This window comes from Engystomops pustulosus, chromosome 4 (genome assembly GCF_040894005.1).
Source record: "Engystomops pustulosus chromosome 4, aEngPut4.maternal, whole genome shotgun sequence".
Lineage (NCBI taxonomy): Eukaryota > Metazoa > Chordata > Amphibia > Anura > Leptodactylidae > Engystomops > Engystomops pustulosus.
Window position 1 is genome coordinate 193,344,942 of NC_092414.1, and position 288,358 is coordinate 193,633,299.

The 288,358-nt window shown below is 44.2% G+C and overlaps 7 protein-coding genes and 1 long non-coding RNA gene across 17 annotated transcripts; 5 read left to right on the forward strand and 3 right to left on the reverse strand.

Moving 5' to 3' along the window:
• Nucleotides 1–2,520: 2,520 nt before the first annotated feature.
• On the reverse strand, nucleotides 2,521–36,423 carry LOC140127931 (adhesion G protein-coupled receptor E3-like). 2 transcript variants are annotated; one of them, XM_072149151.1, is made up of 20 exons: nucleotides 36,345–36,423; nucleotides 33,322–33,357; nucleotides 31,782–31,979; nucleotides 30,838–30,930; nucleotides 28,600–28,734; nucleotides 28,278–28,367; nucleotides 27,518–27,601; nucleotides 21,616–21,686; nucleotides 19,501–19,581; nucleotides 18,012–18,180; nucleotides 16,910–17,023; nucleotides 16,639–16,826; nucleotides 15,459–15,626; nucleotides 12,783–12,977; nucleotides 11,378–11,613; nucleotides 11,061–11,121; nucleotides 10,870–10,961; nucleotides 10,228–10,396; nucleotides 10,026–10,124; nucleotides 2,521–3,413 (listed from the first exon to the last, which is right to left on the reverse strand). In XM_072149151.1, exons 1-20 carry the CDS (start codon nucleotides 36,376–36,378, stop codon nucleotides 3,351–3,353), a joined length of 2,376 nt encoding a protein of 791 aa, XP_072005252.1. In that variant the 5' UTR covers nucleotides 36,379–36,423; the 3' UTR covers nucleotides 2,521–3,350. The 2 variants fall into 2 exon arrangements, with proteins under 2 accessions (XP_072005252.1, XP_072005253.1); XM_072149152.1 differs by lacking the exon at nucleotides 27,518–27,601.
• Nucleotides 36,424–48,852: 12,429 nt separating this feature from the next.
• Nucleotides 48,853–66,697, reverse strand: COLGALT1 (collagen beta(1-O)galactosyltransferase 1). The gene is made up of 12 exons (XM_072149153.1): nucleotides 66,346–66,697; nucleotides 63,120–63,230; nucleotides 60,421–60,538; nucleotides 59,393–59,527; nucleotides 59,095–59,299; nucleotides 58,624–58,743; nucleotides 58,433–58,509; nucleotides 56,777–56,883; nucleotides 53,312–53,444; nucleotides 53,091–53,218; nucleotides 52,406–52,612; nucleotides 48,853–51,440 (listed from the first exon to the last, which is right to left on the reverse strand). Exons 1-12 carry the CDS (start codon nucleotides 66,561–66,563, stop codon nucleotides 51,173–51,175), a joined length of 1,827 nt encoding a protein of 608 aa, XP_072005254.1. The 5' UTR covers nucleotides 66,564–66,697; the 3' UTR covers nucleotides 48,853–51,172.
• A 2,346-nt stretch (nucleotides 66,698–69,043) lies between these two features.
• On the reverse strand, nucleotides 69,044–82,693 carry PGLS (6-phosphogluconolactonase). Of its 5 annotated transcripts, none has more exons than XM_072149157.1 (6): nucleotides 82,592–82,693; nucleotides 76,629–76,890; nucleotides 73,214–73,321; nucleotides 72,887–72,988; nucleotides 70,221–70,361; nucleotides 69,044–69,740 (listed from the first exon to the last, which is right to left on the reverse strand). In XM_072149157.1, the coding sequence occupies exons 2-6, from the start codon at nucleotides 76,881–76,883 to the stop codon at nucleotides 69,606–69,608; spliced, it is 741 nt and encodes a 246-aa protein (XP_072005258.1). In that variant the 5' UTR covers nucleotides 76,884–76,890; nucleotides 82,592–82,693; the 3' UTR covers nucleotides 69,044–69,605. The 5 variants fall into 5 exon arrangements, with proteins under 5 accessions (XP_072005258.1, XP_072005257.1, XP_072005259.1 ...); XM_072149156.1 differs by having other exon boundaries at nucleotides 82,506–82,662; XM_072149158.1 differs by lacking the exon at nucleotides 82,592–82,693 and adding an exon at nucleotides 82,517–82,539.
• A 1,662-nt stretch (nucleotides 82,694–84,355) lies between these two features.
• Nucleotides 84,356–107,334, forward strand: NXNL1 (nucleoredoxin like 1). The gene is made up of 3 exons (XM_072149165.1): nucleotides 84,356–84,473; nucleotides 89,430–89,781; nucleotides 105,152–107,334. The coding sequence occupies exons 2-3, from the start codon at nucleotides 89,453–89,455 to the stop codon at nucleotides 105,468–105,470; spliced, it is 648 nt and encodes a 215-aa protein (XP_072005266.1). The 5' UTR covers nucleotides 84,356–84,473; nucleotides 89,430–89,452; the 3' UTR covers nucleotides 105,471–107,334.
• GMIP (GEM interacting protein) lies at nucleotides 107,331–150,963 on the forward strand. 5 transcript variants are annotated; one of them, XM_072149160.1, is made up of 23 exons: nucleotides 107,331–107,662; nucleotides 113,059–113,256; nucleotides 114,168–114,305; nucleotides 122,128–122,221; nucleotides 125,137–125,209; nucleotides 128,484–128,544; nucleotides 129,538–129,660; nucleotides 130,915–130,979; nucleotides 135,281–135,391; nucleotides 135,890–135,970; nucleotides 136,264–136,446; nucleotides 137,149–137,286; nucleotides 139,117–139,307; nucleotides 139,583–139,692; nucleotides 139,872–139,973; nucleotides 140,631–140,726; nucleotides 140,826–140,986; nucleotides 141,114–141,302; nucleotides 142,665–142,802; nucleotides 144,325–144,509; nucleotides 147,292–147,553; nucleotides 147,757–147,796; nucleotides 149,200–150,963. In XM_072149160.1, the coding sequence occupies exons 2-23, from the start codon at nucleotides 113,061–113,063 to the stop codon at nucleotides 149,367–149,369; spliced, it is 2,907 nt and encodes a 968-aa protein (XP_072005261.1). In that variant the 5' UTR covers nucleotides 107,331–107,662; nucleotides 113,059–113,060; the 3' UTR covers nucleotides 149,370–150,963. The 5 variants fall into 5 exon arrangements, with proteins under 5 accessions (XP_072005261.1, XP_072005262.1, XP_072005265.1 ...); XM_072149159.1 differs by lacking the exon at nucleotides 107,331–107,662 and adding an exon at nucleotides 112,488–112,821; XM_072149161.1 differs by lacking the exon at nucleotides 113,059–113,256.
• A 29,211-nt stretch (nucleotides 150,964–180,174) lies between these two features.
• Nucleotides 180,175–190,752, forward strand: LOC140127937 (uncharacterized). The gene is made up of 3 exons (XR_011855088.1): nucleotides 180,175–180,273; nucleotides 190,247–190,329; nucleotides 190,676–190,752. It is a non-coding gene; the product is annotated as an uncharacterized lncRNA (long non-coding RNA).
• A 199-nt stretch (nucleotides 190,753–190,951) lies between these two features.
• Nucleotides 190,952–200,691, forward strand: LOC140128512 (zinc metalloproteinase-disintegrin-like VLAIP-A). Its single transcript, XM_072150210.1, has 12 exons — nucleotides 190,952–190,956; nucleotides 191,057–191,135; nucleotides 191,271–191,347; nucleotides 191,765–191,945; nucleotides 192,862–192,924; nucleotides 193,044–193,115; nucleotides 195,267–195,436; nucleotides 197,021–197,105; nucleotides 197,616–197,743; nucleotides 198,447–198,624; nucleotides 199,880–199,969; nucleotides 200,364–200,691. The coding sequence occupies exons 1-12, from the start codon at nucleotides 190,952–190,954 to the stop codon at nucleotides 200,535–200,537; spliced, it is 1,302 nt and encodes a 433-aa protein (XP_072006311.1). The 3' UTR covers nucleotides 200,538–200,691.
• A 29,750-nt stretch (nucleotides 200,692–230,441) lies between these two features.
• On the forward strand, nucleotides 230,442–274,584 carry LOC140128513 (zinc metalloproteinase-disintegrin-like halysase). The gene is made up of 21 exons (XM_072150211.1): nucleotides 230,442–230,536; nucleotides 233,291–233,373; nucleotides 234,407–234,483; nucleotides 235,364–235,442; nucleotides 235,841–235,917; nucleotides 237,150–237,372; nucleotides 238,052–238,114; nucleotides 238,852–238,923; nucleotides 240,850–241,019; nucleotides 243,411–243,495; nucleotides 249,467–249,594; nucleotides 261,278–261,449; nucleotides 262,737–262,826; nucleotides 264,292–264,487; nucleotides 267,866–267,926; nucleotides 268,019–268,163; nucleotides 269,704–269,772; nucleotides 269,947–270,022; nucleotides 271,460–271,559; nucleotides 272,069–272,162; nucleotides 273,825–274,584. The coding sequence occupies exons 1-21, from the start codon at nucleotides 230,485–230,487 to the stop codon at nucleotides 273,849–273,851; spliced, it is 2,139 nt and encodes a 712-aa protein (XP_072006312.1). The 5' UTR covers nucleotides 230,442–230,484; the 3' UTR covers nucleotides 273,852–274,584.
• Nucleotides 274,585–288,358: the final 13,774 nt, after the last annotated feature.

Here is a 288,358-nt window from a genome sequence, read left to right on the forward strand (position 1 = left end):
GGAACCGCAGCAACGTGCCTTAACAAATGGTAGAATGCTGGAGATGCAGTTGGAGGGAGCCACAGGATGTAGATCATCAGCCTGGATGCAATGGCAGGCTGGAAGATAGCTGTGTCCTAGTAGGATGCTTCAGCTTGTCCTGGATTGCTTCAGAGATCACCCTTGAAGGTAGGATGATACCCCTTTCCTCTCTCACTGACTAACTCACTACACTTAGGCAGGGAGCTGGGCTCACCTGCTTTCTGGTCTGGTGTGCTGGCTGCACTGACTCTTCTGAGTCTCTAATCTGCTCTGTTCAGACTCCTAGGTCTGACTGACTTCTTCTTCAGTTTCCCTGGTCTGACTGAACTCTATAAGTTTCCTGACCAGGGGTTTTGTTACTCCCACTGGTCAGGTGGTGGCTACTCCTCCAATTACATCTCAGCTCACAGACATACAGTATAACACATGTGATTGGTTGCTGGAATTACATCACAGAAAACAATTAACTCCTGCCTTACCAGGCAGGCTCTACCGCTGCAGTGTTCATTGTTGTTATGTAGTGACCTGCTGTGGGGTTGATCAGACCCTTCACAGGCTGCAAGCTACATGATGGGACGTATTTGCAACCACCACTCTGCCTTGCATCGGCGAGGGTGTTGCACAATGAACCATAGCATGAAATGATAACACTGAAACACTTTAAAATACACTTCAGCAGCCCATTTATGATCTTTGTACAAAGGAATGTATCCTGATAGGGAACCTGTCATCAGCAAAGTTATTTTTACATGATGACAGGTTCCAGTTGCAGGATGTATTGCACTTCTGTTTTGTGCATTGAATGCAGATTAGGGGCACAAGCATAGGCAAAAAATGCTTTTTTAAAGGGAACCCGTCATCAGGAAGGTCATTTTAGATGATGTCAAATTTCCAGCATGTTGATGTCCAAAATGCCTTTGCCATGCATCTGAATATTTTCACTGCATTTTAATTGTTTCTTTAACATGACCTGGTTCCCTGCCAGCATTCAGTGGTGAGTTCCAGTGGGGCAGTTCAAATGAGAATTACTTTTGGTATTGAGCTGTGGTAAACAGGGGAGATGCTAAGGGAGGGGAAGGCATAAAGTGTGGGGGAGGGCGAAGGCATTGTGAGGAAGATGACTTGTGCCTTTTAAACTGGCTCCAGGACTGTGTGGACTTACCACACAGTCCTGGCAGGGAGCAGGTAATGTTAAAGAAACAATTAAAAAGCACTGGATTTATTCAGATGTACAACAGAGGCATTTTTTAAATCAACATGCCAGTGGCTGTTGGAACTTACTGTATTATGTAAAAATGACCTTCCTGATGACAGGTTGCCTTTAAAAAAAGCAATTTTTGCCCATGCTCATGCCTCTAATATGAATTTAATGCAGTAAAGGAAGTACAATACATCCAGATCAGAAAACAACTGGTTAGACTTCACTATCTCTGTACTGTATGTGCTATCAATGCTCAGCACAGCATCACCCATGTGATAATATGATTATCCTTCACTTTATGAGAAAGGATAAGTATACAGTTAGGGAGGCAGCACTAGCATCGGCATTGTTATATTGTCATAAACAGTAACTGCAATAGTACCGTAGTTTGTGCCTGTTTCCTCCAGACTAAACCATGTGTTTCTTTAAAAGTTATTCATTTAGATGCTTGCAGATTCCCCGATCCACCCCATGTTAACATCAGGTTGCAGGTTATCAGGATTTAATGGGAGTAGTAGTTTGGCAATATCTAGAGAGGCACATGTTATGGACCTCTGAGATAGTCTATTCTACTGTGTGCAGATAAGGGAATATGGATTATGATCAGAATTTTGCACAATTGTATATATAAGAAAATACCCCTGGACCTTCTAAATGCTGTGATCATTGTGCTGATCTGCACTGTACAGATTGGTAGAGATGACAACCAGACTCCCCACAGAGAAATCAGAGATGATTTATTATATTCTCTACCTTCCGGAACATGTTTATTCCTCTCTACAACATTAGCATTCGTTTTCTAATATTTACTGTACTTATACTGTATCCTATGGCATATAGCGCCCTGAAGTGGACATCCATGGATCTGCATGAAGGAAAGCAAATGGCGTGGGACAAAATTTTCTATTTTCTGATTCTTGAAAATGTTCAAATAGCTATATGATAAATAATAACCAGCAGTTCACAAAAGATATCACTTGTGTTTTTCCCATCAAAAACATGAAGTTCACATGAGGCAACTGGTTCTTCCTTCTGCCCTTTTACACAATAACCCACCCCCCCCCCATCCATCGAAGGGATAATAATAATATGTGTAAAAAGAGCAAATTGTGTACAATAAGATGGCTAGCTCCACCCCAAGCTAATTTGCATATGAATACTCATGTTGTTTTATGTAAAGGGTCAATATAAATATTCAGGCCATACAAATAAATAATTACCGTAACTACACAAATGTATAATTAAACTTTATTAGAAATGTTTACATCGAAATAAACACAAAATTAATTTGTACCGACTATATATACTCTATATACATACATACATATATATACATATATATGTAAGGATGACCAATGCATTGGAAAATATCAGTCTTTGGGTGTCCTCCATCTTTATAGGTGTCTGTAGTAAAAATATCTCTATTGGTAGCAAAAATATATGAAAGTTGACTGGATAAACGCCCATCAACGTACCAGATGATCCCCACGTGCAGGGTTGGCGCCAGTAATTGGCATACCCGGTCAAGTGCCGGGGCCCATGGATCCTGGGGGGCCCACATAAGGCTGAACATAAGGAATATTTTATGGAACAGGGGACTGTTTTAGTTTCTGAATTTCAATGCCACCACGTGAGTTCACTGCAATGGGGCCCATTGAGAAGCTGTTGCCCAGGGGCCTACTGAAACCATGAGCCGGCCCTGCCCATGTGGGCACGATAACGAGCACCAGGTTTCAGCAAAAGATTACCCAATTAGAGGACAACTTGGGTATGTATCTTACAGGATTATTCACATATTAGATCTTATTATGAACTGTAAAGTCTGTACAAGGATTACAATCGTCGGTTTAACCCAGCGTAGTATCAGAACATCCTCCGGTGGGACTAGGCTGTAACCTAATCCTGGACCCCAGAGATGGAGCAGAAGGCAACCTACCCAAGAGGGTCTGATTCATGGGGGATGATGAAGTTTGCCCAAGCCTGCCACTGTTTCATGTCATCCAGGATTCGTACAAAGGTTCTTGTAGGTAAGAGGTAGGAGATCATTTCTTCCATGGAAATTATAGTCTTCTTATTGTTCATATTGGGTCTATGAACTGGATAATAGGAAAAGATGGTCCATTCATTCTCAGGATGTCTTGTTCTGTTTGCTGCACAAAGTATCTTCTTTTGTTGCCTCCGACAATCGGCTCTGTGAATATGTCACAATGCATTTCTGTAAAATACTTTTATTATTTATAGTGGAAATGTATAAAGTAGATTGAAAACATTCCCCCTTGTAATTAAAGGGGTAGGCCACTTTACCTCATGTTTTTCTAATGTGTGTGTTAGTGTCGGGGGCAGGATATTAGGTAATTTAACAATATACACCTAGTAATAGTTCTGCTCCGCTTTCTTGATATGTAAAGTGAAGCCTCCTGTCTTTTACCTCAATATTTTACCTCATATAATGTGTATGTAAGTGTGAGGGGCAGAATATGAGGTAATTTACCAATATACATCTATTACTAGTTCTACTACGCTTTCTTCATATGTAGTGAAGTGAAGCCTCCTATCAGCCAGACATTGCTTTCCATAAAATGGCGTCAGAGCGAGGGTCATGTGATCTCTAACTGATGATTGCTCATGGACAGATAGAGAACACATGACCCTCCATCTGCGGACATCTCATGGTCAGAAATCTCTGGCTGATGATGCAACATACAGGCGGCTTCACTTTACATATGAAGAAAGCAAAGTAGAACTTTTAATGGATGTATATTGGTAAATTACCTAATATTCTGCCCCTACACATTACAAAAAACATGAGGTAAAGTGGCCAACCCCTTTAAGTTAAGTCTGACATTTCCAATTCTGAATGGACCATGCTGAGACACCCTTATACCCACAAATATTCTACAGGCCTGATTAAGCCAAATGGGATAGAGGAGTAAGCTCATGGCAGACTCCATGTTCGTGGGAGAAAAAAATCCTTATATGTCGTAATATAATAGTGTAATAGTTGTGAGAAAGTGAGAGGTGTTGTGTGGGAAAACCGCTATCTGTCTTACAGGCAGATGAAATGCTGGTGGTAAAAGCCCTGGGTTTGTCTGCAGTAACCCAAGGGTTAATGCAGACATGATAAGCAGGAATAGTCTGTTTTGTCTGTGTTGGCCTAGCTAACACAGACACATTTGTAATGTCCGTACTGGGCCTGCTTATTATGGAGTAGGGGTAGGCTGGTAGTGGGACTCCTACTCCACCCGGGCTTCGGTCCTGGGCTTTTGTATAGCCCACAGGTGCAGGTCACAGGCCTCGTTAGGGTCTGATTTAGTCTGCAGGCCAGAAGCAGTAGGAGAGGCCCTACCTGGAGAGCTGAAAGCGAGATTGCATTCTGACAGCAAAGGTAACTGAGGGTCTCCTGTCTTGCTGCTGGCCAAGAGCGTGTGCCAGGCAGCCTGGTACCCGGATAGCTAGGGTCCGACAATTGTATTAGACAGCGCCTAGCCGGGCAGGAATTACTTTTATAATGTTTTTGCATGTGCCTAAGCCAAGGCTGAATTTGTGTTCTGTTTTGCAAGTGTGAATAAACACTTAAGTTGGACTTTTAAACCTGCGTGTGTCACTGCTTCCTGCACTGCTACCTGTCAACTACCAGAGCAATTCCCCACATATGGTGGATTGGAGCGGGCAAAGTGCAGTGAAGTATACACTAGTGCATGTCCTGGACAGCACTGAAGCTGCAAGCCACAGCCATGGAGGAGTTAATCAAGCAGCTTGTCCAGTCCAACGTGCAGCAGCAAGAGACAAACAGATTGCTGCTCCAGCAGATAACAGCCCTGACCGCTGCTCAGCAAAGGACTGTCCCAGCAATGACGGTGAAGGACGCCAGGAAAGAGGTCCGCAAAGCTATGATCAAGATGACCGCCGAGGATGATGTGGAGGCCTATCTGACAGGCTTTGAGAGGGTGGCCACCCGAGAGAGGTTGCCACAGCAACACTGGGCAGAGGTGTTGGCCCCCTTCCTCGTCGCTGATCCCCAGCAGGCATACTACGACCTGAGCGAGGAGTATGCCCGGGACTACTCCAAGGTAAAGGCAGAGATCTTGGCCCGACTAGGAGTGGATCAGCATCTACGCGCTCAAAGAGTGAATAGCTGGAGATACCAGGAGGCGCTACCACCGAGGGGGCAAATGCACCAACTTGTTCACTTGGTCCGCAAGTGGCTTCAGCCGGAGACATCAACCCCAGCCCAGATGGTCGAGAAGGTTGTTTTGGACCGTTTCCTGAGGGCCTTGCCGGGTGAGATCCAACAATGGGTGGGACACGGGGACCCGTCTGATGCCGATGCGCTGGTGGGGTTGGTGGAGAGGTTTTGTGCCACTCAGGCCCTAACAAAGAAAGCCCCTTATACCAAGACAGGCCTTAAGGCACGGAAGGTCTTGTCACCCACAAATTCCCGGGGCAGGACAACGCCCAATGTCCGGGAAGTACCCCAGGGGAGGAGGAAGGGGGAGGCTCCCACCTGTTGGACCTGCCATGAGCCAGGTCATATTGCAGCCCATTGCCCCAATTCCTCAGAGCCCATGGACTGCAGTTCCGCCAGAAGGGTTTCTCTCTATGCTGCCCCTGTCTACACAGCTACTAGCCCCGACTCTGCTGATGAGCGCCACCTGTGCCGGGTGACTGTGGCAGGGCATCCAGCGTTGGCCCTGCTGGACTCAGGCAGTCGGGTGACCTTGATTAATGGGTCCCTCACAGACCCCAAGGCAGTCACAGGGCGCACAATTGGAGTCCTGTGCATCCATGGGGACGTAAAGGACTACCCCACCACAGTTATTAACTTCCAGACCTCTTGTGGAGAGACACTACATGAGGCAGCGGTTGTCAAGAACTTGCCCCATGACCTTATCTTGGGACGGGACTTCCCCATGTTCTGGACTCTATGGCGGGGAAACCAAGAGTTGGGGGGTTGTTCTCCTGTGTTGTCTGGTCAGATCTCTGAAGCCGAGCCTGATGACCCAGACTCTGGAGTTCCTGCCGTAGGGGTGACCGCCACAGAAGATGGAAGTGTAATGTTTCCCCTAGATGTTATGGCAGGCGAAACTGAGGAGGTAGTGACAGGACCGCAGTTGTCTGATTTGGAGGTATCCCGTGACAACTTTGGTACTGCCCAACTCCAGGACCCCACTCTGGTCCGCGCCAGAGAAAATGTGGTAGAAATTAATGGCGTACCTCAGCACCCAGGTGCGGATAAGTTGTTCCCTCGTGTGGTGGTAAATCAGGAGTTGTTGTACCGCATTGATAAGGTCCACGGTGAAACCCGGGAGCAGTTAATGGTGCCTCAGCCATATCGTCAGATGGTGTTAGACCTTGCACATAAGCATGTGATGGGAGGGCACCTAGGTACCACAAAAACTCTGGAACGCTCTTGCAGCGTTTTTACTGGCCAGGAGTATATGATAGGGTAAAAAGGTATTGTGAAACTTGCCCTGATTGTCAATTGCATGCTCCCATGGTACACTTTCGAAGTCCGTTGCTACCTCTGCCCATTATTGAGGTACCCTTTGAAAGGGTCGCCATGGATTTGGTCGGTCCTTTAGTTAAATCTGCTCGGGGGCATCAGCATATCCTGGTAGTCATGGACTATGCTACCCGATATCCTGAGGCCATCCCACTGCGGCACACCTCTGCAAAACTAATTGCTAAAGAGTTGTTTGCCATGTTCTGTCGGGTGGGACTTCCCAAGGAGATCCTCACAGATCAGGGGACTCCTTTTATGTCAAAAGTCACCAAGGAGCTATGTCGGCTCTTTAATATTAAACAGTTACGCACCTCTGTGTATCATCCTCAGACGGATGGATTGGTAGAACGGTTCAACAAAACTTTAAAGAGTATGCTAAAAAAAGTGGTAAACAAGGATGGGAAGGACTGGGATGTACTATTGCCATATTTAATGTTCGCCATCCGAGAGGTCCCACAAGCCTCTACTGGGTTCTCACCGTTTGAGTTAGTGTGTGGCAGACATCCCAGGGGTCTCCTGGACATAGCCAAGGAGACATGGGAACAAGAGCCCACCCCCCACAAAAGTGTAATAGACCATATCGCAGATATGCAGGACAGGGTGGCAGCCGTCATGCCCATTGTCAAAGAGCATATGGAGGAGGCACAAAGAACTCAAAGCCGGGTTTATAACAGGTCAGCAAAAGTAAGGAGCTTTAGTCCCGGTGATCGTGTGTTGGTGCTAGTCCCCACTGTAGAAAGTAAGTTTCTCGCTAAATGGCAAGGACCGTATGAGGTGATAGAGAAAATAGGAGAGGTGAACTACAGGATACGTCAGCCCGGACGGAGAAAACCCGAGCAGACTTATCATGTAAATCTGTTGAAGGCCTGGAAAGACAGAGAGAGTCTGCATACAGAGATGGTCCTGGCCAGTCCACCTCCTGCGCTACCCTCACAGGCTGCAGATAAGCCTGTGCCGGAGGTAGAAGTGCGAATAGCCGATACCCTTACCAAAGAGCAACAGCGAGAGGCTCGAGAGTTTGTAGCAAGAAATACAGATGTGTTCTCAGAGTTGCCTGGCTACACATCTGTAATTAAACATGATATTGTCACTGAGCCAGGGGTAAAGGTAAGATTAAGGCCGTACCGAGTCCCTGAAGCTCGTAGACAAGCCATATCAGAAGAAGTTCAGAAGATGCTGAAGCTAGGGGTTATTGAGGAGTCCAAAAGTGAGTGGGCCAGTCCAATTGTTCTAATTCCCAAACCGGATGGGACGTTGCGATTTTGCAACGATTTTAGAAAATTGAATGAGGTGTCTAAGTTTGATGCCTATCCCATGCCCCGGGTGGACGAGCTTATTGAGAGACTAGGGGGTGCTCGGTACTTCACCACCCTGGATCTAACTAAAGGATATTGGCAGGTACCCCTGACAGATAGGGCTAAAGAAAAGACAGCCTTTATCACCCCTGAGGGCCTTTTTCACTATGTTGTATTACCGTTTGGGCTTCATGGGGCCCCCGCTACCTTTCAACGGTTAATGGACATAGTGTTAAAGCCACATAGGAGATACGCCTCCGCCTATCTAGATGACATTATCATCTACAGCCAAGACTGGGCGAGTCACTTGGCCAAGGTACAGGCCGTAGTGAACTCTCTAAGGGCAGCGGGCCTGACTGCAAACCCCAAGAAGTGTGCGCTGGGAATGGAGGAGACACACTATTTGGGGTATGTGATCGGTCGAGGTATAATTAAACCTCAGGTCAACAAGATTGACGCTATACAGGGTTGGCCTCAACCAGTGAGCACAAAGCAAGTCAGGGCATTCCTGGGCATTGTAGGGTACTACAGACGGTTTATACCAAACTTTGCCACCATGTCCGCTCCCCTGACAGACCTGCTGAAGGGTAAAAGGCCTGTCATGGTGCGATGGAATGAACAAGCAGAAGGTGCTTTTCAGGCCTTGAAGTCTGCGTTGTGTGGATCTCCCATCCTCATTGCGCCAAACTTCAAGAAAGAGTTTATTGTGCAGACGGATGCGTCAGATGTAGGGCTGGGAGCTGTCCTGTCTCAGGAGGTGAATGGCGAGGAACACCCCATTACTTACCTGAGCAGGAAGCTCACGCCAGCAGAGAAAAATTACAGTATCGTAGAGAAGGAATGTCTGGCGATAAAGTGGGCATTAGAGTCCCTACGGTACTACTTGCTGGGACGACAGTTCCGTCTCATAACTGACCACTCTCCTCTCACGTGGATGAGTAGAACTAAGGAGAAGAATGCCAGGGTCACTAGGTGGTTCTTGTCCCTCCAAAATTTCAGTTTCATGGTGGAGCACAGAGCCGGGAAGCTACAGGGCAATGCGGATGCCTTGTCCCGAACGCATTGCTTAATGTCAGGAGTTCGCCCCGGTGGGTCTGAACTGAGGGGGAGGGTATGTGAGAAAGTGAGAGGTATTGTGTGGGAAAACCGCTATCTGTCTTACAGGCAGATGAAATGCTGGTGGTAAAAGCCCTGGGTTTGTCTGCAGTAACCCAAGGGTTAATGCAGACATGATAAGCAGGAATAGTCTGTTTTGTCTGTGTTGGCCTAGCTAACACAGACACATTTGTAATGTCCGTACTGGGCCTGCTTATTATGGAGTAGGGGTAGGCTGGTAGTGGGACTCCTACTCCACCCGGGCTTCGGTCCTGGGCTTTTGTATAGCCCACAGGTGCAGGTCACAGGCCTCGTTAGGGTCTGATTTAGTCTGCAGGCCAGAAGCAGTAGGAGAGGCCCTACCTGGAGAGCTGAAAGCGAGATTGCATTCTGACAGCAAAGGTAACTGAGGGTCTCCTGTCTTGCTGCTGGCCAAGAGCGTGTGCCAGGCAGCCTGGTACCCGGATAGCTAGGGTCCGACAATTGTATTAGACAGCGCCTAGCCCGGCAGGAATTACTTTTATAATGTTTTTGCATGTGCCTAAGCCAAGGCTGAATTTGTGTTCTGTTTTGCAAGTGTGAATAAACACTTAAGTTGGACTTTTAAACCTGCGTGTGTCACTGCTTCCTGCACTGCTACCTGTCAACTACCAGAGCAATTCCCCACATAGTGTATATATAAAAAATTCTCATATTAAGGCTACATTCACACGTCCTTATGGGGGACGTATAAATAGCCGAAGTATATACGCCGTTTATACGTCCCCCATAGATGCCAGTGGTACGCCGTACCGTTCCGTAGCGAGGAGAAAGATAGGACACGCGCCATACATCGTTTTGGGGAGCGTCGCTCACCCCCTCCTCCTCTCCTGGGTGCCGACGTGTGCCCGCCGTGCTATTTAAGACTTACATGTTTTAGAGTCATGGGCACAGTACTTCCTGTCTCTGTATCTGAAATGGACTTCATTGAAATGATCCTGCGGAATACTCTTCTGTACACTTCCTGAACCTAGAAGTAAAGAAGAGCAGAGTTATTTTAAAAAACCTTTACTGCCAACTGTGAACATATTAGGAAGATTGTGGAAATAATGGCCAACAAAAGCCACCCCCACCTGGCGGTTGAGTAGACAGTGTACAATGAAGATGTACAATCCCTGGAGACTGTTGCAAATGGTGAAGATGTATGACGCAACAGAGGAGCCGGGTCCAAACTGAAATAAACCAATGATCCAAGTACAGCCTAGTATTAGGAGCTGGGATAAGGCCTTGAATGTCAGTAGGCTGCAAAGAAAGTAAGCACACATTTTAGAATGTATCTTTGAGTCAACAGCAAATATCAAACCATGACAGGGGCCAAGCTCCATCAGTCCCCACAGGTAGCCTCTAAATATGGTTGACTTCTCCTTATCCTTTTGTTGGGTTTAGAGGCCCATTTTTGGTTTTGAACCTCTGCCCACTGGAGGATATACAGACAGATGGGCTTGTGTGACACTGTACCCCATCCCAATATAGGCCGGGCAATACCAACTTTGAATTTGACTTATGCCCTTTCCAAATATAATAGGAATTAGTGGGTAACACATCACTCAAATTTACACCATATATCAATATATAGCACATGATATTCAAACTACTAAAGTAGAATACAACAAAAAGGTCAAATAGATGTTTTATAATGGTGCTGTAGCTTCATTTAGGGTTCACTGTAGACTGTTGACCCCTGTTTGATATATGCAAAAATTTGTTAGACTCACCGGTTATGTTTTAGAGTGGAGACATTAGTGTTGAGAGATGCCAACTTCTTCTTGAGAAGCCAAAAAGTAAGGACCAAGAGAGTGAAATTAACCTGTAGATGGAGTATTAGATTAGGTTGGGTTAGTTATAGATCGGTTATTGTGCTATGACAAAACATGAGAAGGTGTTAGGGTACAAACTATATACCCACCAAGATAAACAAACAGACCGGACCAAGGAAACTCCAGACATGACTACTTTTGAGCCAACAGCTAAAGACATAAAAACAAAGAACAATCAAAGGTTATAATAGATTAATTTCCAAAATTGCAATTTTAAGGAAGGGAAATATGGTGGCACAGTAAAAAGTAAGGACTTCACCATAGCACTTGCTGGCAATGAAACTAATGTACACTTAGTCTACTGAGTGTCTATAGTGTCAGTTTTGATGGTGAATAGATCTTAGTGATCGTCTGACCATTATCTGATCAGTTCCTGATTGTCTACGACATTCTACATCAAACTTACTGTTTTTTCTCCCCATAGATATGTGGATATGCCGATGCCGAGACAATCATTATGATGGAAGGGACGCCAAAGCCAATGAGACAGACATATGGGAAATAAGAGCGTTGAGCGTTCATATAATTGACAGCTTGCAGGTTTCGGACCGTTAGGAAGAGAAGTATACTTTCAAGAGACATCCAGCAGAAGGCACAGAGGAAGAGGAACTGTAAACTGCCGGCAATCGCCGAACAGAGGATCTGAAATTAAAAAAGGAAATGTTAGAAAGGAAATATAGAATCAATATAACGTTCACTTTTAGAGATGGTTTCTGCCAACGAGTTAAGATCTTGAGAGACTTTTCGTGGTCATGGGATGAAACATAAGTAGAGTCTACTAGCAGTTTTGACCATCAGAATCAGTAGATATTGTTAGGCATTGGCCCGGGAAAGCTGCTTAATCATACCTTTAGTAGCAGTGAAAAATGATATGCATTCTAGGGTTGTAGCTAAGTGTACTGGTGGCTTGTCTTCACACTGTTTTGTTCTTAAGTCTCTGCATTAAAATGCTCTACAGTCCCTTCCTTCGACACTGACTGCTGACAGTATTCAAGCAATAGCAAGAGTTTCTACATTTTGGAATCAGTCTTGTGTGCGCCTTAAAGACACACACAGCACTGATTGCTATTGATGGCCTTGGCGACACTGGGGGGAGGTTGTAGGTACTGTGACTCCTCTGGGTCCTCCTTTGATTTCAAAATGGGGGACTGGCCAATGAACACAGTCCTACTGTGCCCCCCCCCCTTGATGGCGGCTGTGTCTCCAACAAAAAGCTAAAAGCTAAATCTCAAAATCTAGACCTACTCGGCATTAAGGCATTACTAAAGCATAAAGAAGGAGAAAGCTATGCTGATTGATCATAGAAGCCTTAGCAGTGATGGCAAACCTTTTAAAGAATGAGTGTCCAAACTACAAACAAAACCCACTTATTTATTGTAAAGTGCCAACACAGTTTTTTAAGCAGCACATTATTGCTACCTGCTGTGTCACAAATTTCGATTGTATCGGCCTCTTGAGGACGCCAATACAGTTGAAAGAAGGGCAAATTTGGACCAGATTGTATCTTTTCTCCAGGGTCCCTCTGTATAGGAAGAAACATGGGGCCAGCAGGACAACCTCCAAAGATAATCCTTTTACACACCTTCTATCTCTTTCTGCTGTCCCAAGCAACCAAGGATGTGTTGCCTTAAAATAGCTCTGAGAGCAGCATGTCTTGAGTTGCCTGGGACTGCAGGAAGATTTTTTGAGTCCTGTCAGGCAAACTTTGCACTGGGGAGATGACCTGAGCGCCCACAGAGAGGGCACCCGTGCCATAGGTTTGCCACCACTAACCTAGAGTATAATTCTAGACTAGTAAATATCTTAATTACCTTATTCCAGGTTTGTCGAAGACCCACCAACACAAGAAGTTGGCCCAAGAAGAGACATCCACATAGAACTGCTAGGATAGAGGTGTGAGCGCTTCTCAGAGACCGACAGAGGATGAAGGTGAGAAGAGACAGAAACAAGCAGACAAGAGATATACTCAGGCCAATTAGAGATATAAGTGTCAAGACAGAGTCCTCCTATAGATGAGAAAACAGCAATGGCTTAAAAATTGACAGATATTGTACTATATATCTAAAACACAGATTGCGCTTGAAAAACCTTCCACATAATATTCTCCTGGAGGACATTGTGTAGGCACTTTATTATGGACTAAAACTAGAGATGAGCGAGCACTAAAATGCTCGAGTGCTCGTTATTCGAGACAAACTTTTCCAGATGCTCGAGTGCTCGTCTCGAATAACGAGCCCCATTGAAGTCAATGGGAGACTCGAGCATTTTTCAAAGGGACCATGGTTCGGGAATAAAATGTGTTAATTAATTGAAAAAGAATGTCTTCTGATAAGTTAGCAGATGTATGCAAACATCTGCAATCTATTCTTCACTGTTCTGCGCGTATATTATCTCCCGACAAGTTAGCAGATGTGAAGAACAGTGAAGAATAGAATAAAAACAGTGACCACAGGATCATTTAAGTGAAAAACACAGTGAAGAATAGATTGCAGATGTTCGGCACATCTGCTTACTTGTTGGGAGATACGCTGTCCCGGGATCCGCTGCTCTTCTTCCACTGAAGTCTCCCCGATGTCTCCGTGCTGCTCCCCGATGTCTCCGTGCTGCTCCCCGATGTCTCCGTGCTGCTCCCCGATGTCTCCGTGCTGCTCCCCGATGTCTCCGTGCTGCTCCCCGATGTCTCCGTGCTGCTGCCTGATGTCTCCGTGCCGCTGCCCGATGTCTCCGTGCCCCGATGTCTCCGTGCCGCTCCCCGATGTCTCCGTGCCGCTCCCCGATGTCTCCGTCCCGCTCCCCGATGTCTCCGTGCCCCTCCCCGATGTCTCCGTGCCGCTCCCCGATGTCTACGTGCCCCGATGTCTCCGTGCCGCTCCCCGATGTCTCCGTGCCGCTCCCCGATGTCTCCGTGCCGCTCCCCGATGTCTCCGTGCCCCGATGTCTCCGTGCCGCTGCACGATGTCTCCGTGCCGCTCCCCGATGTCTCCGTGCCCCGATGTCTCCGTGCCGCTCCCTGATGTCTCCGTGCCGCTCCCCGATGTCTCCATGCCCTGATGTCTCCGTGCCACTCCCCGATGTCTCCGTGCCCCGATGTCTCCGTGCCCCGATGTCTCCGTGCCCCGATGTCTCCGTGCCGCTCCGTGCCGCTGCCTGATGTCTCCGTGCCGCTCCCCGATGTCTCCGTGCCCCGATGTCTCCGTGCCGCTCCCCGATGTCTCCGTGCCGCTCCCCGATGTCTCCGTGCCGCTGCCCGATGTCTCCGTGCCGCTCCCCGGAGTCTCTGTGCTGCTCCCCGGTGTCTCTGTGCTGCTCCCCGTTGTCTCTGTCCTGCTCACCGTGTTCTTCAATGTGTTCTTCACACATATATATTGTTCTTCACATACTATTTTGTTCGCACCGTTCCGCGCATATCTTCCGACAAGTAAGCAGATGTGCCGAACATCTGTAATCTATTTTTCACTGTGTTTTTCACTGTGTTTTTCACTTAAATGATCCTGTGTTCACTGTGTTCACTGTTTTTATTCTATTCTTCATTGTTCTTCACTGTGTTTTTTTAATTAAATGCTCGATCTCGAGCAGGGGAAATACTCGTCCGAGCAACGAGCCGTTTCGAGTACCTTAATACTCGAACGAGCATCAAGCTCGGACGAGTATACTCGCTCATCTCTAACTAAAACCAATATGTTCCATATGTAACATAAACCAAAAGGAAATTATACAAATCAAAGATGTGTGAGAGAAAATATTTGTAGATATGCATACATCACATGTGGACCATCTTCTTAGATTGTTATCTCTATTTACGGATTGACAAATATAATGTTTTTATCAACTAAAACCATGGATCTGACAATAGACATTCAATAGTTTCCTCAAAAAAATATGATTAAAGCAACGAATAAGATGACAACATGTCTGTGGTTTGGCTGAGGAGGTACTTTAGAAAGGAAGACATGTTTGGAGACCATTAGTGGCAAATGGGACTAAAGATTCACTAAAGATTCTGGGCCCTCCACCATGTGCCATTTGAAAAACCTATGTCTTTTAAAGTTGAAAAACTTTTTGGGTCTCTTCATGGCCTCGGCAGGACTTCTGCATCCCCTATAACAGTGATGGCAAACCTTTTAGAGACCGAGTCCCAAACTACAACAAAGACCCACTTATTTATCCCAAAGCCAACACAGAAATTTAATTTGTGATTTATACTTCCTTCTCTGTCACAGCTTTCATTGATACCAGCACCGAGGACACCAATAAATCAGAAAATAGTCCCAGGTACAGCTGTCACTTTAAAATAGCTCTGTGCATAGCAAGTCCTGGGCTGTCTGGGACTGCAGGAAGATACCTGGAGTCATCTCTGGTGATGGCCTGAGTGCCCACAGAAAGAGCTCTGAGTGCCACCTCTGGCACCAGTGCCATAGGTTAGCCATCACTGCCCTATAACTACACCCTTGTGCCTGGCACCCAACTATTATGTAGATTTATATCACCTGAATTTCAGTAGGTGCCATGATGATGGCAAAGGTGGACAGATGCGTGCAGACACAATCTGTACTGTTCTTTTGTTCCGACCTCTGAGTTTCACATCCCCGGGTTGACCAAACTGCCTCTTGTGTGTCCCAAAATACGCATTGTGGATCATAGAATTCTTTTACAGCCTATTTCCAGTATAAAAACAAATTAAGTCAGATATAAAAGAGTTTTGTTTTTAATGTCATTACAATGCAAAAAGCTACAATGGAAGTCATGTCTACCTCCTTACTATATATTTTATAAACTTTTGTTCCCTTAACAAAACAATAACCTTCAAAATCTCCATGAAAATAATTTCTCCATTGTAATGTTGCATGGATATATATTCCATGTTTTGAAGATGCCAACACCAATCATTCATGATCAAATACATCTTCATAATAGACCATCTAATCTCCCTGCCGGTCCCCTACTTAAGGACACCCGACTTACATACGACCCCTAGTTATAGACCGTCCCCTCTGCCCACTGTGACCTCTGGTGAAGCTCTCTGGATGCTTTACTTTAGTCCCAGACTGCAATGATGTAGGATCAAAATCATACCACTATCAATACATATAGTGGTGCTATGATTTTGATCCTATATACTGTTTTTTTGGTATTCATCCTTTGGTTGGTATAGGGATTATATTTGATTGTAGTGGGTGTCTTTATTGGTATTCATTGTAATGGAGATGTATTGATAATCATTGGCCCCGTTATAGCAAAAATTGTCACTGGGGCAAAAAAAGATTTTGTACAGTTTCGACTCAACATACAAATTCAACTTAAGAACAAACCTATGGAACCTATCTTATATGTAAACCGGGGACATACAACTTATGTCTTGTTCGGATTATGATATCTGAAGAAGAATAACTCTGGTACATTGTGCCACATGACTCATGATGTCTACCTCCAACTTAAAAGTATAGGTTGTCCAAACCAGGCCAATAGATGAATACCACTAACAATGACACAGATAACATATACTTATGCCTCAATATTAGGATTTTCCTTTTATCTGACAATTTTAAGACCCACCACTGGTGCACCTTGCAAACAAGACAACCCTGAGCCCTTTTATGTCAAAAATCCACAATATGTATTTAATGGTTGGGAACGTGCATTCAATTTCTAGTGAGATTCCATACTGACCGTCAGATGTTTTAGAGTGAAGGTGACCGGAGGGTCCAGCTTCTCTGTATCAGGTCTTGTGATGGCTCCACCAATCAGCTGTGACATGACTTCTTCTGTACTTCCATTATTGGATTTCCCAAAAGCTGCAAGAATATTCCCATTTAACCTGTCTGTAATTCCTTTGTATGAGATCAACATGGCTCCACCTGATAAACATATAGATATTACAGAATAAGCGTATAATCTCATAATACAAATGTTCAGTCTATACTGTTGACTCCACACTTACCACCCATGAAGTTCACAAGAGAGCACGGTACTTCCATTTTGTTATTATTGACTGTTAGACTTAAGGACTCTCTATCTTTACCACAATGGTTATGAGAAACCATCATCTCAGCATCTATAGAAGAAAGAAAGGAACACCACAACCAAGTTGTTCAACCAGGTTTTTTGGAAGATGGTTGAGAAATATTGGTGGTCAGTAACTGGAGGAGCTTCATCCAAGGCCCACACTATCATGCACAATTCCATATGTCCATGTTTATTGCCTGACTTCCAAGGGATGTCACAAAGGGACATCTCTTTAGGTCTCGTCAAAATCACAACAGATGACAGACACACCAATGGAAGTCTACACTTCTATATATTCAATGGATCTTTTGGAGTCAGATGGTGCACAACTGGTGCTCCAGAATTATTCTTGGAAGAATCTAGAACATATGTGAACATCATGTAGAGTTTTAGGATGAAGACAATAACATACAGGCAGTCCCCGGGTTACATACAAGATAGGGTCTGTAGGTTTGTTCTTAAGTTGAGTTTGTATGTAAGTCGGAACTGTATATTTTATCATTGTAATCCCAGACAGAACTTTTTTGGTTTCTGTGACAATTGGATTTTAAAAATGTTGGGTTGTCATAAGAATCAGGATTAACACGATATTAAGCTTCATTACAGACACCTGTGATAACTGTTACAGCTGATCATTGTAGCCTAGGACTAAAGCACAATAAATTACCAATATCCAGAGGTCTGTTTGTAACTATGGGTCGTATGTAAGTCGAGTGTTCTTAAGTAGGGGATCGCCTGTATATGTATAGAACATGTCTTGCTAGATACAGATCTGAACATTGCCAGGACAGGCCCTATTCTTCAAGTTCAGTCAAAAAGAAGGTTGGCTGGGCTTATATAACCCTTCCCCAAATGGGCAGTCAACCCAGTTTAAGTGATGGTCTAAACTGTTAGTAGATATGTCCATCAACGGTCCATGGGCAGAACTATAGCATCCCTATTGTACCAAAGGTGAAGTTGGTAAGTATGATTGAACACAAAAGAGATCCAAGCCTACCTCCAGTATAATACATAATACTCCCAGTCCATCTACTCACCTATTTCAGGAGTGTTTATTTGTTGGTCATGGGGGTCTGAAGAAAATGAAGCCAGTAAGGAGGTTTCCACATTTTCTATAACCGCCAAAACAACTGTTTGGAGATGAGGCAAAGGGAACTTTTTCAAGGATGTTTCGTTGAGAAGTTTCGTGATCTTATTTGCTACAATCTATGGAGATGAGGACATGTAGGACATTTAATTACAAACCCAATGAGACCGAATAAAAAGGAAAAGTTTATTTTAGGTGCAATTATGAAAAAGAGATGTGATAAGCAATCAGCAATAAGAATAACGCATATTTTGTATATGTAAACCCCTAAGGACACAGCCAGTTAAAGCACAGACTTGTTTTTTTCCAATCTTACATATTTCGCTTTATATGGTTATAACTTTTAAATCCTTTAATTTACCAAAGTGATTTGAGATTTTTTGGAGTTTTTTTTCTTGATACATTATACTAATGGTAGTTTTTGATAGGAAGTATAAACTTACTTAAAACTTCATAAATCCGTTTTATTTTAGAAACAAAAATCCAGACATTAAAGTTACTTGCTCCCAAAGAGATTAAAGTATCTCAGCGGAAAACATCCTGATAATCTGGTGCAGTATATGACTATCTAGTTGTATAAAATTCCTAACATGACTAAAATAAATTACACTACTCATCCAAGAAAATCCAAAAAAAGAGCAAAACTTCAGCTTTGGTTCTCTAGAGGTTTCCTCCGTAGTCTTTCCTATCCTGAGTGCTGGAGGATGGCTTTTCATGAGTTGGAGGTTAGCCATGTTTATTCCTTTATTCAACTAGCAAGATGTCTAAGGATGAAAACTTGAATCTATTTTTTTTTTAACATGGTAGGTTCACCTTTTATAGGGTGAAGTCCAAAAAAGGTCCTGAGGATAGGAACATACCAATGACTAGTATCCATTTTCGAAACAAAAAATTAGAAGTTGTAATATAGAACATCTGGGCTGTAAGGTTAGAGAGTTGCAAGGAGAAAAGCGGGAGTACAGAGGTTGGGGTAGGAGTAATAGTAGATAGGAGTAGATAGATACTACCCAGAAAAGATACGGGACTGTTGGCCTTTAAGGGTAATCAAGGCTTATGGTGTCCATAAAACATGGATATCCACTTAAAGGAATCTTATCATCATGGACGTCCCAGTAGCCTCTGCAGATCCCGCCTACCAGCACATTCTTCCTTTCGTTTTGCTCACTGTTCCCAAAGCCAGAGATCTGCACTTGTGCAGTAGTTTCGGTTTTGGGGACCAAAGGGATCGCTGCTATGCATGTGATGACAACGCCCGATCATCTCCCCTAGACCTATAACAATGACCTACTCTTATTACTTTTTGTAAAGTTGCTCTTTTTGTGCACTACAACAACTACACATTTTGCATTTGCATCACCCACAGGTGTGTAGTTATAGAGAATACTGGTACCAGTGACTCAGGAGATAGATGGATGGATTGAGCAAGAACACTCTCTTACCTGGGTGGAGGTATTGGTGTTTCTGTCACAAGAAAGTTCTGTGATATTCACAATGGATTTCAGAAATGTACACACCAAATCCTATAGAAAGAATAAACCAAGTGTTATAATACATTGCAATAAAATTGCCCACTTTTCATCTGCATTACCAAAACTGATGTGTGTAAGTAGAGATGAGCGAGTATACTCGTCCGAGCTTGATGCTCGTTCGAGTATTAAGGTACTCGAAACGGCTCGTTGCTCGGACGAGTATTTCCCCTGCTCGAGATCGAGCATTTAATTAAAAAAACACAGTGAAGAACAATGAAGAATAGAATAAAAACAGTGAACACAGTGAACACAGGATCATTTAAGTGAAAAACACAGTGAAAAACACAGTGAAGAATAGATTACAGATGTTCGGCACATCTGCTTACTTGTCGGGAGATATGTGCGGAACAGTGCGAACAAAATAGTATGTGAAGAACAATATATATGTGTGAAGAACACATTGAAGAATACGGTGAGCAGGACAGAGACACCGGGGAGCAGCACAGAGACACCGGGGAAGCGGCAGCACGGAGACATCGGGCAGCAGGGAGACATTGGGCAGCATGGGGACATCGGGCAGCACGGAGACATGGGGCAGCGGCAGCACAGAAAGATCGGGCAGCACGGAGAGATCGGGCAGCAGGGAGACATTGGGCAGCAGGGAGACATCGGGCAGCAGGGAGACATCGGGCAGCACGGAGACATGGGGCAGCACGGAGACATGGGGCAGCACGGAGACATGGGGCAGCAGGGAGACATCGGGCAGCACGGAGAGATCGGGCAGCAGGGAGACATCGGGCAGCAGGGAGACATCGGGCAGCACGGAGACATCGGGCAGCACGGAGACATCGGGCAGCACGGAGACATCGGGCAGCACGGAGAGATCGGGCAGCACGGAGACATTGGGCAGCAGGGAGACATCGGACAGCACGGAGACATCGGGCAGCACGGAGACATCGGGCAGCACGGAGACATCGGGCAGCGGCAGCACGGAAAGATCGGGCAGCAGGGAGACATCGGGCAGCACGGAGAGATCGGGCAGCAGGGAGACATCGGGCAGCAGGGAGACATCGGGCAGCACGGAGACATCGGGCAGCAGGGATACATGGGGGAGCACGGAGACATGGGGCAGCACGGAGACATCGGGCAGCAGGGAGACATCGGGCAGCAGGGAGACATCGGGCAGCAGGGAGACATTGTGCAGCAGGGAGACATGGGGCAGCACGGAGAGATCGGGGAGACTTCAGTGGAAGAAGAGCAGCGGATCCCGGGACAGCGTATCTCCCGACAAGTAAGCAGATGTGCCGAACATCTGCAATCTATTCTTCACTGTGTTTTTCACTGCGTTTTTCACTTAAATGATCCTGTGGTCACTGTTTTTATTCTATTCTTCACTGTTCTTCACATCTGCTAACTTGTCGGGAGATAATATACACGCGCTGAACAGTGAAGAATAGATTGCAGATGTTAGTACACATCTGCTAACTTATCAGAAGACATTCTTTTTCAATTAATTAACACATTTTATTCCCGAACCATGGTCCCTTTGAAAAATGCTCGAGTCTCCCATTGACTTCAATGGGGCTCGTTATTCGAGACGAGCACTCGAGCATCTGGAAAAGTTTGTCTCGAATAACGAGCACTCGAGCATTTTAGTGCTCGCTCATCTCTATGTGTAAGGACTAGAATGGCATAGGAAGTGACCTTTGGCCCCAAATAGCAGTACAAAGACACCAATACCCTGTGTATTGTGTAGGATGTTTTTAGGTTTGCAGGCCTTTATGCAGTAATTGATCACAGTTTGAGCTGCATAGGACATCACCACAGTTTTGCCCTTTTGAGATAATAAGGAAAAGAACCTCCAACACTGTAATCCTCCCACTTGTTTGTAGTCTGTTACCAGGGTAACACACTTGAATTTTATACACAGAGCAGTTGGATTCTCATTCTAAAGATATTATTCCTATTTTTGATAAACTGGATACATACAGCAAAATGAGTACAAAGCTATTCATACTCATAAAAGCAGTTTTGGTTTCTGTGATGTGCTTTCTGCTTACACATGTATTTAGTAGTATCACATACCGTGTTATCATGTCTCTCACATTCCTCGCTCTCGTGCATGGATTTGGAATTAGCTTCACATCTGTCTTGCACTGGGAAGAGAGTGGAGACAGTAAAGGTTTACACTTGTAAAAGTTTATTCTAAAAGTGCTAATTTATAGTTATAGGCAATTGACTATTTACTGGATCATATAATTTAATACATAGGTGGGACATGATCTGATGGCGGTCACGATGCAATGTACACCCGGAACTCATACTCCTTTTTGTTAAAGGAAATCTATCATGATAATCCGGTGACACTTACTCATAGATCCAGGCACCGAGACTGTGGCAATCTTCTTATATTTGTTCGCCATGGCCTCTTTCCTTCTAAAATCAGCTTTTAAAAACCTAAAGAGGTGTTACCAGAGCCCCTTCATGCTATAGTTTCAATGGAAGGGCTCTGGTAAGATAATATTAAAAGCTCATTTTAGAAAGACGGAAACCATAGACAGGAAATATAAGAAGATTACCACAGTCACGGTGCCTGGATCTATGAGTGAGAGTTCCTGGTTTATCATGTTTGATTTTGAAGGTAGATTTCCTTTAAGTATGACAGACCTTAAAAAGACAATTATTTATTTAATTGTGATTTGTTGAACCAATACAATGTTGCTGTGGTTATGCAATTATTGCATGAGATGTATCTCCCTGCTTCTCCTTCTCCCCTCTCACAGCATACACTCACAAAAAGATGTGGCTTCAACCAAATTCAACTTTAAATGTCGGAGTTAGGTCAAATGGGCTTTACTGTATTTAGTAGAATGTATTTATTTAGCAAGTTTATGGAAGGGAACACTCAACTTTGTTGTTTAGGGACAGGTGTATATGGAATATTGCATTGATGTGCAATCGATCGGTAACAGGTGGAGGTACTGCATTGTGTCTGAGATGGATTGGTGGAGTGAAATGGCGGTAATGGGCACTCAGTTTCTTTTGAACTTGACATTTTCTGGGCAACATCTAGTGGAGCTGAATTTTTTCAGTGTTGCTACATTACAAATGTTAATAAACAAACCTATTTTTTTTTTTTATCCCCAAACAAACCCCTTCACTCTACTGCTCAAGATCAAGATATTAACATATTTTTTCACCATGTTAAAATTTTTGGTGATTTTTGATCACTACTGACAATAGATGATTTCACAGCTTATCTCCTCCCCCTCCCTGTACAATGACCTCTATATAGATAACACTGACCCATCATTACATCACTACTGACAATAGATGATGTCACAGCTTATCCCTTCCCCTCCCTGTACAATGACCTCTATATAGATAACATTGACCCATCATTACATCACTACTGACAATAGATGATGTCACAGCTTATCTCCTCCCCATCCCTGGACAATGACCTCTAAATAGATAACACTGACCCATCATTTCATCACTACTGACAATATATGATGTCACAGCTTATCTCCTGCCCCTCCCTGTACAATGACCTCTATATAGATAACACTGACCCGTCATTACATCACTACTGACAATAGATGATGTCACAGCTTATCTCCTCCCCCTCCCTGTACAATGACCTCTATATAGATAACACTGACCCATCATTACATCACTACTGACAATAGATGTCACAGCTTATCTCCTCCCCCTCCCTGTACAATGTCCTCGATATAGATAACACTGACCAATCATTACATCACTACTGACAATAGATGATATCACAGCTTATCTCCTCCCCCTCCCTGTACAATGACCTCTATATAGATAACACTGACCCATCATTACATCACTACTGATAATAGATGATGTCACAGCTTATCTCCTCCCCATCCCTGGACAATGACCTCTAAATAGATAACACTGACCCATCATTTCATCACTACTGACAATATATGATGTCACAGCTTATCTCCTGCCCCTCCCTGTACAATGACCTCTATATAGATAACACTGACCCGTCATTACATCACTACTGACAATAGATGATGTCACAGCTTATCTCCTCCCCCTCCCTGTACAATGACCTCTATATAGATAACACTGACCCATCATTACATCACTACTGACAATAGATGTCACAGCTTATCTCCTCCCCCTCCCTGTACAATGTCCTCGATATAGATAACACTGACCAATCATTACATCACTACTGACAATAGATGATATCACAGCTTATCTCCTCCCCCTCCCTGTACAATGACCTCTATATAGATAACACTGACCCATCATTACATCACTACTGATAATAGATGATGTCACAGCTTATCTCCTCCCCATCCCTGGACAATGACCTCTAAATAGATAACACTGACCCATCATTTCATCACTACTGACAATATATGATGTCACAGCTTATCTCCTGCCCCTCCCTGTACAATGACCTCTATATAGATAACACTGACCCGTCATTACATCACTACTGACAATAGATGATGTCACAGCTTATCTCCTCCCCCTCCCTGTACAATGACCTCTATATAGATAACACTGATCCATCATTACATCACTACTGACAATAGATGTCACAGCTTATCTCCTCCCCCTCCCTGTACAATGTCCTCGATATAGATAACACTGACCAATCATTACATCACTACTGTCAATAGATGATATCACAGCTTATCTCCTCCCCCTCCCTGTACAATGACCTCTATATAGATAACACTGACCCATCATTACATCACTACTGATAATAGATGATGTCACAGCTTATCTCCTCCCCATCCCTGGACAATGACCTCTAAATAGATAACACTGACCCATCATTTCATCACTACTGACAATATATGATGTCACAGCTTATCTCCTGCCCCTCCCTGTACAATGACCTCTATATAGATAACACTGACCCATCATTACATCACTACTGACAATAGATGATGTCACAGCTTATCTCCTCCCCCTCCCTGTACAATGACCTCTATATAGATAACACTGACCAATCATTACATCACTACTGACAATAGATGTCACAGCTTATCTCCTCCCCCTCCCTGTACAATGTCCTCGATATAGATAACACTGACCAATCATTACATCACTACTGTCAATAGATGATATCACAGCTTATCTCCTCCCCCTCCCTGTACAATGACCTCTATATAGATAACACTGACCCATCATTACATCACTACTGATAATAGATGATGTCACAGCTAATCTCCTCCTCCTCCCTGTACAATGACCTCTATATAGATAACACTGACCCATCATTACATCACTACTGACAATAGATGATGTCACAGCTTATCTCCTCCTCCCCCTCCCTGTACAATGACCTCTATATAGATAACACTGACCCATCATTACATCACTACTGACAATAGATGATGTCACAGCTTATCTCCTCCCCCTCCCTGTACAATGACCTCTATATAGATAACACTGACCCATCATTACATCACTACTGACAATAGATGATGTCACAGCTTATCTCCTCCCCCTCCCTGTAGAATGACCTCATTATAAATAACACTACTTACTCTGATAAAGTTATTCTGTAGTCCTCTGGAGTCCACCAGCAGTAAGACTCAGGACTTCCTATGACGTCTTATGGCCTGCTGACATCTGGTGGATCAAGAGGGCCGTGCAGCCATTACTGTATTTTTACCCCTTCTATGTGGTGGGTCACGTGACTTGCACCCCCAATGAACTACAGAATAATTTTACTAGGATAAGTACATTATGGGTGTTCCTATTATGGTCTTCTACTTACCTTTTTTCCTATTTGTGGGCAACCTGTTTATTGATGACACTTAGTTTCCTGAAAACCATTCTTAAAAGTTTTACATATGTAAGCATTTCATCCTACAACTCAGTTCTCCTTTTTCCTTTTTTTACATGAGGTTGTAAATTTTACGTCTCCATGTAGTCTAGTCAAAATGTGCAAACATTTGTCACGTATAAGTTCACTTAAATTGGGAGGAGCTTCAATTCCACCTATAGTCAATACAGTGTTGTAGCAAGAAAAATCGGGAAAAAGGAAAACTCAGGTATACAAATTTGGATGTGAAGGGAAATGTTACCTAGGGAAGTTTTGTTGTGGGAACTAGGTAGTGGGGCCATCTTACTCCTACCAACAATTGTCTGTTTGTGTACAATGTTGCATACTTTCAAGTGTTTTTATCATGGGTTTGGGTTGTTTGTGATTTATATATTTTGGATAATTAATAAAGATAAGTTGTTTACATTGAGCTGACTTTTTACATGTCTTTCTTCTCCTTTTGTATGCCACAGATCTCTATGGGGGCCATGATACTTCCTCAAATTGTGCAGCTGTATCACTGGCACCCATATGGTTGTGTGCATGGGGACCTTACATAATATACCTATAAAAAATATAGCTAAATAAACCCCCAGAAAAGGACATATTTAGTTCTGCAATTGACCAGGAGTAGACCTATATCTGAAAAAAAAAGTTTTACCTAATAAAGAGTTGCAAAACACACAAATATTTGATTCACTGTGCAGAAAAAAGAGGAAACAAGTGTGGGAATGGGGAAAAAATTTACGCAAACATCTAGAAATAAGTGTGTGGTCTGGACGTTCATTTGTTTTGTTGGGAACATCATAAGTTAGGACAGATATAGATACTTAATGACATGCATCTTACCATCCCAAACTAAGAAGGGACTGTATGCGTACCGGATACCAACAACGGATTCATCTCTGTTCCTTCTAACCCCGTTTGGATTTACTCATACGCATGTAGTACTCAACAGCTCTAAATTTGCCTGGATAGTCACTAATTTTCCGAGAGAATTTGGGCATGTCCAAGCTCATATAGAGACTGGTAGCTGTGAAACCCTGGATGACTCAGAATCCAAGAATGTTTCAAATGTGTCAAAACTTCGACAAAATATCATTGAAAAGTTCCTAAATGCTAAGCCACTGATCAATTCTTGTACTTGGCCATGTAGACCAGCAGCTGATCTCAACCCATTCCTCATTTGGAAGAACTAATTGTATAAGTTTTCTATGGAAATAAAATGTGTCCTTCCTCCACAGAATCAGAAGTATCAGTGGTGGAATTCAGGACTGAAGAAGACAAACTATTATTAAGATTTAAAAATGATCAGTTCTTTTCCAGTATAAAATGCTGGCATCCACTTTCCAATGAAAATTTCTTCAGAATGAATTATCCTCCTCCAAAATGTTCTCTAAGGAAAAATATAAAAACTATAAATAAATTTCTTGCATTCCCTTGAAAAATTGCAAGATGTTACTAGACCCAAGGAGGCACTGGCCTTCTACATTTCTTCAGGTGCTACCAGACCGCTGTTTATAGGAAGAATGATTGGTTCATTTCTGAGCCCTGCTGACAACATTAGGTGGCAAAAAGCTCAATGATACAAATAAGGTGGAAAAGCCCACTTATTCATCAGTTTAGGGACATCCTTTTTCAGGTCTAAAATCAGATGTGTGACCGAGATTTGAATCCTGAGCCAGAGATATGGGCCCTATAATCTATTACACCAGGCTCCTTCTCACTAATTACAAAAGGACTCCTGATTTTCTTCCTCACTGATGCAAAGACCATTATTCCCAGACATTGGAGATCTCATGGTACTCCAAGTGTGGTGTCTCCAATCGGTGGTTCACTTTATCCAGGGTTGAGGCATATTATGCAGGGTGGCTACTTTTTGTCAGATAGTGAATACATTCTTGGTGGGTTTTCAAATTGCAGGAATTTCTCCATCTACCTTTAGCAAGTGCAGTATCACAATCCTTGCCAGGGATCTTATTTTATTGCCAATAGCCAAACTCAGTGCACAACAAATATGTCATTAATACTGAGTAAAACCCAATAAATCCTGAAGTTATGTGGTATGGAACTACACTCATCCTACCATTGTAATAAATGGAATTAATGAAGAACTTGTAACTCACATTGAGTTGACTACTCTTATTAGATGCTCACCTGGTTGTGATGTTGGAGATGCTGATTGTGTGATTTCTGTCGTGTATCTTAAGCTCACAGTTGTAGACAGACTAGTGGTTGTACCTGGGATGAATAAAATTGAAGTTTAAATAACTTTAAAGAATGTCCCATCAATGTATGGACAGCTCCATCGTTCAGCAGAACACAGTGCTTTTAGATCTTTAGTTAACAATAATGCAGTTTTGTTCTGCTGATCAGTTGGGGTCTTAGGTCTCAGACCTCCATCAATCATTTCATATCCAGAGCTGGAGCATGGGACTGATGAGGATAAAATTTTAATAAGATCATAAATGAAGCGTTCCAACTCCATGTAATACTGAAGATCCAGGTGTTGGGTCTGCTGTTGTGTACCTTATGTTCACATCTGTTGACAGTGGTGGTCTTGTGGTGCTACCCGGGAATGATGGGAAAATGTTTCATTTACTCTGAAGAAAGTTCCCTAGGATGTTTGATCAGTCCCAATCCCATCACCATTTAGCACAAGAAAGTGGACCTTTCTCTAATGATCACTTGGGTCTTGGGTCTCAGATCTCAATCAATCATTTCGTATCCAGAGCTGGAACATGGGACTGGTGAGGAAGAAGTCTTAATAAGATCTTAAATAACTGATTTAATGAGCTATTCGCAGTTTCACCGTAAAGAATCTATGTGGTATCAAACTAATGCCTGTAATGTAAGTCAAGGAACTATGGAAGAGCTTGACTATCATAATAAGATTACTACTCTTATAACTACTCACCTGGTTGTGGTGTTGAAGATCCTGGTGTTGGGTCTACTGTTGTGTACCTTGTGTTCACATTTGTTGTTAGTGGAGGTCTAGTGGTGCTACCTGGGAACAATGAGAAAACGTTTCATATACTCGGCAGAAGTTCCCTGGGATAGTCCATCAATGTTTGAACAGTCCCAATACATGGAAGCCACAATTCAGCACAAGTAGGAGACCTTCCATTGATGGTGTCTTGGGTTTGAGGCCCCCATCAATCATTTTATGATGGACTATCCAGGGGAAATCCCAGAAAATCACTTTAGTTACTTTGAATATTTTCATACAGGTTATTTACCTTCACATGCTCCATCTAAATTCACCAAAGGTATGCAAACTGTAATTCGCGGTGCACTGCAGCCATCAGTACAATAGCAGTCTCCCCTTCTACAAGAGGCTCCAGATGCACAATCAGAGTCATTTGTACATTTATCTGCAGGAGATAACGTCATCAATATAAATTGCCATTTACTGGTCTGGCCCATCAAAGTACCAGAACCAGAATATATATATTATTTATATTATATTATGCAATGAACATAATTATTATAATAATGTTCTCAAGTATCTTTCTATTAAATAATAAAATATTCAAAAGTTGCAAGAAATACGCTTTGCCTCCTCTCACTCCCTATAAATTCTATTCCTATAAGAAAGTGATGGCTAACCTATGGCACTGGTGCCAGAGGTGGCACTCAGAGCCCTTTCTGTGGGCACTCAGGCCATCACCAGAGATGACCCCAGGTATCTTCCTGCAGTCCCAGACAGCCCAGGACTTGCTGTGCACAGAGCCATTTTAAAGTGACAGCGCTACCTGGGACTATTTTCTGCTTTATTGGTGTCCTCAGGTGCTGGTATCAATGAAAACTGTGACAGAGAAGGGAGTATAAATCACAAATTACATTTCTGTGTTGGCACTTTACAATAAATAAGTGGGTCTTTGTTGTAGTTTGGGCACTCGGTCTCTAAAAGGTTTGCCATTACTGCTATAAGACTACACATGGCAGCTCAGATAAAGATCTATGTATAGCAGATACATCCACAATATAGTTTAGATACTAGTTGAGTACAATTAAAATGTATTACATTCTGGTTACATTTGTAGATATCGTCTCAGACTCTATTGATAGGGATTGATTAAATTAATTACAGACTTTCCTTCATACGGACAGGGCCGGCATAACTGGGCAAGTGTCGGGGCCCAAAGCTGCTGGGGGGCCCCACATAAGGCTGTACATAAGGAATACATTTGGTTGAAGGGGGCTGTATCTAATGAATCCATAGGGGGGTGAGGGGGACTTTATATAAAAAGACATGAGCTGTTTGGGGTGATAAACTAGGGAATATTTTAGGGAACAAGAGACTGTTTTAGTTTTTGAATTTTTAATGCTGCCACTTGAGTTCATTGCAAAGAGGCCCACAGAGGTTCTGTCACCCAGGGGCCTACTGAAACCTGGATCTGACCATGCATACATGGGTTCAGAGTAACCTTTGCTGCAGAATTATTTCCCCATAGTCTCCTGTATTTCACTATTTACTAAGCTCCGTGCACCAGTTTTCTGTTTGCTTTTTTTTTTCTTTCTGTTTACGTTCTTTTAGGTGCCAACTGCTTGCACGGGTATTTGAGCAGTATTCACACCACATATGTGTCGCACATGACCGTTTTGTGTCGCCACTGCACTAGTCATCATGTGACACAAATTTCTGCACTGAAGAAAGCGTTCCGGTGCTCAGTCGGACCATGCACCAGATTTATCATGCAGTTTCTCACCGAATTGTGACACACGCCCCATGTTAAAGGTGCACCTGTTACCTCCAATGGGGGTCTCTAACTTTCTATATAGTTTGGGTGAAAAGCAAAACTTTATATTGACTGAGTATTTAGTAACATTTACAGCGACCATATAAAGATAGATCTTAGGAAACTCCAAGGGATTCTTAATGGAAATCTACAATTTTCTTTAAAGCATTGTGTACCAAACATACCTTGAGAGCGCTGTAGCTATACTGATGCAGGCACATATCTTGTTTAATCCCATAGCTGAGTGGTTTTACTCAAAAACAATTATAAAATTATGATAATGAGGCTCTGTCGCTCCTGTGGCTGCCCCGGCACTTCTCCTCTTACCCTAATTTATGCACTGCTCCAGCCCTTTCCCGTCCAGCATGAACCGAGAATATGTCATCACTGTGTTGTCCCTGACAGGCAGAAGTAATCAATCGCTGCACCATTCCCCCAGAGTTATCGAGCTCAGGTTTATTAGTCCTGTCTGGACAGTTCAGGCAGCTCCTGTGTATATGGAAGTAAAGTAGCCAGCCTGCACCCAGCTTTCTCAAGATCCTGAATTTTAAAATAGTTTTTTTTAGCAAAACCATTCAGTTCAGGGATTAAACAAGATATGTTTCTGCATCAGTGTCGCTACAGCATTCTCAATGTATATTTAGTTCACAGTGTATAAAAACAAATGGTAATTTCCTTTAAGCTGTTAAAATGATTGAACCCGAACATAATATCACCAAGTGACCGGATTCTTACTTATACAGGAATAGAGTCCATTTTCATTTAACTTAGTGATAAAAGATGGTCGACAGGCACATGGGACGGGGTTTCCTTGGCTTTGACATTTTTCTGGAAGACAAAAGATACAGATCCATTATAAATATAAAAAAATGGGACAGAATTAAATACAAAGAGAAATGTCTTCATTGTTCTGATGCTCCAAGTGTTCTGGAAATTGGTATATAACCCCCTTTAGTCCTATAAAACACAGATTTTTTTTTTTTTATGAAATGTTTCTGTTAGGCTACATTCAGACGCCCAGGCGGCGCGCAGGGAGAGGAGGAGGAGGAGGAGGTGAGTGTTGCTCACCCCCGCCCCTCTCCATAGGGATATATGGCACCTGCGTTGTATGCCGTGAATAGATAGGACATGTCCTATTTTTTCACGGGTTACGGAGCGGTACGGAGCCGCACGTGTGCTGCACCGTACTGCTCCCGTAGGGCACCATGTGCCCATTGCCGTCTATGGGGGACATATATCAGCCGTATATATGTCGGCCGTATATACGTCCCCCATAGGTTTGTCTGAATGTAACCTTAGGGTTAGCATTAGGGATGGGAAAATGCCGTTTTGAGTAGATTTTAGTGGCTCCCAGTACGTTTCCCACTAAATGGGAGCTCTGCCGTATTCACAAGCGTCATGGACTCACAGGGAAGATGGATCTGCAGGCTACTCCACCTCCTGAGTAGTTTGTGAAGCAAACCTCCCAACCAGCTGGTCAGTCCCGGATTTTGGAATCTGTCCTTCTGTCCTGCCCAGCAGGAGGTATGTGACAGGACATCAACTCTATCGGCTTCCTTTACAGAGCTCCCCACTAGCGGGCAACGTACTAGGGAAAATCCACTGGATTTTAGGTAGTAAAGAGATGAATGTAGAACCTGAAATAAAACAAAGGAATGAGGTAAGAGGGGACACAGTACCAAGACACTCTCCATCCAGGTCAGTGAAGGTCAGCTTCTCCTTGGGGTTTAAAAAGTCATCTTCACATCTACAGTAGTTGCCAGTCGCTGCTTGGTCAGAACTCCGTGCAAACTTGCAGGAGGAATGAGCAGGACACTGGTTCTGAGCTTGGTCACACTTTGTGAAATGTTTTGCTTTGTTAGGCAGAAGATAATCTCCTAGGAATGAGCATAGTGTTATCTATACAGGTGATGTAGCATTTCCCATCATATTCATTCACTGATTCCCCCACCCTAAACAGTATACATGTTCTACCTCTTTATAATCCATCCCTACACTGTGTAGATGTTCTACCTCTATATAATCCCTCCCTACACTGTGTAGATGTTCTACCTCTATATACCCCCTCATGCACACTGTACATATCTAGTACCTCTATATACCCCTTCATGCACACTGTACATATCTATTACCTCTATATAACCCATCATACACACTGTATTCATCTGCAACATCCCCCACCAGGGCCTGGCCTTTTCTCCGAGAATAACAGATTGGCTGGCGGTTGTGGCCTAGGCACACTGATGTCACAGTGCTTGGTATGGGGACCGGAGAGCTGTCCTACAGCCTGGCAGGTCTCTGGCAGGTTGTGTGTGCAAGAAATGATGTAGAGGGAGAGGCTGATGTACTGGTTCTCCCTGGGGCAACCCCTAAGTGTCTGAAGGATGAGTGCATGGGTAATTGATGGGTAAGCCCGTGTGATAGACAGCCGTATCCAGGTATCAGACGGAGGCAAGGTTGTGCAAATCAACTCACGGTTCTTTATTGAACAACAGGTAGCAGGCAACGGGCCAAACGATCAAACCGCAGATTCGGATTCTGGTTATTGGAGTGATCATGGAGAGTGGTCCGCAGAAATAGTGCACCAGCCTGGTAGTAGATGCAAGCTAGGATAATGGAGATGGAGCTGTGTCCAAACTGTGGAAGCTGCAGCTCTAGGTTTAGAGTCTCCTGACTCAGTTCCTGGGATTGGTATCTGTGGCAGCACTGAGGGTATGCTGCACACTGTCTCTTTCTTCACTCTGACTCTAAGAACAGACTCCTGAGACAGACCAGGTGATAAGACCATGTGCTTCCACTGCACAGGGGTTTTATACTCCTCCTGGTCATGTGGTAGCACCTCTCCAATCACACTTCAGCTAGGAGACAGCAGGAACAGATGTATGAGGATTTCATAGATGAAGGTTAATGATCTCCTAAGGTGACGGGGACATATATGGCAGCTTGCATTATAAATCTCAGTGTACAGAGAAAGGTTCAAGGATTGCTTAAATTGCTAGAAGTCAAAGGAAGTCAAAGTGTACCTAATATATATATAATACCCCTATATTACCCATTATCCACACAGTATACTACATTTTTAAGGCCTCTAATCCACACTGTAGGCATCTACTGCCATTATATATAACAGTTTACCTAAAATTTGTAACATTCAGCCCCCATATAACTCCTCCCACCCCCCCAAGGCTGTCTGAATCCCTCAATTTATTTGTCACTTACCTCTCACTGCATAGAAGTCCAAAAAAAAGCAGAGACCTGAGGAATAAATATTCTGTTACTTATAGGCTTAGTAGACAACATTAAAGCATTTTGCGAATGTGTTTCCTAACTTTTTTTAAAATAATCAATCGAAAACATAAAGCGCTCCCATAGAAATGAACGGACAGTTGTGCTGCATGCAGAGCTGCTTTCCATTGAAGTTTAAGTGAAATCTACCCTCAAAATCCATCATGATAAACCAGGGACATTACTCATAGATCCAGACACCATGACTGTGGTATCTTCTTATACTTGTTATACATTGCCTCCTTCCTTAAAATGAAAATTGAATTTTAAAATTATGCTAATGAGCCAGAAGGGCATTGGAAGTGTTGCCAAAGCCCCACCCCATGGTGCAGATTCATAGTCTGTTACTCTGTCTCCCCTATTGGGGAGGGTTGGATTAACCTGAGAATGGAGTTAGTACAAGATCAGTATAGGTGGTCGCTAAAGGTGGCAGTGGTAACAAGCATACGTATTGCTGAGCTATGTGTAATCCATCTATGTCCCTAAGGGGACAAAGTCAGAGCCCTCTCAAGGGTAGGCGACCCCTGTGCAGTTATCCATGGGTTCCAAATACCTTCAAATACAGGAGGTGTGTCTGTCCTGGTCGCCTCTATCCTCTCGAACAACATCAATAGGTTTACTCTGTCCTTCACCACGGTAAAGGACAGAATCTGTGTTTTCCATTTTGCCACTATATGGATTCTAGTTGCAAACGCTACAAACTGTGCTTTATTTTTTACCCTTTCTGGTTTATCCCTTAGGAGAAGTACAGCAGGGCTTACCGGGGTTGCATTACCGAATACAGAGCAGATAAGGGTCTTAACGCTGGGGCCACCAGGGGGCAGTTCCACCATATGTGAGCCATATCACCTAGAGCAGAGATGGCGAACCTTCTAGAGACCAAGTGCCCAAACTACAACTAAGACCCACTTATTTATCGCAAAGTGCCAACACAGAAATTCAGTTTGTGATTTATACTCTTATACCTTCTGTCACAGCTTTCGTTCATATCAACCCCCTGAAGAAACCAATAAAGCAGAAAATAGAAGAAATTTGGATGATCATTGTAGCTTCCCTCCAGGGTCCCATAAACAGGAAGAATTGTCATGGCCGGAGCAGGAGCTACAATGATAATCCAGATCTGTCCACACCTTCCCACTCCTCCAGTAGTCCCAGGTAGCACTGACACTTTAAAATAGCTCTGTGCACAGCAAGTCCTGGGCTGTCTGGGACTGCAGGAAGATACCTGGAGTCCTCTCTGGTGATGGTCTGAGTGCCCACAGAAAGGGCTCCGAGTGCCACCTCTGACACCCGTGCCATAGGTTCGCCACCACTGACCCAGAGCATCACAGCCCCTGAAGCAGGTATTGGGTAGGTGGGGGTACATATTGGACAGACGGGTGGGAACATAATAAACTCTATGTAGTAATGTCAGGGAGGTCTCAGTCAACAATACAGTCAACTGCCTTTCTAGAGTGGAGCAACAATGTCCCCATCTCGCCAAGGACAGTTCACAGCCAAAATCCCACTGATCCATAAATCGTGACTTGATGTCTGGGGGAGGGTGTTAGGGACTACTGTATTTTTACCTATTTTTTTTTTCACATTGCTCAATACAGGAGTGTGGGAAAGCAACTCTCTCAGATCACATAACATCTGGTATGCAAAGAAGAATAAATCCCAGACAGTCCCCAGTCAATGCAAAACATGTTCTAAAACAAAATTCTCAGACACAGACCAATATATAGATGATATACTGATATCCTAAATAAAGTAGTAATGCATTGCAATGAGGAAATACATTCGGCTATATGGAGTCCACGTACACAAATAAACATAACATGTATACGCCAAAAGTGGATTTTAGACAGAAAAAGGCCATGGATAACAAATATAAGAAGATATCACAGTCCCGGTGCCTGGATCTATGAGTAACTGTCCCTGGGTTATCATGATACATTTTGATGGTAGATTTCCTTTAAGCCTTTTTTCCATGGGGCAATGTTAACCACATATTAAAAAAAACTTTACGGTGCCCAAAAAATGTGTAAAAATATATTTTTTTAAAAGTTTAATATATAAAAATATTCCCTTCCCTAGAGCATTAATAAAAGTGAATAAACATAATCATATACATAAACATATTCTGTATCCGGACTTCCCAAAATAAAACTATTATTATCTCATGCGGTCAAATGCTGCTTTTTTGCCCTCTTATAAAAGGCACTTATAAAAAAATATATAAAAAGTGATTATAAAGTTACAAATTTCCCAAACTGGTTTAATTGAAAACTGCAAAAAAGACACCTTATCCAAGTCCATATACCAAAATATGTTAAAATATGAACATACATTTTTTTTTAATAGTTTTAATTTTTTTTTAAGTTATAAAAACATAATAAAATGAAGTCTTAGAGTGAATAGACTCCCTTTAATGCATGAACGAGCACCCAGGTGCAAAAATGAAGAACGTGATGTAAATCACACAATGCAAACCCTGCTGCAATGGACCCTACAAGGGGAAATTGCTGCTCCTGAATGAACCCAAAACAACTCATCTGTGCCCAGATATCTATGTAGATTGTTATTCCAATATCTCTAACAGATCAAAGTCTAGGTTGACCTCCAGCCCATCAGGAGGGACACCTACTCCTGCATACATCCAATTCACAGCCCAAAAACTAAGAATCAGATTAGTTGAGTCATCAAAGTTCAGGCCTTTTTAGTCTTCATCATTGAAAGATGAGGAAACCAAAGTAGGACTTTGGGTCAATCGGACAGTCTAAGTGCTATGATATGACCATAGAGGGGTTGTGCTCACCCAAATTCCATAACCTTAGTTGTAGGTTGATCAAGACCTTATTTATCCACCCCATAACACAGAATGCATGACCAAATGTAAGGGCATGTAAGGGGAACCCGTAGTCTCAAATCTCCTACACCTGTTCTTGCCCAAGGTTTTTTTCATGGTTACTCACCATACATCAGGAGTGTTCCTGAGGTCTGCATCATGACCAGACATTTGTATAAATGAGAGCGATGAATAGAGAAGTGATCTCTACGCCTTTATCTTCTGTAGATGACATAACACTTCCTTCCACAAAAAAAAAACCCATGACTTATAATAACATTTTTATTTTGCAAAAATGATTTGATTGATAGAGAGAACAGTGGGAGAAGGGTTAAATGAGGAGGCAGTTGCCTAGGGGGGAACATCTAGATGTTTTCTTTCTAATTTGGTAATCGGCACGAAAAACATGGATCGCCTCATGATCATGCAGAGGGATGAGGCGGACTAAACAAAAACTTATTTAATTGGGCACAAAGAGGTTCTATAAAGTGATAGCCTTGGGTTTCGGTGCCTGCCGAAACACTACCTTATCAGTGGTGGAAAGCAATGAAGCTGGTATTGTAGTATGGGCCCCACGCATTGCTATAACATAATGATGGCCAAGACAAAAGGGCATCCTCCATGTCTTGAAGAGAAGTCGGTTTCACCAAAACCAAAGACAGGGGGGCATTCGCTATGCCTAGAGGAGAGGCGGTTCTACCATCACCGTAGACAAAGGACACCCCCTACACCTAATGCAGAGGTGGTTCTATCATTGTCATAGACAGGGGGCATCCTCTACACCTAGAGGAGAGGAGGTTCTACGATTGTCATAGACAGGGGGCATCCTCTTCACCTAGAGGAGAGGCGGTTCTACCATCACCATAGACAGGGGGCATCCTCAACACCTAAAGAGAGGTGGTTCTACTATGGCCATAGACAGGGGCCATCCTCTAAACCTGGATGAGAGCCGGTTCTACCATCACCACAGACAGGGGACATCCTCTACAACTAGAGGAGAGGCTGTTCTACTATCAGCATAGACAGGGGGCATCCTCTACACCTAGAGGAGAGGTGGTTCTACCATCACCATAGACAAGGGCATCTTCTACACCTAGAGGAGAGGTGCTTCTACCATCACCATAGACAGGGGACATCCTCTACACCTAGAGGAGAGGTGCTTCTACCATCACCATACACAGGGCACAGCCTCTACACCTAGAGGAGTGGTGCTTCTACCATCAATATAGACAGGGGGCATCCTCTACACCTAGAGGAGAGGTGCTTCTACCATCACCATAGACAGGGGGCATCCTCTACACCTAGAGGAGAGGTGGTTCTACCATCACCATACACAGGGCACAGCCTCTACACCTAGAGGAGTGGTGGTTCTACCATCAATATAGACAGGGGGCATCCTCTACACCTAGAGGAGTGGTGGTTCTACCATCACCATAGACAGGGGACATCCTCTACACCTAGAGGAGAGGGAGGTTCCACCATCACCATAGACAGGGGAATCCTCTACACCTAGAGGAGAGGTGGTTCTACCTTCACCATAGACAGGGGCATCCTCTACACCTAGAGGAGAGGTGGTTTTACCTTCACCATAGACAGGGGGCATCCTCTACACCTAGAGGAGAGCCGATTCTACCGTCACCGTAGACAGGGTGGGTTCCTCCGACCCTCCAAAACATACTGGGGACAGAGACCGATTTGGCAAACTTTATGCAGTGCTGTAGAATCTGTGTGCGCTGTATAAATAAAGGAATTATTATTATTATGAAAATGGTGCAAATTACTTTTTATGTTGCCTAGTGATAGAGGATAACACCTCATCTTGGTCTTAGTTCTCATTCCTTGTACCATATTATTCATAGATGTAATCCTATATATGTCTGAAAAATAACATCCAGGGGAGAACCTAAGCTCTTTGCTGCCTGAGGCCAGCTATAGAATGGCGCCCCCTCTGCCCAGTGTCGGAATGGGTTGCCTTAGGCCCACCAGAGAAAATTAATCTGGGATATCATTATCTGCCAGGAAATAGATTCTTGCAGCTTCCAAATTGGGTTGAATTCTGTTGGTTCTCAGGGGTTCAGTATCCAGTAGGTTTGAACCAGGGCACACCGGATGATCCTCTGGTACCCCGGTGGGCCAGTCCAACACTGCCTCTGCCCCATCTAGTAGTATTTCTCACACCCACACTGACATCAGATGTGACAGTATTATTTTGTGTAAGGTCCTGCTTTTGTAGCAGGTGACTGTGTCACTGCTGCTGCCCTCATCTTGCTGCAGTTGGGGCTGCCTGAGGCAAGTGGCTCAACTCTCCTCATGGCTGGTAACATCAGCGTCCCAAATTAGTTGACACTGTTAATTAGACAGAATAGGGTGCACTATACGGTGCAGGCAATTCAGGTCGTATGAAAAAGAAGTCATATGCAAATTCTAAATCCAGTGGTCACCCCCTGACTACAGGAAGTGCTGAGCGTCGGTGTCCTACTTCTATTCTCTCTCCATTCCTTGGTGCAGTCATAGGAATTGTCCTTTTGTAGCAGGAGGAGCGTTCACAGAAATAGAAGGAGGAAGTAAAACATTACTTTAGGAAAATGATGTGGTAGAGAATATAATAAATGACACGATCTAATGAAGCCGGAAATGAGGGGAATTACATTCTATCTAAAGCAATAACATCAAGAAGTATCATGTTGGGTCTGAGTGTACAACTCATTTGTATTATGGTCACGTCTAGTCATCGGGTTAATTTTTTTTATGTTTGCAGATCTTATTTTGCATAAAACATGTTATTACAAAGGACTTGTAGAATATTTCTCCATAAATTCCCTTCTTGACAAAAATATAACGCACTAAGAAGTTGGCACATGAAGTGGATAAAAGATGAGATACAGTGGGACATGGAAACATACAGGTTCTTTATGATATCCTGTGGCTCGGGAATTTGTTTCGTTCTGAGAAAAGAGGTGAGACACTCCATTAAATGAAAAAATTATAACCGCCTATTGCCACCAATAGGGGGAGCCCATTCCTACAGATTAATACAGAGTCTATTGAATACAAAAAATCAATTTGCAAGATCCTACATTTCTCATGGTTGTGACTGTAGGAAATATGAATGTTGTAACAAAGAAATCTAGTGTCCTCCATGAACCAAGGGGATCTATGTACAATGGGGGTAATGGGGGCAATTACCACAGTTCTATGTCTGTCTTTGGATTTCCGCTACCGTCAGATTCATTAAAGTGGCCTTGGTCGCATAAAAAGTAGCAAAAAAACCATCAAAACTCGCAGAACATACATCAGGGTGGGGACAGGTGCCAATTTGCACCAAAACTTGTGCCTGAATTGAAACTTGCAAATCATGAATTCAGTCCTAATGTGAGAACTAGTGTAAGCAACTAATGAATTTGATGACGGCAGCTATGCACTGTCCTATGTTCATTGCATCTAAAGTTGCAAAACAGCACTTGTACCACAACTGCATCAAAACAACAGCAAACATAGACCAAAATAACAATGATACATTACCCCCAACGTCTTCTCTTTGGTCAGTGGATATTAAAAGAAATCATTCCATATAATTAGTTGGAAGACCGTTTCATGGGTAACACTCATACAAGGGCTCTTTCATAAGGGCGTTTTTCACAACCGTAGTTCAGTGATTTTCACGGATGCCTTAATGAGCCATTGTTTTCAATGGGTGTTTTCACATTGGCAGGTCCGTTTTTATCACCGATGAGGCTGGGGAACCAGGTGGGGTTTTTTTGGACACAGAGACAAAGTAGAAGCACAACAGAGACAACACGCAACGGACACTCAACATACATAGTATGAATCCACGATAAAACATAGCAATGTAATTGGAGGCGGCAACAGCCAATCAACAGCCACTGTATGGACACGCCTCTTTATAGGCCGTATTGGGCAGTTCCGATAATAAACAGGTCTTACTAAAATTCTTATAATAATCTCACGTCTTGTAAAATCTTGTCACAAGATGAGAATGTCACGAGACATCATAGCACAACATATGATTTTCTCATAGCCAAAAACTTCTAAAAAAAAAATAAAAAGACTAATTTAACAAAATCCATCACTGGACACAAAGGCAACTTACTGTTAAGGTGGTTATATGAGCCCCTGTAAAACTTGTCCGTTTTTCACCTTTAAAAGTTTTTCTTACATTTTTCTCATTGTATTCTAGTAACCATTACCTGATGTTTCCAGGTAAAGGCTTGAGATTTTTTTTAATCTATAATCCGGAGCAAAATGTAAATTTACCAACAGTAAAGGCTTCACATGGGCCAGGAGGGGTTAGGGGACTCACTTTTGGACAGCTGGTTTCAAAATAAGAGGTGTCCGTTTTCTTTTGTCCCGCCCACTTAATTATTCATAGATTATACGGTATAGTTCAAGCCTGATTACTGTTAACCCCCCTTCCTGATCTAAAACACCAAGGATATTACCAGTAAACCTATTCATTACCAAAGACCACCATGCATAACCATAAACCCCTGACCTGACTATTCTAGATCACAAAAGATGTTACAGTTAACTCCTTAAAGAGAACCTGTCACTAGATTTTACCCCATTAAACCACTAGCCCCCTCACATAGGGGATGAAATGTTCTTTCTAGAATTCCCTCTTTTTAAGTGAAATTTCATTCATTTACCTATAAAGAAAAATCTCAGTTATGTGAACGTGAGCAGAGAAGAGGCATATTTGCCTTAGATGAGTCTAGTTTAGAGGCTGCAGGGGGAGGGTCACTTTAGACCCTTTCTTCAGTTCTATAGCATCTAAGAACATCCTTTGTGTCACATTAAAGATTACAATCTCAACTTTCAGATTACATCAGGATTAGGGTTCTGTGAGCTACATTACAGGAGATTCAGGCAGTTAAATTCATAGTTTGAAATACTAGCTGCAGCTAAAAATCCAATTCCCACCTTTTTCTGTATCTGTAGCTGACAGAACCACAGGCCTGTATGGTGTAGCAACCTACTTAATATAGTTGATCATTTAAAGTGAATATCTCTTACCATATGCCACTCTGCCATAAAGCCCACGAATGGTGGAGGCTGCAGTAATAGTTGATTTTTCTCCCATCTCCCTTCTGCATCTTTGGAGCTCAGCCACAGTGATCTCGGGGTTCTTCTTTAATTCTGGCTGGACGGCCAGGTCGAGGAAGATTTATGGTTGTCCCAAACTTCTTCCATTTAAGGATTATGGAGGCCACTGTGCTCTTAGGAACCTTGAGTACTGCAGAAATTCTTTTGTAACCTTGACCTGATCTGTGTCATGCCTTTTTTCTCTGAGCTCCTTGGACAGTTCCTAAGGCCTCATGATTCTCATGGACTGTGAGCTGTGAGGTCCTATTGAAGTCCAATCAGTTTAAATAAACACAGCTGGACTCCAATGAAGGAGTAGAACAATCTCAAGGAGGATCAGAAGGAAATGGAAAGTTTTTCTTGTTTAATACATTAAATGTTTATTAATAACTACATTTCTGTTTTTTATGTCAAGATTAGATGCAGAATGTTTATTAATGAGCAAATTTTTTTTTTATATTTCCAATTGGCAGCAATGAAACAGAAAGTGAAAAATATAAAAGGGGGTCTGAATACTTTCCATACCTTTTGTATATAGCAAAAAGAATTATGCGTCTAAAATAATTGTAAAAAAAAGAAGCTGTGCTTCTCCATAAAAATTATTTTTACCAGTAAGATGTAAGAGCTATTAAACATATTTACTGCACGCTCTGGTTTCTATTCAAAACGTTATTTATTTAGTTACGTCTGGATTATACAAAATGGGGCCAGATTTTTTTCAGAACCTGGACTGAAATTGCTGGGCTTTTTTTTAATTACCTTCCCTAAATTTTAACAACAAAAGTATGACTTGTGCAAAGATATGACTCATCCTGCAAAAAAACAAGCCCTCATACAAATACATGAATGGAAACTATAACCATAAATATAAATTATGGTTTTTTAAATGCTAAGAAAAGAAAGTGTCTCGGAGGCTCCAAACTAATTGGATTTTAAAAGGTTAAATGTTTCTAGGAAACGGTTGCAAAATCTCTTTCTCCTTTAAGCCGGTGTGGTACATTGCAAAGTGAGGAGGACAAGAGAAGCTTATATTAGAAGAGTGATAAGAAAAAGCAGAAGTAGCAGAAGGGAAGGAAGAATGAAAAAAAAGAGAAGAAAATGGGGGATGGGGAAAGCATTTGTAAGCATTTGAGCCAGCGACCCAAGATATGGGTTCTGGAACCACCAGGGACAAGCTCACTGAGGTCTAAGGAGAGAGAAAGGGGAGAAGTGAGTTACAGAAGCTAGGTCTCCACCCAATAGTGCAGAAAGACTACAAACTAGGGGCACATACCAATGAGAACCAGTGTCACCTTTCATCTACACACTGCTTAGAAAGTTTTGGTATGCTTAAACAACAGCAGATGGGTGTCTGCTATTTTATACCACCGCTGACACCTGTGATCGGTTCTGATGCCAATCACACATGTTAATGTTTTAAGTGCAAGAACGCCACCATCTTGGTCTAGTGATGTCCTCAGGGAGGTGCCGATTGGTTGCAATGACTGCCAGTAGTATGCAAGGGCCTCTCATGACAGTTAGGGCCTAGAAGCCACAGGCAAGTCTTATCCAGCTAAGGGTGCATTCACAGCCGTAGCCCAGGTGAGCACACATCAGTGCGCTGGAGAGGAGCACTGCTCACCCCTCTCCATTGGAAATTGTGGCACACAGATGTGTCTAGGGCAGAAGATCTTTTTTGTGCCCACTGCACATGTTGTGCTCACCTTGGCGCAATAGGCATCTATGGGAACGTATATCTATATGTCCCCACAATGGCCATCTGAATGAGGCCTAACTCGCATTGTGTGTGTGCCGGAAAATTCTGGCACCAACGCTCAGAGTTGCCAGAATTTAGCATTTAGCAGAATTTAGCATTCTGGCAAGCATCTAATGCATCAGACTCGCTTGTGGGTTTTAAGCCTTAAAAAAAAAAGTTTTAAAAAGAATGCCCCACTAACCAGGTTTTTTGGAAGGAACTCATACGTGTGCCACTGATTCTGATCTTAAAGGGCATCTACCACCAGGATGAAGGATTGTATGCAAATGAGCCTGATGGGCTCCAGGCTCCAAGGTGTTAATAGAGCCTGGAGCCCCTCATGCTCATTTGCATAAAGTCTTTAATCCTGGTGGTCCCATGGTTCATCTAACTTACTTTCTATCAATTCTATAGTCTTGTTATAGGTGGTGGGTTTTGGACCCACTTTATTACTTTATGGGTTTAACTTTGGGCTACTCCCCAGGGAATCCATTGTTTTTCACCATTTGCCCCTGACTAGGTTGCAAGTTTACTAACCCTAAGGGTATGCCCGCTGTAGGTGGCATCTGAGCCACGGGACTCAGGAGATGCCCCAGATAATCAGGCGAAGGTTAGAAGTACCCGAATTATTTAAAAAGGTTTGTATCAAATCAGCTGTTTGTGAATATATCCTTTTAGTATAACAATGGTGTTATCCAAGTGTTTCCATCAGTTTTCACCCTTTAAGCCATATACAGGGATCTGGACTTCTCTGTCAATGACACAAGGCTAATTCACCTCATAGTAGTCCCAGTCTAGTTGAAAACAAGACTATTGTCTATTCTAGACTATTCTGCTTCAAAGCCGTAGGCATAGAATAATTAAACAGTCCAATTTCAGGGCAAGCAGCAGTCCAGCAGAAATCAGGAAACAAGCCTGAGGTCAGGGAGGGCGGCAATCCAGCAGAAACCAGGAAACAAATCCGAGGTCAGAACAGGTGGCAGTCCAGCAAAGACCAGGAAACAACTCAGAGGTCAGGACCGTCGGCAGTCCATCAGAAACCAGGAAACAAATCCTAGGTCACGGCAGGAGAGAATCAAGCAGAAACCAGGAAACAAATCCGAGGTCAGGGCAGGCGGGAATCCAGCAGAAACAAAGAAACAAACCCGAGGTCAGGGGAGATGGAGTCCAGCAAAAACCAGGAAACAAATCCGAGGTCAGTGCAGGTCGCAGTCCAGCAGAAACCAGGAAACAAGCCCGAGGTCAGGGCCAGCAAGAACTAACCAGAAACTAGGAAACAAATCCGAGGTCAGGGCAGACAGCAATCCAGCAGAAACAAGGAAACATGCCCAAGGTCAGGGCAGGCGGCAATCCAGCAGAAACAAGGAAACAAATCCGAGGTCAGGGCAGGTGGCAGTCCGGCAAAAACCAGTAACAAGCCCGAGGTCAGGGCAGGAAACAAATAGAATCCAGGGCACAGAATGGAGGTTGGATACGAATCAGAGTCTGGTCAAACAGTGATTGTCATCAGAGTTACTTATCAAAGCCAGGGATTGGAACCAGGGTCAGATACAGAAAACTAGAACACAGCAGATAAAGCACATCTTTGCTTTGAGCACTGGTACTACGGTACCTCTCTTTGATGGTCCCATGACCCAGCAGCTGCAGCCCATGCCAACAAAAGAAGGTAACGCAAATGTGACCAACGACCACCATTATAGATGACAGTAAAAAAAAAAAAAATGAAACTATAAACAGTACAATTCCTTGTGCATAACAGGATTTCTATGGAAGTATTATTACAGCGCCAGAGTGGAGGAAGTTAATTGTCCACACAGGACTTTACATAACTAATGGTTTTTTTTCAAATTATACTGTGTTTACCAAGAAAAAGAAAGAGGAAGTTGAATTCGTCCTCCAAGCTCTGGGTGACGTTGGAAGCCTCTTTGAACTTGTCACCTCTGGTGGCATCTCTCTGGCTTTCCACGGCAGACCGCGACACATCCTCTCCCTGCACGCCCCTATATAAGACACTTCTGGGTAGTTGGGACCGAATGAGGAAACAACATAACTTGACCTCCATCCCGGGTCCCATGTCTCCAATATTTCTAGATGCTAGGTGCCCCCTACAAGATCTGGACCCTGATTTATTTGGTCTACCGTCAAATGTGGTAGTACAGGTGCGACACACACTGAAAGGCCGCAACATACATTCTTTGGAAGGATGGCTTCCCGCAGACATGAGAGGTAGCAGATGGTTTATGGCTAATCAATTGAGCAGCTGAACAAAACATTTGCTGAAGAGGAATGGGATAAGGCGACTGTCTTGACCCATAAACTCTCTGTCTCGTCACAAATACAGGAGACAAACTTTAAAATCGATGGTATTGAACCCCAGAAAAGCTACATAAGATGTTCCCAGAGGTGTCTGATATGTGCTGGAGATGTGGCAGAGAACATGGTTCCATGTTACATATCTGGTGGTCTTGCCCTGGGGTGAGAGGTCTGTGGGAAGCGGTTTTTGCACTCTACAATAAACTATGGTTGGACACGGTTGTACCGCTTCCAGAGATTGGGCTATTATCTATGATTCCTGGCTCCATCTCTGTGATAAAAAAAGGCTTTCTGAGACACTGCATTGCCGCTACTCGTCAGATTATCCCCAGATTTGGAAGTCCTTCAAGGGCCCAGTGGGCAGAGGCCTTGAACCATATCATGAGAATGGAGGAGATGAGAGCCATGGAGGGACTGGCGGACTCCCAGATGGATAGGTACACCAAGGTCTGGTCCCCGTGGATTGACTTCCACAGTTCAACAGAATTTACCACTTGGATAGAAACAAGTGGTGGATGACTTGGTCTAAGTTAGAAGTTTCTTCTATTCTTCTTACCCTTCCCTCTCACCCGGTGTGCTTCTCCCCTCCCTCTCTACCTCCCCTATCCCTCTGTATACCCGTATGTGCTTTCCTTCGGATCCCCATGTTGTACATGTTTAATGTGTTTTGTGTTGTTAATATTTGTTTAGTAGCAATATAGACTTTTTCTCCAGTTTTTCATTCGTTGCACTAAAGGAGTCAGCCTTCATCTAGGCATTGATATCGCTTTGAGCGATGTGGACTGTCTTTTACAACCCAGCTGTAATACTGGATATGCTAAACTTGTGTTTATATGCTTTAAAGCTTGTATATTGAAATTCTATTGTGACTCATTGACAATTCTATGTATATTGATACTTATTACTTTTAATAAAGTTTATTGAACAGAAAAGAAAGAGGAAGAAAACATAAATACTCATTTGTGCAACTGAATATGGTACAAAGATTGGATTCACAATAGTCAATGACACAATTTCTGCTTAGTAGAAGTTTATACTGTTTTATTTGGAAACCATTATAATATACATGCAAAGGATTACTAAGGGAAATCACCAATCTCACGTCCATAGTGATAGATTATCATTTACGCTGGAACATTGGAAAAGGTGAAGGAATTATGGAAATCTCAGGATTGATAGACATGTTAATGATATGTAAATGATACAAATAGAAAAATATTCAGTATTATGTGTTCCTTACACAGAGTTACATAAATTTGCACACCTTGGAAGGGTATCAGAGAGGATATCAATGGTCCTCTGACAGCTTCTTCTGCAATTTTTGACCAATGATATCTTAGATGATGAAAGATACCGTATATACTCGAGTATAAGCCGACCCGAGTATAAGCCGAGGCCCCTAATTTTACCACAAAATACTGAGAAAACCTATTGACTCAAGTATAAGCCGAGGGTGGGAAATGCATTGGTCACAGCCTCCCCAGTATATAGCCTGCCAGACCCTGCCCCAGTGTATATAGCCTGCCAGACCCTGCCCCAGTGTATATAGCCTGCCGCCGCTGACGGACAGATCGCACAGAAGATATACAGGGGTCGCCGGAAAGGTGAGTTTAGATATATTTATTTTTTTGACTCGAGTATAAGCCGAGTTTGGGGTTTTCTGCAAATTTTTTTTTGCTGAAAAACTAGGCTTATACTCGAGTATATAAGGTAAGTCCTGATATGCTGCAGACCATAGTAGGAGATTAGTAGCTCCTTTGAATTAATGGCCGTACCACTGCTTCCACAAATTCCATGTGTACTGAGCATGAAGGCTGCCATTGTCCAGCTCCCTTACATTGTGTTAACCCATTCCATTATGTGTCAAGAATAATTACTATTGCTATTGTGTTCAAGACAAAAATGGGATAGACCTCCATTACCATGGTGCTCTACACTATTCGACTATCGACTTGGAGAGTGTTGGCATGAGGTCAATGGTCAACCTGTAGCTTCTAACTTCTGGGAATGATAGTATACCCCTTGTTATTACACACTTATCAGAGGACCTTAACAGTTATGGTATCAGGTATTCCAATGACTCTTTTTACATTGGTTAAAATGTTAGAGCCCCTTCTATTTAAAGGCCATCTACCATCACAATAGCTGATGCTAGTTGCTTATACTCACCTCCCCCGTCACGTGCGGGGATGGGGAGGTGCGGATAAGCAATTACCATCAGCTATTCCTTTAATCCATTCACACACTGATCAACACTTATGCAACACCCCTGCCAATGCAGAGTATTGTGAAATACTACTCTCAATAGATGTAATGAGGAATCTCCGAGACTGATCACCTCGGTGAGCCCTCAAGTGTCTATACATGGTATTGCAGCCACTTAATATCCCAAGAAGAAGTGTTAATTATTGTGACCAATAAAAGGTTTTGTTTAAAGGACTCTCCGAGAGTATAAAAACAACCTATTGGCGGCTGGTTAAAAAAATTAAACATTTACTTACCTTCGCTGTATCTCCCGATGTCCCACGCTGCCATCACTCCGGTCCATGCCCCATGTAAACAAACAGGGACACGGAAGCCGCGTCTCGTCCTGCTTCTGGCCGGCTAAGGGGGCCTGCCACACCCGTCCCGCATGATACAGTGCTGGGAAAAGGGACCAGCTGGAAGCTGAATGCAGTGCGGCTTCTATGCCCGTTTGTTTACATGGGACATGGACCAGAGTGATTGCAAAGCAGGGCGCTGGGAGGGACTGCAAAGCCAAGTAAAATGTTTATTTTTTAACCAGCCCCCTCCCGGCCACCAATAGGTTTTTTATGCCATCAGACAACCCCTTTACTCTTACATTGTTCTAAGGTGCTGGTTGGATAGCCCAGGCTGGGCTGACTACTCCCAAAAGATTATATAAACCCTTGGGCTGGAAAGTTCTGGTCTGTTCTCCTGAGGTCTCTCCAGGGACAGTCCAGAGGCACATGAGCCTAATCCAGAGGCTGCCTTGGAGCACTTCATAGCAGCTCCTCATCTCCAGCCTGAAGCCACCTATACCAGGCTGTGAGCGATCTCTGCCCAACACCATCCAACCAGCAACCTTGAGCCAGTTGAAACGTTATCTGCTGTTGTTGCCGGAATAAACGAGCTGTGAGTTTTATGGTCGACATCCCTTGTCTCTGTGTGATTCCTGCCTAAAGCAGCATAACATCAATTGTGGCCCTTTTACCACTTAGCCAGAGATCCCTACACCTTCATCGGGAGTGGCCCAGGGAGAACCATCATCCATCCACAGCATCTCCCTCCTTTGGTCTCGTATATACAAAGCCCAGCAGTGTCAGCAATGCAGTGCAGCCGGCTGTGGCTCCTCCCATCATATTTTTGTACGGACCTTCTCTGGGTCGATGGTTCTGGAATGTGAATAAAGCAGTACTATGCATATGAAAACAAACATTTCATTTCCAATAGACTTTGACACAGATATAAACCAGAGACTAAATTATTGTAAAAATTTATTCAACATAAGCACAAAAATATAAAGAACTCTGTAAACAACAGGTGGACCCCAGTACCGGGCTTATGAGCAACCATCCACACACCCAAATACCCTTCTGCCTTCCTTAGTCACCAGTACAAGAAATCCCTCCCAATGAAAAAACCTTTGGATTACAGTCGGTAAATCTGTAGTTTTCTACTCCTAGCACATTGACAAGAGATTGTCTGTGTTTGTATAAAGCGTTAATCACAAGTTATTGTACAACGTTATACACTTTCATGTGGCCGCTAGGGGAGGGCGCTGTTAAAAATAGTTAAAAATCGCTTATAATACTGATCATAATAGAGCACATGAACCTCATGGGTGGAGCTTGGAAGCCCCACCCATGAGGCAAAGATAATCAAAGCTAATCTCAATGGTCTACATGTAAAACCAGATTTCCCTTGTAGTGGGAAAGGTGATAGCGGACTGCAACATCTCCTGGAGATCAAAGGTGATCTCCAGGGGTTGTCTATATGAGACATCCCCTTTAATGAACATGAAGATCAGTCATAATCAGTCACATGATGCTTGCAAGTTGTAGTCCTCTAGCAATGACATCATAGTGGACAAAACTGTAAATTTTTTCACCCTTCTGCTACCATTAGGACATGCTAAGCTTTATATATCCATTTCAACCCAAAATTGGAACAAAGCCCATAAAAGGGAAGCAAGGAAAAAACTGCTTCTCCTTGTCTATGATTTGTTCCAGATTTCCTACTTTATTCAGCTGAGAACCATTTCATTTTATATTTGGCTAGACATGGGAATGAGGCTTCAAAAACGCTTGGCGGAGGGGTCAGAGGAGGGAAAAATACAAAGGGTAAACAGCACCCCCATTATCTGATGGCCATTTCTGGTACTGCATCTCAGACCCATCCAAGACTGGAAAGTGAGGTAGCAGAAACAAGAAGTCTGGGTTTTACAAATATGATTAAACTGGACTCCGGAGACTTCTATAGGGATCACCAATCCCTACATTCGATGCAAGTACAAGGTGCGTAACCGAAAGCAAATTATTAAAGCAGAAGGGAAGTTCAATGACATGTTCAAAAAAGCTGCTATGGCAGAAGATGGGGTCATTTCTCATCAAGGGGAAGGAAGGATTAACTGAGTTAAACAGTTTTCTGAGAAGATAATACCATAAGAGTGACTGGAAGCCTAATTCACGAGGGGTTTCCCCTTCAACGATAGTCATGTAAATCAATGCGGACGTGTCAACCATCCTGCTGCTTCTCCCTCTAGTGTTAGTATTCCACTGCGTTTAGGCAAAAAGTACAAATAAATATCAAAAAGAGCCAAAAAAATATTTTACTTAGAAGATACTAGGACACTACAATCAACGTGGAATTAAAATTTGTGAAAAATATATATTTTTGGATAAAGAATTCACACAGGAACTCAATTCTCTACCTGATCCAACTCAAGACATTAAAGAAGGTTTCCTAGATTAATGATATTGATGACTCGTCCATAGGATCAGATTAGTGAAGGTCCAACACTTCACCTCAGATGTTCTTCAGCATCTGGGAGCTGGACCCTGATCGATATGGGTGGGGTGGAGCCGAGGAAAGGGGTGGTCCACACCTTTAAATTTGAGAACTATATTGTTCTATACCTGCTTACAGATACATATAAATGGGGCATCACACCATGTGGTCACAAGGCCTTCCGTTATCCATGACATAAGAGTACGCAACCAAGCCTACCACCATGACCAGTCATATAGCTAAGGCACAAGGAGTTTCGTCCTATACAGGCATGGGGTACACCACGAAGAACATGATCTAATGAAGATGAATGTTGATAAAACCTAAGGAGATGGTAAGGATACTCAAGGTCTATCCCTGGAGTTTATTACCAAACGTGACTAACTCAAGCAGCCCTTTAAACATCTCTCTATCTTTGTGACCACGCTTAAGGATCTCAAGTAGAAACATCTCCCTTAAAACAGCTCAGCTGTTCTTGGCGTACACCGAGTAGAAGGAGGCCATTTCATTTTTTGCACACGTAAATATATAAATAATCATAATTATTAATTAACCCAGAGCCGAGGCGATTCCATGTAGTTAAAAGCACCCGGTTCCCTCATCGATAGCAATGTTCCCAAGCTGTGAGGTTCTACTAGGAAGAGAAGGGTAGTCAATTCTAGGGTCACGTGCCTGAACAAACCAAGCGTTGGTCACCCCATAAGGTCCACTTGCCCAGTCATGATCAGTCCTCAAACATCCCTACACATAGATCTCCGGTGTTGAATGGGTGGTGTCACGGACAATCATGAAGGTCATAGTTCATCCCGGGCCGCGCTGTCAAAAGGTGATCTGAGGGAAGGGGTGTTTATAGCTTCACTGCGGAGCTTCTCCTGTTGTTGGGTCTTTCGGGATTTGGCCCGATCCCAGTCTGTTGGTTGCTTCACGTTGTCCCACAGTACAGAGGTCTCGGTATCGCTTACGTAGCCCTCGTCTCCGGTGTAATGGGTGGGGTAGATCAGTAATGGCTCCACGGAGAAGGCACGTAGGTTCCGTGGAGAGAACGCAGAGGAGTAGTCCGAGCTGTGGAGAGAGTAGAGGTTTACATTACTCTGGATGACACAACTAGGTTGTGGGTGGTGTTGAGAGTTGAAACCACAACCCACTGCCCGATCAACACCAAGAACGCCCAATGGCCACTTTTCCTCATGGACATCAGAGATGATGGCCTACCAATTCTTTCTGTTAATACTACATGCCGCACTATAGTTCTCAGCCAACATGACCGAATCAGTGATAGTTTATAGGCCTTAAAGTGGTGAAAGAGGGAATGTGTAACTCAAAACAAACCCCCCACCATGGTGACATTACACACAGGACTGTGATGGCAGGAGGTACAGCTGTCTCCCGGTGCTCACTGTGCAACTGGAAATTGGAAGACGACACATCTGTAATACATTTTTATTGTTCGTGGTTCTAAGCTTTGTCTGACAGCTGGGCACCAGACCTTCCGTAATAGACTGCAGGACCAGCATATTTCATGGTCACTATTTCCCAGCAAAAATGTAGCCTGAGGCTCCACTACTGAGACACATGGGGGAGATTTTTTTGGATCACTTCTTTTTTCCACTCGCTTTAATATCTAACCAGGTGGTTAGAGGCCAGGTGCTGCACTCATAGACGAGATCTCACACACCAGTGTACCAAGTCCAGCAACAATTCTGGAATATTAACGCTACTTATACTAACAGACAGAAAGATAGGGTAACATAGATCGTCAGGGACAATATTCAACACGGCCTGCAGCTTTTTATGGTCACAATCGATAGTAGACTCCCTTCAACTTTATAAAGTAAGATTGATATAGATGGTGTCCTAAATTTGGGAAATTTTTCATTACTACGCTGCACCTGTAGTCCAAAAATGAACTATGTTATGTACATTATGCAGCATTTTGTAGGCACCAAGCCCGCCTGGTAGTGTACAATGACCTATGAGTGTGTATAGTGTTAGGTATCCATACGCTTTATGGTATAAGCTCCACTTACATGGGGTGCTTGTCATACATGACCGGCAGGAACTCATCCACAGGAAGCATCTTTGTTAGAGGTTCGGCATCAAGCAGCTTCCTGGCCCCCTGCAGAGAGATGAGGTACGCCAGTGTCCAGTAGGAGTAGTCAGAGACCACCAGATTGCGGACCCCAGGTACCGGCTCCTCGGGCTCATCCACCTGCATCCGCTTTCTACCAAGATATCTGCACGAAAAAAAAAAAAAAAAGAGTTACACTTACAGGCAGGAGAAGTTTCTGGAGTTAGAAGCGCCCCTATGATACTGCCCCTGTCTGGCAAGTCACCCTTATAATCATCTATTATAATAGTTTTTTAACCCCCCTCCCTAATGTACAATAAGGAACTTTTTGTTTGATTTTTCAGTTCAGTAATTTTGTGCGGTTCTCTTTTAAAATAAGGGACCACATTCTTCCATTGTTCATTTTCACCCACGGGAATATTAATGACATTCAGCTTCCCTAAATCCCATGATTATAACTTTTTTCCATTGTATAATTAACCCCTTCCCAACTACTCAAATCAATAGTTGGCTAAACTCCTAGCATTCAGATCCTCTAAAAGAGACAGAAAATGCCCTCATTCATGCAGAGAGGAAGGTATCGATGCCAAGTCTATCAAATCACAGAGAAACCACCCCCCACCCCCCTATATCATTACACTTACATGAGGTCCCAATCTAATTCCGCTTCCTCCAAATCGTGCAGCAGGTTCTCCAGACGCCTCTTAAAGAAGATCTCAAACCTCAGATCGTCTTCAAATACAGCGGACACGGCCAGCGAGCGCTCGGAGATCTGAAGGAGGAAGAAGAGAGATTCATTTTTGGATTGTTTACAAAAACATGTTACATAAAACTCAATAGATCCCAATGATAGGAGAGCACTCACCTCCTTCCAGATGTTATAGTGGCTCAGGAAGCAGCCCATCTCTCCTCGCGTCAGTGGACGCCCGTGATACGGGTCCTTATACCCCGGTAACATCTTTATGCCCATAGCAGTTACTTGGGTTTCATTCAGTGCCCTGGATGGAGATATACAGAATATAGCAGGCGGCACTAGGACCATGGAGCTCAAATACAATCAGGGGAAATCCAGTAAAACAAGTTGTTTGCATGCAGGTGTTCATCCAGAGCCCCCTATTTCCCCTCTGGGGATGATACATGTGACATCAGGATGTAGTCTACACAACCCGAGGACATATAGCATAAATATACATACAGTACTGAGGAATGTGCACTGTAGACTGCACTGCATGCACATACATGACCCTTCTTCAAGGTACTGCTCATGTCATATATGTAGAGATGCACAGATCCTGAAGATGGACCACACCGTAACCATATACATCTCTACTGGTAAACATTCCCCATCCCTGAGCTCAGAGGACAGGATACTCTTATTGGACACGGGTCACGGCTTGTAACTTTTTACCCAATATATAAAAGCACTGCATGAAATATGGCAGAACAGATGCCTGGGCAATGACAACCTGCCTCCAGTCTGATCAGTGTGACGGCCATTGAGTTGGTCATCAGAAAAGAGGCATCAAAAGAAAATCAAAAACCAGAGAAGGGCCTGAAAACATTACAGTAAAAAGCAACAGCCCAGACCACAAAAAACAAGCCTGCACACAACTAGCAGAAAAAAAAGTTATACATATTAATTATGCAAATTTCCTTATGTTATGTAAAAGTCAAAAAAGTAAAAGATCAATACAATTTGTTCTCTCCAAAATCATCCACACTCAAAGAAAAGAAAAATACACGTTATTGCAACAGGAAGGCAAAAACACTTTTTCTTTTTACTTCCATTTTGACAGCCCCTGGTCTTTCTCTGCACTATGCATAGTCATCATATAGGGAAAGCTGCCAAATTGGGTCCTATAGGAATCTGATCAGCTCCTACTGCTCTACAACATGCTGACTGCATATAGGACATAATGCACAATCTGCTCAGCTCCTGCTCTATAACATGCTGTCTGCAGATAGGACTTTATATACCAATCTACTCAGCTCCTCCTGCTCTATAACATGCTGCCTGCAGGCAAGACACTATGTATAATCTGCTCAGCTCCTATAACATGCTGCCTTCAGATAGGACACTCCTTACAATCTGCTTAGCTCCTCTTGCTCTATAACATGCTTCCTGCAGATAGGACACTATGTACCAATCTACTTAGCTCCTCCTGCTCTATAACATGCTGCTTTTTTCATACTGCCTTTAATCCAGGTTAGTGATACTGTCTCGGTTCTGTGGACATATTTTCTCTTTCTATACTCAATAATTTCACTTCTGGAGAATAAGCGGGTCCACACGATGACCATCAGGTCAGGTCACAGTCCGGCTGTCCTTGTAGTACATACAATACTCTCTGTATTGTGGTGTAAACGTGGAGAAACAGACTTCTTTATCCGGGATGAGATGGGGCTGGGAGGTGCGGAGTCTCCCAGGAGTCATGGACAGCTGTGGAATGAATTGGCTTCCATAAATCCCGACATCTGCGCCTTGTTTCTGCTACGGGAAGTCGTGAAGGGCTTATGACCTCACCAATAAATAATGTGGGGACGGAGCTCATAATTTTTTATGTTTCTGAGACTGAAATGGCTTCTATAAGAGACGCGGGGAGGCACCTGCAGCGTCACTAACATATGGGAACGTTCTCAAGAACCCTACAATAGCCGAGAAATAAGGAAGCTCTCCGATACCAAAGAGCAAGGGTATCCAAAAATAGTCATGGAGCATCACATTAACCCTAAACAATCCAGGCATTACAAGAAACGCAAAGCATTCAATGTTTGGCAGGAAAACAGGTTCCAACACAATGGTGGTCTATACTAGTGTCCCCTATAAAGATTCTGCGTTTCTCATGAATTGGGGATAACTGAAATACAGATTTATAATAAGAAAGCCCTAAATCAACTGCGGCACAAAGTCTCCAGTCACCAGTGAATTATTACCTGTGGATTGGAGGAGAGTAGAAGTATCAGACTACATGACACTGCAGTATAAAGACATAAAACAACAGATATCCAGATGAGACGCCGCCTGGGCCCAGCGGGGGATTCATACACTCAACACATGGAGCCAAATTTCCAGTTTTCCGAAGAATTATTATTACATTGTTCCATCATTTCAGAGCATCCAGTCTCCAGCCGTGTAAATATTCTTAGGAGTTAAATTCTTTATTGTATTAGAGGTCATTTCCATAACATCTAAAAGGTACAGGGGTCACTATGATCACAGACTCCTATGTAGTAGGTAATGTATGACCTGGGGCTGGGGGTCCATAGAACATATATAGAGGTGACTGGCGCTGGTCCGTCTTGCTCCATTGTTCATAGCTGTGGCCCCGCAAGACATAAAACACTACTTCAAGGTCAAACATGGTCACAGATACATAGGAAAACAGATGCTTCAGCCACACGCCTCACTTGCCAAGTTCGGGTTACAGGACTTATAATACATTATTTTATAGAAATAAAAAAGACCTTTCCAGCCAGAATAAAGGAGAAGCAGGAGAGGACACCAAAGCTCTGCAGGGACAGCCAAGGATTTATGTTCCTATGTTATACACCTGACTAGTTTTTAATACAAGTCTGTGAATGTTTCCAAGACTTAACAGAATAGAGCATAGACCCAAGATGGGGCAGGATCTCTGAGAAAGAGCTTAAAGGAAACCTACCACTTGAAGTGGCAGGTTTCAGATGGAAACACCGAGCACCAGCTCAGGGTGAGCTGGTGCCGGCGCTTATTTTTGTTAGTGTTTTAAACCGCTGTATTGCGGTTTAAAACACTTTTTAAACTTTATAGCCGGCGCAGGGAGGTACGCGCTCGGCACTTACCATGTGCGCGGCTCTCCTTCACTTCCTATGTAGCCGCGCGCACGGTACCTCCCTGCACCGGCTATAAAGTTTAAAAAGTGTTTTAAACCGCAATACAGCGGTTTAAAACACTAACAAAAATAAGCTCCGGCACCAGCTCACCCTGAGCTGGTGCTCGGTATTTCCAACTGAAACCTGCCACTTCAAGTGGTAGGTTTCCTTTAAAGGGGACATGAGAAAGGGCTCTGCCAGTGCCTCCAGAATGTGTTTGCATGGGTTACCTCCGGTTTCCTTCCACACTCCAAAAACATACTGGTAGGCTGATTAGATTGTGAGCCCCATGGGGACAGGGACTGTGCAGCGCTGCGTAATCTGTGTGCGCTATATAAGTAAAGAATTAGTATTAATGTACATGCCCGACCAGAGCTCCATTCACTTCTATGGGACTGTCACCTACTACACTGTCATATAAGTGTACGGAGTCCTGGACGGACATCACAGCACGATCCCTCCGAGGACTTTCCTGACTCACCGGCCATCCACAGCATCAGAAAGCTTGAAGTCAATCTGCAGCTCATAAAGGGTCTTTCTCATCCGGTCCCTCCGGTCTTGCCGACGCTTCAAATTAATGAGGAAAATCTGTGGAAGGAATTAGAAGCCGAGGTCAGCCATGGATACAAAGAGGATGAGGCGTCTGATCTAATGAGCCCACGTGATGATGTTCACCATTCATCCTCATAGACTGTAAGCTCTTGTGTCACCTCCTCATCCTCATAGAGTGTAATCTCTTGTGTCACCCCCTCATCCTCATAGACTGTAAGCTCTTGTGTCACTCCCTCATCCTCATAGACTGTAAGCTCTTGTGTCACCCCTTCATCCTCATAGACTGTAAGCTCTTGTGTCACCACCTCATCCTCATAGACTGTAAGCTCTTGTGTCACCCCCTCATCCTCATAGACTATAAGCTCTTGTGTCACACCCTCATCCTCATAGTCTGTAAGCTCTTGTGTCACCTCCTCATCCTCATAGACTGTAAGCTCTTGTGTCACCCCCTCATCCTCATAGACTGTAAGCTCTTGTGTCCCCCCTCATCCTCATAGACTGTAAGCTCTTGTGTCACCCCTCATCCTCATAGACTGTAAGCTCTTGTGTCCCCCCTCATCCTCATAGACTGTAAGCTCTTGTGTCACCCCCTTATCCTCATAGACTGTAAGCTCTTGTGTCACACCCTCATCCTCATAGTCTGTAAGCTCTTGTGTCACCCCCTCATCCTCATAGACTATAAGCTCTTGTGTCACACCCTCATCCTCATAGTCTGTAAGCTCTTGTGTCACCCCCTCATCCTCATAGACTGTAAGCTCTTGTGTCACCCCCTCATCCTCATAGACTGTAAGCTCTTGTGAGCAGGGCCCTCACTCATATTGTTCCAGATGACTGTTTGTTCTTTGTAATGTAATATAGTTGTACATGTCCCCGATGATTTGTAAAGCGCTACGGAATTTGATGGCGCTATATAAATAAAGATTATTATTATTATTATAAGTTCAGAGGCAGAAAGGGATGGTCACTTCTGACACCCTTATCTTGAGTTCTTTAGTACGTAGAAATATGCTGGTGTAACATTAAAGATAAGAATCGGACCCATGGTGGATACACCGGGGGTATTGTCAGCAGAATTGTTGAGGGAAAGGCTGTTACAAATTAATATAGACCAATAGACGAGATAAGGTGCTGCCTTAAGTTTATAATCAACATATGTCTTACTATACATTGTTAAGTTTATTGCATTTGTGTGCCAACCTTTTATAGCCCTGCGTGGCGACTTAAGAGTGTAAGGTGTATATGCTAAATCTGTCATAAATAATCTGTAGTCCTGGCAGGGATGGGGATGGGGGAGAGGGGACTGTTTTTCTTTTTATTGTTCATATGCTCATAAAAATTGAAAAATGAATAAAGAAATATCTGATAAAAAAAAAGATAAGAATCAGGCTTGTGGTTCTGTGATCTACAGAACTGAAATTAAACTTGATTCATCTCAAAATATGACTCTTCTCTGCTCATTTGCACATGACTTTAGAAGAGATTTTTTTTTTTTTATAGTTAAAAGTTGTCCCCTACTTGATGGTAGTTTAATACAGTAAAATCTGGGGACCAGCAAAGGTGGATACACCAATAAGCATCTAGTTACCTCATCCATGGACAGCTTGTCCGAGACTTTTGGTGGAACAGACAGGAAACTTGATGGTTCGATTGGAGGACCCTTCACTGCAGACAGAATACAATATGAGGGACAATATATAAGGTAAAATAAACCAAGAAAAGAAACCTGATCCTAACAAGTAGGAGTTTTCCTAGACCACACTGTTTTCTGATACTCACCCATCACTTCTAGCTTGGTATGAAGGAAGTTATCGGCCTCATCCAGCAAGGAGCTATGTGCCCGCAGAGGGACGGGTAGATGCCCGTATACTTCTTTATTACAAAGGAACAACTGCACCTCTGGAGGGAAGAAGGAGTTTACAGGTAACGGTCTGTAAGTGGGATATTATGTGAGGCCAAACCCTACTTCTTATAATAGATAACACAAAACTATCCTCCTTCTACAGTACAATTAGGATGGTCTTCAGTTTCATCTAAAGCCTTATTCACACGGCCATGTGCATTCTTGGGAGAGCACAGGGGCGGGTGAAGATGGGAGGGGAAGTGAGCGCTCCTCACCCCTCCCCTCTCCATTGAAAGACAAGCGGCCCCATGTGCTCAGCAAACAGTGACCGGGTGCCATAGACTTCTATTGTGGCTGTGATCTGGCTGCAAATTGTGTGGCCATGTCGCAAGGGTTTCTGCACTCACCGGCCTGCCGACAGGAATAGGCAAAGACTATGATGTCATCGAATGCCCAGGTGTAGTCAGGGTGAGGCGGGTAGAAGTCGATGTACTGGCTGGACTCCTTCCGCAGGTCGATGAGAAATGTAGAGTGGACCATGGGCACGGCAAAGCAGCCGCGGCGTTCCCTGCGCCGGATTGGCATGTAGGCCGGGGTGCGTCTGTAATATCCCTGTGTATACATGTAGATCACATAAAAGATACATAGATGGAAGGAGGTGAAGAGTTATACAAGCATAATCCAAGTTCCCAGGTAGGTCCTTACCTGAGTGGTCATCCCGCACCAGAAGTTGGAGTACGCCGCCCTGGACTCCAGCATGGGGGCGACTACCGTCTTGTTCTCAGCGATCAGTAAATTCAGGGTGTTTGGATTAGTCAGCAGGTTATCTGCATCTATAAACTGAAGGAGAGGACAACATTCATAGGGGACGGTCTCCAAGATCGAGGGATTATATGAAGTAGATACCATCTTCTCCAAACCCAAGTAAATATTAATATTCCGACGTTGACTCCCAAGGCTTTTTAGTGGGTCGGACATTGACTTACAGGGTAACCACCTACAGGTGGCGCTGGAGAGGCAGCCATAGAATTTCCCATATAAGGATCCATCTGCTTAATAGGACAATATTCAAAGTGACAGCAGCAAGGAAGCAGCCGGCAGATCCACATGTCCTCTCATGCTTGGGTACATCTGGCCGCAGTCTGTGCCTCCTGTATCATATGGCTTTAATTATATACTGTAATCATATAGCGGCAGCTCAGGAGACAATGGCCGCAGTGTTACAGGGATTACAGGTGCGGGCTACGCTTCATGTGATAACTCAATGAGGACTTGTCTGCAGACAGGAAGCAAGTACCGCAAGAGGAATCCACCTGAGCCGCCATCTATACAAGATTATACATTGGGGGCCTCTAGAAGTCAACAAGGTCCTGGAGAGGGGGTTTATATAGCCAGCGAACTACTAAGGAGTCATCGTCTCTTGTCAAATTCTATTGATCTCTATCCAGGCCCTTCTGCTTTTAAAGTATAGCTTTCCTAAATGAACTCCCTTAAAATGGGCTTTGTTGGATCTCCCTGTACTTTCCTGCTGCACCGATCGCCTTTCATAAAGCATCAGAGATATCAATGTTCAGAAACCTCTGTAATTCCCTATTCTACCACTAGATGTCACTGGTGCACCCTCCTGATCCCTACACCAGCCCCGATTGAGGTCCTTCGGGTCACATGGAGGGGATCTTCTCCTTTAATAACACAGCATACCCCAGCGCCAGGGCACATACATCAGTACATACCATTATGTAGTCTGCCCACATTTCCCTGGCAGAGGTTAGGGCGGCCTGGCGTAGCTTCATGATATACTCGTAACGCTGGTGCGACCAGTGCTTCGGGCCTTCTTCATCCTGGAACCATCTGGAAAATATTAGGATGGAGAATCATGAGACAGGGGTCATACATTTAGTGGAAAATTCTGAACACATGGGCACCAGGCCCTGGCCGAGCACAGGATGGCACATACATGCAGATTATAGAAGATGCCCCAGGGATATGAGGGCACTACATAAATAAAGATTATTATGGGGATGAATCTGTCTGGGTCACTTTGCATTAGGTTGGCATAAGAAGTACCTTGGCCTGGGCTATGGAAGACACTATGGTACTTATCAAGGGCTTTTGTATCTGCAATTTAATATTCTCCGAACCACTAAAAATATCTGGAATTTCTGCTAAATCCAGGACTGGGCGGCTACAAAGCCCTTCATATTTTTCTTGCAGTCCGCAACGAAGTTGAAAGAAAAGCGATCACTTTCCTACAGCCCGGGAAATACTGCGGTGAGACTGGACAGGGATGGAGCATTAACCCTTTCACTGCTCCACATTAAATTAAATTGACACTACAAGCCAATAAGGAATCCAAAGGCCAGCCCAGTCAGGGTCCTAAATCCTGAAATCATGCCAAAGATTCTTCCATCAAGGGTGTTAACCAGGTATAGCTATTGCCCTGGACCACTAGGGATCCTCAGATCATTCCTTAGACTGACACGGGTCCTAGACCACCAGGATCCTGAAATAATGACCTACACCGCCAGGGACCCCAAAATCATTACCCATACCACCAGGGACCCCAAAATCATTACCTAGACAGCCAGGGAACCAGAAACCATGACCATTAGTGATCCTGAGAAAAACCCATTGAGGGTCCTAGACCACCAGGAGACTAATATAATGACCTAAACCGCCTGGGATCTCAAAACCATGACCATAAGGGTCCTGAAAAACACAGAATGAGAGTAACTACACCACCAGGATCATGAAATAATAATATTTTTTTTCATATTGCACCATCATATTCTGTATTTTTATATTTATTATAATGACCTAGACTGCCAGGTATCTCAAAACCATAACCATGACCATAAGGGATCCTGGGACCACTCAGTGACCTAGATGCCCAGGGATCCTTCCATCAATGGATATAGTATTGTCACTGCACTTGACCATCCTGAAATGAATGCAGAATGCCCAAGCCCACCAAGGACACCGGTGACCCAGACCAGCAGAGCTCCAGAGATCAGCCGCTGCCTTCCCTAGACCACCAGGAATTGATTAAGGAATGTGCTACACAATTGGCCGGGTGCTAGGTGGTATATCTGGGTGCTGTACAGTAAAATATCAGGGCACATAGGTTTATCCGATTGGGCGTAGTGCTGCCCACATGGAAGGGTCCACAACTTGTCACACATGGAATTTACAGACATTCTATATAGAATATAAAGCCCAGGTCTTGGTTATACGCTATAAGTGCCAGTTATAGTTATTCTCTCTGTCCCCGGCGGTGAAAGGGTTACAGACCCTACACTAGCAATCGCAGGGGATAGCCGTTGTGTACTGGGCAAACACCTCACTGTACTGTGAAGACAGGATGGCGGCCGGGGAACGAGGGGGTCATCTTCCAAATCCGAAGGGTAAATACACACCAAGAGAAATAGCTCTAAAACAGAAGCTGAATGGTTTATAATACAAAGTGATAACGGGACCATCTCTAGAGGAGCAAGGTCCTGACTCCTGAGCCCCTATCCCAAATATTACAGGGACACAGACTAGTGACATCACTGCAGATCTCATCTGTTCTTCCCATCAAGTCCCCTATGAGATTACCCCAGAAATACCAGATTTTACAGACAAGGGCCAACACTCTTAAAGGAATCCTATTACCAGATTTTACCCCATTAAATTACTAGACCCCTCAGGTAGGGAATGAAATGTCCTTTCTAGAGCTCCCTCTTTTACGCGAAATGTCACACACACGTATATATATATAATCTCTTATTCTATAGGACCGAGAAACGTGGTGTCATATTAAAGATAAAAATCTCGTTATTTACACTGCATCAGGCTTGTGTTTCTGTGATCTACAGAACTGGAGATGAAGACAAAGGTGCAAAAGTCAAATTCAATCTGGAAAGATGACATTTCTATCTTTAAAATGACACCAATAATATATTTCTAGATATTACAGAACTGAAGATAGGGGTGTCTGAAGTGACCCTCCCTCCTCTAAACTTGACTCCTCTCATGCAAAATATGACTCTTTTCTGCTCATTTTCACATGACTTTGAGGGAGATTTATTTGTACAGGTAAATGGTTGAGATTTCACATAAAAACAAGGAATTCTAGGAAGGAGATTTAGATGAATCTGTGGTAAAAGTCACTACTAGACACGGTGTAATATATCTCATTTTTCACTTGCTTTAGCTCTTATTATCCTCCCTGCTTCCTTCATTTTCGCTCTGAAATCTCTGCTGAATTCCATCTTGCTAGAAACAAGGCAGAAGCTGACTAAGGTGTCAGGTTACATAGAAGTCTATGGCGATGGGAGGGGGGGGGGCAGTGAGTCACAGCAGCTAGGTCTCCCCCCAACTGTAAGCTCACACACAGTAGAAATGAGACCTTCTGGAAAAAGAGAACTACAAGAGACCCAATGACCATTACCTGGGCTGCTCCTGCGGCCTCCACTCCACATGGTGGTACTGGTTCTGGACGTTGATGAGCCATTCCCGGAGAATATGACTGGTATTGTCCACGTTGTGATCTGTGGCCACCCTGAAAGAGAGAAGATAGAGTGTTAGTGGAGCAGCGCTCACTCCTTCTCTCCAGCGCGTTACTATATGCTCGCCTGAGAGAGCATAGGGCAGTTTGAAAGGAGCCCAATTCTGGACAAGCCCTTTAAGGGGCATCAGTCAGTAGTTTTGGTCATACAGCCCTGCAGTTCTGTTATTACACCTGTGTGTAAGTAGCAGCAGGACTGTAAATATGAGATGATATTCTAGGTGCACTGACCTCACACTGCTGTGCTCTTTGCTCTCAGCATTACAGCAGTCCCTTGCTATAACCCACAAAGCACTGTGTACATGTACACACACACCAACAATCTCAGCTCTGCTACGCCTGCAGTACAGGTGCTGACACAGCAGAGCCTTCCTGGGTGTGTGCCGACAAAGTAGCCCCAGGCCCCATATATCAGGGATCTCCTCAGCACCGGATTACCTGCCCCCAGACCTCCCACTTTCCGGGTGGGAATCTCATTGCTGGGGGGTCTTACACCCTGACCAAAAATTTCAACCTTTGCGCAGGTTAATCCCAAGAGAACTCTAGTTATACTTCAGAGCAGCATTCACACTGCCATAAGGTTCGCTTACCAGAATATTCCCCTTGTTTGCAGAACACTTGCTATGAGGATTTATACTGAGGAAAGGTTATCTTTTTACATCCAAAGAAAACAGAATAGTGAGTGCAGCTCTGGGGTATAATACAGGATGTAACTCAGGAACAGTACAGGATAAGTAATGTCATGTATGTACACAGTGACTGCACCAGCAGCAGAATAGTGAGTGCAGCTCTGGGGTATAATACAGGATGTAACTCAGGAACAGTACAGGATAAGTAATGTCATGTATGTACACAGTGACTGCACCAGCAGCAGAATAGTGAGTGCAGCTCTGGGGTATAATACAGGATGTAACTCAGGATCAGTACAGGATAAGTAATGTCATGTATGTACACAGTGACTGCACCAGCAGCAGAATAGTGAGTGCAGCTCTGGGGTATAATACAGGATGTAACTCAGGATCAGTACAGGATAAGTAATGTCATGTATGTACACAGTGACTGCACCAGCAGCAGAATAGTGAGTGCAGCTCTGAGGTAAAATACAGGATGTAACTCAGGATCAGTACAGGATAAGTAATGTCATGTATGTACACAGTGACTGCACCACCAGCAGAATAGTGAGTGTTGCTCTGGAGTATAATACAGGATGTAACTCAGGATCAGTACAGGATAAGTAATGTCATGTATGTACACAGTGACTGCACCAGCAGCAGAATAGTGAGTGCAGCTCTGGGGTATAATACAGGATGTAACTCAGGATCAGTACAGGATAAGTAATGTCATTTATGTACACAGCAGAATACTGAGTGCAGCTCTGCAGTATAATACAGGATAGGTAATAACATGTATATACACAGCAGAATAGTGAGTGCAGCTCTGCAGTATAACACAGGATAGATAATGACATGTATGTACACAGCAGTATAGTGAGTGCAGTTCTGGAGTATAATACAGGATAGGTAATGTCATGTATGTACACAGCAGTATAGTGAGTGCAGCTCTGCAGTATAATGCAGGATAGGTAATGTCATGTATGTACACAGCAGTATAGTGAGTGCAGCTCTGCAGTATAATGCAGGATAGGTAATGTCATGTATGTACACAGCAGTATAGTGAGTGCAGCTCTGCAGTATAATGCAGGATAGGTAATGTCATGTATGTACACAGCAGTATAGTGAGTGCAGCTCTGCAGTATAATACAGGATAGGTAATATCATGTATGTACACAGCAGTATAGTGAGTGCAGCTCTGCAGTATAATACAGGATAGGTAATATCATGTATGTACACAGCAGTATAGGGAGTGCAGCTCTGCAGTATAACACTGGATAGGGAATGACATGTATGTACACAGCAGTATAGGGAGTGCAGCTCTGCAGTATAATACAGGATAGGTAATATCATGTATGTACACAGCAGTATAGTGAGTGCAGCTCTGCAGTATAACACAGGATAGGTAATATCATGTATGTACACAGCAGTATAGTGAGTGCAGCTCTGCAGTATAACACAGGATAGGTAATATCATGTATGTACACAGCAGTATAGTGAGTGCAGCTCTGCAGTATAACACAGGATAGGTAATATCATGTATGTACACAGCAGTATAGTGAGTGCAGCTCTGCAGTATAACACAGGATAGGTAATGACATGTATGTACACAGCAGTATAGTGAGTGCAGCTCTGCAGTATAACACAGGATAGGTAATATCATGTAAGTACACAGCAGTATAGTGAGTGCAGCTCTGCAGTATAACACTGGATAGGGAATGACATGTATGTACACAGCAGTATAGGGAGTGCAGCTCTGCAGTATAATACAGGATAGGTAATATCATGTATGTACACAGCAGTATAGTGAGTGCAGCTCTGCAGTATAACACAGGATAGGTAATATCATGTATGTACACAGCAGTATAGTGAGTGCAGCTCTGCAGTATAACACAGAATAGGTAATATCATGTATGTACACAGCAGTATAGTGAGTGCAGCTCTGCAGTATAACACAGGATAGGTAATATCATGTATGTACACAGCAGTATAGTGAGTGCAGCTCTGCAGTATAATACAGGATAAGTAATGTCATGTATGTACACAGCAGAATAGTGAGTGCAGCTCTGCAGTATAATACCGGATAGGTAATGACATGTATGTACACAGCAGTATAGTGAGTGCAGCTCTGCAGTATAATACAGGATAGGTAATGACATGTATGTACACAGCAGTATAGTGAGTGCAGCTCTGCAGTATAATACAGGATAGGTAATATCATGTATGTACACAGCAGTATAGTGAGTGCAGCTCTGCAGTATAATGCAGGATAGGTAATGTCATGTATGTACACAGCAGTATAGTGAGTGCAGCTCTGCAGTATAATACAGGATAGGTAATGACATGTATGTACACAGCAGTATAGTGAGTGCAGCTCTGCAGTATAACACAGGATAGGTAATGACATGTATGTACACAGCAGTATAGTGAGTGCAGCTCTGCAGTATAACACAGGGTAGGATGACATGAATGGTAGATGTGGGGCTCCGGGGTCTCACCATAGGGAAATCCTGTCCTTGGGGTAGTCCAGCCGGTCTATGGCCCCCAGCACCTCGGGCAGGGACCCCTGGGTGTTCCGGGCCAGCAGGGCGAGCAGGACGGTGGGCTGCCTGAGCGGAGACTCCGGGTTGTATCGCTCCTCCGGGAAGTATCCGGCCCCGGCGCCCAGCAGAGCGGCCAGCAGCCCCGGCAGCAGCAGCGCCCACACCCGGGACATAGCGGCAGCCGCGACTACAGCTCTGCGGTAGGAGCGATAGTTTAAAGGGGAAGGCGGTGCCAACGCGTCCACAGCGCAGGGATTGGCTGCGAGACGGGAAAATGCCTTTAAGAAAGGGAATATTTCACCTCCGACGCGGCTGTCACTCCAGAGCGGAGTCTTAAAGGGGCGGGCGCACTGCCAACTCAAAGCCGTAATGTACCGCCTAGAGGCGCATGCGCGTAGGATGAATTGAGATGTGTGAATGCGTGGGATGAGACGGGCCGTATTCTACCTAGTAGCTGCACCGTACTGATGTGTCCGTCTGTGAAAGACCCCATTCAGTATTTAGGGTGGGCACAGCCCAGAAATAGTGGTAGTGAGCGGAAAGGAAACCGTACACACTGTGTTATTCTATGGTGTGAAGACTATTAAGGAATACAGCCAACCCAGGTTGACCCTGTTACACCAGGGTCCCTCAAGCTATATAGATAGATAAATAGAGATATATATATATATATATATATTTGGCCCATTGCAGTCCTGTAAATATTGTCCTAATATTGTTTTGGTTTAAGTTGTGACCCCAGCCCTTCTTGCATTGGAGAATAGACACATAATTTTGGTAAAACCTTAGATTTACCTGCAAAATTGTGACCCTAATGGTCCTCATTGGAGGCGGGCGTGTCAGCTACCCTAAAGTAACCCACTGAGTTGCTGAGATCAGGGGATCGGGCAGATGTAAGTTCTCCAGGATCAGATGTTTAAAAACCTACCACCAGCAGCCGTGTTAAAACGTATCGGCAGCCACATGACGCCAATACAATTTAAAGCTACAGCAGACAAGGGGCCCAGAAATTCACAATCCATCTTTACATGTGGCTGCAGCAGTTTAGTGAAGAAATTTCCCCTACAAACTACCAGCAGCTTCTTATCCAGGTTCCCATCCCTGGCAGCTGATTATCCGGGAAGCTGAATGTCCAAGGATAGGTGATCAAAATTTTAATACGAGAAAAAAAAACTTAAAAAAAAATAAATTAATTGACTTGTGTCCAAGGGAAGGGACTACCCTCTATTCTTGCTCTATGTTATGCCGGCCCTGAACAGCTTAACGGTCCAAGAGCAGGGGAAATGGGGACCTGAGACTAGGTCATCAACCAAGATTCATGGAAACCCCCCCCCCCCTCTTAGTGACAGTGTGGTGGGATTGCTTGGACTACTGACAGGCTGGACTATAGAAGGATTTGGACTAAACTTGTTCAGAATGAAATCCCTCTTATAGACTGCAGTGTTGAGTCTGCAGCTTCTGGTTTTACTTCCTTCAGTTCTAGAAATCCCTTCCTGTCTATGAAGCCGCTGGTGGATCACCAGACCGGACACGTCTTCTCATTCCCAGGCACATGCTACGTCTGTAATGATGATATGACTGATATTCTCATTGTACAACACAAGAATTTGCCGTCCATAGAGAAGATAAAGGGTGGCCCCAGAGACAGACACATATTGCTAGCCTTTGCGATTATTTCCCCCTTTCTGCCACATGAATGCCAGGGGGCCGTAAAGGTGGGTCAAGGGCGACTGGAGTGTGGTCCAGCACAGGGCATATCTATCCCTGCACTTATGCACTCGCTGCAGCCGTATGGCGCCAGGGAAAGGAGGAGGGGATGAGCGCCGCTCCCCCCCACCCCTCTCCATAGAGAAAAATGGGGCACAGCACCGTATTCCGGGGAAACATAGGACATGTCCTATCTTTCTCCCGGCTACGGAACGGTACGGTTACGGCCCTGTGCGCCCATTGCTGTCTATGGGGACGTATATATAAGTCCCCCATACGGCAGTATGAATGGAGCCTAAGATAAAGTTTTTAAATACAGAGGTTACTGGGGCGTGTACTGGCCTAGTCACATATTGGGAGCTAAGGCTACTCCAAGCCCCAGTAGCCTCTGCAGTTCATTTACATATTACCAAGATAAACATTTTTAACAAGTTAGGTTCCAAGATTATCGAATTCTAGATTAGGGCAGAGGCCGGCAGGAGGAATCTACCATCACATCTACTACTGATAGCAGATTCCTCATGGTAGGTTTCCTTAAAGGGCACATTGGGTAGACCAAAGATACCTAATCGATCCACATCTCAGCCTCTAAAGCTTATGACGCCTATAACACTCGTCCAGGCCAGTCCATACATAGCCTGAAACCTAACCCCTCATTCTATACAGGTCATTGTGTGATATATTTATTAATCTCCATGCTGCAGATGTTGCTCATACATTACTTCTATGACAACGCATCTTGTGCTTTCATTCACTTTAGGAGGAAAAAAAAACCTTGAAAATGTTATGTGGCAGGTCAAAGCAGTGGCCTGGGCATGGAGATTACAGCTGTAATATTTCAGTGCATTTGCTTCACTACTCAAATTTGTTTTTATATCTATTCCTTTGAATTGTTCTGCTTTGATTAAAAAAAAAATAAATAAAAAAAATAAAAACCCAGACCGGAGAGGGACGAGTTAGCATTTTATTACTGTGCACTCATGTGACGCGCTCGCAATGTGCAAACCGTTTGGAAGCTGTGGCTCGTCTGACCCAGAGGAGCAGATCCTAGCAAGAGGCAGATGTGAGAGGGGGACAGATTGCGGGCAGAGTCAAGAATATGAAGGGTACGGCGATGAGAGGCAAAGCTTCATGTTCCTGCCTATGGGTTGAGGTTTTGGTTGTGGTTCTATGGGTTCCTCTCTACTGTCATGGTCATCTATCCTGGTCCCGATTCCAGTTCTGTCCGTGGCGGAGTGTATGTATCCTTGGCTTTTGTTCCAGTTCTGTCTTTGGTCCAGGAAGTCACGGCGCCCATCTCCAGAACAATCACTATGTAGAACTTGTTTTGGTTGTGTCTCTTATCAGCCCATGGCTGAGATTTCCTTGGCTTGACTATGGTCTGTAGCTCTGCTCTGTCCAGCTCTCTGCTTCTGCCTGTGGCCCTGGCACGTCCAGGGATGAAGTGTGGGGAGCTCCGGACTCTGGTTCTGAACCAGCTCCGGATACAGCCGGTTCTTAGAGTAACATTACAGGACTGAGTGTTTCTCTACAGGGCAAGTTAAATCCCTAGCGGCAGATTCATCAAGGAACCAGAGCAGTTTACCGTTCACTGGTGAGACCCGAGCAGCCGGCAATGGATCGGACTCCTCCTGTAGGATTCGCTGCAGACACAAAAGTGGTTGTAGTTAGTGATGTTACCATGTAGTACCAGGCAAAGCCACTATAGAATAGATGGTGCTATGCTTGTAAAGAAGCTGAAGGTCTAGTTCTACCCCTTCAAACAGATAATTTGTAGGAGACTCAGATTGGAGATCTGGCCTACAGTTGGGTCATCAAAATTAAAGGGGCTAGTTATTAAGACATTTCTCCTCCAGATACTTTGGGCCGCACAAGCTCCATTCATCTCTATGGAGCTGGCAGAGATCGCCGAGCACTTAGAAATCTCCGCCGGGTCCACAGAGAATGGAGCAGAACGGTCATGTGTGGCTATCTGCTCCATTAATCTCGGGGGGCGACCAACAATCCGATGGAAATACCTGGGACCCCATCTGACCCCTTGTTCTTGTGGTTTGTGGGGGTCTCATCACTGTATATAAGGCCCAACCTGTTTTGTGGGAAAACCCCTAAAGCCATCAACTTACCTTCAGAACTGTGGTTTTGCCTTCTCCTGTGGCCACAAAGACGACTGTTTTAGCTGCATTGATGACGGGCAGTGTGAGGGTGACCCTCTCCGGAGGTGGCTTGGGGGAGTCACTTATGGGGGCCACAATTTTATCTGTCACCTGAAGAGAGAGCGGACAGGGAGGTGTTAGGAAGAACAATGGCCACGTTTACTTATATTTCTTAAAATTGTGTGCGATCATACAGAGAATCAATAAAATCTTGTATTTGTAGAATTTTGTTAAAGGGGTTTTCCATGAATACGTCAGCCAGGGCCTGGTTAAAAAAAAGGTAGAACTCACCACTTACACTGCTCCCAGGTCGTTTAAATTCCAACACAGGAAGTTAAGTTCCTTTGGAAAACATGAGTGTCCACGGAGGCCAATCACAGGATAAAATAGGTCCTGTTACCCCCCACAACTTCCCGTCAAGTGAAGGGCCTAACACGGCCTTAAAAATAATCCCTGAATGTTCATCACTTGATTAAATCATCCCTGATACTTACATTAGTGCTGTCTGTAAACTCTCTGTGGATCTTTGTTTACATGTCTGTGCACTGATGAATAGGAGGAGCTGCAGCAGGATATTATAAATCATCCTGATTTCCCCCCTCCCCTCTCCCCATGTCTGACAGTGAGAGAGAAAGAGGCACAGTGGGCGACGTTATTAGGATGGACTGAAGGAGTGAGAAACTGGAAGTTGTGTATATGTACAGAGGACAGCACGGTGAGAACAGGGAAAGGCTGAAGCTCTCAAAGAAGGAAAAAACATGCAGAGGCATGTCTAATGGAAGAGATTAATTAAAAAGTTGTTAACCCCTTAAATAAGAGATAATAAAAGGTTTGTTTTTTTTGGACTATTTAATTATTTTTGTTGCGATTGGCCAAAACTGAGTAAGGCTCAGTTCACACTACAGTTGTATTTTCAGTTTCTAGTATCCTCCTAGAAAAGTAAAAAACTGAAATGGAACTGATCAGTTTTAAAGCCCATTGAAACCAATGTAAATATTTATGTCATCCGTTGTCATCAGTGATCTGTTATTTTTCATGGAAACAAAGACGGAGCTTGCAGTACTTTTTTTCCGGTTGGGAATAAAAAAAAAAAGTAAAAAAAGATTCATAATGGATGTTGCCAAACTGACCATAACAGATGACATAAAGGGGTTGTCCACTTTTAGCAAATATCTGATATGATTTGTATAAGGGAAAGTTCTACAATTTTCCAATATACTTTCTGTATCAATTCCTCACTGTTATCCAGATCTCTGCTTGCTGTCCTGCTATAAAAGCTTCTATTTTTACTTTCAGTGCATAGAGGTCTGTCCATGTGATGTAATGGACAAGCAGGTGCTCGAGCCGTTATTATCACATAACTCCTATTACTCTCTGTGATACTAACGGCTTGTGCACCTGTGTGACATCACATGACCATGGACAAATTTTTATCCACTGGAAGTAAACATAGAAGCTTTCTATAGCAGGACAGCAAGCAGAGATCTAGAAAACTGTGAGGAATTGATACAGAAAGTATACTGGAAAACTGTAGAAATTTTCCTTATACAAACCATAGCAAATATTTGCTGAAAGTGGACAAACCCTTTAGGTTATTTTTACATTGAAGACAATGGGGACGGATAGTAAGTGTCAGTTTTTTTTAAGATTAAGAAATAGATATGGATAGACAGAAATAGTTCATATATACCATAGAAAAAGAGATGATGGATAGATTATAGATAAATGTGAGGTATAGAGAGAAAGATAGGAAGGCAAATAGAAATAAGAGACCAATAGGTAGCGAGGTGATTAGAAAGGAGAGATCAATAAGTAGGTAAAAATTAGACATCTATAGATGGCAACTATTATGAGGGATAGATGGAAGATCGATGTATTGAAAGTGAAAATAAAAAGTGTCATTAACAAAAAACTGATTCTTCAAAAGAAAAAAAAACTGACACTAACTGAAAGACAAATGTATCAATTAAATTAACAGGAAGTTACTGTCGCTTATTTATCATCTTTTTTTTTTTTTTTTTTTTTTTTTTTTTTTTAATGGAGATACAGAACGCATATGCCGACGGTAGCATGAATTTAGCCTCAGAACTAGGGGGGCACAGGCCATGAAGCGAGTTCAGCCTCTTGCCTCAGGCAGCACCACCTGTAGCAAGATGGGGGGCAGCATCAGGGACGGAGTCAACTGCTACAAAGCAGGACACGACACTCAAAAATATGTCTCTTTACATGTGATGTCAGCATGTGTGTTAGACACTGGATGGAGAACCCACTTACTGAAAAATAACCTCATCTATCACTATTGGATGGAGAAGAGGGGGAGCCATGCTATAGCTGGCCTCAGGCAGCAGAGAGATTAGGTGCACCCCTGGAAAGAACGAATACTTAGTTGTGGCCCAGTGGGACTTCCCCAGTCTCTGTTGGTATATAGAGGCCTGCGCTGATAGTCTAATACAGGCCACAGCGGGTCCATCCTGTGATATAAAGACTAGAGGACCAAGGTGACTATTACTTCACTCTTATTCTTTCATTTTTTTGGGGGGGATTTCTATTATGACCTAGTGAAATACTAATGGGGGTGAGGGGTGATCCCAGCGAGTACTCATTCATACACGGTGGGTGATGTATTATGCGTTTACCTCCAGGAGAGGGTGTCCAGGAAAGAGGGACGCTGTGTGTCCATCTGGGCCAATTCCTAATATCAGCAGGTCAAAGTTCGGAAGGTCATTTCCAGGGAAGAGCTGAGGAAAACAAACAACATTTCAGTCAACAGGAATGAGGAGCCGCAGGGAACAGAAACGTATTAATAACACAACGCGATTATTATTATTGAGATGAGAACAATCATGAATATACATATATTCTCTCATCTGTATAACACGTGGTCTCTCTCCCTATTGTACCACAGGTCAGATTGGTCCTAGTATAACAAGTAATAGAGGTGCAGTAGAGTGCTAGCTCCTCACCTCTCGCAGCTTCTTCTCATAGTCCGCTGCTGCAGCTTCCACCGGCAATGAAGGGTCAATGACGATAAACTGAGATTCGGACAGGAGGCCGAGAGGGACGAGCTGACGCTGTGACGAGAAGAGGATAGATGTGGATAAGCAATGTGCGCTATATATATAAGAACAACACAATCATCATCTATGGTCTCCATATATTTAGTAGTGGGAGATGTGGTGGCCTCATCCGGCTCCTCTGTGGTTGTAATTTGGGATGTTCAGCAGGACTGGTGTAACCATAAGACAGGGCTGGAGGCCGAGGAGCCGCCTAATGTGGTCCTGTGGTTACATTCTGGGAGAAAGCACGTCCCAGCCCCCACATGACACTTTTAGCCTTTGATGCGGCCATGTCCTGCACAAGTAAAGTCTAGATACACTGAATTGTGGAAAAGTGCGTGGAACAAACTTCTAAGGGGGCCGGCAATACCCCCAACTGACTTATCACAGATATTATATAACACACCATATCAGAGGGGTAATGCAATTCCCAAAGCTAAATTTACAAGGAAACCTCCTCCAAGGTGTCATCAGGACCCCGGATTGAATCTTTGCATTAACCCTATGGTTGCTTCCCAGTTACAGCTATTGCAGAATCTCTTTATAACAGGGAAGGAGTTTTTAATCAAACAGTGAGTAATAGAAAACACCTGTCTCACTTCATTAAGAAGTTCTGCAGCAGCATTCCATAACTTCAGTTAGTTAAAAAATTGTTCTTCAGCAGCCGGAGTGTGTATTATAAGAAGTTCTGCAGCAGCCAGAGTGTGCATTATAAGAAGCTCTGCAGCAGGCGGAGAGTGCATTATAAGAAGTTCTGCAGCAGCCGGAGTGTGCATTATAAGAAGTTCTGCAGCAGCCAGAGTGTGCATTATAAGAAGTTCTGCAGCAGCCGGAGTGTGCATTATAAGAAGTTCTGCAGCAGCCGGAGTGTGCATTATAAGAAGCTCTGCAGCAGCCAGAGTGTGCATTATAAGAAGCTCTGCAGCAGCCGGAGTGTGCATTATAAGAAGCTCTGCAGCAGCCGGAGTGTGCATTATAAGAAGCTCTGCAGCAGCCGGAGTGTGCATTATAAGAAGCTCTGCAGCAGCCGGAGTGTGCATTATAAGAAGCTCTGCAGCAGCCGGAGTGTGCATTATAAGAAGCTCTGCAGTAGCCGGAGTGTGCATTATAAGAAGCTCTGCAGCAGCCGGAGTGTGCATTATAAGAAGCTCTGCAGCAGCCGGAGTGTGCATTATAAGAAGCTCTGCAGTAGCTGGGACTGAGTTTATAGGAAGTTCTGCAGCAACTGAAGCACAACAACTGTATAATTTATTTCTCGGCTTCTGCAGAACATCATTGTATATGTTCATGCAGCCTGAAAGTACAGGGCTGGAGTCCGGTGTAGCAGCAGATGACCTATGACCCCTGGTCAGGGTATGGCAAGGTCCATGACACATTTTGGTCAGTTTTCTCCCATGGACAGCACTTCTTACAGGATAACATTGTTATGCAACGGGTCAGGGCTCGGCTTGTGATACCGTCCATGTACACGCTGCGTGTCTCTTGTGTAACTTCCAGAATTGCACCACTACTCGTCCTGGTTTGTGAGAGGTTTGACTTGTGAGACCCGGGCACAGCAGGAGGACAGCGTTACAATGACTGAGGGGAGAAGTGGCAGGTTCTTTACAGTGTTGTATTCCCATATTATAACATTTCTCCCGGAAACTGGGTGGTAACAGTGAGGAGGGCGTCCCTACAGTCTGTACCCCATAACCTCTCGATGCCTCGCCGTTTTGGGTCAAGATGTCCAAGCCCTTTATGTCATTATTTCCCACTTCAAAAAACTTTTTAAACATTTTTTTATCCATCATATCCATATGAGGGCTTGATTTTTTGCAGGTCAGCTGAATTTTTTTTAATGGCAGCACTTTGGGGTACATAGACTGTATTCATAACATTTTATTAACTTTAAATTGGGGGGAAATTATAAATATTATAATTCAAACAGTGTTCAACACGTGTTATAAATAATAGAATAACTTTTCTCAAGGTCACTACAATTCTGGAGACACCAAATTTGTGCAAATGTTTTTGGACATGTTAATAATGCATTTTACCATCTCTGGGGCTGTATTTTGGACAAAGTTGGAATTTTTAGGGTTCATGTTCTTTTTTTATATTATTTGGATGGAGATTAAAAACAAGTGGTGTGAGCACTAAATATTTTCTCTGATATGAAAGTAGCATACTTGACTCTTTTATTCAAGATATGACTCATGTTTTCTCCCAGGCTGTCAGTGAACCACGCCCCCTTATTTTGAGGGACGGCTCTGTGTCTCTTCAAATCCGTGGCATTGCTCTGCCTCCTTGTTCCCGATTGTCAGGTCTCACTGCTAGGACAAACTGCTGTATAGAATTAGTACTTAGTGACCGTCTGACAATATTCAACTACAGACATATACAGCTCTGTTTAATTATAGGAAATATTGTGTCCAATTGTTTACATGGTGCCTTGAGTTACACTTATGTCATGTGACCAGGATTATGTCATTCAAAGTCGTTTTCCTGCTAAAATTTGCCTTATTTACCCCATGCATGAATCTGATCACATGACATCACAGCAGCCTCCATGAAGGATGTGGGATGAGTTGAAGTCCATAGAGGCTGCTGTGATTTCATGAGATCAGATATATACATGGGGTAGACTTTGCAAATATTAGTAAGTTATTGACTTTAGATGACATCACTCTGGTCACATGACATGAAGTACTGAATAGTGAGGAGGCATAAGGCATGGGCATGAGTAGATAGATTACCACAGTCACGGTACCTGGATCTATGAGTAAGCGTCCCTGCACCAGCTTATTAGGATGTGCATAAGTGGCACAGTGGAGCCAAGAGGTAAATAGCAGATCAGAGGAGTGTTAAGCTACCCATACACTTGAGATATACCAAATATTTGTGTTCCCTCTGTCCCCTTACATCTGTCATCAGAGGAGAGTCTTCCCCCAAATACATTAGATGACAAACTGGTCCTGAGAAAATCAATGGGTTTGTATGTTTTTTTTAATTGAATGTGTATGACAACCTTAAAGGGAGTTTCCAGCATACTGACTTAATAATCTATTGATAGAACAGACCATCAAGATCAGTCTGGAAAGGGGTCAGACAATCAGGACCCCACTGATCAGATTAATTGAGCTCTGGAATTACCATGGAAAATGGAGTCACAAGATCAGCTCTGTCCTCTGTGTAGTGGCCGGGGTGCGCTGCTGCAGTTCTTAGGAACAACCACTACACAGACAATGGAGCCGTTTCTCCAGCTTAAATATGGCCACATCACTTATAGCTACAGAGCAAGTGTGGATTATTTATGTAGCCTCTTCCTCCTCATCATACGCACCTTGTATTCCCCATACGTGCTCTCCGAATCGGAGAAGGGGACCAGCCTCTCGTCACACAGGGCCACCTTCCACCCCTCTGTATTCAGACCAGCAGTCTTAGGTAATTCGCGGCTCAGGAGCTGCACCAGGCTCCCACCGGACAAGCCAATCCTAAAGTTATCTACCCCCCTGGACTCATGAACCAGGAGCTGCGACAGGGAGAGGGCAAGCTCTGCTGGAGAGGGGAACACACGGATCTGTCGATTGGAGGACATCACAAATCTGGAAAAAAAACAAAAAAAATAACAGGTTATAGGACATCTCTAGCCACGAATGAGTCAAAAACATCCTTCAGCCAAATGACACAGCGCCATACATAGTATTGTGGCTGTATATGGTATTGCAGCTCAGTATAATTTACTAGAATAGCTATAAATAAACCATGTGACTGAGGGACGCGATTCTGAGGGTATTGGATGTCACCCTTCACCTCTGACCTATCTTAGGAGCACTATAATAAACTGGTTATAAGAGTGTAATATTGCACCTTTCCTCTGGAGGCAGTGTAGGATAATGGAGCACAGGAGATCTCTATGGCCCTCAGTAGCGGGACGTCCTGTGATCTGTCTATTGTCAGGGGATTACACGTATTAGTAACAGATGAAGGGGTATGTTTATCCAGGACGTTATGGAGATTCCTTTCCAGACTTCTAATTCCCAAAGAAAACGATGACAAGGCACAGATGTGTTACCGCTGTTAACCCCGCAGGTCCTGACACGGTGCGTTACTGAATGATGAATATAGGCAGTGGCAGGATTATTAATGGACAGTAGGACTGGATGCAGATGGTTCTTAGAAATGTCTGAACGCTCACAGATGGGATTGCTAAGATCTGGTCACCATTTGTTATTGCTTTCCACCAGAGATATACCATACACCGGACGGATTTCCCAGCCCCCGGCTGTGCCACCAGAGTAATATACGTAGCCTGCATCTCTGACAATATACCATTTCTGCACATTTTACAGCATTTATTTTTTTTACGTTTTTGTGCAAAATCGTTTATAAGTATCCATTTCGAATATACCGTAAGCTGAGTTTTTCAGAAAAATTATTGTGCTCACAAAAGTGCCACTTGGCTTATACTGAAGTATATCACAAAAATAAAATCAGTACTTACCTCTGGCGCTCCCCGCAGCTCCTCTTCCCTCTTGGCGTCTATTTTAGCAGCACAGTTATAGGCAGGTCTATGCACTGCGCCCGTGCAGAGAGGGAAGAGGAGCTGCGGGGAGCACAAGAGGTAAGTACTAAGTTTATATTATTGTATATATTGAGGGGAGTACACTGGGTATGTCATTAGCGAGGGGGGAGGCTGCTGCTGGGCATGTCATTAGCGAGGGGGGAGGCTGCTGCTGGGCATGTCATTAGCGAGGGGGGGAAGGCTGCTGCTGGGCATGTCATTAGTGAGGGGGGAGGCTGCTGCTGGGCATGTCATTAGCGAGGGGGGAGGCTGCTGCTGGGCATGTCATTAGCGAGGGGGGAGGCTGCTGCTGGGCATGTCATTAGCGAGGGGGGAGGCTGCTGCTGTGCATGTCATTAGTTGGGGCATTTAACTCCATCCTCAGAGTTAGTTGAGGGATGAGCTGTACCTTTTACTGGTCCTATCTCGGGGTACTATAACTTTTTGATCACTGTCAGCCGGTATATTAATTCCGGTGATGACAGATCTATGGGTTTTAGGAACAGATTAGCCTTCAATTAGGGAACGAATGGCAACAGGTGCCTGGAACCACTAGATGCTGAAGTCTGCATAGAACGCAGCATCTAATGGGTTGAACAGCTGCGCACAGTAGTAGTGCACCAATGCAGCTGTTACATCAGGAACCCGGCAATCTACGAGAACCGCGCTGTAATTTATTGTGCATGATACTCTATCAATACCTGGATGTGCAGCAGAACGCCTGGTGCTTAATATTTACACTTGTCTCCGATTCTTCCTCTCAATGAAAATCTAATACCATAAAACAGTTCGTCTCTAATGAGTTAAAGGGATTGTCTAGTTTCGGAGAAGTAAACTCTACATGTTTACCGAGAAAAACTAAAACATTGTACCAACCCCCCCCCCCCCTCCCCTCTCTAACTGCTCTCCTGTGGTGGGGAGGAATCCGCAGCAGAAGTTTTCCAGTCTGCGGGGGTTGACGATATACCCACAATTCTTTCCATACGGGATGTTCCCAGGCAATAACTACACCAAGACTTATGTACAAGAGATCATGAAGCATTTATTCTGCCTAGTGACTCCATATAATGCTACTCCTCAGACATCCCACCAGAACTGAAAGGAATTTTATGGATTGTATCCATATATGATGTAAACCACAATGCAGGTGTATATTGTGCTGCATTCAGAAAGGACGCCATGTATAATCTGCTCAGCCCCTCCTGCTCTATAACATGCTGCCTGCAGATAAAACACTATGTACAATTTACTCCGCTTCTTCTGCTCTATAACATGCTGCCTGCAGTTAGCACACTATATATAATCATCTCAGCCCCTCCTGCTCTATAACATGCTGCCTGCAGGAAGGACCGTGGTCGCACTTTCATCAGATTTTCTGACGTTTTCAGGTTATGCACGACTGTGACAGGTTTTTGTAACTGGGGATTGTGGCGCACGCGATCAGATTGTGGCGCGGCAGTGCATTATCGTCAGACAATGCACGTTGGGTAAACTACAGCGGCCGGGTAAGTAAATGAGCTTCTTTTATAGTCACAGCAGCCCCTCCTGCCTGCAGATAAAACACTATGTATAATCTGCTAAGCTCCTCCTGCTCTATAACGTGCTGCCTGCAGATATGACATTTTATAAATTCTGCTCAGCTGCTCCTGCTTTACAACTTGCTGCCTGTAGATAGGAAACTATGTACAATCTGCTCAGCTCCTCCTGCTCTATAACAAGCTACCTGCAGATAGGACACAATGTACAATTTGCTCAGCTCCTCCTGCTCTATAACATGCTGCATGCTGATAGGACATTATGTACAATCTGCTCAGCTCATCCTGCTTTATAACATTCTGCCTGTTGATAGGACACAATGTACAATCTGCTCAGCTCCTCCCTCTCTATAACATGCAGCTTGCAGAAATCTGTGCAGCTCCTCCTCTATAACATGCTGCCTGCAGATAGGACACTTCACAATCTGCTCAGCTCCTCCTGCTCTATAACATGCTGCCTGTTGATAGGACAGTATGTAAAATCTTCTCAGCTCCTCCTGCTCTATAACATGCTGCCTGCATAAAGGACACTATGTACAATCTGCTCAGCTCCTCCCTCTCTATAACATGCAGCCTGCAGATAGGACACAATGTACAATCTACTCAGCTCCTCCTGCTCTATAACAAGCTACCTGCAGATAGGACATTTTGTACAATCCGCTAAGCTCCTCCTGCTCTATAACATGCTGCCTGTTGATAGGACAGTATGTACAATCTGCTCAGCTCCCCCTGCTCTATAACATGCTGCCTGCAGATAGGACAGTATGTACAATCTGCTCAGCTCCCCCTGCTCTATAACATGCTGCCTGCAGATAGGACAGTATGTACAATCTGCTCAGCTCCCCCTGCTCTATAACATGCTGCCTGCAGATAGGATAGTATGTACAATCTGCTCAGCTCCTCCTGCTCTATAACATGCTGCCTGCAGATAGGACACTTCACAATCTGCTCAGCTCCACCTGCTCTATAACATGCTGCCTGCAGATAGGACAGTATGTACAATCTGCTCAGCTCCTCCTGATCTATAACATGCTGCCTGCAGATAGGACAGTATGTACAATCTGCTCAGCTCCTCCCTCTCTATAACATTCTGCTTATAAATAGGACACTATGTACATTCTGCCGTCAGGGCCCCAGATGTTCTCATACTGGGTCATGTAGGCAGCGGGGAGCTGGTTCCTAGGTAACTACAATCCTCCTGTGACAGATGCAGCATCTCGGCTGCTCAGAGACCAGAACCTGGTACAATGTTACACTTGTTATGACGGAGTCTCACCTGGGGATTTTATTCTTGGGAGATGAGATGTTTTTAAGGAATGAGGGAAACTTCCAATGTCACCGGACAGAGAAAGAAATTATTGTAGATACAATGGGTCATCTGATCATAAATCAAACCATTAATCCAGGAGCTGGTGTATAAATGCCATCCGGGCACAGCTACCTGAACACACACAACCCTTCCCTCATCACTAAGGAAACCTCTCCTTGTATCAATACACACCCCGGGGTCACACCAGGACAGGACGAGAAAGAAGTTGTTCATAGCAACCAAATTATAGATACAATGTTTCCACTGGTTCATCAGTGTGTTATACGAGATAGATACATCAACATAAGACAGACAGATTTATCAAAAACAATGAAAGTCATGAAAATGGATGAACGAAAGTTGGATTTATGGATGTTTGATAGATACTAGATTCCAGAGCAGCCGTCTATATATCCAATGATATATCCAATAGAAGGGCGCATGCAAACAAACTTCATGACTTATACAGATACAAATATAATTTACACTCCAAAGTGGTGGGAAAAAGCAAGACTTGTACAGATAGAACTCATCCTAGAATTAATAAATTAAGGAAAGGCAACACAAGTGACAGACAGACTGATCGGATTATAGAATATCTTTATCACTAGAAATAAATCAGATACTAGAAATAAGTTTAGCGATAAGTAGTATAGACAGACGCTACAACAGCAAACGTTATCTACCAGAATACATATACACATCCGTGTAATATCTCATATACACTGTATACACACACCTCGTATATATCATGTATCATACACGACCCCCACACAGATGGCGCTGTATGCTGGTCAACACGCCGTACACTGGCACCGGACTGTATACTGGGCACCCGGCTACTAGGCACCACGCTGCATACTGGCACCCTGCTGTATACTGGCACCATGCCTTACACTGGGCACACTGGCACCCTGCTGTATACTGGCACCCTGCCTTACACTGGGCACACTGGCACCCTGCTGTATACTGGCACCGTGCCTTACACTGGGCAGCCTGCTGTACACTGGCACCCTGTTACTAAGCACCCTGCCTTACACTAGGCAGCCTGCTGTACACTGGCACCCTGTTACTGGGCACCGCGCTGTACACTGGGCACCCTGCTGTACACTGGGCACCCTGCTGTACACTGGGCACCCTGCTGTACACTGGCACCCTGTTACTGGGCACCGCGCTGTACACTGGGCACCGCGCTGTACACTGGGCACCGCGCTGTACACTGGGCACCCTGCTGTACACTGGGCACCGTGCTATATGCTGGCACCGTGCTATATGCTGGCACCGTGCCTTACACTGGGCAGCCTGCTGTACACTGGCACCACGCTGTACACTGGGCACCCTGCTGTAAACTGGGCACACTGGCACCATGCTGTACGCTGGGCACCCTGTTACTAGGCAGCGCTCCGTACACTGGCACCCTGTTACTAGGCAGAAGCTAATCTAAGACTTGTAAATAAATGCCCTGAGGCACCGCACCACGTGCTACAGGTGCCAGTGATAGGGGGGTACATGGGGCTCATGCCATAAAGGTGGCTGTTACCTAGCAACAAAGACATCTCCCACCACTATATACCTAACTAGAAGGGCCCCGGCTGCTGTGGCACTACACATCCCGGCAGGGCATTCTGGCACTTGCAGTCCCACAGCAGATGAGCTTCTCGCTGTGCACCTGAGCGGCTCAGGGAAGAACAATGCGCGGCAGCAGCAGCAGGACCCGCACCCACACACAGGCGCAGCAAGCACGGAGCCGCAGCCCTCGACTCTCTCACATCCACCCGCACACTCCCCGCAGAGCCATAATGGATACTGTACCCGGCACACACTGGGCGGCACAATGACAGCACTCAGAGCGGGGAACTGGCAGGTGAGAGGGCGGAAGTGACGTCACCCGCGTCTACCTGTGCGGCTTCACTAAGGGCAGACGTGAGCGGCTCTCACTCCGCAGGTAGCGCTTCAGCGTTGCTGAGGCGCCACAGGAAGTGACGTAATGTAAGGGCGGAAGTCCTTACAGGAAACTCCTGGCAAAAAAACTCATGCAATAAAGTTATGCTACAAAATGACTTGGAAGCCAAGATGTACTTGTTAGGAAATAATTCTCATGGTTACACCCTGTCAGACAAGTCAGGAACTAAGGGCATTGCAAGATTCTTTTTTATGTCTACACATGTTTAGTTCCCTTTTATTTTGCAGAGACTGTTACATTTAGTAATATTTGCTGGGTTACCTAATACCTGATGTGTACAGTGTGTCACTCCAGGTTGTAGAGGCTTTTCCCATCCGGAGATCTCTAAAGAAACTTTTAGCGTGTATTTTATATATTGACGGCTGTTCAAAAAGAAAGTGATGCTTAATGTTCCGAAGCTTAAAGGAAACCTACCATTTCCTTTTATGAATTATGAACCAAACATACTTTAAGAATGCTGTAGCTACGCCGATTCAGAAATATATCTTGTTTAGTCCCTGATCGTAATGGTTTTGCTGAATAAACAATTATAAAGAAATGATATTGAGGCTCTGCTTCAGATAACGCTGTAATCAATGTGTTGTACCTGACAGGCAGAAGTAATCAATCGCTGCACCATCCTCCAGCTGCTGTGTATGAGTCATCCAGCTCAGATTGATTAGTTCTGTTTGGACAGTTCAGGAAGCTCAGTGTAATGTGTTTATGAACAGAAGCCAGCATGCAACCAAGTTTTCCCAAGGTCCTGAATTTTATAATTGTTTTTTGAGCAAAACCCCTCAAACAAGATATGTTACTGCATCAGTGTTAATGCAGCATTCTCTATGTTTGGTTCACAATGCATGGAATAAATGGTAGATTTCCTTTGATGACAGCTTTCTTTTAAAGGGAGTTTTGACCATACAACGTTTTAGAAAGTGTTAGGTCCAGGTTACCCCTGGAGATCTGTGTAATCATAACGATGAGTGTTATGGCAGTGAAAAATTAATTTATATTCCAAGATTGTAGCTGGACTTGGTGTCACAGCACAGCACAGCTTCTCCCTTCTGCCCTTAGTCTCTTCTATTACAGGCTTTCTATTTAATATTACAACAGAGGGAAGGGAACCGTTTGAATGGAGAGAACACAGCAGAGTATTCCCTAATCAGTAATTTAATAACCCTGGAACCGAACCTAACTTTTTGAAAACTTTATTTTAGTAATATGTAAATTGACTGCAGGGGCTACTGAGGCGTGTACTAGCCTTAGATCCCAGTACCCAGCCATATATAAATAAAGTTTTTAACAAGTTAAGTTCGGTTCCAGAATTATTTAAATACAGATTACAGCAGAGGCAGCAGTCTACCATCAGATCTACTTGGGGGAGCTTTGAAGGCTCACAACTTTTTTGCACCGAGTTTGGTGGGGCCGAGGGCCTATCCTACAAAAATCAGGACAGTTGCCCAGTATCTTTTTCACTAAATATGTTTCATTTATGTATATAAATGTAATTAATCAGAAATTAGTTGATCATTGGGGTCCCCAGCAGCAGGTCCTTGGATGTTCTTATGGTCGAAACTTTCTTACTTGTCATAAAACTTGTTTAGTGGTACAAAACTGGATCCCTTTATGCATAAAAACTTCCCAAACTCTAACATATAATATATCCTTAGCCCTTCACATAAGCTGATTATGCTCCCAGAATCCTTTGCGTCAGATCTGCTCTATTAATAGGGCTGCATCCTAAATCCCTTGCAGTGTCCAGTGAGCTGATAAGGTCCAGTTAGTCTGAATGTATGTTTTCTAATGGGCCATTGGTGTCCCTTACTCTTCCCTCGAAGGTAAGTAACATTTTCACAACTCTCTAATCCGAAATCTCTAAACAAAATGTACAGATTCACCCTATATATAGAACCTGGAACTCTTAAGATAAAGGAAATTCTTCTTGTAGAACCTAAGAATTTAGGAGAAACAACGGATATCATTGGTCCATAGAAGGAGACCCTTAGAGATGTATGAGATACAAAAGTTGTACATTGAATATTTTATACATTTATTATGTGTATATCATTTTACTCTACTAATTAATCTATTTATAGAAAAAGTTTAACGCCAATAAGATTTTTCATTCAACAAAAAAACAATATCTGACCAGAAGTTATAACATTTATTCTAATAGCAGGAAGTGATCTCTATTAATATTAATTTCTATATTAATTTAGTGAAAATGTATAAAATAACAGAAAGCTGCTTATTTTATTTGCAAAAAAATTTACAAAAAACTTTGTGTATAGTTAAGAATTACATCTGTTTATTTTATGTTCAGTATTTTTCTATTTAAATTTTTCATTGCAATGATTCTAGTATTTTCAGCACTTTTATTTACAGAAAATATATGTTTTAAATATTAATTAATTATAATATTACTGATGGAGCACACAAAAAAAAATTGTACATATAGATATATATACAATATATGGCATAGATTATTATCATGATATTCCATGACATCTTGGAACGTTAGTTGACATGATGTTATCGATGTTAATAATTTTTATTCATAATTCCCATTTTAAAAGAATTAGAAAAAAAGGGATCAGCATTTATAATTTTTTAAAAAATGTTTGCCTAATTCATATAATGTGATACGTTGGTCATTACATTGCAAATCTATTTTGATTTGGAAGATCTGAAATTGTCTTTTTTGTAAATTTTTGTAAATAGGAAAAATTATTTTTTCAATTGTATAATGTGGTCTGATGAATCTGCAAATTACAGGATGCAATGAATCTGGGAAAAAAAGGAAAGTGATTCTTCTTAGTTTGTATTTCTGGGAGCAGAATGCTGATGGCTTATCTGTAGAAGAGGACATTAATAACAGATGGAGTTAGCGCAGATTCTCAGCACTCTCATCGATCAAGAGTTTGAACGGGATTTGGCACCAATGCAAATACTGCAGCTTCTTCAGTGTTTACCATGTTCAGTTTTTGAACACAATGGGGCAGATTTACTTACCCGGTCCTGTCGCGATCCCGCGGTGCGTTGTCCGACGAGGATTCTGGTCTGCCGCGATTCGCTAACATCGTGAGCTCGAGTTCCTGCATCCATTGCTTCTGCGTGCAAGTTGGTGCCGATGAGCCAAAATCCGATCGCATGCGCAAAACGGAAATCGTCGGAAATGCGAACCGCGGGCCCTTGGTAAATGAGCCCCAATCTATCTAGTAGGTGTCATGCTGTTGTCTTAAAGGGAAAGAAGCTCTAATTCTCTGCACCATGTCCACTTAGGAGACAAACTTTGAACAGAGCCTTTCAAGGACCTGATTGTGGGGAACTGATGGAAGCTTCAGCAGGCTGAGATCTGGTAACACCCCCCAGAGCCCTTCTGGCTCATTGAAATAATTTTAAAAGTTAATATTAGAAGGGAGGAGGCCATGGATAACAAATATAAGAAGATCTAAGTATCCCTGGTTTATCATGCTTGATTTAGCTGGTACATTTCCTTTAATGATATGATATTTGTGGCATATCCTAAAAATAGACCTTCAGAGTTTTGATAACCGGAAGTCCCTTTTGGCTCAAGATACAGTTATTTTTTTTAATTAGAATTTGCTGCCATTGATGAGGCAAAACATGGACTTTAAAGGATGGAATGTTACTGAGCAATAGGTTTCTCAGTGTCCTATAAAGGTGACTTTCTATTTGCCCATGTTTACCCTATTTGCCCTGCACTACCTGACTAAAACTGTTTAGTCAATTCAGATCTCTGCCTAATAAAGACCCATTTTTACATTATCCATTCCTTGCTTTGTATAAAAAAATTGCAGTAAATTTTGCGCCATAGTGGCTGCAAACTTAAAGGGAAACTGTCAGCAGTTTTGACCACGCAAAGCTGTAGACGAGGAGATCTGTGTCACCTTACCTTCTTTTGTATTGTTAGTAGTGAGAGAAACGTGAGAAGTGAAGTTAAAACCCATCTCTACAGCTCCTGTAAGGTCTCTGGGTAGGTCTTTCAGCTTAAAGAGCTTTCTGTGCTGTACCACAACCCATCCCCTCCACTACAAGTAGAAGCTGTATCAGGATTTTGGTTGGATACTTACAGCAGTCACTCAAAGCAGAGGGGAGGAACAAAGAGCAGTACACTCTGGGTTGGCTACTCTTACATATGTTGTCCATGGGCCTTTTTTGCCTTGTGAATAATCCCTGAATGTTCATCAAGTAATTCAGTAGCCTTGCTACTTACTTCTGTACATATCTCTCCATTCTTCTTGGTTTACAAGTCTCAGCTCTGCTGAATAGGAGGAGCTGTGGCAGGAGAGTTATGACTCATCTTATCCCCCTCCCCTCTTCCTAGCTCTGTCACTAAAGACGGACTGTGAGAAGAAAGACACAGTGGGTGACGCCATGAGGACGGACTGGAGCAGTGAGAGAGGGGAATCTGTGTATATATGCAGAGGGCAGCATGGTGAGAACAGGAAAAGGCTGAAGCTTTCAACGGAGGCAAAGACCCAGATACATATACATACAGAGACATGTCTGATGGAAGAGATTTATTGAAAAGTGGTCAACTCCTTTAAGGCTGAAAGATCCACCCAAAGCACTTGTAGGAGCTGCATAATTAAAAGTTCACATTTTGCTGCCACTTCCTACACACAGAAAGTTTTGCTTACACAGATCTCCATGGCGTATATTTCTGCAGTTGATCCAAACTAATGACCGATTCCCTTTAAAAAGGTTTCTGTCGACTTTAAACTACATTTTGTCTGTAAATAGAAAAAAAAAATCCTCTGCGGTATCTGATTTACATCTAGTCCCTAATGGAGGTAATTGGTCTATTAAGACTTAATTTTTTTCATTGTGTTTGAAGTTAGAAAGGTATTTAGATAATTGCCAACACTGAAAGTGGATTGAAGACTTTTCGAGATTAACAAACTAATGAAGTCATTACAGGAATTAGAACCTTAACGGCTTTACACTACAATGCATAGTTAGTAGAATATTAAGTAATTACCATGTAATCTCGTTCATTAACCCTGGATGTCTATGTGCTCTGCATACAAAGTACTCTTAATTCTCTGCATTTTTTTTAAGAATTCTCCATTTTTCTGAATAATTTTTCGTTTTGATCATTTGTTGTCTGAAATAAGAAAAAAACAACTTTCAAATACTCTGAGAGGGGAGGCTAACACAAAATAGGGGGCGCCACAATCTGGGACCCTCATGTATTAGCCACAATAGGAAGCACCTCCTGTTCTGCTCCTGCCATGCTTACATGAAAATCTGATTGATTTCAATGAGAACAGTCTCCAAAACAATATATTTGGGGTCCAAATTGCCCCGGTGCTTCCCCTCTTACCCTAATTATGCACTGCTCCTGAGCATGATGTAATCACTGTGTTGTCCCTGACAGGCAGAAGTAATCAATCGCTGCACCATCCCCCAGCTGCTGTGTATGAGTCAACCAGCTCGGGTTGAGTAATCCTGTCTGGATAGTTCAGGAAGCTCTGTGTAATGTGTTTTTTTTGTAATTGTTTTTTGAGCACAATCACTCAACTCAGGGATTAAACAAGGTATGCTTCTGCATCAGTGTAGCTACAGCATTCACAAGGTATGTTTGGTTCACAATAAATAAAAACAGTAGATTTCCTTTAAAGGAAACCTACCACTTCGGATAGGGCTTATAAGCAGGACATGCCGTGCACTAGCTCAGGGTGAGCTGGTGCCGCGCTTATCTTCGTTATGTTTTTAAACGTTTTTAAAGAATTTAATCACTTTATTGATGTTTATATCGGAAGTAGCTTCCCTGCACCGTGGTCCGCGCTCGGCGCAAACATTATTAAAGTGATTAAATGCTTTAAAACAGTTTACAAACATAACGAAGATAAGTGCCGGCACCAGCTCAGCCTGAGCTGGTGCACGGCATGTCCTGCTTATAAGCCCTATAAGTGGTAGGTTTCCCTTAAGGACTTAGTGTCCTGTCCGCAGTGTCTATGACCTTGTGTGCCATAACTTTTTTCCAGAGAATACAGTGGATTCAGTGTTGCTTTAATAGGGGTTCTCCAAGTATTGTTATTCACCTATTTATAGGATGGGGAAAGTTGCTGATCAATGGCGATCTGACCCCTGGTTCCCTGTGTTTTGCAGTTCCTTAGAGGTAAACAAATCACAGGCCACGAGAGAAATGCATTTTTAGTTTCACCTTAAAAACCCTTTAATTACTAATATGAAGTAGGATGTTGGGGGCACAGATGGAAGGGTAGAAGGCTGGAGTTTCTTACTTACCAACTTTATAGTTAAAAGAATAGGACTGTTTGAAGAAAATCTATCGTCAAAATCTATCATGATAAATCTGGGACAATTAGTCATAAATCCAGACACATGAAGGCCTCCTTCTTTCTAAAATCAACTTTTAAAATTATGTTTTTGAGCCAGAAGGGCTCCTGGGAGTGTTTCTAGAGCCCCTCAATGCTTCAGCTTCACAGGCTGTTACACTGTGCAGGGGCCCCCTCCTGCTGTGTACTAAAAGTCCCTGCTGCCAGGAGATAAGAACAGGCAGAGGGAGGGTGAGACAGCACAGAGCGGTTCTGGTAACACTCCCATGAGCCCTTCTGGCACATTAGCATAATTTTATAAGTTGATTATTAGAAGGAAGGAGGCCATTTATAAGAAATATAAGAAGATTACCACAACCCCAGTGCCTGTATCTATGAGTAAGTGCCCCCTTACTCAAGCAGAACTACCCTTGAACAGTCCCTGGGGTGGCATTTTATTATGATTTTAAAGTATTTTCTCCATTACAGGGGTTGACCTTGGACAGAATAATATGGCTGAAATATTTCTAGGCAAAGTCTTGTTAAAAAATAACCACGATCAGGACGAGTTGGACACGGAGCGAGAGATTTGGGAGAGACTGGAGAATCGCATACTACTTTTGTACTTTGCCGAGTCAGGATGCTCACGATGTCAGGAGTTTGCTCCAATCTTGAAAGACTTTTTTACCAAACTGACAGATGAATTCTACGTGAACAGATCTTCCCAGCTGGCTCTGGTTTATGTGTCCCTGGACCGCAGTGAAGAAGACTACGACAGCTTCATCAAGGACATGCCAAAACGGTGGCTATTGGTTCCTTTTGAGGATGAAGAGTTTAGAAGGTAATTTCTGGTGGCAAGTGTTTGATTCATAATGTTCATCTAATGAACTTTTTCTTTTTGAATACCCTAGAGAGGACATTGTTGCCATGTTGCATTCACTACATCTTCAATTACTGCCTTTTTCAATTCTTATTTTTGAGCCCACCCATAGAAATTGTGGAGTAGAGAGATAAGTTGCGCTCATAGGACTTGCCACCCATGTTGACTCCATCTACAGAGCTTCAGGTGCCAACAAGATGTTCCACCACCAATTTCAATTGAAGCATATCCTTATCAAAATATCTAAGATCACCTTGTTCTCAGGGCAAATAAATAACTTGTACCATATTTCTATTACCGGTGTATTAGGCCTCATGCACAGACTGTATCTTACAGATGTATTATATGGCAGCCATTGAAGTCTGTCATCCTTTCAGTGGTGTACCCCAGGGTTCTGTGCTTGGCCCACTACTATTTAATATATTTATTAATGATATAGAGGAGGGAATTAATAGCACTGTGTCTATTTTTGCAGGTGACACCAAACTGTGTAGTGTAATACAGTCTATGGAGGATGTTCATAGGCTGCAGGGTGACTTGGACAAACTAAGTGTTTGGTCATCAACTTGGCAAATGAGGTTCAATGTGGATAAATGTAAGTTTATGCACCTGGGGGCCAATAATCCAAAGGCAAAATATGTCCTTGGGGGAGTAAATCTGGGAGAGTCCCTTGTTGAGAAGGACCTGGGGGTACTAGTAGATCATAAATTGAATAACAGCATGCAATGTCAATCAGCTGCCTCTAAAGCCAGTAGGATCTTGTCATGTATCAGAAGTGGTCTGGACTCTCGGGATAGGGATGTAATATGACCACTATACAAGGCATTGGTTTGGCCTTACCTGGAATATGCTGTCCAGTTCTGGGCTCCGGTCCATAAAAAGGAGATGGTTGAACGTAGAGCCACAAAAATGATAAGGGGTATGGAGGGTCTCAGTTATGAGGAAAGATTAAAACAACTAGATTTATTTAGTCTGGAAAAGAGACGACTACGAGGGGACATGATTAATTTATATAAATATATGAATGGTCCATGCAAAAATATGGTCGTAAGTTGTTTCAGATTAAATCAAATCAAAAGACGAGGGGGCACTATCTCCGAAAAAAACAAGGTTTAATCACCGGAGGCGACAGGGCTTTTTTACTATGAGAACTGTCAATCTGTGGAATAGCCTGCCTCAGGCACTGGTCACAGCAGGGACAGCAGAGAGCTCCAAGAAGGTTCTAGATGCCTTTTACACCTAAATAACATTGATGGTTATGTTATATAGAATTGTTTCCCCTAAATCCCTTCCTCATCCAATCCCTTCCCTTCCTTGGTTGAACTTGATGGACAAGTGTCTTTTTTCAACCGTATAAACTATGGTACTATACTGTCTCTTGGTCTGAATTTTCAACTTGTATTACAGTTTCTTCCTTGAGAAACATAGGGGGTCATTTACTAAGGGCCCGATTTGCGTTTTCCCAACGTATTACCCGAATATTTCCGATTTGCACCGATTTTCCCTGTATTGCCCCGGGGTTTTGGCGCACGCGATCGAATTTTGGCGCATCGGCGCCGGCATGCGCGTGATGGAAATCGGGGGGCGTATTCGGAAAAACCGCCGCATTTAAGAACGGAAAATGTGTTGCGGAGCTTGCACTTACCTTCACTCAGCCGGCCTCGGTGAACTCCAGTGCGTTCCGATGCTCTTCAGCGCAGCAGCGCCACCTGGTGGACGGCGGAGGAACTGCCTTAGTGAATCCCAGCCGGACCCGAATCCACTGCAGAGAAGGCGCCGCTGGATCGCGAATGGGCCGGGTAAGTAAATCTGCCCCATAGTGTTACAGTACCAAGATACATTCCTGTGCAAAACTCTTAGGTAGGCGTGGAAAAAATGCTGCAATGTAAGAATGATATCTAAAATAGAAGTGTTAGTAGAAGGGTTAAAATTTTATTCTGCACCAAGACTACATACAGTACATACATACAGAGAATATGATTAAAGAGGTGTATTGGAAAGTTATACAATTTTCCAATATACTTTCTGTATCAATTCCTCACCATTTTGTAGATCTCTGCTTGCTGTCCTTCTACTGGAAGCTTCATTGTGTACTTCCTGTGGATAAACACCGGTCTCTGGTCATGTGATGTCACACAGGTGCACGGCTCAGTATATCCCTGGTCATGTGATGTCACACAGGTGCACAGCTCGTTATATCCCTGGTCATGTGATGTCACACAGGTGCACGGCTCAATATATCCCTGGTCATGTGATGTCACACAGGTGCACAGCTCATTATATCTCTGGTCATGTGATGTCACACAGGTGCACGGCACAATATATCCCTGGTCATGTGATGTTACACCGGTGCATGGCTCGTTATAACACAGAGAATAATTAGAGCCGTGTGATGTAACAATATGTGCACCTGTGTGACATCACATGACCAGGGACCAGTTTTTGTATGCAGGAAATAAACAATGAAGCTTCCTACAAAATGACAGCAAGCTGAGATCTATAAAATTTTGAGGAACTTATGCAGGAAGAGTGGTGAACCCCTGTTCTTGATGGGGTGCACCTGCACTAGAGAGCCTCAAATTTAGCACTGACCACCTGTGCAAGATGGCGCCTTTACTCTAAATTTCTCTCTTTGCTCTGATGATCAATCCGATCATCACTGCCACCAACTATATTTCTATTATCAATTAATAATAATAAGGCAAATAGGCACCTTGCAACAATTTAGACACCCACATTACAGATTAAAAATGACACAATTGTCTATACGATTACTACAAATCTTGGTAACGTTACCAATTCAGAAACTTAGGTTCTCTAAGGCTACGAGCTGAGACTTATTGGCCTAGTTTAATACCGTTCTTTGCGCCAGATTTCTGCTTTACACATAAATACATCTACAAACTGCCTGCACATGTATTTATGAAATGTATCCGCCAGTATTGTGTCGTGGCTGCACTGTGTGTGCACAACACGAAACTGTGCACGTAAAGGGGGATTCTGGTGCGTAGTCACACCGGCCACCACATTTATGTTGGAAGCAGGGAGCGCCATATAAATGAAGGCCATGCACTACGAGCAGTTTGCCTTCCTAATAATAAATCTGGGCCATTAAGTTTTAAAAATTTAATACACTAAAGGAGAAATAAATAAAACATAAAAACATGCAATTGATAAAAATGTTACAAAACAATATACATACGATATAAAAAATAAAAGAGAATTAAAAAACGAATAGCCCTAATTATTGCAATTTACTGCAAATTACTGAGTTATCCAGCTGTGGAGGTCAGCGAATTGAAATTTGGGCAGTAGATGGCTGCTGGTCACATGTCCACATCACATGTCCTGTACCTGCCTGGGAGGGTCATGTGATCACCACTATGTTTGGCTGTAGTCGGTTGGTTGCAGTGCATCCAGTATGGCCGTTGTTGTGGTGATGGCAGTTACATATCATTACTATGGTAACAGAGCAAGAAAACCTGTTACATCATCACTGGGAGCAGAGCATAAGGCCCCTTCTACACTGGCGTTTTTCACGCGCGAGTTCTGCGCGTGCATTTGACGCGCAGAACTCGCATTGCACTCTGTCCCATTGTATTCAATGGGTCTTTCTCCATTTGCGTGGTTTTCAACGCGCGTGCTTGCGTTCGTTTGCACGCGCGTCAAAATCGCAGCATGCTCTATTTTTGCGAGTCACGCGCGTTTTTCACGCCCCATTCAAGTCTATGGAGATGCATCAAGAACGCATTGCACTCGCAATCATTGCAAGTGCAATGCGAGTGCAATGCGTTTTAAACGTAAGGGTTGCTAGGTGACCAGAATAACATTATTTCCCCTGCTCGCGAACGATCATTTAATTAATAAAACACAGTGAAGAACAGTGAAGAATAGAATAAAAACAGTGAACACAGTGAACACAGTGACCACAGGATCATTTAAGATAAAAACACAGTGCAGAACACAGTGCAGAATAGATTACAGATGTTCGGCACATCTGCTTACTTGTCGGGAGATACGCGCGGAGCGGTGCGAACAAAATAGCATGTGAAGAACAATATATATGTGTGTAAAGAACACATTGCAGATGTTTCCATACATCTGCAATGTGTTCTTCACACATATATATTGTTCTTCACATGCTATTTTGTTCGCGCCGTTCCGCGCGTATCTCCCGACAAGTAAGCAGATGTGCCGAACATCTGTAATCTATTCTGCACTGTGTTCTGCACTGTGTTTTTATCTTAAATGATCCTGTGGTCACTGTGTTCACTGTGTTCACTGTTTTTATTCTATTCTTCACTGTTCTTCACATCTGCTAAATTGTCGGGAGATAATATACGCGCGGAACAGTGAAGAATAGATCGCAGATGTTTGCAAATTATCAGAAGACATTATTTTTCAATTAAATAACACATTTTAATCCCAAATCATGGTCCCTTTGAAAAATGCTCGAGTCTCCCATTGAAACGCGCGTCAAAAATGCGCCGAAAACGCAAAAACAACGCTAACAACACGCGCGTGAAAAACGCAAAAACGCAAATTACTCCAAGGAAAAATGGAACAAAAACGCAGCCAAAACGTCAGTTTTTCACGCATTGCACCCGCACGTGAAACGCAACGCTAGTGTGCAAGAGGCCTAAGAGGGAGGAGGAGTTACTGAGAACTAAAGGATCATGGAATTTGTAGTTTCCAGTATCGGCCATCTTAGTGATAACTCCACCTACTTTAGAGAGGCCATAAATTTTGAAAATCATAAAATCAAATTATTTAAGCTCCGTTTTGTGACTAATGACATTGAGTATTGTTATATTAATTTATTTATATCATCATGGGATTTTGTGTCAGATGTTCATATTCCCGGAATACCCCTTTAAATTTTCACCAATAATAATATTATGTGCTGAAATGGGAACACGAAACCAAAGGAATGATCCAGCTCAGATCCAGATAGATTGCAGCATAAAACGAAATCTTTATTTAGACCATTTTAAAAGAGACATGGGAACAGCAAGGAAAAATCCAACGCGTTTCAGACGCTCACGGCGTCCTTAGTCATGGATAAAATAACAATTCACAATGATGGTATTTAACAAGAAGAAACATGTCATGTGACCAATAAGCCCTCCTCCGTGGAATAGAAGAAATGCAATTAAGAAGACCAGCAGCTGGTGTGAATGTATCAACGTCATGAGGCTGTGCAGCCAATCAAGATCCTCAAGGGGAGTGGTTTAGTGGTTAGAACCAGCGGCGAACAACTTCACCATGGCAACCATCAAACACACTACGCTGCGAGGTAAAAATCTGCGGAGAGTCACTATCGCATAATGGATGATCAACAGGGTAAGATTAATCATGAGCATAGTATCAGCATATATGAATGAAAATGCTGGTAATGAATACCCCACTTTGGAGTTTAAACATAAAAGCATTTGATAGAAGAAATGTATAAGACACATATGAAATACAATGATGATATTTACCAGGAAAATCATATTTTGTGATCACTAAGCCCTCTATCGTGAAATAGGGGAAATGCAATAGAGAAAACCAGCAACTGGTATAAGTATATACATGTAACAAAGTAAGATTAAATGTAAACATGAATGTAAACATAATGTTGACATATAAACATAAATGTAAACATAAAAGGAAACATGTATGGGAATCCACGGAGAGTCACTGTCGCATGTGGGATATTCGACAAAGCAAAATTAAATGTAGACTTGAAATGTAAACAGAAGGTTAACATGTAAACATAAATGTAAACATAATGTTAACATGTATGGAAAAAATTGCTGATGACGAGTACCCCGCATGCGACATTAAGAAATTTAGGCATGGAAATATTTGATAAGAAAAACATATGAAGCATATGTGATAAAATCAATCATCATCTGGCTGAGGTGAACAGACGTAATAGGAAGGAAACAAAATACAGACTTATTTTAATGGAAAATAAGGAGAGGAAAAGGGGATTGTTAGTAGTGAAGCATAATTTCATTTCTAATGTTCATGCCAAAAGGTGACATAGAATTCAGTTGCATAATCCAAAAAGCTTCACGATCTAATAACAGTCTCCTAATGTCACCTCCTCTTTTAGGAACTGTGACTTTTTCTATCGCAAAAGCTGTAAAGTTACAGGTACGTTTCTGGTGAGCGGTTTTGAAATGGGTTGACGCTCCACTAATATTACGTGAGTCTGATCCTGAAATATCATTCAGGTGCTCCAAGATTCTGGTTTTAAATTTGCGTTTGGTACAACCAACATAAACGATATTGCATTCAGTACATTGAATAACATAAACAACGTTAAAGCTATTGCACGTTAAATGGTGTTTAATAAAGTACGTTTTATTCTGTGAGGTATTGTGGAATGACTTGATGGGTTTGATGTATGTGCAACATTTGCAGCGTTTAGAACCACAATGAAAAAAACCCAGGTTCTGTAACCAGGTTCTCTGAGTGTGTTGTTCATTAATCATTGATGGAGAGAGAATATTGCCTAATGTACAACCTCTGCGTGCAACAAATTTACAACCATCTTTGAGAATGTGTTCGATTTTATTGTCATCAAATAGAAGAGGAAGATGTTTTAGGATTATATTTTTTATGTCCTGGAATTGTAAGCTGTGCTGAAGGGAAAGTACCGGTGTTTTAGTAAATTTAGTAATAGTGTTATTGTGTTGTTCACAATTGAGTAAAGAATTTCGGTTTTTGTTGTTGGCAATGCGTCTGGCTCTATCAAGTGTCCATCGAGGATAACCTCTATTGGTTAGTCTGTTGGAGATTTGTGTGGTTTCTAAGTTGAAATCAATGTCGGAGCTACAATTTCTCCTACTTCTGACCATTTCACCTACAGGTATAGCTTTTTTGGTGTGTTTTGGATGGTGACTAGAATGGTGTAAAATGGTATTACCCGCTGTAGGTTTTCTAAACGTAGATGTAATGATTGGAGTGTTGACCACCCCCTGTAATTTCAGGTCTAAGAAAGTGACCTCACTCGAGTGAGAGTAATGAGTGAAACGCAAATTGAAATGATTGGAATTCAGGTAGTCTAAAAATGAGGGTATGGCAGATACATCGCCCCTCCAGATTAGGAGGAGGTCATCGATGTACCTGCCATACCACTCAATATGGGCCAAAAAGGGGTTTTCCTCAGTATATACAAACTGTAGCTCCCACCATGACATGACTAGATTAGCTAATGAAAGTGAATATTTTGCCCCCATGGGGACTCCTTGTGTTTGTAAATAAAATTTGTTGGAAAACATAAAATAATTGTGGGTCATGAGATGATGGGTAACTTGTATGATATATTGTTTTAGATCAGGAGAATAGTTACTGTATGTGTCAAGATGAAATTCCAATGCTTTGATGGCTGCCGTATAAGGAATGGACGTGTAAAGGGAAACAACGTCGCATCCTAACCAATGATTGTGTTCACGCCAAATGTACTTGTTGAGGTTTCTGAGAACATCGGAGGAATCCTGGAGATAACCAGGAACTCTCCTGACTCTCCTGACTAAGGGTTGTAAAAGAGTGTCTAACCATTCTCCCATTCTTTCATTAACGGATCCCATCCCAGAAATGATGGGTCTCATTGGAGGTGGTGAGACATTCTTATGGGTCTTAGGTAACCCATGTATGATGGGAATCACAGGTTCCTGCACATATAGAAAATCTTTTTGCTTATGTGTGACAACACCAAGGGAAACACCTTCATTGATAATGTTGAGAAGTTTGTCATTAAACCACTCCCCTTGAGGATCTTGATTGGCTGCACAGCCTCATGACGTTGATACATTCACACCAGCTGCTGGTCTTCTTAATTGCATTTCTTCTATTCCACGGAGGAGGGCTTATTGGTCACATGACATGTTTCTTCTTGTTAAATACCATCATTGTGAATTGTTATTTTATCCATGACTAAGGACGCCGTGAGCGTCTGAAACGCGTTGGATTTTTCCTTGCTGTTCCCATGTCTCTTTTAAAATGGTCTAAATAAAGATTTCGTTTTATGCTGCAATCTATCTGGATCTGAGCTGGATCATTCCTTTGGTTTCGTGGCTTCTACTCGTCTGGGGCGAGGACCCGTGCTCTCCAGTATTCAGCGTTCCACTCGTGGTTTGAGCTGGACTTTCCCTTGCTTCCTGAAATGGGAACACCCCTTTAAAGTGATTATCCAGCCACATTAAGGTTTCCCCTGATCATCTGATCAGGGGTGGGACCCCCATGGAACGTGAGTCTGTTGTACCCCCAGACTAACACAGCCATTGGTCACACATGCATTTGCTGCTCTATTCATCTCTATGATGCTGACAAAGATGGCCAGACACACCACCTACTTTCATCAGTCCCATAGATAGTGAATGGAGTGGAAGTGTGCATATCTGACCTGCCGCTCCATTCATTTGGGATACAATGGATGACTAGGACCAGCCCCAATCACATAGTTGTCCCCTATCCAGTGGATAGAGGAAAACCTGATGTGGCACTTTATATGAGAGGACAACCCCTTTAAGAACAGTCTTCTGCATAGAGTAAAACAACTGGGGCTCTCAGGAGATCCCGAGAGCAGACCTATTATACAGTAGACCCCCAGAGCAGACGTATAATACAGTAGACCCCCAGAGTAGACCTGTAATACAGTAGACCCCAGAGCAGACCTATAATACAGTAGACCCCCAGAGCAGACGTATAATAAAGTAGACCCCCAGAGTAGACCTGTAATACAGTAGACACCAGAGCAGACCTAGAATACAGTAGACCCCCAGAGCAGACCTATAATACAGGAGACCCCCAGAGCAGACCTGGAATACAGGAAACCATCAGAGCAGACCTATAGTACAGTAGACCCCCAGAGTATACCTATAATACAGGACAGCATCAGAGTAGACCTATAATACAGGAGACCCCCAGAGCAGACCTATAATACAGTAGACCCCCACAGCAGACGTATAATACAGTAGACCCCCAGAGCAGACCTATAATACAGTGGACCCCCTGAGTAGACCTATAATACAGGAGACCCCCAGAGCAGACCTATAATACAGGAGACCCCCACAGCAGACGTATAATACAGTAGACCCCCACAGCAGACCTATAATACAGTAGACCCCCAGAGCAGACCTATAATACAGTAGACCCCCAGAGTAGACCTATAATACAGGAGACCCCCAGAGCAGACCTATAATACAGGAGACCCCCAGAGCAGACCTATAATACAGGAGACCCCCAGAGCAGACCTATAATACAGGAGACCCCCAGAGTAGACCTATAATACAGGAGACCCCCAGAGCAGACCTATAATACAGGAGAACATCAGAGCAGACCTATAATACAGTAGACCCCCAGAGCAGACCTATAATACGGTAGACCCCCAGAGCAGACCTATAATACAGGAGACCATCAGAGCAGACTTATAATACAGTAGACCCCTAGAGTAGACCTATAATACATGAGAACATCAGAGGAGACCTATAATACAGTAGACCCCCAGGGCAGACCTATAATACAGTAGACCCCCAGGGCAGACCTATAATACAGGAGACCCCCAGAGCAGACCTAGAATACAGGAGACCCCCAGAGCAGACCTATAATACTGGATACCATCAGAGCAGACGATTAATACTGGAGACCCCTGGAGCAGACCTATAATACTGGAGACCATCAGAGCAGATCTATAATACAGGAGACCCCCAGAGCAGACCTAGAATACAGGAGACCATCAGAGCAGACCTAGAATACAGGAGACCCCCAGGTCAGACCCATAATACAGTAGACCCCCAGGGCAGACCTATAATACAGGAGACCCCCAGAGCAGACCAAAAAAACAGTAGACCCCCTAGGCAGACCTAGAATACAGTAGACCCCCAGAGCAGACCTAGAATACAGTAGACCCCCGGAGCAGACCTAGAATACTGGAGACCCCCAGAGCAGACCTAGAATACAGTAGACCCCGAGAGCAGACCTATAATACAGTAGACCCCCAGGGCAGGCCTATAATACAGGAGCAATAAATACCAATCAGATGGCCCTGTTCCTGTACGGATCCTAACACCAAAACAACAACAACAATACCAATGGAGGTATATAGGACAAAAAGTTCATCCACAATCACAGACCAGAAAGCTGCTTATTGGGAATAAAATATCAACAATCTTTATTAACACATTACAGCAATCAAGACAACAATAAAAAGTTAAAAGATTCCACAAAACACAAAAAAGAGTGTGGTGGTGGTCCAAAACAAGTCAACATAAACATATCACCTCTATAATGACCAAGTATTCAAGCCAGTTATTATGCAAATTCATATTACCCACCCGGGCGTGACATAATGCAAGAATGCAAGAGAAGGGCTTGACCACCACCACAGCACCCCGACGCACGTTTCGCCTTCGCTTCTTCCTGGGGGTGTGCTGTGGTGTGGTAGGGACGACATATATATACAGACTATTGCTCGATCAGTTGACCAGATTTTAGCCAATGCAAATGTTTCTTACCTGAGTGCGCGTCACTCGTCTTCCGGAACTCCGGTTTCCGCCCCCGGATGCAGGCATGAAGACCGCGGCAGTGCGCTTACATGCACACCTGCCATGCTTTTACAAATCAGGTAAGAAACCACACCACAGCACACCCCCAGCCCTTCTCTTGCATTCTTGCATTATGTCACGCCCGGGTGGGTAATATGAATTTGCATAATAACTGGCTTGAATACTTGGTCATTATAGAGGGGATATGTTTATGTTGACTTGTTTTGGACCACCACCACACTCTTTTTTGTGTTTTGTGGAATCTTTTAACTTTTTATTGTTGTCTTGATTGCTGTAATGTGTTAATAAAGATTGTTGATATTTTATTCCCAATAAGCAGCTTTCTGGTCTGTGATTGTGGATTAACTTTTTGTCCTATATACCTCCATTGGTATTGCTATAATACAGTAGACCCCTGGAGCAGACCTAGAATACAGGAGACCCCCAGAGTAGACCTAGAATACAGTAGACCCCCAGAGCAGACCTAGAATATAGTAGACCCCCAGAGCAGACCTATAATACTGGAGACCCCCAGAGCAGACCTATAATACAGGAGACCCCAGAGCAGACCTATAATACAGGAGACCATTATAGCAGACCTATAATACAGTAGACCCCCAGGGCAGACCTATAATACTGGAGACCATGAGAGCAGACCTATAATACTGGAGACCCCCAGAGCAGACCTATAATACTGGAGACCATCAGAGCCGACCTATAATACAGGAGACCCCCAGGGCAGACCTATAATACTGGAGACATTCAGAGCAGACCTATAATACAGGAGACCCCCAGAGCAGACCTAGAATACTGAAGACCATCAGAGCAGACGTTTAATACAGTAGACCCCTGGAGCAGACCTACTGGAGACCATCAGAGCCGACCTATAATACAGGAGACCCCCAGGGCAGACCTATAATACTGGAGACATTCAGAGCAGACCTATAATACAGGAGACCATCAGAGCAGATGTAGAATACTGAAGACCATCAGAGCAGACGTTTAATACAGTAGACCCCTGGAGCAGACCTAGAATACTGGAGACCCCCAGAGCAGACCTAGAATACAGTAGACCCCCAGAGCAGACCTATAATACAGTAGACCCCCAGAGCAGACCTATAATACAGGAGACCCCCAGAGCAGACCTATAATACTGGAGACCATCAGAGCAGACCTATAGTACAGGAGACCCCCAGAGCAGACCTAGAATACTGGAGACCCCAGAGCAGACCTATAATACAGGAGACCATTATAGCAGACCTATAATACAGTAGACCCCCAGGGCAGACCTATAATACTGGAGACCATCAGAGCAGACGTTTAATACAGTAGACCCCTGGAGCAGACCTAGAATACTGGAGACCCCCAGAGCAGACCTATAATACAGGAGACCCCCAGAGTAGACCTAGAATACAGTAGACCCCCAGAGCAGACCTAGAATACAGTAGACCACCAGAGCAGACCTATAATACAGGAGACCCCAGAGCAGACCTGTAATACAGGAGACCATTATAGCAGACCTATAATACAGTAGACCCCCAGGACAGACCTATAATACTGGAGACCATGAGAGCAGACCTATAATACAGTATACCCCCAGAGCAGACCTATAATACAGGAGACCCCCAGAGCAGACCTATAATACTGGAGACCATCAGAGCCGACCTATAATACAGGAGACCCCCAGGGCAGACCTATAATACTGGAGACCTTCAGAGCAGACCTATAGTACAGGAGACCCCCAGAGCAGACCTAGAATACTGGAGACCATCAGAGCGGACGTTTAATACAGTAGACCCCTGTAGCAGACCTAGAATACTGGAGACTCCCAGAGCAGACCTATAATACTGGAGACCCCCAGAGCAGACCTAGAATACAGGAGACCCCCAGAGCAGACCTAGAATACAGTAGACCCCCAGAGCAGACCTAGAATACAGTAGACCCCCAGAGCAGACCTATAATACAGGAGACCCCAGAGCAGACCTATAATACAGGAGACCCCCAGGGCAGACCTATAATACAGGAGACCCCCAGAGCAGACCTATAATACAGTAGACCCCCAGGGCAGACCTATAATACAGGAGACCCCCAGAGCAGACCTATAATACTGGAGACCATCAGAGCCGACCTATAATACAGGAGACCCCCAGGGCAGACCTATAATACTGGAGACCATCAGAGCAGACATTTAATATAGGAGACCCCCAGAGCAGACCTATAATACAGGAGACCATCATAGCAGACCTATAATACAGTAGACCCCCAGGGAAGACCTATAATACAGGAGACCCCCAGAGCAGACCTATAATACAGGAGACCCCAGAGCAGACCTATAATACAGGAGACCCCCAGAGCAGACCTATAATACTGGAGACCATCAGAGCCGACCTATAATACAGGAGACCCCAGGGCAGACCTATAATACTGGAGACCATCAGAGCAGACGTTTAATATAGGAGACCTCTGGAGCAGATCATTAATACAGGTGAATACAGATCATTAGTGATATCACACATTAGTCCTGCTTCAGGTTCCTCCTGTCAGTCATCTCCATTGACTGTTGAGTTTATGGAATCATCATCCAGACGTGATCATCATATAAAATACAGAATCATAATCCATAGTAATGATGTCACATAATACAATAATGTGTAGGGGAAGGCCTATAATCCGGGATTATCTCTGTAATCTAATTTATTGTTCATAATTGTGGATATCATTTTTCCATATACCGTAATTATCCTCTCGTTGTCCTAATTCAGTGTAATCTGCACAGGCTTAGTATAAAGTGTATTTCTCTTGTATAGTTATTATATGATTATTACAGTATGGGTTTTAGCCATTGGCAGATTAATAGCAAAGGATCAAATCACTTTCTCCTCATTATCCAGTGGTAGGATGGGGCTTGATTCAGCTCGTCAAACATTTAATTAGTGAGTTTTACTTTAATTCCAGGATTTTTAAATCTGGTGATCGCGTCACTACCGGTTCTGCTTCAGCAGCACTATACAGTGCGCAGCGGAGAAGGCAGAAGCGGTAATAAACTGCTTACCAGGGTCTCCAGCTGCCTCTAACAACCGGAGACCCGTTCCTGCTTCTGCGATTAGCATGGGAGCAGAAGAAAACTATAGCGACGTCGGACGCTTCGGACGGAAGCCGCTGACATCTTTTGTCAAGGGTCAGTTGGGTTGAGCTATTAGTAATAGGTATAAAACTGTTTCAGGTGGTAACTAATGATTACAGAAAAAACTCTCGACAGTCCAGCCAAATTCCGGAAAAAAACTTTGAGACTTTTATTTGGTCAAAATACAGACATCCACAGCATTGTTTTTCGATATTCCCTTTCTCAATCCAACGCGTTTCAAACGGATTAACCGTTCTTAGTCATGGTGATACACCACTTTGAGACTTTTATTTGGTCAAAATACAGACATCCACAGCATTGTTTTTCGATATTCCCTTTCTCAATCCAACGCGTTTCAAACGGATTAACCGTTCTTAGTCATGGTGATACACCATGACTAAGAACGGTTAATCCGTTTGAAACGCGTTGGATTGAGAAAGGGAATATCGAAAAACAATGCTGTGGATGTCTGTATTTTGACCAAATAAAAGTCTCAAAGTTTTTTTCCGGAATTTGGCTGGACTGTCGAGAGTTTTTTCTGTAAGCAATTGTAACCTCAGCAAACGAGGTGAGCCCGTGCCATTTCCGAAGTACACAGAGTTTTCTTTTTACGGTAACTAATGATGCCTGAAACCTGCTGCATAGGAAATAGGTTATATTATTTCCCCTTGTCCTTTTAGCAAATGCTTCAGCACTCAGAGTTCCGGTGAAAACATGGTTTACTTTATTCCATTAAAATCCATATCAACGTGCACGAACAGAGGTGACCTACGCGTTTCGCTTATAGAAGCTTAGTCCATGACTAAGCTTCTATAAGCGAAACGCGTAGGTCGAATACCTGTACCTGTTTTGTGACTGTCACCTCTGTTTGTGCACGTTGATATGGATTTTAATGGAATAAAGTAAACCATGTTTTCACTGGAACTCTGAGTGCTGAAGCATTTGCTAAAAGAATTTGTCGGCTGGAGGTTCTTGGAGTATTGACTTTCCTGCACCAGGACCGGAGAGAGGTGAGCTGGACTTTTTATTCTACATGTTTTATTTCCCCTTGTCGCATTAAGGGTTAATTCACACAGGCACGTCCATGCACATCCGCAAAAAACGTGAACATTTTCAGTCACTTTTGTGCCAGTATTTTATCCGCATCAGTTTTCTTACACATCCTTAAGGCACCCATTGATCCATCTTGTTTTTTACATCCCCAAAAATTGGGGCAAAACACCTGGTTCCACATCGTAATCTGAGGGGAAAAAAACCACAGCATAAAGATGTCATCAGTCTGATTTATTTGTGGACCCATTTGCTTGTATTGAAGTCTGTGGTGTGAAAAAATACTCCAATTATTTTCAGCAAGATTTCTCATTAGCCTCTGACTTCCTTGTCAAAATAAGAATCTCAGAAACAAGGGGCAGGCAGTTATCAAGACTGGCATTTTACACAATACCCCCCCCCCCCATTATGGGGAAGTGCAAGTGTGTTTCAGTGCACAAACTAAACCACAATTTAGAGTAATAAAATTTAAGGAACACTCCGGTAACAGCTGATTCAGTGAGTTATACCTTGTGCCGGGCTCGAAGGGAGGAGCAGGGCTATTGGAGCTGATACTTGTTTATGACAGATCATAGACTGATGTTCTCTTTAAATAATTTCTTATATTACTCTGTCATAGGGACCTTGAAGTTCAGTTCTCTGTTTCTGAAGTACCGGTCCTGGTAGTCATGAAGCCATCGGGACAGATTATCTCTCCGAATGCAGTGGATGAGGTGGCTCGGCTTGGACCTCCATGTTTCAAGAATTGGCAAGAAGTCTCTGAGATCATAGACAGAAGCTTCCTTCTTCCAGAATTTAGTGACTCCACTGCTTCAAGGAGCATCAGCGACCCCATCCGTAGAATAAAGTACAAAGTAGAAAGCACCAAGAAGAAGAAGGAGCGGCCCGGTGGGGACGACGACGATGATGGAGGTGGTGGTGGAACAGGTTTCTTCTGAGATGAAGTGATCATAAGTTTTGGACAATCTAGAAGTACTAACTAGGAAAACCATCTGCTCTAGTCAATGTCATAAATAATAGTTTTATATGGATTGTGTTCTGTCATTTCTGTGGATTATTTTTTGTGGATTATATCTGAGAAATCAAAAGATGCTGGCAAGGATAGACACTTTATAGTTATTTTCCCAAATGTGCAGAAAAACCGTGCCAACTGCTAATATAATGTTATGAGATCAGACCTGACGTCTTCATTCCCTTGCTCTCTAGTCTAGAACGTGGAGGGGCACATGACCTGAAATGTCCATCAGTGGTCTCTAGTTTCTCTTATGTGAAAATAATAAATAATCCTTTATTTATATAGCGCACACAGATTACGCAGCGCTGCACAAAGCATGACAAATCGGTCCCTGTCCCCATGGGGCTCACAATCTAATTAACCTACCAGTATGTTCTGGAGTGCGGGAGGAAACCCATGCAAACACTAGGAGAACATACAAATTCTTTGCAGGTGTTGACCTGGATGGGATTCGAACCCAGGACCCCAGCGCTGCAAGGCAGAAGTGCTACCCACTCAGCCACCGTGACACCCTGTGAAAAGTTACTCAATGGTGGCCTCTGATGGAGTCCTGCAGTGAGATGACACCATTGGAGTGGACTTCATCCAGAAGATACTTGTCTCCTTAACACTGAAATGCTTGAAATATCTATTACATCTATAGCAAGGATTACTTATTTTAGCCCCTGAGCAGTTTTGGTCACTTAAATTGACCATACAAATCTGCAGCCAGTGTTAGGTAGTAGTTTAGGAGACATGTATAACCATTCCTTTGTGTGTGTAGTATCTGCAGAACTGTGAAAAATGCATTTGTATTCCAAGGTTGTAGCTGGACTTGGAGCATTCTGCGGTGTGCAGTGGCGTAACTAGGAGAGGTTGGGCCCTATAGGAGACTTTTGAATGGGGCTCCCCTTAAAAAATATACTTATTTGTATACACACACATTTATACACTAATATATACTCAAACAAATTATATACTTATAAAAATACACATACAGTTCATTATTGATACAATCTTATACGCATACACAGATTTATACACTTCCACACGCACACACATTTATTCACAAATATATACACTTATACATACAGTATGTACATATCTTATACACACATATAGTATATATACATCGCATAAACACACAAATATAGAGCATATTCACATTACATATACCCACACACACAGCAAATACACACACACATACAATACCATATACAGACATACACACTTAAAGTATATACACACCACGCAAACATATGGCATAAACACACACAGTGGGGCAGATTTACTTACCCGGTCCATGCACGATCCAGCGGCTCGTTCTCTGTGGAGGATTTGGGTCTTCCGGCGATTCACTAAGGTAGTGCGCCCGATGTACACTTTTTTTTAAAAAAAAATGGTGTTTTTTCCGAATCTGTTGGGTTTTCTTACGACCACGCCCCCTGATTTCTGATCATGTGCGGCAAAAACCCGGGGCAATTCAGGGAAAATTGGCGCAAAACGGTAAAATTTGGGTAACCCGACGGAAAAACACATAGATGGTAGGAAGTAGAGATAAGAGATTCTAGTCCTGCCATTCTGCTGTCTCTTCTCCTTCCCTCAATATTTCCTATTGGAGCTGCTGACTCAGGGGTGCACTGTGGAAGAAGTGCACTGTTATATACTTATTATGCTATGCAATACGCAACATAACAAGTATAAATTAGTACACACCCTCCATTTAGTGCGTCAGGTGGATGCCGGGGCCCCCTGACACTGCACTCCCCAGAGTAACTAATGTGGCTGCTAACTCTGCGCCCCCCCCCCCCCCCCCAGCTACAATCCTGGAATATAAATGCATTTTCCACAGTCCTGCTACTACCTTCACCACACACTCAGATATAGTTACACAGCTCTCCCTTAAAGGTTAATTACACATTGTTTTTTTGTACAGAACATCTGCATATTAAACACTTACAGGAATTAACCTACCACACCTAGCATGTGTAAGCTGGTGAATTTCTTCATACGACTAGTAGATAAACACGGGCGATGGTGACACCGTCTTTACTTGTGTTGTGAGGTTCTTCAGGAGGCTTCTCCCCGTAGTATCGGGATCGGTTACAGATTGTTATGACTGCTGATGATCACAAGGTAACCGCTCTTCACTTTTCATTTATTTCTTAACAATTTTTTATTTTTATGACACTGGTTCAAGTTTTCATTGTTAGTAATAGTTTTTGTGACACATTTGTGGGCTAAATGTTTCAGGTCACGCCCCTCTCTGCTAAGTCCATCCCCTTTTTTATATGAGCAACACTCTGGGTCTAGGAGGTAGTTGAGAATATTTCCATATACCCTATACATTTTACACAACATTCTAAGTACAATATTATTATTCCATATTATTCCATCTTTGGCTAAACATTCAATTCACATAACCAAGCAGAATTGGTTTGAATTCTTCCAAATAATGGCCCACGTCCAATATGTGTTTTCACGTTGTTTGTCGAGAAGGCGGAGCTTATCAGGTGGGGCGGGGCTTGGTTTAGATTAAGGCGCACAATTCTTTTTTTGGGCAAAATAAGTCATGAGATTTGTGAAAGATTCCAGTACTCCTCATAGCCAGCAGATGTCACTGCAGCAATTTTCTATCCAATGGGGCACATGTAAAGTAAGTTTTGTTTTCTGTGCCAGCATTTTTTTTTCTTCTGCTTTTCTGCTGGTCAGATGTGTCTTAGGAGTTTTTCTATTTTAATACATCTTAAGGTCTTTAGGGTCCTTTTAGGAGTTTAGGAATTTAGTAAATTTGTGATTTTTTGAATAAAAGTTGCCAAATGTGCAACTCTTTTTAAAAAGAAGGGCCAGTGCTAGTACTGGGCATACCGGGGCAAGTGTTCATAAGGAATCCATGGGAGTGAAGTGGGATGTATATAATGAATGGATAGGCAGTGAGGGGGGATGTATATAAGATAGGCATAAGGGAAATGTTTGGTATGATAAACTAGGGAATATTTTAGGGAACTGGAGTTTGTTTTAGTTTTTGGAATTTTTAATGCTGCCAAGTGAGTTCACTGCAAAAAGGCCTGTCGCCCAGGGGCCTACTGAAACCAGGAGCCTACTTCCACATCTGCAATTGGGTTATAACTCAGGGAAAACTGCAAGAACACTCGCCATGTGCCATGAAAAGTGACAAAAAAGAAGAAAATGCCAAGCCTAAACAAAAGTAAATGTGCCCCAATGACTAAATAATTGCCACCCACAAAAAAATTTGCTCTATATTAACCATCAGGGCCTGACTTTTTCTTTCTCCCATCTTTATTGTCAGTCATATTGTTCTATGGTGCTATTTTGAAGGACAAAATATATTTTTTTGCAAAAAGTTTGATGTTTTAAAGTTTAAAAAAAAAAATCAATGTGGTGCGGTATAAGACTGTATAGTCTAATTTTCGGACAATATCAGTAAGTCGACTGGAATCTAGAGTAGAGGTACTGGGTGCCTCGTGCCTCGGTGGATACACACATATTCTGCATTTTCAGTCTCCTCTGTTTTGAGGCATAATAAAGCCTTGTGTGGCATGAAGGAAGGGCCATACATTGCCGGCAGTAGCTGAGAGCTGACAGAAGAGACCAGGGCTGAGTATTTCCTGTGCTGATTGTGTCATAGCGGGTGAGGAAACACTTCCTACCACATACGCAGTGATATACAGCCCTCTATGGCTCCATTACACATAGAAACGGCCTCACAGGACAGCATCGCCTTATCCAAAAGCTCCCAGGCCCCAAAGCAAAAAAAAACGGGACTCCCTACACACAATACAGGCAGCCCCCGGGTTACGTACAAGATAGGTTCTGTAGGTTTGTTCTCAAGTTGAATTTTTATGTAAGTCGGAACTGTATATTGTATAATTGTAACCCCAGACAAATTTTTTTTGGCCTCTGCGACAATTGGATTTTAAAAATGTTGGATTGTCATAAGAACCAGGATTAACAATAAAGCCTCATTGCAGACGCCTGTGATAACTGGTATAATTCTTTATTGTAGCCTATGGCTAAAGTACAGTTACTTACCAACATCCAGAGGGCCGTTTGTAACTAGGGGTTGTCTGTAAGTCGGGTGTTCTTAAGTAGGGGACCGCCTTTATTCTATTAATGGTGACTTATGCTATGCACCAGGACCCTGCACCCCAGTAACAGGTGTTCGGGCATACACTTTCAGAATGTATACCTTTATTTCTCAATTTATTAGACTTTTTGGACATGAAAAAGCTAAGACTTTTTTTTATTCTAAGTAACTGCTTTGCATTCTTTCCGTTAGCCAAAGTTTTGGCCATGGAAGGCTGCAGACAGTTTATCTATTATCCCAGGAGATCTGTGTAACCATACCTTTGTTCTTAGTAGTGACAGTTATAGTGAAATTATAGTTGACTCTGCAGCTCTTGCAAAGGCTCTGGGTGGGTCTTTCAAACTGAAGAGCTTTCCACTATCTGCACTGTGCTGCTCCACAGCTTTCCCCCCAAGATTTTGGTCGGATACTTATAACTGTCCCCCCTAGGATTTTGGTTGGATACTTACAGAAGTCAATCAACAGAGGGGAGGGTCTGTGGAACAGTTCAATGCAAAGAGCAGAAAGCTCTTCAGACTGAAAGATCCGCCCAGAGCCCTTGTGCAAACCTGGATTAAAAGTTCACTATTGACAGCCCCCATGCTACTTACTATACACACAAAGGTATAGTTACACAGCTCTCCAGTGCCTATACCTAGCACTTTCTGCAGTTTATTATGGAAAAAACTCATGATGAAGTCACTTAAATGGAAATCCAGAGACACTTACTCATACATCCAGGCACCGTTTCGGTGGTTATCTTCTTATATTATATATTTTATCTTAAAATTAAAATCAACTTTTAAAACTTTGCTAATAAGCCAAAAGGGCTCCTAGGGATGTTACCAGAGTCCTGCCCTGTTGTAGCTTCAAAGGCTGTTACACTGTTTCACCCGCACTCTCTCCTCCCCCCCTCCACCCTGATGTAAACTCAAAGTAGCAGAGAAACTTTCAGCACACAATGGGAGGAGGAAGTGCTTCTGCAAAGTGTAACAGCCTGTGAACCCGCAGCATGGAGCGACTCTGGTAACACCCCTAGGAGTTCTTCTGGCTCATGAGCATTATTTTAAAGTTTATTTTAGAAGGAAGGAGGCTGAGCCCTCCTCATACAAGATTGGTGTTTCTTTTCTTGCAGTAGCAATATGCAGCAATTGCAGCATGCACTATTTATTTTCTCACAATCGGACCACAGACCTCCATAGAAGTCAATGGAACTGCTAAGAAAACGTACGGCACATGGATAACATCCATATGCGTTTTGTTTTTTAACAAATGTTACTAGGCAACCAACTTGGCTTGGCAAAAAATACATTAGTAGACCATACGTTTTTTTTGCACATTGATGTCACACGTCCACACTTTTTTGCAGACACGCAATGGACGTGTCTGTCTGAATGACTCCTGAGTCGCAGACAGCCCCACCCCCTTTGTGCCAGTTTAGGACAGTGAAGGGGAATATGACTTAACTACCCTTTGGAGGGAACTAGAAAGAACCCCACACCATAGGGGCCCATTGCTTATACAACTCCTAAGACGTAGCTGCAGTCTCCTGTGATTATGTGTTCTATGACTATTTATCAATACATATAATTACCCTTAGATACATGGAATATCACTAATACCTTCTGTAATCATATAGCATTTTCTATACAAGACAAGAAGAGGCTGATCAGTGGGTGATCTTACCATGTTCCAGCACCAGTACCATGGACAGTGGTGGGGTCTCGGTGGGATACACTGCCTGTAGTTGAGGAGTGTTCTCTAAATAGAGGATAAAACATTCCTAAATTGTCCTAATTGTGCAGAATAGAAAACCATGTCCTATGGATATAAACAGAGTGTACTGGCAGGGCATATGCCATAGGGGGCACTATGAAGTCACTCTGCCTTGACCATGGTATTTATAAAGAGCTATTCCAAAACTGAATTTTGGACCTGGGTAAATGAAATCTAACTATTACTCTGCTAATTAATACTTATTTATACATATACTATAGAAAATCCTATACAGACTATATGCTCCCACAGTTATAAGATGCCCTATTGATATTGCCCCCATCCCCTGAACTCATCACCAAGTTTACATGCTATTGGCAGCTGCCTTTGACCTGACATGCATAGATTTGTTTTCCTGGAATACTCTGTGTTGCTGTGCTCGTTCCTTCCTTAATTTCTCTGTCTGTGACCATCCCAATTCTTATGCTGCTGTCACTATCACATTTACCTTTTAACTCCCATATAAGGTCACTACCTCAAACCAGATCAACACAGTCATCCTCTGCTGCCGTAATGTTTTCCATTATTTGAATAGCTCCCGTGCATGTCATACCACTACCTATGTAACCAATACTCTACAGCATCACATGACCGGGTAAGTCATTTTCTCCTACACGGTCAGCTGAAATGCTCTGTGCTGCTGTGAGATTATGAAAACGGTCCTCATTTAGAAATTACATACAGTAAGTGGACTGGTCACTGCCACTCACACAACCAGCACACTCCTATCCTGCTGCTAGAGCTAAAATTTGCATCTCTTCCTCTATCGTTTTCCCATGTTTCCACTCATGTCACAGTGACAACTCTTCCTAATGGATTGACATGATCTGACAGGTCACTGACTCCCACAAGGTCAACACTTTCCTCTTCCACTGTTCTGACACTGGTAGCTAGAGGTGGTTTTATCATTTATCCTCCCTTATGCAGTTCATTCTTATATTACGGACACTTATGGATATGCAGGAGTGGTTATGGGCAGGTCTGTCTCCCTTTTCCGGCAGAGCAAGTTACCTGCAATTAGTAGGATAATTAAAATCTCCTGCACACACCTGTTATAGGAATTTAACCCTTGATGTTCAATTTTTCGCGTGGATGTTGCACTCTACTAATAAACCGGTTTGGACCCTTCTGAAAAGTCATGAACAGGATTCATTTTTCTGCCTGGATACATGGAGAAATGTGAGAACATATGGCAGCATGTAGCCACCGTGTTCACTTCTGGTCTTAGTCATTGACGCCGGGTGCTTAGCCAGAAGCAGTGACAGAGTCATTAGGGAGTTTCCTTTTCTCACCCACATTGCTAGGATTTCCTCGTAATCTCAATCAGATTCCGAGAATCACATCTTGGGACAGACTGACGGGGAAAATTTCTGGCAGCATGGATAGTAACTAGAGCAGCCATCACTGGATTACAAGACCCAAGGACTATGCAGTTAAGTGGGCTCAGCTGTTATAGAGAGTGGTATCTCCAAGGCTTAGAGGTAGACATGTCTTAGTTGTAGATATGAAGCACTTCATTTAATGGTATATGTAAAGTAATACGTAGAATGTCAGTTCTGCAGTCTGGTTGTTCATAAAGTATCATGAACTGTACAGGAAGCTATGATAGAAGAAAGATGAGCTTGATATTTAGGAGATATTTATGGTGAAGCCTTTCATATAACTTCAGACATGAGCTGTGCAGGGAAAGATGGGACTACTCCAGCACACCTTGTAAGTGAGTGCTATCTGTCGGCACTCTGCCACTCAACGTTGATGAGGAGTCATGGTGCCCCAGTGAATTCTCCTCAGTTGATCCAGTTCTGCACTCGACTCAGGAAAGTTGACCAGAAGCTTCAGGAGATGAGAGAAGTCTACCAAGGGTCAGGTGAGAAATTTAAAGTAAACTCTAAGGCGAATATCAGAGAATGGGTGGTATATATAGATTCAATGTGCAAAGGACAGTTGTAAGTATCAGATGTCCCTTGAGAGACTGAAAGGTTTTCAGTCTTTGAATTGGACCTTCTCAAAGATTAAACCAATGCTACAAAACAAGGTCTAATATGGGGTATGATCCATCTAATGGATTATATTATGAGCTAATGGAAGTTATTAATTTGCCAATCGAGTCAATCATCTGGACCTTTGACCAGATGATTGACTCAATTGGCAAATTAATAACTTCCATATAGAACTTCTCTTGGTGAAGGACACCATGAACCTGCATTAGCTCATAATATAATCCATTAGATGGTCTACTAGGGGATGTCCTTAATGACCAACCTTATGTAAGATGATTAACTTTACTTTAAATGACTCTTGGCAGCTATGAAGATTGGATAACTGCAAAAGGGTTGGATTTTTAAGTAATTTATTCATCAGGAGGGTTCTAAAGGTTTTATGTAGTGATCCAAATGTGTTACTGGTATGTCAAGGCTGGGGACGTCAATCTCAATTAAAAGGAGAATTAATTATAGTCCTCAAAATCCATCCCTTCCTTTATAGTCTGCTATTAGTATCTGATAAGCATTCCGATCATGCCTCATGCCATCTCATGCCTTCCTATCAGGGATGGTAATCTATGGGATGGAGAGATACATTTCACACTTGAATGAGTGTCCAATGGGGCAAATGTCAACGAGCCAATAGGTATATAAATGACACATTATATACATTGGGGTCCAGAAGCCTTATGTTATGTTTTTGACTCCTGTCCCCTAAAATTGTATCAATAAGTTTATGGTTGGGTGACACTTAGCAATTGAATTGATTTTTCTTGCTTTCCCACTTTTCATAAAGTTATTTCGTCTTGTGACCACATTGAGCTCAAGTTAAATGAATTACTACAATCAGTGGTATTCCTGCTCTTCAAACATCCAGGACTGAAATCTCCCTGTGTACAGGAGGCCATGACCAATCTTATCAACAGAGTACGAGGTAGGACCCAATATGTGGCCACCAGAGCGCGTTAGACTTTGACATATGTCTATATAATCTATTACTACACACTACTCACATCATAGCTAAAGACTTATGAGCCCCAGGGCAAAATTTAAACCACTGTGCAACCTCTTCATATACCTGCTGTGGTCTGTCTGTACCTTCGACAGCATCATATGACCTATTAGTGTTCCAACAGCAACCAGGCTTTTTGCTAGGGTCCAAAATATTTATATTTATATACATTTATATTTTTAGAGAACTTTTCTATCATGGTCAACATGACAGCTTAGAAATAGCAGCTCAGTTATATGTATTGTAACAGGGGTGCACATGCCATGAGACACTGGCCTCAGGTGACGTCCCCTGCTGGATTATATTAGACAACATCTTCAGCGCTGGCACTGAACCCCCTGGGCCAGTTTGTCTCATTATTCTATAGTTCGTCTCAGGCAGAAGGAGACACTTGGTTCACCCTTGTACTTTTTAATAGTTCTATGTATGGTAGATAACTTTTTGTGGTTGTTTTAATAGCCTTTGTATGCAGTGAGATGTGACTATGGTACAGTTACATACCAGTAGTGACCTGTAGTGTTTGTAGTGAGAAGGGAATAAAATTTGTATCGCTCCAAAGTCTATATACAGACATGTGCTAGGAGAATGAAGTAATCCTTGCAGCTGTAGTTTTGTACTTTACTCCTTTATTAATAATAATAATAATAATAATCTTTATATAGCACCATCAAATTCCGTAGTGCCTTACAATTATTACACTGTAGATGTCGGGAGGGAAGGAAGGGGTGTTTTCAGAAGCTTGTATCTTATACATTTTAGCGCTAAAAGAAGGGGGAAGTATTTATAATACTTAAACTTCCAGATATCTAAAAGAGATTAAAGTGTTATGAAAGCGACTTCAAGGCCCATCCCCAAAATGTGACTGCTGTGACCCCCTATAGCTATAGCTAATTGACAGTATCATTAGGATATCTACAACATAGATTGTCCTTAATTCTTTTGTTATACACAAGGTCATTATGTACTTTATTGTTTTATGCTACACTATATTATTATATACTCTTGACTACTGTATAGTTTCATATAGTGTGAAACTTCCCATATTGATGCTTGTTATATTTGGAACACAACCACGACTATGAAAAACCACTGTAACGATAACATGATGTCAGAATATTGCTAATATGTTCTTTAATGTGGTTCTGGGGAAGATGGTTGAGACACACACAATGCACACACTTCTATTCTTTATTACGGCATTAGGGGCATATAATCCCCCCTCTTCATTTTAGCCCCCACTTATAATACTGCCCTTCACTGATTCCTCCTTTTTGGTAGCCTCACTCATTATTCTTCAATTTATATCGCCCCCTTTTATGTAGCCCCCCACTCACCTTTCCCAGCTTCCGCTGTAGCAGGTCTCCAGATCCCTCTTCTGCTGCAGAGTGTGGTTCTGATGACATCATCACATGGCGCCTGCTGATCTCAGCGATATGTATTCAGCTGTATAGAGTTGAGATCTTGGACAAACCTTCCAAGTTCCACCTCATGGGTCAATAGGACATACCCTCTAAATCCAGACTCTGGTAACGCCTCAAGAAATCTTATGGCTTATTAGCGTAATTTTAAAAGTTTTAGAAGTAAGGAGGCTATAGATAGTGGGGCAGATTTATTTACCCGGTCCATTCGCGATCCAGCGGCGCGTTCTCCGACGCTGATTCAAGTTCTGCCGGGATTCACCAAGGTTGTGCGCCCGATGTCCACTAGGTGCCGCTGCTGCGCTGAAGTCCGCCATAATTCACCTTCTTCGTCTTGGTGTATGTGAGTGCTATTTTTGCAACACAAGTTCCCTTAAAATTCTGCGCTTTTTCCGAATATATCGGGTTTTCCGACGGCCACGCCTCCTGATTTCTGTTGCGTGAAAGCCGGCGCCGATCACGTTCGCCAAGATCCTGGGGCAATTCTGCGAAAATCTGAAAAATTTGGGAAACCCGACGGAAAAATGTGATTCGGACCCTTAGTAAATGTGCCCCAATATATGTAAGAGGATTACCACAGTCACAGGGCCTGGATCTATGAGTAAGGCTACATTCACACTGCTGTTGCCCGCCCGTACCGTAGCGGGCAACGGCAGTGTACGGGGAGAGGAGGAGGTGAGCACAGCTCACCCCCGCCCCTCTCCATAGGAAGTTATGGCGCACGGCGCCGTACTACGGACAAAGATAGGACATGTCCTTTCTCTCTCCGGGCTACGGAGCAGTACGGTGCCGCACGTGTGCAGCACCGTACCGCTCCCGTAGGGCGCCGTGCGCCCATTGCCGTCTATGGGGGACGTATATCGACCGTATATACGTCCTCCATACGGCAGTGTGAATGTAGCCTAAGTGTCTTTGGTTTGTCATGATGGATTTTGATGGGAGATTCCCTATAAGTAGGATCTCAGGAATTGAATAATTTTTCTATCTGGCTAAACTTGTCTCAAACCCTGACCATTTGTTGTCTGCAGTTCTTTTCTGATCACACATGAGGACCAGCCTAATAGTTACCATGAAAAGACCACAATGGATAACACTACAAACCTTCATGCACTTCTGTCCATTGGACATGTCTTTTGGACATTGCACAGTTAATTAAATTATTAGATATTCAGACAATGAGATGTTATTAATATCTACCGGAATTACACCAGGACAGTAAATGTCACTCCCTAATCCTATGTAATTATCTGGAGGCTTCTCATTTATTCATGTAATGTGTGAGCTTGTCATTCCATGTTACACCAGTCATTCATCTCTTATTACATATGATGGATATATGGAAGGTGTTTAATCCTTGACAAAATATAATGGCTCTAAAACGTATCTGACCTCATAACAAACTGCAGAGATCACAGTACTGCTTGAGGTCATCCTGTGCCTTATCTCTTTTGTCTTGCTGTACCTGTAATTCTAGCTGTAGGGAGGAAACCTAGCTGCTGTGACTCTGTGCTCCCCCCTCCCCTCTCCATAGAACTTCTATGTGACACCTCAGTGAGCTTCTGGCCATCTCGCTTGCAGGACGGAATTCAGCAGAGATTTCAAGTTATTTTATGCAAACGTTGCTGCACAGGGGCTTATTTTTTGCAGGATCGATTGTATTTTTGAATGTCACCATTGAAAAGCTATTTTGTTTGTCTACCCTTATTAGAAAAAGCTAAAAAAATGTCCTCTGAATCTAGTAGCCTTCACTATATAGGGGTCCCCTCTATTCACAGTTTAGTCTACTTACACATCACTGACCTGTGTTATTTGGGTGTTGTATAGGAGAATTATTTAGACATTTACAGCATGACTGTATGTATTATCATGGCATTATATAGCATTATTGTTTTGGCTTAAAAGTTTTTTGGGGGGAATTGACGTTGATTTATGTGGACCTGTATGGGGGTATTATATGGGCACTTTTTAACCACAGGACCAATAGCAATAACAAGTGGACTGTAACCTACCTCAGCTATGGCCCAACAATCTAAGCAGTAGAATCTATCAACTTTACTAAGCAGCGTACAATGGTGGGACTGGTGGGAAGTTATGATCTGTATGAAATGGTGTGTAGATGTGTTGTCCGAATTATGGAAGATATAGGTCCACTCCACATTCATAAATGTACTTATGACAAAATAGTGGCCTTACTACAAAAAAATGTAAAGCTTGCCATTGGCCACCTTGCATGGACACAGATTGTATGACCAGGACTGGCATTATGGATCTATGGCATGTATGACTATACAAGGTCAGCCATCACTAGAAAGGGAACAAGCCTTGATGACCGACACACACAGGTCTTGGAAATCTGATCCCACACTTTAAAGCCCAAACCCATAAAGACCCCTCTTCAAAGATGCAGATCAATGTCATGTTTTAGTGATTACACATTTAGGCTGCACTATAAAAAAATATATAGTTACTACATGATAGGGTACCAATTAATCTAAGGTCGGCTTTGTCCATCACTGTTCACTTGGTGATTTTAGATAAATCCTGATAAGTCTCCTTGCAGAGATGTTAAGAGTCCTGATTACCATGCCCACATAGAGTTACTGACAATAAAAGTCCTGATGACCCCCACCCACAAACAGTAATTGACAGTGCTTTGTGTACACACACTGATAACAGAAAGTGCTGACAAAATCAGGACTCTTACTGTCAATCACTGTGTGTGGGCTGGATAAACAGGACTCTCAAAGTCGATCATTATGTGCGGGAGTGGTAAGCAGGACTATCACTGTCAATCATTGTCTGTCGGTGGAGTAATCAGGACTCTCACTGTCAATCACTGTGTGTGGGTGGAGTAATCAGGACTCTCACTGTCAATCACTATGTGTGGGTGGGGTAATCAGGACTCTCACTGTCAATCACTGTGTGTGGGTGGGGTAATCAGGACTCTCACTGTCAATCACTGTGTGTGGCTGGGGTAATCAGGACTCTCACTGTCAATCACTGTGTGTGGGTGGAGTAATCAGGACTCTCACTGTCAATCACTGTTTGTGGCTGGGGTAATCAGGACTCTCACTGTCAATCACTGTGTGTGGGCGGGGTAATCAGGACTCTCACTGTCAATCACTGTGTGTGGGCGGGATAAACAGGACTCTCAAAGTCGATCATTATGTGCGGGAGTGGTAAGCAGGACTATCACTGTCAATCATTGTCTGTCGGTGGAGTAATCAGGACTCTCACTGTCAATCACTGTGTGTGGGTGGAGTAATCAGGACTCTCACTGTCAATCACTATGTGTGGGTGGGGTAATCAGGACTCTCACTGTCAATCACTGTGTGTGGGTGGGGTAATCAGGACTCTCACTGTCAATCACTGTGTGTGGCTGGGGTAATCAGGACTCTCACTGTCAATCACTGTGTGTGGGTGGAGTAATCAGGACTCTCACTGTCAATCACTGTGTGTGGGTGGGGTAATCAGGACTCTCACCGTCAATCAGTGTGTGTGGAGTAATCAGGACTCTCACTGTCAATCACTGTGTGTGGGTGGGGTAATCAGGGCTCTCACTGTCAATCACTGTGTGTGGGTGGAGTAATCAGGACTCTCACTGTCAATCACTGTGTGTGGGTGGAGAAATCAGGACTCTTACTGTCAATCACTGTGTGTGGGTGGAGTAATCAGGACTCTTACTGTCAATCACTATGTGTGTGTGGAGTAATCAGGACTCTCACTGTCAATCACTGTGTGTGGACGAGTTAATCAGCACTCTCACTGTCAATCACTTTGTGTGGGCAGAGTAATCAGGACTCTTAAATTGTTATAATTTATTATTAATATTTAATTAAAGTAATAATCACTCTAGACACAGTAGGAAGGGGTGGAGGATAAATTTCACTATCCCATACATACTAAGGAGCCCTGGACTTGTGACCAAATAGGATACACATTTTAACCCTTCAGTCTAATGAGCACTGACTTCTCTATACGCCGAGTCTATACGCCTATGAGGGTGATTGCAGTACTCAGCACTCTCATTCTGCACTTCCTGATGTGATGACTGCTGTCAGGAAGCTGTGGGTCTTTTGTCACTACATCAGTAAACCCGGGTTCCACAAGTGGCAGGGGCGTCCACTCCAGCTGGGCCTGGGAAAATGGCGTCAGGCAGAGGAGGGGGTAAGAAACTGCTACCTGCCCCCCATATCTGTCTCTCTTATGGCTTAGCTATGGGCTCGTCTCTTATTCTATGTACGACTTCTCCCTGCAACCTCTTCCCTTTGGTGTTCACAGCACCACGTACTAAGGCATCTATACTTTGTAGTGTATTGTATGGTTTACTGAGTTTACTATGCCATGTACAATATATATGTTTTGTGTAGAACGTAGTATAGGTGGTCTTTTACATGGCTGTATGATGGGTGCATTTTAGCCATCATATTATGGCCACCAAACACTGTCCTACTAGACGAATTTAGATTTTGCAGTATATATCTTATATATATATATATATATATATATATATATATATATATATATATATATAGACACTTTGCAGTATATAACACTTGCTTCATGTGGCTCTTACCCAGCGAGATGTCTATTCTAACACTATAGGTGAAGTTGTATACGGTATTACTGTATGTACACAATCATGCCCACCACTTCCTATTTGACTGTTATATTGTATATATATGGATTCTATGCCCAATGTCCTGATGATAACACTCATGTATACTCTGAGGCTTACTTTCTTTATCATATTCATGGTACGTGCCTGCACCAGAACTGATAGAGTTATATGTTAGTGATGTTATAACCACATCCTGCTTACGGCATAGTACAACAAGGCAGTGAATTTATTTTTGTCTGCACAAAATGGGTGAAGGACGAGAAGTGCCTAGAACTGCATGGACTGAATAGGAAACATTAACTTTTACACAATGACATTTTTTACAACTCATAAATTCTAAAAAAAAATTATGTAAAATAACTAACTTTGCATTAACCATGGCCACTGAGGCCCAACCAATCCTCCACCTGTTGTGGCTGGGTCCCATTATTGTGTCAAATCTCAAGCAATACATGATTTCTTCCTTTGGTTGGCCCTAAAAAACTATACTGGTTTTACGCGGCCCAGGGGGACAACGGGCTACTTGTCTGCTGTTGTCCACAGTAGGGCACATTTACTAAGGGTCCGCGGACCGCGATTCTGTCGGGTTTCCCGAATTTTTCCTTTTTGCGCTGAATTGCCCCGGGTTTTTGGCGCTCGCGATCAGATTGTGGCGCATCGGCCCCCGGCTTTCATGTGACACAAATCGGGGGGCGTGGACGTCGGGCAACGCGACTGATTCGGGATGGGTAAGTAAATGTGCCCCAGTGGGGCACATTTACTTACCCGGCCCATTCGCGATCCAGCGGCGCGTTCTCTGCACTGGATTCGGGTCCGGCCGGGATTCATTAAGGCAGTTCCTCCGCCGTCCACCAGGTGTTCACCGGCTCGGGCTGAGTGAAGGTAAGTGCAAGCTCCGCGACAGATTTTTTGTTTTAAATGCGGCGGTTTTTCCAAATCCGTTGGGTATTCGTTTGGCCACGCCCCCCCGATTTCCGTCGCGTGCATGCCAGAGCCGATGCGCCACAATCCAATCGCGTGCGCCAAAATCCCGGGGCAATTCAGGGGAAATCGGCGCAAATCTGAAAAATTCGGGTAACACGTCGGGAAAACGCGAATCGGGCCCTTAGTAAATAACCCCCAGTATGTTTGTATGTTATAAGGGATGTGATAATTGATAATTTACTTCCCCTATCCCACAAGGGATAGCCCTATTATCCCCTTCACTGCCCCAGACCACCTGGGATGTGCTTAACCTTTCCACTACCCAGTTACGCCAGAGATGTAAGCACTGACCCTTTTGGTACCACAGCCCAACAGAAATGTTACCAATAACCTCTTCACTACCCTAGATTAATGAGTATGAGATGATATCACTTGCAGGTATGATGGTAGTGGGGGACCACAGGCTGTTTTTGAATCGGGGCCCTCAGTCTTTTGGATTTGCCTATGGACCATTGGTGGTACCTTGTTGAGTACTGACATTCTATATCCATTATCTGTACATTGTTATCAGGTTGGGACTGACCCACCAGAAAAAAATAGACTACTCCAATGTACAAAGGCTCAAATTCAACTATGGGCTCCAAATGCCCAGTTAAGGACAACCTACTATGAAGCTAATGTATATTTCCAGTGATTGATGGAGCGAAGGTCGATAGAATTTATGCTTTGGCCTCAGATATCTCAGTCTTACACTTATTCTTATTTGTTGTGCCTCTTACAGATGTCAATGCACAGATTGGGCCTGCAGAAGGTCGGAAGAGATTTAGTGAAATATTTCGAGATCTGGATGCCCTGGAGATAAGCATTGGGAATGAGTAAGTTTTATTGGTGTATTTATCACCAATTTTTGGAATTTGGAGTATTGATGATGTTGTAGATCATAGGTGGCAAACTCTGGCCAATGGGCAAAATCTGGTCTGCGCAGTAATTATTTTTGGTCCTTCAAAAAATACCAAAGTTTTACTAGCTCAGTCCCACCGGTAGTTAGTACATGCACCGATAACACAACACTTCCCACAATGCTCTTCCGGGGCTTTGGGGCATCAACTTGAAAACACCAGCAAGATATTCTTTAGCAACCACATGCTTCTAGTACATCACGCCACCAATCTCAATAATGGCCAAACAAAAAGTGGAAAAGTGAAAGGCTTGTTTGTGTTGTGTGAGGAGCTAATGTAACTGCAACCAAATAATACAACAATTGATAGACACCAAAACAGGTACCTGGATATAGCGCAAAAGTGCCCGAATTTTTACAAAGTTAGGCTGCTGTGAAGGCTACTTGTATTGTCAGTCCGACCATCCCTGACCCTGGCTCTGCACCCAAGCTGCTCAAATGCTCTCCATGTCCAGCAGTACCGATCTGTATCAGCTATTCTTATAGCTGAAAATGAACAAACATCACACAAGAGTCTTCTCACAGGAACACCTTCACCCAATCCTGAGGATTTTCTCATCACAGAACTTCTTTTCTGCTCTGAGTCATCGCTGTAGCAGCTTCTGTTTAAATACTAAAGCTGTAAGAAGGAAGGGGAGGAGCTGTGTTCAATAAGGAGCTCTCACATACCAGTACACCATAGTGAAGAGCTCTCACATACCAGTACACCATAGTGAAGAGCTCTCACATACCAGTACACCATAGTGAAGAGCTCTCACATACCAGTACACCATAGTGAAGAGCTCTCACATACCAGTACACCATACTGAAGAGCTCTCACATACCAGTGCACCATAGTGAAGAGCTCTCACATACCAGTGCACCACAGTGAAGAGCTCTCACATACCAGTGCACCACAGTGAAGAGCTGTCACATACCAGTGCACCACAGTGAAGAGCTCTCACATACCAGTGCACCACAGTGAAGAGCTCTCACATACCAGTGCACCACAGTGAAGAACTCTCACATACCAGTGCACCACAGTGAAGAACTCTAACATACCAGTGCACCACAGTAAAGAGTTCTCACATACCAGTGCACCACAGTGCACATTGCAAGTCCAGCTAAAATCCTGGAATATAAAAGCATATTTCCTGCTACTCGTATCAACTCACTCAGGTGCAATTACAGATCTCAGGGGTTAATACTTAACACCATCTTTACTTTTACATGGTCTACATGGATGAGGATTCTCCTTATGTTTGTATCCATATAAAAAGTCAGATGAGAAAGAAAAACTTTCTCCATTGACTTTCTCCACGTTAGCTCAGATTTATCATTACCGAGGCAAACTGCACGAACTGCTTCATAAATCTTTGTTCAAGCAGCCAGTTTTATAAATGTGCCCCATTGTATCAGTATCAAGGTAGGCCACAACTTTTTCTAAGTTTTTAGAGTTGGCCCACTGTGTGTTTGGCTGCCATGTGGTAGATAGTACAGAATAAAATATAGCAATATGGATTCAAAGGAATCAGCGTTCGTTATGTTACAGAAATATCAAAATATTGGCAATTGAATGGCCTTTAAAGGCGAAAAGGGAATATTCTCTTAATATTCAGGAATATAACCTTATGATGTAGACAGTGATTGAATAATTACTCTTAGGTACAACCCCGCACAGCAGGCAAAGCACAAGTACTCAATGCCAGGTAGCAGCTTCAAAGCATAAGGTCATCTATTTATGCAATGGGGATGTCATAGCAATTATATCAGGGAGGTCACATCCAGGGTAACACAACAGAGGCAAAGTGTTGGGGTACATCTCCTGACATTATTTTATGGTAATCTTTATAGATACTTATGTATAGAATAGAGCAGTTGGACACTTTTGGTCTCCGTGAGTTAAAACTGGCTTATAAATAAAGTATGTTCATTGTATAAGCTAAGACGGTGGTGGCGAACCGGTGCCACAGGTGTCATAGGTGGCACTTAGACCCCTCTCTGTGGGCACCCAGCCTGTCCCCTTAGCACAGAATTTGCCAGACAGTCCAAGGACATGCCATACTCAGTTCTCATCCTACCAGTCACTACTGGAAAAAGAGTGGTCATAGCTGGAATCCTGGAGGTTCAGGGGATCCTGGAGGGATGCTACAATGTTAAACCAAAATTCTCCTGTTTCTTTGTCTTGTATTGGTGTCATCAGGACACTGATACAGTTGAAAGTTGTGACAGAGAAGGGGCAACACGTTACCTCTTAAATTGTCTCATTGGCACTTGGCAACAAATGAATGGCTGTCGTTTGGGCACTAAAACATTTACAATCACACTGAGCTAGAAGCTTTCCTATTTCATGGTATTTTCCAGGAATTTTGGGTTTCAGCAAAAAATATTAAGTTACCCTGATCGGGCTATGGTTCCAGCATTGCAGTGGTCTATAGTCATGGGACCTGCTGATCCCGTTGACGTAAAATAAGGGGTTATATGAGAGTTACTATGAGACTTGGCCAAAAGTGTTGGCAACCATGCAACCACTGTGGTCTAACAGGCCCCCGATTTACCCCTGCCATGCTGTGACCGCCAACACCTTTGGCACCTTAGTGCGGTGACGGAAATTGTAGCATAGGACAGGCGAGAAAAAAATGAATAGTTCTGAGCCTGCCCTCACTGCTCTACTTCGCCATCCTCTATGTCTCGACAGTCACCAAGAGCATTTTATGAAATTCTCAGAAAACTCAGGATACGGAGACTTCACACAGACTGATAAAATATTAAAGATTTCAAACTTTTCATGAATATTTACCTTATCTAAAGTTTGATCGCCATGTGACTGATTACCGTCTCTATTCCCTGTAGGACCGTGGACATGTTCTTAAATGACTCTGGAGTAGCAAACTCTGAGATGCAGCCTGATGAAGAAGAACCACTGGTGAGATGGGAATAATACTTGTCTATGTCTTGTAGCCACAGATATTTTCTTTTATGTGGTGTTATCATTGTGATCCTCCAACGTGGAGGCCAGAACTGGTTGTATTACTTGATTCAATTATCTGATAGCACACAGGTTGGCACAGTTGTTGTGCCCAATTATCATTCTTTGCCAGAAGCAGAGGAGGCTGGCATTGATAATGATCCTCTGTAATGCTGTGTTGGTTGGCACTCTCTTTCGTTGTACCATTTGTGCGTCATAGGGACACTGAGAATAATTATTGTGCGATGTTATCATTAGGTGGCAGAGAGAGAAGTTGGCACATTCTTAGGATGGGTGTTTTTATTGAGTCTTGATCTCTTGGATAAGTGGGTTGCTACTGGTAATCTGTGGTATGGGTGTCTGTAACCAATAACCTTGGGAAACCTCTGGCAGTCCAATCATTTGGGTTATAGGTTTGGTGTGTTTCTAAAGTCTATGGCCAACAGGTGTAAAGAAGTGAACTACCTAAAGTGACCCCCCACTCAGATTCCCTGCAAATCAACCCCCATAGGGGAGATGAACAAAGCAGTAAAGGCACCGAGAATGGACAGCACCACATATGTTGATTATTCATTGATTAATACATTTCTGGGTGGGGGGTCGCTTTAACATTTTAAGGAAATGTACCTTATGGATGCAGTATTTTATATCAAGCACACTTACATGCTGGTATGTGTCCCCTGAAACATGATCAATTCTTCTTTAATTTTTTATTGGACAAGTTTAGGAGAAAATTGTGTTTTAAAATTATGCAAATGAGCCTCAGGGGCTCCTGTCTACATCACAGAAGGTCCAATCTGGCTCTGTCAGACATCACCACCTATCAGGATGGGGAGGAGTGGGTAGCAACCCATAATTTGGCATGCATAATTAGTAGAAGATGGGAACAGAAGGAGCTCCTGTGACATAGACAGGGGACCCTGATGCTAATTTGCATAATTTTATAATATAGTTTTCCTCAAAACTAGTCCAAAAAACATAAAGAAAGAAATGATCCTGTTTCAGGGGTCATACCCCAGTGTGTAAGGTTGCTTGGTGTAAAATACTGCATCCATGTCGTTTCCTTTAAGTTTAGAGCCTACAACAAAAAAGAGAATTGATCCTGAAGTTATTTAACTGTAGTGTGTTGGAACAAGATCTAATATCCAGCTGCCAAAATCTGAATTTGGATAGAATAGAGCGGGACATGTTTGAAGTCTGTATCATAAATCTCAGTGCAGAGAGCAAGGGAGGATTTATGATACTTAAACATCAAAAGAGATCAAAGTGTGCGAAAAATGATCTTCCTACAAGGCTGTGGCCCCTAGAGTTATAGTTGTGGCCCCAATTATTCATAAAAAAGTAAACTTTCTATTAGACAGCAGCAAATATTTCATACTTATGACTGGACACTTGTAATAAAAGGATTAATTAATTATGGTAAAAGGATTACTGTGGACTAAGGTAGTGATGAAACTGGTGTTATATACCGTATATTATGTGCTAATTATCCTTGCCACATGCAGGGAAGGAATGTAGTACGGATTTGCATGCTATTACTACTTTGTGGCTACCTGGTGGTATTGTCTCTGTAGATATTTAGTCGCTGGTTTATCATGATATTTATAGCTGAATGAATACATGAGAAAAACATTTGTGGCATGTTACCTTGGAAATTCTATGATGTAGTTATTATTTAGTTTTTGTGTAGAAGAATTTCTTATATAGAAGGACACATTGCCACACATAGACACCATAGTCACATAGGAAGTACAATTCCTAAATTATAGCCCCACAGGGTTAAAAATCCAGCGGCTACATGGCATTAACAGGATGTCCATTTTCACTAAATACCTGTGTCTTTGAATACTTGGAGGTTAGGGATTCCCTTGTAGGACGCTTACATGTCGCCACATACAGTAGGGTGGAACGGTGAGTGAGTGGGTAGCCCTTCTGCCTTGCAGCGCTGGGGTCCTGGGTTCGAATCCCACCCAGGTCAACATGTGCAAAGAGTTTGTATGTTCTCTCCATGTTTGCGTGGGTTTCCTCCAGTCCTTCGGTTTCCTCCCACACTCCAAAACATACTGGTAGGTTGTTTAGATTGTGAGCCCCATTGGGGACATGGACCGATTTGCCATGCTTTGTGCAGCACTGTGTAATCGGTGTGCGCTATATAAATAAAATAATTATTATAATTATTATTACAGTGGTCCGACATTAACATCATTGCCACATCGTAGTTACTAGCTGGAAAGCCTTATAATAAACTAAACATTATAAGAAGTGTTACTAGGCGTCAGTAGATAAAACTCATATTATGGGACTATTTGACTTCCTCTTTTCCCTGGCCCCACTTTGATCTGATCTCATAATTTCCTGAAGGCCTGAATGTTATTGATGGTGCATCACGCAATGCGTTGGTGTCAGGTTTGCAGAAAGGCATGATGGGTAAGACCTACCAGACTCCCTAATGCATACAGGTTTGCATCTGGGTTCTTTTGTGGTATGGCAGCACTGACCAACTTTTGTTGTATACTTGAATGAATACAATCATTGGCAAACAAATACTACACCGAGAGGATATATGTAAGCAGTGGTGAATTATAAAATAGGTGATTTGGGTGGTAGCCCAGGGCTTAAGCATTCTAGGGCATGTGGCCATCCAAACTACTCACCAAATCAGAAGGACCTTCACCCATGAATTCTTCATATACTTCATTCTGTTTCTGCTCTCCATATACAAGAACAGAAAAGCCATTTCAGGATGTTTCAAGGTCCTCCAAAGGTCCTGAAACCACAGATTGAAAGCAGGCAGAAGGAACACATCATCCATTGCCCAAAAAGCTGATTCTAGTGACATATGTAGGAAGTGATTCCAGACTTGTAGGGGAAATAATATTCATACAGCCCAGGGCCCATGGTGGTCTTAATCCACCCCTGTATGTAAGTGATCATATAGGCTAGAAGAAAAAACTTTATCAGGGAAAACAATTGAAAGGAGGCTCTAGGAGCCTGTTGGTGCCTGCAGCCTGGATAGAAGATGAGATATGGTTGGGCATGGAATATACAGGTTCCAAAGCTCATGGATCTTCAGCCCTTCCTTGATGAATCCTAGAAGCGTAATGAAGAATTGGGGACATTGTTTGTGTAGTCCAGTGCCTTAGAGTAAACCTTCTAGTTCAAGTTAAGTCTATTAAGTTGAGGTACATCCTATTTATCTTATTAATATCCATATCCTATCCTGCTCTCCTAGATCAGCACACCTCTGGAGATAAATCGTACAACCAATGACCGGGATGGGACACCCCTTTCCAGTAAGTACCAATTATAGTTTGTCTCTTCATTGTTCAGAGAACTGCAGGTATGTACAGAAAGCTGGCATGTGATAACCTCTGGACTTGGACTATGTGGTTGACACTGTGTTTTACAGGTTAATGTTGCTGCCATATAGGACTGATGTCCTTGACCTCGGGCAACATATGTGGCATTAAAACAAACTTCTGACCATGGAATGTTCTTGCATTCAAGACAAGACAATAGACTGCCACCACTAAGATGGTTAGAGAATACCTTGAAGGGAACCTGTCATCAGAAATTGACCTAATAAACCACTAGCAGTATGTTGTCAAGCAGCTGAACACCTTCTAGATCATGTTTCTTTCATGGTCCAGGGTGATGGCATCTATCAGAAAATCAACTTTGAAGTGAGATGTAAATTGGTTGTATAAAGTCAAGGAGGAGGAGAGTTTAACATTGAAGTCAAGTTCTCTCTTCTTCAGAAAGTCCCCTTCAGTTTAATTGATGGTTTTACATCCAGAGACATCACTAACCTGATCTCCTAAAGTCTGATGCATGATGTCAATCACAAGGGAGGAGGCATTCAGAGCTCCCTACTTTTTGTATAAAGTCAAGGAGGTGTAGTTCTAAGTCAAGCTCTCTCTTCCCCAGAAAGCCCCTTCCCTGTAATTGATGGTCCTGCATCCAAAGACATCACTAACCAGTTCTCCTGAAATCTGATGCACAATGTAAGTCACAGAGGAGGAGGCATTTAGAGACTGACTTCAGTGTTGAACTCTCCGCCTCCTTGACTTTATACAACCAATTAAACATCTCACTTTAAAGTTGATTATCTGGATGATTCCGCCACACTGGACCATGAAAGAAACAAAAACTAGAAGGTGTTACGCTGCTTTACAATATTCTGGTAGTGATTTATTAGAACAATGGCTGATTACAGGTTCCCTTTAAAACTCCAATTTTTTTTATTATCTGTACATCTGTCTAATTTGACTCTGTCTCTTTTGCAGATGATGCTGATGAAATCCTCATACATAATGAGGGAGGAGTGGAATTTGCCCTCAACTATGCCAAGCGTTGGTGTAAATACGTGCGAGAAGTGCTGGGGTATATTGAAAAAAAGCTGCTCTATGGTATGGTTAACCTTATAGTTACAGCTTATAGCTTTTGGATAATCTACAGTTAAAATTTTAAAAAAAATTTAAGAGACATCCCAATATTAGCATGACGACCGACGGGCCAGGTCACAGTGTGATGAGACTGTGGCCCACACTTATCACAACTAGTGCAGTCTGTACTATGCACAGTTTGCCTGTGTGTAGTGCAGGGTGCACCAGATTCTTAAAAACTGGTGCACATTCTTCATGAATCTGGTGTCCCCTGCACTGCCCTGGAAGTGTGCACAAACTCCAACTAAGCACTAACAGACCGCTTTAGGTGCACATTTTAGAACTTAAAGTGAACCTGTCACCAGGAATGTCATTTGAAGCTGGTGACAGGTTCCAATAGCCTTTGCTATGCTGATTTTAAAATGCCTTTTTATTGTATACTGCCACTACCTTATAAAACTTTATTTTACATTACCTGGCTTCCTACCAGCGATATGTAGAGAGTCCTATAGGGAAGGGGGAAGCTGCAGCAGCCTGTTTGCATGTGTCTCAGTCTCATATATTCTTCCTTTACCCAACAGTCCCCCTCACTCCCCTGCCTGCTCAATGCACATGACAGGAAGAGGGGAGGGGCTGAGAGAGCTGCATAATAGTGATGGGAATTACGGCTCTTCTTAGTGAACTGGCTCGTTAGGCTCCGCTCAATAAGAAAAGCCAGCTCTTCTGGCTCCTAAACGGCTCCCTATTAAGTATATAATACGGAACCGTTAGGGATACAATCAGGTTAAAGGGGCGTGGTGAGCTGGTTAGGGGTGGGGTTAAGTGAGCCATTGGTTCACGTCGTTCACGAACAAGAGCTCTTATAGCCGACTCGTTTCGCGAACGACACATCACTCACTACTGCATAAGAGTGGAGGAGAGGAGACTGAGAAATGGGCACAAAGGCTGCTACAGATGACCCCCTTTTTCACCCTGAGACGCACCACAGGCAATGTGAGATAAAGTTTTATAAAGTACTGAAATAATTCAGAATGCTGACATTGACTCTCAAAAACTCTGAGAGCTATTACTAGCTGATGCCATCTCTAGACTTCTTAAGGCTGCCTTTGTTATAACGTCGAAAAAACCCATGTGAAAAAGACATGAAATCCCCTGTGTGACTAGGACAGGAGGAATAAAATAAAGTATATCCTTTTTTCATCACATATGTAATTGTATATCCTCATTGTAAGTTTCATCTGAATTGTAAGATATTTTTCCTTTAACCCACTATTGTAGAATCTGAATTTGCTAAGAACACGATGCGACTCTGTGAGTCTGCACGGAGCAGCCTGAACCAACAGGTGAGATCTCTTTGTAAACCGCAGTAAGTAACTGAAGATTAAGCCACGTTCACACACACCGTGTAATTGTTGCAGTATTATGTACAGAATTGTACACTATATTACATAGAAATGGAGTAAAAAATGATCAGCAAGTTGTAGACACACAGTCACATGGGAATGCAGAATATGCCACTGTTTTGGCTATAAATCTTCTATAGATCGTATGCAGCACTTTTTGCCTTATGGGTTACATATTACTATAAAGCGTTTTGTGTGTTCATATTCTGTAGGCATAAGGTATGTTACTTTCTTTTATCTACCCTTTTGTCCTCCCTATGGATTAGCGAATAAGATATGAAGAAAGTAACACATGACTGATCTAATACATGTCTTAACAGGGTACTTTGTAGTCTGGAGACACATATCTCTGTTGGAGCTGAATGACAAAAATGGTTGGAGATTTTTATCATGGCTGTTAAAGGACATCTACTACCAGGATGAAGGATTGTAAACCAAGCACACTGACATACTGGTGCGTGCCCCCTCTGGCAGGATCTGCTTTTCTTTTAGCTTCTTATGCCCTGGTTTTTACGAAAAAAGGCTTTGAAATTATGAAAATGAGCCCATGTGGCTCCAGGCTCCAAAGGTTTTAATGGAGCCTAGAGCACCTCAGGCTCATTTACATAATTGTATAGCCTTTTTTTTCTTAAAAATAAAGGCATATAAAGCTTAAATCCTGGCAGAGGGGGCACACACAAGATATGTCAGTGTGCCTGGCTTACAATCCTTCATCCTGGTGGTAGATGTCCTTTGAAAGTACCTTTTCATTTTGAAAATTCCAGAATCATTACATTATAGAGAGTAAGGTGAAGAGGTGAGCAGATGCCTGGATGGAGGAGCTGCTGTGGATATTGTGTTCTTGGACTTTGCAAAGGCATTTGACACTGTCCCTCATAGACGCCTGATGGGTAAAATTAGGGCTATTGGTTTGGCAGAAATCATTTGCAATTGGATTGAGAACTGGCTGAAGGATCGTATCCAGAGAGTTGTGGTCAATGATTCCTACTCGGAATGGTCACCAGTTATGAGTGGTGTACCCCAGGGTTCTGTGCTTGGCCCACTACTATTTAATATATTTAGTAATGATATAGAGGTAGGAATTAATAACACTGTGGGGCAGATTTACTTACCCGGCCCATTCGCGATCCAGCGGAGTGTTCTCTGCGCTGGATTCGGGTCCGGCCGGGATTTATGAAGGTAGTTCCTCCGCCGTCCACCAGGTGGCGCTGCTGCGCTGAAAAGCATCTGAATGTGCCGGAATACACCGAGCTGGACCAGGTGAAGGTAAGCGCTTCCCAAGCGACACATTTTCGGTTTTTAAATGCGGCGGTTTTTCCGAATACGTCCGGTTTTCGTTCGGCCACGCCCCCCGATTTCCATTGCGCGCATGCCGGCGCCGATGCGCCACAATTCGATCGCGTGCGCCAAAATCCCGGGGCAATTCAGGTACAATCGACGCAAATCGGAAATATTCGGGTAACACGTCGGGAAAACGCGAATCGGGCCCTTAGTAAATGACCCCCTGTGTCTATTTTTGCAGATGACACCAAACTGTTTTGTGTAATACAGTCTATGGAGGATGTTCATAGGCTGCAGGGGGACTTGGACAAACAGAGTGTTTGGTCGTCCACTTGGCAAATGAGGTTTAATGTGGATAAATGTAAGGTTATGCACCTGGGGGTTAATAATCCACAGGCAACATATGTCCTTGGGGGAGTAAATCTGTTGAGAAGGACCTGGGGGTACTAGTAGATTATAGATACAATAACAGCATGCAATGTCAATCAGCTGCCTCTAAAGCCAGTAGGATTTTGTCATGTATCAAAAGTCGTCTGGACTCGGGATAGGGATGTAATATTACCACTGTACAAGGCATTGGTTCGGCCTCACCTGGAATATGCTGTCCAATTCTGGGCTCCGGTCGATAAAAAGGAAACCCACTTTAACAGGACAAGTATAAGACCCTAATAGGGTCACCTATTTTATATTTACCCTTGTATAGATTTCTGGGAGCCTCGGGTCATGTGACTCCCAGACAGCAGGACTCAGGACTTCCTGTGACATCCTGTGTCCTGCTGATTTCCAGTGGGTGGAGGTAGCTTGCAGATGTATGAAGTCCTGAGTCACCCTGAATGGGCGTCATGCTCTTGACCAACATTAACAGAATAAGTATAATATGGATAATATACAGTGGAACCTTGGATTACAAGTAAGTTGGTCTGCAAGTGTTTTGCAAGACAAGCTTGAATTTTTATAAAAAAAAAGTAATTTGATTTACAAACAAAATTTCAAAATACATGTAGTATGTGAGCCTTGCCCACCCTCTACTATACTGTACCTCCCTCTCACAAGATTGTATAACACAATATTAAATAAGCAGAAGAAATAAAGGGGCTACTATAAATTACTAAATACATTTGCTGTTCGGATTGAATTGTCTGCATTTTATTAATTGGGTTACGATTTGGATTAAGGGCACAAATTTTGCTTCTAAGCCAAGGTATTCAGTCATTGTGGAACCAATCGGCTGAATCTCAATGGTTTCCTATGGGAAAACTTGCTTTAAAATATGTGGGATTTGGATTATGATTAAATTATGTTTGTAATACAAGGTTCCACCTTGACTGACTCTATTAAAATTTGCTGTAAGTGGCAAATCCCTTTAAGAAAAACCTTAGTTTTTCCTCTGCCCAAAAAATCCAGATAATAGTCTCATTTCTTCTCTTTAGGAGGTTTCTTTGCAGCAGTCACCTTATTATTAGCACATTTAGGATTAATATAAGAGGTATCATTTATAGATAATATAGGGACATTTCACAATGGTTTCCCATCTTACACGATGACCTCTACCTAAGGCTACAAACCCATACCTCCCAACATTTCTGGAAGGGAAAGAGGGGCAAAATGGCGATTCCTCCGGCATATCCGGCACAATCTCCCAGTTGCCCATGACGCGGGCAGAGGTAAAAAAATCGGGACTGTCCTGGCAAATTCGGGACGGTTGGGAGCTATGCAAACCTTTCCCATAAACTTCAATCAGCTCTGCCCGACTATTACGTCTATGGTCCATGTGGTTACTGTCCGGCAAGATGGCAGCCCCAATAATCATGTAAAAATGTAAAAAAACAAATCTGATAACAAATAAATGCCTTCTTTGTAGAGATCATTACTACGTATAAGCTTCTGTAACTCTATGAATATCTGACTAGAGGAAATAGACATCTTCCTCAATTTTGCAGCAGTCTGTTGCTTTCCCTTCTCTGTTTATCAGCTTTTTATAAATGTTCTTAAACTTCCTCGGCCTCTCAAAATATCTCTTAACTGTACAAATGTAACAGCTAGTAAATGAGGAGAGGATGCTGTGGGAGGGGAGGAAGAGCTGTCAGCATAATAGAAACTTGTGATTGCCATCCACTTAGTAAAGAAGAAAAGCTCTTACAGTCAATAGATTTTTCAAAATTTTGTTTAATTAATTTTTTTAATTTATTACCTTATTATTTTGTAGGAGATCTTTCAGGGTATTTAATGGTGATCAGTATAGTGTTCAAATACATAGAACTACAATATAGAGTTTACCTTAGGTATGGAAAATCATCTATTAAAAATTATTAAAGGGGTTCCCTACGAATAAAAGTTAGGCCCTGTCCACAGGATTGGCCGAACTTGCTGATCAGTGGGGGTCTCAGTGCCAAGACCTCCACAGATCACTAAAACGCGTCAGAGTGACCGTGCACGACCGTTCTGCTCCATTAATCTCTACGGAGATTAGTGAGCACGGAGCTCCGCAATTTCCGTCAGATCCATAGAGATTAATGGAGCAGAACGGTCATGTCTGCTCCATTAGTCTGATGAAGTGATCAGCGGCGGTCTCAGCACTGAGACCCCCACTCATTAGCAAGATAAGCCCTTGTTGGACCCCAACAATAGACCAGAGGTGCACTCTCAGTGATAATAACGGCTTGTGACATCACATGACAGCTCTGTCCACTGGAAGTAAACATAGAAGCTTTCTATAGAAAAGCAAAAATATATTGGAAATTTGTAGAACTTTGCATTACACAGACAATCTTAGTCATATAAAATTTTTATGAAAAAGATCCCAGGAAATAGTACACAGGAAAACAGATAAATAAGATGATAATGAATTATATATATATATATATATATATATATATATATATATATATAAAACATACCATGTTCACATGGACAATAATAGGATAACTAAATCATGTGATCATGTGTTTGGAATATTTCAGACCTGCATGCCCCTACAAGATGTCTACCTCTTACTCTTGGAACATGAAGCCCAAACTGGAAACTCAATTCTTGAAACAGCGGGTCTGCTACAGATGAAGAAGTATTGTCAAGTGAGTGGCTGCTCCATTACTTCTTTGTTTCATGACTTTCAAGATAAATATGATAGAGAAAACTCCTTGAGGAATCTTTGGTTCATAAATGTAAGGGCAATGACCATGTCATGGAGGTTTTCTTTATATAGAAATTAGAGATGAGTAGACTCCAACTATAGTTTTGGCGTCCTCCGTTTGTCAGCTCCGCCTAACCCAGACATGTTGCTTGATGGGCTACAGAGCCCCTAGCAATTAGGCATGATTGGCCAATTGAACACCTGGTGGACACACTTGACCAATCACAGCTATGACTAGTTCCTAGGGGGGGGGGGGGGGGTCAGCCCATCAAGGAATACATCCAGGTCTGCTTATCTCCAGTAATAATATGGAATTTTTGGAATGTTCCTATATATTACATTCACAAATATCCATGGTTATGCCCTAATGAAAAACTGTGAAACTTTTTTAAAATAACATCCTTGGATCTCAAAATACAATATGTGGTTTCTGTTCCAGCCTTTGACAGCAAAGAAAACAGAGATTGAGAAGTGGAGAAAGGAGTTTAGGGAGCAATGGCTTCGGGAACAGAAAAAAATGGTGAGTGATCTTGTCTAAACCCACTTCCACCATAGTCTGTCTGTAAATTTTCAGTCCACTCTAATGTTCTATGTTGCCACTTAGCTGCTGTGACTCATTAATCCCTATTGGTCTGAAGAGCGAGAGATGACCTCTGGAGATTTGGATCCTCAACAGATCTTTAGCTGTCCGAATGTGCTATTTGGATTTATAAAACTAGATAACCTGTTTAACCTTCCCTTCTTTTTCTGTAATATAACGCACACTCACCATTTCATTTGATGTAACTTGCCACTTATTGCATTTCACCACAGGCAGATTCTTTGACCTCGTTGCGTAAGGCTCGACAACAGTACGTACAACGCTGTGAGGACCTAGAGAAGGCCAAGCAACTGAGTGCCAAGGTAGAAGAAGAGCAAAGCACCGGGACCTACCCTGGAAGTGCAAGCAAACTTCTGGAGAAACGTAAGAGGTCCCGTGAAGAGGCTCAGATCAAGGTAAGACTCAAAGTATAGTGAGACATGGTAGAAGACATCATATGGTAGTCCTATGTGTGTGGCCATCAACTAGTTTAACTTCATATTAATGCTCATGGTTTTAGAATAGGATATTATGGGTGTCGTAGCTTAGTATTCAGGGTTGGACAGTCCCTCTAGAGTACCAGAATATTCTCTGTTGACCACAAACTTTATCATATAGAAGGTCTGGCAAGGGACAACAGAATCTAAAGTCTACTATAGGTCTATTTCCTAAGGAATGGAGCATTTTATCTGGTGGGACCAAGAAACCTCACTCGGACATGTACATGTAGACACCTAGTATGTGTGATTTCACATTGTGTCATAGGTACCCTCAAAGCTTTCCAACTCCCTTGATACAGACATCCAATTTTGGGACAAAGAGGGTTTTCTAGATGGGTTACAAGAGTCATTCCGAAAAACCTCTTGTTCTCTCGAGGTCCTGCATTAGGCAGCTATTCAATGGCCTCTGTGTAATACTTAAATTCTCCTACTGAGGCGTTGCAGGAAAACTGCATACTTAATGCCAGGTTCTCATTATATAGAAGAAAGCTTTGAACTATATAATAACTTTCTTAAAACTTAAAAGAGGTGAAAAGTAGCAGTTCTCTTACCTTTGCATTTAGTTGACTATTTATAGGTGTATTAATGTGCCCCCTTCTTGGTGATCTTTCATCCCAGGCACATGAGGCTGAGGTGACATACAGATCCTGTGTCACAGAGGCAAATGCCCGGAGCGAGCAACAAGAGAAGGTCCGGCAGAGGATAATATCACACATCCGAAAGCTCATCAACCAGGGGGACCAGGTGATGAAGGAGGTATGTGCCACACGGGTGATTGATGCCCTGTATATGGAGTTTTTGCATTGGTTGGTGTTAAGTTGGTAGCACGGCTATTTTCATTGAGACGTCATTACTATTTATGGCCTATTAGCTTCAATATGACAATACTTATCCCATCCTAAACAGGAGAAAGCAGAGCACAGACCTATCTACTTACAGTTGCAAACACTGTACAGTGAAGTAGTATTGGCTGATCATTGGGGTTGCAGGCTATCTGGAAGTCACGCATCTGATATTTATAAGCCATCAATACCTATGTCCTGCACGACCCCATTAATGGATTAAGAATGGGAGACCCAGTTCCCCCATTTCCCCTCAGTGAGCTTCAACAGACCTCCCAAAAGGGAACCATACACAATAACAAGTCACAATACGCTCCATCTGATTCCAAATATCAGAAAAAGTTTACTCATAGAAGCTGTAAATACAGGTCAAAATCAGTGCATCTAGAGAACATCTAAGTCTAGACTAGTGCCCAGGAACCAATTTCAAAAACATGGCATACACAATGATGGACATTTACTTACCCGGTCCGGAGGAATTCCCGAAAGCGCATTGTCCGACGACAATGTCCTGTGCTGCGTTCGAATAAGATCGTGTGCCTGATTTCCTGAATGTGGCGCTTCCCCGATCAGGTCCGCCGGAGTTCACCATCTTCCTCCCGGTGTATGTAAGTGCATGTCTTGCGACACAATTTTTAAGTTAAATGCCGCGGTTTATTAGAATCCATCGGCCCGCCCCCCGATTTGTGTCCAATGAAAGCTGGCGCTATTGTGACACTATCCGATTGCGTGCGACACAATCGTCTGCTAAATACCTAAGCGGGGAAGCGACACATTTGTGATATCGGGCGCACAATCTTAGTGAATCGTTGCACAGTGCATTGGAGTCGGACAATGCACTTTCTGTGAAATGCGGGGACGGGGTAAGTAAATGTGCCCCACTGTGTGATTTTTATAAATATATATGAATGTTTATTTTTTAAAGGACATCTAGCACCAGGATGAAGGATCATAAAACAAACACACCGACATACTGGTGTGTGTTTACCCCCTGGCAGGATCTGCTCTTCTTTTAGCTTCTTATGCCTTGGTTTTTACGAAAAAAAGGCTTTTAAAATTATGCAAAAGAGCCTGAGGTGCTCCGGGCTCATTGGGTGTTAATGGAGACTGGAACCCCTCAAGCTAATTAATATGATAATTTTTAAAGCCTTTAAAAAAAACAAAAAAAAACAGGACATAAGTAGCTAAAAGAAGTGCAGATCCCAGCAGAGGGGGGACACACCAGTATGTCAGTGTACTTGGTTTATTAACCTACATCCTGGTGGCAGATGTCCTTTAAGGTGGGAAGGGGGCCCTATTCACAAGTTTGCTATGGAGCACTGCCAGTGGCGTTACTAGAAGCTGATGGGCCCCAGTGCAAAGTCTGGCCTACCATAGTACTAGAGAATCCTTGAATGGGCCTAGTCTCTAACACAATAACAGGCCCAGAGTACCAGCAGGTCACTAGGTTTTATATTCTCAGGGATAGTAAATGGTGGTCCCTCATTATATCAGGCCCAAGAAACCCCCTTCAAGATTATGACCAATAATTTCAAAGCATAAGGCCTTCTAGGGGGGAGTACTTAAAAAAAGTGGGATGATATACATAGGATACTAAAGTATTAACGATTCTGATATAGACAAACCTATTGATTTCAAAGTATGTTGCCGTGGGTTTTCTGCCATGTTCTCCGGGCCTTTAGATTGTTGTGAACCCTGATCCTGAGCAGAACTTCTGATGAGTATTTCGTCTCATGTCTGACAGGTGACGCAGAATCTTATGCGTATGAAGCGTTCGCAGTGTGAATCTGTGCCCTTTGGATACGGTAACTTGTTCAGCCTGTGTGAACCATATGAAGTTGGCGATCGGTATCTTCAATTTATCTTCACTCTACCACGAAAGCATATAGAGCCAGAAAAATTCACTTTCCAGGAGCACACCCCAACAAGCCAAAGGTAATGGTTAGAGGAATATGTCTATATATTCTACTTGTTGTGTAATTCGTTTTGGCTAGAAACAAGATTGGCCTCATATATGGTACAACAATTACTATTATACTAAATGTCAGCTGGAAATAAATAAAGCCACCAACAGTCAGGCATTTTATGAGACTTCCCCTTTAAATGCCTTCATAACTATAACAACGGTGACATCTATAGGGTGACTTGAGGTACTGCCAGTCTTTAGTTTATAGCCTCATTATATCGTTAATTCTCTGATAATTTTGCAGGTCGTCACCAAGCGGCAGACGGAAAAATGCAGTACAGCTGGTCCGGGTGTCATCCTCCTTGTCAGACCTCAATGTTAAAATTGATGAAACCGGAACAAAGATATTGCCAGGTGTTGTGTTCGATAGTAAATGTTCACATTGATGCTGGGAATAAATGTGCCCATTATATACTTGTACATACTGAATGATATGTATACGTCATATGAATAAAGAAGACTAATTATCATGTTGATGCATGTCAATGTTCATTTGATTCTCCTCAATATCTCAATATATTTCTTTATTTAAGGAGAACGAAGCTCTTGGGGTAACAAGATTCTTCCCAGCGACTCAGAGAGTGTAGGGGGCAGCAGTGAGCCTAGATCTCTAGAATCTCCCATGGACAGTCCAGGTAATGAAAATCCGAGTCATTGGTGTGAAGACACAGGGTATCCTTGCTACCCATAAAGGCATGGAATACTGTCCAGGACAGAAAACATGACTGCTATGGTCTGTACCTGGATATAGATTGTGTCCTGATCAAGATATATATGCAGAAACTGCACTACCCGGTCAGTCACACACTCTTCAAGGTTACCAAACCTCTGTACAGCACACCGGGTACCTTCCCTCGCATTTGTGGTGCTCTACGTATGCCAGAAATAATTGAACACACCTGAAGATAAAGTCATGGCATTCACCAATTAAAATCCAAGCTTTATTGAGCGGACAAAGGCAGAATACAATGACGACGACATGCGGCTCGATCCCAGTCACATGTTGGGGTCTTTGGATAATTCCTAATTACTCTCAATAAAGCTTCGAGTGCCATAACTTTATCCTCATGTGTTTTGTGTCATGTATTGCAGCACAATTCCTTGAAGTGAATGTGACTTTAATTTTGCGCTCAACCAGAGATGTTGTAGCGGTAATTTCTTTCAAAAAACACCCTCATTTTTCTACTGCTAGGTCTTCTCACCTGTGACCAAGTTGATCACACAGCTCAATGAAGCTTCTGGGCTCCATATGATTACACCTATATAATAGATTTCTTCTTGCTTCCTTTCAGTTCACTTTGTGAAGAGAGTGGCCAAAGCCTCCTCTACAGGTACCATGTCTTCTGATGATCTGGAAGAGAGAGATTCCTTCCATGGTGAGGATGTAGGTGAGTCATTTTTTTCTTTTTGTAACCTTTACACCCATGGTGTTTTCTGATGTAAGTAGTTTATGTGTTACCTTACTCACTGTCCTCATGACTTTGTAGACTCTACAGATGCCTCTTCGGAAAACGGCTTACAACTACACAGCTTGGACAAGTTGTCCAGGTCACCAGCTGCCAAAACTCACCAACTCAAACGTATAAGAGTTCCAAGCAAATGCAGGGAGTGTGAAAACTTCATGGTCTCGGGAGTTGAGTGTGAAGAGGTCAGTTGTCTCATGTCTATATGCAGTATATGAGGAGGTCCACTCTAGATCTTCTAACAAGAACATTAAGCACAGAAGATCCATATTTCTTCTATCCTTTCAACTAAATTATATCACTTTATTGCAGTGCTACTTAACTTGTCATAAGAAGTGTCTGGAGAGCTTATTGATCAAATGTGGTCATCAGAAACTGCCACCCAAAATACCTCTGTTTGGTATAGATTTTTCTCAGTTCCCAAGATACTTTCCTGAGGAGGTGCCCTTCATCATCTCCAAATGTACATCTGAGATTGAGTTACGGGCTTTGGGGCAACAGGTAAATGTATAATTTCTTGTATGCTAACCTTAGTCACGATTAACCTTTACCTTTGGCTCTTCAAAGGAGTCTTTCCTAGAGTTTTCTATTTTTGTAGATCCTGTTGAGGAATGCTTTTTTTTAGTAAACTTATCTTTTGGTCAGTGAATGGCACAGCAAATGTCTCAATGGAGGACCTGTTCTTTTCTTGACTACACACCCAATCCATTGATTTGAATAAACACCATGTGCAATCACACACAACCATGTGGCACTGTAGCACCATGTCCTATGGGAGGCTATTACACTTCTGTCATGCACCAACAGGGGTAAACTAAGAAAAAGAAGAGAGTAAGTCAGAAAATAACTCACAGTATATTGTAGAGAACTCCAAGAGCAGCAAGGTACAGGGTAACAGGCTGGCAACAAACTTTGGGAGTTAAGGCAGATCTGTCAATGGCTGTCTGTGATAGTATCTTCAGCCAAGGACTATGGGTCTCTTTGTGGCTAGAATCTGTATCCTTGTTGTAGACCTCATATTGTTCCATATGACTGTTTGTACTCTGTAATATAATATTATATTTGTATATATCCCCTATGATTTGTAAAGCGCTGCGGAATTTGATGGCGCTGTAAAAATAAAGATTATTATTATTAGAGGAGCTAGATGAGCTCTGCTGCATGGGCATCTGTATTTGGTGCAAGCTTCTGGGTGTGAGGTTTGATCCTCTGAACACTAAGCAGGACCTGAGTGAGTGTAAAGACCAAGCAGACTAACAGACTAGTGATGGGTCGTTCACATCAAAGAGCCGGCCCATTCGCTTGAACGACGTGTGCCGGTTCACCTCAGTGAGCCGATGGCTCACTAAACCCCGCCCCTAAATGGCTCACCACGCCCCCTTTAATCCGATAAAATCTGGTTAAAAGTGGTGTGGTGTGGGGGACTGACTGGCCTGCGGCTCGCTATTATATATTTAATGGGGAGACGTTCAGGAGCCAGAAGAGCCGGATATTCAGGGGTTCCACCAAAGAAGTTTCTCTTGTGGACAGGTGATAAAAGTCATAGCTGATGCTGACGATCATGAGAGAAGGAAATGAAAGTCCTAAACTTTTTTGGACTTTGTGAAGTCTTATAGAAATGAATGAAATAAAGATCAGTCATATACACTTGGTTTCCCTATTCCCTGAGGTTCCTATCTCTCTTGTGGATAGGTAATAACTTTCTTTGTGAACATAACCCCTTTAAGAGACCCACAGAACAAGTAGCGATAATACAAACCAAAACAATTATTCAACACACAATCTCTTCTGAAATCTACACAAAAATTTAATTTTGACCATAAACCTGGTTATTCACACATATTTATACTGCATCTGTTCCAGGGCCTGTATCGTATCAGTGGGGCCAAAGCTCGGGTAGAAAAACTTCTGCAGGCATTTGAGAACGGCAGAGAACTTGTGGATTTGTCAGGACATTCACCCCACGACATCACCAGCGCCCTCAAACATTTCCTGAAGGAGGTATAGTACATAAACATTTTGCTAAGATTTTATGTGACTATATGGCAGGTTACCCCCCATAAACATGGCATTCAGGTCACCCAAGCATGTTTCTGAGGACATCATACAAAGCTGTGGATAAAGGGACTGCTTTTCTCTTTTTTTAATATATGGTTGTTATGGGGGTCCAATTGCTGGGACCTCCACGATAACCAGAATAATGGTCCCATTCAATTTCATATATGGTGTTCCCTCACCACACATCTTCGCACTTGGATCTCTTTGGCAGCGCCGTAGAGAATGGAGCTGTAGGGCTCATGCTTGGCCTTTCTCTATTCATTAGAAGTATAGGGCTCTCGTTTCTTGGGATCTTTTGGGGGTTCCTATTGTAGGACTTATACTGATCTGCATTTCACCCCTTGCACATCTTCTATCTATATCTGCTTATGCCTATATCAGTCAATGTCAGTGCAACATCCCCCACCGGGGCCTAGCCTTTTCTTGGGGCCTGGACGCAGCCGGGGCCCAGAATACCGGAGTGGCTTGCAGTTGTGGCCTAGGCACGCTGTGGTCACGGTGCTTGGTATGGGGACCGGAGGGCTGTCCTATAGCCTCTCCCTCCATCTTTCTTGCACACACCACCTGCTGGAGACCCCAACAAGTGGTGTGTGCAAGAAAGATGGAGGGAGAGGCTGATTTACTGAATCTCCATGGGGCAACCGCTTTGGAATCTGTAGTATGAGTCCCTGGGTAATGGATGGGGCGCCCTTGGTGTTACAGCTGTATCCAGGGAACAGACAGAGGCAGCTTTGTGCAAAATAACTCACGGTTCTTTATTAGAACAACTGCAGGCAAGTGCCAAACAATCTTGTACAGATGCCGGATTACTGGAGAGTCCGGATTACTGGAGTGGTCATGGATAGTGATCCTCAGGAGAATATTCACCAGTCTGGTAGCAGGTGTGGGGTAGGATGTAGCTGTGTCCAGATATGGAATCTGCAGCTTTGTCCTGCGTGTTCTGTGCATAGCACTGGAGGTGTGCGTCTCACTATCTCTCTGGTCACTGACAATCTGCAAGGTGTGCTCTCTAGGAGATCTGGGGCCTGAGAGCCGCTCATGTGGTGAGAGCATGTGCTCAGAAGTAAGGCTTAGGCCTAAGAGACCTTCCCCTTCCTGTTCAGGGGTTTTTTCATTCCCTGGTCAAGTGGTGGCTCACACTCCAGTTCACATGGAAAAATTTAATTGGATAAGAAACATCACATACCTTAACCCTTGCTATACAGACAGGGTCTAACACTACTAAGGCCTAACACTGACTGAGAAGAATGCTGGGGAGATACAGATGAAGGGCCTCGTTCGCAACACTCCACTGTCTATACGTTGGCAGGGGTGTTGCATCAGTTTAACAGAGGAGGTATTTACCATGTGGGCACCATTGCTATATGGCATCTTCCACATGCAAGATGTCTGCAAATGTGCAGCAGTTCTGATATTTATACAGTCGCAAACTCAAAAGTAAAACTTCTTCAATCTTCTTCATCAGCTCCCAGACTCTGTGGTCTCCCATCACCTATATGAGAAGTTTATGGCCTTCTCAAGAGACTTCCCTGAAGACAAGAAGGAGACAGAAGTTCGACAAGAGGTCGTTCAGCAGATGAAGGATATCCTTTGTCAGCTTCCAGCTAGTAACTACAACACCCTGCGTCACTTGACAGCTCATTTGTACCGGTGGGTGAGACAATGAGGGGCTGTCAGTCTACTTTCACAACATAGCCCCTTACTATCATACGTCTATGTATATGTATGCTATAAGAACGACACAGTAAACATGAGGTTGCTTTATTGTACACTAAATAGATATTTGCCAGCTAATCAGGGCTCTGACAGTCTGATATATGCTGCCATCCATGTCAGGCTTCTGCAATTTTTACTGCATGGATATGTGAGCAAGGTCTGTGATTGGAGTCCCGTGATGGAAAATTCTCATGGTCAGATGAGATGATGGCATCTCAGTGGTTCCATTCAGCTTCAGTTTACGATTCAGCAATGGAACTGTGTTCCTATAGGGATATCCTAGGAACCATTCTGTTACTGCAGTGTACCCCACCAGGGACCAACAGTGGATGGGGCAATCAAGCGGATAGGACTGGAGGGTCTGGCTCGGTAGTGGCCTTCTGACCGGTGTAAGGGTAGCTTCAACCACCCCTGCTTAGGACAACATCGTAGAAGCAAGAAAAAGAGGGCAGACCTAGAATAGGAGATGTTCCCCTAGGGCAATCCCAGGTGATTAATTCCAGGCAATTGGGAAGGAAGACCCACAATGTTAACAGCAGGCCAGGGTTGCACAGTGGACACAAGAAACACTTACAGTTCCTTTAATAGCAAACAGTCAAAACAGCAGCATATAACTGGCTGGCAACGATTTCTCATGTGGCAAGCAGATCTGTCAGCTGGTATTTCGTGAAGGCAATAGTTGCAAAAAGAACATTGGACCAATTGTCAGGCAGGGTTTGTTTGCAAAGTGAATACAAAAAACCGCCCTAGGACGGCACAAAAGAGCCCATATCCTGACAATAAAGAGTGGCAGTTAAAACTTAACTTTTATTTTTCGACTAGAATATGGAATAAAGAGTGTGGACTGACACTTGGTGCTCAGAACAAGAATGATAGCTTAAAAGCACAAGTGTCCTAGATGAGGTGGTCTTTGAGTATAAGATCGCATGTATTACTGTGTAGTTATATTGAAGTAGGGCTGGAGGGTAAGTCCCCGTTTGGGGGGGATTAGCCCCCCGACATGTTTCGCCAGTGACCTGGCTTCATCAGGGGTAGTATTAGTATTAGCCCGACCCCTGATGAAGCCAGGTCACTGGCGAAACATGTCGGGGGGCTAATCTCTTTTTTCATTTTAAATTGCAGTGTTCCTATATAGAGGTGATACCTTTGTTTGTTGGCTGGATAGGACTAGGGTCTTTGGGGGTTGTGGTCACTACAATGGATTTCTGTACAAGGTTGGGATCCAATTGATCCCATACCACAGGAATCAACGCATGGGTTTAAATGATAATAACCCATAGCGTTCAGGTCTGTATGTTTGCAATACGAACTACCACTATCTACCTTTTCAACATCTTACCTACTGCCCATCACCTGTATTGGTTAGGGTGTCTACCCTCCCCCCCCCCCCAACAGGGGACTTACCCTCCAGCCCTACTTCAATATAACTACACAGTAATACATGCGATCTTATACTCAAAGACCACCTCATCTAGGACACTTGTGCTTTTAAGCTATCATTCTTGTTCTGAGCACCAAGTGTCAGTCCACACTCTTTATTCCATATTCTAGTCGAAAAATAAAAGTTAAGTTTTAACTGCCACTCTTTATTGTCAGGATATGGGCTCTTTTGTGCCATCCTAGGGCGGTTTTTTGTATTCACTTGGCAATAGTTGCAGGAACAGTTTGACTACCTTAGCCCTGGACCTATGTGTTGACTAGGCTGGCTTTGTTTCCTTTGGAGCCCGTTTGGCTCTTTTGCATCAGCAGCTCAGCAATCTGTGTGCTGTCAGCATGCTCTCTATTCCTTGGTCATTAGGTACATGTTTGGACGTGCCAGCCAATGGCAACGTGGGAATGCCTAGGGAAGATACAAATATTGTATACAGTTAATACAGTTAATTATTGTTACAGAACTTGGTGGTAGTGTTTTTCATTCAACCCATCCAGGGGAGAGAAGACACAATTAGGACCATGTGTTGGGTGTTATAGTACTTGTGAACATCTCAACCTGAGCTGCTGATAACCTATGTGCAGTGATCAGTCCCGCTGGGTCCATTTAGCATTGGATGTCATGTGTAGACACTACCTTTGATGTTATAGTGTTATAGTCTGATATAAGCAATCTAGAGAGTATTTCAAGAAACAATAAAACGTAAAAATCCTATCACGCTTATTTCAAACTTTATATGGAAATATTAAAAAGTTACCGTCGTTTTTTTTCACAAAGTTTTTAACATTTTTTAAAATGTTTTTAAAAGATAACCAAAGTTATAGAAATGTGGTATCTCCTTGATCATACTGAGCTACACAACAAACGTCATCTGCTATAAATGACATACACATGGAACCTATAAAAATAGCCTATTACTCCACATTAAAACTTTTTATCCTGCTTCCCAAAACATAATAAGGAAAAATAATAATAACATTCTAAAGAACAAATTGTTACCCAAAAGCAAGCCCTTATAAGCCTTTGGAAACGATGTGAGATCAGATTAAAGACAAATCTATTGAGGTTGGGAATATTGATCAGTAGATCTTAGCTACTTCTAACAATCTCTGAATAAGGAACGATGAGAAGATCTGGACACAAATTCTACTACTATTCCACTTTGTGTCATTTTTCTTTGCCTCATCACAGGAAATTATATCCACTGATCAATTCTTCCCAAGTTTTTTCAGTATTTTTTGTGGTTCAGAACTAACGTTCAACCTTCCTTGTCAATTTTCATAGAGTTTCGGAGAGGTTTGAGGACAACAAGATGAGCCCTAATAACTTAGGAATTATCTTCGGGCCCACATTGATTCGCCCGGCTCCTGATCAGGACAAACCTATGACCTGCTTGTTAGATTCTGGGAACCAAGCGCAGGCTGTGGAATTCCTGATAACTAACTATGAGAAGATATTTGGGATGGATGAGCTACCCACAGCTGGGCGTCAGGAAGTGTCCGAAGACCCATCTGAGGCTGATATGGAGAATTCAATGATATCTGAGGTAAGAAATTTGAAATTTTGACAGTAGTCATTGAGAAGATCGTCTCTGATCCAGACCAGACTTTTTGGTTTTCACTTTTTTTTGGCCCCTGAAGTCCTTGGTTCTTGAAGAGGCTAACATTGCTCTTTTTATTGCATTTTGTAATTTGTTTTTTTATCCCTTGTTGACATACACATTACATTTGATGTTCTGTTTTCCTGTAGGATCATGTGGAGGGCACTGAATATGGTGCTGATATCTCAGGTAAAAATGCCCAGTCACAACTGTGACCTTTATGTTTACACCACTGAGAATGTGCCAGTTAATTGTCAATATGCTCATGCATTTCTCGTCAAAATACCAGAGAGATAATATAGATCATACTTAAAGGGAACATGTAATTCAAATTAACCTACACTAACTAAACATATCTTTGAAAACTCCTATTATACTGCTGTATAACTATCCCTATATTATTATTTCCCATGCGTGAAAATATCCAAAGACCTTTTATAAAGTTGACTCACCATATTTGCATATTCATGTTATTCTAGCTCCATCACGTCTCCTCCAGATTATTAATTGAAAAGTGATCTTCATTCTCATTCATTCTAGCTGTGTGATTCACTTAAGATAATTGCTGACAACGGGGTGAATGAGGGGGTTGAGAGAGACACTGGCTATATGTGACTGGCAGAAGAAACATCAGCTTACCCCTCCCTCAGGAATTCTCTTCAGCAAGTCACACAGCCAGTGCGTGAATGATGTAGCAGAGTTGAGGGGAATCAGGAGGTGCAGCTGAGTAGGAATGGCATACATATGTTGGACATACAATGATTGGATTCACATGGGGTAATTTGCATAGATGGTAAGTCAACTTTACAAAGGGACCTTTTCAGGCATGGGGCATAACAATATATGGATAGTTATACTGTTGTATAAAGGAAGTTTCCGAAGATATGTTTAGTTAATATGGGTGAGTTTAAGTGACAGGTTCTATTTAAATACTTCGCAGGTATGTAAACCAGAACAAGTACATTCGTTAACAAGTATCTAGATCACCGGTGAAACAAAAAATTTAAAAGCAATTATAGAATTTTTATATCGTATAGAACCAAAATCACACAGAAGAATGAACCAACAAACTGTAGAGTTTTACTGCGGCCCTAATATTAAATAGGCCAGCAAAACCAACAGCTTCCTAGTATGCCAGGGTCCAACATGCAAAGTGACAGTGTAATACCAGTTATGACATACACTATCATGATAGGCAGATATAAGTGCAAATATCACACAACATACCTATATAGTACAATAGATGGTCATTATGAAGAATACAATCCAAGCATCAATACCGACATAACCTTAATATTGTAATCAAAAAAGCATAAACACTAATATATCAAGGCCAGAAGTTGGTAATAGTAACTTCACAAGTAAAATCAATGTATTTAGCCCCAAGCAGGGGAGGGCCAAGCCCATGGCTCATCAGTGAGACCCTCCCAATCACCTAGCTATTGGGATTTGTAAAGTATACATTGTATAGAAGTGCGTCACGGAAAGAATACCTCCATGCACGTTTTACCTTACACCCAGGCCAGGAGTCTATCATCATATCATCTATAGATCGTAGAGCACTACTGACAGACCATTGTCATTTATTCTAGATTTTGATGGGAAAGATGGTGAAAAGGTCTATATAGGAGGAGAAGAAGAAGATGAGAATCTGTCTGAAAACTCAACATGTACTAGGGGTCATTTTAGCCGTATGCCAGTAAAAGTCCAACGTGGTGAACATATCAGAAGATCTGATTGTGAAACTGGAACTGAAGAGTAAGGACAAGGAAGCTCATTGTGTAGGAAAACCAAGAGGGGAAACCATTAAGAACCTGGAACTGTTCTTCAAGCATGGAACCATTTGGCGTGTTTCCAAAGTAGACCCACAACTATTTGCTTGAGACTAATTTCCAGTGTTAAAATCTGAAATCACATCCTCAATTTGACACCCAGTGTGAGAATAGCCAAAGATGACTTAAAAAACAGATTCTTCAGAAGGATCAAGAGAGACGACAAGTCTAGAAGGGCTTGAGGTAGTATATCTAATATAGATATTTGTGATGAGTGACATAGATGGAACATTTAAAAAAGAACTTAAGATGAAATGGACAAATTGGATGTGTTAGTAGGGTTTTCAGTCCCACTTTTACAGGAAAGTCATAATTTTTCTCAACTTGGAGATTTCAAAAGATGGTGTTTGACTTCAGTTACCTGAATGACCTCAGTACGTTGCGATATTTGATGACAAGATATGGCTGGCCTCAACAGACGATAAACAGATATTGTCGAAAGTATCGGGACTCCCTTTTTAAGGATTGAACTCTGAAGATCCAGAGAGAACTTCTCAGTGTACATAGTACAGGCCACTTTGGCGACAGCCTTTCGATCACTTTGGGGGATATTTTTATAAAAACATTTTTGTAGAAAGATAATGGGGCACATTTACTTACCGGGTCCATTCGAGCGTTCGGGTCTTCCGACGATTCACTAAGGTCCTGCGCTTCCGACGATGTCCACCAGGTGTCGCTGCTGCGCCGAGGTTCGCTGGAGTTTACCGATCTCATCCTGGTGCATGTAAGTATGGTGCGTGCAACATTTTTTTTTTTTGTAAATCCGGCGGTTTTTCCGAATCCGTCGTGTTTTCCGACGGCCACGCCTCCCGATTTCCGTTGCATGCAACACAATCCGATCGCTTGCGCCAAAACCCCGGGGAAATGCGGCGCAAAATGGAAAAAAAACCATAACCCGACAGAAAAACGCGAATCGGGCCCTTAATAAATGTGCCCCAATGTTTCTCAAAAATTGGATGCACCCTGCTGGATTTAACCATTACTGCTGCAGTAGATGTTACCTATCATGTTGTTGATACAATGTGCTTTTGTGGGTCAAAAACATATTGAGGGAGATTTATCAGAAGTGTCTAAGAGCAGAACTGTTCTAGTTGCACATGGCAACCAATCAGAGATCGGTTTTCATTTTCCCACATCTGTTTATGAAATTAAAGCTGAGCTCTGATTGGTTGCCATGAGAAACTACAACAGTTCTGCCCACAGATACTTCTGATAAGTCTCCCCCATTGAAAGACTTTCATCCCTAGATGTTCTGATATCTAGAAAGATCACAATGTCTTCCCTGTACAAATAGTTCTAATTTTTTCATACAATTCTCAGGAAAGTTGACATTTATCATGCAATATTCTTCAGTCGGCGGCAATTATTTTAGAAACATAGATGTTATTGCTCCTTATTATTGGGGTTTCCACCAGTTTTCTGAGTCTCTGCTTGAAATAGTTTGTTAGGAATTTTCATCTGTTAGTGTGTACACTGAATCACTGCAAACAAAGGTCTTTAAAGGACATCTACCACCAGAATGAATTGCTGTATGCAAATGAGCCTGAGGTGCTTCAGGCTCCTTAAGTGTTTATGGAGCCTGGAGCCCCTCAGGCTAATTTGCATACAGTAATTCATCCTGGTGGTAGATGTCCTTTAAGGAACTTATATTCCTTCGATCAAATTGATAAACCCCAATCTGTTTTTTTCTGATCTTTTAACAGCTATTATGATATATGGCCTCCGTAGGCAAGGGGTAGCTCTAAGTATTTTTACTATAAAACTATAGCTACCCTCTACAGGAAGACACTGAATCTGACTTTTTTCCACCCAGACCTAAATTGGTAACTAGACTATAATGAGATCAACTACTTTATATGATTACAATGGGTCCAATGTAAGGGTTACCTTCCAAATACTAGCTAAATAATAGCATTTTCTTCCTTCACACATCACAATTATAGTAGTCATCAAATTGGGGGAGTCAACCGTGTGGACAACCCATTGGCTTATACTATTCGCACAGGATTGAAAAAAACTTCTGTGGTTACAAAAACATTCTTCTTGCTTTTGATAGGTCAAATAAAGTAATCTTCTTGAGTTTGAGATACCTTAAAATGTCTAACTGAAATATAAGATGTTAAGCTTTACAAATTATGTACATGAGTCTGAGGGGCTCCATAACTGCTAATAGAGCCTGAGACCCTCAGGCTCAAATGCTGAATTTTTAAAGCCTTTTATTTTTTTTTAAAAAACAAGGCCATAAGAACTAACAAGAGAGGGGATCCTGCCAGAGGGGGCACACACCTACATGTAAGTGTGCTTGGTTTACAATCCTTCATCCTGGTGGTAGATTTCCTTTACAAGGCATCACATTCTCAAGAAGTTTACTTTAAATGACCAATAAAAAGCAACAGGAATTTCTTCAACTGGCTAACAAGGTACATAACTTCTTTGCTTGTGCCAAAAACATTCACGGCACATTTAGCTCTCATGTTTTCTCTTATTTATTTCTGCAAGAGTTAAGCTTTTATGGTTCTATATTTTATGTTTTCCTCTTTTGTACAGAGTTGATTCCATAAAAAGTGTTATGTATAAAAACATGGATGTAACATTGTACAATTATTTCTGGTGACTCGTGGTACTGACCATAGTACAACTAACAAGATACTTTAATGGCTTCCACCCACTTAATAGGATAATCTTATTATAATGAAACGCCTACAGACTTAGATCCCCAGGTGCAGCCCATGGCATGAACAGAAAAAAAAATTATCATCCCTGCCACAAATATGTAATAAAGTTTAACCCCTTAAGCCATGACGTAGGGGAATGTCATGGTGAGCTTCCCCAACGTCATGTGGGTCGCACAGACTCAGAAGCAGAGCCTGTGCGATCCATGCAGGAGGCCTGCAGTATGTGGCAACCGAGCCTCTGCACAAGCAGCCAAGATCTCAATATCTCCACATTCCAAAACATCTGCTCCATCAAAATATAAAAATAATTATCCTATATGGAAGACTCCATTATGGAAAAAAAACATAGTTGCCGCTTTTTTGCCATTTTACCCCTTATAAAAATTGGAATAAAAGTGATCAAAAGTTTGTACTGTTCTCAAAATGTTATCAATGAAAACGACACCTTCCACGGCTCCGTACATCGTTGACTGAAAAGTCGAGGGTGTCAGAAAATGACAATAAAGAGAAATGCATTATTCCTTCTGAAAGACTAAAATTTTTTAAATTAGTAATGAAAAAATGCCCTTTATCTAGCTACACACTCTGAATGCAATAGAATATCGCTAGAGGGCTGTACCAATCACCTTAATCAGTCAATATCAAATCGCACGGTGAATAATATTAAAACTTAACATTTATTTCATCAATAAAATATATCAATCTCAAAAAGACCGCTATTGCCACATATATTGCACCAAGCCACAATCTCATTACCAATACAACTTATTGGCATATATACATATACAAGGCACATACGAAAGTGCCGTCGTGACCAAATATAACATGAGGTGTCCCAATTGTAAATACCTGTGGAGGGAAGTCACTGGTGTTCACAGTCAATACAAGGGATGCATAAATAAAGACATAGCCATATCTGAACGCAATAGTATCAACTAGAGATGAGCGAACATGCTCGTCCGAGCTTGATGCTCGGTCGAGCATTAGGGTACTCGAAACTGCTCGTTACTCGGACGAATACTTCGCCCGCTCGAGAAAATGGCAGCTCCCGCCGTTTTGCTTTTTGGCGGCCAGAAACAGAGCCAATCACAAGCCAGGAGACTCTGCACTCCACCCAGCATGACGTGGTACCCTTACACGTCGATAGCAGTGGTTGGCTGGCCAGATCAGGTGACCCTGGGATAGACTAGCCGCTGGCCGCGCTGCTCGGATCATTCTGTCTCTGGATGCCGCTAGGGAGAGAGCTGCTGCTGGTCAGGGAAAGCGTTAGGGTGTTCTATTAGCTTACTGTTAGGCAGGAGTGATTCTCAAAGAACCCAACAGCCCTTCTTAGGGCTACAATAACGTTCTACTTTTTTTATTTTAATTTGCATCTTTTACCATTTTGTGAGGAATTAGCAGGGGGACTTGCTACCGTTGTGTTTAGCTCTTAGTGGCACACATATCCATAGCAAAGACCGAAGTGGGAAAATTCAGTAGGGGTTGGATTTCTATTAGGCAATAACTCAGTGTCATCTCATCTGGCATAGTAGTGTGCTTCCTTTGATACTTGGCTAGAAAATAGCCATAGGAGAATACAAACAGCTTCTTGAAGCCTACAGTAGCGTTCTATATATTTGATTTCTGGTTGATCTGCTGGTGGCTTTAGTTTCTGCAGTGCATGTACTTGCCAATTCTGAGCAATTTGTAGTGAGACTTGCGACCGCTGTGTTCTGCGCTTAGTGGCGCACATATCCATAGCAAAGGCTGAAGTGGGAAAATTCAGTAGGGGTTGGATTTCTATTAGGCACTAACTCAGTGTCATCTCATCTGGCATAGTAGTGTGCTTCCTTTGATACTTGGCTAGAAAATAGCCATAGGAGAATACAAACAGCTTCTTGAAGCCTACAGTAGCGTTCTATATATTTGATTTCTGGTTGATCTGCTGGTGGCTGTAGTTTCTGCAGTGCATGTACTTGCCAATTCTGAGCAATTTGTAGTGAGACTTGCGACCGCTGTGTTCTGCGCTTAGTGGCGCACATATCCATAGCAAAGGCTGAAGTGGCAAAATTCAGTAGGGGTTGGATTTCTATTAGGCAATAACTCAGTGTCATCTCATCTGGCATAGTAGTGTGCTTCCTTTGATACTTGGCTAGAAAATAGCCATAGGAGAATACAAACAGCTTCTTGAAGCCTACAGTAGCGTTCTATATATTTGATTTCTGGTTGATCTGCTGGTGGCTTTAGTTTCTGCAGTGCATGTACTTGCCAATTCTGAGCAATTTGTAGTGAGACTTGCGACCGCTGTGTTCTGCGCTTAGTGGCGCACATATCCATAGCAAAGGCTGAAGTGGGAAAATTCAGTAGGGGTTGGATTTCTATTAGGCACTAACTCAGTGTCATCTCATCTGGCATAGTAGTGTGCTTCCTTTGATACTTGGCTAGAAAATAGCCATAGGAGAATACAAACAGCTTCTTGAAGCCTACAGTAGCGTTCTATATATTTGATTTCTGGTTGATCTGCTGGTGGCTTTAGTTTCTGCAGTGCATGTACTTGCCAATTCTGAGCAATTTGTAGTGAGACTTGCGACCGCTGTGTTCTGCGCTTAGTGGCGCACATATCCATAGCAAAGGCTGAAGTGGCAAAATTCAGTAGGGGTTGGATTTCTATTAGGCAATAACTCAGTGTCATCTCATCTGGCATAGTAGTGTGCTTCCTTTGATACTTGGCTAGAAAATAGCCATAGGAGAATACAAACAGCTTCTTGAAGCCTACAGTAGCGTTCTATATATTTGATTTCTGGTTGATCTGCTGGTGGCTTTAGTTTCTGCAGTGCATGTACTTGCCAATTCTGAGCAATTTGTAGTGAGACTTGCGACCGCTGTGTTCTGCGCTTAGTGGCGCACATATCCATAGCAAAGGCTGAAGTGGGAAAATTCAGTAGGGGTTGGATTTCTATTAGGCACTAACTCAGTGTCATCTCATCTGGCATAGTAGTGTGCTTCCTTTGATACTTGGCTAGAAAATAGCCATAGGAGAATACAAACAGCTTCTTGAAGCCTACAGTAGCGTTCTATATATTTGATTTCTGGTTGATCTGCTGGTGGCTTTAGTTTCTGCAGTGCATGTACTTGCCAATTCTGAGCAATTTGTAGTGAGACTTGCGACCGCTGTGTTCTGCGCTTAGTGGCGCACATATCCATAGCAAAGGCTGAAGTGGGAAAATTCAGTAGGGGTTGGATTTCTATTAGGCACTAACTCAGTGTCATCTCATCTGGCATAGTAGTGTGCTTCCTTTGATACTTGGCTAGAAAATAGCCATAGGAGAATACAAATAGCTTCTTGAAGCCTACAGTAGCGTTCTATATATTTGATTTCTGGTTGATCTGCTGGTGGCTGTAGTTTCTGCAGTGCATGTACTTGCCAATTCTGAGCAATTTGTAGTGAGACTTGCGACCGCTGTGTTCTGCGCTTAGTGGCGCACATATCCATAGCAAAGGCTGAAGTGGGAAAATTCAGTAGGGGTTGGATTTCTATTAGGCACTAACTCAGTGTCATCTCATCTGGCATAGTAGTGTGCTTCCTTTGATACTTGGCTAGAAAATAGCCATAGCAATAGGATAGGATTGTTTGGTTCTAAAAACTCAAAAAAAAACAAAAAACACAAAAAGAAAACAAAAAACACAAAAAAACACAAAAAAAAACAAAAAAAAGTAAAAAAAAAAAAAAAGTTATAACTCTCATTTTAAAAATGTTTAACCCCAGGGCTAGGGGTAGAGGACGAGGGCGGGGACGTGGGCGTCCAACTACTGCAGGGGTCAGAGGCCGTGGTCCTGGGCGGGGTGAGACACCACCTGCTGATGAGGGAGCAGGGGAACGCCGCAGAGCTACACTCCCTAGGTTCATGTCTGAAGTTACTGGGACTCGTGGTAGAGCACTGTTGAGGCCAGAACAGTGCGAACAGGTGATGTCGTGGATTGCTGACAATGCTTCGAGCAATTTGTCCACCACCAGTCAGTCTTCCACGCAGTCCACCCATGTCACCGAAATCCCCACTCCTCCAGCTCCTGCACCTCAGCCTCCTCCCCCCCCAGTCTGCCCCCTCCCAGGAAAATTTGCCATTTGAACCGGCATACTCTGAGGAACTGTTTTCTGGACCCTTCCCACAGTCACAAACCACTTGTCCGGTTGCTGCTGAGCAATTTTCCGATGCCCAGGTTTTCCACCAGTCACAGTCTGTGGGTGATGATGACCTTCTTGACGTAGTGGAAGTGTGTAAAGAGGTGTCCGACGATGAGGAGACACGGTTGTCAGACAGTGGGGAAGTTGTTGTCAGGGCAGGAAGTCCGAGGGGGGAGCAGACTGAGGGATCGGAGGATGATGAGGTGACAGACCCAAGCTGGGTTGAGAGGCCGGGTGAACACAGTGCTTCTGAGACGGAGGAGAGTCCTCGACCTAAACAGGTTGGAAGAGGCAGTGGTGGGGCCAGACGGAGAGGCAGGGCCAGAGCTGGTGCATCAGCGCCACTGTCAACTAGTGAAGCTCCCGTGGTGAGGGCTCTTGTGGCGAGGGCTAGATCTTCAGAAGTGTGGAGGTTCTTTAAGGAAACACCGGATGACCGACGGACTGTGGTGTGCAACATTTGCCAAACCAGGCTCAGCAGGGGTTCCACCACTACTAGCTTAACTACCACCAGTATGCGCAGGCATATGAATGCTAAGCACCCCACTCAGTGGCAACAAGCCCGTTCACCTCCGGCCGTGCACACCACTGCTCCTTCCCCTGTGTCAGCTGCTAGTCAGCCCCCTGCCCAGGACCCTGGCCCAAAAACCCCATCGTCGCCTCCACGATCCTCCACAGCATCCACCAGCGTTCAGCTCTCCATACCCCAGACGCTGGAGCGGAAACGCAAATATAGTGCAACCCACCCGCACGCCCAAGCCCTTAATGTGCACATCTCCAGATTGCTTAGCCTGGAGATGCTGCCCTATAGGCTAGTAGAGACCGAGGCCTTTCGCAACCTCATGGCGGCGGCCGCCCCTCGGTATTCGGTCCCCAGCCGCCACTACTTTTCCCGATGTGCCGTCCCAGCCCTGCACCAGCACGTGTCAGACAACATCATCCGTGCCCTGACCAACGCCGTTTCTGACAAGGTCCACCTGACCACGGACACGTGGACGAGTGCTGCCGGGCAGGGCCACTATATATCGCTGACGGCACATTGGGTTAACTTGGTGGAGGCTGGGACCGAGACTGACCCTGGGGCTGCTCATATACTGCCGACGCCGAGGATTGCGGGGCCTACCTCGGTCCAGGTGTTTCAGGCCTACTATGCCTCCTCCTCCTCCCACCCCTCCTCCACCTCCTCCTCCGAACTACCATCCGTGGGCACGGCGCCATCAGTCGGTAGCTCTAGGCACAGCAGCAGTGCCGTCGCTAAGCGACAGCAGGCGGTGCTCAAACTGCTGAGCCTAGGCGACAAAAGGCACACCGCCCAAGAGCTATTACAGGGCATCACGGCGCAGACTGATCTGTGGCTGGCACCGCTGAACCTCAAGCCGGGAATGGTTGTGTGTGACAACGGCCGTAACCTGGTGGCGGCTCTGCAACTCGGCAGACTGACACATGTGCCATGCCTGGCCCATGTGTTAAATCTGATAGTGCAGCGTTTCCTCAAGACATACCCCAATCTGTCTGATTTGCTCACGAAGGTGCGCCGCATCTGTGCGCATTTCAGGAAGTCCAGCCCAGATGCTGCCACTCTCAGGGCAGCGCAGCGCCGCCTCCAACTGCCCGCTCACCGACTGTTGTGCGACGTGCCCACGAGGTGGAATTCAACACTGACCATGTTATCCAGAGTTTACCAGCAGCGCAGAGCGATTGTAGACTGCCAGATGTCAACTTCCACCAGAACTGGTAGTCAGGTCAGTCAGCTTCCTCAAGTCTACAATGAGGAGTGGACGTGGATGTCTGATATCTGTCAGGTGCTGAGTAACTTTGAGGAGTCAACACAGATGGTCAGTGGCGATGCCGCCATCATCAGCCTCACCATCCCGCTGCTTGGCCTGTTGAAAAACTCTCTGGTCAGCATGAAGTCGGAAGCTTTGCGCTCGTCACAAGAGACGGGGGAAGAATATTCCCTTGTTGATAGCCAAAGCACCCTGAGGTCTGTTTCTCAGCGCATATCGGAGGAGGTGGAGGTGGAGGAGGATGAGGAGGAAGAGGAGGAGAATGTTGGCGAGACACAAGAGGGGACCATTGTTGAGTCCTTCACTGTTCAGCGTGTATGGGCAGAAGAAGAGGAGTTGGAGGAGTTGGAGGAGGAGGAAATGGACAGTCAGGCCAGTGAGGGGAGTGAATTCTTACGCGTTGGTACTCTGGCGCATATGGCAGATTTCATGCTAGGCTGCCTATCCCGTGACCCTCGCGTTCAAAGAATTTATTCCAGCACCGATTACTGGGTGTTCACTCTCCTGGACCCACGGTACAAGCAAAATCTTGCCACTCTCATCCCTGCAGAGGAAAGGAGTGTGAGAATGCATGAATACCAGCAGGCCCTGGTGCACAAGCTGAAACAGTATTTCCCTTCTGACAGCGCTAGCGGCAGAGTGCGTAGTTCTGCGGGACAAGTAGCGAGGGAGAGTAGGCGAGCAGGCAGCTTGTCCAGCACTGGCAAGGGTACGCTTTACAAGGCTTTTGCCAGCTTTATGTCACCCCAGCAAGACACTGTCACCTGTCCCCAGTCTCGGCAGAGTAGGGCTGATCTTTACAGAAAGATGGTGAGGGAGTACGTAGCTGACCATACCATCGTCCTAAATGATCACACAGCTCCCTACAACTACTGGGTTTCAAAGCTGGACATGTGGCACGAACTGGCGCTGTACGCCTTGGAGGTTCTTGCCTGCCCTGCCGCTAGCGTCTTGTCCGAGCGGGTTTTCAGTGCAGCTGGTGGCATCATCACCGATAAGCGTACACGCCTGTCGACTGACAGCGCTGACAGGCTGACGCTTATTAAAATGAATAAAGGCTGGATTTCTCAGAATTTCCAATCTCCACCAGGTGAAGGAAGCTCAACCTGAATAATTGATCCACTCCTCCTCCTCCTCCTCATTTTCCTCCTTCTCCTCCTCTTTGTACAGTAAAGCAGAGGAAAATGGCTATTTTTTGACAGGGCCCACTGGCTCTTGCTATACTTCATGCATTTAATTTTTCTGGAGGGCCACCTACCCGGTCCTCTGTTTGAAACAATTTTTGTGAGTGCCACATACAGGCACTCAATCTATTCCATTTTTCTGGAGGGCCACCTACCCGGTCCTCTGGTTTGAACAATTTTTGGGACTGCCACATACAGGCACTCAATCTATTCCATTTTACTGGAGGGCCACCTACCTGCTCCTCTGGTTTGAAGAATTTTTGGGACTGCCACATACAGGCACTCAATCTATTCCATTTTACTGGAGGGCCACCTACCTGCTCCTCTGGTTTGAAGAATTTTTGGGACTGCCACATACAGGCACTCAATCTATTCCATTTTACTGGAGGGCCACCTACCTGCTCCTCTGGTTTGAACAATTTTTGGGACTGCCACATACAGGCACTCAATCTATTCCATTTTACTGGAGGGCCACCTACCTGCTCCTCTGGTTTGAAGAATTTTTGGGACTGCCACATACAGGCACTCAATCTATTCCATTTTACTGGAGGGCCACCTACCTGCTCCTCTGGTTTGAAAAATGTTTGGGACTGCCACATACAGGCACTATCCAAATTAAATTGTCTCCATAGCAGCCTCCACACGTTGTCTCCATTGCTACCTCCAAAAGTCGTCCATATAGCTGCCTCCATACATCGTCCCTTTATCAAACGAGGTGTGTCAGGCAGAAATTTGGGTTGTTTTCATGGATTCCACATCAAAGTTGTTAACTTTGTCGCCACCCTGCTGTGTTATCCACAAAATATACTGGCAAACTTTTACCATTTAGGGATATTATTTCAGCGCTTCTTGCGCATCTGTTTACATTCCCCTCACCCGGCATATCCTAAACTTATAAGAACGCTACTACACTTGATCTTATACAAAAGGTTCTTAGAAGTGCTGTTTGGGGAGTAGCCTAGAGACAGGGGCTTGGATTGGCGAAAGCTCGCCTGGCAGCGGAACGCCAGCTCCATGCGCATCATGCGCTTCTTGCGCATCTGTTTACATTCCCCTAACCCGCCATATCCCAAACTTATAAGAACGCTACTACACTTAACTTGGTGCAGGCTGGGACCGAGTCTGACCCTGGGGCTGGTCATATACTGCCGACGCAGAGAATTGCGGGGCCTACCTCGGTCCAGGTCTCAAAGGCCTACTATACCTCCTCCCACCCCTCCTCCACCTCCTCCTCCTCCGAATTACCATCCGTGGGCATGGCGCCATCAGTCGGTAGCTCTAGGCACAGCAGCAGTGCCGTCGCTAAGCGACAGCAGGCGGTGCTGAAACTGCTGAGCCTAGGCGATAAAAGGCACACCGCCCAAGAGCTATTACAGGGCATTCCACATCAAAGTTGTTAACTTTGTCGCCACCCTGCTGTGTAATCCACAAAATATACTTGCAAACTTTTACCATTTAGGGATATTATTTCAGCGCTTCTTGCGCATCTGTTTACATTCCCCTCACCCGCCATATCCTAAACTTATAAGAACGCTACTACACTTGATCTTATACAAAAGTGCTGTTTGGGGAGTAGCCTAGAGACAGGGGCTTGGATTTGCGAAAGCTCGCCTGGCAGCGGAGCGCCAGCTCCATGCGCATCATGCGCTTCTTGCGCATCTGTTTACATTCCCCTCACCCGGCATATCCTAAACTTATAAGAACGCTACTACACTTGATCTTATACAAAAGTGCTGTTTGGGGAGTAGCCTAGAGACAGGGGCTTGGATTGGCGAAAGCTCGTCTGGCAGCGGAGCGCCAGCTCCATGCCAAGATCCAACTAACATAGTTTTAACTGCAGCACCTTTAATCTACTACTAGTTCACTGCCTCCATACATGGTCCCCTTATCAAACGAGCTGTGTCAGGCAGAATTTTGGGTTGTTTTCATGGCTTCCATGTTAACTTTGTCGCCACCCTGCTGTGTAATCCACAAAATATACTGGCAAACTTTTATCATGTACCGATATTATTTGAGCACTTCTTGCTCACCTCCTTTGGTTCCTCTCTGCCACCCATTGGTTTGAAGCCTGAGTCCATTTAGGGTATGTCGCCATGACACTCTCTAGCCTGCTGCCGCTGCCTCTGCATGCCGTCCCCTATAGTGTCAGGGTCAATTATTGCATGTTTTAGATACTATCTAGCTTCATTCTGTCACTCTGTCATGGCCATGCTGTTGCCCATAATTTTGGCATAATGGTGCGTTTAAGCAGCCTCAGAGGCATCCATGCATGCTGCCCCTGCTGTTTCCTGTCCATTTCCGTGGTGTTTCCATCCTTTTCTGAGGTTCCCAGGTGTTTGGCCAAGCTTCCCTGTGCAGAGCCTTGGTCCCCTTGAAAAATGCTCGAGTCTCCCATTGACTTCAATGGGGTTCGTTATTCGAGACGAGCACTCGAGCATCGGGAAAAGTTCGTCTCGAATAACGAGTACCCGAGCATTTTAGTGTTCGCTCATCTCTAGTATCAACCCGTCACATAGCATTAGATCCAATTCACATTTACTAGCCGATCCAAATGCAAACCTGATACAGACAGATGATCAATACAGTGCTGATGCATTTATCCAAGTATATGGGAAAACATGGAAAATTCTTACCAGTCCAGGGTGCAGAATTTGAACCATCGGAATTATGCAGATGATGATGAAACAAGATTTCCCTTACACCCTGATATATAGCCTATTATCGTCCGTAAGCTCCCATCCTAACAAGGACGGTCCACATCTGTCCCTGTTGTATTACTCGCCCTCAATGTTTCACCTCCACATTATCAGATGGTCCCATACAAGAAAAACTGTCCCAACACGTTAGGTTATCTTATATATCGATGGATGGTCAAGTGTATTGTTCATTTAGTGGTAAAAGGAAAGCAATGGCTCCATTCATCTCTGTGATGTCCGGCTTAGTGAAGCCTGGATATGCAACTGGCGTGTGCAGTATTCTACTGCGCTGCCTGGCTGTATTTAGCCCAGCCAGCTAACTAGACGCCGTCCCGCCCCGTAACTCCAGCTGGTGCTGGACACGTGATCGACCAATCATGTGGCCAGTGCAATTATGTTTCAAATTTTTTAAACATAACAAAACTATAAAATTGGTGTCTCTCTAATAAAGAATAAAGAAGATTTGACATAAAAAGCCCAGAAGAAAAATGTCACTGCAATACATTACACATAATATTAAATGGTGCCACAAGAAAGTACAAAGGGGCACATTTACTATGTGCAGTTTGCCTTTGTAGTGCGCAGAGGGTCAATAGTAGCAAAGAAGAGGGCAGCACAGCACAGGGACGGATGAACTCAAAAGGAGGGCTTTATTCCAACTAAATGCAACGTTTCACATTGCGATCAAAACGTTGCATTTGGTTGGGATAAAGCACTCCTTTTGAGTTCATTCGGTCTTCTTTGCTATTATTGGATTCATGGGGAACCCCTGACTGGGGCTGATGGAGTGCTGGCATCCTCCACAACTATCAGTCTTTCTTTGACCTTGGGTATGCTGTCTACTATTTCTGTATGAATAGTGTGCAGAGGGTGCAAGATTCAGAATTTCTGGCGCCCCTGCACTGCTCTGACAGAGTGCACCACTTTTTTTCGTTGCACCTTTAACATGGGGCGTGCAACACATTTCTGTCTTGAAGCACTTACTTTCATATTGAAGCACAATTATTTTGCCTGCTTCTTCCTGCAGACCCAGGGAACAGTGATGGGGGCAGCGTGTGGGCCCACTTTCGCTAACCTGTCCCTTTGTGTGGAAAGGGCCTAGAGAAAAGCTTGAAGAATTCCTGATCCGATTGAATGATAATGACTTAAATATAAAATTGACAATTACCTGCAGTAAGATCTCGGTTCCCTTTCTAGATATTAAAATAAAGAAAGATACCAATGGGTGAATTGAAACGGATCTATACCGCAAAGAAACGGCAACTAATAGCCTGCTACATGTGGATAGTGCCCATTTTAGAAGAACAGTCAATGCCATCCCCAAGGGGGAATTTCTCAGGCTAATGGGGAACTCCTCCAATTTGGAGAAATTCAAGAGAGGAGCACAAGCTCTTAAACAACGACTTCACCAGCGCAATTACACGGACAGACAAATCAAAACAGCATACAATGTAACCCGCCGCACGAGGGAGAATCTTCTGCTGGTAAAAAGCAGGAAACAGGACAATAAAGTGAGAATCATCACTAATATTCATGATCACTGGACTGAAATGAATGACATTTTAGACCAGTGATTTTCAACCTGTGTGCCGCGGCACACTAGTGTGCCGCGACACAAGGTTGAGTGTGCCGCGGGGGAAAGTTCCCCGAGCTAAGCTGCCCCGGTGTCGAGCTGCCGCCGCGCCCATACTTACCTCCAGGCCCCGCGTCGGCGATCCGCCCATCTTCTGTAGCTCCTGTACCGCGCGGCCCATGTCACGTGACTGACGCGACCTGACGTCAGGTCGCGTAAGTCACGTGACCGGAGGCGCGCGGTGCAGGAGCTACAGAAGGTGAGCGGATCGCCATTAGGAGTGAAGGTACGTGGAAGAAGACATCAAGGGTAAGTATATAGGGTTATTATTTGTATAGGGAAGGCAGCTAGGGTCTTTTTTTTATTAGTAAAGGTAGGCTAGGGCTTTTTATTTGTTAAGGGAGGCCTTTAGGGCCTTTTAATTAGTAAAGGGGGGGTCTCTAGGGCCTTTTAATTAGTAAAGGGGGGCTCTAGGGCCTTTTAATTAGTAAAGGGGGGGCTCTAGGGCCTTTTAACTAGTAAAGAGAGGCCGCTACGGGCTCTTAATTTGTAAACGGAGGCCGCTAGGGGCTCTTAATTTGTAAAGGGAGACCGCTAGGGTCTTTTAATTAGTAAAGGGAGGCCGCTAGAGGTTTTTATTAGTAAAGGGAGGCAGCTAGGGCCTTTTTATTAGTAAGGGGAGGCCGCTAGGGGCTTTTTATTAGTAAAGGGAGGCATCTAGGGGCTTTTTATTAGTAAAGGGAGGCATCTAGGGGCTTTTTTATTAGTAAAGGGGGCCTCTAGGGCCTTTTAACTAGTAAAGAGAGGCTGCTAGGGGCTCTTAATTTGTAAAGGGAGGCCGCTAGGGGCTCTTAATTTGTAAAGGGAGACCGCTAGGGTCTTTTAATTAGTAAAGGGAGGCCGCTAGAGGTTTTTATTGGTAAAGGGAGGCAGCTAGGGCCTTTTTATTAGTAAGGGGAGGCCGCTAGGGGCTTTTTATTAGTAAAGGGAGGCATCTAGGGGCTTTTTATTAGTAAAGGGAGGCATCTAGGGGCTTTTTTATTAGTAAAGGGGGCCTCTAGGGCCTTTTAACTAGTAAAGAGAGGCTGCTAGGGGCTCTTAATTTGTAAAGGGAGGCCGCTAGGGGCTCTTAATTTGTAAAGGGAGGCCGCTAGGGGCTCTTAATTTGTAAAGGGAGGCCGCTAGGGGCTTTTTATTAGTAAAGGGAGGCCGCTAGGGGCTTTTTGTTAGTAAAGGGAGGCAGCTAGGGGCTTTTTATTAGTAAAGGGGGGGCTCTAGGGCCTTTTAACTAGTAAAGAGAGGCCGCTACGGGCTCTTAATTTGTAAAGGGAGACCGCTAGGGTCTTTTAATTAGTAAAGGGAGGCCGCTAGAGGTTTTTATTAGTAAAGGGAGGCAGCTAGGGCCTTTTTATTAGTAAGGGGAGGCAGCTAGGGCCTTTTTATTAGTAAAGGGAGGCCGCTAGGGGCTTTTTATTAGTAAAGGGAGGCATCTAGGGGCTTTTTATTAGTAAAGGGGGGCCTCTAGGGCCTTTTAACTAGTAAAGAGAGGCCGCTAGGGGCTCTTAATTTGTAAAGGGAGGCCGCTAGGGGCTCTTAATTTGTAAAGGGAGGCCGCTAGGGGCTCTTAATTTGTAAAGGGAGGCCGCTAGGGGCTTTTTATTAGTAAAGGGAGGCCGCTAGGGGCTTTTTGTTAGTAAAGGGAGGCAGCTAGGGGCTTTTTATTAGTAAAGGGGGGGCTCTAGGGCCTTTTAACTAGTAAAGAGAGGCCGCTACGGGCTCTTAATTTGTAAAGGGAGACCGCTAGGGTCTTTTAATTAGTAAAGGGAGGCCGCTAGAGGTTTTTATTAGTAAAGGGAGGCAGCTAGGGCCTTTTTATTAGTAAGGGGAGGCAGCTAGGGCCTTTTTATTAGTAAAGGGAGGCCGCTAGGGGCTTTTTATTAGTAAAGGGAGGCATCTAGGGGCTTTTTATTAGTAAAGGGGGGCCTCTAGGGCCTTTTAACTAGTAAAGAGAGGCCGCTAGGGGCTCTTAATTTGTAAAGGGAGGCCGCTAGGGGCTCTTAATTTGTAAAGGGAGGCCGCTAGGGGCTCTTAATTTGTAAAGGGAGGCCGCTAGGGGCTCTTAATTTGTAAAGGGAGGCCGCTAGGGGCTCTTAATTTGTAAAAGGGAGGCCGCTAGGGTCTTTTAATTAGTAAAGGGAGGCCGCTAGAGGTTTTTATTAGTAAAGGGAGGCCGCTAGGGCCTTTTTATTAGTAAGGAGAGGCAGCTAGGGGCTTTTTATTAGTAAAGGGAGGCAGCTAGGGGCTTTTTATTAGTAAAGGGAGGCCGCCAGGGGCTTTTTATTAGTAAAGGGAGGCATCTAGGGGCATTTTATTAGTAAAGGGAGGCCGCCAGGGGCTTTTTATTAGTAAAGGGAGGCATCTAGGGGCATTTTATTAGTAAAGGGAGGCCGCCAGGGGCTTTTTATTAGTAAAGGGAGGCATCTAGGGGCTTTTTATTAGTAAAGGGAGGCCTTTTATGACTGTTTTAGTGTCATTTTGTGCTATTTTGGTTGTTGGTGTGCCTCAGGATTTTCTAAGTATAAAAAGTGTGCCGCGGCTCAAAAAAGGTTGAAAATCACTGTTTTAGACCATCACTGGAAGGTTCTGCTATTAAATTATGACATCAAAAACTGTGGCTATAGGAAAGGCCTTACTATTGGGAATACCCTAGTTTTATTACACATATTATAAGTCATATTTAAGTCATATTATAATAATATTTAAGTCATATTACACATGAATCCTCAAGAAAAAAAAAAAAGATATTATACCCAGGATTCTATCCATGTGGTATTTGTGCAGCTTGCCAAATCCTCACCAAGAGAATTTCTTTAGAGGACTTTTCTGGCCAGAGATGCTCTATTAGAGAGCATATTACATGCATGACCAGTGGTGTGGTTTATGCTCTATCCTGTACCTGTATTCTATTATATGCTGGTAAAACAATAAGTTATTTGCAAACAATAAGAATTTGCAAACGTATCAACAGTATTAAGAACTATAATAAGATGCAGGCCAATGCAGTTAAACAGAAGAAGCCCTTTATACTGACCCCAGTAGCCGAGCACTTTAAAAAGATGCATAAACTTAGGATCAAGGACCTTAAAGGGTGGGCTATTGTCACGGGTGCTCCCACGATCCCTGTCTCGGATCGCAGGCGTACCCGTGTCCCTGCATGTGGCCCCGGAGCCCAGCACAACTTACCTCCCCTGGCTCCAGCGGCGGCCTCTCTGGCTCCTGCGGCTCGGCGCGTTCCTGTGTATTCCAGCATTCTTGTGTGTCCCTGCTCCTGAGTCCTGTGTTGCCGTGTTACCACTGTTCCTCCTTGTTGCTGTGTTCCTGTGTCCCGTGTGCCTGTGTTCCTGTGTTCCCGTTCCCATCTGCCTGGACCTCCCGTTGCTGACCCTGGATTGGACTGGACCCTGTAATTCTGCCGCCTGCCCTGACCTTCTGCCTGGACCTGACCATGAGACTGTCCTCCTTTAAGATACCTCGGCTGCCACCGCGGGCTAGTTGCACCTGTGGAATGACTTGGTGGTACCCTGCCGCAGCGCAGCAAGTCCAACCCGCTTTGCGGCGGGCTCTGGTGAAGACCAGGTGCCACTTAGACTCCGGTCCCAGGTGTTGGCTAGTACCACCTCCCGCGGTGGTCCAGTGGATCCACACATCCCGAATCCTGACAGTAAGATCCGGCCATGGATCCCGCCGAGGTTCCGCTTCCCACTCTACCCAACTTTGCCGCCATAGTGGTCCAGCAATCCTGAGAGATTGCCGCTCAACGCGAACAGCTGGATCAATTCACCACCATGCTGCAACAGCTGCTAGCCACCCAGCAACAGCAACAGGTTCCCGAGTCTGCTTCCGCAGCTCCTGCCGCCCCAGTCAGTCTTCCTACCACTAAACTCAGGCTACAGCTGTCTATGCCCGGCAAGTATGACGGAGATCCCAAACAGTGCAAGGGCTTTATAACCCAGTACTCCCTGCAAATAGACTTCATGCCTTCACAATTTGTCTCGGAGCGATCCAAGGTGGCATTCTTCTTCAGTCTCCTCTCCGGGAAAGTCCTGGCATGGGCAACCACTCTTTGGGACAGAGGCGACCCGGTCATGGCTACTCTCACGGCTTTTCTGGCGTAGTTCTGGGACGTATTTGAAGAACCTGCACGGGCCTCTTCTGCCGAGACTGCTTTGTTGAACCTGCGCCAAGGCAACTCGTCTGTGGGAGAATATGCAGTCTAGTTCCATATCCTGGCCACGGAGCTTTCCTGGAACGACGTGGCCCTTTCCGCAGCTTTCAAAAAGGCCCTCTCATGTTAAGGACGCCGTGGCCGCTCGTGATCTGCCGTCTACTCTGAGTGGTCTAATCACCCTGGCCACCCGGATTGATGTGCGGTTTAGGGAGCGTGCCGAAGAGTCACGCCTCGAGCAACCCCAAGTCCGTCTACAACATTTTCCTCGTCTGGCTCCTGCCTTCCAAAGACCGTTCCAGCCTCCGGTCGTACCGTCTGCAGAAGAGCCTATGGAGGTGGACAGGGCCAGACTCTCTTCCCAGGAACGCATCAGAAGACATCAGGGAAACCTCTGCCTTTATTGTGCCAGTCCAGAGCACTTCATCGGGACTTGTCCAGTCCATCCCCAGCGTCCGGGAAACGTCAGCACCTAGGGTTCTTGGGAGAAGCGTCCCTAGGTGTAAGCAAAGCTTCTCCACGCCTGATGATTCCGGTGCTTCTCAGCACTGGCACCAGCACCCAGATCCAGGTCTCTGCATTCTTGGACTCTGGTTCTGCAGGGAACTTCGTAGATGCTGCTCCGGTCTCCCGGCATTACATCCCAGTGGTTCGTCTGTCGTTGGTCATCCCTCAGTCAGTGGCCAAATCCTCTCTGACCCAGTCCAGTACTGCACCAAGCCTCTGTTCTTGCAGGTCGGTGTGCTGCACAAGGAGAGACTGTCCTTCTATGTCCTGCCTTGCTCCACATCAGTTCTTCTTCTGGGTCTTCCTTGGCTTCAACTCCATACTCCAGATCTCAAATGGAGGACTGGTGAGATCCTGCGTTGGAGCCCTGAATGCCAATCCCAATGTATGGTGGCACCATTTCCGGTCCTGACCTCTTCTGTGTTTTGCAATTTTTTGGAGGGTCTGCCAGCTAGTTACCGGGACTTTGCAGATGTTTTTTCTAAGAAACAAGCAGAGACTTTGCCACCACATCGTTCCTATGATTGCCCAGTGGATCTCCTTCTGGGTGCCACTCTTCCCAGAGGTCGGGTCTATCCGCTTTATGTTCTCGGGACAGCTGCCATGTCTGAATACATCAAGGAGAACCAGCAGAGGGGTTTCATACGCAAGTCTCCTCTCTGGCTGGTGCAGGTTGCTTCTTTGTCACCAAGAAGGATGGCTCCTTAAGTCCCTGTATAGACTATCGAGGGCTGAACAAGGTCACAGTTAAAAACCGCTACCCCCTGCCGTTGATCACGGAACTCTTTGATCGCCTACATGGTTCCAGGGTGTTCTCCAAGCTGGATCTTCGGGGTGCTTACAATCTCATCCGGATCCGTAAAGGTGACAAGTGGAAGACGGCGTTTAATACCCGTGACGGACATTTTGAATATTTAGTAATGCCCTTTGGACTGTGTAATGCCCCTGCTGTCTTTTAGGAATTTGTTAACAACATTTTCCGGGACCTTCTCTATACATGTGTCGTGGTCTACCTGGATGACATCTTGGTATACTCTCCAGACCTTGAATCCCACCAGACACACGTACGTCAAGTTCTTGGTCGACTTCGTGCCAATCATCTCTACGCCAGACTGGAGAAATGCCAGTTTCACCAGCACAGCCTTCCATTCCTCGGTTCTATAATTTCCGACATAGGCCTCCAGATGGATCCCGCAAAACTGTCTGCAGTTCTTCAGTGGCCACGCCGAGAAGGCCTCCGAGCCATACAGAGGTTCCTGGGGTTTGCAAATTATTATCACCAGTTTATTCCCCATTTCTCCACTGTGGTGTCTCCCATTTCCTGGTGTCTCCCATTTCATCTTGAGGTGGATGCGTCCTCTGTAGGAGCTGGAGCGGTTCTCACCCAGAGAGGGCCCAAGGGTCGAACTTCCACATGTGGCTTCTTTTCCAAGACCTTTTCCCCAGCTGAAAGAAATTATTCAATTGGAGACACAGAGCTGATGGCCATCAAATTCGCTCTGGAAGAAAGGCGGTATCTTCTGAAGGGTGCTCATCCTGTGAGTGTGTACACTGACCACAAGAACTTGCTATACCTCCAGATTGCCTCTGAATCCAGGCAAGCCCGGTGGTCCTTGTTCTTTTCCCGTTTCGACCTGCAAATCCATTTTCGTCCGGCTGACAAGAATGTCAAGGCTGATGTGCCCTGTCCCGTGCTTCGGATGTGGTTGGAGAACAACCAGCTCCTCGGCACATAATTTCTCCGGACCAGCTTGTTGTTGCAGCTCCGGTGGATCTTCGGCAGCTACCTCCCAGCAAGACATATGTTAGACCTGCTCTCCCGAAGAAGATTGTGTCTTGGGGACATTCTTCTCGTGTGGCTGGGCACCCTGGGGTGAATTGCACCGTGGCCCTCATCTCCCACTACTACTGGTGGCCAGATCTGGTCAAAGACGTTCGGGAGTTTGTGGCATCCTGCTCCTCCTGTGCCCGCAACAAAGCCTCTCGTCTCAAACCGTCTGGACTTTTACTGCCGTTGCCAATACCCATTCGCCCGTGGTCCTGTTGGATTTTGTCAACGATCTACCTGTCTCCTCGGGCAGTACTGTCATCTGGGTGGTGACGAACCGGTTTACGAAGATGTCCCATTTTGTTCCCCTTCCAGGTCTTCCGTCTTCACCACAGCTTGTCAGTCTATATATATATCTTCCGGCTGCATGGTCTTCCGCTACACATCGTGTCCGATCGAGGAGTACAGTTTGTGTCCTTCTGTAACCAACTGCAGGTCAACCTTGACTTTTCTTCTGCCTACCACCCTCAGTCTAATGGTCAAGTAGAGAGGGTGAACCAGACTTTGGGCTGCTACCTCCGCCACTTCGCTTCAGCCCTTCAGGACAACTGGGCTGACCTACTACCCTGGGCTGAGTTCTCCTGCAATTCCCTGGAGTCAGGGTCTACTGGCTCGGCTCCGTTCTTTGTGGTCTATGGACGTATTCCTCGCCATCCTCTTCCGCTGTCTACTCCCTCTCATGTCCCTGCGGTAGAGGATCTGGTGCAGGACCTCAAATCTATTTGGGACCAGACCCAGTCTCTTCTACGACCGTACCAAAACCCAGGCTAATAAGAGACGTCGAGCTCCTCCTGTTTTCTCTCCTGGTGAAAAAGTATGGTTGTCCTCCAGATATGTCCGACTCAAGATACCCAGTTACAAGCTTGGCCCCCGGTTCCTTGGTCCCTTTGAGGTAATCAAGCGCATCACTCAAGTGGCCTACAGGCTCTGCCTTCCTCCATCTATGCGCATTCCGCACCCGTGTCCCTGCGTGTGCCCCCGGAGCCCGGCACAACTTACCTCCCCTGGCTCCAGTGGTGGCCTCTCTGGCTCCCGCGGCTCGGTGCGTTCCTGTGTATTCCTGCATTCCTGTGTGTCCCTGCTCCTGAGTCCTGTGTTGCCGTGTTACCAGTGTTCCTCCGTGTTGCCGTGTTACCAGTGTTCCTCCGTGTTGCTGCGTTCCTCCCGCGGTGGTCCAGTGGATCCACACATCCCGAATCCTGACAGCTATAACCCATGTGAAACTGGGTATTAGCGCGGACGATCTTGACAATGCACTTTTAAGAACTGAAAGCCAATGGATTTTTAGACTGCATACAATCAAACCCAATGGCTGCTTTTTGTAGTGAGCCGTTCTCTCTCTATCTGTGTCTTCTGTTATACATGAGCGCTTCATCACATATATATATATATATATATATATATATATATGTGTGATGTTGTAGCCTACTTACTGCCTTTTGCCAGTGTTACATAGTATTCTTTTTTTCAGGTTTACTAAGGGCTTGATTCGCGTTTTCCCGACTTGTTACCCGAATATTTCCGATTTGCACGCGATGGAAATGGGGGGGCATGGCTGAACGAAAACCCGACGGATTCGGAAAAACCGCCGCATTTAAAAAAAAAAGTGTTGCAAGACTTGCACTTACCTTCACTAGGAATAGGACGGTGAACTTGAGTGCATTTCGGGGAACTTCAGTGTAGCAGCGCCACCTGGTGGACGTCGGAGGAACTATCTTAGTGAATCCCGGCCGGACCCGAATCCACCGCAGAGAACGCGCCGCTGGATCGCGGATGGACCGGGTAAGTAAATCTGCCCCATTATGTTTAATATCGAAAGCCATTTATTTACATAATTTTCTCATGCCCTTAGTTACCCTGAATGAATGTTTACATTCTAACCTTATATATTGGCTTATCTACAAATAAGCTTATACCAAATGGCATATTTCCTATGTAATATATTACTGGAGGGAAGTTAATAAAATGTGCAGGATTATACTGTGATGCTGTTGCTGCTGACCACTTATGTATATGGATCAGTTTATTGGATTCATATTGGGAGAAGTGAGGATCAGGGCCGCTTCTGCCATTAGGCGGGATGAAAATCCCGCCTCAGGCGGCATTTTGCAGCTCCGTTCAGAGAGCGGCATTCGGAGCGATCGCCGTTCACCGCGCCTTGCCGCCGGCAATACCACCGCTGTGTCCCGGGTGGTGTTGCCGGCGTTTGTGCAGCAGTAAACCGCTGAGCTTAGTCTCCACCCCTACTTGTGCCTCCGCGGTCCCGCGGACCGCCCTGACTTCCTCTGGCGCCAGAAGTTTGCGCGCGCCAGAGGAGAGAGGACCGCCTCTGAGGTAGGAAACTGCTAAGGAGGCCTATGTCGGCCTGGTGTGTCTTTGACTGAAATGCCTATAACCAGTCGGCAGCCCAGTGGATAGGGTTCGATTTCTATATGAACCATGTCAACTTGCACTGCAGGAATATGCGGAGAATATTCCTTTCATGTGGCTTTCTGCATTGGAAAGGGTTAATATGGCATTGCAAGGGTGGTAAAAGTTGTCCATACCGGTAACACCCGCTGATCGCTGCTAGCGGCTTCAAAAAGATGGCGGCGCATGGGCGCCCCTTATACTGCCATACTGCACTTTTTTGCCATTTTGAAAAATATAAAAAAAATCAATAAAAAGTGAACGAAAGGTCGCACAGTCCTAAACATTTTTTGCCTCTTATGCGGGAAGGGGGGGGCAGCATTTTAATTTTCGCCTCAGGTGGCAAAAAGGCTAGAATCGGCCCTGGTGAGGATTATTATTATTATTTTTGATAGGGGACTCCTCTCTCCCTTTTAGTCCTTGGGTGTTCAATTCCACCCACCTACAGGGTAGCACCCCACTATTTTAGTGATTATTTTTCACCAACCCAAAAAGTACTATTCAGTGTTCATTTTTAATTGATATTTAATAAAAGGTAGAGATATAGATAGATGTATATGATATAAATAGATGCATATTATATACATAGATGTGTGAGATATAGATAGATGTATAGGAAATAGATAGATGTGTATGATATTTTCCCAGAGTTAAAACATTTGTGTATAATCTTATAATGTATAATGTGTGATTCAGCTCAATCTAGACATTTGATATTGGTGAGGGGATCTTTACTATGAATGACTTCATCAAGTTCCTTCTTCACTAGAAAACTGTAAGATGAAGAAACAATGTGAGAAAACACAAATGTGTAAAACTGACAGGATACGTCCTTCCAACTTCCCTCCAGTAATATATTACAGCAGGAAATGCAACATAATCTATAAATGCCTACATGTGTAATTAATGTTTCTGTGGAATAAGGAGCAATTACAGTTGGAAAACTTAGGGAAACAAGAAAGCCTAGCTCTAACTCTAGATCCAAACATCACAGTCACATTGCATTTGTAGGGTTCTCAAGACTACACAGCCAGAACTCACAGGGAGAAGGTCCAGACTACACAGCCTGACTGCTGTTATAGGGGGAGGTCCAGACTACACAGTCTGACTGCTGTTATAGGGGGAGGTCCCGACTACAAAGCCAGACTGCTGTTATAGGGGGCACTGCAGACTACACAGCCTGACTGCTGTTATAGGGGGAGGTCCAGACTACACAGTCTGACTGCTGTTATAGGGGGAGGTCCCGACTACACAGCCAGACAGCTGTTATAGGGGGTGCTGCAGACTACACAGCCTGACTGCTGTTATAGGGGGAGGTCCAGACTACACAGCCTGACTGCTGTTATAGGGGAGGTCCAGACTACACAACCAGACTGATGTTATAGGGGGAGGTCCAGACTATACAGCCAGACTGCTGTTATAGGGGGAGGTCCAGACTATACAGCCAGACTGCTGTTATAGGGGAGGTCCAGACTACACAGCCTGACTGCTGTTATAGGGGGGGTTCAGACTACATAGCCAGACTTCTGTTATAGGGGGCGCTGCAGACTATACTGCCAGACTGTTGTTATAGGGGACACTCCAGACTTCACAGTCAGACTGCTGTTTTAAGGGGAGGTCCAGACTACACAGCTAGACTGCAGTTATAGGGGGAAGTCCAGACTACACACTTAGACTGTGGTTATAGGGGGAAGTCCAGACTAAACAGCTAGACTGCGGTTATAGGGGGAGGTCCAGACTACACAGATTGCTGTTACAGGGAGTGCTCTAGACCAGTGATTTTCAACCAGTGTGCCGTGGCACACTAGTGTGCTGCGACACATGGTCGGGTGTGCCGCGGGGGAAAGTTCCCCAAACTATGGTGCCCCCTGTGTTTTGTTTCCCGGCAATGCGCAGCGATGCGCAGTCACGGCTTCTTACAATGTAGGAGACGTGTACAATAACACATGCGCAAGCTTTGAACCTCGCGCGACAAAATGACGTCACCGAGGCCGGCGCATCATCCTGAGAGCGGAGAGACTCTCGCATTTGCCCACCGCCAAGGTAATGCCCGCCAATAATGCTGACTATGTGAGCTTTTGCCTGAGTATATGAACTGTTGGCAGAATACTCGGCATGTGAGCTGGTACTTTTAGTACTCCAGCAGTATACTGCATATAACAATGAGAAATGTAAAATGAGAAATACTAAAGTCATGAGGCTGGGGTACTACAAGTACCAGCTGATATGCTGAGTATATGAGCTGGTACTTGTACTCTGGCCTCATGGCCATAGTACTTCTCATTGTACCCCTTTATTTTGCAGTATATGAGCCACATAATAATCAGCACCATGTACTAAAAACAGGGAGAAACTGAGAACTGTTGAGGAAGAGCTTCGTGTGTGTCTTTCCACGATCCCTTCCAGGAATAAATTTAGAATCTATATTATTAACTATATGTATAATATGACTGTTTTAGTGTCATTTTGTGCTATTTTGGTTGGTGGTGTGCCCCAGGATTTCCAAGTATAAAAAGTGCGACAAAATGACACTAAGATCTGGCGTCCAATATCCTTCATGTGTCGCTTCCCTGCTCAGGTCCGCCGGAGTTCAGCATGTTCTTCGCGGTGCATCTAAGTGCTTGGGCTTGCGTCACAAATTGATAGTTAAATACTGCGCTCAGTCCGAATCAGTCGGATCATCCGATGTGTCCCCTAAATTGTGTCGCATGGAAGCCAGCGCAGCTGATCCAAAAAACGATCGCGTGCAACACAATCCCAGCACAGACACCTGTTTAATACCTGTCCAAGCCATGCAATCCCTGAAAATGGCAAACAGTCCGGCGAAAGTGCGATCTGCGACCCTTAAATGAGCCCCAATATGTTGGTTCCTCTATGTACTATATGGAGCTTTATCACTACAGATGCTTCTCCCATCCACTTTTCAACATCTATTTGTCAATTTATTCAGACATTTTCATACTACAGTTTTTTGTTAATTGATTTTCTTTATAAATCATAATATACGTTTTTACTAAAGCAACATGACAGGATGAGTAATCTTTACTAAAAAAAAAACCCATCACAAATTCCCAGAATGGGGAAGTCACGCACCTTCTTTATTAACCTGTAATGAAATAATATCTTCTGTACTTTCCTAGATTTCATTTATTTTGGTGCCCGACTTCCTTACTACATGAATGATAAATTCTTCCAATCTTTGTCATGATAAAGAAGAGTTCTATGGAAATGATTCACTTCCAGGGGCCTTAAAGGGATCGTATCAGCTATTTTCTCTGCCCAGAAATATCGCCACACCTGTGGGATTGGGGGTCAGCTGCATGAAGGTGAATGTACAACATTGGTCAATGACAATGCAACCTCTTCACGCTGCGGATTGTCATGTGGCAAATCCGTATAATAATCCACAACCATTACGTTTTTACATGTGGATTTGTCTATTTAATGTTTCTTCTTTTGTGCATTTTTTTGCATGCGTTTTTTTCCCATCCCATTAAGTTGAGGGAATTCTGCATGAAAACGGCACATTGATGCAGATTTATTTTAATACTACTGTTTTGCGCTGCAGATTTTCAGCACCAAAATCTGAGCTTAAAATCTGCACGGAATCTGCAATGTGTGCAGCTAGCCTGACTTTCCCTGGGGTCATTAACTTTACATGCACAGTATATTTCAAGTTTATTACCAATTCTCAATACAATGACCTCAATACAGCCATACAGATTTTCATAAATCACTGTGATCTGCAGTATCACAACCATGGAGAAGAATGGTTCTGCTTCCTATCCAGAACAAGATATTACATTTTTTACATATGTGTGCATTATCCCTGTACTGTGACATCACTGTGTGTATTATCCCTGTACTGTGACATCATTATGTGTATTATCCCTGTACTGTGACATCACTGTGTGTATTATCCCTGTACTGTGACATCACTGTGTGTATTATCCCTGTACTGTGACATCATTATGTGTATTATCCCTGTACTGTGACATCACTGTGTGTATTATCCCTGTACTGTGACATCACTGTGTGTATTATCCCTGTACTGTGACATCACTGTGTGTATTATCCCTGTACTGTGACATCACTGTGTGTATTGTCCCTGTACTGTGACATCACTGTGTGTATTATCTCTGTACTGTGACATCACTTTGTGTATTATCCCTGTGCTGTGACATCACTGTGTGTATTATCTCTGTACTGTGACATCACTGTGTGTATTATCCCTGTACTGTGACACCACTGTGTGTATTATCCCTGTACTGTGACATCACTGTGTGTATTATCCCTGTACTGTGACATCACTGTGTGTATTATCCCTGTACTGTGACATCACTGTGTGTATTATCCCTGTACTGTGACATCACTGTGTGTATTATCCCTGTACTGTGACATAATTGTGTGTATTATCTCTGTACTGTGACATCATTGTGTGTATTATCTCTGTATTGTGACACCACAGTGTGAATTATTCCTGTACTATGACATCATTATGTGTATTATCTGTATACTGTGACCCACACACAACCATGCTTTTCCCAGGCTACAAACAATGGACCCATGTTGTCAGTTGTTTGCGCCCCTGTGTCATCGCTGTGTGAGATTTGCTCATGTGCAGATGACAGGAGAGAAGACTGCCTGAGCTACAAACATGGCAATAGGTGATCAGGTTTTTCTAACAGGGGGACAGTGAGAGCACATGTTTGCATTCACCAATTTAAAAACAAAACAATATAAGCTAATTTATATATTATAATTACCATATAAACATGCTAACGAAAAATAAAACTCATCATATCAAAAACAAGCCCTCACATAACAAGTTTAGCAGAAACTAAATAAAAATAGGAATTCTCCCAATAATGTGCGAGTTATCACCTAATTTCATTGATAAATACAGATACGAAGATATATTAAAAACTCCTTGCTTATCGCCTGGGTCGCCTCCTGAGATCCCCAGTGCACCCTGATCAGGTCAGCTTTATCCCGACCAGAGAAGGGAGAGATAATATTCTCAGTACGTTCTCTTTAATCCATGAAGCTTGGCAGTAGAAAATGCCATTCCGGCTCTTCTCGCTGGACGCTGGGAAGGCATTTGATCGGGTGGACTGTGGGATCATGGAGGCGACCCTCGTTATATGAGATTAAGCCCGGCTATGAATCTCGATCCCACTGCCCAGATACGGATCAACGATACCCCATTTTGACCCTTTACCATTAGAAACGGCATGAGACAGGGGTTCCCTTTGTCGCCTCTATTGTATGCCCTAGTAGTGGAGCACCTGCTCTCGGCCATCCGAGTTGACGTCAGTATTAAAGGTAGACACTATAAATCTGCCTTCGCAGATGACATTCTCCTATATCTTTCTGACCCTCTTTCCTTTCTTCCTGCAATGATGGAGACTAGAACCCATCACAATAAAGTCTCCTGTATCTATGCCTAAACTACTTGACCTTCTTGACTTCCCTAAAATGATACAAACTGGCCAGGACGTGCAAGAAATTGTCTTGGCTAGGCAGAGCTAGCTGCCTTAAAATGACGGTGCTACCCCACCTCTTGTACCTCTTCCAGACGATATGTCTGGCGCTGCCTAAATCGTTGTTATCCAACTATGTCATCTATGTAACGTCTTTCTTTGGTCCTTGACCACCCCCAGGGTTGCACAAGCCACACTGGTGAGAAAAAAAGACCAAGAAGGACTTGGCCTCCAAGACGTTAAGGGCTATCATATAGCTGTTTCATTGGCCAGAATACTACATTGGTTTCACTGCGCTGGAACTAGACTCTGAGTGGGACTTGAAAGAGACCTAGCCCCATGCCCCCTCACATCATTACCTTGGTCACCTGCATACTTAAGCTCTGAACACCAGGTAGAAAAACTCCCTTTGATTGCAGGCCAGGTTTTAAAGTCTTGCAAACGGCTATCCAAAGACTGTGATGGACCCCTCAATCCAGAATTTCCACCGGGCTGCTCTAGCAGATTTCTTAAACCGCTTAGAACAAACGATTGCTCGGTGTTCCAATTGGTACTAGAGTATTAAACCATATGCAGTAGCATTTGTGGATAGCATGCCCACGGTAGGGTCAGACTGGCAATAATCACTTCTATAAGTGCCACAAAATTCAACTATACCTGCATAGGGAGCTGCTTCCTTTAGAGAACTCTGTAACTCCACAACTCCACCACCATGATCTATCTTGGCTATCTATACACTCCTCCTGGACAATTGGGTACAGGATAACCTTCCCTTTATACAAAACTAGTAAAGGGAGTTAGACATGACTCTTCAATTCTTGAATGGTCTAAAGCATTCACTCTCTGTCATAAGCTCTCGCTCTCAGTGAAGGCACAAGAAACAAATTTTGATCATTGAGGAGAATTCACATCAGGTGATCCCTGATTAACCAACTACACACAGAGACTGGCTTGCAGGTGTACAAGTCCGGCCAACACTCCCAAACAGCAGCAGACACCCAAATCTCCTAGAAATATATAATTCAGTTGAGGAGTTCAGCACAGTTCAATCAAGAACTAAGAATTCCCCTCCTTTTTATCGGTCTACACATGGTTGCACTTTTTTCTCTTTTTTAGCTTTAGAAAAAAAGAAAAAAACTTTAAGATTTTAACCCTTTGGTACATGCACTTAATTTTTCCGAACTCAACAGACATTTGCTGGAGATGTGAGGCCTCAGTAGCACCACAACCGTGGGTTTGCCCAATCATCCAACCATTTGGGTGACAGGTGATTTCTTATTAAGGATCTTACCAGCCTGCAGCTTGAAAACTCACTGACTTCTCTCTTGCTCTCCTTACTTATATTTCTACTTTCTACTTTATATTTCTAAAGCAAAAGGCTTCTTAGTTGGCTTTATGTTAATTGTGGCCCCCACAACCATCCCCAGACTTTGGAAATACCCCAGAACACCGTCCAACTCTGAGTGGTTCAAGGAACTGTTACACTTCCAACACATGGAGGAGCTTTTACACAGTTCTGCTGCCAAACCCCAGTGGTAGCATTGCTTTTGATTGCTCCCCTAAATTCCTCACATTCACATAACCTGGTTAGGCTAACTTGGATGGCATGCGCTCTGGTGATCTCTGCCCCCATCTTACCCCAACTCCTTCTCTGTCCCCCCTCCCCTCATCTTTGTCTCCCTTTGAGTCTTGTCTTTAAGTTTTGTCCTGCCAGTTTGGACACGTGGGCACATTTACTAAGAGTAAATGCAGTGTGTACTATGTGCAGTTGCCTGTCTAGTGTGCAAGGGGCGCCAGATTCAGGATTTCTGGCGCACGTTCTTCATGTTAACATGTACTCAGCAGGAAACGTTTTGCATTCTTCTATGAGTTAATTGAGTTCTAATAAAAGCTTTGAATGATGAAAAAATATAAATATAGATTTATTTATTTTGCTTGGGGAAGCAAGAAGGATCATACAGGGCACCATCCAACCAGCTCCAGCTTGTTATACCCTATATTCTCTTCCCATACTTATTATTAATATGTACAGTCATATAAATCTGTAGTATAGACAGGTTGTGGTTATGACATACAATGACTGTGTGCAGTGGATCACAGTACATGATGTTTCCTGCTATTTTACCTCCTTATAAGGAGTGCGGAGGGTTGGCATACACTATATATACTGAATTATTGATCCATTGGCACATGTAGATTGTTAACACTTGTTCAGACTTCCTCCAAGACACAAGACTGAACACCCTAGTGACAATGCTGAGGTTGGTTCTGCTCCTGGTCATGCTGCTGAGCGGCCAGAGTCATGGTAAGTCCTTCCTATAGTAGTGTCCTATAAGGTTTGGTAAGATTTGTTCTCTTGGTTCTTGGTTTTTTAATTTGATTTTGGAAAGAAGTTCCTGTTTAGAATATTGTGGATCATAAAAGTTACTTCTCTGATGACTGTTTCCAGGACCTTTCTCATAAGGTCACTGCCAAGGGTGAACCTAAAATATCTGCTGCCTGAGGCGAGGTATAGAATGGTGCTCCCTCCGCTCCATCAGGTAGTGATACATTAGGTTATTTTTTTAGTAAGTGGGTTCTCCATCCAGTATCTCACAACCATGCTGTGGACACTATTTTAAGAGTCAGGTCCTGTTTTGTAGTAGACGACTGTGCCCAGGGGTGGATTAGGACTACCATGGGCTTTGGGCTGTATAAATATTACAGGCTCTGCAAGTCTGGAATCACTTCTCACATATGGTACTACCATAGTATCATGTGCAACATCCCCCACCGGGGCCTAGCCCTTGAGGTGAGGCCTGGTGACAGCCGGGGCCCGCGGTACCGGAGTGGCTGGCGGTTGCGGCCTAAGCACGCTATTGTCACGGTGCTTGGTACGGGGGAACCGGAGGGCTGTCCTACAGCCTGGCAGGTCTCCAGCAGGGTGGTGTTGGCAAGAAAAGATGAGGGAGAGGCTGCTATAGCGAATCTCCCTGGGGCAACCCCTTATTGTCCCGAGTGTGAGTCTCTGTGTGATGGACAGGGTGCCGGTGATGAAGGCAGCCGTATTAGCAGGGACCAGACGGAGACAGAAGTTGAAGAAAACAACTTACAGTTCTTTATTTGAACCGGCAGGAACCGCAGCAACGTGCCTTTAACAGGTAGATGGAGTGCTGAGATGTGAGTTGGAGGGAGCCTCAGGAGATAGTTCACCAGCCTGGATGTAGAGGGCAGGCTGGGAGGCAGCTGTGTCCTGGTAGGAAGCTTCAGCTTGTCCTGTAGGGCTTCAGGTATCACCTTTAAAGGTAAGATGATACCCCTTTTCCTCACTACACTAACTCTAGTCTTAGACTCCACTCTTCAGAGGCAGGGGCTAGGCTCTTCCTGCTCTGGTATGGGCTAGACAGAGATTACTCTCACTCACTTACTGATCTCTAGGATTCTCCTAAAGTCCTCTAGAATCTGAGACCCAGAACATTCCTGGCCAGAGGTTTTACTACCTCCCTTTGGTCAGGTGGTGGCTGCTCCTCCAATCACATCTCAGCTTACAGAGCACAGGATGTAACACATATCATTGGACAACAGCATCTTGCATCATACAAAATACTTAACCTCTGCCTTGCCAGGCAGGATTCACCACTGCAATACCCCTATGTCCTATCAGGGCCATGTAGTGTAAGGTGATTACATGCAGGTGGGACGTATTCGCAAACCCTCCCTCGCCATTGCATCGGCGAGGGTGTTGCATACCCCGGGGGCAATTGAAAGAGCCGCCCTCGGCTCGACTACAGATGTTTTGGGGCACAGAGGGGGCTAAGGGCACTTCTGGGAAGTGCAGGCTATGTGAGGTGTAGGGACAAACCGCCCATGGTCCTGGAGACAGGCACCTGGGTTGGTGTCGGACTAAGACAAAAACATGTAGCTGTATGACAGTTGGTCGATGACGCCATTGAACCGAACTGTACAGTAGGAAAGGTGTGGTGTCATGTCCTGTAATCCACTCCTTGCACCAAGGCCTGTATATTTGTTTTATCAACGCTTCTTCCCTGGCGGCAATTATATAGTGTGTCTATCTGCATTGCCTTAGCATATGCGACACGAGTACCTCCTGACTGACAACCTTACCCCTGTATGAGTGGCATCCAGGTGCTATCTATGTAACACCCCCGGTCCCCTAAGGACCCGCAGTTTACGGACTACCCCCATGTGCAAACCTCGGTTTGAGGGATCAGGTAGCGGTCAGTGTTTTACATAGAAAGACGGTCCGACACAGCCACACTACAACCTGAAAAGCCTATGAAAGGGTTAATGCAGACTACTGGCAGATATGACAGTGTGCAAACAGGTTAAGCTCACATTGGCTTAGGAGCCCAATGGGTACACATCTTGAACGTTGCAAACGTTACAGAGGTAGATAGGCTACTCAGGGTAGCACGGTAGCAAATGTCTCTTTTCCTACAAAGAAAAGGCATAAAAAGTGCAAGCAGAATGTCCATACCTAAAAAGGAAGGCATTAAGTGCAAAATAATAATCAATAGCCACTTTTCCCTTGTAGTATCTGGCAAAAGTCTCACAGAAGGTCTCTAGCAACAAAGTCCATCTTCTGGGTACAGCCCTTGATGTGGGGGGAAAAGTGCAGTAGAAGCAAAGGGTCTCCTCTGGTGTAGAGGGACAGAGTACTTTGAAGAAATCTCTGCTGTGGCAGAGGAAGGGGTGCTATCATAGCACATGACAATAATCAGTTCAAGGTATGTCTCTTGACTGAGATAAATTAGGGTGAGAGTCTCAGGAAAGTCTCTGGCTCTTTAGGGAAAGGACAGAAATAAATATACATATGTACACATGGTACAGTACCTGAAGTGGGCTACAGCCCTTCAGGGGTTAGTCTGCATCTTCTTCAGTGGTAAGTACTTCGGTGTCAGAAAAACGTACCTGCCTCCTGCTTCTGCGTGTCACCAGTTGGTACTCCTGCAGGTACGCAGGAGCTTTACCTTTTGTCTCCCTTTGAGACCTCCGAAGTTCCGGCCTGGAGAAGATAACAACCTCCTCATCGTCCTCCTCTGAGTCAGGCGCTGGAGTCGAAGTCTCAGCTGCCTCTGATGCTTCAGGGGTTGCAGACTCTGGAGCCGGATCATCCTCCACAGGCAGCAGTATTGGAGACTGCGGTGGGGATGATGGTCTCTCTGGGGTACCTCTTAATGGAGTGGAAACAAAACAGAATTGAGGCACAGTCACAAGTTCCAAGAAACTGGGGGTAGGCGAACACAAGGAGGTCTGTAAGTCGGGGGTCGAGGGGAGAGGTGTAGACATAGGGGCAAAAGGACGAAGACATCTCTTCAGCCGGTTCCTATGTACCCGGAGTGGTGGACGGTCTCCTCTTGAAATCTCGTAGACTTCAGGGGAGAGACTGTCCCTAACTAGGTATGGCTCACGCTCCCAACGCCCATCTAGCTTACTGGTAGGATGGTTGTTGCGCAGCCACACTCGATCTCCTGGGGCAAAAGGCTCAGCACAGGCATTACGATCGAAGTCCCTTTTTTGTTTCTCTCGGGCCTCTTCCAACCGCAGATCCACACCTTCTCTGGCATCCGCCAGGCGCCTCTGGTGTTTGTGAACCCAGTCAGTCTGGGGGAGTAAAGACTGGGAATCAGGGGACTCCATGTCCCAGGTCATATCAGCAGGGAGATGGCCGTGTCTCCCGAACATCAGATAATACGGGGTGTACCCTGTGGAGCAATGAGTGGTATTGTTGTACAGGTACACTAATTCGGGCAACAGTTTTGGCCAGTCAGCCCTTTTTGCAGGGGTCAGAGTCCTCAGCATATTGATTAGAGTCTGGTTCATCTTTTCACAAAGCCCGTTGCCTTGGGGATGATAGGCTGTGGTCCTCAGCTTCTTGCAGCCATATAGAGTGCACAGCTCCTGGAAGACTTGGGACTCAAATGCTGTTCCTTGGTCTGTAAGGATCTGGTCCGGACAGCCATAGGGGAGGATGAAGCTCTTCCACAGGGCCGCTGCGGTGGTCCTTGCAGACAGATCTCTGATAGGTACTGCAACCACAAATTTGGTATAGTGGTCGATGATCGTAAGAGCATAACTGTGACCGGATCTGCTGGGCTCCAACTTCACGTGGTCCAATGCCAGGATCTCCAAGGGCCGTTGGCTCACAATGGGGCGTAGAGGGGCCCTTTGATTGTGTCGCTCTCCTCGAGCGATGGCGCAGGCTGGGCATTCTCGACACCAGGCTTCAATGTCGGACTTCATGTTGACCCAGTAGAATCGCCTTCGGAGGGTGGCTTCAGTCTTCTGAGCGCCAAAGTGTCCGGACTGGTCATGGTACATTTCCAGTACTATTTTGGCATCCCTCCTGGGAATCACAATCTGGTACAGCCGGTCATAAGTGATAGGGTCCAGAGTTCTTCTTTTTAGCAGACCCTGGTGCATGCTCAGAGTCTTTCTCTGTCGCCACAATTGAGACAGTTCTCCATCAGCTCTTCTGCGCCGGATTCTTTCAGGCACTCGCCCACTAGAGAGATAGTCCATTACTTCTCCTATGGCACGGCTATCAGCCTGAAGACTCATCCAGAGGTCCTTTTCCGCAGGGGGCTCTGACTCTTCTTGAGGAGTAGCTGGCGCTGCCTCTGTCGGTAGGGAGTAAACTCTCTGGGCATCTTGACGCACAAACCGGGCATAGAATGCTGGCATCTCGACATCTTCCCACTGAGCATCCGTGGAGGGTCCCTCCCACTGGTCAGGGAGACGGGACAGAGCGTCGGCGTTGTCATTGGTCTTACCAGCCCGGTACTTGATGGTAAAACTGAAATTGGCAAGTCTGGAGGCCCACCGCTGTTCCAGTGCTCCAAGACATGCGGTGTTCAGATGCGCCAAAGGATTATTGTCTGTGAAGACAGTGAAAGATGATGCAGCTAGATAGTCCTTGAACTTTTCGGTCACAGCCCAGACTAACGCCAGAAACTCCAACTTGAAGGAACTATAGTTCTGGTCGTTTTGCTCCGGTTCTCGGAGGGAACGGCTGGCGTAGGCTATGACCCTTTCAGTCCCGTTTTGGAGCTGGGATAATACCGCCCCTAGACCTTGCTTGCTGGCATCAGTGTATAGGGTGAAAGGCAGACTATAGTCTGGATATCCCAACACCGGAGGTTCAGTCAGCCGTTGTTTGAGCATCTGGAAGGCAGCTTCTCGTTCGGCCGTCCACTCAATGGATACTCGGGAACGTTGGCTCTCTTTTGGCAGGCCCCTTAGAAGCTCTTGCAGGGGAGCCGCCAGCTGAGCAAACTTCGGGATGAAACGCCTGTAATAACTGGCAAATCCCAGGAAGCTTTTGATGTCCCGTACGGTGGATGGGGTAGGCCAGTCGTAGACAGCTGCAATCTTCTCTGGATCTGGCTCAATTCCATGAGCGCTCACCACATGTCCCAGGTACTTGACGCTAGGTTGTAGCAGGTGGCACTTGGAGGGCTTGACCTTCAACCCATGTTGGGTCAGGATTTGGAAGACTTCAGCCAGATGGTGGAGGTGGTCTTCATAAGTCTTGGAGTAGATGATAATGTCGTCCAAATATAGCAGGACGGTCTCGAAGTTGCGATGACCCAAACATCTCTCCATCAGCCTTTGAAATGTGCCTGGGGCGTTGCATAGCCCAAACGGCATGTTGTTGAACTCGAACAAGCCCATTGGGGTGGTGAAAGCCGTCTTCTCTCAGTCTTCTGGCGCCATGGCCACTTGCCAGTAGCCACTGGTCAGGTCCAGGGTAGAGAAGTAGGCAGCTGACCCTAGGGCTGCGAGGGATTCCTCGATTCGAGGCAGAGGATAGGCGTCCTTGTGGGTGATATTGTTGATCTTCCTATAGTCAACACAGAATCGAAGGGTTCCATCCTTCTTCTTCACAAGGACTAGCGGGGCAGCCCATGGGCTGTGACTCTCCCGGATAACGTTGGCTGTCTTCATCTCTTGTACCAGCTTTTTCACCTCTTGGTAGCGGGCTGGAGGTATGGGCCGGTATCGTTCCTTGATAGGAGGATGAGAGCCAGTAGGGATGGTGTGTTGGATCAGAGTAGTCTGCCCAAAATCCAGTGGGTGTTTGCTGAAGGCCTGGTGGTGCTTCATAACGACCTCCAGGACACCTTGTACTTGGTCTGCAGGAGTAAAATCGTCATCTCCAATATTGAGCTCAAGCCACCAGGATTGCTCGGCAGGCTCATCTTCAGCACCTTGCTTCACTTCCAACTGTTGGGAGGCAGACAGAGAGGTTTCCACCAAGTCTTCAGGATGGACACTGAAGAGAGTGGCTACGGCTTGGTACTTTCTCAGATCCACTGGGGAGTCTCCCACATTTAGTAATCGAATGGGTACTTGTCCTCGGGATACAGTGACTAGGCTCCTGGCGGCTAGAATGGGCAGGTCTTCATCAGCTGGTAGAGGTTCTACTATCGCCTGGTAGTCTTGACCTTGGACGCCCATGCAGGCTCGACACCATACTAACGTCTCAGTCCCAGGTTGAAGGCGGACAGGTTGGGGATCCTTGATCCGGGCTCTGCAGATTTCTCCATTAGGGCCAGCAAACTTCTGTTGCGCCGCTAGAACCTGCATAGTCTCTTGAATTACCTTCCGGGAACCGTTGGGCACTGTTGGCAGGGAGTCGTGGAGAGCCTTCAGCACTTCAGGGTAGCAATTGCGGAGGACATTGGTACCCAGTACCAGGGAGAAGTTAACGTTTTCGGGCACACGTGTCACCACTACGCCCTGTCTGGTTAACTCAGTGTCTCCAATGGTTAGTGTGGGCTCCCAGTAGCCGCGGATGGGTACGGGTTTTCCGTTCGTAGCAATAATGTTCAAGTAAGCCTTGGGAGGCTGGATTAAGGATGCTTTTCCTCGGCATTTCTCGAAGGCAGCACTCCGGAGGGTGGTCACTTGAGAGCCGGTATCAATTAAGGCCGGTAGGGTAACTCCATTGATGGTTACATGAACCATGGGGCGAGTCCCCACGAACCTGGGCATCCAGTTAGCATCTCGGGGACTTACAAGTTCTTCCCTTGGAGGTCGTCCCTTAGCTCCAAGGGTTTGTCGTTTAACTGACGACAATCATTCTCTTCATGCCCATATTTATGGCAGTAGCTGCACCGCTGGCGGGGTTTCTTCTGACTCCAGGTGCTTAACGACTTCGCCTCTTTTGGGCGCTGCTTAGTCGGAGATTCACGAGGAGTAGCTGACCGTACCGGGTTCTCTGGAGGTTTCCTCCTCATAGCGGAGATAGTCACTTCCACCTGGGTCAACCGATCGAGGATTTTATGCAGGGTGTCCGCCAGATTAGAGACCTGTCCTGCTAAGTCAGCAACTTCCGTAGCCGCAGGAGTAGGTGATGTCGACTGCGTTGGATAGCAAGCTAGAGCAGATTCCTCCATTTCCACGGATTCAGGCTCTTTCTGCGGTCCAGTAGGCGGTCGGTCCCCTAATATGTCAATGGCAATTTCCTTAAACTCAAGGAAGGAGGCCTGGGCATGTTGAGAAGAGATGATCTTTAGTTGACACCTTTGATTTCTATCAACAAGTCCATTAATAAATTGTTCCCTTAAGGTTTGGTCAGAGGTTTCAGCGTCTTTGGGCTCAAGGCAGGTGATGGCCTTCCATGTCTCCTGTAGGGAGAGGGCAAAGTCTCGGAGGGACTCTTGGGGCTTCTGTCTTTTCCCGAAGAATTTCTGCTTCAACTCGGAGACAGTACACTTGTCAAAGGTGTTGCGTAGCCTATCAAGAATCCGGACCACGTTCTGACACTGTTCTCGGGGCCAAGACTTGACTTCCCGGAGAGCGGGTCCTTTCAACTGCCCGATGAGGATGCCCACTTTCTGTTCCTCTGTGAATGGGAGCAAGGCGAAGGTGGCTAACAACTTGTCCCTGAATTCAGGGAGAGTATGTGATTCTCCCTCGTAGTAGGGTAACCAGGGGGCCCCCAGATAGTAGGGCATAGTCAGAGGCATCATGGTGGGAGTCCCAGGGACACTAGCTGTAGCAGGGCTGAAGGGACTCTCTGGAGGACTTAACATGCTCCGGTACCCTGAGGAGGGACCAGGGGATGGGACTTGCGCCAGTCCCGTATCTTCGTCCTGGGCGGACATGACTGGCCTAGCTGAGGGAAGCCTGTAGGGTTACACAATGTCCGTTGCTATGGGCGATGGCTAGAATGGGACGTGGGCACTTTAAGACACAGTCACTATTCCCTGGGAGGTGAGCCAATAACCTAGCGTCGGAAACAATCTCTACCCCCCTTTAACTTCCCCAGCGGTACTCACTCAGGATCAGCCGCGGTGACAGGACAGCTCCGGTACACGAAGGTCTCCGTTCCCGATGTCCGGCAGGCAGCAGGGCTCAATGATGCTCCGCGGTGTTCTCCAGTCGCAGGACACGTGCGCCGGAACTCCGGATGAGGCGCACGCTGCTGGCAGGCTTCAGGCGCGGCCTGCGCCGAAATCCAAGATGGCCGATTAACCCTCTTCGTTGCTGGCCGCACACGCTCCAGCTCCTCCTCCACGGTAGTTCGCGCCACTCGCGCAGGGGGTGGAGCCTAATGACGCCTCTGGAGTTCCCGCCAGTGCAGATTTGGCGGGCTTGAAATACTTGCTGCGCCACACGCCTCTGAGGTAAATGCTTCAGGGCGCCGGATGTAGCAGAGCTGACACAGTTCTTGCAGGAATTAACCTCTTGAGTGCTGGAGCGGCGCTCGACAGCACATGGCAGCAGTATAAAGTTCAATGTAGAAACACACAAATACTTGGGCCTAAACCCGGATGGCAGCAGGGTTAGGCAGCACAGTCTTTTTCTTAATAAAGTACAGTCTTTAGTGCCAGGATAAGGCACAGAAGTATATATCCTGTTCGTGACGCCACTTGCAACATCCCCCACCGGGGCCTAGCCCTTGAGGTGAGGCCTGGTGACAGCCGGGGCCCGCGGTACCGGAGTGGCTGGCGGTTGCGGCCTAAGCACGCTATTGTCACGGTGCTTGGTACGGGGGAACCGGAGGGCTGTCCTACAGCCTGGCAGGTCTCCAGCAGGGTGGTGTTGGCAAGAAAAGATGAGGGAGAGGCTGCTATAGCGAATCTCCCTGGGGCAACCCCTTATTGTCCCGAGTGTGAGTCTCTGTGTGATGGACAGGGTGCCGGTGATGAAGGCAGCCGTATTAGCAGGGACCAGACGGAGACAGAAGTTGAAGAAAACAACTTACAGTTCTTTATTTGAACCGGCAGGAACCGCAGCAACGTGCCTTTAACAGGTAGATGGAGTGCTGAGATGTGAGTTGGAGGGAGCCTCAGGAGATAGTTCACCAGCCTGGATGTAGAGGGCAGGCTGGGAGGCAGCTGTGTCCTGGTAGGAAGCTTCAGCTTGTCCTGTAGGGCTTCAGGTATCACCTTTAAAGGTAAGATGATACCCCTTTTCCTCACTACACTAACTCTAGTCTTAGACTCCACTCTTCAGAGGCAGGGGCTAGGCTCTTCCTGCTCTGGTATGGGCTAGACAGAGATTACTCTCACTCACTTACTGATCTCTAGGATTCTCCTAAAGTCCTCTAGAATCTGAGACCCAGAACATTCCTGGCCAGAGGTTTTACTACCTCCCTTTGGTCAGGTGGTGGCTGCTCCTCCAATCACATCTCAGCTTACAGAGCACAGGATGTAACACATATCATTGGACAACAGCATCTTGCATCATACAAAATACTTAACCTCTGCCTTGCCAGGCAGGATTCACCACTGCAATACCCCTATGTCCTATCAGGGCCATGTAGTGTAAGGTGATTACATGCAGGTGGGACGTATTCGCAAACCCTCCCTCGCCATTGCATCGGCGAGGGTGTTGCACATGCTTCTTGGGAATGGAGGATGCGTCCCTTCCGTCTGAGGTTTCATGGGCTTTGGAGGACCTTCAAGTTCTGAAATGGCTGTGTATTGACAGCAGGAACAGATGTACTAGGATTTCATGGGTAAAGGTCCATTAAATTTGGTTGGTGGTTAGGGTGGCCTGGGCCCACTAGAAGGTTTGTGCCCTGAGAAACAGCCCAAACTGCCTATATTATAATCCACTAATGACTGTGCCCCTCATGCTGCCCCCCATTTTGCCGCAGGTACTGCAGCCTGAGGGAAGAGGTTCAACCTGAACTCTCACAGTTTTACCAAAGCAGACTTAGCTGTAAGAGTATTAAGGGCCTCTAAGATGTGACTGTGGTACCAACCCAAAGGTCTCACTAACACAGGTCCTTATATCAATGTCCCTGTACTAATTCCTTCCAGGCTTCAGTGACATACCAGAGGGGCAGAAATATGAGGTGGTCTTCCCCCGAAAACTTCATGCACATCAAAAGAGAGACACACAGGTAAGACTATCTATCTAATTATCTATCTATCTCATATCTATCTATCTATCTATCTATCTATCTATCTATCTATCTATCTATCTATCTCATATCTATCTATCTATCTATCTATCTATCTCATATCTATCTATCTATCTATCTATCTTATATCTATCTCATATCTATCTATGATCTATCTATCTATCTCATATCTATCTTCTATCTATCTATCTATCTATCTATCTATCTCATATCTATCTATTATCTATCTCATATCTATCTATGATCTATCTATCTATCATCTATCTATCCATCTCACATTTATCTATCCCCCATATCTCAGTGACTGTGACTCGTCTATTTGCAGAGTAAATATCCAGACCTGGTACAATACGGGTTAGAAGTGAACGGGAAACCTGTCATTCTTCATCTAGAAAAAACTGAGTGAGTGTCCCCTGTGACTATTCTTCTTTGCTCAAAATGTCATGTATTTAAATTTTCTAAAGGACTTATCTGACTATTGCCAAGACATGGGTTAAAGGGGTTGATTCACAAGTAGACAAGCATCTTATCAATGGAGGTCTGAACACTGGGGTTCTCAGTGATCACAAGATCTGAGAGCTCACCTACACATAAGAGAAATATGAGGTGATACATAACTATTCAGCCATAGATGACCCTCATCCTTAGAACTGTCCACATGTTATAATATAATTTATCCTCAAAAAGTTTCTTAATCTTCTTACAGAAACTTAATATCTGAGAATTACACAGAGACCCATTACCTTCAAGATGGCTCCCCGGTTACCACCAGTCCTGACATCAAGGTAAGGTCTTCCATCAATGGTGAATTGCCCTTTAAGGGTGTGAAGTGTAGTATGTGCCATATTGTATTTTTCTAAAGCAGTAACCAAGAGGCAACTTTGCATTTTTAACACATGTTAATTATTTCTCTCTGATAGGATCACTGCCTGTATCAGGGATATGTGAAGGATGACAAGGGGTCACAGGTCAGCCTGAGCGCGTGCAATGGATTAAGGTGAGATTATAATAGCAACAGAGAAATTAGCAGCACCTTAATTTACTTCATTTTGGGAGGTGGTCTAATTGAGAAAAGCCATTTATTCACTATAAAGACATTCTCAGGTAGGAAAGGGGCAGAGTGTTTAGGATTCGTACCAATTACAGTAAAGAGCGGGTATAAAGAGCGTCCTTCACTCTGGAGGACCCGCCCTGTCCTGCATTGCACTGGCAACCCAATGATTTGAATGGTTGTTGTGTAGTTCTTCAGTTCTCCTCTGGAGGTGCTGCAGGGGAATTACAGTTGAAAAATAAGTATCTCAGAAGAGGGACATTTTGCGATAAAGAATATTAAAGAAATTGTCCAAAGTGTATACTTGATATTAGGGGTTATTTGTCTGACTTTTGGAGTTGGGTTTTTTATATTTTCTTTTAGTGGCTTAATAACGACACAAGAAAATGAATTCTTGATTCAGCCGCTGAAGATGTCAGAGACCGGAGCACATGCTGTTTACCAGTATCAAGCCCAGGAGGCCCCAAAAACCTGTGGTGTGGAAGACACAATCATCGATAGTCAAATAATACCAAGGATCGGAGCGTTGAGTGGAAGTACAGAGGTGATAGAAATCTGTCTCCTATAAACATCTATATCCTATGTGTCTATCAATCTGTTAATAGTTTGGAGGTGGAATAAAAAGAGGTGGCATAGCACTGTCTGGGGGTCAACAAAATCACGGTGGCTAGTGGGCTGCTGCCAGGCTGCGGTCATTGTACAGTGATCCAGCACCCAGCTAATGTATGCTCCATGTTCATTTAGTGGTGATAAAACAATCCCTTTAAAGAGAACCTGTCAGGAGAAATTGACCAGTATGTTGTGAAGCAGAATAACACTTTCAAGATCATGTTTCTTCAAGTGTCCAGTATGGTGGCATCATCCAGGAATCAGCTTGGAAGTGAGATGTAAACTGGTTGTATAAGGTCTTGGAGGAGGAGAGTTTAGCACTGAAGTCAAGCTCTCCCTGCCTTGGTACTTCTTCTCTGCTGTGATTAACATCAGTAAATGATATTCCTGGATGCAGAGCTGTCAATTACAGCTAAGGCGACATTAATAGATGAGGAGAACTTGTCTTCAGTGCTAAACTTTAGCCTGGTACTGGGTAGAGTACATCTCCATTCATAATAAGATCAGGGGCTGGATGTCACTTCCTACATATGGTGCTAGAATCGGCTTCTTGGGGAATGAAGGAGGATGTGGCCCTTCTTCTTGCTTTCAACCTGTGGTTTCAGGCCCCTTAGAGGACCTTAAAAGGTCCTGAAATGGCTTTTGTGTACATGTGTATTAAGAGTTGGAACAGATGTACATGGATTTCATGGGTGAAGGTCCTTCTAAGCATATAATTTGGTGGTTGATTAGTGTGGCCATGTGCCCCCTAGACGGCTTGGGCCACGGGCTACCACCCAAGCCGCCTATCAATTCTCAATCCACTACTGGATAAGATAAGATAGTAACGTTCCTCTGATTTATCTTCGCAGAAACAAGAATACCGGCAGTCAGGAAAATATATTGATCTCTATATTGTGGCGGATTATTCCATGGTAAGAATATATACAATCCATGGTGATAATATTCTACACATGTAATATATATGACATGTCATGTAGGTATATCCCTTTTATACCCTAATTCCTGTTATCCATAATCTCCTTTCTTCCAGTACTATAGGTTTTATGGTCAAACTGATGAAATCAGGGAAAGGATATTCAACATAGTGAATTTTGTCAATCAGGTGAGTGATGGCAATAATATGCAGCAGATATGTAGAGAATTTGTAGAAAGTTTCCCGAAATGTCATCCACGTGTTCAGGGCCGGCTCCAGGTTTCAGTGGGCCCTTGGGCGACAGAGCCTCAGTGGGCCCCTTTGCAGTCAACTCGCGTAACGGCATGGATTCATTATATACAGCCCTGCCCCCTCCTCGCCCCCAATACATTATATTCAGCCCCATCCTGACCCCCAATACATTATATGCAGCCCCATCCTGACCCCCAATACATTATATGCAGCCACCTCCTCACCCCCAATACATTATATGCAGCCCCATCCTGACCCCCAATACATTATATGCAGCCCCATCCTGACCCCCAATACATTATATGCAGCCACCTCCTCACCCCCAATACATTATATGCAGCCCCCTCTTGACCCCCAATACATTATATGAAGCCCCATCCTGACCCCCAATATATTATATGCAGCCCCCTCCTGACCTGCAATACATTATATGCAGCCCCCTCCTGACCCCCAATACATTATATGCAGCCCCCTCCTGACCCCCAATACATTATATGTAGCCCCCAATACATTATATACAGCCCCCTTCCCCACATGGATTACATACAGCCCCCTCCTCGAGTCCCATTCATTACTAACAGCCCCTATACTAGTAAATATGACCATTCAAAATAAAAGAATAAAACTTACCTCAGCCTTCTGCTCAGGTCCGGAGCTTCCCCCTCTCCGTCTTCCCTCTCCTTCCGGCAGCCTCACAGTGCTTCAGCCCGCGGTCACAGGTTCCGCTAGCGTCGCGTTCATAGCGCAACGCTAGCGCAGAGGGGGCGGCCCTCGGCCTGATCGCATATGTGATCGGGCCGAGGGCCGCCCCCTGTGCGCTAGCATCGCGTTAGGAACGCGACGCTAGCGGAACCTGTGACCGCGGTCATGCAGAGACGCAGCGTCCTGCAGCACACAGAGCGCCGCTTTACGGCGCCAGCACCCGGCACGGCCAGGCTGTTTGGGACGGGGGTTTGGCCACGAGTGGGCCCTCCCAGCAGCTGGGGGCCCCGGCACTTGCCCGGGTTTGCCGGGTGCTGGCGCCGGCCCTGCACGTGTTATATTGGAGAGAAATAGCCATATTAACAGGTAGGGATGTAGATGGTTGTAGGATGAAAGATTGTAAACCAAGCACACTGACATACTGGTGTGTGTCACTCTGGCAAGATCCACTCTTCTTTTAGCTTCCTATGTCCTTGTTTTAAGAAAAAAAGACTTTAAATGAGGCAAATGAGCCAGAGGGGCTCCAGTATCTATTAACACATTGAGCCCCTCGGGTTCATTTGCATAATTTTAAAAGCCTTTTTTTCTTAAAAACAAGGGCATAGAAGGCTAAAAACTATAAGATCCTGTCAGAGGGGACACACACCAGTATGATGGTGTGCTTGGTTTACAATCCTTCATCCTGGTGGTAGATGTCGATTAAAGAGAACCTGTCACTGATCTAGGGCAATTGTGGTAACAAGACTCCAGTAGGCCCACTGCAAACCTAGGATTGGGGTCCCTTATTCCTTAATCCTTACTGCCATCCCCATCCTGCACATTATAGTTCAGAATACAAATATATGCACCACAGACATATACACACACACTATAAATGCATTACACACATATTAACACTCACGTGCATCGTATATATAGCCTACACACATTTATATGCTCACTCGTTTTCCTATAAAAGAAAAATCTCCTCCAAAGTCATATGAAAACAAGCAGAGAAGAGTCATATTTCTAGGTGCTATAGAACTACAGATTGCAGTGTCTGATTGATTCATGGCAGGTAAAATATGACTCTTTTCTGCTCACTTTCACATGACTTTGGAAGACATTTTTTTATAGATAAAGGGGTGATATATCACACAAAAGAGGGAACTCTAGAAAGGACATTTCATACCCTGCCAGAGAGGACCGGTAGTTTAATGGGGTAATCTGGTGACAGACATTAAATAACTTCTAATGACATGCTAATAGTTTAGTGGTTCCTTTAAATCCTAAAGTTAAATTAGAGCTCTATAAACCTCAGTAAAAGCAGCCATTGCAGTGGATGACATGTGATCCTACATCTCCCCTGTGGCAATGATACGTCATTACATCTAACCTCTTCCTTAGGTGTATAAGCCCTTAAATCTTTTTGTGTCTCTAACTGGACTGGAAATATGGAGCAATGGAAACCCGATTGAGGTGAACTCCTCCCCCCAAGCCAATCTGAATCGCTTTTCTGAATGGAGGGAGAAAGATTTGCTAAGGCGGAAACCTCATGACAACGCTCAGTTATTGACGTAAGTCACTCGGGTGAATCTCTAAACTAAAGTTTGTCTGAGATTGTTCTTCTGACAATTTCAGTCCATATGAAGCTGTAAAAATCACTTTGGTGGGGTGTCAGATGTGGGACCCCCATAACTCTTATATTGATGTGGGTTATTATAATGAATTGCATGGAACCACTTAAGCATTAGACATGGAAACATCATATAATTCAGAATAAGTAAAATAAAGCAGGAGTTGAAATGACACTCATTTCATATAAATACTATATATACTCGAGTATAAGCCTAGTTTTTCAGCACAAAAAAATGTGCTGAAACTCAAACTTGGCTTATACTCGAGTAAAAAATATATATCAAAACTCACCTGGCAGGCTATATACTGGGGGGCAGGTGCTGGCTATATACTATGGGGCAGGGTCCGGCAGGCTATATACTGGGGGGCAGGTGCTGGCTATATACTATGGGGCAGGGTCCGGCAGACTGTATACTGGAGAGGCTGTGACCAATGCATTTCCCACCCTCGGCTCATACTCGAGTCAATAGTTTTTCCCAGGTTTTTGTAGTAAAATTAGGGGCCTCGGCTTATATTTGGGTCGCTTATACTTGAGTATATACGGTATATATGTGGAAATTACGTCTGGAAACAACAGTTTTACAGTTGTCTCCTTAAAAGGGTTGTCCACTTTTGTGTAATGAAAAGTTATATATTGTTCCAATATATTTTCTGTATCAATTCCGCATGGTTTTGTAGATCTCTGCTTGTTGTCATTCTATAGGAAACTTCATTGTTTACTTCCTGTGGATAACCACTGGTCACTGGTCATGTGATGTCACACAGGTGCGCAACTCATTATATTGCTGGTGATGTGATATCACACAGGTGCACGGCTCGATATATATACCTACTTATAACGATCCGTGCCTGATTATGTGATGTCACACAGGTGCATGGATCGTTATAATGCACAGCTCTGTGCTATTACAAACCATGCAACTGTGTGACATTACATGACCAGGGATATAACGAGCTGTGCCCCTGTGTGACATCACATGACCAGATATATAGAGAGCTGTGCACCTGTGTGACATCACATGACCAGGGATATAATGAGCTGGGCACCTGTGTGACATAACATGACCCGGGTTATAACAAGCCATGCACCTGTGTGACATCACATGACCAGGGATATAACGAGCAGTGCACCTGTGTGACAACATATGACCAGGGATATAATGAGCCGTGCACCTGTGTGACATCACATGACCAGGGATATAACGAGCTGTGCACTTGTGTGACAACATATAACCAGGGATATAATGAGCCGTGCACCTGTGTGACATTACATGACGGGGTCTGTAACGAGCAGGGCACCTTTGTGACATCACATGAGCAGTGATATAATGAGCCGTGCACCTGTGTGACATCATGTGACCAGGAACTTGTTTATATCCTCAAGAAGTAAACAAAGAAACTTTCTGTTGAATGACAGCAAGCAAAGATCTAGAAAAAGGAATGGATATGGACAATCCCTTTTAGCCATTAATGACATCTGCACATTAGTAGTCTGTGACCTCTGTCCACCTTGTGCTTCCTAGGAACATTGATTTGTATGGCAGTACTGTGGGACTGGCATGGATCGGCACACTATGTAGTAATACCCACTCTGCAGGAATTGTACAGGTAAAATACCTCTAAAACTTTTTTTGACCATCCACAACAAACTCGAAAAGGATATTTGACATACAGTATGTATTGTATGCTGTTCAGTGTGTGTATGTGTGGGGGGCGTATGGGGGTTAATTTGTTATGGTTTCTGGTATCTAGTGGGTGATGTTAAGTTCACAGTTTCGAAAGGTTTCATAGTTTATACGGTTGAAAAAAGACACTTGTCCATCAAGTTCAACCAAGGAAGGGAAGGGATTGGATGAGGAAGGGATTTAGGGGAAAAAATTTAGGGGTTAAATTCTTCTGTTGAAAAAAAATTATTATAGTTATTGCCTATAGTACTAAGTGCAGTAGAGGAAGACTACATTCCTTAGTGTGTGGTATGAGATGCTGGGAGTTAGATTATATTTCCTGGTGGCCGGTGGGGACAGTGTCATTGCTCAGTCATATAATATCAGTATTTTATTTATTGATTACAAATCACCATGATTGTCAGATCATCAGTATTTAATATTACATTTCCAGGATCACAGCCCAGAATATATTCCTGTTGGGGCAACTCTCGCTCATGAACTGGGACACAATTTGGGGATGAGGCATGATGATCACTGCGGGTGCGAGGCCTCATCTTGTATCATGGCTGCATATTTGAGGTGAGTGAATATGAAGACATACAAATAGACCCATGTGTTAACTACTGAGCATATAACCTTGTGGTAGAAGTCTGAAGAAGGTGGAGGTTTACAGGTTTCATCTGAAGCAATGAAGAACTGAGGTCTGGTGTATGGTAGGAGGAAGAAAACTCAGTTTCTAATAAGGTTGTCCTCTGCTGTACGGTTTGGGTCCTAAATTGATCTGTATGGGAACCTTGGCCAACCTCAATCAGAAGTTGAGATATGAAGTATGGCATTGGAATCAGAAATCCACATGCCGGGAGTCCTAGATACAAAGGTGTGAGAAGGTCTAAGTGAGAAGACATTGGACTTCATAGAGACTTGGTTGCATTTGATAGGACATTGAACTTACCCATCAGACTATGAGTGGCTCTTTAAATACACAAGGGTAGAGTTGGACTGTTTTACCAACTTTACTAGAAAATCATCTGGTAGGCCAAGGCTCCGATAAAGATAAAAATAGAGCCCAAACAGTACAGCAGAGGACAACCTAATTAGAAACAGAATTAGGAGCAATCTCTTCCCACTTGGGTCTAGTTCTAATGAAGTTTATTTACAATGATATATTATCTTCAGTCACCGCAAAGATTAAGATGATGTGATAAATGGAACTGTATAGGTTTACTTTGCCATCCATCACTGTTCTACGTTCTGTCTAATTTCTGCCTCTCTCCACACATAGTCATGACACCCCAAGAACCTTCAGCTCCTGCAGTCATTGGGAATATCAGAACTTCGTCTATTATCGTATGCCTCAATGTTTAAAGGACCTTCCATGGAATGAGGAAATGAGGTCTTCATCTGTATGTGGGAATAAATTGAGAGAAACAGGAGAGGACTGTGACTGCGGCAGTGTGGAGGTAACTACATCCTCATCTCAGGATTGTTGACTTCAATTATTCTTGGTTTCGAATATTGTTGGTTATGTGATTAGTTTCTATAATTCTGCTGGATTATATGCAAATACATTTTCCAGGACGGGACAAGAAATTGTTGCCTCTTAGCTGCTCGTAAGGCAGACTACTTAACATCAAGCATAGCAGCTCTTATTTTTTAATATATAATCTTCCATAGCTTTTGCAAAATATAATAGAGGTACAATGAATTTTTGGGGAGGTAATGTAATGGTTGGAACATGAACATTTTTACAACGGGTTACAAAATAATTTATACTCCCTTCCTATGTGAAAGGGAAACACAATATATAAATGTTTTTGAAATATTAAAAAATAATACATGCTTTTCCAAATGTTTGCAAATGAAATAACCGAAAAGTGTGGCATGCATATGTATTCATTCCGTTTCATACCCTTAAATAATATTCAGAATTTCCTATTGCCAGTAAAGGTCACAAAATTAGGAGATACTACACATTAGGATGTCATTCATTCTCAGTATAATTACAGATGCTTTGTGAAGGCCTCAGAGGTTTCTTAGAGCACATTAGTGAACAAACACTTAGGGGCTTATTTACTAAGGTCCCGCCGCCGCATTTCCGTCGGGTTTTTGGGCATTGCGATCGTTTTGTGTCGCAATCATGCTGGCACGAATCGGGGGGCGGGCCGTCGGACGATCTGACGGATTCGGAGTACGCGCAGGATTTAACAAATCAAATTGTGTCACAAGACATGCACTCACATACACCGGGAAGAAGAAGGTGAACTCCGGCGGACCTGAGAGAGGAAGCAACACATGCAGGATCTCGGGCACACGATCTTGATGAATCGCGGCAGACTTCATCCTCGACGGACAACGCGCGTTGGGGATCGCGCAGGGACCGGGTAAGTAAATGTGCCCCTTAAAGTTAAAATTGAGAAAAAAAACTAGACATCTCAAGGATAGTGTATTGAACACTTAGATTTTTTAAAGAATTTTAAGTGTTCCTACAAAGTACTCACTCGGGGGGAGTGAATACATATAGAGGCCATACTTTAGTTAGTTTTTTTAATTTACAAAAATTTGCAAAAGCACATATCATTTTCTTTTCCCCTCGCAAATAATATATCATATAAAATACATTTAAGGATGTGTCTGTATAATGTTCAAAGGGTATGAATACTTTTGAAACGTAATGTATTTGTCATCTGATGACCATCCATCCCTTCCACATTACAGGAATGTACTGACAAGTGCTGTGATGCTGCCACCTGTAAACTGAAAGAAGGCGCCCAGTGCTCAGGGGGTAAATGTTGCTCAAACTGCCGGGTAAGTTATAATTGTGAACCTTGAATCCAAAATGTAGTGCTCCATCCACTATTGAGTTCCATGAAGAATAGAAAGGCCACAGAGCATGTGACCAGATGTCTACAGAGAAACTGTCAGCAGTTCTTACAGTTCCAAGATTATTCTGCTTTGTTTAACACTTTTTGATTACTATGATGTCATGTATGATCCTCCATAGTCTTCAATCGACAATGTATCTCTATTTTCCGTGTAAGAACAGGGGGTTTCTCCTTGAGACATCCCCAATAACATAAAAGAGGAGCTTTAAGTAGGGGATAATATAATTCTCCAAACCTTTCTTACTTTGTCTTTGGAACATTCATCAATCTGTTGTGTTGGATATAAAATAATAATCGACTTTATGATTATTTTACAGGTGAAGCCAGCGGGTTCTGTGTGTAGATCTGCTAAGGGCGAATGTGATTTGTCGGAAATGTGTGACGGGCGATCGGCCACGTGTCCCTCTAATAGCTTCCGGATGGATGGATCTCCATGCAGGAACGGGAAGGGTTACTGCTATAAGGGAAAATGTCCAATCCGTAAGAGCTAATGTGCTGTCCTGTGATGGAAATCAGTGATAATAACGTGTGATTGTAACTTATTATTTCATCTGTTTATTGAATTATTTAAACATATGTATTTTATTATCAGAATGTTCCTCTTATACATGTTTTATTTATAATTATTCTTTATTTTCTTAAAAATCAGTCTGGTCAACCTGGTCATGTGATGTCACACAGGTGCACAGCTCCTTATGCCTCTGGTCATGGATATCACCCAGTTGCATGGCTCCTTATATCCCTGGTCATGTGATGTCACACTGGTGCACGCCTCCTTATATCCCTAGTCATGTGATGTCACACTGGTGCACGGCTCATTATATCCCTGGTCATGTGATGTCACACAGGTGCACGGCTCATTATATCCCTGGATATGTGATGTCACACAGGTGCACGGCTTGTTATATCTCTGGTCATGTGATGTCACACTGGTTCACGGCTCGTTATATCTCTGTTCATGTGATGTCACACAGGTGCACAGCTCATTATGCCTCTGGTCATGCGATATGACACCTGTCGACATCACATAACTAGGGATATAAGAATCCGTGCACCTGTGTGACATCACATGACCAGGGATATAGTGAGTTGTGCACCTGTGTGACATCACATGACCAGGAATCAGTGTTTATCCACAGGAAGCAAGCAGTGAAGCTTCCTATAGAATGACAGCAAGCAGAGATCTAGAAAACCATGAGAAATTCATACAGAATGTATCAATTATATATCAAATATATCAATTATTTGCTGAAAGTAGTAATCCCTTCAAGCCATGTGCAGATGGATCCTTGTGCCATGTATTGGAATTGCGGTGTATACTACATCTTTTCTCATTGTAATAATAATATACAGTATAATGGCTGCACTTATATCCCGACTGAAATGTTGTGCAAATGTTTCCATTTTCCTGCAATAAAAGAATGATGCAAATGATCTAATCGTAAATTGTTTGATTGTTTTTATATATTGTTACAGATTACATTACATTAAAAAAATCTGGCATCAAAAATCCATCATTATAAACCAGGGACAGTGTCACACCCTCCCCCTGCTCCTTCTGCTCTTCTCCCTCCCTTTGCCTGATGTAATCTCATTGCAGTAGAGGGAGTTTCAGCACACAATGTATGGGGAGAAGTGCTCCTGCAAAGTGTAACAACAAGTGAAGCTACAGCATGGATGGGCTCTGGTAAAGCCCTCCCAGAGAACTTCTGACTTATTTGCATAATTTTACAAGTAGATTTTAGAAGGAAGGAGGATATGGATAACAAATATAAGAAGATTACCACAGTCACAGTGCCTGGATCTATGAGCAAATTTGATGGCAAATTTCCTTTAACCCCTTTATGTCATGCGTCGGCTGTGGGTGCTTGGAGAGGGCTCATGGGATGAGCCCTCCACATAGCCGTTAAGTGTTTGCTGCATATTGCAGCAAACACTTACTGGCAAACCCTGCCGTCCTGCGGGTCTTAACCCGTCCATTGCTGCCCACAAAGCTGCCGCCATGACATCATCGGGTCACACAAAGACCCCTAGCATGTCTTTTTTCCTGAATGTATTACAATGTGTGATTTGCACATTGTAATACATGATATGTAAAATGATATGTAAAAGTTTGGCAGTGTATGGTAGGATCAATCAAACAACCTAGGGTTAAAGCACCCTAGGGATATGAAAAATAGTAAAAAAAAATTTTAAAAAGTAAAAAAATAAATAAATAAAACCCTAAAATTCAAATCACCCCCTTTCCCTAGAACTGATATAAATATAAATAAACAGTAAAAATCATAAACATGTTAGGTATCGCCGTGTCCCAAAATGTCTGATCTATCAAAATATAATAATGGTTTTTATCAGCGTTGAACCCCTTAACAGAAAATAGCGCCCAAAGTCGAAAATGCCACTTTTTTTGCCATCTTAAGAAATATAAAAAAATCTATAAAAATTTGATTAAAAGGTCGTACAGTCCAAAAAATGGTAGCATTGAAAATGTCATCAAAAGTTGCAAAAAATGACACTACCCACAGCTCCATTACCGATGTATGAAAATGTTATTAGCACCAGAACAAGGCAAACTGAAGATTTTTTTTTTGTACAGGTTTTAATTTTTGTAAATGTATGAAAACATTATAAAACCTATGTAAATTTGTTATCCCCGCAATCGCACAGACCCAAAGAATAAAGTAGACATGTTATTTGGAGTGCACAGTGAAAGCCGTAAAATCCAAGCCCACAAGAAAATGATGCAAATGCATTTTATCACCAATTTCACTGCATTTGGAATTTGTTCCCGCTTCCCAGTACATGGCATGGAGTATTAAATACCATCACTATGAAGTCACACAGATTTTTACATTAAAAAAAATAAAAAAAAGTTATGGATTTTTGAAAGTGGGGAGTGAAAAACGAAAATGCAAAAACAAAAAAGGGCCAGGTGATTAAGAACATGTATTCCCATCCTGCATAATCATGGCAAATGTACAGGACATGTCATGAAAATGTGGATCTGATACCAGTAAATGAGACTCATCGCAAGAGGGTGTGGAATAAAATCATTTAAAGATTAATAAATATTCCTTAAATTACACATTAAATACATTTTAAAATAACTTGTTACAATATTGGGGCACATTTACTTACCCGGTCCAGTCGCGATCCCGCGACGCGTTGTCCGTCGAGGATTCGGGTCTGCTGGGATTCACTAAGATCCGTGCGTCTGATATCCTGCATGTGTCGCTGCTGCGCCGAGATCCGCCGGAGTTCACCTTTTTCCCGGTGCATGATCTTGCAACACAAATTCTTTTTTAAATTTCGCGTTTTTTCCGAATCCGTCGGGCTGTCCGACGGCCACGCCCCCCCCATTTCTGTAGCGTGAAAGCCGGTGCCGATGCACCACAATCCGAACGCGTCCGCCAAAATCCCGGGGCAATTCAGCACAAATCGTAAATATTCGGGAAACCCGACAAAAGTGCGGCGTTCGGACCCTTAGTAAATGAGCCCCATTATATTTAAATGCAAGGACAAACTATTCCGTGTGACAAAGTTATCAAAACAAAGACATTCCCAATTACCAATAAAAATAGAGGTGCCCCCACAAAACAATGATCTTTACACAATTCTTTATAGAATATGGCTGGTCAGAACTGGACTAGAACTTGGGGCAGGAGGAGGAATTACAACTGGGGGCAGTAGGAGGGGCACTAGAACTGGGGGCTGGAGGGGGGGGGGGTAGAACTGGGGGCTGAATAGGGACTAGAACTGGGGGCAGGAGGGGGGACAAGAAGTGGGGGCAGGAGGGGGAACTAGAACTGGGGGCAGGAGGGAGGGCTAGACCTGGGGGCTGCTGGGGGGACTAGAACTGGGGGCAGGAGGGGGGACTACAACTGGGGGCAGGAGGGTGGGCTAGAACTGGGGGCAGGAGGGTGGGATTAGAACTGTGGGCAGGAGGGAGGGCTAGAACTGGGGGCTGCAGTGGGGGGACTAGAACAGGGAGCAGGAGGGCGAAATTTGAACTGGAGGCAGGAGTGGGGACTAGAACTGGGGCTGCAGGGGGGAATAGAACTGGGGGGCAGGAGGGGGAAATTTGAACTGGGGGCAGGAGCGGGGACTAGAATTGGGGCTGCAGGGGGGACTAGAACTGGAGGCTACAGGGAGGGACTAGAAGTGGGGCAGAAGGGGGGGACAAGAACTGGGGCAGGAGGGGGGACTAAAACTGGGGGCTGCAGGGGGGACTAGAAGTGGGGGCGGGAGAGTGGGCTAGAAATAGGGGCAGAAGGGGGGACTAGAACTGGGGGCATATGGGGGAACTACAACTGGGGGCAGGAGGGGGAATAAAACTGTGGGCTGCTTGGGGGCACTAGAACTGGGGGCAGGAGGGGGGACTAGAACTGGGGTCTGCAGGGGGGACTAGAACTGGGGGTAGAAGGGGGGGACTAAAACTGGGGGCTGGAGGGGGGACTAAAACTAGGGGCAGGAGGGGGGAATAGAACTGGGGGCTGCAGAGGGGGACTAGAACTGGGGGCAGGAGGGGGGACAAGAACTGGGGGCAGGAGGGGGGGGCTAGAACTGGGGGCATATGGGGGAACTACAACTGGGGGCAGGAGGGGGAATAAAACTGTGGGCTGCTTGGGGGCACTAGAACTGGGGGCAGGAGGGGGGACTAGAACTGGGGTCTGCAGGGGGGACTAGAACTGGGGGTAGAAGGGAGGGACTAAAACTGGGGGCTGGAGGGGGGACTAAAACTAGGGGCAGGAGGGGGGAATAGAACTGGGGGCTGCAGAGGGGGACTAGAACTGGGGGCAGGAGGGGGGACAAGAACTGGGGGCAGGAGGGGGGGGGGCTAGAACTGGGGGCAGGAGGGAGGGCTAGAACTGGGGGCTGCAGGGGGGACTAGAACTGGGGGCAGGTGGGGGGACTACAACTGGGGGCAGGAGGATGGGCTAGAACTGGGGGCAGGAGGGTCGGATTAGAAGTGGCGGCAGGAGGGGGGGGGCTGCAGTGGGAGGACTAGAACAGGGGCAGGAGGGGGGAATTTGAACTGGGAGCAGGAGGGGGGGATTAAAACTGGGGGCAGGAGGGGGGACTAAAACTAGGGGCAGGAGGGGGGAATAGAACTGGGGGCTGCAGAGGGGGACTAGAACTGGGGGCAGGAGGGGGGACAAGAACTGGGGGCAGGAGGGGGGGGGCTAGAACTGGGGGCAGGAGGGAGGGCTAGAACTGGGGGCTGCAGGGGGGACTAGAACTGGGGGCAGGTGGGGGGACTACAACTGGGGGCAGGAGGGTCGGATTAGAACTGGCGGCAGGAGGGGGGGGCTGCAGTGGGAGGACTAGAACAGGGGCAGGAGGGGGGAATTTGAACTGGGGGCAGGAGGGGGGGATTAAAACTGGGGGCAGGAGGGGGGACTAAAACTGGGGGCAGGAGGGGGGACTAGAACTGGGGGCTGCAGAGGGGGACTAGAACTGGGGGCAGGAGGGGGGACAAGAACTGGGGGCAGGAGGGGGGGGCTAGAACTGGGGGCAGGAGGGCTAGAACTGTGGGCTGCAGGGGGGACTAGAACTGGGGGCAGGAGGGGGGACTACAACTGGGGGCAGGAGGGTGGGCTAGAACTGGGGCAGGAGAGGGGAATTTGAACTGGGGGAAGGAGGGGGGAATTTGAACTGGGGGCAGGAGCGGGGACTAGAATTGGGGCTGCAGGGGGGACTAGAACTGAGGGGTAGGAGGGGGGACTAGAACTGGAGGCTACAGGGAGGGACTAGAAGTGGGGGCAGAAGGGGGGGACTAGAACTGGGACAGGAGGGGGGACTAAAACTGGGGGCTGCAGGGGGGGACTAGAACTGGGGGCAAGAGGGTGGACTAGAAATAGGGGCAGAAGGGGGGACTAGAACTGGGGGCATAAGGGAGAACTACAACTGGGGGCAGGAGGGGGAATAAAACTGGGGGCTGCTTGGGGGCACTAGAACTGGGGGCAGGAGGGGGGACTAGAACTGGGGGCAGAAGGGGGGACTAAAACTGGGGGCAGGAGGGGGGACTAAAACTGGGGGCAGGAGGGGGGACTAGAACTGGGGGCTGCAGAGGGGGACTAGAACTGGGGGCAGGAGGGGGGACAAGAACTGGGGGCAGTAGGGGGGGCTAGAACTGGGGGCAGGAGGGAGGGCTAGAACTGGGGGCTGCAGGGGGGACTACAACTGGGGGCAGGAGGGGGGACTACAACTGGGGGCAGGAGGGTGGGCTAGAACTGGGGGCAGGAGGGTGTGATTAGAACTGGGGGCAGGAGGGGGGGCTAGAACTGGGGGCTGCAGTGGGGGGACTAGAACAGGGGCAGGAGGGTGGACTAGAAATAGGGGCAGAAGGGGGGGATTAGAACTGGGGGCATAAGGGAGAACTACAACTGGGGGCAGGAGGGGGAATAAAACTGGGGGCTGCTTGGGGGCACTAGAACTGGGGGCAGGAGGGGGGACTAGAACTGGGGGCAAGAGGGTGGACTAGAAATAGGGGCAGAAGGGGGGACTAGAACTGGGGGCATAAGGGAGAACTACAACTGGGGGCAGGAGGGGGAATAAAACTGGGGGCTGCTTGGGGGCACTAGAAGTGGGGGCAGGAGGGGGGACTAGAACTGGGGGCAGAAGGGGGACTAGAACTGGGGGCAGAAGGGGGGGACTAAAACTGGGGGCAGGAGGGGGGACTAAAACTGGGGGCAGGAGGGGGGACTAGAACTGGGGGCTGCAGAGGGGGACTAGAACTGGGGGCAGGAGGGGGGACAAGAACTGGGGGCAGGAGGGGGGGCTAGAACTGGGGGCAGGAGGGAGGGCTAGAACTGGGGGCTGCAGGGGGGACTACAACTGGGGGCAGGAGGGGGGACTACAACTGGGGGCAGGAGGGTGGGCTAGAACTGGGGGCAGGAGGGTGTGATTAGAACTGGGGGCAGGAGGGGGGGCTAGAACTGGGGGCTGCAGTGGGGGGACTAGAACAGGGGCAGGAGGGTGGACTAGAAATAGGGGCAGAAGGGGGGGACTAGAACTGGGGGCATAAGGGAGAACTACAACTGGGGGCAGGAGGGGGAATAAAACTGGGGGCTGCTTGGGAGCACTAGAACTGGGGGCAGGAGGGGGGACTAGAACTGGGGGCAGAAGGGGGACTAGAACTGGGGGTAGAAGGGGGGGACTAAAACTGGGGGCAGGAGGGGGGACTAAAACTGGGGGCAGGAGGGGGGACTAGAACTGGGGGCTGCAGAGGGGGACTAGAACTGGGGGCAGGAGGGGGGACAAGAACTGGGGGCAGGAAGGGGGGCTAGAACTGGGGGTGGGAGGGAGGGCTAGAACTGGGGGCTGCAGGGGGGACTAGAACTGGGGGCAGGAGGGGGGACTACAACTGGGGGCAGGAGGGTGGGCTAGAACTGGGGGCAGGAGGGTGTGATTATAACTGGGGGCAGGAGGGGGGGCTAGAACTGGGGGCTGCAGTGGGGGGACTAGAACAGGGGCAGTAGGGGGGAATTTGAACTGGGGGCAGGAGGGGGGAATTTGAACTGGGGGCAGGAGCGGGGACTAGAATTGGGGCTGCAGGGGGGACTAGAACTGGGGGCAGGAGGACGGAATTTGAACTGGGGGCAGGAGTGGGGACTAGAACTGGGGCTGCAGGGGGGACTAGAACTGGGGGGCAGGAGGGGGAAATTTGAACTGGGGGCAGGAGCGGGGACTAGAATTGGGGCTGCAGGGGGGACTAGAACTGAGGGGTAGGAGGGGGGACTAGAACTGGAGGCTACAGGGAGGGACTAGAACTGGGGGCAGAAGGGGGGGACAAGAACTGGGGGCAGGAGTGGGAATAAAACTGGGGGCTGCTTGGGGGCACTAGAACTGGGGGCAGGAGGGGGGACTAGAACTGGGGGCAGAAGGGGGGACTAGAACTGGGGGTAGAAGGGGGGGACTAAAACTGGGGGCAGGAGGGGGGACTAAAACTGGGGGCTGCAGGGGGGGACTAGAACTGGGGGCAGGAGGGGGGGCTACAACTGTGGGCTGCAGTGGGGGGACTAGAACAGGGGGCAGGAGGGGGGACTAGAACTGTGGGCTGCAGTGGGGGAACTAGAACTGGGGGCAGGAGGGTTGACTAGAATTGGGGGTTGCAGGGAGGACTAGAACTGGGGGCAGCAGGGAGGGAACTAGAATTGCGGGCTGCAGGGGGGACTAGAACTGTGGGCTGCAGTGGGGGGACTAGAACTGGGGGCAGGAGGGTTGAATAGAATTGGGGGCTGCAGGGAGGACTAGAACTGGGGGCAGCAGGGAGGGAACTAGAATTGCGGGCTGCAGGGGAGGACTAGAACTGGGACTACAGGGGAGGACTAGAACTGGGTGCAGGGGTGGGAACTAGACTTGGGGGCAGGATGGAGGGGGAACTAGAACTGGGGGCAGGAGGGAGGGGACTAGAACTGGGGGCAGCAGAGGGCTATCTGAGTGAGGAGAGAGAGAAGACCTGTGGAGGAGGGTTTTATATGTTATATTCTTGTACATAGGGGGCAGTATTATAGTAGTTACATTCTTGTACATAGGAGCAGTATTATAGTAGTTATATTCTTGTACATAGGGGACAGTATTATAGTAGTTATATTCTTGTACATAGGGTGTAGTATTATAGTAGTTATATTCTCGTACATAGGGGAGCAGTATTATAGTAGTTATATTCTTGTACATAGGGGAGCAGTATTATAGTAGTTATATTATTGTACATAGGGGCAGTATTATAGTAGTTATATTCTTGTACATAGGGGGCAGTATTATAGTAGTTATATTCTTGTACATAGGGGCAGTATTATAGTAGTTATATACTTGTACATAGGGGGCAGTATTATAGTAGTTATAATCTTGTACATAGGGGTCAGTATTATAGTGGTTATATTCTTGTACATAGGGGGCAGTATTATAGTAGTCATATTCTTGTACATAGGGGGCAGTATTAAAGTAGTTATATTCTTGTACATAGGGGGCAGTATTATAGTAGTTATATTCTTGTACATAGGGGGCAGTATTATAGTAGTTATATTCCTGTACATAGGGGGCAGTATTATAGTAGTTATATTCTTGTACATAGGGGGCAGTATTATAGTAGTTATATTCTTATACATAGGGGGCAGTATTATAGTAGTTATATTCTTGTACATAGGGGGCAGTATTATAGTAGTTATATTCCTGTACATAGGGGGCAGTATTATAGTAGTTATAATCTTGTACATAGGGGGCAGTATTATAGTGGTTATATTCTTGTACATAGGGGGCAGTATTATAGTAGTCATATTCTTGTACATAGGGGGCAGTATTATAGTAGTTATATTCTTGTACATAGGGGGCAGTATTATAGTAGTTATATTCTTGTACATAGGGGGCAGTATTATAGTGGTTATATTCTTGTACATAGGGGGCAGTATTATAGTAGTCATATTCTTGTACATAGGGGGCAGTATTATAGTAGTCATATTCTTGTACATAGGGGGCAGTATTATAGTAGTTATATTCTTGTACATAGGGGGCAGTATTATAGTAGTTATATTCCTGTACATAGGGGGCAGTATTATAGTAGTTATATTCTTGTACATAGGGGGCAGTATTATAGTAGTTATATTCTTGTACATATTCTTGTATTATAGTAGTTTACCACAGAATGAAAGAATTCAAACAATGAATATTCACAATGGCAGCTTATAATCAAAGAAATCAACCCCCCCCCCAGTATACAGGTATCCAGTGCACTGCCCCCCAATATATTGGTATCTAACACACTGCAGGTAGCCAGCCCACTGCCCCTTACCCCCACAGTATATTTGTAGCCCCAGCACACAGCAGCCCCCCACACCCAGTATATAGGTAGCCCTGAGCCCCTGCACACTACAGCCTGCTCCCCCCCCACAGTATATAGCTAGTATACTGCACCACCCCACACAGTATATAGGTAGCCAGCACACTGATGCCCCCACTCCAGTATATAGGTAGCCAGCACACTGCCCTCTCCCCAGTTTGTAGGAATTGAGGAAACTGCAGCCACCCTGTATATAGCAAGCCAGCACACTGCTCATAGGAAAAATAAAGACTAAGTACTCACCTTCCAGCGCCCCTGCAGCTTCCCTCTTCTTCGCAGCAGTGTGATCCTGCTCCATGTGCTCGGTTGGTGCGCACACTATGACATCATAGTTTGCATGCCAGAAGAGCGCACAGAGCAGGATCAGGCTCCTAAAGAGAGGGGAGAGAATGAAAGGCGGGTAAGTTTTTTTTTCTTTTACTGGGGGGCAGTGGAAGGTCTATGGTACCCCTTCCTTTCTTCCATCCCGCCCAGTGCAAGAAACGGGCCCGGCTATATGGATTTCTAGGCCAGTATATGAGCAACTTCATCATGTTCCTTCTTCACTAGAAAACCTCAATATGACTAGACTAGAGAAACATGTGGACTTGAAAGAATACACCACACATCATAACAATTACCTAACAAAAACCACATATTATAGAAGGAAAAATGAACTATTGTATCAACTGGTTGATGTGTTTGTGATACAGTGTCCCAGTAAGGAATGGCCTCAACACTTTGCTGCATCCACCAGACATCATCAAGGTGTCACCTTATGTTGCTGCTTTCTGGCAGAGATTGTAAGACGTGGTGCACCACAATGGTGTCCAAATAAGTCCAGAGCATCAGGGTCTGCAGTGAACAGTTCATTTCTTTAACCCCTTCGTGTCTAAGCCATTTTAGACCTTTAGGACCTGGCCTGATTTTTAAAATTTGCCCTGTGTCATTATAGGAGGTTATAACTTTTTGACTCTTTAACATATCCAGGAGATTTTGAGATTGTTTTACTGTCACACATTGTACTTCAAAGTAATAGAAAATTTTTGATGATATCTTTTGTGTTTAGTTATGAAAAAAATTTAAATTTGGCAAAAATTTCTAAAAAATCTTCATTTTCATTGTTCAAAATTTTCTGCTTTTCAGGCAGATAGTCATAGCACCCAAGTAACTTTATAACTAACATTTCCCAAATTTCTGCTTTATATCGGCATAGGGTTTTATGCATCCTCTCTCTTTTCAAGGTTGTTAGGAGGTTCAGAATTTTGGGAGCAATTTTTCTCATTTTTATGAAAATCGCCAAAACCCTTATTTAGAGGCACTTGCCTAGGTTTAACTAACTTTGAGAGGCCTAAACAGCGGTAAAACCCCATAAATTTTGCCATTTTAGAAACTACACCCCTTAATGTGTAAAAAATCAACTTTAAGAAGTATGTTAACCCTTTAGATGGCTGTCCCTCTCTTTCTCCGAAGACTGGTACCATGGTCAAAAGGTTAGGAACCCAGGGTCTATGGCTGAGTATCCCCACCTCAGTTTCTTCTTCATGTCACTCACACAGTCTGGTAGAGTATCCTTCTCCAAGCTCTGTTCCCTAACTGTAGTACACTAGGGACTGGGACTGTTCTCTTTATATACCTTTTACTGGGCAGAGGAGTGGATACATTTCAGCACAAACGACGACAAAGCATTCCAACATAAACTTACATTGAGTCCCCATAATATTATGTGCAGTAAGTTTCTAAAGATGTAAACAATAGAGATGAGCGAGCACTAAAATGCTCGGGTACTCGTTATTCGAGATGAACTTTTCCCGATGCTCGAGTGCTCGTCTCGAATAACGAGCCCCATTGAAGTCAATGGGAGACTCGAGCATTTTTCAAGGGGACCAAGGCTCTGCACAGGGAAGCTTGGCCAAACACCTGGGAACCTCAGAAAAGGATGGAAACACCACGGAAATGGACAGGAAACAGCAGGGGCAGCATGCATGGATGCCTCTGAGACAACAGCATGGCCATGACAGAGTGACCGAATGAGGCTAGATAGCATCTAAAACATCAAATAATTGACCCTGACACTATAGGGGACGGCATGCAGAGGCAGCGGCAGCAGTGGCAGGCTAGAGAGTCTCATGGCGACATACCCTAAATGGACTCAGGTTTCACCAAAGGAGGTGAAATGATTTCCTATGTGAACAAAAGGTTGACGGTATATTTAGTCGATAACACAGCATGGTGTCGACATAGTGACCAAGTTCCATAACGTATCTGGTGAAACACCCGAAAAATGAGCCTGACACAGCTCTTTTGATAAGGGGACGACATGTGGAGGCAGCCATGGAGACGACTTCCATGATTAAGAGCGACAGTATGGGGCATTCATATTGCGCTGCTATGATTGCAACTTCAGGTCTCCAGCATGGCGGCGACAGATGGGCCGAGTTCCACTATGTATCTGGTGAAACACCTGAAAATTCTGCCTGACACAGCTCGTTTGATAAGGGGATGATGTGCTGCATATGCTCTCGTGCTCCAGCGTCTGGGGTATAGAGAGTTGAAATGAGACATTGGTGGACGCTGTGGAGGATCGTGGAGGCAAAATGGACAGGAAACAGCAGGGGCAGCATGCATGGATGCCTCTGAGGCTGCCTAATCTTGGGATGGAGCTGGCGGTCCACTGCCAGGTGAGCTTTCGCCTGTCCAAGCCCCTGTCTCTCGGTTCCTCCCCACCCAAAATGGACCTGGGGGCCAGAAGCGTTTACTTTGAAAAAATTATAATTTTCAAAGCAGGCCGGGTCGTTTGAATATTTCACCTAGGAATAATGGAATAGCATAGTGGTTCTAATTTTAATTCTTTTTACGGAAATGGTTCCATGATTAAGAGCGACAGTATGGGGCATCCATATTGCGCTGCTATGATTGCAACTTCAGGTCTCCAGCATGGCGGCGACAGATGGGCCGCGTTCCACTATGTATCTGGTGAAACACCTGAAAATTCTGCCTGACACAGCTTGTTTGATAAGGGGACGATGTATGGAGGCAGTGAACTAGTAGTAGATTAAAGGTGCTGCAGTTAAAACTATGTTAGTTGGATCTTGAGATGGAGCTGGCGCTCCGCTGCCAGGCGAGCTTTCGCCAATCCAAGCCCCTGTCTCTAGGCTACTCCCCAAACAGCACTTCTAAGAACCTTTTGTATAAGATCAAGTGTAGTAGCGTTCTTATAAGTTTAGGATATGCCGGGTGAGGGGAATGTAAACAGATGCGCAAGAAGCGCTGAAATAATATTGGTAAATGATAAAAGTTTGCCAGTATATTTTGTGGATTACACAGCAGGGTGGCGACAAAGTTAACAAGTTTGATGTGGAAGCCATGAAAACAACCCAAAATTCTCCCCGACACAGCTCGTTTCATAAGGGGACGATGTATGGAGGCAGTGAACTAGTAGTAGATTAAAGGTGCTGCAGTTAAAACTATGTTAGTTGGATCTTGAGATGGAACTGGCGCTCCGCAGCCAGGCGAGCTTTCGCCAATCCAAGCCCCTGTCTCTAGGCTACTCCCCAAACAGCACTTCTAAGAACCTTTTGTATAAGATCAAGTGTAGTAGCGTTCTTATAAGTTTAGGATATGGCGGGTGAGGGGAATGTAAACAGATGCGCAAGAAGCGCTGAAATAATATTGGTAAATGATAAAAGTTTGCCAGTATATTTTGTGGATTACACAGCAGGGTGGCGACATAGTTAACAAGTTTGATGTGGAATCCATGAAAACAACCCAAAATTCTGCCTGACACAGTTCGTTTGATAAGGAGACCATGTATGGAGGCAGCTATATGGACGACTTTTGGAGGCAGCTATGGCGATGACGTGTGGAGGTAGCAATGGAGACAACGTGTGGAGCCAGCTAAAAAGACGACATGTGGAGGCTGCTAAGGAGACAATTTAATTTGGATAGTGCCTGTATGTGGCAGTCCAAAAAAGTTTTCAAACCAGAGGAGCAGGTAGGTGGTCCTCCAGAAAAATTAAATAAATTGAGTGCCTGTATGTGGCAGTCCAAAAAAGTTTTCAAACCAGAGGAGCAGGTAGGTGGTCCTCCAGAAAAATTAAATAAATTGAGTGCCTGTATGTGGCAGTCCAAAAAAGTTTTCAAACCAGAGGAGCAGGTAGGTGGTCCTCCAGAAAAATTAAATAGATTTAGTGCCTGTATGTGGCACTCCCAAAAATTGCTTAAAACAGAGGACCGGGTAGGTGGCCCTCCAGAAAAATTAAATACATAGAGTACTATAGCTAGAGCCAGTTGGCCCTGGCAAAAAATAGCCAGCTTCCTATGCTTTAGTGTACAAAGAGGTGGAGAAGGAGGACAATGAGGAGGAGGAGTGCATACATTATTCAGGTTAAGCTTCTTTCACCTGGTGGAGAATGAAAATACAGAGAAATCCAGGCTTTATTCATCTTGATAAGCGTCAGCCTGTCAGCGCTGTCAGTCGACAGGCGTGTACGCTTATCGGTGATGATGCCACCAGCTGCACTAAAAACCTGCTCGGACAACACGCTAGCGGCAGGGCAGGCAAGAACCTCCAAGGCGTACAGCGCCAGTTCGTGCCACATGTCCAGCTTTGAAACCCAGTAGTTGTAGGGATCTGTGTGATCATTTAGGACGATGGTATGGTCAGCTACGTACTCCCTCACCATCTTTCTGAAAAGATCAGCCCTACTCTGCCGAGACTGGGGACAGGTGACAGTGTCTTGCTGGGGTGACATAAAACTGGCAAAGGCCTTGTAAAGCGTACCACTGCCAGTGCTGGACAAGCTCCCTGCTCGCCTACTCTCCCTCACTACTTGTCCCGCAGAAGTACGCCCTCTGCCGCTAGCGCTGTCAGAAGGGAAATACTGTTTCAGCTTGTGCACCAGGGCCTGCTGGTATTCATGCATTCTCACACTCCTTTCCTCTCCAGGGATGAGAGTGGAAAGATTTTGCTTGTACCGTGGGTCCAGGAGAGTGAATACCCAGTAATCGGTGCTGGAATAAATTCTTTGAACGCGAGGGTCACGGGACAGGCAGCCTAGCATGAAATCTGCCATATGTGCCAGAGTCCTAACGCGCAAGAATTCACTCCCCTCACTGGCCTGACTGCCCATTTCCTCCTCCTCCAACTCCTCCAACTACTCTTCTTCTGCCCATACACGCTGAACAGTGAAGGACTGAACAATGGTCCCCTCTTCTGTCTCGCCAACATTCTCCTCCTCTTCCTCCTCATCCTCCTCCACCTCCTCCGATATGCGCTGAGAAACAGACCTAAGGGTGCTTTGGCTATCAACAAGGGAATCTTCTTCCCCCCTCTCTTGTGACGAGCGCAAAGCTTCAGACTTCATGCTGACCAGAGAGTTTTTCAACAGGCCAAGCAGCGGGATGGTGAGGCTGATGATGGCGGCATCGCCACTGACCATCTGTGTTGACTCCTCAAAGTTACTCAGCACCTGACAGATATCAGACATCCACGTCCTCTCCTCATTGTAGACTTGAGGAAGCTGACTGACCTGACTACCAGTTCTGGTGGAAGTTGACATCTGGCAGTCTACAATCGCTCTGCGCTGCTGGTAAACTCTGGATAACATGGTTAATATTGAATTCCACCTCGTGGGCACGTCGCACAACAGTCGGTGAGCGGGCAGTTGGAGGCGGCGCTGCGCTGCCCTGAGAGTGGCAGCATCTGTGCTGGACTTCCTGAAATGCGCACAGATGCGGCGCACCTTCGTGAGCAAATCAGACAGATTGGGGTATGTCTTGAGGAAACGCTGAACTATGAGATTTAACACATGGGCCAGGCATGGCACATGTGTCAGTCTGCCGAGTTGCAGAGCCGCCACCAGGTTACGGTCGTTGTCACACACAACCATGCCTGGCTTCAGGTTCAGCGGTGCCAGCCACAGATCAGTCTGCGCCGTGATGCCCTGTAATAGCTCTTGGGCGGTGTGCCTTTTATCGCCTAGGCTCAGCAGTTTGAGCACCGCCTGCTGTCGCTTAGCAATGGCACTGCTGCTGTGCCTAGAGCTACGGACTGATGGCGCCATGCCCACGGATGGTAATTCGGAGGAGGAGGAGGTGGAGGAGGGGTGGGAGGAGGAGGAGGCATAGTAGGCCTTTGAGACCTGGACCGAGGTAGGCCCCGCAATCCTCGGCGTTGGCAGTATATGAGCAGCCCCAGGGTCAGACTCGGTCCCAGCCTCCACCAAGTTAACCCAATGTGCTGTCAGCGATATATAGTGGCCCTGCCCGGCAGCACTCGTCCACGTGTCCGTGGTCAGGTGGACCTTGTCAGAAACGGTGTTGGTCAGGGCACGGATTATGTTCTCTGACACGTGCTTGTGCAGGGCTGGGACGGCACATCGGGAAAAGTAGTGGCGGCTGGGGACCGAATACCGAGGGGCGGCCGCCGCCATGAGGTTTCGGAAGGCCTCGGTCTCTACCAGCCTATAGGGCAGCATCTCCAGGCTAAGCAACTTGGAGATGTGGACGTTGAGGGCTTGGGCGTGTGGGTGGGTTGCGCTATACTTCCTTTTGCGCTCCTGCGTCTGGGGTATGGAGAGCTGAACACTGGTGGATGCTGTGGAGGATCGTGGAGACGAAGATGGGGTTTTCGCACGGGAGGTGTTTGGGCCGTGGTCCTGGGCAGGGGGCTGACTAGCAGATGACACAGGGGAAGGAGCAGTGGTGTGCCCGGCCGGAGGTGAACGGGCTTGGTGCCATTGAGTGGGGTGTTTAGCATTCATATGCCTGCGCATACTGGTGGTAGTTAAGCTAGTAGTGGTGGAACCCCTGCTGATCCTGGTTTGGCAAAGGTTGCACACCACAGTCCGTCGGTCATCCGATGTTTCTTTAAAGAACCTCCAGACTTCTGAAAATCTAGCCCTCGCCACGGGAGCTTGACTACGGGCAACATTTGGCGCTGATGCACCAGCTCTGGCCCTGCCTCTCTGTCTGGCCCCACCACTGCCTCTTCCAACCTGTTCTGCTATAGGACTCGCCTCCGTCTCAGAAGCACTGTGTTCACCCGGCCTATCAACCCAGCTTGGGTCTGTCACCTCATCATCCTCCGATCCCTCAGTCTGCTCCCCCCCTCGGACTTCCTGCCCTGACAACAACTTCACCACTGTCTGACAACCGTGTCTCCTCATCGTCCGACACCTCTTTACACACTTCTTCCACTACGTCAATAATGTCATCATCACCCACAGACTGCGACTGGTGGAAAACCTGGGCATCGGAAAAATGCTCAGCAGCAACCGGACAAGTGGTTTGTGACTGTGGGAAGGGTCCAGAAAACAGTTCCTCAGAGTATGCCGGTTCAAATGCCATATTTAGCTGGAAGGGGGCAGACTGGGGGGAAGGAGGCTGAGGTGGAGGAGCCGGAGGAGTGCTGATTTCGGTGACATGGGTGGACTGCGTGGAAGACTGACTGGTGGACAAATGGCTAGAAGCATTGTCCGCAATCCACGACATCACCTGTTCGCACTGTTCTGGCCTCAACAGTGCTCTACCACGAGTCCCAGTAACTTGAGACATGATGAACCTAGGGAGTGTAGCTCTGCGGCGTTCCCCTGCTCCCTCAGTAGTAGTTGGACGCCCACGTCCACGCCCTCGTCCTCTACCCCTAGCCCTCGGGTTAAACATTTTCCAAATTAAAGTGTAAACTTTTAATTTTTTTTTTTTTTGTGTTTATTTTTTTTTTTTTATTTATTTTTTTTTTGTTTAACAAAACGATGCTATCCTATTGCTATGGCTAGTTTCTAACCTACACTGACAGCACACAACTGAATTTTGTGCTGTGCCTGATGAGTTTGAGCTATAAAATGAAATAAAGGTAAAAAAATAAATAAATCAGCAGACTCTGCCTAATTCTAATCAAACCCCTAATAAATTGTCCCACTTCGGTGTTTGAGGTGGATATGCGTGTCACTAAGAGCTAAACACAACGGTCGCAGGTCTCCCAGCAAAGTCCTCACAATATGGTACTAGCTGCACTACTAATGCCAGCAAGCCCAGCCACAAGCAAACAAAAAAAAGGAAAATATAACGCTATTGTAGGCCTAAGTAAGCCGTTGGGGTTCTCCTATGGCTATTTTGTAGCCGACACTGAAAGCACACTGCTTTGCAAGATGAGTTTGAGCTATAAAATGAAATAAAGGTAAAAAAAAAAAAATAAATCAGCAGACTCTGCCTAATTCTAATCAAACCCCTAATAAATTGTCCCACTTTGGTGTTTGAGGTGGATATTCGTGTCACTAAGAGCTAAACACAACGGTAGCAAGTCCCCCTGCAAATTCCTCACAATATGGTACTAGCTGCACTACTAGTGCCAGCAAGCACAGCCACAAGCAAACAAACAAAAAAAATGTATAACGTTATTGTAGCCCTAAGAAGGGCTGTTGGGTTCTTGTAGAATCACTCATGCCTAACACTATTCTAATAGAACAGCCTAACGCTTTCCCTGACCAGCAGCAGCTCTCTCCCTAGCGGCATCCAGACACAGAATGATCCGAGCAGCGCAGGCAGCGGCTAGTCTATCCCAGGGTCACCTGATCTGGCCAGCCAACCACTGCTATCGACGTGTAAGGGTACCACGTCATGCTGGGTGGAGTGCAGAGTCTCCTGGCTTGTGATTGGCTCTGTTTCTGGCCGCCAAAAAGCAAAACGGCGGGAGATGCCATTTTCTTGAGCGGGCGAAGTATTCGTCCGAGCAACGGGCAGTTTCGAGTACGCTAATGCTCGAACGAGCATCAAGCTCGGACGAGTATGTTCGCTCATCTCTAGTAAACAAGTTTTCAGACAGCACCTGTCAGGGTGAACAAGTCTATTATTGTCCCTCCAAAACAATATCTACAATGGCTATGGGCAATGACTAGCTTCTCTTTAGTTTGAAATATGTAGCAAAGCAGCAGGGACATATGCCGGGTATCATGGGCGGGATCAAACATTAGTTAACAATTGTGTCTGATGTAAAGAAGAATACCATAAATACGCATAACTTTGCTAATTCACCGCAGTTGGAATTTTTTTTCCTGCACCATCCGTTCCCGAGCAATTAGCGCCATTAATGTAGGCTCTATTTTTAGCTGTGCAGTTATGGACTGTTTATAGACTGGCACCACCCACTTGACAGTAGGAAGGTTACTTAACATTGAAGGGGGTAAATAGTCCTCTTTATTAAGTGAAGATTTGAAAATCAACAGTCTTAGAACATCCAACCATTTCTGAAGATGTGCCCAATTCAGAAGAAGAATTTTGACACTGCCGTACGGATTGGTCCAACCTTTGTGCAATTCACAAGAAGGATACAAATGCCCATTGTACTACAGTTGTTGGAAGGTAAGTCCTACAAAAACATGACAACTTACTCAGCTCTTTAAAGGGAACCTACCACCACAAATCTACCTATAAAGGTAGATCGGATGGTAGGTGGATCAATGGGACGTGAGGATAGCCCTTTTAAGGGCTAATCCTCACGTCCCCGCAATTTTTTGGTAACTTTTATCTAACGTTTATGCTAATTTTATTATGCGGCTACTGGGGCGTGGAGTAGCCGCATCTGAGGTTACACGAGGCGGCTACTCCACGCCCCGGTAGCCTCTTTTCTCCTCCTACTTACCATTTTCGGCGCGCAGCTGCTCGTAGCTGCGCGCCCTCGTCCGACGATCCTGCAGTCTGCGCATGCGCAGAACAGCAGGCCCGCGCCTGCGCGGTCACTGCGCCGAAGCCGGGGCTGCACAGGCGCGCGCCGAAAATGGTAAGTAGGAGGAGAAAAGAGGCTACCGGGGCGTGGAGTAGCCGCCTCGTGTAACCTCAGATGCGGCTACTCCACGCCCCAGTAGCCGCATAATAAAATTAGCATAAACGTTAGATAAAAGTTACCAAAAAATTGCGGGGACGTGAGGATTAGCCCTTAAAAGGGCTATCCTCACGTCCCATTGATCCACCTACCACCCAATCTACCTTTATAGGTAGATTTGTGGTGGTAGGTGCCCTTTAAAGGACATCTACCACCAGGATAAAGTATTGTAAACCAAGCACACTGACATACTGGTGTGTGCCCCCTCTGCTTGGATCCACTATTTTTTAAGCGTCCTATGCCCTTGTTTTTAAGAAAGGCTTTAAAAATTATGCAATTATTAGAAAAAAAACGGGTATAAGAAGCTAAAAGAAGAGCAGATCCTGCCAGAGGGGACAAACACCAGTATGTCAGTGTGCTTGGTATGATGTCCTTTAACCCTTACTGCACTTTTTCATTTTTACGTTTCTGTTTTCTATCCTTATTCCAAAAGCGATAATTTATTTATTTTTACGTTTACAGAGATGTGTGAGCTCTTCTTACCTGTGGGATAAATTGTACTTTTTAGTGGTGCCATTAAATATTCCATGCAATGTACTGAAAAGTTTGAAAAAAATTCCAAGTGCAGTAAAAATTGAAAAAAACACATTTGCTGCATTTTATTGTGGGCTCTGTTTTTACAGTTTTCATTCTGCGCTGTAAAGGATACCTCCCCTTTATTCTTTGGGTCAATATGATCACAGGGATATCAAATTTATAAAGTTTTTATTAGGTTTTAGTAGATTTGAAAAAATGTTAATCTTTTGTACAAAAAAAATATTTTACATTTTGCCAAATTCTGAGGCCAATAACTTTTTCACACTTTGGTGTACGAACCTATGTAAGGTGTCATTTTTTTGCGGTATGTGCCAGCATTTTAATTTATATCAATTTGGGACCTTTATGACTCATTTTTATTCAAATATTTTTAGATGGGAAAAGAGGCTAAAAAGGGTTCGGACATTTGGTGGTTATTTTCAATTACAGTGTGCATGGTAATAATCTTTTTTCAATATTTTGAATGGATACCTAACGATACGTAACATGTTTATGATTTTTACTGTTTATTGTATATGTGTTCTAGGTAAAGGGGATGGTTTAAACTTTTTCTTTTTTTAAATGTTTTAATTATTTTTTATTTCAGAAACCCTAGGGTATTTCAACCCTGCAGGGTCTGATTACTCATACTATACACTGCAATAATACTATATTGCAGTATATTGCAATTTTACTGGTGATCTATAATAGCCTGCCATTGGCTCTATGAGAGGGTTGGCAGCCATGGAAACCAATTGCCACCCTCCGATGACATCAGGGTGGGCGGAGATAGGCTATCCTAGATGGCAGCCCCTGTCAGCAGTGATGTAAAGTGCTTAAGCTACCGGGATACCTGAAGGATAGCAAGGAGGTCCTTAGAGCTTTTGATAAATTTGTATGGGAGGAACAGTACATATGGGTCACTTGTGACGTTAGTTCCCTTTATAGTGCTATTCCCCATGACTTGGCAATCACCGCATTGGCACATCATTTATATAAATCCAGTCTGTATTCGGTGGAACTATGTGAGTTCCTAATTGATGTGACTAAGTATCTACTTACACACAATTTCTTTTCATTTGATGACATTTTCTTTTTGCAGACCAGAGGAGGGCCAATGGGGGCACGTTTTTCACCCTTATTGGCGAATCTCTTCATGTCTTGGTGGGAGGAAGAATTTATCTATTCGAAACAAAATCCATTTTTGGGGAGCATCGCCTGCTACGGGCGATACATCGACGACATACTCATAGTGTGGTCGGGAGGTGTGTCGTCCGTACCAGGTTTTGCTGCCCATTTAAACTCTAATAACGTTAACCTCCGCTTTACGTTTGATTGGAATGAAAAAGAAATGGCTTTCCTAGATCTCATGTTAATAGGTTGTGCATCGGAACATAGGGTCACGACAACTCTGTTCAGAAAAGCAACAGCGGGAAATACGGTCCTTAGCGCTAAAAGTAACCATCCAGCCCATACTTTAAAAGCTATACCGGTAGGGGAGTTCATCAGACTCAAAAGAGCCTGTTCAGACGAGAAAGATTTCTTAGATCAAGCCAAATCCCTGAGTTCGAGACTTTTGTCTAGGGATTATCCTCAATGGTCCATTAATAGAGCATTTAATATAGCCTCATCGAGGGATCGACTAAGTCTCTTAAAAAGTAAAAGTAGATCTACCATGCGCAATGTTTATAACCCTAAGGTCACCTTCTCCACACAATATAGTGTGGATTTCCCCCACATTGTGAGTATTCTGAAAAGAAATCTATCCATTTTGCGTCAAGACTGAATACCATACTCAAAAATGGCTGCAATTTTGTGTCCAAGAAAGGCCCTACTTTGGGCACTAAATTATCTCCTAGCCTTTTCCAAAATTATACCAATAACGTTAGCAAAAATACTTGGTTGAGCACAAAAGGCTTCTACCGTTGTGGATCCACAAGATGCAACATATGCCCATATGCCAAACAGACAACATCTTTAACACTTGACAGGGATGACAGACCACACATCATACAAACGTTTATTAATTGTGATTCTAAATTTGTAGTCTATATTATCAGATGTGAAATATGTGATGTGTCCTATGTAGGAAGCACAACAAGAAAATTGAAGACATGGATTGCAGAACACCTCCGGGATTGCTCCAAAAACATTGAAAGTAATATGTTGGGAGCATCCAGGCATTTTGCCACTATCCATACGGGGGATGTTTCTACTTTTCGTTTTTTTGGTCTTGAAAAAATACATAAGGGAAAAAGAGGAGGTGACAGACATAAAATCCTTTTGAAACGAGAGGCCTTTTGGATTTTTAAATTGGGCACTAGGGCTCCTGGAGGCTTGAACCTGAGATCAGATCTTTCATTTCTCTATTAGACAACTTGATTATTTATTTTTTCTACTTACCTTTTTCTCTTGCTGGTCTCCATATATCTTTACATACTTTAGGGAGATTTTTTTCAATACAACATTCTATGACATCGTTTCTGTATGCCATTCCTTCCATTGTTTTTCTGTACTAACAACTATCATTTCCCAGGTTTTAGACTAATGTGTCTATTCACAAATGTTGTTATTCTGCTATTTTTCCGATATTTAGGGAAATCACATACGTGTGGCAGCGCCGCAGGAAGTCCACACCTCCGGTGATGTCACCTGTCACGTGTGTGTTTATTTCTACCTACTTTGTCATTCTGACATCTAGGAGATTCACACACGTGGGGCACCACCGCAGGATGTTCACACCTCCGGTAACGTCACTCGTTACGTATGTGCACACACCCCCTCCACGGTGATTGGTGGTTTATGGTTTTAAATATTTTACCTGTGTAATGAAGTGTATGCCATGACTAAGAGCACGGACGTGCTCGAAACACGTAGGCGATCTCACTACCACCCGTGATGTTTTAAAGAATTCCCAATAAAGTTTCAACATTTTAAGAGGATGTGCCGCGTCTTCTCACCTTTTTGAAGCCCATGTAAAGTGCTGTGGTTGGGTTCGACCTCAGCACTTAACAGGTTAATTGCCGTGATCTGTCCAGTACCGACCGGGGCAGTAACAGGCGGGTGTCAGCTGTTTTATACAGATGACAACCGCTCTATATGGAGAGAGCTTGGCAGATGAGCTCTCCATATATCCCCCCCCCCTGCAGCACCGGGGGAAGGGGGTGTTCCTGGTGCACAAAGGGGTTAAACTGAAGTAAAATGTGTGATTTCTGTTTTCTTTTGAATATAGTTTTTTTTTAGTTTTACCTAAACACATTTGTTATCTTTGTGATTGAACTGACTCATGAACCCAAAGTTGGAGGAGACCAATACCTGGTGCAGTGTTCTGTTAGTTGTCTCTCCAGTATTGGGCTTTACACACAGATGTTGGTCTCAGGCTGTTTATTAAATGAGCTGCCAATACACATGTCAAATTCCTAGTGTGTGTCTACAAACAAGTTGCAGCATCTGTGTTGTACACACACAGAAGTAGCGAGACCAGAACAACATATAACATTTCAACATCCCCCACCGGGGCCTAGCCTTTTCTTGGGGCCTGGAGGCAGCCGGGGCCCAGAATACTGGAGTGGCTGGCGGTTGCGGCCTAGGCATGCTAGTGTCACGGTGCTTGGTATGGGGACCGGAGGGCTGTCCTACAGCCTGGCAGGTCTCCAGCAGGTGGTGTGTGCAAGAAATATGGAGGAAGAGGCTGATGTACTGGTTCTCCCTGGGCCAACCCCTGAGGTGTCTGTAAGATAGGTCCCTGAGTAATGGATGGGGAAGCCCGTGGTGTTAGACAGACGTTACCAGGGATCAGACGGAAGCAACGTTGTGCAAATTAACTCACGGTTCTTTATTGAACAACAAGTAGCAGGCAACGGGCCTAAACAGTCAAACAGCAGATCTGGATTCTGGTACTGGAGTGGTCCGCAGGAATAAAGCACCAGCATGGTAGAAGATGCAGGATGGGAGAATTGAGATGGAGCTGTGTCCAAACTGTGAAAGCTGCAGCTCTGGATTAGAGTCTCCTGACTCAGTTCCAGTTTCAATGTATTGCTACATCCTTTCTCTTTTAAATGGAACAATGAAATAAAAGGAAACTCATAAAACATAAAACAATAAGAAAAGAAGTAAGTCTATGTAGATATAATCCTTGAGGTGGGCTGCCTTTTTGATCATCCTGCCGGCTCGTGTAACATTAGATGTTTTGCCATAAACATCTGAGTGTTCTTCTGTTTCTGTCACTATGGGACACATTTACTAAGTTCTGTGCGCTAGTTTTCTGTCACTCCTCGCAGCTTCATTTTCAGCTGTTCCTGTTGCCTCCTGGCTTGTGCTTGCCGTCTCATTATCTTGGATATCTGGATAATGTTCAAATGGCCAAACATCATCATGTTCATGTGTTTTTCTCTGATGTCTCTGATTTCTCCTTTCTCTCCTTCCAAGGCCGCAGCTTATGGACTACCTTTGCCTTTTGCCAGTGCTTGTCATAATTGCTGCTGGGCTGTATCTGCACATTATCATTTATCTGAAGATCTTTTGCTGATTTGTTATAGTAGAAAACTTGCCTCTCTTGATATTTCCTCAATTGATCACCAACTTGTTCAACGACCTTTGGCTTAAGCAGATGACTAGCAGTTGGTAAGTGTCACGGGTGACCCCGCGATCCATGTTGCGGATCATGGGTGCACCGCTTTGTGTCTGCCGCTGCCCTGCTCCTCCAGCTCGATACTTACAAGTCTTTTAACTGTTTTTAACTCTGCTTTTTAATTACTTTGAGGATATCCTGGAGATAATGTCTAATGGTCAAATTCCCATGTCTTGCTAAATCTTTGAAACTCTTCTGAAATAAATTGAGCAGCATTGTCAGAGAACAGTGTCAGGAATGCCATACCTGGCAAAATGGGCCTTGAGTTTTTTAATCACTGTTTTTGCCCTTATATTCTGCAAATAGTCCACTTCCCAGAAGTTGGAGAAATAATCCACTGTGATCAGGTATTCTTTGTCATTCCATGTGAAGAGGTCCGTGCCTATCTTTAACCATGGCCTACTTGGAATTGTATGTGCTTGCAATGTCTCCTTGCTTATTACGACATGACCCACATATTTCACATTATGCTATGTCATTTTTAGTGTGGTCATTCATACCTAGCCAATACACAGATTCCTGTGCATGGCTTAGACAGCCTTCTATGCCTAGATGAGTAGAGTGCACGTTTTTTTAGTATGTCTCTTCTGAGAGACTCTGGTGTAACAGCTCTATCTCCCTTAAAGATGATTCCTTGATGTACTGAAAGCTCATCTCTGGTGTGAAAGAATGGAGAGACTTCCTTTGGAGCTTGCTGCTTGTACTTTGGTCAGCCTTGCACAATGACCGTTTTGAGGATCTGGAGAGTTTTAACATTCTCTGTAAATGTCTAAATTAGTTTCAGCTTGTCCTTTAACACTGCTAGCATATTGATGCTTTCCATTTCTTTTTCTTCATCCTTTGTCATGGGTAGGTAAGCTTTACTTAGGCCCCTTCCACACTAGCGTTTTTCACGCGCGAGTTCTGCGCATGCTTTTGATGCGCAGAACTTGCATTGCACTCTGCCCCATTGTTTCCAATGGGTCTTTCCTCATTTGCGTTGTTTTGCACGCGCGTGCTTGCGTTTGTTTTGACGCGCGTCAAAATCGCAGCATGCTCTACTTTTGCGTTTCACGCGCATTTTTCCCGCCCCGTTCAAGTCTATGGAGACGCATCAAAAATGCATTGCACTCGCAAGCATTGCAAGTGCAATGCGAGTGCAATGCGTTTTAAATGGATGGGTTGCTAGGTGACATGAATAATTCCCCTGCTCGAGCTCGAGCATTTAATTAAAAAAACACAGTGAAGAACAGTGAAGAATAGAATAAAAACAGTGAACACAATGAACACAGGATCATTTAAGTGAAAAACACATTAAAGAACACAGTGAAGAATAGATTACAGATGTTCGGCACATCTGCTTACTTGTCGGGAGATACGCGCGGAACGGTGCGAACAAAATAGCATGTGAAGAACAATATATATGTGTGTAAAGAACACATGCTTCTCCCTTTAGGCCTTGCACTTAGCATTATTCAGTACATTAGCTTTGACTGGTGCATTCTCAAACAGAGCTAATAACATTCTCAACCACTTTCCTATAGGGGCCAATAGAAGGACAAGTCCATAATGTATGAAGAATGGAATCCCCACCCGAACCACATCTCCAACAAGCATGTGGTGTAAGAGGATAAATTTTTATAACGTAACACCAGGGTTTGGTACCAAAACATTAGCATTTTGTACTGGTTCTCTTATATTCCACACAGTGAGATGTCTTAGTTGCTTGATCCCAGACTAAGCACCAGGTTGTTGGTTGCACTTCCCTGCCCAAGAATACTTCACTTTTCATCATATAGTTGTGGCGGGGAGACTTTGAGGGAGTCGGGTTTGCCACAATGCTTTAGATGACTGAGATAAGAACCATCCAGTTGTGGATATGCCTAATTTACATACAAACATAGTAGGTTGGGCAATGGTACCATAGAGAGAGAGGGAGTAAATATGATTTCAGCTGTAAGTAGTTGAAGAGGGAAGAATGTGGAAGGGTAAACTGAGAAACGTTACTGTTCCCTAGATCTTAAATCTGCTACGTAAATCTTAAGAGGCCTTTGGCATGCCAAGGTCTGGACATAGGGCCTGAGAGACGAAAGGGTAGGTTAGGATTGCGCTAAACATCTCTTCCATATCACTCTTATGTGCTCTATTGAACCCAGTAGTGGAGTGGGTGAGGGAGTAGAGGCTATGGCCCAAATAAAAGCATCAGGATTAATTACAGAGCTCCAAAGTTTCTCTATTTCCATCCTTGTTTCTTATTTGGAACAAGACTAAAATGGGTTTCTGTGACCCCCAAAGGATAGGTCATCTATATAAAATTGGAGGTGGTTTGATATCTAGCAACGTGTTTAAAGAGGACACATTGGGGCTCATTTAATAAGGGTCCAAACGCCGCACTTTCGTCGGGTTTCCCGAATATTTCCGTTTTTCGCCCAATTGCCCCAGGTTTTTGGCGCACGTGATCGGATTGTGGCGCATCGGTACCGGCTTTCACACAACATAAATCGGGGGTGGAAGAAGGTGAACTCCGGTGATCCTCGGCGCAGCAGCGACACCTGCTGGATATCGGACGCATGAACTTAGTGAATCACGGCAGACCCGAATCCTCGTTGGACAATGCACCCCGGGATTGCGACTGGACCAGGTAAGTAAATGTGCCCCAATGTTCGGATAAGTGCTTGAAATGTTTGACACACAAGGACGGTGAGAGCAGGTCATGGTTTCTTGATTTGCAACACCCCTGCCAACGTATAGGCAGAGTGGTGGTTGAGAATGGCGTCCTCCCCAGGTCAGGAGCTTTTAGGGAGATTGATCACCTCTCTACGAAGTTTCTAGAACTGGGATATTATGTAATTGCAGTTGTAGCTACTGCCTGGCAAGGCAACAGTTAATTGTGAAATGTGTAATTGTCCAATGATGTTTCTGTAACACAAGCTGGAAGGTGATTGGATAGGTGCTGCCACCTGACCATGGGAGTATATAAACCCCTGCTGGGTGGAAGCATATGGTCTGAGGTCTTAGGGCTCATTCACACGCGGTATTCCCCATCCATTACCCAGCGATTCCTCCTTTGTACACCTCAGGGGTTTCCCCAGGGAGAAACCACTGCATCAGCCTCTCCCTCCATATTTCTTGCACACACCACCTGCTGGAGACCAGGCTGTAGGTCATCTCTCCGGTCCGCACTAGCCAGCCACTCCAGTATTCTGGGCCCCGGTTGCCCTCAGGCCACCAAGAAAAGGCTAGGCCCCAGTGGGGGATGTTTCAGATTCATGGGAACCTGTGTTTCTCCTTATATCAGCATCAGAACCACATCATGTAGCAAAACACAGCAACAGTGGGTTTTGAAATTGACTTGTGGTCATTCTGAGCAGATAGCTTTTGGCTTTATCTGATGGGGGGTGGGTGATGTAAACTAGTTCCATCAAACTAAGAAATTACTTTAATGAGGGACATATGGTCTTTATTTTACACATAAAGAATTATTATTATTATTATTTATATAGCACTATTAATTCCATGGTGCTGTACAACCAGTAAGGGGTTCACATACATTACATTAAGACAGGAACAGATGCAAGTACAAAATACCAAAACTGAAAGAAGTGTCAGGTACCAGGGGTAGTGGACCCACTTGACCACCGCAGATGATGATGTAAGCCAACAACTGGGAGCAGAATTTAAGTGCACTCGGTTTTGACCAGAGCCGGCGTGGTACCACTAATTCGCTCCACAAGCATGACATTGTCTGTGGCGGCGGCCAATGCATAGTACAAGGTCGTGAGGCAGAAGTGTGGTCGGGACAGGCAGAAGGTCGAGACAGGCAGCACAGGATCAGAGTCGGGGATGTAGCGGTAGGTCAGGACAGGCAGCACGGGATCGAAGTCAGGAACGGAATACAGGACTGCGCTGGACTGCGGGAGTCGCAGAGACTGCCGCTGGAGTAAGAAGAGGTGAGTGCTCGTGTATGTTCCAGGGGCACAGGAAGGCACACAGGTGACCCTTCCAAGAACCCTAGGTGCATGTGTTTCCCGGGCGCTATGGACAGATTGGGCAAGACATAAGAAAGTGCCCGGGGCTGGAATAATAGAGGAAGAGGTTCTCCTGTCTTCGTCTGGAATGCTCTTGGAAAGACAGAAGAGCTCTATCCACCTGCATGGGCTCTTCTGCAGCAGACTCGGAAGACGGCTGGAGTGGTCTTTGGAAGACTGGAGCCAGGCGGGGCAGACGTCGGGTCCTAACTTGCAATTGTTCCAGACGTTTCTCCTCAGAGAACATCAGTAAACTGGATGTCGATTTGAGTGGCCAGAGAGATTAGATCACTCGTCACGTGGTTCAGCAGTGCAATCTCAGCAGAAGATGCTTGGGCAGTTTCCTCAAAGACGGATCGGAATTCAGTGAGCAACGCAGTGAGTGTAGCCATGACTGGATCGTCCCTGTCCCAGAGGGGAATAGCCCATGCCAGGGCTTTCCCGGAAAGAAGACTGATCCAAAAGTCACCTTAGCCCGTTCTGTGGCGAACTGTGAAGGCATCAGTTCAGTATGTAGGGAGCACTGAGTAATGAAGCCCCTGCATAACTTGGCCTCACCGTCATATTTGGAGGGCATGGAAAGACGCAGCCTGAGCTCAGCAGTAGACGATGCAGCTGTAGTACCGGGTGGTATCGGAAGCACTGGACGCTGGTGCTGAGTATCCTTGATGTGTCCCTTACATAAGGGTCTTATGAATCGTGTCTTCTTCTTGCCACTTTTCCATAAATGGCAGGTTTGTGGAGAACACGACTATTAGTTGTCCTGAGAACAAATTCTCCCTCCTGAGCTATGGATCCCTGGGCCTCTTGGCTGCTTCACCTTGTCTGTGCTCCTAGTTTTGGAGTACGGCCATGTCTCAGTATATTAGCAGTTGTGCCATTCTTTTTCTGTTTATGAATAGAAGATTGAGTAGTTCCCTATAGTACATTTTGTCAAAACTTCATCCCTGAGCTGTTTGCTGTGTTAACTGGTTTTCATGATGCTGTTTGTTCATTAATGTTCTTTTACAAACCTCTGAGGCCTTAATATAACACGTGGAGTTATACTCATAATGAATGACATAGAGATGTACTATATTTTACAAATTATGTGACCTCTAAAGGCAAATAGACATGCCGGATCTTATTTATGGCTACAGTGACTGAATACATATGGACGCCATATCATTTTCTTTATACCTCACTGATACTTGAAATGTTGTGTTGCTCTATGACTTAAGATATTAGTAAAGTACAATTACGTTTTCTTGGCTGTAACATTTAAAAAAAAAGTTCAAAGAGTATGAATACTTTTGCAACCCATGGTAAATGGTAGTAATATATTACAATAATTTCAACCAGCGATATAGAAATGATGTGGTTATTACAAACAAGTTTCCTTAGAAAACAAAAGCCCAATATAAGACTTTTTTCTACCAGAGAAGCTTAAGATCACAGTACACGATGGTTTCTGCTATTTAACCTCCTTATATGGAGTTTGGAGGGTTGGGATACACTATATATTCTTAATCATTGATCTATTGGCACATGTAGATTGTTAATGCTTGCACAGACTTCCACTGTCACTAGCTCATCTGAGACAGTCTCAATGCTGAGAGCTGTTCTGCTCTTGGTTATGCTGTTGAGCAGCCAAAGTCTAGGTAAGTCCTTCTATTAGTAGACGTGTCCTATAAGGTAAATGTTTCTACTCTCCTGACTTGTGAGGATAAAACTAGTGAATGCTCAGTCATCTTCCTCTTCTTATTACACCATCGCAATATTTTATCTGTAAAAAGGACAATTATGGCCAATGACTTAGATTCATTCTTTCTTCAGAAACTTTTTGAAATAATGTTCTGGACCTTAAGGTGGTACTTATCTTTTTTTGGTTTCAAGGTCCAAGTAGAGTTATACTTGCACTTAGGCTTTGGGTTATGAGGGGATTTGAAAGTTTCCACTGCCCACATAAAGAGACAAATACTATAAGTGATACGTGATAGTTTGATCCGGATTCTTCATGTTGGCTTTCAGCACCAGATCAAATTATAAGCATTGGACAATACTGTACTGGTTAGGTTTTTTTTTTAAGAGAGACAACATTTTCGAAGAAATGTCTAGAGTCTTCTGCTGTCCACAGAGTCAGATCCACCAATTTGTATGTGATACGCCATTGGGGTGTGGTGGCAGGTACATCTCTGGTAGTACAACAAAAAGTTGTACGCCTAATATTATGGTAATCCATTGATGGAAAACTGATTAGTTAGTAAATTTTATAGACAGGAGTATAGTGATTTGTGAGACAGGCTTTTCTCTGCTCCTGATACTTAGTTCTTTGGGCCACATTTATCATTTTTGTGCGCCAAAGTGTAGTAGTTGCATGTAAATTCTGGCGCACTGATGCGCCAGAATTATCACAAGCTACAACCATCTGTGATAAGTTAATTTCCTGCCTCTTATTAATCACTTTACTTTAACACAGTTTAGGTGCAATTTTGGCACAGTTTCGACACAATGTAAGAATCGGGCACTCACATGTCATCCTGCTACAAGCTCCTCTCTGCTTCTCCCACATCCCAGAATGAAGATAACACTCACAGCAGCACCCAGGTGTGTGACACCCTGCACCCAGTTACCTCCTCAGCAGTGGCTTCGCCTGGAGGGGATCCTCTAGTGCTGATCTTCTGCTGCACCCCTGTAATTCTGGCCAGTATCCTCCTCAGACACCAGTGTGGTCATCCTGCTACACAGGGGAAACTTGTCTGTACCATCTGCAAACTTTTCTCTGAGCTGAGGATTTTGCAGAATGTTTTATAAATAGAAGGTGATGAACTGTAAATAGAGTCTGCAGCTCCTGTCTGCAGAGTATCTCATGTCTGTATTATCTGTTCTAGTGTTTGCAGAGTAGGTAATGTCTGTACTAGTGTCTGCAGTGTATGTAATATCTGTACTAGTGTCTGCAGTGTATGTAATGTCTGTACTAGTGTCTGCAGAGTATGTAATGTCTGTCCTAGTGTCTGCAGTGTATGGTATGTCTGTACTAGTGTCTGCAGTGTGTGTAATGTCTGTACTAGTGTCTGCAGTGTATGTTATGTCTCTACTAGTGTCTGCAGTGTATGTTATGTCTGTAATAGTGTCTGCATTGTATGTAATGTCTGTAATAGTGTCTGCAGTGTATGTACTGCCTGTACCAGTGTCTGCAGTGTATGTTATATCTGTACTAGTGTCTGCAGTGTCTGTAATGTCTGTACTAGTGTCTGCAGTGTCTGTAATGTCTGTACTAGTGTCTGCAGTGTATGTTATGTCTGTACTAGTGTCTGCAGTGTATGTAATGTCTTTCCTAGTGTCTGCAGTGTCTGTAATGTCTGTACTAGTGTCTGCAGTGTATGTTATGTCTGTACTAGTGTCTGCAGTGTATGTAATGTCTGTCCTAGTGTCTGCAGTGCATGGTATGTCTGTACTAGTGTCTGCAGTGTATTCAATGTCTGTCCTAGTGTCTGCAGTGTATGGTATATCTGTACTAGTGTCTGCAGTGTATGTAATGTCTGTACTAGTGTCTGCAGTGTCTGTAATGTCTGTACTAGTGTCTGCAGTGTGTGTAATGTCTGTACTAGTGTCTGCAGTGTATGTTATGTCTGTACTAGTGTCTGCAGTGTATGGTATGTCTGTACTAGTGTCTGCAGTGTATGGTATGTCTGTACTAGTGTCTGCAGTGTATGTAATGTCTGTACTAGTGTCTGCAGTGTATGGTATGTCTGTACTAGTGTCTGCAGTGTATGTAATGCCTGTACTAGTGTCTGCAGTGTATGTTATGTCTGTACTAGTGTCTGCAGTGTATGTAATGTCTGTACTAGTGTCTGCAGTGTATGTAATGTCTGTACTAGTGTCTGCAGTGTATGGTATGTCTGTACTAGTGTCTGCAGTGTATGTAATGTCTGTACTAGTGTCTGCAGTGTATGTAATGCCTGTACTAGTGTCTGCAGTGTATGTTATGTCTGGACTAGTGTCCGCAGTGTCTGTAATGTCTGTACTAGTGTCTGCAGTGTCTGGCTGAGCTCTGCTGCTGGGGATGAGCTGCTCTGCACAGGGGTCAGTGTTACTTCTCAGTTAACACCACCTTCAGGCTGGAGTGTTTTTGCGCCTGAATGAAAAGTCGCAAGTGATGAATATCATTAGGTGCAACAAAACATCTGGATTGGTAGGATAGATGAGGGAAACATGATTGTTTTTGCTGCGCGGCTAGTTTGGTGTTTAGTCACAAAAATAGCGCAAAAACAACAGAATAAAGGAGTGATACATGTAGCCCTTTGTTAAAGAAATCTACTACAAGCACAGAGAGAGTACAAAGCTGCAATATGGAAGCACAGCAAAGTTGTAAACATGTATGATACCAATATTCCTGTGGTCATTCCTTCCAGGCTTCAGTGACATACCAGAGGGGCAGAAATATGAGGTGGTCTTCCCTCGAAAACTTCATGTGCATCAAAAGAGAGACACACAGGTACAGCCCATCTATCTATCTATCTATCTATCTATCTTATCTATCTATCTATCTATCTATCTATCTATCTATCTATCTATCTATCTATCTCATATTAGTGGTAAATGTTGTCTGATGAGTTTTGCATTTATTTACAAAAAAAAGAAAAAATTATGAATTTTTTGAAAAATTTGCCATTTTCGACACTCAAAATCATTGTGATTTTTTGAAATGTCTGGATAATTTATTTTGATGTTCAGCGACTTACAAGTCGGATATAGATTTTCCGTATTTTCAGAACTGACTATTTTGGGGATAATTACTGTTTTGAATGAAATTTTAAATATTTAGCATTAAAACCACTCTACAATCAACCCATTTTCAAATCTGCACCCCTCAAACTATCAGAAACAACTTTTAGGAAGATTGTTAACCCCTTGAGCTATCTATCTATCTATCTATCTATCTATCTATCTATCTATCTATCTATCTCATATCTATCTGTCTATCAATCTATCTAACTAGGAGAGGCAGGGTCTTATAGCAGGCTTCTGCATGGATACCCCCCTTCCCAATTAAAAAAATAAATAAATAAATAAAAAATATATATATATATAAACAAACCTCATGATTATATACAATGTAAACAGCATGGGGCATGAAAATCTTTATCTACGAGACCAGTACGATTCCCACTCATATATATTATTTTCCATAAACCGCAACTTCTAGGATCGCGGGGGCACTCGTGCTCCGCTGTACGGCACGGTGCTCCCCCTGCACCTCTCCGGGCTCCTGGCTCTGCATCAGTACCCCTTAAAAGACAGAAGATCTACATTATCATATGGTCTATACAGTTTTTGTATCCTGTCACAGTAGCTTCTTAAACTATTTTAGTGCGTTTGAAAAATAAAAGTGTGCACTGTAACTGATTGCTATACACAACTAACATTTTCTTGTTAGTTTAGGTATCATCATATCCCGCAATTGTTTGGACTCCCATAACCCATTGTAATGTACTATGGATATGTGACTGTGTATCTTCTGTCAGCAGAGTGAATATCCGGATATGGTACAATATGGGCTAAAAGTGAATGGTAAACCCATGGTGCTTCATCTAGAAAAAACTGAGTGAGTATTGTAAAAATGTTTATTTAAAAGGACTTCTCTACTATTTCTTCTCTACAATTGCCAACCCTTAAGTGTGCGTTTAAGAGCTGAAGAGTATTTCCTTAGATTATTCAACTCTTCGAAGAGAATAGAGTTAAAAGTTATGTCACTAGACATTTTATAAGGCTTTGGTATCACCAGCTTTTTTTTAGACACTGCTTGAATAAGTAAGAAAGGAAGGGGAAGGAGAATCACACAAGGTCATATTTCTTTAATATTCAAAGTTCATTATTATCCTCTACACTTGTGGTTTACAAATTGTTGTTCGAAAGTTTAGTTCCTGTCCCATGTGATATGAGAAAAGTGTCAGATCATGGTATGATCAATGGTGGGACCTTTAGGCTACTTAGTGATTGCATGAACTGATGTCATTGAGTGTGAGCACTCCGTTTACTTCTACTCAGATGTGAACTGAGTGCTGGTCATGCATTCATTCCATCAATCTCTTCACATAAGACACTTGGGGAACTCGTTTGTACTTGATATGGGATAGGTAGGTTTAATTAATTTGTGGACCAAAACATTATATTGTAAGAGCCTTCACAACATAAAGGTAGCCATAAGAAACACACACATAGCAGTTACATCTAGGCCCTTGTTCCTGAGGTGTCTAACAGTCCCTATGCCACGTAACAAAATATACTAATATTATAAATGCCACATGGTCGGTGATGGTAATGGGATTTTCCAACTTTCCTCCTCTTTACCCCCATCCTAAATGCAAGCAATGGAATAAGATAAAAAACAAATGGAATAGTAGCAGGTATTCTCATTTAGAATTGGTCACATACGAGTTATAGTATAAGTTATCCTAAAAACAGGTTCATAATTCTTCTCATAGAGACTTAATATCTGACACGTACACAGAGACCCATTACCTGAAAGATGGATCCCCAGTTACCACCAGTCCTGACTTCAAGGTAATGTCTATGAAATCTGTTCCTATATGCAGTACGAGCATTAAAGAGCCTGAAGAGTGTCTGGGTGAGTTACCATTGGGAACACTAGGAGAACATACTGTTCCCTTATTTCCTGAAAGTGTAAAGAGGGACAGAAGTTGTGTTGCCCACTAAAATATTTTAAGGCCAACTTTATTGTGTGTATCACCAGTTTGAAGGGGCTGTGCTAACTTAGAAAGTTATCATTTTCTTACAGGTTTGTCTTGGACGTTTCTTGTAGTTTGGACTTGATGGATATGTGTCTTTTTCCAACCTTATACTATGATACTCGAAGTATAGGGGTAAAAAAGGGGATCAGTGAGGGTCAACCTCTATAAGTATGTAATACGGAGTGAATGATTTCTATTTCTCTCTGATAGGATCACTGCCTGTATCAGGGATATGTGAAGGATGACAAGGGGTCACAGGTCAGCCTGAGCGCGTGCAATGGATTAAGGTGAGATTATAATAACAACCTGGAGCTGGGAAGCAATGAGGCATCAGTTTCAATTTGGAGAATGTATTATAATCCCAGGTACCGTTCCCAATTTACCCATACGGAGAGAATGGGGACATATAGAGAGTGATTGCACAGGGACACACAACATTTGGATGGACAGTCTTCTAAAACTTGCTAAAACTTAAAAAGCAATAACTACCTAATGTAAGTGGGAGGTTCGAATTACGGATGAAAGGAATCTTAGATCACAGGTTGGGCGATAGACTAATCGGTCTTCCACTTACTTGATATATGACAAAATCAACATAATAGCAGGAACTGACCTGCTGGGACTATCAATAAAATATAAAAATCATCTGCATAAGCCAGGACCTTGACTTCTAAACAGTCTGTATGCACCCTGGCATAGGCAGACAGCTTGTCTACCTCCCCGAGCAATGGATCTAATGCTTAGATGAATAACAGCAGACAGTGGCAAGTACTGATATGTGACCTCTACAAACCAGAAACCTATTAAAAAGATTATTTAAAGGGCACCTACCACCACGATTCTACCTATAAAGGTAGATCGGGTGGTAGGTGGATGTAAGGGACGTGAGGAGAGCTCTTTTTAGAGCTAATCCTCACGTCCCCGCTAACTTTTAATAAACTTTATTCCCCTAACATGTAAATTTAGTTATGCGGCTACTGGGGCGTGGAGTAGCCAGGCACGAGGCTACACAGCGCGGCTACTCCACGCCCCAGTAGCCACGTTACTCCTCCTACCCAGTGTGTTCAGCGCGCGGCATCTGACAAGCCGGAGTTCTGCGCATGCGCAGTAGCTCCGGCCTCGGAGCTGTGGCTGCTCAGCTGCGTTCTGCGCATGCGCAGAACGCCAGCATGTCGGGCGAGGGCGCGCAGCTATGAGGAGCTGCGCGCCGAACACACAGGGTAGGAGGAGTAACGTGGCTACTGGGGCGTGGAGTAGCCGCGCTGTGTAGCCTCGTGCCGGCCACTCCACGCTCCAGTAGCCGCATAACTAAATTTACATGTTAGGGGAATAAAGTTTATTAAAAGTTAGCGGGGACGTGAGGATTAGCTCTAAAAAGAGCTCTCCTCACGTCCCTTACATCCACCTACCACCCGATCTACCTTTATAGGTAGAATCGTGGTGGTAGGTTCCCTTTAACCAAATTGAGGAGGTAGCATCATGACTTACTAATATGAAGGTCCTATAATATTTTTGTTAGTGGCATCATTACAACACAAGAAAATACATTCTTGATTCAGCCGCTGAAGATGTCAGAAACCGGAGCACATGCTGTTCACCAGTATCAAGCCCAGGAGATGCCAGAAAACTGTGACGTGGAAGACACAAGTGTAAATAAGACAATAAAGACCAAGATTGACTTCTCAAGACTGAGTTCGGAGGGGAGTGAAAAAACTATTTCATGTTCATCTACAATATCTATCTATCTATCTATCTATCTATCTATCTATCTATCTATCTATCTATCTATCTATCTATCTACATGTGCTCCAAAACATTTATTCACACAATGTAGAACAGCAATGTTTCAGCTGCCTATTGCAACCTTTCTTACTCTGGAGGTTGTGTCAAACCCACTTTTGGGAAAAAAAACAATGGGCCACATTCATCACAACTAGTGCAGTCTCAACTAGGTGCATTTTACCAGTGTAGTGTGCAGGGGGCGCCAGATTACTGAATACTGGTGCATATTCTGCATGAATCTGGCACCCTCTTCACTGCTTCGGCGGAGTGCACCAACTGTTTTTTGATGCACCTTTAACAGCATGTGACATGATTTCGTCGAGTCTCAGTAATAAATGTGGCGCATTGTCTGACTCTGCACCAGAATTTTGTGGCATGTCAAGCCAGGCACTTTATAAACACTTTATAAATACATGTACAAGCAGTTTGCACGTTCGATCAGTGCCCCTACTACATTTTGCTATGGGACCTATTGATCATGTGCAACAGTATTTCTATCACCACCCTATCATGGTTATTTCAATATACTGTACATCTAGGCAAATGAATGAAACAACCGCTGAAGGAAAACCTAGCACTGTGTGTACTATATCTCGATCTATATTAATATCCTAAAGTTACCCTGATTTCTCTTAATAGAAAGAAGCATTTCTGAAGTCAAAAAAATATATTGAACTCTATATTGTGGCAGATAATTCTATGGTAAGAGTATATATAATGTGTAAGATTATACACTTAGTTTCAATTAGATTCTGGTGGAATCAGATTTTTTTTCTCACCTAACCAATCGCAAGATGTTTAGATAGTTCAGTGAAGTTTGTTCAGTTTATCTGACTGACACATCGGGGCACATTTACTAAGGACCTTGCACCAGGTTTCTGTTGGACTTTGCACATTCTTTTAGGTGCAAACTGATTGCATAGGTATTTAAGAAGTGTCCGCTCCATATTTGTGTTGCACGAGACCCTTTTGTGGTGCCGCAGCACTAGTCTTCATCTGACACAAATTAGGCGGCGCTCCAGGACTCAGTCTGACCGTGCCGCAGATTTAACATGCCAAGTCCGACAGAATTATATTGCACGCCCTATATTAAAGATCTACCAAAAAAAAGTTGCTGCACTCTGTCGGAGCAGTGCAAGGGGTGCCAGATTCATGAAGAACCGGGGCCAGACATCATGAATCTGGCACCCCCTGCACACTAGTAAATGTACCCCAGTATGTCAATTGGAATATATACAGGGAATGTCCATTTCTGGAGCAATACATGCTGGGACCACTCACCTCACAGCTGGGAAAATAAGGGCACTAGTTACTCTAGAACATTGGGGGCCAGAGAAAACTACTGTAAAATCAGTGAATGGGCAAAAGGTTTTTTTTTTTATGGAAAAAATTAAAGGTTTGTGAAATGTTCAAATAATGAATTATCTTGCACCTTGCAGTACAACAAATATAAGAAGGCTACAGATGAAATCAGGAAACGGATGTTCAACATTGTGAATTTCGTTAACCAGGTGAGTCAATGGGGTCCTATCCATTGGATGTGCACAGATTGTGTAGTAACTTCTCAAAGAAGACGTCAAAATATGTTTTACTCTCTGTTGGAAATAAATCATCAAAATAAAGTGCAAAGTGAAATAATAGATAATATAGATTGTATATAACCTTTATTCTATATAGTTAAGTATCCTGGGGTTAAAAGTGGTAGGACTGAAATGTGTGAGATAAAAATAATTGGGTAGGTTTTACAGACAAAGAGGAGAAGGACCTGGGAACCAGGGTTAATAATAATAGCAAGAGACCTTTCATTCTATGCATTCCGCCCCTAGTCAACCCTTTCCTCATTCACTACCATCATGGAATGACTGTCATTACATTCAAGGGAAGGCTTATCCCATAGGGCACATTTACTTAGGACTTTGCGCCAGGTTTCTGTCAGACTTTACATGTTCTTTTATTTGCAAACTGCACGCACATGTATTTAAGAAGTGTCCAGGGCTCAGTTGGACCCCGCACCAGATGTCTGACAGAAATGTGTCACAGGTGCACCAAAAAAAAAAGTGCTGCTCTCTGTCGGAGCAGTGCAGGGGGCACCAGATTCATGAAGAACAAATCCTGAATCTGCCCCCCCCCCCCCTGCACTCTACGCAGGCAAACTGTGCATAGTACAGACTGCACTGTTCTTAGTAAATGTGGCGCTATGTGTTGTGTTTTATTATGGCATCATGTTGTTGCCTAGTGAAGCCCTGTATATAACTATCTGATGGTTCACTGGAGCTAAAATCCTGATGACATTTCATTTCAAGCAAAAGTTAAAGGGGTTTTTTGGTACCCCTTTATTTTTTTAAACTGATGAGGACTTGTTATCCTAGTTCAAACTAAATGGGGGGGGGGGGATTTATTAAATTTGTCGCAACCTCGACAGTCGGCATCTACGGAAAGCATAGCCCGATGCAATAAGGTAAAGCACAGCTGTAAGCAATTTATGCACAGACGGAACTAATCAGTTGGGCGACATAAAAATTGCAACACAAATGAGGTGAGTGCCAAAATCTTACATGGGCTGCGTCTGTTTTTCTTTTGAGTTCAGGCTATTTTTTTCCTGGTCTGTTCTGCGGCAAAAATTGCGCCTAAAAAAAGCCGACATGTGGCGGATGATGTGGAAAATATAAACCACGCCCACTTGCGCAAAAAAAAAAAGACGGACAAGCCGCGATAGCCGCAAACATCCGTTCTTTCTGGCATTATAAATGATCCGCAACACTTTTGCACCAAAAAAAAAGTTCCCGACACTTTTTGGGCGCATATATGATAATACATCTGCCCAATGTCTGCCAATCTTTAAATCCTTTCTTAAAAATGTTTTTATATATTTAGCTGTAGAAATGACCCTCTTTCACTCACCTTTCTCCACGCTTCCTTTCAGCCGATTGGAAATCTGTCACCGCCAGTCTCTGTTTGTATAGAGAGACTGGCCGTGTCTGCTACAGCCGGAAACCTCTGCTGTAGCAGCCGCATGGCTGCGGTTGGGCCAGCACCAGAGGAGGGCAGCATAAGAGGTTTAATTTTTTTTATTTGTGTACAGGACGTACAAGATAGGGTCCATAGGTTTGTTCTTAAGTTGAATTTGTATGCAAGTCAAAACTGTATATTTTATAATTGTAGTCTTAGACCTTTTTTTTTTTTTTTGCCCAGTGACAATTGGAGTTTCAGATTATCAATAAACCTTTATTACAGATACTTAACAGTTGATTATTGTAATCTAGGACTATAGTAAAGCATCTTGAGAGATTCACCAGGGGTCACAGTGGGCGGAGGGGTCCCTCTTTAACTAGGGGTCATCTGTAAGTAGGGGACCGTCTGTACAACCCCTTTAATACTTAACAACAATATAGGGAAATATTTTGCACATTAACTATTATATTTAACCTCATTTTTAGGTGTATAAACCCCTCAATATATTTGTGGCTTTAACCGGAGTGGAAATATGGAGCAATGGAGACCTGATTGAAGTGAACCGCTCTGCTAAATCCAATCTGAATCGCTTTTCTAGCTGGAGGAACAAAGATTTGCTTAAGCGAAAACCTAACGACAACGCTCAGCTACTGACGTGAGTGAGGAATAGCCAATGTGTAGGGTTGTTTAAACTTGTTTATTTACATTATTCCATAGTTAGTATGATTGGAAAAAGAAAAATGTTCAACCAAGAAAGACAAGAGATGTAAAGGAAAAACACAATTCTATATCATCAGAGTTTAGGAACATGTCACTTCCCTTCTTAATAAAGCTATTTTCATTCTGAAACACTTACTGTATACTATCAAGCTGGCTACAGAGTATCTCACCTAAGTGTCTGCTTACTGAAAGATGCGTGGGAAGGAGGAAGGGCCGATTCTAGCAATTTTGCTGCCTGAGTCGGAAATGAAATATTATATTCCCCCCATCAAGTTTATTTATATACAGAGCCCCCCCCCCCCCCCAGTATAAACGGTATCCAACCCCCATATGTATACATAGATCCCCCTCAGTTTCATTAATATTTGGCTAGCAAAAATAATAAATATACCGCTGCTCCCTGGAGAGACTCAGGTGATGTGACGTCATCACACACCACCTGTGTCCCAGTATAGAATGAAGCGACGCAGGCAACCGAATAGACGCTGTGTTGCTCCGCATACGAATCACACCTGTGTCTTAAAGAGACAGGTATGTTTGATTTACATAGTGGACGTCAGCAACGGTCACCCAAATCGCCCAAATTTTGCCGCCCTCCAAAGGGCTCTGCATTCTGCCGCCTGAAGCGAGATTTTTATCTCCCCTTATGGCAGATGCAGCCCTGGAAATTATGATGCTGGATGATAAATCTGACATAGTCAAAGACGGACTTGTTGTACTTTGCATCTCCTATTAGTTTGCTTAGCTCACACCAGAAAGGTTCTCATGAAATTCAGGTGCATTAGTATTAATGTGACCCAAAGACCTTTTCCTGTTAAAAAGCTCCTCCACCTGCATACAATTTAACATTCCATACAATGTTTGCGAAGGAGGGAAAACATTCCAATGGGGTGATATATAGCCTTTGTTTTTATGGATTTAAAGGAAATCTACCTTTAAAATCCATTATGATAAACAAGGGACACTTACTCATAGATCCAGGGAGCTGATCCTTACTGTGGTAATCTTATATTTGTTATCTACGGCCAACTTCCATCTAAAATCCTAGCTCCTGGGGATGCTACCAGCCCCCCATGCTGCAGCTTCACAGGCTATTACACTGTCTCACTGCCCCCTTCTGCTTACTTTGCACTTCCTTCCTCCTTTCACTGCAGCAAAGGAGGTTTCAGCACACAGGGAGAGAGGGGAAGTGTTCCTTGCACATTGTAACAGCCTATGAATCTGCAGCAAAAAGGGGCTCTATTTACACCCCCCCCCCCTCAGTGTCCTTCAGGCTCTATTAGCATAATTTTAAAGTTGATTTTAGAGGAGAGAAGGTCATTGATAACTGTGGCAATAAGAAGATTGCCACAGTCACTGTGCCTAGATCTGTGAGTAAGCGCCCCTAGTTTATCATGATGAATCTTCCAGCATTGCCCCTGAGCCAGTCTGGAGACACACATTGCGAAGGCTCGCCATCTCAGCGGCACATTGAGCAGCAGTCGTTGTTGAGACTCGGGACACGGAGTTGAATAGTTCATCCCCACCTGGCCTGCGCCCCCACTCCAGCGGCATCCTGCTCCTGGCACCTGGACTTGCAGGAGACTCTGGAGCCCATCTGGCTCACAGTGGAAGCCTGCATTGCTGCCAAGACATCCTGGAGACAAGGTTATGTACAGTGAGATACTCCAGGATAGCATCTCTAACCAACCCCTCATATATTTTCCCCACAACCAATGTTATACTCACAGGTCTGTAGTTTCCAGGATGGCTTTTTGAACCTTTTTTTTAATGTCACCACATTTGCTATGGGCGAGTCCTGTGGAATAGAACCTGTCCTTAAGGAATCTTCAAATAATAAAAATAATAATCTATCACAGTACATAATTCATGCAGTACCTGGGGGTGTATGCCACCTGGGTCCGGCAATTTGTCTATTTGAATGGTTTTATGGCATTGCTGCAAAGATTCAGTGATTCTCTTTTTCTATGTGTCTGATACTAGTATAATGTTAGGAGCTAAAGAAAAGTGTAGATAAACCCTGTACCCTGATAATTTAAACACACTGTCAGTACACTGTACATAGGAATCATGTACTGTTTGCTTAGAGAGTCCCCACCCACACTCTGGGATTTTACACTGACGATCACTGAGTGATAGGAGCTGAAACAGCAATAACACTGAGGAAAATTGTAAAGTAAGGAGGTTAAAAATTATTGTTAATGTGTAAACATCACTAGGGGATTACAATGTGAGAACTTTCTTTCATGGGCAAACCCCTTTAAAGACATTTATACCAATTGTACATGAGAAGTCTTTAATAGCTTCTTAATTTGTGTTCTTTCAGGAATATTGTTTTAAATGGTAAAATTGTGGGAATGGCAAACAGCGGTTTACTTTGTAGTAAAACTCATTCTGCTGGAGTTGTACGGGTAAGAAAGAGATTGTAAAACATTGTAAAATACATTAAAAATGACCTTGTAGTAAAATATATTGCTTGAAATACTTTCTATGTTAACCCTTTGCCCTGTGTCACTATCTGTGGTTATACCGTATATACTCGAGTATAAGCCAACCCGAGTATAAGCCGAGACCCCTAATTTTACCACCAAAAACTGGGAAAACCTTTTGACTCGAGTATAAGCCGAAGGTGGGAAATGGATTGGTCACAGCCTCCCAGTATATAGCCAGCAAGTCCCCTGTAGTATATAGCCTGCCAGCCCCCTGTAGCATATATAGCCTGCCAGTCTCTGTAGTATATAGAGTGCCAGACCCTGTAGTATATAGCCAGCCCCCTGTAGTATATAGCCTGCCAGCCCCCTTGAATGTATAGCCTGCTAGCCCCTGTATTATATAGCCTGCTAACCCCTGTATTATATAGCCTGCCAGCCCCCTGGTATATATAGCCTGCAGCCCCTGCCCCCCAGTATATAGCCTGTAGCCCCTTCCCCCAATAAAATGCCTGTAAGAAAAAAACAAACAGTTTACTCACCTTCTGACGCCCCTAGGCTGGTCCTCTTCTATACAGCGATGCTCCGGCATTGGCTCCGTGTCACCGCGCCGTCAGTCACAGGCATTGCGACGTCAGCTGCTCGCTGACATCATAGCGTGTGCCGAAGCCAGTGTACATAGTAGAATGTCAGTGAGCAGCTGACGTTGCGATCCCTGCGACGGACTGCGAGGGGACACAGAGCAGATACCGGAACATCGCTGTATAGAAGAGGACCTGCCGGGGGGGGGGGGGGGGGCGTCAGTAGATGAGTACACTGTTTCTTTGTTTTCCTGACCCGAGTATAAGCCTAGGTGAGGCTTTTTAGCACATTTTTGTGCTGAAAAACTCGGCTTATACTCGAGTATATACGGTAACTTTGGAATACGTTAACATATCTAGGTAATTGTTTTCTCATGACACATTGCACTTCATGTTAGTTGAAAAATCTGAGTAAAAAGTTTTGCGTTTCATTCTGAAAAAAATTGAAGTTCGGCGAAAAGTTTGAAAAAAAATTATATTTTCCAAATTAAAAATTTTCTAGTTTTTGAAAAGTTAGCCATATCACCAAAATAACTTGATAACTAACATTTTCCATACGTCTGCTTTAACTTGGCATCATTTTTCAAGCATCTTTTCCTTTGCCTAGGAGGAAATTTTTCAGGTTTTCACGAAAATCGCCAAAAACTTCAATATTCAAAACAACCTTTGAGAAGTTTGAGCATTTTGAGTGTTTCATAAGGGTGAAAAATAAATAGTAGTGAAATTACAAAAAAATATTTTTATATGATATATTGATTGACCACTAAAACACTACAACATGTTACTGATCAGTGCTCAGTTGTTGCAGCAGGTACACAAGATGGCACACAAGATGGCTTGCACACGTGCAAAATCTGTAATAGAAATAAAAGTATTTCATATAAAAAAGCAACAAAAAAAAGGATCAAATGCTGGTCAGCAAGATGTTACCGATCATTGCTCAGCTGTCACAGCACACACACAACATAAGCTTGTGCACATGCAAAAAAACCTGCAGTCCAAAAAGTTACTGCAGCAAAAAGTGCACTGCTTTCTATTTTTTCAGAGAAAAAGACAATAGTGCAAATGTCAGGCTTCAGGGGTATTGGACCCACTGGACCACAATGGACGATGATGTAAGCCGACACGTGGGACCCGAGTATAAGTTGCACCTGGTTTTCACCAGGGCCCGCCGCAAAGCAGGTTGGATATGCTGCGGTGTGGTACCACCAGGTCATTCCACAGATGTGACTTTGTCCACGGTGCCGGCCAAGGCGAAGTACAGAAAGGAAGGCAGGTTCGTGGTCACAGACTGGCAGGAGGCTGAGACAGGCAAAGGTTCAGGGTCAGAGGCAGAGCAGAAGGTCAGGGCTGGAAGCGGAGGAGCGTAAACGGGAACAAGTCCTGGGTCACAACAGGAAATCACACTAATCGCAGAGGTCATAGGAATAAGGCTGGTATATAAGGGATTCTGGCCAACGGCCAGTGGCGTCCTAGGAGACAGGGACACGCGCGCACAGCCCCCTGACTGGAAACAGGAGCGTGGACAGATGAGGCGGAACTACGGGACGCGGGGGCACACAGAGGAGCACGGGTGAGCCCGCAAACCCGAGACATGGGTCGATGTGTGTCATCGATCTGCACATGGCGGTCAAGGTGAGAAAATGAGCACACTGGCACATCGCTGGATCCAGTCTTTATATAGGACTCGCATGAGAATCTATACAGAATCTCTGTGTTAATAACTTTTGAACCAAAAGATGAAGATCAAATCTGATTGTGGTAATCAATATTTGATACATTCCTGGTCTTCTTTAATATGATACATGACCACCTTCCTCTTGGAAAACTTGCACTTACTGTATGGAATTCTTTTTTGTTTCGGAAATAGTAGATTGTCCTGGAATGAATGTATAGGGGAAATTATTAAGGCATGTACTCTTGTACAATTCCTGGTGCATGAACAGGTATTAAGACTATTTTCCCCCTTATGCCCATTATAGTAAATAAGAAAAACAGGGATATGGGTGCGCTTCCAGGTACACACAAAAATCCAGACACTCACATGTAATTGATTTTTATTTGTATCTTTTTAAACAACGCGTTTTGACGTCTTCATCATTTTGGCGTGTGGCGTCTTCATCAGGTCCATAGCTAAAGAACAATAAAATGATAAGAGGAATAATATTAACACTACATAAAAGGAACTGTATTTAGGACATAACAGATAAATAAGTAAGTAAAGTAAAAAGTAAAAATATTAAAATTAAAAATACATATGAAATATATACTATATACATATATATATATATATATATATATATATATATATATATATATATATATACACCGGCCACTTTATTAGGTACACCTGTCCAACTGCTTGTTAACACTTAATTTCTAATCGGCCAATCACATGGCGGCAACTCAGTGCATTTAGGCATGTAGACATGGTCAAGACAATCTCCTGCAGTTCAAACCGAGCATCAGTATGGGGAAGAAAGGTGATTTGAGGCCTTTGAACGTGGCATGGTTGTTGGTGCCAGAAGGGCTGGTCTGAGTATTTCAGAAACTGCTGATCTACTGGGATTTTCATGCACAACCATCTCTAGGGTTTACAGAGAATGGTCCGAAAAAGAAAAAACATCCAGTGAGCGGCAGTCTGTGGGCGGAAATGCCTTGTTGATGCCAGAGGTCAGAGGAGAATGGGCAGACTGGTTTGAGCTGATAGAAAGGCAACAGAGACTCAAATCGCCACCCGTTACAACCAAGGTAGGCAGAAGAGCATCTCTGAACGCACAGTACGTCGAACTTTGAGGCAGATGGGCTACAGCAGCAGAAGACCACACCGGGTGCCACTCCTTTCAGCTAAGAACAGGAAACTGAGGCTACAATTTGCACAAGCTCATCGAAATTGGACAGTAGAAGATTGGAAAAACGTTGCCTGGTCTGATGAGTCTCGATTTCTGCTGCGACATTCGGATGGTAGGGTCAGAATTTGGCGTCAACAACATGAAAGCATGGATCCATCCTGCCTTGTATCAACGGTTCAGGCTGGTGGTGGTGGTGTCATGGTGTGGGGAATATTTTCTTGGCACTCTTAGGGCCCCTTGGTACCAATTGAGCATCGTTGCAACGCCACAGCCTACCTGAGTATTGTTGCTGACCATGTCCATCCCTTTATGACCACAATGTACCCTACATCTGATGGCTACTTTCAGCAGGATAATGCGCCATGTCATAAAGCTGGAATCATCTCAGACTGGTTTCTTGAACATGACAATGAGGTCACTGTACTCAAATGGCCTCCACAGTCACCAGATCTCAATCCAATAGAGCATCTTTGGGATGTGGTGGAACGGGAGATTCGCATCATGGATGTGCAGCCGACAAATCTGCGACAACTGTGTGATGCCATCATGTCAATATGGACCAAAATCTCTGAGGAGCTTCCAGCACCTTGTTGAATCTATGCCACGAAGAATTGAGGCAGTTCTGAAGGCAAAAGGGGGTCCAACCCGTTACTAGCATGGTGTACCTAATAAAGTGGCCGGTGAGTGTATACTTAAAGAATGCATATGTGTATAAAAAATGCACATATATAAATATAGACTTCCATTGCACAGATTAATAGGAAAAACACTCTATGGGGGATAGAAGTATTTGCAGTTGGCATGCAGCCTGTCCTTAGGAGAGGCCGTATGTGGGGAAAATATATAGATGTATAAATATATATATGTGCACACAGTTTGCACATTCTTTTATGTGCAAAGTAGGACAGAAAACGTGTGCAGTCAGTTTAATAGATCTGGTCCAATAAATCTCTACCAGAATATTTTATATTTGATCTTGTTACCACAGAATAAAGTCTATTTCATCTAGTACCCACAGAATCAGTGGATTAAATATAATTTCCTCTAAAATCAATTATAACAGATGTAGTGCTACCCAGAATTAAGAATTAATACACGATTCTAAAATATACCCAGGATAACAAAATAACACATTCTCTAATTCACTGTTAATAACAAAAATACAGTATTTCACGAATGTAATTTCAATCTGTCTCTATCCGTCCTGGTGTATACAATTTTGGTTGTCCCTGGATCTTCTGACTATGGTCAGATTCTTCTCCTGAATAGCTTCTTCTGTCTGCACACTGCTGTTCTCTCTGGCTCATGCCCCTCCCCCTGCATTATAAAACCAGCTCAGACACAGGCACTTTCTGCCAGCAAGCAGTGTGCAGAGACTTAGGCATAGCAGAACTGACTGTGTGATTTATAGGTGACTTAGCAGAGCTGAGAGTGACATTGGGGCAGATTTGCTTACCCGGTCCTGTCGCGATCCCACAGTGCGTTGTCCAACCAGGATTTGGGACTGCCACGATTCACTAAGGTCGTATGTCCAATTTCCTGCAGGTGTCGCTCCCGCCCCGAGGTCCGCCGGCGTTCACCTTCTTCTTCCTGGTCATGTAAGTGCGTGATCTTGTGACACATTTCATTTTTTAAATTCCGCATTTTGTCCAAATCTGTTGGGTTGTCTGACGGCCATGCCCCCCAATTTCTGTTGCATGCAAGCCAGTGCCGATGCGCCACAATCCGAAAGCCTGGGCCAATTCGGCGCAAAATGGAAATATTTGGGAAAACCCGACGGAATTGCGGTTTGTGGACCCTTAATAAATGTGCCCCATTGTGTTTTATATTCATCTCATTGATCTTATCATCTGTCATCTCTGATCTGTCTCATCTCTCTTTTTCTGTGTCAAATACTACTAGAATACTCAGAAGCTAAATAAGAGTGTAGATAAACCCTATACCCTGATAATCTGAGCACATTGTCAGCACACAGCATCTCACAGCACTAGAGGGATCACGAAGTGTCTGCTTAGAGACTTAAAACAGTAATAAAACTGAGTAACATTGTAAAGTAAGTGGTTAAAGATTATCTTTACTGTCTAAACATCACTAGGGGATGTTCTTTCTTTCATGGGGAAACCCGTTAGAAGCATGATTTGTAAAGTGACTTCCCTGCCTGCACCTCCATGTCCTTGATTTTTGTCTCCAGTAGAATGACTGAATGGTTCACATCATTGTGGTGCCTGTGTCGTTCAGATTGCTGCTGCAGTGCCGCTCATATATAAATTGTATCTGCATCAGGTCATAACAGGTACAATTACCAACAATGGCTGGGACCCCCTCTGTAGGGAAAGGGGACCCTTGAAAGACACATAAATATAATTCTTATGTGGATTCCACCAGTTAAGAATCGGTTTTCAATTTACTCGTGAAATTATAAAGAATGGAAGATATGGTCTCAATAAATGAATTTAGAATATATTACACTTTTCTACATTCTAAAAAAACCAATAACATTAGATTTGCTTATGTTTCTAGGATCACAATCGTAATTATAATTATGTTGCAGCAACTTTCGCTCATGAATTGGGACACAACTTGGGAATGAAGGATAACAGACACTGCCCCTGTGAGGGCTCACCATGTATCATGGCTAGTTCTCCAAGGTAGGTGAATGTTAAAGGGGTTGTAGCAAATAAATATTTTTTGTGTGATGAAAAGTTCTTCTATCTTCCAATATAGTTTCGGTATCGATTCTTTATAGCTTTCTAGAACTCTGCTTGCTGTTATGTTTACTTCAATATTTACTTCCTGTAGATAAAAAACAGTCATGTGATGTCACACAGGTGCACGGCTCATTATATACCTGGTCATGTGATGTCACACAGGTGCATGGATTGTTATATCCTGGTCATGTGATGTCACACAGATGCATGGATTGTTATATCCTGGTCATGTGATGTCACACAGGTGCATGGATTGTTATTTCCTGGTCATGTGATGTCACACATGGATTGTTATATCCTGGTCATGTGATGTCACACAGGTGTATTAGGGCAGATTTATTTAGCTGAAGGGCGGCACGGTGGGTGAGTGAGTAGCACTTCTGCTTCTGGGGTCCTGGGTTTGATTCCCACCCAGGTCAACATCTGCAAAGAGTTTGTATGTTCTCTCTATGTTTGTGTGGGTTTCCTCCAGGCCCTCTAGTTTCCTCCCACACTCCAAAACTTACTGGTAGGTTGATTAGATTGTGAGCCCCATGGGGACAGGGACCGATATGACAAACTCTGTGCAGAGCTGCGTAATCTGTGTGCACTATATAAATAAAGGAGTTATTAGTATTATTATTAAGCAGTCTGAAAGTCTGAATATTTCTAGTTGCCCATGGCAACCAATCACAGCTCCCCTTTAAAATATTCATGATCACTGGTAAAATGAAAGCTGAGTTGTGATTGGTTGCCATGGGCAACTAGAAATATTCAGACTTTCAGACAGCTTGAAAAATCTGCCACATTATATCTGAGTTTTTAAGAATACAGTGACTGTTTTCCCATGATTCCACTTCTTTGTTATAGCTAAAGCTCTCTAACTATTTAAATATATTTGCATACAAAATTATTTACGTATAGTCCATATAAACATCATCATAAAATATTTGTATATTTTCACGAAAGAGAGACATTTCCTAATATCGCATGGGATTATTCATGTAATGTCACACAGGTACACGGCTTATTATATCCCTGGTAATGTAATGTCACACAGGTGCACGGCTTATTATATCCCTGGTCATGTGATGTCACACAGGTGCACGGCTTATTATATCCCTGGTAATGTAATGTCACACAGGTGCACGGCTTATTATATCCCTGGTCATGTGATGTCACACAGGTGCACGGCTTATTATATCCCTCGTCATGTGATGTCACACAGGTGCACGGCTTATTATATCCCTGGTAATGTAATGTCACACAGGCGCACGGCTTATTATATCCCTGGTCATGTGATGTCACACAGGTGCATGGCTTGCTATATTCCTGCTGAGCTGATGTCACACAGGTACACGGCTTATTATATCCCTTCTAGAGATGAGCGAGCACTAAAATGCTCGGGTACTCGTTATTCGAGACGAACTTTTCCCGATGCTCGAGTGCTCGTCTCAAATAACGAGCCCCATTGAAGTCAATGGGAGACTCGAGCATTTTTCAAGGGGACCAAGGCTCTGCACAGGGAAGCTTGGCCAAACACCTGGGAACCTCAGAAAAGGATGGAAACACCACGGAAATGGACAGGAAACAGCAGGGGCAGCATGCATGGATGCCTCTGAGGCTGCTTAATCGCACCATTATGCCAAAATTATGGGCAACAGCATGGCCATGACAGAGTGACAGAATGAAGCTAGATAGCATCTAAAACATCCAATAATTGACCCTGACACTATAGGGGACGGCATGCAGAGGCAGCGGCAGCAGCGGCAGGCTAGAGAGTGGCATGGCGACATACCCTAAATGGACTCAGGCTTCAAACCAATGGGTGGCAGAGAGGAACCAAAGGAGGTGAGCAAGAAGCGCTCAAATAATATCGGTACATGATAAAAGTTTGCCAGTATATTTTGTGGATTACACAGCAGGGTGGCGACAAAGTTGACATGGAAGCCATGAAAACAACCCAAAATTCTGCCTGACACAGCTCGTTTGATAAGGGGACCATGTATGGAGGCAGTGAACTAGTAGTAGATTAAAGGTGCTGCAGTTAAAACTATGTTAGTTGGATCTTGGGATGGAGCTGGCGCTCCGCTTCCAGGCGAGCTTTCGCCAATCCAAGCCCCTGTCTCTAGGCTACTCCCCAAACAGCACTTCTAAGAACCTTTTGTATAAGATCAAGTGTAGGACCATGTATGCCTACAGTTCATGCCAGTCGCTGCACTGGCTGCCAGTCTCCTTTCGAATACAGTTTAAAATAATAACCATCATCCATAAAGCTCTGTATAATGCTGCACCCCCCTACCTCTCCTCTCTTATCTCAGTCTATCGCCCAACCCGTGCTCTTAGATCCGCCAGTGATCTTAGATTAACCTCTACCCTAGTGCGGACCTCCCACTCGCGTCTCCAAGACTTCTCTAGAGCTGCACCAATTCTATGGAATGCTCTGCCCCCGACTATCAGACTAATACCTAACCTCCAAAGTTTCAAACGTGCTCTTAAAACCCATTTCTTTAGGCAAGCCTATAACACTCATTAACTGCATGAAGTTTTAACTCTTCTACTAACCCGTCCTGTGTCGTCCTCCCATCTGTTATCCAGCAACCAACAGGCACCAGACTTCTCTGCAGTCCCATTCACCCTGGACCTGGTATATAAGATGACGGCTGAGTGGTTCAAGCGACAGCAATTCCATTTATTATATTTTGTTCTATTCCCTAAGAAGAATGGCTTGACCATTAAATATTCTTTTACCTCGTGTTACCCCATCATCTTCATAAACCGTAAGCTCTGGCGAGCAGGGACCTCACTCCTGTTGTTCCATACAAATGTTGTGCTCTGTTACATTACATTTGTATTTGTTTCCTATGATTTGTAAAGCGCTACGGAATATGATGGCGCTGTATAAATAAAGATTATTATTATTATTATTATTATGGAGGCAGTGAACTAGTAGTAGATTAAAGGTGCTGCAGTTAAAACTATGTTAGTTTGATCTTGGGATGGAGCTGGCGCTCCGCTTCCAGGCGAGCTTTCTCCAATCCAAGCCCCTGTCTCTAGGCTACTCCCCAAACAGCACTTCTAAGAACCTTTTGTATAAGATCAAGTGTAGTAGCGTTCTTATAAGTTTGGGATATGGCGGGTGAGGGGAATGTAAACAGATGCGCAAGAAGCGCTGAAATAATATCGGTAAATGATAAAAGTTTGCCAGCATATTTTGTGGATTACACAGCAGGGTGGCGACAAAGTTAACAAGTTTGATGTGGAATGCCCTGTAATAGCTCTTGGGCGGTGTGCCTTTTATCGCCTAGGCTCAGCAGTTTGAGCACCGCCTGCTGTTGCTTAGCGACGGCACTGCTGCTGTGCCTAGAGCTACCGACTGATGGCGCCATGCCCACGGATGGTAATTCGGAGGAGGAGGAGGTGGAGGAGGGGTGGGAGGAGGAGGAGGTATAGTAGGCCTTTGAGACCTGGACCGAGGTAGGCCCCGCAATCCTCTGCGTCGGCAGTATATGACCAGCCCCAGGGTCAGACTCGGTCCCAGCCTGCACCAAGTTAAGTGTAGTAGCGTTCTTATAAGTTTGGGATATGGCGGGTGACGGGAATGTAAACAGATGCGCAAGAAGCTCTGAAATAATATCCGTAAATGGTAAAAGTTTGCCAGTATATTTTGTGGATAACACAGCAGGGTGGCGACAAAGTTAACAACTTTGATGTGGAATCCATGAAAACAACCCAAATTTCTGCCTGACACACCTCGTTTGATAAGGGGACGATGTATGGAGGCAGCTATATGGACGACTTTTGGAGGTAGCAATGGAGACAACGTGTGGAGGCTGCTATGGAGACAATTCAATTTGGATAGTGCCTGTATGTGGCAGTCCAAAAAAGTTTTCAAACCAGAGGAGCAGGTAGGTGGCCCTCCAGAAAAATGAAATAGATTGAGTGCCTGTATGTGGCAGTCCAAAAAAGTTTTCAAACCAGAGGAGCAGGTAGGTGGCCCTCCAGAAAAATGAAATAGATTGAGTGCCTGTATGTGGCAGTCCAAAAAAGTTTTCAAACCAGGGGAGCAGGTAGGTGGCCCTCCAGAAAAATGAAATAGATTGAGTGCCTGTATGTGGCAGTCCAAAAAAGTTTTCAAACCAGAGGAGCAGGTAGGTGGCCCTCCAGAAAAATTGAATAGATTGAGTGCCTGTATGTGGCACTCCCAAAAATTGTTTAAAACAGAGGACCGGGTAGGTGGCCCTCCAGAAAAATTAAATGCATAAAGTACTATAGCTAGAGCCAGTGGGCCCTGTCAAAAAATAGCCAGTTTCCTCTGCTTTAGTGTACAAAGAGGAGGAGAAGGAGGAAAATGAGGAGGAGGAGGAGTGCATAAATTATTCAGGTTGAGCTTCCTTCACCTGGTGGAGATTGGAAATTATGAGAAATCCAGGCTTTATTCATCTTAATAAGCGTCAGCCTGTCAGCGCTGTCAGTCGACAGGCGTGTACGCTTATCGGTGATGATGCCACCAGCTGCACTGAAAACCTGCTCGGACAAGACGCTAGCGGCAGGGCAGGCAAGAACCTCCAAGGCGTACAGCGCCAGTTCGTGCCACATGTCCAGCTTTGAAACCCAGTAGTTGTAGGGAGCTGTGTGATCATTTAGGACGATGGTATGGTCAGCTACGTACTCCCTCACCATCTTTCTGTAAAGATCAGCCCTACTCTGCCGAGACTGGGGACAGGTGACAGTGTCTTGCTGGGGTGACATAAAGCTGGCAAAAGCCTTGTAAAGCGTACCCTTGCCAGTGCTGGACAAGCTGCCTGCTCGCCTACTCTCCCTCGCTACTTGTCCCGCAGAAGTACGCACTCTGCCGCTAGCGCTGTCAGAAGGGAAATACTGTTTCAGCTTGTGCACCAGGGCCTGCTGGTATTCATGCATTCTCACACTCCTTTCCTCTCCAGGGATGGGAGTGGAAAGATTTTGCTTGTACCGTGGGTCCAGGAGAGTGAATACCCAGTAATCGGTGCTGGAATAAATTCTTTGAACGCAAGGGTCACGGGATAGGCAGCCTAGCATGAAATCTGCCATATGCGCCAGAGTACCAACGTGCAAGAATTCACTCCCCTCACTGGCCTGACTGTCCATTTCCTCCTCCTCCAACTCCTCCAACTCCTCTTCTTCTGCCCATACACGCTGAACAGTGAAGGACTGAACAATGGTCCCCTCTTGTGTCTCGCAAACATTCTCCTCCTCTTCCTCCTCATCCTCCTCCACCTCCACCTCCTCCGATATGCGCTGAGAAACAGACCTAAGGGTGCTTTGGCTATCAACAAGGGAATCTTCTTCCCCCGTCTCTTGTGACGAGCGCAAAGCTTCCGACTTCATGCTGATCAGAGAGTTTTTCAACAGGCCAAGCAGCGGGATGGTGAGGCTGATGATGGCGGCATCACCACTGACCATCTGTGTTGACTCCTCGAAGTTACTCAGCACCTGACAGATATCAGACATCCACGTCCACTCCTCATTGTAGACTTGAGGAAGCTGACTGACCTGACTACCAGTTCTGGTGGAAGTTGACATCTGGCAGTCTACAATCGCTCTGCGCTGCTGGTAAACTCTGGATAACATGGTTAATGTTGAATTCCACCTCGTGGGCACGTCGCACAACAGTCGGTGAGCGGGCAGTTGGAGGCGGCGCTGCGCTGCCCTGAGAGTGGCACCATCTGTGCTGGACTTCCTGAAATGCGCACAGATGCGGCGCACCTTCGTGAGCAAATCAGACAGATTGGGGTATGTCTTGAGGAAACGCTGAACTATCAGATTTAACACATGGGCCAGGCATGGCACATGTGTCAGTCTGCCGAGTTGCAGAGCCGCCACCAGGTTACGGCCGTTGTCACACACAACCATGCCTGGCTTCAGGTTCAGCGGTGCCAGCCACAGATCAGTCTGCGCCGTGATGCCCTGTAATAGTTCTTGGGCGGTGTGCCTTTTATCACCTAGGCTCAGCAGTTTGAGCACCGCCTGCTGTCGCTTAGCGACGGCACTGCTGCTGTGCCTAGAGCTAGCGACTGATAGCGCCATGCCCACGGATGGTAGTTCGGAGGAGGAGGTGGAGGAGGGGTGGGAGGAGGAGGAGGCATAGTATGCCTGAAAGACCTGGACCGAGGTAGGCCCCGCAATCCTCGGCGTCGGCAGTATATGACCAGCCGCAGGGTCAGACTCGGTCCCAGCCTCCACCAAGTTAACCCAATGTGCCATCAGCGATATATAGTGGCCCTGCCCGGCAGCACTCGTCCACGTGTCCGTGGTCAGGTGGACCTTGTCAGAAACGGTGTTGGTCAGGGCACGGATGATGTTGTCTGACACGTGCTGGTGCAGGGCTGGGACGGCACATCGGGAAAAGTAGTGGCGGCTGGGGACCGAATACCGAGGGGCGGCCGCCGCCATGAGGTTGCGAAAGGCCTCGGTCTCTACTAGCCTATAGGGCAGCATCTCCAGGCTAAGCAATCTGGAGATGTGGACATTAAGGGCTTGGGCGTGCGGGTGGGTTGTACTATATTTCCTTTTCCGCTCCAGCGTCTGGGGTATGGAGAGCTGATCGCTGGTGGATGCTGTGGAGGATCGTGGAGGCGACAATGGGGTTTTTGTGCCAGGGTCCTGGGCAGGGGGCTGACTATCAGCTGACACAGGGGAAGGAGCAGTGGTGTGCACGGCCGGAGGTGAACGGGCTTGGTGCCACTGAGTGGGGTGTTTAGCATTCATATGCCTGCGCATACTGGTGGTATTTAAGCTAGTAGTGGTGGAACCCCTGCTGATCCTGGTTTGGCAAAGGTTGCACACCACAGTCCGTCGGTCATCCGGTGTTTCTTTAAATAACCTCCAGACTTCTGAAAATCTAGCCCTCGCCACGGGAGCTTGACTACGGGCAACATTTGGCGCTGATGCACCTGCTCTGGCCCTGCCTCTCCGTCTGGCCCCACCACTGCCTCTTCCAACCTGTTCTGGTCGAGGACTCTCCTCCGTCTCAGAAGCACTGTGTTCACCCGGCCTCTCAACCCAGCTTGGGTCTGTCACCTCATCATCCTCCGATCCCTCAGTCTGCTCCCCCCTCGGACTTCCTGCCCTGACAACAACTTCCCCACTGTCTGACAACCGTGTCTCCTCATCGTCGGACACCTCTTTGCACACTTCTTCCACTACATCAAGAAGGTCATCATCACCCACAGACTGCGACTGGTGGAAAACCTGGGCATCGGAAAATTGCTCAGCAGCAACCGGACAAGTGGTTTGTGACTGTGGGAAGGGTCCAGAAAACAGTTCCTCAGAGTATGCCGGTTCAAATGCCAAATTTTCCTGGGAGGGGGCAGACTGGGTGGGAGGAGGCTGAGGTGCAGGAGCTGGAGGAGTGCCGATTTCGGTGACATGGGTGGACTGCGTGGAAGACTGACTGGTGGACAAATTGCTCGAAGCATTGTCGGCAATCCACGACATCACCTGTTCGCACTGTTCTGGCCTCAACAGTGCTCTACCACGAGTCCCAGTAACTTCAGACATGAACCTAGGGAGTGTAGCTCTGCAGCGTTCCCCTGCTCCCTCATCAGCATGTGGTGTCTCACCCCGCCCAGGACCACGGCCTCTAACCCCTGCAGTAGTTGGACGCCCACGTCCCCGCCCTCGTCCTCTACCCCTAGCCCTCGGGTTAAACATTTTCAAAATGAAAGTTATAACTTTAATTTTTTTTTAACTTTTTTTTGTGTTTTTTTGTGTTTTTTTTTTTTTTGTGTTTTTTAGTTTTTAAAACCAAACGATGCTATCCTATTGCTATGGCTATTTTCTAGCCAAGTATGAAAGCACACTGCTATGCCAGATGAGATGACGCTGAGTTATGAAAAAATAAACGTAAAATAAAAAGGAAATGGCAAACTGTGCCTAATTGAAATCCAACCCCTAATAAATTTTCCCACTTCGGTCTTTGCGATGGATATGTGCGTCACTAAGCGCTAAACACAACGGTCGCAAGTCTCACTACAAATTCCTCACAATATGGTAGTAGATGCACTACAGCAAGGCCAGCCACCAGCAGATCAACCAGAAATCAAATATATATAACGCTACTGTAGGCGTAAGTAAGCCGTTTGGATTCTCCTATGGCTATTTTCTAGCCAAGTATGAAAGCACACTACTATGCCAGATGAGATGACGCTGAGTTATGAAAAAATAAACGTAAAATAAAAAGTAAATGGCAGACTGTGCCTAATTGAAATCAAACCCCTAATAAATTTTCCCACTTTGGTATTTGAGGTGGATATGTGTGTCACTAAGAGCTAAACACAACGGTAGCAAGTCCCCCTGCAAATTCCTCACAGTATGGTACTAGCTGCAAATAAAAAAAAAAAAAAGTATAACGTTATTGTAGCCCTAAGAAGGGCTGTTGGGTTCTTGTAGAATCACTCCTGCCTAACACTATTCTAATAGAACACCCTAACGCTTTCCCTGACCAGCAGCAGCTCTCTCCCTAGCGGCATCCAGACACAGAATGATCCGAGCAGCGCGGGCAGCGGCTAGTCTATTCCAGGGTCACCTGATCAGGCCAGCCAACCACTGCTATCGACGTGTAAGGGTACCACGTCATGCTGGGTGGAGTGCAGAGTCTCCTGGCTTGTGATTGGCTCTGTTTCTGGCCGCCAAAAAGCAAAACAGCGGGAGCTGCCATTTTCTCGAGCGGGCGAAGTATTCGTCCGAGCAACGAGCAGTTTCGAGTACGCTAATGCTCGAACGAGCATCAAGCTCGGACGAGTATGTTCGCTCATCTGTAATCCCTTGTCATGTGATGTCACACAGGTACATGGCTTGTTATATCCCTGGTGATGTTATGTCACACAGGTGCACGGCTTATTATATCCCTGGTGATGTGAAATCACACAGGTGCATGGCTCGTTATATTCCTGGTAATGTGATATCACTCAGGTACACGGCTTATTATATCCCTGGTGATGTGATGTCACACAGGTGCACGGCTTGTTATATCCCTGGTGATGTGATGTTCCACAGGTGCACGGCTCGTTATATCCCTGGTAATGTGATGTCCCACAGGTGCACGGCTCGTTATATCCCTGGTAATGTGATGTCCCACAGGTGCACGGCTCGTTATATCCCTGGTAATGTGATGTCACACAGGTGCACGGCTCGTTATATCCCTGGTAATGTGATGTCACACAGAAGCATGGCTTATTTTATCCCTGGTGATGTGATGTCACACAGGTGTACGGCTCCTTATATCCCTGGTCACGTAATGTCACACAGGTGCATGGCTCCTTATATCCCTGGTAATGTGATGTCACACAGGTGCACGGCTCGTTACATCCCTGGTCATGTAATGTCACACAGGTGCACATCTAGTTATATTCCTGGTGATGTAATGTCACACAGGTGCACATCTCGTTATATCCCTGGTGATGTGATGTCACACAGGTGCACAGCTTATTATATCCCTGGTAGTGTGATGTCACACAGGTGCACGGCTTGTTATATCTCTGGTAATGTGATGTCACACAGGTGCACGGCTTGTTATATCCCTGGTGATCTGATGTCACACAGGTCCATGGCTCGTTACATCCCTGGTCGTGTGATGTCACACAGGTTCACGGCTCATTATATACCTGGTCATGTAATGTCACACAGGAGCACAGTTCTTCACATCCCTGGTGATGTGATATCACACAGATGCAAGGCTTGTTATATCACACCCCTGTGATGTAACGAGCCTTGCACCTGTTTGACATCACATGACCATGGACCATTTTTCTGTTCACAGCAAGTAGAGGCTGAAGCTTCCTCTTGAATGACAGCAAGCAGAGATCTAGAAAACTGTGAGGAATTGATACAGAAAGTAGATGAAAAATTGTATATCTCTTAAAGGGGTTTTCCCATTTCGGCAAATTAATGTCATTGTTTGTATAATAAAAAGTTATATAATTTTCCAATTTACTTTCTGTATCAATTCCTTACAGTTTTCTCTGCTTGCTGTCCTTCTATAGCAGTGATGGCGAACCTTTAAGAGACTGAGTGCCCAAACTATAACCAAAATCCACTTATTTACCGCAAAGTGCCAACATAGCATAGCAGCAGTAAATTATTGCTACCTGCTCTTCAACATCTATCAATCGTATCGGCCCCTTGAGGCCACCAATATAGTTGAAAGAAGGAGGGCACATTCAGACTATCATTGTAGCTTCTCAACAGGGTCTCTCTATACAGTAAGTATGTATAGTAGGATGACCTACAAAGATACTGCAGTTCTATCAACACTTTATCACTTTTACCGCAGTTCCAAACAGCCAATGAAGTGTCGTTTTAAAACAGCGCTGATTGAAACATCTCTTAAATTTCCTGGGTCTGCAGGAAGATTAGGTGAATTTGGTCCTGTTTAGTGAGCTCTGTCTTGGCATTAATGGCCTGAGTGCCCACAGAAAGGGCTCCGAGTGCCACCTCTGGCACCCGTGCCATAGGTTCGCAACCTCTGTTCTATAGAAACCTTCCATGTTTACTTCCAGTGGATAGAAATCTGACCATGGTCACACAGGTGCACATCTCATTATATCACACGGCTATGATTACTCTCTGTGATATAACGAGCCGTGCCCCTGTGTGACCATGGTCAGATTTCTATCCACTGGAAGTAACATAGAAGCTTTCTATAGAATGACAGCAAGCAGAGATCCAGAAAACTGTAAGGAATTGATACAGAAAGGATGTTGGAAAATTGTATAACTTTTTGTTGTACAAACAATAACATTAATTTGACGAAATGGGAATACCCCTTTAATCACACAAACAATATTGATAATTTGCTGAAAAGAGACAACGCATGAGAATACAAATGTCTGTGTTATATATTGATGTCGCTGAAGGCTGTTTTTGGCTGTTGATGTTTCCTCTGAGATTAGTTACTGTAAAACCAACAGAGACAGGTGGAGTCCAAGTGGGCGCTTTTTCATTATAGGTGACTCATATGTTGGATATTTTACAATGACATGACTGTACGGCCCGGCTGGCCGACCCAAGAAGGACATAGTATAATCGGATACCGACCAAGGTAGAGTTGGACTGATCTACTAACATACTAGAAAATCACCCTAAGGGCCGGGCCAAATTTCCAATATAAAACTGGCTTCAAATTGACGGCAGACGGGAACCTTGTGAAACATATGAAGCAATCTATTAACCCATTTGGGACTTTTACTTTTGAAGTTGAGTCTTACAGTATTAATGATGTTTCATAAAGTCAACACAAAAGTTACAATGGACGAGTGGGAATCTGTAGGTCTATTTTACCAGCTACACCCCTGTGGGCTCCGATGTTAAATACATTCCTGTAGATGGAAAATATCCCACTTAATAATAATTCCTTTATTTATATAGAGCACACAGAGTTTGCCAAATCAGTCCCTGTCCCCAATGGGGTTCACAATCTAATTAACCAACTAGTATGTTTTGGAGTGTGGGAGGAAACTCGAGGACCCAGAGGAAACCCACGCAAACATGGAGAGAACATACAAACTCTTTGCAGATGTTGACCCTGGGACTTGAACCCAGGTCCCCAGCGCTGCAAGGCTGTAATGCTAACCCCTATTCTTCTCTTCTCTCACTTCTATAGGATCAGAAGAGCCTTCAGCTCCTGTAGTCATACAGAATATCAGAACTTCCTCCTGAAGAAAATGCCTCTCTGTATGACGAACAAGCCATCGAAGGAGGACATTGTGTCTGCTCCAGTATGTGGGAATAATTTTAGAGAAAATGGGGAGGACTGTGACTGCGGCAGTGTAGAGGTAACTCATTTTTTTATCTTGGGGTTTTAGCACATAATTTGCCACCTTATTTATTTCTACATTTCAGGGTGAGAATTAGATACATAATGGGAAATTTAGGGCAAAGGTGGGAGTCCTAGCCCCCTGACTTATCAGTGTGAGTCACATGCTCTGCCTGTGAATCACGGATCAGATATATGATGCAGGGAGTCCATTCCTCCATAATTACATTTAGTCGCTGTTGATCTGCGGGCATGCAGGAGTACTGGTGCTTGGAGGACTGTCCTTAGAGCAGCGTTCATCCTGTGAAATCTGGCCAACACACCGTCCAGGATTCACAGACCAAACACGGTCATGTGTTTTAGCCCTAAACGGGGTCAAGCCATTTAAAAGGAATATCCATATTTTTGGTTGAATACATGGGAGAAAACTCATCTTTCAACCAGAACTGAGTTAAGTAACAAAGGCCCATGCAACACTCTGAAATAAATTGTGCAATTCTTAATTTCTCCTGTGGAGGCACTGCAGAGACATTAAACATTTGCAGCTCTTCTCTTGTATATCTAACTGTTGTTGGATTAGAAGCAGGACGGCCTGGGATCAGCTTATTTTATGGGAAAACTTGTAACAAAAATACATTTTTCACAGTGCACAATACCAATAAGGCCCCTTTCACAAGACCATATGAAAACCGTCTTATGCTACCCATACCATAATGTTTTCATACAGGTAGCATACAGCCACATTAATTTCAATAGGCAATACGGCTATCCATTTAAATGGCCGTATTTCCTACCCAAGTATTAGCTGAGGCCCCTAATTTTACCACAAAACCCTGGGAAAACCTATTGACTCTAGTATAAGCCAAGGGTGGGAAATGCATTGGTCACAGCCTCCCAGTATACAGTCTACCGGACCCTGCCCCATAGTATATAGCCAGCACCTGCCCCCCAGTATATAGCCAGCACCTGCCCCCCAGTATATAGCCTGCCGGACCCTGCCCCATAGTATATAGCCAGCACCTGCCCACCAGTATATAGCCTGCCAGCCCATATCCCCCAGTATATAGCCAGCCCTCTGCCCCAGTATATAGCCTACCAGCCAATATCCCCCAGTATATAGCCAGCCCCCTGCCCCAGTATATAGCCAGCAGCGTGGGAAGCTGGAAAGGTGAATTTTGATATATTTTTTTTACTCGAGTATAAGCCAAGTTTGGGGTTTCAGCACATTTTATTGTGCTGAAAAACAAGGCTTATACTCGAGTATATATGGTACATGTGATAACCATTTAAACGCCCGACTTTACAGGAATGTTCTGACAAGTGCTGTGACGCTGCCACCTGCAAACTGAAAGAAGGTGCCCAGTGCTCAGAGGAGGAGTGCTGCTCAGACTGCCGGGTAAGTTATACTTCACTGCAGGGAATTGGAGGTGTGTATCAGAAATGAAGAGCTCTGACCACTATACAGTATAGCTAGATTACAAAGAAACTGCACAAAAAGGAATCTGTGAACAGTTTTGACCATGCAAAACTGCAGACAGTGCCCAATAGCATCTCGGGGGAGTTGTTACCTCTGTGCATGTTCTAAGTAGCAGCAGGACTGTTGTAAATTAATCTCTTTTCCACTGATTGTAGCTACTCTACATATGCAGGGACGTCATTAGGGGGCGGCAAACTGGGCAACATCCTAGGGCCCCCTGTCCTAAAGGGGCCCCCTGCATGTAGACCTTTGTTGGCAGAGGATGTATTGCTCTTGCAATACCCCTTGGTTGAATGCCCCACTTTGGGTCCCACTTTTAGCTTTTCCCAGGGCCCCACTTTGTCTAAAACTTGACCTGGCTGCGGGATTGTCCTCACACTGCTACGCTTTAAGGTCTCTGCAAAGCGCTGCTCCGAAGCCCCTCCTCTGCTCTAGGTTTCTGTTGTAGCATTCATTCAGGACCCTGAAACAAAAATTATCCTAAATTCCTAAAAATTCTACAGTGGATTAACACTACCATGGGCCCTGGACTGTATGAATATTATGGCCCCTACAAGTCTGGAATCACTTCCTACATCTGGTACCAGAATCAGCTTCTTGGGCAATGGAGGATGTTTCCCTTCTGTCTGCTTTCAATCTGTGGTTTTAGGAACTTTGTAGGTCCTTCAATAGTCCTGAAATGGATCTAGTCTTCATATGTATTGAGAGCAAGAACAGATGTACAAGGGTTTTATGGGTGAGGGTCCTTCTCAGTATAAAATTTGGTGGGTGGTTTGAATGGGCATGGGTCCCCTAGAAGGTTTTGGCCCTGGGCTACTGCCCAAACCGCCCATATTATAATCCATTACTGTCCCCCTTTAACTTACTCTTCGCTTTGTAGTCACTTTGTTTTCTCTTTCATTTCAAACATTTGTGTTCTAACATGACCATGAAGATAAAGTGAGTGAAGTGGGTTCTAATATGTACTGTGACACATGCTTATATAATGTTTACCTTGACTTTCTTTGTGATGTTTATGTCACATTTTAAATGTACTGTTTTTGTGTTTTTGCTTGATCTAATAAGGTCCTAGAAGACTGTGGGCTTTGTAACTACTTGTTTGCACCTTTCTCTTGCTGCACATAATTTTTAGTGTAATTGTTATATGTTAAAAAATTTAAAAAATCCAATAAAAAGAGATTTGAAAAGAATCAATTTCTCCTACAGCGGCTCCTACAGGGTACATTTGGTATTACAAGCTGTCCATTTATAAGGATAATGGTTGTTTTTAAGAGAGACATCCCCATTGAAATGCTATAGCATCCTTAAAGAAGGGGATGGTGTCAATCGTAAAACCTGAAGAGTAGGATACAAAAATATAAAACTTTATTATTATTGTGTACAGATGAAGCCAGCAGGTTCTGTGTGTAGACCTGCCAAAGACGAATGTGATTTGTCTGATATGTGTGATGGGCGATCCGCCACCTGTCCCTCTGATCGCTTCCGGATGGATGGATCTCCGTGCAGCAATGGAGAGGGTTACTGCTATAAAGGAAAATGCCCCACCTTTAGGAGCCAGTGTGAAGCCTACTGGGGAGCAGGTAAACCACCACAACCTCATCCTTACTAGGGTCAAACCCAGGCATTGTAGAGAATGTACATATGAAAGTGAGGAAAGGTTCTTCGAGGTTGCAGCTGAGACTTTATTAAGAGTTGACCTTTGAATTGATATGAACTGAACCAATACTGGAATGGAAACCTGAGATAGATGCCAAACACTACAACTCCTCCAATTTGGTGCTGTCTAAACAAAGATCAATGCTGAAGAATCACAGGCAGTGGCCTATTTTTATTACATTATGGCTCACATTTACTAAGGCCCTTGCGCCAGTTTTCTGTCAGATTTTGCACGTTCTTCTCAGCGCAAACTGCTTTCACAGGTATTAAGGAAGTGTCTGTGACACATTTGTGTGGCGGCTGTACTATACCCGATGCGACACCAAATTCTGCACATAACGGGGTTCCGGAGCACAGTCCGTGTGGCACGTATATCATGGCGTGTCCAACAGAATTGTGTCGCACGCCCTGTGTTAAAGGTGCATCACAAAAACTCAGAGCAGTGTGTTACAAAATAACTTAAAATGAACCTGTCACCAGGTTTCACTCTACTAAACTACTAGCCACTTTAGGTAGAGGATGAAATGTCCTTTCTAGAATTCCCTCTTTCATGTGGAATCTAAACCATTTACCTATAAAAATCTCCCCCAAAGTCAGAGATGACTTAAATTTAATATTTGAACCCCTATCTTCTTTTCTGCTGCACCTGGAAATATGCTTTGTATGTCATGGTAAAAATAAGAATCTCTTCTTTCAGGACACATCAGGCATATGCTTCAGTGTCCCACAGAAATGCACATACAGGGAGTTAAAAAACAGACAGGAGCTGGATATTTATCTGCATCTTGCATTTCCAACCATATATTTAGCTGCCTGTATCTCATGCTTCTTATTATAAAGCCAGCCAGCCCCCATTAGTATATAGCTAGGCTGCCCCCATTAGTATATAGACAGCCAGCCCCCTTCAGTATATAACCAGCCAGTCCCCAGTAGAATATATATAGCCAGCCCCCAGTAGTATATAGCCAGCCAGCCCCCAGTAGTATATAGCCAGCCAGCCCTCAGTAGTATATAGCCAGCCACCCCCCAGTAGTATACAGCCAGCCCCCAGTAGTATACAGCCATCCATCCCCAAGTAGTATATAGCCAGCCAGCCCCCAGTAGTATATAGCCAGCCAACCCCCTCGTATATAGCCAGCCAGCCCCCAGTAGTATATAGCTAGCCCCCAGTAGTATATAGCCAGACACCCCCCAATAGTATATAGCCAGCCTGACCCCAGTAGTATATAGCCAGCCTGCTCCCAGTAGTATATAGCCAGCCCCCAGTAGTATATACAGCCAGCTAGACCCCAGTAGTATATAGCCAGACAGCCCCCAGTAGTATGTAACCAGACAGCCCCAAGTAGTATATAGCCAACCCCAGTAGTATATAGCCAGACAGCCCCAGTAGTATATAGCCAGATAGCTCCCAAGTATATACTTAAGGGCTTCCGACTCACATACGGACCCCTCTGTCCCCTGTGACCTTTGGCGAAGCTCTTTGGATGTTACTTTACTCCCATACTGCAATACAGCATACAGCTGTAAGGTGTCTGTAATGAAGCTTTATTCATAATCCTTGGTCTCATTACAGCAAAAAATTTTGAAAATCCAATTGTCACTGGGACAAAAATTTTTTTTATCTGGATCGACAATTATAAAATATACAGTTCCGACTTACAAACAAAATTCAACTTAAGTACAAACCCAAGGAACCTATCTTGTACATGACCCGGGGACAAAAAATCTCATTAACTGGAGCTGAACCAGAGTCAGAAAGCACAGGTGTCAGTTGTAACTTACAGCTGACATCCCCGTGAGCTCACCCGATCACTGGTGTTAACCCTTTAAATGCTGTGGTCAACACAACCACAGCACATGCCGTGTACTGGGAAGCAGGAAAAAATTCCAAGTGCAGTGAAATTAGTGAAAAAATGCATTTGTGCCAATTTCTTGTGGGCTTTCTCTGTGGGCTCCAAATTACATGACTACTTTATTTGTTGGTTCGGTGCGATCACAGGATAAATTTTGTAGGTTTTATAATGTTTTCATTTGCAAAAATTAAAACTTCCTGTACAAATAAAAATATCTTAATTTTGCCATCTTCTGGCTCCAATAACTTTTTCATACTTCGGTGTATGGAGCTTTTGTTCTTTTCAATGCTAGCATTTTGAGGACTTTTTATAGAAATTTTTAGATTTTAGACTTTTGGCGCTATTTTCCGTTATTATTATATTTATTATATTTTGATCGGACATTTTGGGATGTGGCGATACCTAACATCTTCATGATTTTTATTGTTTATTTATATTTATACCAGTTCTAGGGACAGAGGGGTCATTTGAATTTTTAAGTTTTTTTTTAATTTAATTTTTTAACAAACTTTTAAAAAAAATTTTTAAAAAATGTTATGAACTCCTAGGGTACTTTAACCCTAGGTTGTCTAATTGATCCCAGCATTACTACCATACTACAGTATGGCAGTATATGGTGATTTTCCACATCCTCTATTACAATGTGCAATGTAATAGATTGCCTAGAATCAGACACCCTTGGGCCTTTGCATGACAATCTTAGCCAATATGGCGCCGCCCACGGCGCAATATGCGGCAAACACTCACTAGGGGTCATTTACTAAGGGCCCGATTTGCGTTTTCCCAATGTGTTACCCGAATATTTCTGATTTGCGCCGATTTTTCCTGTATTGCCATGGGATTTTGGCACACGCGATCGGATTTTGGGGCATCGGCGCTGGCATGCACGCGAGGTAAATTGGGGGGCGAGGCCAAACGAAAACCTGACGGATTCGCAAAAACCGCTGCATTTAAAAAAAAAATGACGCGAAACTTGCACTTACCTTCACCAGGAATAGGCCGGTGAACTTCAGTGCATTCCAGCGGGCCTCGGGGAACTTCAGCGCAGCAGCGACATCTGGTGAACGGCGGAGGAACTACCTTAGTGAATCGCCGGAATCCACCGCAGAGAACGCGCCGCTGGATCGCGAATGGGCCGGGTAAGTAAATCTGCCCCATTGTGTATAAAGAGCTCTCAGCCCGCGAGCCCTCTCCAAACACACCCGCAACCGACTTGTGGGGTCGTAATAAGTAACACGTTGTTAAGGGGTTTTTGGCTAGTTAAAGTGTTCAAAAGTTGTAACCAAAATTAAGCAGCACATTTGAGCCCAAAGCTATAAGATAGATGCATTCTTAAAGGTTAAAGAGTTATTGAGTAAAGATGTCTTTGTGAGACTATCTTTTTTTTCTTTCCTTTTGTGTGTATTTTACCTATTATGATTGTGCACTCTTGTCTTCACCATATTATAGGGTCTGTGCCAGCAGAGAAATCCTGCTATGAAATGAGCCCCTCTAAATGCCCTCAGTCTAGGTAGGTATTGTGTGTGGAATACAAAACATTATAATTCTTGCTATAACTCATTGCAGAAACATGTCACACTTTGTGTATGTCTATATTTTCAGATACGGACAATGCGGGGCTCTTTACTGCTCTCTTGGTAAAAGTAAACCACTTTTTAAAAAATTTAGATCCTGTACTTGGAAACAATGTAAAACTCTTGAACCAAAAGTATTAGTAGAAAATGGGACAAGATGTGAAGATGGAGGAGTAAGTTTTCTAGACTGTAATACCCATTGGTTTGATGTATGAGAATATGGTCAGTATTATGATCCATTTCTACACCTTTCTATCCTGCCTTCAGTCAATTATACTACATAAATGTTATAATATAAGGCTGTCGTAGCTATAAGTCTCCTGCAACGTGGCCTTAATTGGCAAAGGAGAAGTCTTACTTCCCGACCCTAGTCAAAAGCCTCTCACTAGACCTACACTATACTGAAGAGATGCAACCACATCGAAACAGTCCTGTCTACAGTTGGGAATCAGTTCCTTCTGAAAAAGATATACTGGGGGTTATTTATCATACGCTCCAACCTCTTGATGTATTCGTCAGGGTACTGCCCAGAGTTAAGCCACATGTGAAAAGTCACTGGCGTGAAGGTGGCGGATTGGGGAAAATAATTGCAAGTGCTAGCAATAAGCTAGCATTTGCGATTATTTCGGGGCTTCTACGCCACTGACGTGGTGCAGAGGCCCTGATAAATATCCCCCACTGTTTGGTTTTAATCCCGCATCATGTCATAAGGCTTCCTGAAGGTCCTGTTTGATGGTAAGGGAGCTGCCTTACAAGGTAGCTACAAGAGGTGTGGTTTTCCTCATCACATCCAGTAAAACTGCATATTTTACCAGAATTCCCATGTGGAATATCAACTACAAGGCAGCCCTAATTGGCAGTCTCTGTAAGGAAAACTCTTACATTCTGACCACAATATATCATCCATTGCAGTGGGTTGGTAAGGTGGGAAGCATATAGCTTTGTCAACTTTAGTGATTGTACAATGTGCAAGGCGGTGTCGGACTAGGTTTCCTTAAGCCCACCAGAGAAAATAAATTTTGGGGCCCACCCTTCATTTTCTCCCAGGAAATATACTCTATCAGCCTTCAAATTGTAGTTTTCTGATGGACCTCTGGGGATCAGTATTGGGTTGAGCCAGGTCCCACTGGAGGATCCTCTGGTACTCTGGTGGGCCAGTCCGACACTGGTGCAAGGGGTAACACAGAATGGCAACTACACAACGCCTAACACATTATAGTGATGGCCACGCAGAGTAGTGTAGGCGCTGACAGTCATGCTGAGAATAGGCCATTCAAAATATTTGGCTGTAAAGACTTCGCAGGGGTTTTCGAGCTCTGTACATGTCTGTCAATGCTTTAAAGATATATTTAGGAACGGGCTCACAATTCTGGAAACAGGGTCCTCCTACAGGGAGCTATAGGCCCACTGTATGTTTCCATATGGTGCATTTGGTCATCATGGAATGTATTGTGATTTCATTAACAAGGAAGATACAATGAAAATGCACTATGTCTCCTCATGCTGGGCGCTTATTTTCTTTAGTTTCTTGTCGGTCACGTTATTTTCTGACAAACCGCAAATATAGGCTGTATAAAATTATTATGGTATAGTAATAATACACAGATTGCGGTAGTATTATATTATCTGGAAAGGGTAGTGATAAACCAGTATACTTCATCGTGTATCTAGTTTTTAAGAAGATCTAACAAAAAAACTTTGTGAATTTTGTAGATGTGTATAAATGGGGGATGCGCTGCCATTCAGTCTGCTGACTGCTCTACCAAGTGCCACGGACAATCGGTGAGGCCTGGTGGTATTCAACTCTCAACCCTTGATTTGACCAGCATAGAGCACATTTGACAAGACCATCACTCAAGCCCCCTAACTCTTCTGGTTCCTGGCATGTCCCTGTGTTTACACGGCACTAATCTTGACAAAAATTACATATGTCCTTTTATCTAATATTTCTTACAGGTTTGTAACGATGAGCTGGTGTGCCAGTGTGAGGAAGGCTGGGCACCACCCAACTGTGACACCAGGGTTGACAACAGTAAGTACAAAATAATGACTATGATGAAACACACATATGAACAATAGCCACCACAGAAAACAGAGGGACTGTGTACAGTCTCTAGAACTGCAACATAGAGCAACCTCTCATCAGGTCGGCTCCAGGTTTCAGTAGGTCCCTAAGTGACAGAGCCTCAGTGGGCCCCTTTACAGTGAACTTATGTGGCGCCTTTAAAAATTTAGAAATTAAAACAGTCTTCTGTTCCCTAAAATATTCCATAGTTTATCATCCCAAACAGCCTCCTAATGGTTATTTTATATAAAGCTCCTTTCCTACGGATTTTTTATGTACAGCTTTATGTGGACCCCCCCAGCAGGCCTGGGCCCCGGCACTTGCCCAGGTATGCCCGGTGCTGGCGCCGGCCCTGCCTCTCAGGCATGAGTGTAACTAAGGGAGGCTGGGCCCCATAGAAGACCTCTGCATAATGCCCTACTTGCCCTTAAATAATATACATATTTGTGCACATTTGTTTATACAATCATATATACACACACATACTGTCCTACATTCATATATGTACTTATACACTCATACATACAAAATATACACACATGTATATACTTATATACATACATATACAGTTCTAAATTCACACACACAAAATTATACACTTTTACATCTATATTTATTTGCACATATATACATTTATAAACTTATAGATACAAAACACACGCATACAGTGTATCCAGATTAAAAACACACATATAAAATATACTGTATAGACATCATACGACTTGCTCATATACCAAACCTAGATCTAAGTGGATAAAGGTTGATATGACCGAACCATCGTAATTTTTGGATCTGCCCTACTTATATCCTCTTATGATTCATGTATTACGGTGAAGGCTGTTTCCTGTGAAAAATTCACTAAAATAAAGCAGAAAAAAAAATATCTTCATTTTTGTGTGTGCCATACTTACTGATTGATGTAACCGGACTGATACTCCTACATTGAGAACCACTGACTGTGGAGTGTGCGGTTCCTATTGCTTTAAACCACGAGGGGGGAGTAGACAGCAGAAAGTACAGAAGAGATTTCAAGTGCATCTGACTTGGTGTCCACTCCCCCGACATTTACTATCTGAGCAGCTGACTCAGCTGTGTACTGTAAAACCATGCGCAATGTACAGTATAATATGGTGCTAGGGCCCCCTAGCACTCCAGGCCCTGTAGCAACTGCAATGGCTGCTACCCCTGTAGTTACGCCCCTGCTCTCATGTGTCTCTACTGGTCTGCCAGTAATAATGGTTCACGAAACACATTCCCTTAGTCACTTGAATGTAAATGGATGGACAGTCGGGAATGGCCAGTTACTCTTAAGATGGCAGTGGAACCTGTCATGTCGTGTTTATTTGGGATTTAAGAGAAGATCTTATTCTTTGTATTTTTGTCTCTGTTCTTTTGTTTTCTAAGTAGGAAACTCTGGCTACACTACACGGGCTGTAAGCATCTCCATCGTGGTCTTCATATTGGCTGTTGGTGTTGTATATGTGCTGTATAAGAAATCTCAGAGGTATGACTAGCAGTGGGAGCGAAGAGAAAATGTAGGGAACATATTTATTGATGTGACAAGGAACCTATGATGGTCCTAGGGACTCACCATTAACAGGTCCGCCAGGTGTAAGACACTCCAGTCATGTATCAGTTATTGCTGGGTGTCCAGTTGCTTTCTCTGCTTGGACATTGGATTTTAAACGGGTCGTACTTGTTTGATTCTCATCACCTATGCACAGGGTAGGGAATAACAATCTGATCAGTGAGGGTCCTATTGCCGGGAGACCTATTGTTCAAGGAAATGGACCCCCATTGATCACGAAAACAAGTTTCCCCTTCTCTAATTGATGTAGTGGCAGGTGGAGCAGGTCTTCTACAGTGATTAAGAAGATTATAAGATTTCAGACCTCAAAATATCTTTATTTTGCCTTCCTCCTAATAACAATTTATAAGACCATGTATATGCCCTAGTGTCAGAGAACACTTTAGTAATGAAGGGTCAGTTTTGCTCTTTCGCTTGTCTCATAGATTGACTCAAGCTAGTATTGGTGTGACCAACCCAACATTCAATATCCAAACTCTGCCTCCTCAGCAACCAGAGCCCGACTCATCCAATCAGCAGGTGAGTGGATTAGGTTTTCTGCATGCTATTGTCATAATCTGCTCAAATGTTGCTGGCAAATTCAGGGTTCAGTGAATCCAAAACATTTGGAATTCATTTCAGGTTGAAATGGAAAACTTTCTTGGCTTCCAGGCATCTCACAGTCAATGTAGAGGGGCTCCACTATCATGTGATATAATATATTTTATGACTCACTGAAAGCATAAAAGTTGGAACCAAGGGATCATAGCCATTTTTTGTAGTTGTTTCTGAAACTCTGAAGCTCAAGCCAAGCTGTTAATCGCACCTCAGCTTAAAGGAAAACCACCATTTGTTTTTATGCATTATGAAGCAAACAGATCTTGAGAATGCTGTAGAAACATATCTTGTTCAATCCCTGATGCGAGTGGTTTTGCTCAAAAAACAATTATAAAATTCAGGACCTTGGAAAAGCTGAGTTGCATGCTGGCTGCCCTGCACAAACGTCTTACACAGAGCTTCCTGAACTGTCCAGACATTACTAATCAACCTAAGCTGGATGACTCATACACAGCAGCTGGGGGATAGTGCAGCAATTGATTACTTCTGCCTGCACAGCACAATGAATATACAGTGTTCTCTGAAGCATTGCATAATTAGGGTAAGAGGAGAAGCGCCAAGCCAGTGCTTAGGGATTAAATTCTCAAGGTATGTATGGTTCACAATGCATAAAAGCAAATGCTAGATTTCCTTTAAAGGAAAGCGTTTAGCTATTTTTTACATATATGGCTGTAAAAATAATAAAGAGAACATACTCTCTGGTGCTCCCGTTCAGCTGGAGCTTTGTATAGAGTGGCTGGCAGTGACATCACATTGACAGTGTGCATGGCTACAACAGCCTGAAACTGCTGCTGTAGCAGACATGCAGCTACTGGTGCCAAAAAAGTGAGTATGAGCTCTTTTTCATTATTTTTACAAACCCCAGAGCCATATACAGTATGTAAAAGTAGCTACATGTTAACTCAAACAAAAAGCTTATTTTTTTACTGTTAAGTAAAATTTGAGAGAAGGAATAGTAGAAAAGAAGATTGATAAGAGATAGGAAAGACATAATACAAAGACATTGAAAGACATTGGGGCTTATTTACTAAGGGTCCGCGAATTGCATTTCCGTCGGACTTCCCAACGTTTTCGGGACTTGAGCCTCTGGGACAGGTATTTAGAAGGGGATTGTGTCGCACACTATCAGGTTTTCGAGCAACGGCCCAGTCTTTAATGCGACAGAAAGGGGGATCCAACTGATTCGGACTGAGCGAAGGATTTAAGATCAAAATTGTGTCACAACCAATGCACATGCTCCAGGAAGAAGAAGGTGAACTCCAGCGGACCTGAGCGGGGAGGTGACACATGCAGGACATCGGGCGCACGATCTTAGTGAATCGCGGCACAGTGCATTGTCGCCAGACAGCGCACTTTCGGGAACTCCTCCGGACGGGTGAGTAATTGTTCCCCATTGTCTTTCTTATATTGATAAGAAAGACAATGCAGAGGCAGCAGAAAGTTATAGGGAGAGTTAGATGGGAGACATTTATCAATACGATTTTAGCAAAGAACATAGAACCACTGGTTTGTGACTTCCACATAAACCCTACGAACTTTAGAGATATAGTTTTATCCAATGACACTTTACTGATCTTCTTTCAGGCTATTGAACCCAACTATGGAAAATAACATGGATGGAAAATGATGAAATTGATGAAGATGTATAGGTTATATTCTTGTTGTATCTTATTATATGTATAAATATGTATTGTAGGATTATGTTCATACTGTCACACTTTGTTACACATTGGGCCACATTTACTAAGGTGCTTGGGCCAGTTTTCTGTCGGACTCTGCACTTTCTTTTAGGTACAAACTGCTTGCACAGGTAATTAAGAAGTGTCCGCGCCACATTTGTGTTGCACGCAACCGTTTTTTTTTTGCCATAGCTGCACTATTCTTCATGTGACTTCTGCACTGAAGGGGACGTTCTAGTGCACAGTCGGACCGTGCGCCACATTTAACATGCAAAGTCCGACAGAAATGTGTGCAACACCCAATGTTAATGTTGCATCAAAATAAAGTTGGTGCACTCTGTCGGGGCAGTGCAGGGGGCGCCAGATTCATGAAGAATGTGCACCAGAAATCCTGAATCTGGCGCCCCCTGCACACTACACAGGTAACTGCACATAGTACACACTGCAATGTTCTTAGTAAATGTGCCACAATACATATTTATAACTATTCTTCATTTCTATTGTTCTGGAATTGTGGGTGGTGGGAGTAATGGCACCCATGTTTATCTCTTTTAAAGGGGTTGGCCACTTTACTTCAAGTTTTCTGTAATACATGGGTAGCATTGGATATCTTATAATTTTTCTATATACATCCATTAAAAGTTCTGTACTTCTGAAATGTAGAATATAGCCTCCTGGTTCACAAATGTCTTTTACCTTATCAGCCATTAGAGTTCACTAATTGACTGGGCAAGTATCTACCTTCCAGGATCTTATGATGTTATTCATAACCACAAATATAAGGTGCTGGAAGGTAGATCGGTCATGGACAGTTATGATCAAATGACCCTGCATCTCTGGCCATTTTATGGACCGGAATAAACTAAACTGGACACCCCCTTTAAGTGCATAGACTATCTACATTTTGTAAACTTACAATTACACTTGACCTTCAAGGCCATATGCTTCCATTATGTTTCTTACATGTATCTTATGGATTGTGAGAGGTTCTCTTCCATTACATGTCTGTGAACAATAGGTGGTGGAAGGTTCCTACTTCTGCATGAGATCAACATTACAGTGTAAATGTTCTGAAGATACAGTTGTGTTAAAGAATAAAAGTATTGCCTTGGTTATTTTACTTCTGTATTGCAGACTATTGAACATTAAAGGGGTTTCCCAGAATGCCCAATAATGGTGTTAGTTTAAAGGAAATCTACCATTTGATTTCATTCATTATGAACGAAACATACCTTAGGAATGCTGTAGTTACACTGGTGAATAAACATATCTTGTTTAATCCCAGAACTGAGTGGTTTTGCTGAAAAAACTATTATAAAATTTTAATAATGAGGCTCTGTCGCTCCTGTGCCTATCCTGGCGCTTCTCCTCTTACGCTTCTCCTCTTACTGGGGGACATGATACATGTCCCCCAGTGAATACAACATTCTCTGGAGCAGTGCATAAATGGCGTAAGAGGAGAAGCGCCAGGATACCCACGGGAGCGACAGAGCCTCATTATTAAAATTGTATAATTGTTTTTTTCAGCAAAACCACTCAGCTCAGGGATTAAACAAGATATGTTTCTGCATCAGTGTAGCTACAGCATTTTCAAGGTATGTTTGGTTCACAATGCATAAAAACAAAAGGTAGATTTCAAGTGTATAATATTAACACATGTGTCTTGGGGCAACTAAAACAAACCCTTTAATTCAACTGGTTGGAGTTAAGGCTTTTGGTTACTGTATGGTTCTGCTCTGGGTCCTGGTTTGATCTCTGGTAAATTTCACAATGCCGGTTGGGCTGGAAGTGTCAGGGAAGACTTCTGCAACACTGGAGGTGGGAGACAAAGCACTGTAGCCCTCGAAATCCCCTATAAAGGAAATCTGACATCATAATCAAGCATGATAAACTAGGTAGAGGGAGCAGGGCGTTGGGTGACATTATTTGCTCATTGTAACAGCCTTTGAATCTACAGTACTGAAAGGCTCTGGTAACACAGCTTAGCACTATACTGTACTTGGTACCTAAAATTAATTCAGGTCTACTCAGACTACTTATCCCCACTGTGAAATTGTCATCTCAGTACCCCTATCAATATACACTCATGGATCCAGAGTAAAAATCCTTACTAAGGAAATATAATGGCACGATTCCTGACTTCTTTTCAGACAAGTGCTCCCTGGCTGATAAGAGGAATTACTGGAAGTCCAGCAGAGTATTAATTTACCTAAATCCCTCTGACCTTTTCTTGTTCTAAAAACATTGCAAAAAAAAATCTCATCTACGTGATATAAATCGGACGTATCTGCAGTTCATCCGCAGTTTGGAAGAAGACAATGACAGAGGTATCCAATGCTGATACAAGAAAAAGTCAAGGAGGATAACGTTGGGTTCAAGGTACCGATTTATTTAGGCAACACATTTCGACACTGGAACGGCGTCTTCTTCAGGCCAAAAAATTCTAAAAACGTGTGCAAACAACAATAATAAAATAGTATTCAGTGGGGTTCATTTCAGGTAAAAGAATATATCAATACATAATTTTATATATAAAATATCTAGTACAAATCAAATTTTTTCTCAAAAAAGAAACCACATCTTGCATATCTAGTACATATTGGGCCAGATCTATTATTCTGGCTGCGCCAGTTTTCTGTCTGACTCTGCACATAGAAGAAGATGCAAACTTCTTGTACATGTATTTATAAGGTATCTGCAGCAGTTTTGTGTCGCAGCTGCTCTGTGTCCGACAAGACACAAAAAATGTGCCCTTAAAGAGGTGCGCTACTGCTTAGTCGGAGTTTGCGACACATTGGGGGTCATTTACTTAGGGCCCGATTCGCGTTTTCCCGATGTGTTACCCGAATATTTCCGATTTGCGCCGATTTCCCCTGAGTTGCCCCGGGATTTTGGTGCACGCGATCGGATTGTGGCGCATCGGCGCTGGCATGTACGCAACGGAAATCAGGTGGCGTGGCCGAACGAAAACCCGACGGATTCAGAAAAACCGCTGCATTTAAAACAAAAAATGTGTCACGGAGCTTGCACTTACCTTCACTCAGCCTGGCTCGGTGTATTCCAGTGCGTTCCAGTGAGATTCAGCGCAGCAGCGCCACCTGGTGGACGTCGGAGGAACTGCCTTAATAAATCCCGGCCGGACCCGAATCCAGCGCAGAGAACGCGCCGCTGGATCGCGAATGCACCGGGTAAGTAAATCTGCCCCTATGTGCTGCTGTATGTTCATGTACCTAAAAAATATTGGTGCACACTTCCCGAGCGAGCGGGGGCGCCAGATAAGATTTAGAGAAATCTGAGCCATTGTCACCGGATAAAAAAGTGGAGTTCTTCTGTGGCCAACAATCTGCTGGTATCACTGCAGCAGTTCTACAATAGCTCACTGCAGAAGTGTATATTGCATCAACTAATCACAGAATAGTCATATATACTCTAGGCATTGTCTAAACTAAAAGTAACGAGCAGGGGGACACAATAATAATAATCTTTATTTGTAAAGCGCCATCATATTCCGTAGCTTTACAGTTCATGGGGGACATATACAAATATAATATTACATTATAGAGGACAAACAGTCATATGGAGCGATAGGAGTGAGGACCCTGATCACAAGAGCTTACAGTCTATGAGGATGAGGGGGTGACACAAGAGCTTACAGTCTATGAGGATGAGGAGGTGACACAAGAGCTTACAGTCTATGAGGATGAGGGGGGACACAAGAGCTTACAGTCTATGAGGATGAGGGGGTGACACAAGAGCTTATAGTCTATGAGGATGAGGGGTGACACAAGACCTTACAGTCTATGAGGATGAGGGGGTGACACAAGAGCTTACAGTCTATGAGGATGAGGGGATGACACAAGAGCTTACAGTCTATGAGGATGAGGAGGTGACACAAGAGCTTACAGTCTATGAGGATGAGGGGGGTGACACAAGAGCTTACAGTCTATGAGGATGAGGAGGTAAAACAAGAGCTTACAGTCTGAGGATGAGGGGGTGACACAAGAGCTTACAGTTAGAGATGAGCGAACATACTCGTCCGAGCCCTGACCAACGCCGTTTCTGACAAGGTCCACCTGACCACGGACACATGGACGAGTGCTGCCGGGCAGGACCACTATATATCGCTGATGGCACATTGGGTTAACTTGGTGGAAGCTGGGACCGAGTCTGACCCTGCGGCTGGTCATATACTGCCGACGCCGAGGATTGCGGGGCCTACCTCGGTCCAGGTCTCAAAGGCCTACTATGCCTCCTCCTCCTCCCACCCCTCCTCCACCTCCTCCTCCGAATTACCATCCGTGGGCATGGCGCCATCAGCCATCTAGGCACAGCAGCAGTGCCATCCCTAAGTGACAGCAGACGGTGCTCAAACTGCTGAGCCTAGGCGATAAAAGGCACACCGCCCAAGAGCTATTACAGGGCATCACGGCGCAGACTGATCTGTGGCTGGCACCGCTGAACCTGAAGCCAGGCATGGTTGTGTGTGACAACGGGCGTAACCTGGTGGCGGCTCTGCAACTCGGCAGACTGACACATGTGCCATGCCTGGCCCTTGTGTTAAATCTCATAGTTCAGCGTTTCCTCAAGACATACCCCAATCTGTCTGATTTGCTCACGAAGGTGCGCCGCATCTGTGCGCATTTCAGGAAGTCCAGCACAGATGCTGCCACTCTCAGGGCAGCGCAGCGCCGCCTCCAACTGCCCGCTCACCGACTGTTGTGCGACGTGCCCACGAGGTGGAATTCAACATTAACCATGTTATCCAGAGTTTACCAGCAGCGCAGAGCGATTGTAGACTGCCAGATGTCAACTTCCACCAGAACTGGTAGTCAGGTCAGTCAGCTTCCTCAAGTCTACAATGAGGAGTGGACGTGGATGTCTGATATCTGTCAGGTGCTGAGTAACTTTGAGGAGTTAACACAGATGGTCAGTGGCGATGCCGATCATCAGCCTCACCATCCCGCTGCTTGGCCTGTTGAAAAACTCTCTGGTCAGCATGAAGTCGGAAGCTTTGCGCTTGTCACAAGAGACGGGGAAGAAGATTCCCTTGTTGATAGCCAAAGCACCCTCAGGTCTGTTTCTCAGCGCATATCGGAGGAGGTGGAGGAGGATGAGGAGGAAGAGGAGGAGAATGTTGGCGAGACAGAAGAGGCGACCATTGTTCAGTCCTTCACTGTTCAGCGTGTAGGGGCAGAAGAAGAGGAGTTGGAGGAGGAGGAAATGGACAGTCAGGCCAGTGAGGGGAGTGAATTCTTGCGCATTGGGACTCTGGCGCATATGGCAGATTTCATGCTAGGCTGCCTATCCCGTGACCCTCGCGTTCAAAGAATTTATTCCAGCACCGATTACTGGGTATTCACTCTCCTGGACCCACGGTACAAGCAAAATCTTTCCACTCTCATTCCTGGAGAGGAAAGGAGTGTGAGAATGCAGGAATACCAGCAGGCCCTGGTGCACAAGCTGAAACAGTATTTACCTTCTGACAGCGCTAGCGGCAGAGGGCGTACTTCTGCGGGACAAGTAGCGAGGGAGAGTAGGCGAGCAGGCAGCTTGTCCAGCACTGGCAGGGGTACGCTTTACAAGGCCTTTGCCAGTTTTATGTCACCCCAGCAAGACACTGTCACCTGTCCCCAGTCTCGGCAGAGTAGGGCTGATCTTTACAGAAAGATGGTGAGGGAGTACGTAGCTGACCATACCATCGTCCTAAATGATCACACAGCTCCTTACAACTACTGGGTTTCAAAGCTAGACATGTGGCACGAACTGGCGCTGTGCGCCTTGGAAGTTCTTGCCTGCCCTGCCGCTAGCGTGTTGTCCGAGCGGGTTTTCAGTGCAGCTGGTGGCATCATCACCGATAAGCGTGCACGCCTGTCGACTGACAGCGCTGACAGGCTGACGCTTATCAAGATGAATAAAGCCTGGATTTCTCAGGATTTCCATTCTCCACCAGGTGAAGGAAGCTCATCCTGAATAATGTATGCACTCCTCCTCCTCATTGTCCTCCTTCTCCTCCTCTTTGTACACTAAAGCAGAGGAAACTGGCTATTTTTTGCCAGGGCCAACTGGCTCTAGCTATAGTACTCTATGTATTAAATTTTTCTGGAGGGCCACCTACCCGGTCCTCTGTTTTAAGCAATTTTTGGGAGTGCCACATACAGGCACTCAATCTATTTAATTTTTCTGGAGGACCACCTACCTGCTCCTCTGGTTTGAAAACTTTTTTGGACTGCCACATACAGGCACTCAATCTATTTAATTTTTCTGGAGGACCACCTACCTGCTCCTCTGGTTTGAAAACTTTTTTGGACTGCCACATACAGGCACTATCAAAATTAAATTGTCTCCATAGCAGTCTCCACACGTCGTCTTTTTAGCTGCCTCCACACGTTATCTCCATTGCTACCTCCACATGGCATCGCCATAGCTGCCTCCAAAAGTCGTCCATATAGCTGCCTCCATACATGGTCTCCTTATCAAACGAGCTGTGTCAGGCAGAATTTTTGGTTGTTTTCATGGCTTCCACATCAAACTTGTTAACTTTGTCGCCACCCTGCTGTGTAATCCACAAAATATACTGGCAAACTTTTATCATTTACCGATATTATTTCAGCACTTCTTGCGCATCTGTTTACATTCCCCTCACCCGCCATAACCCAAACTTATAAGAACACTACTACACTTGATCTTATACAAAAGGTTCTTAGAAGTGCTGTTTGGGGAGTAGCCGAGAGACAGGGGCTTGGATTGGCGAAAGCTCGCCTGGCAGCGGAGCGCCAGCTCCATCCCAAGATCCAACTAACATAGTTTTAACTGCGGCTCCTTTAATCTACTACTACTTCACTGCCTCCATACATCGTCCCCTTATCAAACGAGCTGTGTCAGGCAGAATTTTCAGGTGTTTCACCAGATACATGGTGGAACTCGGCCCATCTGTCGCCGCCATGCTGGAGACCTGAAGTTGCAATCATAGCAGCGCAATATGGATGCCCCATACTGTCGCTTGGACAGGCGAAAGCTCGCCTGGCAGCGGACCGCCAGCTCCATCCCAAGATTAGGCAGCCTCAGAGGCATCCATGCATACTGCCCCTGCTGTTTCCTGTCCATTTTGCCTCCACGATCCTCCACAGCGTCCACCCATGTCTCCATGCGCAACTTTCAACTCTCTATACCCCAGACGCTGGAGCACGAGAGGATATGCAGCACATCATCCCCTTATCAAACGAGCTGTGTCAGGCAGAATTTTCAGGTGTTTCACCAGATACATAGTGGAACTCGGCCCATCTGTCGCCGCCATGCTGGAGACCTGAAGTTGCAATCATAGCAGCGCAAAATGAATGCCCCATACTGTCGCTCTTAATCATGGAAGTCGTCTCCATGGCTGCCTCCAGATGTCGTCCCCTTAACAAAAGAGCTGTGTCAGGCTCATTTTTCGGGTGTTTCACCAGATACGTTATGGAAATTGGTCACTATGTCGCCACCATGCTGTGTTATCGACTAAATAGACCGTCAACCTTTTGTTCACTTAGGAAATCATTTCAGCGCTTCTTGCTCACCTCCTTTGGTGAAACCTGAGTCCATTTAGGGTATGTCGCCATGACACTCTCTAGCCTGCCACTGCTGCCGCTGCCTCTGCATGCCGTCCTCTATAGTGTCAGGGTCAATTATTTTAGATGCTATCTAGCCTCATTCGGTCACTCTGTCATGGCCATGCTGTTGCCCATAATTTTGGCATAATGGTGCGATTAAGCAGCCTCAGAGGCATCCATGCATGCTGCCCCTGCTGTTTCCTGTCCATTTCCGTGGTGTTTCCATCCTTTTCTGAGGTTCCCAGGTGTTTGGCCAAGCTTCCCTGTGCAGACCCTTGGTCCCCTTGAAAAATGCTCGAGTTTCCCATTGACTTCAATGTGGCTCGTTATTCGAGACGAGCACTTGAGCACTTGAAAAGTTCGTCTCGAATAACGAGCACACGAGCATTTTAGTGCTCGCTCATCTCTAGTAGTAACTCCTGGACATTTCATATACAAAAACTTTTTGTTTCTTTGTGCAATCCCTCCAGCAGAGGTGGTCGTAACCAAGGAGTCAGTATCGTTTCTAAGGACTATATAACACCATTTATGAGAAATTATCTTCACACAGGTACATTTTTTTTAATAACATCTAATTGAAGAAATGTATATATACGTCAGTTTAATGAAACAGAATGTGAATGCCCAGACGAGAATACCCCTTTAATCTCCCAAATACCTGAGGATACATAAAAAATAAGGTGCAATTAATATATCATTGCAAATAAACTTCACTAGAAATAAACCCAAGTGGGACAGATTGCTCAAACCAATTAAAAAAATTCCTTTTGGCGAGGATAACGTGTAGCACTGTACATATCAGAGAGGAACCAAAGGAGGTGAGCAAGAAGTGCTGAAATGATTTCCTATGTGAACAAAAGGTTGACAGTATATTTAGTCGATAACACCGCATGGTGGCGACAGAGTGACCAAGTTCCATAACGTATCTGGTGAAACACCCGAAAAATGAGCCTGACACAGCTCTGTTGCTAAGGGGACGACATGTGGAGGCAGCTATGGAGACGACTTTTGGAGGCAGCTATGGAGACGACTTGTGGAGGCTGCTATGGAGATAACATGTGGTGACAGCTATGGAGCCAACATGTGGAGGCAGCTATGGAGACAACGTGTGGAGGCAGCTATGAAGACAGCGTGTGGAGGCAGCTATGGAGACGGCGTGTGGAGGCAGCTATGGAGACGACGTGTGGAGGCAGCTATCGAGACGACGTGTGGAGGCATATGGGGGGGGCGCGCACTCAGTCATACAGCTTTGCATCCATTATCAAAATGAGTGACCCATATAAAACACCAGAAAATCACAGCCGGCATAACTCCCGAAAATGTAGCCTGACACAACTCATTGCTAAGGGGACGATGTGCTGTATTTCCTCTTGCGCTCCAGCATCTGGGGTATAGACAGTTGAATGCTACGCATGGAGACATTGATGGACGCTGTGGAGGATCATGGAGGCGAAATGGACAGCAAACAGCAGGGGCAGCATGCATGGATGCCTCTGAGGCTGCCTAATCGCACCATTATGCCAAAATTATGGGCAACAGCATGGCGATGACAGAGTGACCGAGTGAAGCGAGATAGCATCTAAAACACCCAATAATTGACCCTGACGAGGATAACGTGTAGCACTGTACGTATCAGTATTTGGCCTGGTTATGGCGGCAGAGAGGAACCAAAGGAGGTGAGCAAGAAGCGCTGAAATGATTTCCTATGTGAACAAAAGTTTGATGGTATATTTAGTCGATAACACAGCATACCGGCGACAGAGTGACCAAGTTCCATAACATATCTGGTGAAACACCAGAAAAATGAGCCTGAGACAGCTTGTTTGCTAAGGGGACGACATGTGGAGGCAGCTATGGAGATGACTTTTGGAGGCAGCTATGGAGACGATGTGTAGAGGCAGCTATGGAGACGACGTGTGACGGCTGCTATGGAGACAATGTGCGGAGGCAGCTATGGAGATGGCGTGTGGAGGCAGCTATGTAGACGGCGTGTGGAGGCAGCTATGGAGACAGCGTGTGGAGGCAGCTATGTAGACGGTATGGCAGGGTTCAAGGGATGACCTGGATCGATTCCTGCAAGATCTCAATATCAACAATCGGAATATCTGGCTGACGAGCAATATCAGTCAAACACTCATGGAGTTTTTAGACATCCAGATTGAGGTCGGAACAGGGGGTCATCTTAATACTTCCATACATCGGAAGGAAACATCTGTCAATGCCCTTTTGCATGCCAGGTCATTTCATGCAGCTCACACAATTCGTTCCATCCCAACAGGACAATTTTTAAGAGCACGACGAATTTGCGACACACCTAACAGCTTTGAAAAGGAATCCATGACCCTTAGAACACGCTTCAAACAAAGGGGTTATCGTGACTCAGATATACAAAAGGGTTATTTGAGAGATCAACTGATAGAAGATCACTTTTGACTCAGAAACGAACACATGCACAGGAGAACAAGGTAAGAATCATTACTCCATATAATGCACAATGGAGGGAAATGAACAAGATCTTTGAGCGGTTTTAGCCAATACTACTAGCAGATCCTGATATTAGGGAACATATAGCACAAAGACCCCAGGTAGTGTCTAAACGTGCCGATACCATCGGCAGTACTCTGGTAAGGAGTCACTACACATCCCCTAAACCCAAGAATTATATTTTTGGGTCAAAGGGTCCGGACTGGGGATCATATCCCTGTGGACATTGTTCCGTCTGTCCGCATATTATAAAGACAAAAACTTTTCAGGATTCAAAAGGCCAACGCAATTTTAACATTGTGCATTTTGTGAATTGCAGTACTACCGGTGTAGTCTACGTGATTTGCTGCCCTTGTGGGCTCAAATACGTAGGCATGACAACACGTGAGTTGAAAATCCGTCTTCAAGAGCATATTAAGGATATCAGGACAGCAAGCAAACTTCTTCCCACTGATTTGGAAAAGCTAGCCCGACTTAAACCTGTACCAAAACACTTTTTGGAACACCATGGTGGGAGATGGCAGGATCTTCGAGCATATGGTATAGACAAGATAATTCTGGGAGCTCGCGGAGGAGATACCTTCAAGAGATTGGAGAGGATTGAATTGAAATGGATTGTGAAATTGGATACCATGTTTCCCTCAGGATTAAATGAGAAGCTATCGTTCTCCCCATTCATTTAAGCAGAAATGGGTAGTGAGTCGCAAATTTTATGGTTTTGTGTATATCTATCGGTTTTTACATTCCATTTGTTAATTTTGGGTGGTAGGGTGAGGTATATTGAGTGTGGGTTATATTGATTGGTGGAACGCTTTTAACTCCCCCCTCTTGTTGGGTGGTTGAGAGATATATATAGTCTATGGGGTGTGCGGTTGGGCACGTGTATTGTCGTATTGGTGGCAATGTGGAGGTTTTATACATATCTTGATGCTTTCCTACATAAGGATTGGATGTATGATGTATGATGTTGGCTCTTCCTCTTGCAAGTATCCTGTACTCTTTTTCTTTCGGTAATCACAGAGAGAGATGGAGCCTGGGATATCTATAATGCATTTATGTCTCAATTCATAATGGTAGCGATTTATGCACTTTAATAACAAGCACATGACACTTTATATATCTCTCCTTTTGGCTATCTCAGAGAGGAATTGAGCACGGAACATTTAAAATGTATTCATGTTCCAACTTATCATGGCAGCGACTTTTGCACTTTAGTAATAAGCACATCACACTTTTTACACAAAGCACTTTATGTGGACCATCACTTATTATTTCATACACAGCTGTTGGGGTATTTTAGTTTTTCACCAACCATATCACGTTTGAATAAATTTGGGCTATAAACCAAGTTTTTACACTTCTTGGTGTTAAATTTGTGTTATTGAACACCTCACGGGCACTCAATTCACATCTGGACACAGTCACATATACGGACACATCTTGTTCCTTTCAAGAATAATTTGAGTCCACATATATTTCATCCCATCACATTGTTTCATTTACATGCATATATATTTCTTCCTGACAATAAAATGGCTCAAAACAAGGGCACAATTACACATATAAGCTTACTATATACATGTATACCTGATGTCACCATATCACTGTTCCCAGCACACATTGCAACAACCTCCTGTTACCCTGTCTTGTATACTCACCTCTAGTGGTTTACGGTATAATCCGTGCCCACACTCTTTGCCAGCACCCAAGATGGCGGGTTATGCGCATCTCTCCGGCGCATGCACGGATTCCGGCGACAGGGCCGAACTTCCGGTTAGTGATGACGCGCATGAATGCGCGCCACCCACTTTCCGGAACTCCGGCCTGTCTTCCGGTCACGTGCCTGTCGACCGGAGCGATGCGCCACTAACACACACCTGCTTCTTTACATATCTTGGGTAAGACACTTTACTATTGGTTTACAATGGTCAGCTGGTTACGAGTGTGAGGGTAGATATATCCTCCCCCCGCCTTGCCACAGCACACGCCCTTGAGGAAGCGACGGCGAAACGCGCGTCGGGGTGCTGTGGTGGTGGTCTGGGGCTTATTTGACCTGAGGCACAGGTATATTACTTGGACACTTGTGGTATGACTTTGATGGACTTTATATGTTCTGTGCTCAGCATAGCCCCTATCTCTATACTTATTGATTCATTTGGCTTGTTGATATGACATGTTATTCTTTATTATGGATAATGGATTGACCACCACCATGTAGTTTGTTCGTGTGGTTTTAACGTGTATGCTTTTAATGTCCAATTTTTGATTTTCTAGATGCATTAATAAAGATTTATATTTAGAATTACTTTTTGGTACTTGGAGTATGATTTATGGTCTTATATGCTTTTTGTTGGTATTTATGGTTTGAATAGCATAGGGATCTGTTAAACTAAGAGGTGGCTACGGTTATTGGTATTCATGTCAGAAGTAATCATGGAAACTTTCTCTATTAAAGGGAACCTGTCAACAGAAATTGACCTAATAAACCACTACCCTAACCCTTTCCAGATTATGTTTCCTTCATGGTTTCCTTCATGAAGAAAGTATACTGGGAGGGGCTGCGGGGGTCCAGACGATAAGATCTGTCTATATGCTGTTGATCTAGCGCTTTTTTTTACAAGACTCCCCGGAATCAATCCCAATGGCTATCAGGGTCACTGAAGAATTTGGCAAATTTTCAGGATTGCAGATAAATTGGCGGAAGTCCGCCCTGCTGGCCTTAGACCCATTGGTAGACAGTTGGGCGACAGACAACACTACAATACCGTGAGTTTTCACTATCTGGGAGTGGAAGTCTCAAGTAACTTGGAAGATTTCTATAACTTGAATCTGGTGCCATTAATTGGAACTCTGAGGAAGAGAGCTGGAGTTTGGAACAAGCTCCCACTTTCTAAAGCAGACACGATAGGGCTTATTAAAATGGTTATCCTGCCGCAGGTACTATATTATTTGTCAGCATCGCCACTCTGGATCGAAGACTCCTTTTTTAAAATGATCGAAGCAATTTTGAATGGTTCGATTTGGGGCAGAAAGAGAATTAGGATAAAGATGGATTTTCTTTATAAGCCATTGGGTGAAGGGGGACTGGGGTTACCCTTTTTCCAGGATTACTATCTAGCAGTGCAGATTAGCCGGCTAATAAAATGGAGGGAAAATCCACTGATGGTTAAATTGGTGACGATGACACAGGGCAAAACAGAAAATATTTTTGAGCTTCTGGAGGCTCCCTTTTAGAAGGAGAAATCTTTCAGGAATATCTGCTGGGTAAGACTTTAAAGAGAATCTGGACTGTCACTAAAAGGATATTGGGAATAAATGGTTTTTTAAATGACACCCCTTTGTGGTTTAACATTAATTTGACGGGAGTAATGGCTATGGATGATCAAAACTTTTGGTGGATTAAGGGAGTGAGGTATATATCACAAATTATGATAGAAGGACAATTTATATCACTTATTTCGATGCAAAGGTTATATGGGTTAAGATCAGAAGATTGGCTTAGATATTTGCAACTAAAACATGTAATGAGCTATAATTTGCACAAGATAAAAATCAAACTGGATTCACACAAATGTTTAGATTTTATTAAAACGAAAGGGAATAGTAATAAGTCTTTATCTAAATTATATAGGTTTATAAGGGATAGTCACTCTAGGAACAAGATACACAAATCCCAAAATTAATGGGAAGGGGTGATTGGGACAATGAGTATGGGAGAATGGAAAAGAATTCACAGAAACACTAGATTGTGTTCACTAAATTGGAATCACAGATTAATTTATTTTAATGTCTTGCATCAGGTGTATTACACTTCAGTGGCATTGCTCAAAATGAAGTTAAAAAAGGAATCCAGGTGTTGGAAATGCCAACTACCGGACACAGATTCCCTTCACCTGGTATGGCAGTGCCCAATTATAAAGGTCTTTTGGAAAGAAGTTTTTAGAAGGATTGATCACATCCTCAAAATCAATTTACCCCTAGCGATTCACACAGCAATCTTTGGCCTATTGGAGGATCCAAGACTGACTAACCTACATGGTAGACTGATTAGTAGGCTGATGAATATGGCAATGATAACTATAGTCCGTAAATGGGGTTCCAAGTCCCCTCCAAAGGTAGAGAACTGGTGGAGACTTTCCGTGCAGATAAAGGAATATGAATGTAATCGATCCAAAATGTCGCGAACAGAGCATAAATGGAATAAGGTCTGGTTATGTTGGCACTAAAATACATAACTTTAATATTTTTTTTATTATTTTTTTTTTTTCTCACTCCTGCTGCCAGCGGATCCATTTAGGGGAGGAGATGGCAAACTTGGCAAAAGTGTGTTGGGACTTTGGTTTGTAGGAAAAGGGAAGTTGCAGAATAA

Excerpts from the sequence above, each read along its gene's own strand:
- LOC140127931 (XM_072149151.1), bottom strand. The coding sequence starts at position 36,378 with ATGATGCAGACCTCAGGAACACTCCTGATGTATG. Across the intron at positions 11,122-11,377 it reads ATCTATGGGGAGAAAAAACA|CTGTTGGCTCAAAAGTAGTC; the intron begins GTAAGTTTGATG and ends TTATGTCTTTAG. Across the intron at positions 10,125-10,227 it reads ACTGTCTACTCAACCGCCAG|GTTCAGGAAGTGTACAGAAG; the intron begins GTGGGGGTGGCT and ends CTTTACTTCTAG.
- COLGALT1 (XM_072149153.1), bottom strand. The coding sequence starts at position 66,563 with ATGTCCCGGGTGTGGGCGCTGCTGCTGCCGGGGCTGCTGGCCGCTCTG. Across the intron at positions 60,539-63,119 it reads AGGCCGCAGGAGCAGCCCAG|ATGGTTCCAGGATGAAGAAG; the intron begins GTAATGGTCATT and ends AATATTTTCCAG. Across the intron at positions 59,528-60,420 it reads TGTGGGCAGACTACATAATG|TTTATAGATGCAGATAACCT; the intron begins GTATGTACTGAT and ends CCTCTCCTTCAG.
- PGLS (XM_072149154.1), bottom strand. The coding sequence starts at position 82,304 with ATGTGTAGTGCCACAGCAGCCGGGGCCCTTCTAGTTAG. Across the intron at positions 73,322-76,628 it reads GCACGTATGGGGAATACAAG|CGTCAGCTCGTCCCTCTCGG; the intron begins GTGCGTATGATG and ends TTCTCGTCACAG. Across the intron at positions 72,989-73,213 it reads ATGAGAAGAAGCTGCGAGAG|CTCTTCCCTGGAAATGACCT; the intron begins GTGAGGAGCTAG and ends TGTTTTCCTCAG.
- NXNL1 (XM_072149165.1), top strand. The coding sequence starts at position 89,453 with ATGGCTGAAATATTTCTAGGCAAAGTCTTGTTAAAAAATAACCACGAT. Across the intron at positions 89,782-105,151 it reads GAGGATGAAGAGTTTAGAAG|GGACCTTGAAGTTCAGTTCT; the intron begins GTAATTTCTGGT and ends ACTCTGTCATAG.
- GMIP (XM_072149160.1), top strand. The coding sequence starts at position 113,061 with ATGAGCTGTGCAGGGAAAGATGGGACTACTCCAGCACACCTTGTAAGT. Across the intron at positions 114,306-122,127 it reads TCTTATCAACAGAGTACGAG|ATGTCAATGCACAGATTGGG; the intron begins GTAGGACCCAAT and ends TGCCTCTTACAG. Across the intron at positions 141,303-142,664 it reads TACGGGCTTTGGGGCAACAG|GGCCTGTATCGTATCAGTGG; the intron begins GTAAATGTATAA and ends CATCTGTTCCAG.
- LOC140128512 (XM_072150210.1), top strand. Across the intron at positions 193,116-195,266 it reads TAGTGAATTTTGTCAATCAG|GTGTATAAGCCCTTAAATCT; the intron begins GTGAGTGATGGC and ends CCTCTTCCTTAG. Across the intron at positions 195,437-197,020 it reads GACAACGCTCAGTTATTGAC|GAACATTGATTTGTATGGCA; the intron begins GTAAGTCACTCG and ends TGTGCTTCCTAG.
- LOC140128513 (XM_072150211.1), top strand. The coding sequence starts at position 230,485 with ATGCTGAGAGCTGTTCTGCTCTTGGTTATGCTGTTGAGCAGCCAAAGT. Across the intron at positions 268,164-269,703 it reads CAAGATGTGAAGATGGAGGA|ATGTGTATAAATGGGGGATG; the intron begins GTAAGTTTTCTA and ends TGAATTTTGTAG. Across the intron at positions 271,560-272,068 it reads CTGTATAAGAAATCTCAGAG|ATTGACTCAAGCTAGTATTG; the intron begins GTATGACTAGCA and ends CTTGTCTCATAG.